General features: G+C 49.3%; 6 protein-coding genes across 20 annotated transcripts; 1 reads left to right on the plus strand and 5 right to left on the minus strand.

The window, feature by feature from the left end:
• Positions 1 to 12,703: 12,703 nt before the first annotated feature.
• On the minus strand, positions 12,704 to 18,811 carry Gpr35 (G protein-coupled receptor 35). Of its 2 annotated transcripts, none has more exons than XM_045147927.1 (2): positions 18,727 to 18,811; positions 12,704 to 14,759 (listed from the first exon to the last, which is right to left on the minus strand). In XM_045147927.1, the coding sequence occupies exon 2, from the start codon at positions 14,747 to 14,749 to the stop codon at positions 13,844 to 13,846; it is 906 nt and encodes a 301-aa protein (XP_045003862.1). In that variant the 5' UTR covers positions 14,750 to 14,759; positions 18,727 to 18,811; the 3' UTR covers positions 12,704 to 13,843. The 2 variants fall into 2 exon arrangements, with proteins under 2 accessions (XP_045003862.1, XP_045003863.1); XM_045147928.1 differs by lacking the exon at positions 18,727 to 18,811 and adding an exon at positions 15,282 to 15,293.
• Positions 18,812 to 35,513: 16,702 nt separating this feature from the next.
• On the minus strand, positions 35,514 to 77,145 carry Capn10 (calpain 10). 4 transcript variants are annotated; one of them, XM_045147608.1, is made up of 12 exons: positions 76,975 to 77,145; positions 73,835 to 73,966; positions 71,714 to 71,910; positions 70,744 to 70,961; positions 68,869 to 69,010; positions 68,089 to 68,255; positions 67,597 to 67,859; positions 66,526 to 66,728; positions 66,147 to 66,408; positions 65,062 to 65,224; positions 64,765 to 64,810; positions 35,514 to 35,700 (listed from the first exon to the last, which is right to left on the minus strand). In XM_045147608.1, the coding sequence occupies exons 1-12, from the start codon at positions 77,113 to 77,115 to the stop codon at positions 35,616 to 35,618; spliced, it is 2,019 nt and encodes a 672-aa protein (XP_045003543.1). In that variant the 5' UTR covers positions 77,116 to 77,145; the 3' UTR covers positions 35,514 to 35,615. The 4 variants fall into 4 exon arrangements, with proteins under 4 accessions (XP_045003543.1, XP_045003545.1, XP_045003546.1 ...); XM_045147610.1 differs by having other exon boundaries at positions 35,556 to 35,700; positions 65,025 to 65,224; positions 76,975 to 77,144; XM_045147611.1 differs by lacking the exon at positions 35,514 to 35,700 and adding an exon at positions 64,228 to 64,649.
• A 7,741-nt stretch (positions 77,146 to 84,886) lies between these two features.
• Positions 84,887 to 94,641, minus strand: Rnpepl1 (arginyl aminopeptidase like 1). Its single transcript, XM_004667827.2, has 11 exons — positions 94,129 to 94,641; positions 90,807 to 90,947; positions 90,109 to 90,260; positions 89,165 to 89,281; positions 88,695 to 88,930; positions 88,368 to 88,481; positions 87,922 to 88,034; positions 87,560 to 87,668; positions 86,609 to 86,839; positions 86,389 to 86,531; positions 84,887 to 85,906 (listed from the first exon to the last, which is right to left on the minus strand). Exons 1-11 carry the CDS (start codon positions 94,639 to 94,641, stop codon positions 85,613 to 85,615), a joined length of 2,163 nt encoding a protein of 720 aa, XP_004667884.2. The 3' UTR covers positions 84,887 to 85,612.
• A 4,373-nt stretch (positions 94,642 to 99,014) lies between these two features.
• Dusp28 (dual specificity phosphatase 28) lies at positions 99,015 to 101,267 on the minus strand. Its single transcript, XM_045147348.1, has 3 exons — positions 101,223 to 101,267; positions 100,176 to 100,661; positions 99,015 to 99,970 (listed from the first exon to the last, which is right to left on the minus strand). Exons 1-3 carry the CDS (start codon positions 101,265 to 101,267, stop codon positions 99,848 to 99,850), a joined length of 654 nt encoding a protein of 217 aa, XP_045003283.1. The 3' UTR covers positions 99,015 to 99,847.
• On the plus strand, positions 100,151 to 153,913 carry Ankmy1 (ankyrin repeat and MYND domain containing 1). Of its 11 annotated transcripts, none has more exons than XM_045146876.1 (18): positions 100,151 to 100,217; positions 102,019 to 102,187; positions 104,795 to 104,984; positions 107,523 to 107,666; positions 113,832 to 114,304; positions 114,984 to 115,200; positions 115,560 to 115,718; positions 116,548 to 116,993; positions 117,614 to 117,785; positions 119,543 to 119,683; positions 121,095 to 121,235; positions 123,369 to 123,476; positions 124,581 to 124,712; positions 128,209 to 128,322; positions 128,623 to 128,788; positions 140,818 to 140,890; positions 141,581 to 141,741; positions 153,445 to 153,647. In XM_045146876.1, exons 2-18 carry the CDS (start codon positions 102,048 to 102,050, stop codon positions 153,528 to 153,530), a joined length of 3,063 nt encoding a protein of 1,020 aa, XP_045002811.1. In that variant the 5' UTR covers positions 100,151 to 100,217; positions 102,019 to 102,047; the 3' UTR covers positions 153,531 to 153,647. The 11 variants fall into 11 exon arrangements, with proteins under 11 accessions (XP_045002811.1, XP_045002815.1, XP_045002809.1 ...); XM_045146880.1 differs by having other exon boundaries at positions 102,019 to 102,097; XM_045146874.1 differs by lacking the exon at positions 100,151 to 100,217 and adding an exon at positions 101,754 to 101,928.
• A 493-nt stretch (positions 153,914 to 154,406) lies between these two features.
• Positions 154,407 to 181,071, minus strand: Gpc1 (glypican 1). Its single transcript, XM_004667828.2, has 9 exons — positions 180,792 to 181,071; positions 160,473 to 160,631; positions 159,489 to 159,880; positions 158,640 to 158,805; positions 157,480 to 157,610; positions 157,253 to 157,372; positions 156,995 to 157,128; positions 156,602 to 156,777; positions 154,407 to 156,250 (listed from the first exon to the last, which is right to left on the minus strand). Exons 1-9 carry the CDS (start codon positions 180,955 to 180,957, stop codon positions 156,015 to 156,017), a joined length of 1,680 nt encoding a protein of 559 aa, XP_004667885.1. The 5' UTR covers positions 180,958 to 181,071; the 3' UTR covers positions 154,407 to 156,014.
• Positions 181,072 to 284,748: the final 103,677 nt, after the last annotated feature.

Consider the following 284,748-nt stretch of genomic DNA (forward strand, 5'->3'; position numbering starts at 1 on the left):
CTTTGGGTCAGAACTTTCACAGAGGCAGCTCCTCTCCATCCCCTGGACTAGACTCTTGCTATCTCAGAGGGGTACAGGGGACCATTCTAGAAGGTACTAAGGGATCTGTGAGAATGAATTCAGATGAAGCCTCCTGTTCTGACCCAAACCATTGGGTGTTTGTGTTTCTTCTTCTACATCAGTGTCTCTGTTCAGCTGAGGTAGGAGTCCTGGGCACATGAGTCTCTGGCACCACCACACATATTGGCCAGAATTCGTAGGAAGTGGCCACAGAATGCAATGTCCCACTACTGTGGCTAGCAGCCCAGATAACAAAAGCTCAGTAGTGGTTCACAGCTCCTTTCATCTTTAGATGGCATTGAAAAAATTCTTGTCTCAGATGAGACCTTCCATATCCTCACACAAATGCCTGGGGCCATGTGGCCCAACCAGTCTCAGGAAGGAATATTTTCATGGTCCAGAGTTCCTCAGGCCCCCTCCGGGTAGATGCCTCTCCCACCCTGGTCAAGGGCATCACCTTTTTGGCCTGTATCATGGATTCCTGTTTCATATTATGAAGTTGCACTTACACAAAACCCTACCTTAGTGCTGCTGGGTCGGCTGTGGCTCCTTTTCCTGAGGAGTTGGCATTATGTTCCAGAGCCTTGTTCCTCTTGGTTGATGAATTCAATTTTTTACAAGAGTGATAGTTGGTTTGCCCATTTTCCTGATGATGAACATTTTTGGTTGTTTTCAGGTTTTGGTTTTCTTTTTGATACTAGGGTTTGAACCCAGGGTTTCATGAATGCTAAGTAAGTGCTCTGATCACTGAGCTATATATTCCCAGGCCCTCTTTTTACTTTTTCTTTCTTTCTTTTTTTGTTTTGGTGTTTTGAGGTAGGGTCTCACTCTAGGCCAGGATGAACATTCACTCTGTATTCTCAGGGTGGCCTCAAACTAGTATTGCCACTGCCTCCCAAGTGCTAGGATTAAAGGCATGCACCACCATGCATAGCCTGTTTTTACTTTTATAAAAGTATTTATTTATTTATTTATTTATTTATTTGAAAGAGGGAGAGAGAAAGGAAAGAGAGACAGGGAAAGAGAGAATGGGTGTGCCAGGGCCTCCAGCCACTGCAAACAAACTCCAGACACATGCACCACCTAGTACATCTGGCTTTATGTGGGTACACAGTAATTGAACCTGGGTCCTTTGGCTTTGCAGGCAAGCGCCTTAATTGCTAAGCCATCTCTCCAGCCCTTTTTGAAAAACAAATATTATTTTTAAATTTATTTTTAAGCAGAGAGTAAGAAAGAAGGAAAAAGACTATTGATGCACCAGGGCCTCTTGGCCCTGTAAATGAGCTGCAGGTGCAGGTGCCATTTTGTGCTGCTGGCTTACATGGGTACTGGGCAATTGAACCCAGGCTTTTAAAGGAAGAACCTTTAACTGCTGAGTCTGTCTCTCTAGCCCTGTTTTTACTTTTTTTTAATTTATTTTTTTTTATTTATTAGAGACAGAGAGACAGAGAATGGGCACACCAGGGCCTCTAGCCACAGCAAATGAACTCCAGATGCATGTGCTACCTTGTGCATCTGGCTTCCATGGGACCTGGAGAATTGAACCTTAGGTCTCACAGGCAAGCACCTTGACCACTAAGCCATCTCTCCAGCCCTGTTTTTATTTTTGAGACAGGGTTTTACTAATTTTCCCAGGATGGCATGGAACTTACTTTGTAGCTCAGGAAGGCCTTAAGTTTATAATACTCCTGAATGGTAGTAATTCTTTATATATTCTGCATACATATCTTTTGTCTGATATTTACTCTGTAATATTTGACCCCAGTTTCTGGCCATTTTCTTTCTGATGTCTTTGATAAGTAGAATGCTTTGGTTATGGTAAGCCTATTTGTTTGCTACTGTTTCTTGCCCAGGAAGTGCTGGTCCACCCTCAGGTTATAGCAATATCCCCTACAATGTCTTTTAAAGGGCTAATAGCTTAGCTTTTAAAAATATATTTTTTAAAAAAATATTTAATTTATTTATTTATTACAGAGAGAGGAAGAGGCAGAGAGAGAGAATGGGTTACCAGGGCCTCTAGCCATTGCAAATAAAGTCCAGATGCATGTGCCACCACATGCATCTGGCTTACGTGAGTTCTGGGGAGTCAAACCTGGGTCCTTAAGCTTCACAGGCAAGTGCCTTAACTATTAAGCCATCTCTTCAGCCCCCAAATATTTTTATTTATTAATCCCCACCTTATTTTAATGCCTTTTTAAAACAGTTTATTTACAAGTACAGAGAGACAGAAAGGAAATGTGCATGCCAAGGCCTCCTGCCACTGCAGAAGAGCCTCAGATGTGTGCTCCACTGTGTGTATCTGATTTTACCGGACGGATGCTAGGGAATTAGACCTGGGCCACTAGGCTTTGCAGGCAAGTGCCTTTAAATACTGAGCCATCTCTCCAGTCCTTCATGCCTTATTTTAAAACCCATGAGATAAATTAGGGTTGCTTGCATAATCATGGATGAATATAATTTAACAGCTTTTAAAATTTATTTTTATTTATTAGAGACAGAGAGGGAGGAAGAGAAACTGTGAGAGAGAATGGGCACACCAGGGCCTCTAGCCACTACAAATGAACTCCAGGCACATGTGCATCTGGCTTATGTGGGACTTGGAGAATCGAACCTGGGTCCTTAAGCTTTGTAGGCAAGCACCTTAACTGCTAAGCCATCACTCCAGCCCTAACTTAGCTTTTTATGCTTAAATCTATGATACAGGGCAAGGAAGATGGCTCAGCAAGTAAGAGTGCTTGCTATGCAAAATGAATGGATATTAATCTGTCAGATGTATAGCTGGCAAAGATTTTCTCCTATTCTGTAGGTTGCCTCTTTGCTCTATTCAATGTCCTTTGCTGTACAAAAGCTTTGTAATTTCATGAGGTCCTAGTGGTTGATCAGTAGTTCTATTTCCTGAACAACGGGGGTTATATTCAGAAAGTCATTGCCTATGTCAACATGTTGAAGGGTTCCCCTACTTTTTCCTCTACCAATTTCAGAGTTTTGGGTCTGATATTAAGGTCTGTAATCCATTTGGACTTAATTCTTGTGCATGGAGAGAGATAAGGATCTATTTTTATTCTTCTACATATCAATATCCAGTTTTCTCAGCACCATTTGTTGAAGAGGCTGTTCTTTTCTCCAGTGAGTATTTTTGGCATTTTTGTTGAAGCTATGGTGGCTATAGCTGCCCACACTTACATCTGGGTCCCTATTCTGTTCCATTGATCTATGCCTCTGTTTTTGGGCTGGTACCATGCTATTTTTGGTACTATGGCTCTGTAATACAGCTTAAAATCAGGCATGGTGAGACCACCAGCCTTATTTTGTTGCTCAAAATTGTTTTGACTATTTGAGGTTTTTTGTGCTTCCAAATGAATTTTAGGATTGTTTTTGTTATTTCCATGAAGAATGCTATTGGACTTTTGATGGGGATTGCATTAAATGTGCAGATTGCTTTTTGGTAAGATTGACATTTTCACAATATTGATTCTTCCAATCCAAGAACATGGGATGTCTTTCCATTTCCTAGTTTCTTCTGCAACTTCTGTCTTGAGTGGTTTTTTTTTTTAATTTTAATTTATTTATTTGACAGAGAAAGAGGGAGACAGAGAGAGAGAGAAAGAAAGAGAGAAAGAAAGAGAGAGAATGGGCATGCCAGGGCTTGCAGCCACTGCAAATGAACTCCAGATGCATGTGCCCCCTTGTGCATCTGGCTAACGTGGGTCCTGGGGAATCGAACCTGGGTCCTTTGGCTTTGCAGGCAAATACCTTAACTGCTAATCCATTCCTCCAGCCCAGTCTTGAGTGTTTTAAAGTTCTCATTGTAGAGATCCTTCACTTCCTTGATTAGGTTTATTCCAAGGTAATTTACTTTTTTTGAGGCAATTGTGAATGGGAATGATTCTCTGATTTCATCCTCTGTGTGTTTGTTGTTAGCATATAGGAAAGCTACTGATTTTGGCATGTTTATTTTGTATCCTGCTATGTTGCTAAAAGTGTTTATCAGCTCTAACAGTTTGCTGGTAGAGTCCTTAGGGTCCTTTATGTAAAGTATCATATAATCTGCAAAAAAAAAAAAAGACAATTTAGTCTCTTCCTTTCCAATTTGTATGGCTTTTTGTGTGTCTCTTGCCTTATTGCTATAGCTGAGCCTTCTAGTACTATATTAAATAAAAGTGGGCACAGTAGACTCCCTTGTCTTGTTCCTGATTTTAGTGGAAAAGTTTCAAGTTTTTTCCCCATTTAGCATCATGTTGACTGTAGGTCATAAATAGCCTTTATTATGTTGAGATATGTTCCTTGTATTCCCAGTTTCTATAGGACTTTCATCATGAAGGGATGCTGGATTTTGTTAAATGCCTTTTCTGCATCTATTGAAATGATCATGTGATTTTGTCCTTCAGTCCATTTATATAATGTATTACATTTATCAGTTTGCATATGTTGAACCATCCCTACATCTATGGGATAAAGCCTACTTGGTTGGGGTGAATGATCTTTCTGCTATATTCTTGTATTCTGTTTGCCAAAATCTTGTTGAGAATTTTAGCATCTATGTTCATGAGGGAGACTGGTCTGTAGTTTTCTTTTTTTGTTCTGCTGGTTTTGGTATCAGGGTGATGTTGGCTTCATAGAAGGAGTTCAGTAGAATTCCTTCCCTTTATATTTTATGGAAAAGTTTGAGAAGCAGTGGTGTTAATTCTTCCATGAAGGTCTGGTAAAATTCACCAGTGAATCCATCTGGGCCTGGTGATTTTTAGTTGAGAATTTTTTTTAGTAACTACTTGCATCTCCATACTTGTTATAGGACTATTTAGGTGGTCAAACTCATCTTGATTTAATTTAAGTAAGTCATATAAATCAAGAAAATCATCCATTTATTTCAGATTTTCAAACTTAGTGGAGTATATATTCTTAAAGTATGTTCTTATGATTTTCTGAATTTCTTTGCTATCTATTGTAATGGTGCCTTTGTCAACTCTAATTTTATTAATTTGTGTCTCTTCTCTCTTTCTGTTGTCAGATTTGCTAAGAATTTATCAATCTTGTTTATCCTTTCAATTAACCAGCTCTTTGTTTCATTGATTCTTTGTTTCTATTTTATTAATTTCTGCCCTAATCATTATGATTTTTTCCATCTACTGATTTTTTTGTTTGCCTTGTTCTTTGTCCAAGTCTTTAGGGTGAGGCATTAAGTTGTTTATTTGCAACCTTTCTAATTTCTTCATATAGACACTTAAAACTATAAATTTCTCTCTTAGGACTGCCTTCATCATGTTCCAAAGGCTTTGGTATGTTGTGTTCTCATTATCATTTGACTCTGTGAATTTTTAAATTCCTTCCTGATTTATTCATTGATGCATTCATCATTTAGTAGGGTATTGTTTAGTTTCCATGAGTTTGTGTATGTGCTATAGCTTTTCTTGCTGTTGATTTGTAGTTTAATTCCATTGTGATCAGATAGAGTGCAAGAAATTACTTCAGTTTTCCTGTATTTGTTAAGATTTGCTTTTTCTCCTAATACATGATCTATTTACAGAATGTTCCATGTGCTGCTAAAAAGAATGTGTATTCTTCAGCATTTGGGTGAAATGTTCTGTAGATATCTGTTAGGTCTATTTGTTCTATGACCTCATTTAATTCAGATGCCTCTCTGTTTGTTTTTTGCCAGGATGACCTATCAATTGATGAGAGTGGGATGTTGAAGTTACACACTGAAACTGCATTTGGCGTTATCTGTGACCTTAATTCTAATAGTGTTTGTTTGATGAAATTGGGAGCCCCCATGTTAGGTGCATATATGTTTAGGATTGTAATGTCCTCCTATTGGAGTGTTCCTTTAATCACTATAAAGTGACCTTCTTTATCTTTCCTAACTAATGTTGGTTTGAAGTCTACCCTGTCAGATATTAAGATAGTGACACATGCTTGTTTTCTAGGCCCATTTGCTTGAAACACCATTTCCAACCTTTCACCCTAAGATAGTGTCTGTCTTTTATAGATAGGTGGGTTTCTTGGAGGTAACAAATAGAAGGATCTTGCTTTATAACCCAGTCTGTAAACCTGTGTCTTTTGGTTGTTGATATTAAGAGTTATTATTGAAAGGTGTGTATTTATCCTTGCCATTCTTTTTGTTTGGTAGTTCTGCTGGTTTTTCTTTGCTCTCTTGTGTTAACTATTATTTTGGCATAGTTTATTTTTTCCTCATTCCTTATGTGTATGCTTTTCTTTCTCTTCCACATGGACAATCCTTTCAAGTATTTTCTGTAGAGCTGATTTAGTGTTCATATATTCCTTTATAGCCTGTTTTTATTATGAAATGTCCTTATTTCTCCATATACTTGGATGGATAGCTTTTTAGGATAAACTAATCTTGGTTGACAGCCTGTTCTCTTTCAGAACTTGGAATACATCTTTCTAAGCCCTTCCAGCTTTTAAAGTTTGTGTTGAGTAATCTGCTGTGATCCTGATGGGCTTGCCTTTGTATGTGACTTGATTTTTCTCTCTAACTGCTTTTAATATATTTTCTCTGGTTTGTGTGTTTTGTAGCTTAATTATAATATGATGGTGAGAGGTCCTTTACTATTTTTTGTCTGTTTGGTGCACTACAGGCTTCCTGTATCTGCACTGGTATCACTTTCCCTACTTGGGGAAAGTTTTCTTCTGTGATTTTGTTGGAAATACCTCTATGCCTTTGGAGTGAATTTATTCTTGTACTATGCTTGAATTCTTATATTTGATCTCTTCATAGTGTCCCAAATGTCTTGAAATTCCCATTCTTGCCTTTCTACTAGCATGTCATTCTCTTTGTTGGACTGTATTAGATCTGCCACCTGGTCTTCTAGTTTAGGTGTTCTATCCTCTCCTTGATCCATTCTACTGGTGAGACTTTCTACAGAGTTTTCTATTTGACTTACTCTGTTTTTTATTTCTAGTATTTCTGATTGGTATTTTTTCATTATTTCTATTTGCTTTCTCATGTCTTGTAATGACTTCTTTATTTCATTAAGTTGGTTTCTTGAGTTCTCCTTCAGAGTTTGTTTTCTTCTTTGATTCTTTTGTTTTCTTCTTTGATTTCTTTGAGTATAGATATAATCATATTTTGAAAATTTTGTCAGGTATTTCATCTAAAACAGTCTCACTAGGGGTCATTTCTGATGGACTTATAATTTTTGGTAGGATTGTATTGTCTTGATTTCTTGTGTTTCTTGTATGTAGAGATTTTTGCATCTTAAGTTAATTTGATGCTTGGGTTTCCTAGTTATCTGCAGTGTTCTTAGCGGTGTAAATTCAACTTTATATATTTTCACAGTAGGAGTTTAAAGTGCCAAGTGTAGCTCTTATGGTCCCAGAAAACAGCAGGAGTGACCCTAGGTGTTGAGTTTGCCTGCTATTCTAGTATTCTAGTATACTGGGTTTAGCAATTTATTGGCAAATTCTAAAATTTAACTGAGCAATATACACATTAAATCCAAACCAACACAGAGTATTTATGCAGTAGTGGGGATTAAAAAAAAACACATAACAGATAAATGAGGCGTGGTAGCCCATGCCTTTAACAAGGCAGAGGTAAGGGGATCGCCATGAGTTCAAGGCCACCCTGAGACTACATAGTGAATTCCAGATTGAAACCCTACCTTGAAAAACTAAAAAATTAAAACAAGCAAACAAACAAACAAACAACAACAACAACAAAAAACCAGATAATCTAATAAAGCCAAAGTCCCTAAGGTGATGTGTTGCCCCACACCCTTAATCCTGTCAACTGGGATGTTGAGATTTCTGGGCTGAAATGGGTTTCAGGTCATCCCTGGCCCCAATAATGACAGAAGAAAAAGACAAAGGCCCTTTTGAATCAGGAAACATCAAAGGCAACAGTAGTCAGCCCTACAATATAGCTTATTTGAGAATGGTAAAGCCAACCAAGAATATGTAACGCATAACCTGTCCTGACCTGAAAAGAGATTAGCACTTCCAGTGCAGGTCTATGTACCTGCTTTTGTGTAAGTAGGGCCTGTTACCTTTTTGGGTGGCTTCCAATCTCACCAATGCTGAGTGCCCACCTCGATCCCTCTCTGTTATGCTGTGGATCTGGTGTTCTGATTTGCTGTGCTGGGTGCCATGCAGCCAGGTGTGGATGAGTTCTCCTGAAGTCCAGGGCCCTGAATGGTTGGGGATGGGAGGCTGTGCAGGGTGCCTAGAACCATACTGGAGCTGCTCAGTGATCCCATTCATGTTCTCCTTCAGCAGCTGCTCAGCTGGTCCCTGCTGTCTTCCCCTTCAGGTTTCTTGACTTTGCAAGGAGGCTGATGTAAATGGAAAACCCCTCCAGCTGGCTTCTGCTCCTACGGTTCTGCACCAAATGGGTGAGCAAGTGTGGAGCAGGGTGGCTGGTCAATGCAGCACTCTTGATTAGCCCACACTGGTGTCAGAGCCTCTATCTAACCCTAAGGCTTGATGGATGGGGGTCACCCAGCTGCTTTCCTAATGGGGTGGCCAAGGTTATACGCAGGTGAGAGCCATGCAGAATGACTGGAGGCACCATGTTGATTTGTAGTTTTATTGGTTCCCTACTAATGTACAGGATTGGTTCTGTGGGTGCTGGGGCCAAGTTTGCCTTGGTTCACAAAAATTCCTAAAATGCCAGAGGACATGGTAGATGAGTCTGGAGAGTGATGCAGATGCAAGGCATTAAGCTTGTCCAGAGAATACTGAGAATAACCACCTACCCCAGGACAGTGCGCTGGTTGTGGACGTGCTGTCAGAACACACGCACCCCACATGCCATCCTTGGAGAGTTTTCTCCAAGAGTGTGAGTGATAACAGCAATCTCATGTGACTGGGGGAAATGGGAGCCTGGAAATGTGGAGATCACTCATCTAGCCCAAAGCCCATTCAATGGCCAAGTGTGAGTGATGGAGAAGCCAGATAGCTTGTGGAGAATATGGATTATAGAGTATCAAATAAGGTAGTTCCTATCCATGTTCCTGTACCCAACATTGAACTTTTTTTTTTTTTTTTGAGGTAGGGTTTCACTCTAGCCCAGGCTGGCCTGGAATTTACTCTGTAGTCTCAGGGTGGCCTCAAACTCATGACGATCCCCCTACCTCTGCCTTCCAAGTGCTGGAATTAAAGGTGTGCGCCACCACGCCTGGCACTGAACTTTTTAAAAAAATATTTAGGCATTTATTTGTTTGAGACAGAGAGAGAAAGAGAGAGAGAGAGAGAGAGAGAGAGAGAGAGAGAGAGAGAGAGAGAGAGAGAGAATGGGCATGCCAGGACCTCCAGCCACCATAAACAAACTCCAGACGCATGCAACCACTTTGTGCATCTGGCTTATGTGAGACCTGGAGAGTTGAACCTGGGTCCTTAGGCTTCGCAGGCATGTGCCTTAACCGCTAAGCCATCTCTCCAGCACATAACATTGAACTTTTGACAGAATGATTAATACAAATGATGTGGTCTTTTCATGCTATATTGGACATTGCTCACTTTTTTTAATGTATTCTTAACATCTGAATGCCAAGACCAATTTGCACTTGTTTAAAACAGTTGGCAGTGGATCGTCAGGGATTTCACCCATCCTCTGTAAAAAGATTGCATTGGGCTGAAGAGATGGCTTAGTGGTTAAGGCACATGCCTGCGAAGCCTAAGGACTCAGGTTTGATTCTCCAGGTCCCACATAAGCCAGATGCTCATAGTGACTCATGCATCTGGGGTTCATATGCAGTGGCTAGACGCTCTCTCTCTCTCTCTAAGAAAGAAAGAAAGAAAGAAAGAAAGAAAGAAAGAAAGAAAGAAAGAAAGAAAGAAAGAAAGAAAGAAAGAAAGAAAGAAAGAAAGAAAGAAAGAAAGAAAGAAAGAGAGAGAGAAAAAAAGAAAGAAAGAAAGAAAAAAAGAAAGAAAGAAAAAAAGTAAAAAGAAAGAAAGAAAGATTTCAGCACATGGAAGACAGAATGCTACCCTTTGAGTGTCTTGCAGATTTAGAAAAGTATCTGGAACAGGCAAACAGCAGTCAGAGTTGAAACGAAGCCACCCTACATGGATGGAAAGAGACTAGAAGCCACAAGGCTCTTGGGTAAATATTCCAGTTTCAGGGATGGGTTACCCCTATGAGTTATTAGCCAGGGATGGTCGCAAAGCCCTCCTCTGTAGAAAGCCATAGCGAGCGGCAGACATTGACATCGGCACTGCCATGTCTACCTCCAGCTGAAGTGGCAGAGACCCGGAGCAAGCCACAGCCCCTCCTTAATTTCTCCTCTTGGGCTGTTTGTGTGAGCTGGCCTTCTGTAGAAAATCGCCTGTGCAAAACATCAGTCTACAGCTGCCTCTTTCCTTCATAATCTTACCTTGTCTCCATTCCCATTTGTTGTCTATATTTGATAAAAGAATGTTGTTGCCAAAGCTTTTCCACTTGCATGTAAATTAAACCAATACTGGTTAGGTGGTGCTACAGTATCTCCCACAGAGCCTGTAGAACATCTGATGCCAGCTCCCAGTCTATTACTTGTGACTGTCTTTCTTTTTTTTTTTTAATTTTTTTTTAATTTATTTTTATTTGAGAGTGACAGACACAGAGAGAAGGACAGATAGAGGGAGAGAGAGAATGGGCACGCCAGGGCTTCCAGACTCTGCAAACGAACTCCAGACGCGTGCGCCCCCTTGTGCATCTGGCTAACGTGGGACCTGGGGAACCGAGCCTCGAACCGGGGTCCTTAGGCTTCACAGGCAAGCGTTTAACCGCTAAGCCATCTCTCCAGCCTGTGACTGTCTTTCTTGATTGCTAATCCTTGAGTCGTCCTAAAAGGTCCTAGCTGTGCTGTTGAGGCACCCCTCAAAATAAAATAAATACTGGCACTGCTGTGAATTACAAGCTAGAACTAGATGGTAAGTCCCTATTGGTAAAGACCCTGCAAGCACTGGTTCTAGAACATGGAGAGTCAATCTGGGACTGAGCTGTAAGCTTCCTCCCTGTTACCTAATGTGCATAGCACTGAAAGGTGCAATGCAGGCAGGGTTCATGTCCAAGGAGGGGGAAGGAGAAGCATCAGCAAGTGTGAAGGCAATGGACTTCTTTCTTCCAAAATAGCCAGCCCGGTACCTGGCTCCCCTGGGGCTACTGAACTAGTGCAGGGAAGTCCCTTAACAGACTTCTTGGCACTCAGCAGAAGTATAATGAATTCCTTAGAGCCTCAATAGAGAGATTTGCTAAGTCCGTCTGTCATCAACAGTCCTGCCCAGCTATGGATCCCACATATTAACACTATCAGCATGCCAGGCAAGAGGTGCCCACTGGTGTAATAGTGATCTGACTGGTAAGATTTAGAGAGGAGTAAGGGTCAGCAGATGTGATGCTCCAGGCACTTCCTCACACTCCCAGCTGCATGCGGTCCTGAGGTGTGTTACAGTATATAAGAGGTGGGAAGTTCACTGAGGGAAAATGAATTTCCAGTGATGAAGTGTTCATAAGTTGTCCCTTCTGGGATGGGAATTTTGGTAATGTGGCTGCCCAAGAGTCACCCTTGCTCCAGCAAGTAACTCTAGTAAACTCACTGGTTCACCAAGCTAAACTTGGCTGGAATCCTTTCTTGGGTCTGTTGGTGCCTTATCTGAAGTGAATATATATTTATTTGGGCGAGGGGGTTCAAGGTAGGGTCCTGCTCTAGCCCAGGCTGACCTGAAATTCACTGTGTAGTCTCAGGCTGGCCTCAAACTCACAGTAATTCTCCTACCTCTGTCTCTCAAGTGCTGGGATTACCACATCTGGCCTAATATATATTTTTTAATATTTTTATTAATTTATTTATTGTTTGAGAGCAATAGATAAATAGAGAGAGAGAGAGAAAATGGGTGCACCCAGGCCTCTAGCCACTGCAAACGAACTCCAGATGCATGTACCACTTTGTGCATCTGGCTTACATGAGTCCTGGGGATTCAAACCTGGGTCTTTTGGCTTTTCAGGCAAGTACCTTAACCACTAAGCCATCTCTCCAGCCTCCTAATATGTTTTTATGCTTCTCCCAAAAGTCATAGAACAGTAGGAGTCACTTAGGTGATGAGTGATTGATGAAATAGGGAGTTGGGAGGGCCAGCCCCAGAGATCTGGCACCAGGGAAGGGCTTCCACTCTAGCATTTACTGACTTGTCTATGAGGACCAGCAAAGCCTTGAGTCAGCTGAGGGCCAGGGCCCAGGGGAAAGGGCAGAACAGGGAGGTCTGCCACACTTCCAAATGTGCTCTATGAGCTGACTGTGCTGACCCTGTCTCTGGAGCTTCTGCCTGCCCTTAGAGACAAAGTGTTTCCAGCTGAGGATAGCAGCCTTGGGCCAAGGCCCTAGGGAGTGTGGTCACCAGGCCAAATGTGATCCAGAAGATCACAACCAGGGCCACCACCTTTGATTAGCAAACCCTGTATAAAAAGAGAACTGATCAACACTGAAACATCTCTATCACACCTTCCAATCTCAGGGTCCACTGCAGAAGAGGTGGAGGAGAGAATGTAAAAGCTAGAGGAAGATTAGGACTCTTATAATGCAATCTCCCAGACAGAAATTGGTCTCAATATTCTTGACTTCACAGTGCCTAGAACTTCACAAGATTCTCATAATAGGAAAAGATGATGACATCAAAATAAAAGAAAGACCATGGAGAGAGGGAGGGGATATGATGGAATGTGGATTTGTGAAGGGGAAAGTGGGGGAGGGGAGGGAATTATCATGGTCTATTATAAGTATGGAAGCTGTCAATAAAAAGAGAGAGAGAGAGAGCAAGAACTGAGGGCTTTCTTCAATACCAAGATGCCCAGGACTTTGGGGACAGTGTGGCACAGTAAGCAGGGACTCCTGACTATTGGGCCTCCTGAGCCTGGAACCCTCCTGAGCACACATCTTCCTTTGCATAAAACCTGAAAAATGTTGGCAGCCACATGCCTGAAAGGATGGCCTTCCAGAAAACGGCTGCCATCCTTCTCAAACCTAGCAGAGGGTAGAGAGGTAGGGGTGGTACTGAGGACATCTAGTAGAGATGACAGAGATGGGTCTGAGCCCAGTGTCTCCAAGGCCAGTATCACAGCAGGTCCCTGGAAAGGTCTGGGCATTTATACCTAACTGGTTATCTACACTCATGAGGTAGGTGGGGTGGTTAGAAACCAGCCTAGGCATACTCACCTATGCCTGGACACCCCCTCTCTGTCTGGTTGGTACTTGGCCCCTACCTTAGCTGGCATAGCTTCTTATACTGCTCTGAAGAAGGGAGGAAGGGACAGTGCTCACTGGCAGACTTGGCCTTCCCTGCCACCCCCCCCCAGATGCCCTTGCCCCTCATCATTGAATCTGGGCACAGCTGGGTGTGCTGAACTAGTCACAACCTTGTCTTGCCAGAAAAGACACCTGTGGGCCTCCAGCATCCAGATATGTGGGGAGTTGGGCAGGTAAGAAGAGGTACAAGGATTCAAGGAAGGCCCCAAAGTACACAGCCGCTCGAAGAGTCCTCTGGGACAATGCCTCCTGCCCCTCTGAGCCATATGTTCCCTCCAGCCCTAGTCATTAGCATCAAAGCTCCACTCTGGTGTGGCAGGATTCCAGATCTGGAACATAGGTGTGTGTTCCTGTTCTGTTGTCCTTTGGGTTGGTCTTTTGGGTCTCAGTCCTCTGGCCTTGGCCTCTGTCCCTTCCCATGGGAGTGGGCAGCCACTCTGGGCCTCCTAGACTGCCCATAGGCCACAGTGAGTCCAGGCAAATTCTGGGGCTCCTTGCTACTGTCCCAGATTCCTTTGGTCCCCAGCACATGTGCATACCTCCTAGGAAAGGGTCAGGCTCTGGGAGTCATGACTCTTGTGGAGCCTGCTACTGGGGGATATGGCCAGCGTGGATGCATCTTGGAATTCTTTGGCCATGTAGTAGTAGCAGATGGCATCCAGGCAGCAGTTGGCATCAGAGAGCCTGCTGGTGATGGAGAGGGCTTGGCGGACTGTGCAGGAGTGCAGGCTCAGGGAGATCTGCACCGTTAGGACCACATGCAGGGGCAGGAAGCAGACAACGAACACAACCAGGTTGGCCCAAACCATGCGGGCAGCCTTGCTGGTGACCACTGCCTGCCCCATATCAGTGACAGGCCTCCGGGCCAGCGTGGTCACAACTTGCAGGGAACAAAAGACCACGATGGCCAGTGGCAGATAGAAGCCCAGCAGGGAGAACACAGTGGTGCTGAAGTTGTGCCGGGAGTGGCTCCTGAAGCAGAAGCCACCTTCCTGCAGCCCCAGGTGCCAGCGGACCACCAGGGAGCTCGCCACCACCACCCAGAGGGCCACACACACAGCCGCAGCCTGCCGTGGGGAGCGGAACCTTCGGGCCCACAGTGGGTGCCTCACAGCCACGTAGCGGTCCACGGCGATGGCAGTGACCAGGCTGATGCTCATGTACCTGTTGAGCAGGTAGGCACCCTGCGAGAGCTGGCAGAGTGGCGTGTCTGAGGTGTACTGGAGGGAGTACAGCATGAAGGGCAGCGAGCAGAGCAGACAGAGATCGGCCGCAGCCAGGTTGCTCATGTAGACGCGGGTCTCGGTCCACCGGTGCATGTGGCGGCAGAACACCCAGAGCGCCAGGCCGTTGAGCAGCAGGCCCAGCGCCAGCACCAAGGCTGAGTAGGCGAGGAAGACGTAGCTGACTGTGGAGGACCAGGGGAGGGAGTCGCACGTTTTGTTCATGGTCCCGGGGCTGCAGGAGGGGCAAGAGGTCAGCGAGAGCAGGTGGAGGAAGCAACCCCAAGAAAGGCCCGGGCACTGCCCCAAGCCTGCTTACTGAAGGGTTAATAGCCACCCCTGAAAACTAGAGGGAGCTAAAGAGTTCATAACTCTCCCCAAGACCAGCAGGCCATAAAGAGACGTCAGAAGCATGGCCTCGACAGGCCTGTCCACTTCCGAGTGATAAACTAACTGCCCTCAGCTCAGAAAACTGTGAGGGAACAGAAACTGTCTGGCGGGTTATCCTTCGGAGACAATTTGGCTCAAAAGCTTATTCTGAGCAAGGACATAAATAACTATAGTTCCTTTTCTACTTCCCTTTGACCTGCAAATGGTCCAGTCTGTTTTTCTTTTTTCTTTTTTTTTAATTTTTATTAGCATTTTCCATGATTATAAAAAAATATTCCATGGTAACTCCCTCCCTTCCCCCCACACTTTCCCCTTTGAAATTCCATTCTCCATCATATTACCTCCCCATCTCAATCATTGTACTTACTTATATACAATATCAACCCCAGTCTGTTTTTCTTAGGATCCTCCTTATAAGTTTGCACCTCAGCCTGGTCCAGTGCTTCAGCCTTCATCCCACGGGAAAGCTGAGGCCCCTCGCTGTTTTCTCTAAATAAAGAGTCTGTCTGTAGAGATCAAGACTGGTGTTCTCTTTCACTTTTCTCTTACACTTTCCTTACACTTACCTCTGGCCAAAGACTCAGGGATAGATGAGCTCCACACCCATCCACAAACCCCAAACTCCCATTTCCAAGGAAATCAGAGAAATAGTGTAAAGCTCAGTTGCCCAAAAGGCCTAACCCCTGCCCACTAGGTAGTCAGGAGACCAAGGCACCAGAGAATCTGGACAAGGCTGGAGTTGAGTGGCCAGCCCAGAACTAGAGGCATATGCCTCCCTCTTCCTCCCTCTCTTCCTCCCCCTCCTAGGACAGTTACTACAGGGCAGAAGGAAGTCAGGAGGAACTTCTGCAGGCTATGTTCCCTGGGATCCCAGTTCTTGAGAGCTTCCATCCTGGACAGTGACCAATGCCCACTGGTCTTCCTCAGAATGCAGCTTTCAGAGGTGCCCCCACCTATAGGCCTAAGAATCCCAAGGCTGTGCCCAGCACAGAGACTGGGCATCTTACTGACCTCCTGCCCCTCACTTGGTTCCAAGAAGCACCTATATTTAACTCATACCTGCACCCCAATGGAATGGTAAGCATTTATCTACCCTTTCCTTGAAGCAGAAGCCCAGAACAACAGGAAGTATAACTCAAGATCATGCCCTAGAAAGCTCTAGAACCTTCCTGAGTACCACCTCAGGTGTGTGTGTTCAGGTCTTGCCAACATCCTTCTGAGGCCTTATCCTGGGATCAGGATGTCTATTATGAACTCGGAAATACACAGCTCTGGTAGTCAGAGCCTTATTCCCCCAGGCCTTGGTTGTGCACAAAGGCTTCCATTGCCACTGTCATCAGGAGTGTCTTTGAGACAATGCTTAGCTGTCCATGCTGACCCCTTACCTCCCTTGCCCACTCTTCAAAATGGGGCCTGAGAGAGTCACTCAGCCCACTGTGGGGTCTGATATCCAGGACATGATGGCAGGTGGTGCAGCAATCGGACTCTAGACACCACTCATTTATTCCCGAGCCAGCCTTAGCTACCCCGTCATGGGAACACTAGTGTCTCCTGCACAGCATTAAGTGGGAATCAGCACTGGACCAGCAAGTGCTGAGCCCAGACACCTGGTCATGTGACCCAGCCCCTGGTTCCTCGCTAGACACCAGTAAAGGCTACAGGATTGGGGTGGGAGTCATAGGTTTCCTGAGCCTCCTTGTGGGACCTTCCCGCCACGGAGCTGAAAAGGAATGAAGGAGACTGGGTCCGCCAAGGAGGGCCGTGGCCAGGCTAGTCATCTGCCCTAGGAGCATCAATGGCCCTCCCCACACAGAGGAGGAAGACGCACCTCTCCTGTGACTGCACACTGGGAACGGGATGCTCTCCAGTTGGATCAGAGCTCATTTCCTTGTGGTGACCCCTAGGGAACCTTTGGGCCCACAATCCATTAGGGAAGTCGAGTGCATATTTTAATGGAAATAGATTATTCTGAAAGTTTATTCCACATCTACTGAATTAGAATGCTCCATTTACCATCAATTATGGTTTCTTGAGCTCAATTATGCTTTCTCTCTCACAGCACCCGGTTCCAAGGCCCCTGAACCAGGCCAAGATCCAAGGATCCCCTGGGAGCCCCTGGTATGGACTGTCGGATACTCTCTTCCTGTCTGCCCAGGAACAGGCCACCCAGAAACATCCTGTGAGGCTCTCAGAAGAACAAGTCCTGGGCACCTGCTCAGAACCCCGAGAAGCACCATGAACTGGGCAGGACAGGCCCCAGGTTCCTGAAATGAAGGGTCCCATAGCACCAGCCATGCCCACCTGAGGCCTCTGCATCAGAAAACCCAGCACTGCCCCATACATCTTATTTCCTTACTTGAGAGAGGTGGCCTGACTTCTCAGTCACCTGTACTCTGGGGAGGTGAGGAGGTCGGGCCATGGCTGGGTCCTGGATGTCCACTGGCACACAGTGCTGCATAGAGGCTTCTCATTCCATACCCAGGCTTGAAATTGTCAGGTTAGCTCAGCATGCCCAGTATTTTGTAGAATCAGGTTAAAACCTCTGCCTACAGTCTTTAAAATGTCCTATTTACAACACTGACCTCAAAGAAGAAGGCAAACTCCGCAAGAGGTCAAGGTGCACATGAAGCTGGGAAGAAATGCCCTGCTCAGGGAACCCTGGGCTCAGTCCTTCAGGGCACCTCCCCTGGAAGTTCAGGAAGTCAAGTCCCAGCCATAGCTACCACACATCACTGTCTGGACCCAGCACAGCACAGGGGACTGTGTCCAGGACATACCCAGCTGCCTTGGAATTGCAGGCCTGTTCCCCGCAACAGGTGCTCACTCAATGCTTGGTTTGGAGGAACAGTCAGGGACTGCTGTTTGGGGAAATGGTGACTTCCAGGCCAGGGCAAGGTGGAAGGACTGACGTGGGGAAAGAAGCCAGGGCCAGGCCTTCTCCTCCAGGGTGGACAGGACCAGAATACCCCAGAAGCAGACAGCCCCCTGTGAGAGAAGTCTGAGGAGGCTTGACCCCACTAAAGCTCCACCCCTTTCTGCCCTGCTGTCTGGATGAGGACTCACAGACCCACAACCGTCGGCCTAGAATCTGGACGAGGGACCCCGTTCACTAGGTGAGACCTGGGAGAAGGAGCGAGGCACTGTTGTCTGGGCACCTAGAGGACCTCAGACCAGGTGCCCTGGGGGTGAAGCTCCTCACAAGAATGGCCCAGGACCCACAGCAGGCATGTGACTGAGACAAATGTCACAAAACTTGCTGCTCACCTCAAGAGCCCAACATTCAGTTATTTTCTATTTTAGTTTTGAACCTTATCTCTAACCCTACAAACACCTACAAAACAGATTTCAGAATCACAAATGAGGTGGGCACATGAGTTATGTTGCACTTGCTATCCATGGGTGGGGGGGCACCCTCACAAAGGACAACATACTTGTCCTGAGAGCAAGCATTTCCACCAGCTCTTCCAAGAAGCCTACTTGGAGGACCCAGGTTCCCACCACAGCCTGAGCTATCTGATGGACCCCAACCCAGCCTCACTTAACCCCATCAGACAGACCCCATCACAGCTCCGCCTCATCTGACAGTTCCCATTATAGCCTCACTTCATCTGACAGACTTTATCATATCCACAGCTGTCTGAGAGACCCCATCAAACCAACTGTCTGGCACATCCCATCTCAGTCCCATCTCATCTGACTCCGTTATAACCCCAGCTGTCTGAGGCTCCATCATAGAGCAAGCTATGGGAGAGACCTCATCGCAGCACGCCCGGCCCAGTGTCGCTCAGTGTGAGACCCCTCCACAACCTTACCAACTCCAAGACACTCCTGCAGCCCCGGCCCATGTGGAGGCTCTGCTTACATCAGTCTTCACCTGCTGGCAGTGGGACTGGGAAAGGCCTCTCTCAGAGCTGGCTGTCAGGCTTAGTGACGACAGCAGCAGTGAGGAGGCAGCCCCCTTCCTGCCACCTCCCTGCTGCTTACGCCAGCCCTGGCCTGAAGCTGCGTGGGGGAGGGGAGTTTCTGGAAGGGAAGTGTGGCACCTACCCGCTCTGCTGATGCCTGCAGTGAACCAGTATCATTGCAAAGACAGAGCATTTGTTCTGGAAACAACTTAAAATAGCAAAACTAGGCAGTTTGGCCCCACCCTTGCAGGCTTCCTCCTACCCAGCCCACTCAATTTCTTCCCGTCAAGGTCCCATCTTTGCCTGGTCTGGGCCCCCTGTGGTGTCTGCAGTCAGGGGAGGGCACCGCACACCCTGTTCCCTGGATGGGGCAGTAATATGCGCACACACCCAGGCTCACACAGATGGGTTTGACAGGCACATGTCACAAACTCCTACCTGATGAGAGATGCCATGAACACACGTGTGTGGACAGGACAGACTCAAGTCTGGCCCAGCAAGCCTGGGACAAATCCAGCCAGGCTACTCAACGCCACCTTCTCAGAAGCCTTATCTTTGTTCAGAGTTCGGGGCCTGGCTTTCCCCACAGGCCACATGCCATCTTCCTACAGGTAGCTTCCTCGCCCCATCTACCTGAGGACAGCGGCTTTGTGCCAGAGTGAGCCCCATTACCTCGGACCATAAAATTCAAAGACTGCAAGGGGTTGGGAGAGCTTTGACTCCTCCCCTCTCTGTTTTCCAGAGGGGGAAACCTAAGCACAGAGGATCAACATGTTGGCATAGAGTGTCACAGTTGGATCTTAGACCAGCACCCAATCTTCTGACTCTGAGACCTGGCTCTTGCCCACAGGAAGGTCCTGCCTTGGTCCCAACATTTCTCTTCTGCTGTAACTACAACCTAGCTCATGCCATGGGCAGCCCACCTGACCCAGGTCTCAAGATGGGCACTCAGCGTGATGTCTGATGTGGAGATATCAAATGGGGCCTTAGTGCTCCCTGGGAAGAGGCTAATCCTCCTGCCTGGGTACTGAACTAGCTTTTATTTTTCTGTCTCCCTGACCCCAGGATCTGCTCTATGGGTCATCTGAGGGTACTGTTGACCAGGGGCTTGGTCCCTACCCCACTACCACCATACAGACTGGACCACAGGGTAAGGCATTATGCCAGCAGTTTCCCCTCCTCTATAGTGCTGAACAGCCATACAGGGTGATGGTATGCAGGTTCAGAAGATGTCCTGGGGACCTAGTGGGCTGCACAGCCCTAGGAAAACACTGAACACAAGGAGGCTCAACTTTGTCTATGCTGGGCACCTCACCTGCACAGGGCACAGCTGTACTTGACCTTGCTCCATTCTTCAGCCAGCCCTTCACTTAGGGAATCTAGGCCATGAGTTCCCAGGTTCCAGAGGCCCCCATGCTGTTGGCCAGGTTTCAGGGTTCAATCCAAGCTCATGAGCTACTTTCACTGTCCTCTGCAGAAGACTGCTCAGGCCTCATCTCCTGGGCAGCATTCCCTCCCTGGGACCTGCCTGTCTTGCTGGCCCTCTGCTCAGGCGACCCTCACCTACATCTCACCTGCTGGACCTGCGGGTGCTGAGCAGGTCGGCATAGGACCGTCTTCCTGATGTGCTCTCTGAGCAACTGGGTCGGGGATCATGGGTGCCAGGAGGCCAGATTCCAATGTTGCTGCCATGTCTAGAACAAACTTTTGGGGACTGAGTAACTCCACAGGAGGCTGGACCAGGCAGCCAGGGCCTGGTCCTGGAAATCCCACAGCTTCATATGAGCATTCATTCCATTCTGTGCTGCCTTAGACCCTGGCTAGCTGGGTCAGTCTGGCCACAGGGCTAGAGAACACAGAGCACAGATGTAGAGTGATCAGAACTCACCCTGGAAGGAGAACCAGGGGCCCTGTGCATGCTGGGAGGGACGGTGCAGAGCTCAGGTTATGGTCAGATCGTGACACCTGCTTCCAGGATGTTGGGCGCAGTAGCTACCTCCGGAGCTTGAGGCTGATGTGAGGTGAAGCCACAATTTCCATCAGCCCCCTAGGCTACACTGGATCCTAAGGCAAAATGAACAACTGGCTAAAATGTTTATGCTGATCTGCACAGATGTTTTTGCATTAGTTTTACTAAAACAATGTGTTGAGCATTGATTTTTCTTGTAGACTGTTGGTTTTAAGGCCCTTTGCATGTTGTCCAGTGATTTATTTGTCCACTGCCCATCATGATCCAGGAGAGGGGCTGGAGGTCAGGGTCCTCCTCCGTGCATGGCCCTAGCTGTGTAGGGTGAGGAGGACAGCAGAGAGGGCGGAGCCGTCTCCCAGCTCGCAGCATTAGCACTTTCTGTTCCTCTCTTTACAAAACCAGGTCTGGAAGGGACAGCCTGCTGGGAAACACCCCTCCTCCACTGGCTGGGTCCAAAGCCAAAAGGGACCTGGCCCTGTGTCTGATGTCACTGTGCTAAGAGGTTGGAGACAGGAGCCTACAAGGGCAGAAACATCACACCTGGGTATGAGCCTCATTCTCCATCTACTGGCTGTCAGCGGCCCAGCCTGCCTTGCTCCCTCTCCTATTCTTATGCCAGGTCCTTCCAACATCAGTCCTCAGCCAGTGGAGGCCATGCCATCTCCTTTCATTCTGCAGGCCGTGTTCCCACTCCATAGGCAAACAGGACACCCTTGAACTTGGCCTGAACAGAGATCCCCATGCTTTCTCAGCTTCCCTAACTTCTGTCTCCTCCATGTAGTCCCACCAGGAAGGCCTTTCTACTGGCCAGAAGCACCCAGCACTGCCCGCCTGCACTCCGGTTCCTCCACCCCTAAGGCAGGGCCAGTTAGGCCTGCTGCAGATTTCCTAGGCCATAGCCCCGCCCGTGGCTGGTTGTGTTTCCTGCCAGTTACTTCTTCTTTGGGATTTATGTCTTTGTCCTCTCTGCAACGTGATCCTGCTGAGGAGCAATCAAGTCCCAGCCATGGCTCTGACCTCCAACCTCAGAGCCCAGAAAAGCCACCATTTGGTTCCTTCATGTGTCAGCCAGTTGCATGGCATGAGCCAAACTAGAGGCCTCACCTGGACCTCACTGAAATTATCAGCCTAGGAAAGACTTCTGTAAGGCCCACGTGCACAGAGCAGGCCAAGGAACAGTACTGGGCTTGATGGTGGCCAGCCTGACTCTTACAAAGCCTGCTCTTCTGAAAATACATACTCACCTGGCTGGCTGACGTGACAGTGTCTGGGATTCTCCTGAAAGGCTGATGGGATGAAGCTGGGGGCAGTTAGCTCTTGAAGAAGCACATGTAGCAGATGTGACCCTGCGGGGCTGCTGACTGGGACGCTGGGTCTCTGCTTTACTCCCTGTTTTGTGTGTATTTTCCATAATAAAAAGCTTATAAAGAACTGGGCTGGGGAGATGGATCAATGGCTAAAGGAGCTTGTGCGTACAGTCTTCCTGCCCAAGGTTCAATTCCCCAACACCACACGAGTCTCGATGCAAAGTGGCGCGTGCCTTTGTAATCCATGCACATGACAGTGAGAGGCAGAGCTGGGAGCATCTGGAAGCTTGTGGGCCAGCTGGTCTGGGGCTCATTCACAGTCTGGCTGTGAAGCAGTTTAAAGGGGACAGTCCCCCAAAAGAGAAATGACTTTGAGCCCATAATTGGAGGGGGTGGAATGTAAGTCATTCCACTTTGCTAGGGGTGAGAAATGCCAGAAAGGAGAATTTTGCTTTTTGTTTTTAATCTCCTAAAACTTCCCCAGAAGAGGTGAATATAAGCCTCTATTCTTATCTCTTCCTTTCCTGGGAGGGGAAGGAGTGTGAATGGATTGGCCCTTTTTCAGAAAACCTGACCCCAAAGACCTGACATCACAACTGGACTGACTAGTGGAGCTGGTCAGGGAGCTCATGTGAAAGACCCCAACCTCAACCTCAAGGTGGGCTTGTCCATTTCCAGAAACCCTCTCTTGCCTCTTTGGGCAAGTGCTCTGCCTACCTTTCTTAAGTTCTATTTGTAATCTAATAACGTCTCTCTAAATCTTACCTTCTAGTTTGTGGATTTCAATTATTTGAATTTATAAAACAACAGTCCAGAGGTCACTGACTCAGTGAGAGTTTTGTGTATGACCGTTGAGTTTTCTGGGACCTTAGATCCTAATACTTTGTTGTGGGGTCTTTTCAATCCTGAGACTTGCTCCATGTCAAGCCACCCAGCAAGTCCTGTCCTGCCCTGGAGCTTACCATGTAACCTGGGTTGGTCCCATGTGACTACTAGGCCATGACAACAAAATGGAACTTGACTATACGAAGTGATTTGGGAGTGGCAGGGAAGGCTAAGGCTGGGGGGGGGGGGGCGTGAAAGAAACGGACTGAGTAGGCAGCAGCTAGACTGTGTTGTCAGCTCCTAAGCCGAGACCCTATGCTGCTCATTCACACATTTACTCCTTTATCCATGGATGCTTTCCACAAAGCTGTGGTTGAGGACCAGGGTGGGAATAGGGAGCTGAGAGAGCAGGGCTGGGCTGGGACTGGATTTCCTGACACTCTTTGGTGCTGATCTTGCCCACACAATTCTGTTTTCCACTCATATTGATTCAAAAGGATCCATTCAACAAAACACAGCAAAAGTACAAAAGAAGGATCTCATAAAAATTCCAGGAAGGCCACTGGGGTTATGCCCGAGTGGGCAGGTCTTCGGCCCTGGGGCCCCATAATCTTCTGATGAAACAACTGGCCCCCAACACTCCCAGCTTCCCTGGGTCTGAAGGCAGATCCTTCTACACAGGGAGACTCATTCTTCCTTGGATAGCTCTGAGTCCCCTGCTACTTGGCCAGCTTCCCTAAGTGCTGCTAAAATCTTTCTTAGGATCCTGCCCTTAGAAGGTAGGCTTCTCATACCTCCTGTGCCTGGTTGGTACATTCCCAGGTACAGTGGCTGGGGCTTTGGTTTGGTGAATGGCCCTGCCCATGTTAGCCTTCCCTCTCCCTTGCAGGCACCCACAGCTTATGCACAGAACTCATGGTCCTCTACTGGTAGAGCTTCCACAGAACAAGGTTGAGGGATTTGACCAGAAGAAGCCACCATAAGGGACATGCTGTGGACCCAAAAAGTTCTTAGAGAATCTTGAAAGGGGGTATGAGTAAGTTCTGAAGGGATCCTGACAGAGTCCTGAAGAGAGCTGGTAGAGTTCTAAGAGGGTCTTTGGAGGATCCTGAAAGGGCCCTGAGGAGATCTGCAAGGTTCCTGAGGGGTCCTGAATGAGCTGTGAGGGGGTTTTGAGTGATTGCAGTAGCATTCAGTACCTTTCCTGTCCCACACATCCCTCTTCTTCAGGAGCCCATATGAGTCTGTGCTTCCAGTACCCACGTCCTACAGTGACTCTCTCTCTTACTTGGGACACTAAGTGCATGGTCCTGTCTCCTTCTAGGAACCTAGAGTCCACTTGTCCCTTGGTGCACAGTAGTGCCCACGGTTGGCTTGGGGCATCTAGCCCCTAGAAACATCTGAAACATCCCCATTCTCAGAGCAAAACACTGCCCATAGACCATAGCAGATAGCCCACAGCAAGATTGACATCCAGTCAACCTTGATGGCTCACTCAGCCCAGGCAGCTTCTCTGTGACTCCAGGTGGGCCAAACCAAAGTGCTACCCTGCCCAGCCTCAATGCTGCCAGACATCTGTACAGGCCCCTTTGGGGCAGCGGGTGGGGCCTTGGGTGTTACCCAGGGTGCAGGTTCCTGCTTCCTTCAAGCCTCTTTACCCTTCTATTGCCCTTGAATTGCTCATCCATGTCTCTTCCCCTTTCACTGCCCAGGCTTTCTCTGATTGGAAGGCTGACTGCTAGTCCATATCCACCCTGCTGAAAGGGGGTTGCAGTTAGGGTGACTAGACCCCTGAAGGTAAAAAGGACAAAAAAGTTTAATTTGTTAGACAAAGATGATTTGACATTTTATTTTTTGTTTAGTTTTCTAGATCTGCTCTGTCACAAACAACCAGGACCCCACCACCACTAAAAGATTTATAAATATCTTTACAAGGAACGGGCAGACACTCTGACCACTTGGGAACTTCCAGCTATGGGTGAGTTTTTTCTTGGCTGGGTCTGGGCTGGCTCAGCCCAGGCTCCAGCCCTTATTTTCCACATGGGCTCCTTTACTCCCTCTAGCTCCCCACATGACAGGATCTCCTTAAACTTTCTTTTCTCTTTTCTTTCCATGACTTTTTTCCAGGCCTCCACATGGGACCTCTAACCAGGTGAGTGCCTTTCCTTGACTCTATACTTCCCTCAATAAATATAATAACTTAGTAATTATCCTTCTTAGTCTTCTTTTTGTTCAATTCTTTGATTAAAATTAAAAACAAACTAGGGTGTGGGGTTCAAAAACTTTCCTGGACCCCTAACACCCCATTACACTGCCACTGGGCATGCCACCTTCCTCCACAACCCTCCAACCACCAGCTATTCTTCCGGGTCTCAAAAGAACCTTTCCAACCTCCCCACTTAATCCACTTCCAGTCTAAGAGCTCCTACAGTCGTTCTCCTGTGCCTGACCCCACGGGGCTCAACAGAGCTGGACCAAGACTGCCACATAAAGTTCACAGGTTCTGCAGAGAACACAGGCTAAAAGGAATCTGGTGGGATAAGAGTGCCAACTCACAAGAACTGTGTGTGGTAAGCACTTCCGCCTTCTTACAGGTGGGATGGTCACCACCTAGCACTTAGAATTCAGGTGGAAGAGGGATCAGTCTCTATGAGGGACTTTCCACTGGACTGGACGCGCTCTCAGTCTTGGGTGAGTCAAGGCGTGGTACATTTGACCAGTGACACCTGGAGGCAAGTGGTCTCCAAACCCCTTGAGAAACGAAATACTAAGAGTTCTTACATCACCCCTTCCTCAAGCTTCAACCTGGGCCATCAGATCCAAGACATCTCCTCTAAGGCTAGGCAAGATGCCAGCTGATGATAGATGAGGAACCGGAAAAGGTTACACTTGCTTGTGGAGTATTACGAATGTAAAAAAGATGCTCAGTGTGATTAAGAAAAGAATGACAGGGGACTTCCGGTTAAGATGGCAGCATAGGTACCACGCCAAAGCAGCCTAGGGGGGAGAAAAGATCAAAATAACTCAGCAAAATACACACTTTTACTAAAAAGTGAGGTGTATAGGAAATTGAAGCGGCAGCAGAGAAGCAGAAGAGATCCAGAGCATCCAGAGCCTGCACAGGCCGGCAAAAGTGACTCCGGCAGCTCGGCCAACCATGGCGGCGGGGCGTACCAGAAAGCCGCCAGGCTCGGCTCCAGCCACAGGAAAAGCCAGGTGTGGGAGCTTCCCCTCACACCGGCGCTCTCCGCAACTCGGGAAACGTGAGGGGAGAGCGGCAGTGAGCAGCGGAGGAGCAGACCGCGAGATAAAGAACGCTTGGAGCAGCGAGAGAACTAGAGCAGCTGCGGCTCCCTCCCCTCCCCCACCGCCTGAGCCCAGCTCTGGCGAACAGAGCAGCGGCCTGGGACCCGACCACGCCAACTTGAGCCAACAGCGGGACCCAAGCAGGAGCAGAGTTCAGCAGCAACAACAGTGGCTCCGGTACCGGTAACAGCGGCCCCAGCAGTAGCAGCTCCAGTCACGGCAGCAGTGGCAGACCCAGCAGCAGCAGACCCATGAGTGGCAGCAGCAGCAGACCCAGCAGCAGCATACCCAGGAGCAGCAGCAGCGGCAGATCCCGCAGCAGCAGCTTCAGTGGCAGCAGCTGCAGTGGACACAGCATCAGGAGCTTCAGCAGCAGTGGTGGCTCCAGCAGTGGCAGCTACAGCAGCAGCAGAGGCAGCAGCAGCAGTGGGCCCAGCAGCAGCAGCTTCAGCAGCAGTGGCTACAGACCCAGCAACAGCAGCTTTAGCAGCAGCAGTTCCAGCAGCAGGGGTGCTGATTTGCAGGACCACACTTGCCAGGCTCGGTTTGCCCCGCAGGAAAACCCAGTGCCCAGCTCCAGAAGTCAGAACAACAGCCCAACGACCCAGGCAGCAACTTGACTAAGACCAAAATCATCCAAGGTAACTGGGATTGCACCAGGGAAGGGTCTCACTTGGTTGCAAGCTGATTTGGATCCCTCAACAGACCAGAAATCTTAACCTCTTTGTTGATAGAGGATCTGGTCGTTATAATAACTACTCTTGCATACACACTTAGGGCTGTTTTTGATTGACTATGTACAGTGTTTAGTTAAATTTTAGAATCTACCTGTATTTTTTTCCACTGAGCCTGCTTGAATACTCCCATAGCAGGGAAACTCAACCCCTAGGAATACCTTTGTAGATACGCTGAGAGTCTTAAGAGCCACACCTAACACCTTAAGCTCCTACCCTGAAAATATATAACATCAGATAAATTGATACAGCTAAGAATACCCAGCTAGCTAGAAAATCCAAGCATTAACTTAATCCAAGATACAAAAATATATACATTGTAACAAAGAAACACTAAAAAGCAAGACGATATAAACCCACATAAAAGTATTAATACATCAGAAATGTCCTCCAGTGAGAACGAGTTAGAGGAAATGCCTGAGAAAGAGTTCAAAAGAATGATTATAAATATGTTCAAAGGGGTCAAAGAACAAATCAAAAGACTCAAAGAAGAAATCAAAGAGGAGGGCTGGAGAGATGGCTTAGCGGTTAAGTGCTTGCCTGTGAAGCATAAGGACCCCGGTTCGAGGCTCAGTTCCCCAGGGCCCATGTTAGCCAGATGCACAAGGGGGCACACGCATCTGGAGTTCGTTTGCAGAGGCTGGAAGCCCTGGCGCGCCCATTCTCTCTCTCCCTCTATCTGTCTTTCTCTGTGTGTCTGTCGCTCTCAAATAAATAAATTAATTAAATTTTAAAAAATATTAAAAAAAAAGAAATCAAAGAGGAAATCAAAGGAATCAAAGAAGACACAGGACACCAATTTAATGAAATAAAGAAGGCAATACAAGACATAAATATGGAAATAGAAATAATAAAGAAAAACCAGTCAGAATTACTAGCAATGAAGAACACAGTTAATGAAATTAAAAACTCTGTAGAAAATCTAATGAGTAGGATGGATGAGGGAGAGGACAGAATATCTAAGCTAGAAGACCAGGTGGCAGATCTAATATAGTCCAACAAAGAGAAAGACAAACTTATAGAAAAGTATGAGTGGGAATTTCAAGACATTCGGGACACTATGAAAAGATCCCATATAAGAATTCAGGGCATAGTAGAAGGAGAAAAATTCCACTCCAAAGGCATAGTAGGCATCGTCAACAAAATCATAGAAGAAAATTTCCCCCAAATTGGGAAAGAGGTGCCAATGCAGATACAGGAAGCCTTTAGAACCCCAGCCAGACAAAACCTGAAAAGAACCTCTCCTCGCCATATTATAATTAAACTTCCAAACACACACACCAAGAAAAAATATTGAAAGCAGTTAGAGAGAAAAATCAAGTTACCTACAAAGGCAAGCCCATCAGGATTACAGCAGATTATTCAACACAAACTTTTAAAGCCAGAAGAGCTTAGAGTGATATATTCCAAGTTCTGAAAGATAACAACTGTCAACCAAGGTTACTTTATCCTGCAAAGTTATCCATTCAAATAGATGGAGAAATAAAGGACATTCCATGACAAAAGCAGGTTAAAGGAGTATTTGAAGACAAAACCAGCTCTACAGAAAATACTTGATAGAATCCTCCATGCTGAAGAAAAGGAAAAGCACACATATAAGGAACCTAGAAAAAACAAGCAATACTCAAATACTAGTTAACAGAAGAGAGCACAGGTAGAACCAGAACCACACACAAAAAAAAAAATGCCAAACATAAATACACACCTTTCAATAATATCTCTTAATATCAACGGCCTCAATGCCCCAACCAAAAGACATAGGTTTGCAGACTGGGTTAAAAAGCAGGATCCTACAATTTGTTGTCTCCAAGAAACTCACCTTTCTACAAAGGATAGACATTATCTTAGGGTGAAAGGTTGGAAGACGGTGTTTCAAGCAAATGGGCCTAAAAAACAAGCAGGGGTGGCTATCCTAATATTGGACAAGGTAGACTTTAGTCCAACGTTAGTCAAGAAAGACAAGGAAGGTCACTTTATATTGATTAAGGGCACACTCCAACAGGAGAACATTACAATCCTAAACATATATGCACCTAACATGGGGGCTCCCAAATTCGTCAAACAAACACTATTAGAACTAAGGTCACAGATAACACCAAACACAGTGGTGGTGGGTGACTTTAACACCCCACTCTCATCAATTGACAGGTCATCCCGGGAAAAAATAAACAGAGAGGCATCTAGAATAAGTGAGGTCATAGAAGGAATGGACCTAACAGATATATACAGGACATTTCATCCAAATGCTGCAGAATATACATTCTCTTCAGCAGCACATGGAACATTCTCTAAACTAGACCATATATTAGGACACAAAGCAAATCTTAACAAATTCTGGAAAATTGAAATAATTCCTTGCATTCTATCTAACCACAATGGAATTAAACTACAAATCAGTAGCAAGAAAGGCTATAGAGCATACACAAAATCATGGAAACTAAACAACACACTACTAAATGATGAATGGGTCAATGAAGAAATCAAGAAGGAAATCAAAAAATTTATAGAGTCAAATGATAATGAGAACACAACATACCAAAATCTCTGGGACACAATGAAGGCAGTTCTAAGAGGTAAATTTATAGCCTTAAGTGTCTATATTAAGAAATTAGAAAGGACGCAAGTAAACGACCTAATGCTTCACCTTAAAGCCTTGGAAAAAGAAGAACAAGGCAAACCAAAAATCAGTAGATGGGAAGAAATAATAAAGATTAGGGGAGAAATTAATGAAACAGAAACAAAAAAGAAACATCTAAAGAATTAATGAAACAAAGAGTTGGTTCTTTGAAAGGATAAACAGGATTGATAAACCCTTAGCAAATCTGACCAAAAGAAAGAGAGAAGAGACACAAATTAATAAAATAAGAGATGAACAAGGTAACATCACAACAGATTCCAGAGAAATTCAAAAAATCATAGGGACATACTATAAAAGCATATACTCCACAAAGTATGAAAATCTGAAAGAAATCTGATTTCCTTGATTTATATGACCTACCTAAATTAAATCAAGATGAGATTAATCACTTAAATAGACCTATAACAAACATGGAGATCCGAACAGTTATCAATAATCTCCCAACTAAAAAAAGCCGAGGCCCGGATGGATTCACTGCTGAATTTTACCAGACCTTTAAGGAAGAGCTAATACCATTGCTTCTTAAGCTTTTCCAGGAAATAGAAAAAGAAGGAATTCTACCAAACTCCTTCTACGAGGCCAGCATCACCCTGATACCAAAACCAGGCAACGATAGAACAAAAAAAGAAAATTACAGACTAATCTCCCTCATGAACATAGATGCAAAAATTCTCAACAAAATATTGGCAAACAGAATACAAGAGTATATCAAAAAGATCATTCACCCAGACCAAGTAGGCTTTATCCCAGAGATGCAGGGATGGTTCAACATATGCAAATCTATAAATGTAATACATTACATAAACGGGTTGAAGGACAAAAATCACATGATCATCTCATTAGACGCAGAGAAAGCATTTGACAAAATCCAACATCCCTTCATGATAAAAGTCCTACAGAGACTGGGAATAGAAGGAACATATCTCAATATAATAAAGACTATTTATGACAAGCCTACAGCCAACATATTACTAAATGGGGAAAAACTGGAAGCTTTTCCACTGAAATCAGGAACAAGACAAGGGTGTCCACTGTCCCCACTTTTATTTAATATAGTTTTAGAAGTCTTAGCCATAGCAATAAGGCAAGAGACACACATAAAAGGGATACAAGTTGGAAAGGAAGAGATCAAGTTATCATTATTTGCAGATGGCATGATTCTATACATAAAGGACCCTAAAGACTCTACTAGCAAACTGTTAGAGCTGATCAAAACCTACAGCAATGTAGCAGGATACAAAATAAATACACAGAAATCAGTAGCCTTCATATATGCTAACAACAAACACACAGAGGATAAAATCAGAGAATCACTCCTATTCACAATTGTATCAAAAAAAATAAAGTACCTTGGAATAAACCTAACCAAGGAAGTAAAGAATGTCTACAATGTGAACTTTAAGACACTCATGCGAGATATTGCAGAAGACACTAGAAAGTGGAGAAACATCCCTTGTTCCTGGATTGGAAGAATCAATATTGTGAAAATGGCAGTCTTACCTAAAGCAATTTACACATTTAATGCAATCCCTATCAAAATTCCAAAGGCTTTCTTCATGGAAATAGAAAAAACAATCCAAAAATTCATTTGGAATCACAAAAAACCTTGAATATCTAAAATAATACTGAGCAACAAAAATAAGGCTGGTGGTATCACCATACCTGATTTTAACCTATACTACAGAGCCATAGTAACAAAAACAGCATGGTACTGGCACAAAAACAGACATGTAGATCAGTGGGAGAGAATAGAGGACCCAGATGTAAGCCCAAGTAGCTATAGCCACCTGATATTCGATAAAAATGCCAAAAATACTCATTGGAGAAGAGACAGCCTCTTCAGCAAACAGTGTTTTGAAAACTGGATATATATTTGCAGAAGGATGAAAATAGATTCTTCTCTCTCGCCATGCACAAGAATTAAATCCAAATGGATTAAAGACCTTAACATCAGATCTGAAACTCTGAAACTGCTAGAGGAAAAAGTAGGGGAAACCCTCCAACATATTGGTCTTGGCAAAGACTTTCTGAATACAACCCCAATTGCTCAGGCAATAAAACCACAGATTAATCACTGGGACCTCATGAAATTACAAAGATTTTGCACTGCAAAGGACACAGTGAAAAAAGCAAAGAGGCAGCCTACAGAATGGGAAAAAATCTTCGCCAGCTATATATCTGATAGAGGATTAATATCTAGGATATACAAAGAACTCAAAAGTTAAATAATAAGGATTCAAACATGCCAATCAAAAAATGGGCTATGGAGCTAAATAGAGAATTCTCAAAGGAAGAAATACGAATGGCATACAAACATCTAAAAAAAATGTTCTACATCACTAGTCATCAGGGAAATGCAGATTAAAACTACTTTGAGATTCCATCTCACTCCTGTCAGATTGGCCACCATCATGAAAACAAATGATCATAAATGTTGGCGGGGATGTGGAAAAAGAGGAACCCTTCTACACTGCTTGTGGGAATGCAATCTGGTCCAGTCATTGTGGTAAACAGTGTGGAGGTTCCTAAAATAGCTAAAGATTGATCTACCATATGACCCAGCTATAGCACTTCTAGGCATATATCCAAAGGACTCATCTCATTTCCTTAGAAGTACGTGCTCAACCATGTTTATTGCTGCTCAATTTATAATAGCTGGGAAATGGAACCAGCCTAGATGTCCCTTAACTGATGAGTGGATAATGAAAATGTGGCACATTTATACAATGGAGTTCTACTCAGCGGTAAAGAAAAATGAAGTTATGAAATTTGCAGAAAAATGGATGGACCTGGAAAGGATTATACTAAGTAAGGTAACCCAGCCCCAGAAAGCCAAACCCCACATGTTCTCTCTCATATGTGGATCCTAGCTACTGATGATTGGGCTTCTGCATGAGAAGGAAAATACTTGGTAGCAGAGGCCAGGAAGTTAAAAAGGAGACATGAAGGGAGGAGGATACTTAATAGGTTGATATGGTATATATATGTAAGTACAATGATTGTAATGGGGAAGTAACATGATGGAGAATGGAATTTCAAAGGGGAAAGTGGGGGTGGGGAGGGAGGGAATTACCATGGGATATTTTATTATAATCATGGAAAATGTTAATAAAAATTTAAAAATTAAAAAAAGAAAAATAAAAAAAAAAGAATGACACAAATCACAAGCATTCAGCAGCACCATTTCTGCTCTGTCAGATTCAAGAGCCTGACGGCAACCTCTGAATACTTCCTATAATATGACTCACTGATCTCCAAGATGGAACAAACCCCAGGAAATGGATCTGACAATGTCTAGCAAGAGAGATGCTTTTATTCTTCTCCTTGGTGACCCCACAGCTAGGAATCTGCTTCTGGCAGGTGGGAAGGGTGATGAGCATGGCTTCAGAGGCAGGCCTCCAGGCCACCAATGGCCTGCAAACCTCCAAATTCTGTCCACAGAGCCCAGACTGGCCTGGAATGTACTCTGTAGCCCAGACAGGCCTGGGACTCCTGATCCTTCTACCTGTGCCTCCTAAGTGCTGGGATTATGGGCAAGTGGCATCATACCCAGGTACCCTATGTTTTTATACTTGAAAGTGAGAGGGAGTCAGGCAGCTCTGTTAGGCAGTGAGGGTGACCGGGCCCCAGAAAGTATCCTTACAGTCTCCAATTTGCTAGGGACTAAAGTATGATCTGACTTCTTATCTTTTCCTTAGATCTGTTTTTCCACAACCTGGGCACCTCCTGGAAGGGAGGTATCACCTAGGTTTTAAATCTAGCCCTAACATTGTGGATGGTCAAGTTCAGCCCCAGAACGTGGCATCATGACTAGCCTCTTCCTGAGACAGCCCCTAGCCCAGACCAATCAGCTGTCCCTCAGCTCACCTGAACCATCATAAGGTTATAAGTAAGTTTTACCAGAGAAGGGCAATCTCTCTCAGCTGCCTGACCACTCCTGAACCTCCAGCTTCTGGTGAGTTTTGAGGAGAGAACCCCCTAGCCCCTGTTCTCCACATGGACTCTTTGCCCCTCCGGTCCCCCCACATGGCAGGATCTTTTTGTACTTTCTTTTCTGACCTCTCTATGGTTTTTCCAGGCCCTCCACATGGGCTCTCAGGCCATATGGGTGTACTTATTCGGTTCTGTACTTCCCTAAATAGATATAATTTAATAATCATCCTTCTCAGCCTTATTTTATTCAATTCTTTGGTTAAAAGTAGACATGAGGGCTGGACAGATGGTTTAGCAGTTAAGGTGCTTGCCTGTAAAACCAAAGGACCCAGGTTTGACTCCCCAGGACCCATGTAAACCAGATGTACAAGGGTGTGCACGCATCGGGAGTTCATTTGCAGTGGTTGGAGGCCCTGACACGCCCATTCTCTAGCTCTCTTTCTCTACCTGGCTATTTCTGTATATGTCTCTCTCTCAAATAAATAAATAAAAATAAAATATTTTTTAAAGTGGGCTGGAGAGATGGCTTAGCAGTTAAGCGCTTGCCTGTGAAGCCTAAGGATCCTGGTTCGAGGCTCGGTTCCCCAGATCCCATGTTAGCCAGATGCACAAGGGGGCGCACGCGTCTGGAGTTCGTTTGCAGTGGCTGGAGGCCCTGGCGCGCCCATTCTCTCTCTCTCCCTCTATCTGTCTTTCTCTCTGTGTCTGTTGCTCTCAAATAAATAAATAAAAAATGAACAAAAAATATTTAAAAAAAATTTAAAAAAATATTTTTTAAAGTAGACATGAACCTAGGGTTTGGGGTTCAAGGACTTTCCTGAATCCCTAGCACCCCATTTCAGAAAGATAAGCCACAAAATTTGTTTCAGATTAAATTATTAGCCCTAGGAGACAGATGTGAATGAGGTGAAGCAACAGGAATAGAAGCTAGAATTCAGGACATGTACCTTGGTTTGTAGGTTTGACTTTATAACTATGTAAATGTTAGTACAGTTGCCAACGAAGCTGAGTGTTAAGAGTAATTCTTAATACTGATAGTAAGACAGAGCTATCTGCATTAACAGTTGATAACACGATCCTCCAGACTCTTACAAGTGATCATGAAACCCAGTCATTTGGCTGTATGTTTATATTAGCTTGTTTACAAAAAGTGATTATTTTCCATAATCATTTCCAAATGACTTTAAAATGCTATTTGTCTACATGTCAATGTAGCCTAAGGACCTTAAAAATATATTTAACAAATCTCAAGCCATTTTCAGTAAAATATATATATATATATATATATATATATATATATATATATATATTTTTTTTTTTTTTTTTTTTTTTTTTTTTTTCCCGAGGTAGGGTTTCAGTCTAGCCCAGGCTGACCTGGAACTCACTATGTAGTCTCAGGGTGGCCTCAAACTCATGGCGATCCTCCTACATCTGCCTCCCAAGTACCGTGTTAAAGGAGTGTGCAAACACACCCAGCAATAATCATATTTTTATGGTATTTTTGGCACTGTTATTTTAACACTGTATTTTTTCAAATGAAACAACTGATTGCTTATGTTGAGTGTTGCTGATTTTTTTTGTTTGTTTTTTTCAAGTAGGGTCTCGCTCTAGCCCAGGTTGACCTGGAATTCACTATGTAGTCTCAGGGTGACCTCAAACTCACAGTGATCCTCCTACCTATGCCTCCTGAGTGCTGGGATTAAAGGCATGTGCCACCATGCCTGGTTTGAGTATTACTGATTTTTGAGTGGAATAATTATGTACAAGGTTAAGTAAACATGTAGATCTAAATTTGAAACAAAAATGTCAGTTATACTCATCTTAAAAAAATAAAGGTACTTCTTAGTTCTGTTCACTGACAAAACCTATTATACAAAGGCTTTATTTAATAACAACAAGAACACCTATAGCCCAGACCGTGGCCTCTGAATACCATATCACTTGGGGAGAAAAAGGGGCTCCTCAGAGAAGTGGCTGCTGGCAGGTCTGGACTGGAAAGCTTGTAAAATTAAAGGCTGAGGAGGGTTCAGTTCAAAAGGACATGCTAAAGAGCAAAGGAGCCCCAAAGATGAGGAGGGTTCAGTTCAAAAGGACATGCTAAAGAACAAAGGAGCCACCAAAGATGAGGAGGGTTCAGTTCCAAAGGACTCAGGCGTCACCCCAAATAGGCTGCAGAAAAAAGAAAAGAAGGGATGAGTAAATATCAATAGGTACACTTAACAACTTGGGAATATAAAGTATTCAAATCTATATGTAGAAGGATGAAAATCGATCCTTGTTTTTCTCCATGCACAAGAATCAAGTCCAAATGGCTCAGGGACCTTAATATCAGACCTGAAACTCTGAAACTGCTTGAGGAAAATGTAGGGGAAAACTTTCAACATATTGGCATAGGTGATGACTTTCTGAATATAACCCCAATTGCTCAAAATGCAACCACTAATTAACCACTGGGATCTCATAAAATTACAAAGCTTTTGTACAGCAAAGGACACTGTGAATAGAGCAAAGAGACACCCTACAGAATGGGAGAAAATCTTTGCTAGCTATACATCTGACAGAGGATTAATTTCTAGAATATACAAAGAACTCAAAAAACAAAACAATAAATCAAACAACCCAATTTGTTTGAAGAATTGGGCTGGAGAGATTGCTTAGTGGTTAAGCACTTGCCTGTGAAGCCTAAGGACCCCGGTTCAAGGCTCAATTCCCAGGACTCACATTAGCGAGATGCACAGGGCGGTGCACGAGTCTGGAGTTTGTTTGCAGTGGCTGGAGGCCTTGGCGCGCCCATTCATTCTCTCCCTCTCTCTCTCTCTCTCTGTCTCTGTCTCTGTCTCTATCACTCTCAAATAAATAACTAAAAATAAACAAAAAAATGACTATGGAACTAAATAGTTCTCAAAGGAGGAAATACAGGTGGCACATAAACATCTAAAAAGATGTTCTACAACCTTAACCATCAGGGAAATGCAAATTAAAACTGCTTTGAGATTTCATCACACTGCTGTCAGAATATCTATCATCAAGAAAACAAATGACCCAGGCCCAGAAAGCCAAGCGCCACATGTTCTCTCTCATATGTGGATCCTAGCTACAGATGATTGGGCTTCTGCGTGAGAAGGAAAATACTTGGTAGCAGAGGCCAGTAAGTTAAAAAGGAGACATAAAGGGAAGAGAAAGAAAACAAATGACAATAAATGTTGGCGAGGATGTGATTAAAAGGGGAACCGTTCTATATTGTTGGTGGGAATGTAGTCTGGTACAGCCATTGTGGAAGTCAGTGTGGAGGTTCTTGAGACAGCTAAAAATAGACTTACCATATGATCTAGCTATACCACTCCTAGGCATATATCCTAAGGACTCTTCTCACTACCTTAGAGATACTTAAACAGCCATGTATATTGCTGCTCTACTCACAATAGCTAGGAAATGGAACCAGCCTAGATGTCCATCCACAGATGAATGGATAATAAAGGTGTGGTATATTTACAGAATGGAGTCTTATTCAGCAGTAAAGAAAAGTGAAATTATGAAATTTGCAGGGAAATGGATGGATCTGGAAAGGATTACACCAAGTGAGGTAACCCATGCCCAGAAAGCCAAATGTCACATGTACTCTCTCATATGTGAATCCTAGCTAGAAATGCTTAGACTTGTGCATGAGCTGAAACCAAAAATCAGTAGCAGAGGCCAGTAAGCTAGAAAAGGGCTATAAGGGAGGGAGGAGATGGAAGGACTTTAGGAGATAATTATATCTATATCTATATCTATATCTATATCTATCTATCTATCTATCTATATACACATATATATGTATATGCACATACATATATAAATAGAATTGCAGATTACAGGGAGTAGAATGGCCTAAATGAGGCCAGGAGAAGAGATTGAGTAAGAGAAGGGCGGTGGAGGGTTAATCAAAATTCAAGATATTCTGAATAAGACTACTTTTATGGATAATGGCATCCAGAAGCCATAGATTACTACTAGAAAATTTTCAGTGTCAGGGATGGGATACCTTCCAGTGAGTTGTTGACCAAGGAGGTCCCTGTTGCCTCTAAAACATTACAGGCTATTGCCAAGGCCCTTGGCTTCCCACAAGTAACAGATGGTAAGACCCTATTACTGAAGACTTCACATGCCTGGGCTGCAAGGTCACTGAGAAATCAAGCTGGTGCTGAACTGAAAACCTCCTCCCTGTAGACCAGCCAACTGAAAGCTGGAAAAAGGCTGTACTGCATGCAGCCCTATGGGAGACAGAAGTCATCAGTGGTAAAAACAATGGACACTGGAAGACAAGTTTGACCAGACAGGCCAAATGACTAAATGGGTGCAATAGTGGCATGTCTGCTTTGGGGGAAACCAACTGCTCTCTAATTGGACTGGAATCCCACTCTGTGGGAGGGAATACATGCCTGATACTGAAAATCTAATCAAAAGCCTATGGCAGGGGAGGTTATGAGCCTTAGGGGTATAAGGCCTGCTCTTGTCTGACTAAATGCATATATTATTCTCACCAAATTGCCCTGAAAGCACTACACTTAATGTTCATATTCATGTATTAATGCTACTCTCACTTTTGGTTAGAGAAGCTTCTCTTTTCAGATAGTGGTGACCACTGGGATGACTCAAAAGGCAACACAGTGCTGAGAAGAAGTGACAGAGGAGTTCTCAGCATTGAAACATCTCTATCACACCCTCCAAAGCTCAGGGTCCATTGCAGAAGAGGTGGTGGAAAGAATATAAGAGCCAAAGGAAGGGTACCACTTACCACTCCATACAATGCAAGTGTCCATACAGAAATTGGCCTTGATATTCATGACCTCACAGTACCTAGCAATACCTTCACAAGACCCTCATAATAGAAGAAAAAGACAATGACATCAAAATAAAAGAGAGACTAATGGAGAGAGGGAAGAGATATGATGGAGAATGGAGTTGTGAAGGGGAAAGGGGAGGAAGGGAGGGAATTATCATGGCTTATTTTCTGTAGATATAGAAGTTGTCAATAAAAAATTTAAATAATTCAAATCCGTGAATTTGTAATTATACTTTAAAAATTAATTATTCACTTTTGGAAGATGCTTAAAAAAAAACCACAGCTCATTATAAAGGTGACACACACCTCTAATCCAAACACTCAGGGGGCTGAGGTAGGGGATTGACAGGAGTTTGAGGCCAGCCTGGGACTACAAAATGAATTTCAGGTCAGTTTGGGCTAGAGTGAAACCCTACCTTGAAAAGAAAAAACAAGCTAAGAAATATTTACACGATGGAATTCTACTCAGTAGTAAGAAAAAATGGTACAATGAAGTTTGTAGAAAAATGGACAGACTTGGAACAAATCATACTCCACAAACTCACACAATAACAGAAAGACAAATGCCGCATGGTGTCGCTTCTCTGCGCTTCTTAACGTGCAGCTGCTCGAGTTGCTGGCACAGCTGACAGGGAACTTGAGACCCAGACAATAGGGATGGAAGGGTTTGGGGGTATGGGAAGGAAAGGGTAGATCACCACCATCAATGGCAGAATTGCCTGTTCCTGGAGAAGGGGAACTGAAAAGGTTACTAAAAGGGTTTACAGAATTCCTTAGGGTTACAGAATCCAGAACAGCCAGTGGCCTTCAGATAACAGCAGCCATGTGACAGAAAAGTAGACCAAGGTGGCCGGTCGTGATGACTAGCCAACTCAGCCTGCGGCACATGGTATAGCAGCTCTGGCAAGAGGCAGATGAGAAGGAAGAAAGTTCTGGCTCCTCAGCATTGATGCTGGCATGACTGACAGCTGGCAAGGAAGACAGCAGGCAAGAACTGGTTGACACACAGATGAGAATGTCTCCCCACTGAGGAGCCCTAACAGGAGGCCACTGCCTTTGGATGGACCTAAAGAGGAAGGAGTAAGGCCCAGTACTGCAGCAGATTCAGAGAGGGTTCTCAGCCCTGGAGAGCCTCCTGCCAGTGTAGTGCCTGAGCCAGGGCTAGGAAGACATGCTGTGTTAAACATATAGCTTGCTCCCCAGACATGGAAGATAGTCTTGCAGTCTGCACTGGTGTGCATGTGTGAGGCAGATTCTCTCAGGAAACCGTTGGGGGCATGCTGGCCCTTTGAGTCTGCCTCTGGTCAGATATGAAAGATCACACCCAGAAGTCTGGCCTGCAGCCAATGCTTCTGGTCCCAGTTCAATCAAAGACATTGTTCTTTTTAAGTTAAGGTGGGAAATGAGCCCAGTCTCACTCCCTTGCTGCACAGCCAAATCATGGCAGTCCCATGGGACAAAGTCTACTTCACTGTCCTTTAGAAAATGTATAAGGGGCTGGAGAGATGGCTGAACAGTTAAGGCACGAGCCTACAAAGCCTAACAACCGGGGTTCAATTTCCCAGTACCCACATTAAGCCAGATGCACAGAGTGGTGCATGCATCTGGAGTTGTTTGCAGTGGCTGGAGGCCCTGGCACACCCATTCTCTCTGCCTCTCTTCTCTCTCTCTGCAAATAAATAATTTTTTTTTAAAGTATAAGGGGTGCTGAAGAGATGGCTCAGCAGCTAAAGGCATTTGATTGCAAATCCTGAGAGCCCAGTTCTATTCCCTAGTACCTAAAAAAACCAAATGCACAAAGTAGAACATGCATCTGGAGTTCATTTTCAGTGGCAAGAGGCCCTGGTGTGCCCATTCCCTCTCTGTTACTCTATCTTTCTACTTGCAAATAAATAAAATTATTTTTAAAACTGTGTAAGCAGCTGGGGAAATGGATCAGTCAAATACTTGCTACCCAAGCCTAAGTATCTAAGTTTGATCCCACCCCCCACATAAAAACCGAAGCTCTGATCTGCTTCTGTAATTCCAGCTCTGCACAAGGACTGTGAGATGGGAGGCGGGGCTAGGAGGGTTTCCCAGAAGCTCGAGCACAGTAAAGAACAGCAGCGCAGAGGGAGACAGAAAGCGAAACTGCCCCAAACGAGGTGGAAAGGCACAGACTGACCCAAAAAGCTGTTCTCTGGTCTCCACATGGGCACCATAGCATGCATGCACTCATGCTTGTGCACACACATACATGCACACAAAAGAATAAGTGCAACTTCTAAGAAATGTATAAGGTGGCAGACAGTGTCAAGATGGCTATGTGTGTGGAGCTGAGAAGGGGCTCCTGAGAAGTGCTCCTCTTCCCACCAGGTATGGAGATGGCTGGTGGTCATGTACATTAAAAAGTTCTTTTCACACTCTGGGCTTTTCGTAGATGAAAAGCTGTGTTTAGAAATAGCTGCACTTGTTTAGAACTATCTGGGCTGGGGTTGTAGCTCAGAGGTAGAGTGCTTGCCTAGAATGAGTGAGGTCCTGGCTTCAAGGCCCAGAACCACAAGAAAAAAAAAAAATAGAAAGAAAAGAAAAGCATTTCACTTATCAGTGCACCAGACAGAAAAAGGTATTTGGGTTGGAGAGATGGCTTAACAGTTAAGGCACTTGCCTGTAAAGCCTAAAGATTCAGGTTCAGTTCCCCAGCACCCACGTAAGCCAGATGCACAAGGTGGCTCATGGATCTGGAGTTTGTTTACAGTGGCTGGAAGCCCTGAATGCACATTCTTTCTCCCTCTCCCCCCCCCCTCTCCCCCTTCCTCTTTCTCTCTCATGCATGTGCTCAAATAAATAAAATATTTTTAAAAAGAAATATTCTGGACCAGTGGATGGAGGGTAGAGAAGTAATATTGTTCATGACTTGATCATTAACAAAGATGGGAGCAATGACCACAGAGGGTTCAGTATGCTTCTATCCATGCATGTTTGAAATTACCCAAGTAAAACATTAACTGCAAATCCTTGGGAAGCATGGAAGTTCTTTGTGATAGCTGCATGATTTTGGCAGTGCAGGGTTGGGGACTTCTTGGTGTCCTGAAGCCATGAGTGAGCAGAGCATGAGAGGAAAAGGGAGCAGCTAGAGAAAGGAGCCTGGGATACTCTTGCAAAGGGCTGGGGGGAGACACCTAGAGAAAGGCAGGAGACGAGCCACAGGTGGCTTACACATGAGGATGCACACACATGTATGTCTCTCACACACATATGCATGTACATATACACATGCACTTAAGTACATGTACACAATCATACATGCACATATGAATACACATACCTATTCACATATAAACAGATATATACACTATTCACATATACAAATATACATAAACACATAAGGACATGCTTATAAGCACATACATGCATATGGATGAATACATTTGTATAGACATGGATACAACTACACACATATCTCCAAACCCATGTAAACACGGGCATACCCATGTGTGCACATACACATATATACGCACATATATATTGGACATCTATGTATGCACATTATACACATAAGCATATACAAACATATACACATACATAAGGAGGTGTGTACTCACACACTTGTTCTCTTGCCAAGAGTCAAGAGAGTGGAGCTGCCATTACAACTGCAGGGGACTCACATGCAAAGATAGATGCTTACCAGGGTCTGCCTAATGCCAGTGGATGGAGCATCTGATGGTTAATCTCAATTGTCAACTTGATAGGATCTAGAATCTTCTAGGACACAAATCTCTGGGTATGTCAGGGAGAGAGTTTCTAGATGAGGTGAGCTGAGGGGGAAAGATCACTCTAGCTGTGGATAGCAGTATTCCTTGGGCCAGGTCCCAGACCAAGTAAAGAGAAAGTGAGCTGAGCACCAGCATTCATGGCTCGCTGCTTCCTGGCTGCACTGTGCTCCTACAGCACATGCCTTTCCTGTCAAGATGAACCCTCAAATTGTGAGCCAAAAGAAAAAAAAAAAACCTTTCTTTCTTCAGCTGATTTTGTCAAATATCATGAGGGACCTGGGAGCAGAGGCCCCATTAGGGCTGGGGAGTTGGGTGGCCTCCACAGGCTCACTGGTGTACCAGCCTCTGCACTCCTGGCCCCAAGTTGCACAGGTGGGGAAATCATGGCCTAGCAGGGGAGTCTAAGTCCCCGGAGGAGTCCATAGAGGACAGGATTTGGGCGACTAGTCTAGGCTCCTTAGCTGGGGAACAGTAGCAGAGGCTGTGGATGGCATGGCCATGTGCAGGCAGATGTGGACTGATGGGAACTGAGGAAGGGTTAGGGAAGGAAACTAAGACAGATCCAAAGCATCCAGCTCTTTCTAAAGGTGTGTGGCTAGGGGGTAGACACGTAAAACACTTGAGAATAGCTTTATTTTGCTTTTGTTTGTGGGTTTTTTAATTCTTTTTTTGAGGTAGGGTCTCAGTCTAGCTCAGGTTGACCTGGAATTCACTATGTAGTCTTAGGGTGGTCTCAAACTCATGTCGATCCTCCTATCTCTGCTTCCCTAGTGCTGGGATTAAAGGCGTGCGCCACCATGCCTGGCGTGCTTTTGGTTCTTTGAGACAAAGTCTCACACCCATAATTTACAATGTTGCATAGACCAACCTTGAACTCCCAGCAATCATCCTGCCTTAGATTCCCAAATGCTGGGATTACAGGTATGAGCCACCATGTTGGGTTCTGCTGAGAATGTTAATTCTATGACAGGTATTTTTGTAAGCACCCTTTGATGTTTTTTGTTTTTGCTTTTGAGGTAGGGTCACACTCTAGCCCAGGCTGACCTGGAATTCACTCTGTAGTCTCAGGATGGCCTCAAACTCATACCTATCCTCCTACCTTTGCCTCCCAAGTGCTGGGATTAAAGGTGTGTGCCACCATGCCCAGCTCTGTTTTTCCTTTTAAATGAAGCTGTCTGGGGATAAAACTCAGTGGAAAAGTACTTGTCCAGCATGTAAGAGGCTCCAGGCTCAATCTCTAGTACCTAAAAATAAGTAACAAATCAATAACAAACAAATAAAATATAACCAGTCAAAGCTATCATGGTCAAGCCATTCTGTCATTTGATGGACAACTGTTGACCCTTTGCCTGTGCCCAGCTTCTCTGAATAGGTGTCAGTCAAGTGTTATTTCTTTGACAACCAGTTAAGCAGTCATCATGGCAGCCCAGCTGCTCTGAGTATTTCATGAGAGCTCTGAAAAACTCTAGCTGCAAAAAACATGGAGTCCTGTTTAAAGTCATGACTTCTGGTTTGTTTGTTTGCTTGGTTTTCAAAGTAGGGTCTCACTCTAGCCCAGGCTGACCTGGAATTCACTATGTAGTCTTAGGGTGGCCTCGAACTCACAGTGATCCTCCTACCTCTGCCTCCTGAGTGCTGGCATTAAAGGCGTGCCCCACCATGCCCGACTCATACAGTCATAACTTCTGGCAGCTTGCATATGCTCTGGTTATTTCACATTGGTCTTGGTAAGCCCTGGTGGCTTCTCACTGACCATGCCCACTTTTCTGCTATTCAGTGACTCAGCAAAAGCTCCTGGTCAGTGCACATTCAAGGCTCCTGACTGGTGCACATGTAAGGCTGTGACTGGTGGAACTGAAAGCTGTGCACAGCTTGCCATGCCCCTTTTGTAGCTTTATGAGCAGCACTGTTTCTGTTTTCTGGGGTCAATACAGAAGGCCCTGCTCCTGTGTGCTGCTCCTGATCAAGCTTCCTCCTGAATGGCTTTTGCCTACTTGTGTTCAAGCAGCTGAGCTTGTTGCACAAAAAGCAGATAAAAGCCCAGGGCTTCTGGTGCTGGCAGCAGTGGTGGTGGCAGCAGCAGCAGTACCAAGAAGGCGACTGAATATCTCCAAATAGCAGCTTAGAGCAGCAGCTATGGGAGCTGAGATGACTGGGAACTTCAAACGAACTAAGAGGGTGGGAGAGAGAGAGAGAGAGAGAGAGGAAAGAGTGCGGAGCACTCCAAGCTCAGGTTGCTGGAAGAGCTATAGACAGCCACCAAAGGGTCTCAGACATGAACCTCAGAATTCCAGACTAATGGGATGGAGGGATGGCTCAGCAGTTAAGGAGCTTGCCTGTGAAGCCTAAGGACCAAGGTTGATTCCCCAGTGTCCATGTAAGCCAGATTCACAAGGTGGTGCATGTGCCTGGAATTCATCTGCAGTGGCTAGAGACCCTGGTGTGCCAATTCTCTCTCAAATAAATAAATAAATAAATAAAAATAAATATTTCCCCCCCAAAAGTCCAGAGTAATGTCTCTGGCCTGAGCAGCTAGATATGTAAAAATCTTTGGCTTTGAAAACTCAGAGCCATAATCTTCTAGTTCTCAGGGTCCTAGAGCCATAATCCTCTAGCTTTGGGGGCCCAGGGCTTGCTTTAACCTGAGCACTTAGAGCTTTAGTCTCTAGCTCTTAGCACCTGGCACCATAAACCTCTCTCCGAGCCTCGAGCTACAAGTGTCAGGGTCTGGAAGCCCAGCCCGCAACCCTGCCCGCAAGAGCTCCGAGATGCCCGTGCTAAGGCATCTTAGTTGCCATGCCTATCCAAGTAGAACAAACTGCACAGCCTTTTGAGGCTGAAGTCAGGGTCAGGGAGGGTCAGAATTAGGGTTACAGGCAGGTCAGCTTCAACAAGAGGCTTCAGAAAAGTGGGCTGTTTTTCACTGGTGCTTGCTCAGTGTAACAATCTGAAGGTAGTCCAGGAGCCCTTTCCCTGGACCCAGGTGTGCATCACACACACACGCACACACACACACGCACACTCAGGCAGATGCTCACAGACCCCAGCATCACACTGTTCACCTCGTGAGGAACTCCTAGCCTCTGCTTCATCTTCCCCAAACCTCTGCTCATCCTGCAGACTGGTTTGTGTGTAAACCACATTGCCTACAGCATCATCCAGCCCTCCACCCTCTTGGTCTTCTCCCCTTGCTTCTATCTGCGCAGCAGCCCCCAGCCTGAGCCCAAGCCTGAGCTGTGGGTGCTTTCCTCCTCCTTCCCTGAGGTCAGTGTGGCTCATGCTGGTGCTGCGGTTGCAGTTGCAGGAAGTTGATTGAGATCAGTCATATTGCATGGTTGTGTAGATCCACAGATGTCTAGAAGCTGGGGAATGATTTTATAAGTGCTCTTGGGACCAACAGAGATTGGAAACCTTTCCCTGCAACACAAGCTGCCTAAGTGTGTCTCCCAGAGATGCACCTATGAAATTCCTCCCTAGCTAGCCCTGCAAGATGCAGCATGGTTCCCACTTAACAGCTAATGCTCTGAGCAGCCCAGGCGCCGCTCTTCCAGCTTAACCTCTGGAAAACTTATATTTGGCCAAAGGTTTGCCTCCTCCAAAGTCCCAGTTGGCAGCATGTCCTGCTGGAAGAACCTGTGACGGTTCCTGCAAGAGATGTCCTCACTTAACAACAAGGTCCATTCCCTCAAAGTCCCTCAGTGCCCAAACCACTGATATAGGGATCTTATCAGGGTTAACAAAGCTTCTCTTCCTGAAATCCCTAGGGACTCCCATGTCACCAGGCTCCAGTCACACCTGGCTGACATCATCTCATTCCACATACCAGCAGCATTTGGCAAAGATGCTATGTTCCCAGTTTAGGGATGAATTATTTTGGTAAATTGTTGAATGAAGTGCTGGGCAGATTTAACCACCACAAAAGTTAGAGCTAGACCTTACAAAGACCTCCAGAGGCTCCCCTGAATACTGCCCTGAAACCCTCTAGGGTCCACAACTAGCACAGGGCCACTTCATTTGACACACATGCCACCTTGCTTTGCTTCTTCTGTTCTGGCATTTTCCAACATGCTCGTGCTATTGTCAATAAGCAGAGACCCCCATTCCCACTGATTTTACAGTTACTTCTGTGCTTATGACCCCACACTGGCAGCTCCAGCCCAGTCCTAGCCTGAGCTCTGGACCATGCATGGGGCATCTGCTCAATAGGTCTCTTCTCTCAGATGTCCCAGAAGCGCTTCAAATGTAGCTTGTGCCAAACTAACTTTATCATCTAGCCCCCTCTTCACCCAAATTCTAATCTTCCCTCAAAATTCTCCAACTCAGAGTGATTTTTCTGTTGTCTAAGCCAGGTATTTGAATGTCATTGTCAAATTTTCCTCCTTACCTCTCTGCTACTTCAGTAAATCAATCAATAAGTTAAATTCACACCATCAACCTGTAATAATATTCCTCACCCATGCCCATGCAGGCATACCTGATCAAACTCTGGAACTCACACAGAAGAGAGAAAAAGGATGTCAAAGTGGCAGCAGTCGCCAGGCCTGGTGGCACCTGCCTTTAATCCTAGCACCTGGGAGGCAGATGCAGGAGGATCACTGTGTCTTTAAGACCAGCCTGGGGCTACAGAGTGAGTGCCAGGTCAGCCTGGGCTACAGTAAGATTCTATCTTGAAAAAAAAAGGATAAAGAAAAAAGTTGTGGGCTGGAGAGATAGCTTAGCGGTTAAGCACTTGCCTGTGAAGCCTAAAGACCCCGGTTCGAGGCTTGGTTCCCCAGGTCCCACGTTAGCCAGATGCACAAGGGGGCACACGCGTCTGGAGTTCGTTTGCAGAGGCTGGAAGCCCTGGCGCGCCCATTCTCTCTCTCTCCCTCTATCTGTCTTTCTCTCTGTGTCTGTCGCTCTCAAATAAATAAATAAATAAATGAATTTAAAAAAAAAAAAAAAGAAAAAAGTTGTAGCAGTTACCTTCTCACTGCTGGGACAGAAGCAGTTTGTGGAAGTTTATTTCTAGCTTGTAGTTTCAAGGCAGTCCATCATGCACAGAAGCATTGCAAGAGCAGACAGCTATGCAATGCATCTCTACAACAGCAGGGAGGAGGAGGAGTGAGCTCACTAGCACTGGCAACCAGCACTATGCTCTAACACCCCAATATCCACCTCCAACTACACACCTCCTCCAGCAAGGATCTGCCTCCCAAAGGTTCTACAAACTGGAGACAAAGCCTGAGGCTGAAATGCAGACACATGAAGCTATGGGGACATTGTATATTCAAACCACCGCAAAAGGCAGAGAGGGACTACTTGAGAAGGAGAATGGATTTGGTTTGAGGAGAATGGGGTCGGGGGACAAAAGAAGGTAATGGGAGTGGAATATGATAAAAATGCATTGTAGTAGAATGGAATTTCAAAGGGGAAAGTGTCAGGGGAGAGGGAGGGAATTACCATGGGATTTTTTTTTATAATCATGGAAAATGTTAATAAAAATTTTAAAAAGTGCATTGTATACGTGTATAAAATTGTCAGTAAGCCAGGCATGGTGGTGCACACATTTAATCCCAGCACTTAGAAGGCACAGGTAGAAGGATGCTGTGAGTTTGAGGCCAGCTTGGACTACAGAGTGAGTTTCAGGTCAGCCTGAGCGAGAATGACACTCTATCTCAAAAAAAAAAAAAAAAAAAAGTCAACAAATAAAGGGGCTGGGGAGATGACTCAGCCTGCTAATGTGATTCTTCACAGTACCCATGTAAAGCTGGGCACAAAGTGGCACAGGCACCTGTGATCCCAGCAGGCCTATGACAAGGAGGTGAGTCAAGTGAACCCAAGGGCGGAGCCAGCTAGGTGAGTATTTGTTGGCAGCAGGAACAGACCCTGTCTCAAGAAGTTGGAAGAAGAGCACAGACACCTGGAAGTTTCCCTCTGACCTGCACGTGTGTGCCATGGCCCGCTCACACCCATACCTTCCCACAAATAAAAAAAAAAAAAAAAAAGGAAATAAGATAACATTTTAAAAAAGAAAAGAGCCGGGCATGGTGGTGCATGCCTTTAATCCCAGCACTCAGGAGACAGAGGTAGGAGGATTGCTGTGAGTTTGAGGCCACCCTGGGACTCCATAGTGAATTCCAGGTCAGCCTGGGCTAGAGTGAGACCCTACCTCGAAAAACCAATAAAAGAAAAAAAAAAAAAAAGAAAAACATCCAAAAAGGTAATAGAGTATAAAACAAAATATTCAGCTAATTCAAAGGAAGACAGAAAGAAAGAGGGAAAAGTTTATTGAGAATAAATCAAATTAAAAAATGAATAGTTTGTTTAAGCCCAATAATATCAATAATCACATTAAATGTAGCTGGTATAAATAATCTGGTTAAAAGGCAAAGGTTACCAAAGTGGATTTAATGAGTGAGGAGTGACAATATACGATCCACCTTATATACACTTTAAATATAAAGAAAAGTTAAAAATAAAAAGTGGGGGTTGGAGAAATACCTCAAAGTTCAATCCTTCCCAGAATGCACATAAAACAAATGTCTACAGCAATGGGATGCAGAGCCAGGAGAATCTGAGCCTGCACTTCATTTGCAGCAGCAAGAGATCCTGTCTCAGGGAAGGGGGCATGAACAAAGGGCACAGACATCTGGAGGCTGACTTCTGACCTCCACCCATGCACCATGGAATGCCTGTGTACATGCACATGCACACGCACACACATATATAAATACATTTAAAAACATAAGTAGGGGGCTGGGGAGATTTCTCAGTGGTTAAAACTACTTGCTTGCAAAGCTGGCTGGCCTAGGTTCAGTTCCTCAATACCCACATAAAGTCAGATGTTCAAAGTGGCACATGCATCTGGAGTCTGTTTGCAGCAGTTAAGAGGCTGTGGCATGCCCATACACTCTTTCTCCCTCTGTCACATAAACAAAAATATTAAAAAATGCCATTCAAATAAAATAAAATTAGAGTACCATATGGTACAAATATGTTTTTTTTTTTTCCCTCAAGGTAGGCTCTCACTTTAGGCCAGGCTGACTTGGAATTCACTGTGTAATCTCAGGGTAGCCTTGAACTCATGGCAATCCTCCTACCTCTGTCTCTCAAATGCTGAGATTAAAGGCATTCGCCATCACTCCCAGCACAAATATCTTTTTTTAAAAATGAAAATAAGGCTAGAGAGATGGCTTAGCAGTTAAGGCACTTGACTTATAAGGCTTAGGACCCATATTTGACTCTCTAGGTCCCACATAAACTAGACACACAAAGTGATGCAAGCATGAAAGGTCGCACATGCGCACAAGGTAGTGTACACATCTGGAGTTCAACTGTAGTGACTGGAGGTCCTAGTGCACCTATCCTCCCTCCCTCCCCCTCTCCCTCCCTCTCCCTTTCTCTCTTTCTCTCTTGCATAAAAGAAAAAGGTCAGTCTGTTGGGCTTACCTCAAAAAAATTAGTTAATTAACAGAAAATGTAAAAAACAAACAACAGAGAAGCTATAAAATGTAAACACTAGTCATAAGAGAACGTAGATGGGTATAGTAATATCAAAGTAGAGCAGGGCATTCCCAGAGACCCAAAGGGACATCTTAGAGTGATTAATTCATTAAGAATACCTGACAGAGCCTGTAGAGATTGCTTGGTGGTTAAAGGTGTTTGCTTACAAAAGCCTGCTGGGCTGGGTTTAACTTCCCAGCCAGTCATATGAAGTTGGACAGGTATCCAGTTGCAGCAGCAAGAGACCCTGGCACATCCATCTATCCATACACACACACACACACACAATTTTTTTTTTTAATTCTACTTCCTAAAAGGCAGACCAAATGGTTGAACCTTCACCAGGCCCTTAAAGGGAACACCTGAACTGCAAGACACTGGAGAGGGTATGATGAAGACTAACCTTAATCTTCTACAGCTTCCCTCCCTTCCTCTCCCTCTCTCTCTCCCTCTCTTCTCTCTAACTCTTGTATATTAGTTATCTTTTTCCTCATTTTCTTAGTGGGTACTGACCTGTAACTCCCAGTACTAGTATGTGGCTACCATCCACAATGAGCTTTTGACCAGAGAGACCTACAAGGTTTCCTAAAAGAAAGACAGATTTCTGTCAGAGTACTTGATGACTCACCAAAGGTTAGTGGTAAGACCCTACTGCTGAAGACACCTTATGTAGTTGACACGCATAATGGAATGGCATGGCTGGAAGCTGGAAGAAAGCCAGTCCCCAGACAGTCAGCGTGTCTAGTGCCAGAAGGTGCTACATGGGCGGCTGGGGGAAAATGACCAATATCTTCCAAGCAATTCATGGTCTAACCTAATTGGCAACAAATAACTTGATGTGATGCCCACACAAGTGCAATAGTGGCACACAGTCATGGTGTGGAACCAACTGCTCTTGATTTGGCTAACTGATCCCCTCAGTGGTACCAGACCCATAGCTGGAGCTAGGAAATAAGTCAGAACCATATCCAAACATAAGCCCAGTCTCCATTATCAAGCTACCATCAGTCATGGGCTACAAGAGGGCCTACACCTATTAAATTCTCTATTAAAAAAAAGTAAGGGTTATCTCATTTGTCCTGGTGCTAACTTACTCTCTGTTGGAGAATCTGCTTCTCTTTTTCAGATAGATGTAGATGCTAAGGAGAGAGCCAACCCATCATACCTCAAAAGGGCCCCGGCTGAAACCAAGAAAAATTTGCAAAACAAGCAAGGGTGCTGTTTTCCTGGTGAACTGGATACCAGCACAAGGGGGAAGGAGATCAACACAGAGAAAAATAAATTCCTACTAAGTCAGAGAGCCAGAGACCCAGAGGCCCCCAACACCTCATCACTTAAGCAGACCAAAAATGAACCCAACATGGCTCAGGGAAATTTTGCGGAAGAGGGGGTGGAAAGAATGTCAGAGCCACATGTTGGGTCATGATATAGAGAGACATTTATCTTACCCATAACTGTGGGCTAACTCCACAATGCATGACCCATATACCTCAACAAGGAGGGGCCAAGGGGAGGGGGCGGTCACAGATGAGCCTAATAATGGTACCAAACTGACTGTATTTGCTGAATACAAAACTAATTAATAAAAAATTTTTTTAAAAAGAACACCTAAAAATTCTAAAAATAAAAATCCATTATTATAAGACTTATTTATTTCTTTGAGACAGAAAGAGAAAAAGGTAGACAGAGACAGTATAGGGCACCAGAATCTCCTGCCACTTAAAATGAACTCAACATGCATGCACCACTTTATGCATCTGGCTATATATGGGTACTTGGGAATTTAATCTGGACTGTTAGGCTTTATAAGCAAATACCTTTAACTACTGAGCCATCTTCTTAGCCCTATAGAGACTTTTTTTTTTTGAAAACAACCAAAACTTTATTTACAAATTTATTTGAGAGCAATAGACACAGAGAGAAAGACAGAGAGAGGGAGAGAGAGAGAATGGGCGCGCCAGGGCTTCCAGCCTCTGCAAACGAACTCCAGACACGTGTGCCCCCTTGTGCATCTGGCTAACGTGGGACCTGGGGAACCGAGCCTAGAACTGGGGTCCTTAGGCTTCACAGGCAAGCGCTTAACCGCTAGGCCATCTCTCCAGCCCCTATAGAGACTTTTAAAATTAGGGTGGGGAGGGTCTGGAGATATGGCTTAATGGTTAAGGCACTTGTCTGCAAAGCCAAAGGACCTCAGTTCGATCACCCAGGACCCACATAAGCCAGATGCACAAGGTGGCACATGTGTCGGGAGTTCATTTGCAGTGGCTGGAGGCCCTGGCACGCCCATTCTCTCTTTCTCTTTCTCTTTCTCACAAACAAACAAACAAACAAACAAATAAATAAATAAAATAGAGCTGGAACATGCCTAGGCTGCAAGGGCACTGAGAAATCAAACTGGGACTGAGCTGTAAACCTCCCTGTAGACCAGCTGACAGAAAGCTGGAAAAAGCTGCATTGCATGCAGACCTGTGGGAGACAGAAGCCATCAGTGGTGAAAACAGTGGACACTGGAAACGTCAAGTTTGGCCAGATAGACCAAATGAGCCAATGGGTGCAATAGTGGCATGTTGTTATGGGGGAAACCAACTGCTCTCTCACTGGACTAGAGGCCTGCTCTATGGGAGGGAATACATGCTTGATACTGAAAACCTAATCAAAACCCTATGGTGGAGGAGGTCATGAGCCCTAGGAGTGTAACACCTGCTCTTGTCTGGTTAAATGCATGTATTATACTCACCAAACTTCCCTATAAGCACTTTACTTAACATTTGTATGTATATATTAATGCTACTCTCACTTTTGGTTAGAGAAGCTTCTATTTTTCAGATGGTGGTGACCACTGGGATGACCCAAAGTGCACCATTATCCTGAGATGTGATGGAGTGTTCAGCACTGAAAAATCTCTATTGCACCTTCCAAGGCTGAGTCCACTGTGGAAGAAGTGGTAGAAAGAACTTAAGAGCCGAAGGAAGGGTAGGACTATTTACAATGCAATCGTACAGACAGAAATTGGCCTTGATATCCATGACCTCACAGTGCCTAGCACTATCTTCACAAGACCCTCATAATAGGAGGAAAAGATGATGACATCAAAATAAAAGAGAGACTAATGGAGAGAGGGAGGGGATATAATGGAGTGTGGATTTGTGAAAGGGAAAGTGGGGAGTGGAGAGAAATATGGTTTGTTTTCTGTTAGCATGGAAGCTGTCAATAAAAAAAAAATAGGGTCTGGGGAGATGGCTTAGCAGTTATGGCGTTTGCCTGCAAAACCAAAGGATCCCAGTTCGACTCTCCAAGACGCACGTAAGCCAGATGCACAAGGGGGTGCATGCATCTGGAGTTTGTTTGCAGTGGCTGGAGGCCCTGGTGTGCCCATTCTCTCTCCTTACTGCCTCTTTCTCTCTCTCTCTCTCAAAGAAATTTAAAAAAAAAAAAAAAAGGCTTACTAAACTGGTGGTGCATGCCTTTAATGCCAGCACTTAAGAGGCAGAAATAGGAGGACTGATGTGAGTTCAAGGCTATCCTGAGACTACATAGTGAATTCCAGGTCAGCCTGAGCTAGAGCAAGAGCAAGATCCTACCTCAAAAAACAAAACAAAACAAAAAACAAAACATAGCTGGAGAGATGGCTTAGCAGTTAAGGTGCTTACCTGCAAAGCCTAAGGACTCATTTTCCACTCTACAGATCCCATGTAATCCAGACACAGAAGGTTACACAAGCGTGCAAGGTCGCATATGCGCATAAGGGGGCATATGCATTTGAAGTTCGACTTTAGTGGCTGGAGGCCCTGGTGTGCTAATTCTCTCTCTCTTATGTGAAAAATAAACAATTAAAAAGTGAACTAAAGCCGGGCGTGGTGGCGCACGCCTTTAATCCCAGCACTTGGGAGGCAAAGGTAGGAGGATCGCCGTCAGTTCGAGGCCACCCTGAGACTACATAGTGAGTTCCAGGTCAGCCTGGGCCAGAGTGAGACCCTACCTCGAAAAACAAAAAACAAAAAACAAAAAAAACAAAAAAAAAAGTGAACTAATTGAAAAGAAAGGTAAATGGACAAACTATAATTAGGATGAGTTTTTATAACACCTTTTCCCAATGACTAAAAAGTACCCAAGAGTTAAGAACCTAAGATTCATCAACCCCAGGCAACTTGTCCAAGCTGGTATTTACAGGACACCACACCTAGCAATAGCAGGACACACATAGAACATTCTCCAAATAGGCCATGAGTCAGACTATAAGACTAGTGTCAAAATGGCAAGGCTTTATGCTGGGCATGGTAGCACATGCCTACAATCCTAGCACTCAAGAGGCTAAGACAGGAAGACCACAAGTTCAGGGCCAGCCTGGGCAACACAGTGAGAGTTGGTTCAAAAAACAAACAAGATTTTTTAAAAAAGGCTTTAAGTTATACAGAGTATGTTTCTTAAATACAACAGAACTTGTATGTGGATTTCTTCTTCTTTTTTATTTTTCAAGGTAGGGTCTCATTCTAGCCCAGGGTGAACTGGAATTCACTATGTAGTCTCCAGGAGGCCATGGACTCACAGCGATCCTCCTACCTCTGCCTCCTGAGTACTGGGATTAAAGGCGTGCACCACCATGCCCAGCTATTTTTTCTTTTTTGGTGGATTTCCTTTTAAATTTATTAGAGACAGAGGCAGAGAAAGAGAGAAAGTGGGTATGCCAGGCTCTCGAGTCACTGGAAGCAAACTCCAGATGCATGTGCCACAATGTGAATATGGCTAACGTGGGACCTGGAGAATCAAACCTGGGTCTTTAGGTTTCACAGGCAAGTGCCTTAACCACTAAGCAATCTCTTCAGCCATTGTGTGTGTATTTCTTAAAAGTCACACAAAACCTGAATAGCATATATCCACTAAAGGTGTTGATCCATAATTTAAAATCTTTCTATAGTGGTGCTAGGGAGATGGCTAAAGGCACTCTCTTGCGAAGCCTGCCGTCCTGGGTTCAATTCCTCAGCCACTCATGTAAACAGGCATTTGTTTGTAGCAAGAAGTTTCTGGCACACTTATATGTGCAAATAAATAAATCTTTCTACAAGTGGATTAGAGAGAGATGGCTCAGCAGCTAAAATTTTGCTACAGAGAAAATACTCCAAGTTGCCCATTCTCTCTATCTGCCTCTTTATAAATAATATATATATTATTTGAGAGAGAGAGAGAGAGAAAGAGGCAGAGAGAGAAAGAAAGATAATGGGCATGCCTTTCAGCTGCTGTGAATGAACGCCAGACGTGTGTGTCCCCTTGTGCACATGTATGACATTGCATGCTTGCATCACTGTGTCAGGCTACATGGGACCTAGAGATTTGAACATGCATTCTTAGGCTTAGCAGTTAAGGCATTTGCCTGTGAAGTCTAAGGACCAAGATGTGATTTCTCATGACCCATGTAAGCCAGATATACAAGGTGGTGCATGCATCTGGAATTTGTTTGCAGTGGCTGGAGGCCCTGACACCCATTCTCTCTTTCTCCCCCCTCTCTCTCTCTCTTTCTCCCCCACAAATAAATAAATAAATAAATAAATAAATAAATAAATAAATAAATAAATAATATATTTAAAAATACCCAAGTTGATGGTGTCACTGGTGAGGTCCATCCAGCATTTAAGGATAAAGTAAATTTAATCCAGAAAATAACAGGGAAACCCTTCCTAGCCCATTTTCTAAGGCAGATTTCACTTTCATACCAAAACTTGGTTTTACAAGAAAAGAAAACCAGTATCACACATGAACACAGACATGAAATCCTTCATAGAAATTAGCAAATTAAATTCAGCAATAGATAAAACTAATAATGTCACGAACAAGTATTCTAGAAGTGTTAAGGTTTAACTTTAGAGCATGGAATTTACATCAATAGAAAATTGTAAAATTTATATAATCCCCGCATTAAATACTAGAAATATTTGCCAAAAAATCTCTCACCTGTGAACAACAGAAACTCTTTGCAATCCTGGACTACAGACACACCTTACTCCTGATAAGGCATCACAGATAACCTACAGGAAACCTTGTAGGCTATGGGAAAGGCTGAGGACTCTCCACTGTGACTGCAGCAGAGTGGTTTCTGCCACTGCTGTCCAAAGGGTACTGGAGGTCCTAGATTGTGGATGAAACAAGGAGAAAGAGCCCAGACAAGAAAAGAAGTAACAGCATTGGCACCTATGATAGGATACTGCATGCATAATCCTTAAGAATTTACCAGAATGAAAAAGGAAAGAAGAAACTAAAAACTGGTAGGTGGATTAGAAAAATTACCAAATACTATATTAATGCACAAAAGCAATCCATTCTATTTATGTGATGATTTAAATGAGATGTCCCCCATAGGCTCATGGATACTTCATCTCTAGCTGGTGGCAATTCTGGAAAATAGTGAGGCCTTTAGAAAGTGGAGCCTTAGCCAGATGTGGTGGCACATGCCTTTAATCCCAGCACTTGGGAGGCAGGAGTAGGAGGATCACCATGAGTTCAAGGCCAGCCTGAGACTACACAGTGAATTTCACATCAGCCTGGGCTACAGCGAAACCCTACCTCGAAAAAAGAAAAAAAGAAAGTGGAGCCTTGACGGAGGAGGTGTGTCACTGGGGGTTGAGCCTTGCCACTTATTAGTCCAGCCCCACTGGGTCTAGCTAGATTATTCTTGCTCCTGCCCTGCTGCTGATATATACAGACATAAGACAGTTGCCTGCTCTGCCATGCTTTCTCCACCATGATGGAACTTCCTCTCAAAACTATAAGCCTGAAATAAACCCTTTCCTCCAATAAGTGCTTCTGCTTGGGCGTTTTGTACCAGAAATGAGAAGGTAACTGCTACAACGTAACAATAAATTATCGGAAAATGAAGCTAAAGATATACCAACATAACCAGGCTTGGTGGCACACATCTTTAATCCCAGCACTCAGGAGGCAGAGGTAGAAGGATGGCTGTGAGTCTGAGGCCAGTCTGGGAATATTGAGTTGAGTTTCAGGTCAGCCTGGACTAGAGTGAGACCCTTCTTTGAAAAACAAAACAAAAGAGATATAATAAAGCTTATGAACGCTGAAAAATATTTAAGGCTGGTCATGGTGGTATACACCTTTAATACCAGCATTTGGGAGGCAGAGGTAGGAGGATCACTGTGAGTTTGTGGCCAGCCTGGGACTACAGACTTGATTTCCAGATCAGCCTAGACTAGAGTAAGACCCTCCTTTGAAAAAAATAAAAGAAAAAATATTTAGGGAATAAGTACAAAGTGTGAATACTCAAAACTATAGACAGTGCTGGAGAAATTAAGAAAACCCTAAATAAATGGCAAATGGAAGGTGCTAATTCCCCTTGTGTGGATCTAGGTGATGGATCCAGTCAGGCATTAGGCATCTATCCTCCTTGTTACACTGGGTATTGGTCTCTTCTCTGCCTCCATTCCTTCCTACCCAACCCAGGTACCACCAAGATGGCTGCACAGCCTTCTGGGTGTTCTCATGACTTCAGTCAGATTTTGATCACAGACATGTGTTTGGTTCCCGTCATCCATGAGGTAAGACCCAATTCTTTAAGTCCCATGAGGTCCCACCTACCTCTCCAGCCTCAGCTGGGCACTGTTTTCCAAGCCCAGTTCCCATGGCCAGGCTCATCTATGAGCCCCTGCCTTCCCCCACTCACCCTCTGCCAAACAAGGGATGCCCCTACTGCCACCTCTCATGTTCACTGTCACGCCTTCTAGGTCATCTGTGTGCAGACGGTCCTCTAAGGTATTACATGCATCACAGTGGGGGCACTGGGCATCTCAGCCATATCCAAGTTACTGCTATTGGCATTGCCCCTGGCACTCAATATGTTCTGGGGGTCTTCAAAATGAAGGGAGGGTTGTCAGTGAGATGGTGCGACATGAGTGTCCTTCCTGCCTGACATCCTTGCTGGGCTTAGAGGATGAAGAACAAGTCAGGTCAACTAGAACACAGAGTCACCAGTACATTGTCATGGTGCCTTGACATGGCACCTGTCCAGTCCCTAGGAACCTACTGGGCACAAACACTGGTACCTGGCACAGCAGTTTCCACTCAATCCAAGCCAAGTATATCCTCCCTGGTAGGTGGCTTCCTGTCCAGCTGCAAAGTAATGAATGTCCCTGAGGCAGCTTACAGGTGACAGGTCACCAAAAGTAAAAGAAAGGACTTTCAGCCTGTAAGGGGAGACTGTAGAGCACTCTATTTTGCTGGGGTCAGAAATGTCAGAAGGGAGAATCTGGTTTCTTATCTCATAAAGCCTCACCAAAGGAGATGACTAAAAGCCTCTATTCTTATCTCTTCCTTTCCTGGGAGAGGAAGGTATGTAAACGGACTAGCCCTTTTCCAGAAAACCTGATTCCAGACATCTGGTATCAGAGAGCTCACATAAAGGACCCTAATCTGGGCCTCAAGGTGGTCTTCCTCATTTTTTGGAACCTCCCTCTTGCCTCTGCCTTCCTCCCTTAAATTCTATCTATAATCTAACAAAAATTTCTCTAAATCTTGTCCCCTGGTCTGTGGATTTCAATTCTTTGAATTCATGACAAGAATCGAGAGGCCCAAAACATTGTAGGCCATTGCTGAGGCCCTTAGTTTCCCACCAGGAAGAGATGGAAAGACCCTATTGCTAAAGACTCCACATGCTTGGGCTGTAAGATCACTGAGAAATCCTGCTGGAGCTGAGCTGAAAAACCCCTGCATGCAGACCAGCTGACAGAAAGCTGGAAGAAGCTAGGCTGCATGCAGCTGCATGGAACAGAAAGAAGTCATCATTGGAGATAAACAACAGTGGACACTGCAAGCCTGAAGTTCAGCCAGCCAGGCCAAATGAACCAATGAGTACAATAGTGGCATGTCTGTTACAGTGTTATAGGGGAAACCAGCCACTCTCTAATTAGACTGGAGGCCCACTCCATGGGAGAGAATATATGCCTGATACTGAAAACCTGTGACGGGGGAAGTCATGAGCCCTAGGGAAGTAATGTCTGCTGCTGTCTGGCTAAATGCACATATCAAACTCACCAAACTCCCCGGTAAGCACTTCTCTTAATGTTCACACCCATATATTACTACTACTCTCACTTTTGGTTAGAGAAGCTTCTCTTTTCAGATGGTGGTGACCTTGGGATGACTCAGAAGGCATCATGGGGGTAGGAAGAAGTGACAGAGGAGTGCTCAGCACTGAAACAACTCTATCACACCTTCCCAGGCTCAGGATCTAATGCAGAAGAGGTGGCAGAAAGAATGTAAGAGTCAAAGGAAGGGTAGGACTCCTTACAGTGTGCTCCTCCAGACACAAAATGGCCTGGATATCCATGACCCCTCAGTGCCTGACACTACCTACACAAGACCCTCACAATAGAAGGGAAAGATGATAATATCAAAATAAAAGAAACTGATTGAGAGGGAGAGGGGATATGATGGAGAGTGGAGTTTCAAAGGGGAAAGTGAGGGGGAGGGAATTATCATGGTTCATTGTCTATAATTATGGAAGCTGTCAATAAAAAGTAAAGAATCTGGAGGTCAGTGACTCAGTTAGGGCTTTGTGTAACCACTGCGCTTTCAGGCCCTTAGCTCCTGAGTTACTGCCCACCCAAGAGCTTAGGCTCAACACTCTCAAAGACACCCCAAAAATCCCATATCACCCTAGCAGCTGAGAGTGGACCTAGCCTGGGTGAAGGGACTGTACATATTTCTAAATCAACCTCATATCTATATCCTAGGATCCTGAGCCAGCTGGTCATGTAAACCCAGCCCAGACCTGAGCCCACACTGTCTATGTGGATGTTGCCTTTTTTCTGAGGCCCAGAGAGGAAGGGTGTAAGTGGCAAAGCCAACTATATAGCCACCAGAGAGCCTGTCCTCCAAACCACAACAGGCCTCTCCTCTGACAGTGCAGCTGTATCTGGGGCTTTGTGGTGGGATCCAAAAAATCTGGTAAATACTAGACGAGGTGTATGAGAGAGGGGAGAGAGAGAGCAGTGACAGAGCATCGGATGCCCTAGCCAACCTGTGCTGCTTACCAGGGCTCTGCCCAGTACTTCCCATCCCACGGTACCTCTTGCCCTGTCCAGAACCCACCACAACCTCCATACTCACCCCAGAAACTCAAGCCCCTCAATGAAGACCAGGGTCTAGGGGAGGAGGATGAGCAAGAACAGAGGGTGAAGGTGACAGAGCCACGGCTGAGTGCTTTCCCGCCACCCTGAAGCAGGAAGTAGCACCAGGAAGGGGCTGGGCTAGTGGATCGGCCAAAGTCTGCCAGGAAGGAGGCATTCTCAGGCATACACCCAACCTGCCTGTCTGAATTTGCCAGGGCTACCCTCATCCCTTCCTACCACAGCACAGGGGCATGGCCTGCACCCACGCTCTGCTCAGAAGGCTCCATGCAGCCCTCCCTGGTCGCTGTGTGAAGGCCAGACCCGGCCTTCCATGTTCTAGCACCTCCCAGGTCAGGTTCGGGCACGAACTCAGGGAAAAGCCGCCAGGCCTCGTCAGAACGGTCCTGGCCCAGGCCACTGTGACTCGGAGGCTGTTAGGACAAGCAGGAGGTAGACACCCATGGCTGCAGAGGTGCTGCCAGGTCTCGGTGTTCCCAAGGCGGGGCCACAAGGTGACGAGGACACAGGTGGAGTGTTTATGGGTAGAATTAGTGTCTGTGATGGTTGATCTTGCCAACTTGACAATCACTGAGGAAACACATCTGGGTTTGTCTGTGATGGTGTTTCCAGACAAGTTTAACTGAGGAGGGAAGAACCACTCAGTATGGAAGGCACCATCCCATGGAGCAAGCAAGCTGAGCTCAGTATTTCCTGAATGCAGATGGAATGTGCCAGTTACCTCCCACTTCCTACACACCTTCCCACCATGACGGACTAGCCCTTCTCAAACCATGAGTTGTCTCTGTTAGGTATTTTGTCACAAAGCTAGAAAACTCACTAATACAATGTCCTTATAAAAGGGACCCAGAGAGCTGGAGAGATGACTTAGTGGTTAAGGCACTTGACGGCAAAGCCAAAGGACCCAGGTTCGATTCTCCGGTACACACGTAAGCCAAAAATGCACACAAGGTGGCACATGCGTCTGGAGTTCGTATGCAGTGGCTGGAGGCCCTGGTGAAACCATTAGGATAAAAATAAATAATAAAAGGGACCCAGAGGGCCCACCATGTAAGGATTCAGCAAGAAGATGGTCAAGTGTGAACTAGAAAGCAGCCCTCACAGTCTTGAGAATCCCCGATCCCAGAAGTGCGGGAAGTCAATTTCTGGTGTTTGTAAGCCAGCCCAAGGGAAGAGCCTGTATCCTTGACAACAGGGCTGCCCAGGGAAGGGCTACTGAGACAGTGTTCAGCAGGTGCTTAAAGTCTAACTCAGCTTGGGGAGCAGCCTGCCCAGACAACATCCTGAAGGATCAGGCATCTCAGCCCCAAGAATACTCCACCAGGCCTTGGCCCCTCTACAGTCCCTACCAGGGTAAGAAAAGGGCTTTGGCTTGCTCATCCTCAGGTGAAACAGCCTTGCAGCAAAGTGAGGAGTTGGTGCAACCCAGGTAGCTAGGCAGATGACTGGCTGCAGAGCTGAGTGGTCCCGTGATCAGGGAGATAAAGCCACAGCTTGAATGTGCACCCTGGAGGCCCCTGCTCACACTCCCACACAGAAGCTGTAGTCCTGGTTCTCATTCTCCAGGGCTCTCCTTCAGGAGCAGTAGCCAACTGTCTGGTGACAACACTTACAAGATGTACTGTGGCCATGTAGCTCTGGACAGGATGTTGGGCTCTAAGAGCTGGCCCCAAGCAGATCTGTGCCTCCAAAACCAGCTTGGAAAAGCTCACTGGGTGGAGGCTCAGAAGGCAATATTCCTTGGACTACTTCTTGCCTGCTGAGAGGCAAGGCAGCACAATCCAGGGCCCTCCTGTAGGCTGTCAAGTGGAAGGCAAGTCCCTCCCTAAGGTCCCGTGATGCTCCTAGAGTTATCCAGACAGACACTGGGGAGCCAAGCGTGGTGGCGCACGCCTTTAATTCCAGCACTTGGGAGGCAGAGGTAGGAGGATGGCCATGAATTCGAGGCCACCCTGAGACTACGTAGTGAATTCCAGGTCAGTCTGGGCTAGAGTGAGACCCTACCTCAAAAAACCATAAAAAAGAAATAAATTAAGAAAGACACAGAGAGAAAGGAGGACAGAGAGAGAGAGAAGGAAAGAGGGAGGGAGATATGGAAATACTAGAAAGGAAAGAGGCAGAAAATAGTAAGCATGTTGCTAGAGGAGTGAGCAGGAGAGGACACGTTCAAGGAAGGGCCACCATGACAGTGTTCAGCAGGTGCTTAAGGTCTACCTCAGCTTGGAGAGCCCAGACATCATGATCAGGCATTTCAGCCACATGGAGAACACTCCATCTGGCATTGGCCCCTCTAGAGTGCCTACTAGGGTCACTGAAAGCTGGTCCAGTGTCTTAGGGTGACTTCTGCTTCACCAATTCCATTTCTTCCTCTTTCCATTCAGACACCTTGGCCCAAACTCAACTGTAGTGTGTGCTTCTGGAGAAACTGAACAGTCTGAGAAGTGACACTGAGCTGTGCAGCTGGTCACTCAATGCCCACTGGCAAAAAGGACCCATCACTAGTGATGGGACAGCAGGACTGGTCCAGAGTGACAGTCCTAATTCAGTCTACTTGCCACAGTAGTTGTGACATTAAGTCAATAGGTGGCTGTGGGAAGGGGGTGTGCGCATGGGCTCAGTACACTGTGTGTCTACTCCTGTGTATCGTGCGTTCGGCACACCATATGTCCACTCCTGTAAATCGTGCACCCGGCACACTGTATGTCTACTCCTGTAAATCATGTGCTCGGCACACCGAACATCCACTCCTGTGAATCGTGGGCTTGGCACACACACCGTATGTCCGCTCCTGTAAGTTGTATGTCTATTCCTGTATAGATGCCAGAGACTGAGAAGAGCGGGGGTAGGGGAGGTGAGCAGCTAGGAGCCAGCAGCTGCAGATGGGAGGAGAGGCCTCTGGATGAGGCTTGGGGAGATGAGAGGCTGTGGAGCTTAGTAGAAACCCTTAGGGTAAGCCCAGGTCATGCTTTGCCAAGTCCTCAGACCTGCTTCCATGCTAGTTAAGCTAGTCCTGCTGGCCAGCTGGTCGTGGGAATCACCATTGCAGGGCTTAGCTTGCCAAGGGTGGTGGATTTGAGAGACTCCTACATGGCAGGGACACGGTGGTAGCCCTTGTCTACCAGAATCCAGGAGGCAATCACAGGAACAGTGGCGAGTTTGAGGGCCCCAAGGGCTACCAGAGTTATGGCATGCCAACAGGAGCAATGCAGGGGGCCAGTAACCAGGCATCACTTGGCAAAGTCACTCAAGGAAGTAGAGCCCCAGTCTTGGCTGGCATGACATACCTGAAGGCCACAGTAAGGTGTACGTGACCAACACTTCCCCAGGGGTTGTGGCCATTTTCCTGATGGCTGTGTACTGACAAGGGGGATGAAGAGGCATTTGACAGTCAATAGGCATACAGGTTGGCCTATGTGGGCACTGCCTATCACAGTGGGATGGAGGGGGAGGGCCAGTTAATACAGTCCAGCCAGGACCAACTTAGGTGAGTCCACTGGACCCTACAGACCCACCAGAGCCATTCCTGGACTCTTAACATCTAATTGGAATTGGCTATGGAACGACCATTCTTCATCATAACAATGAGATCACAGGAGTACAGCTGGATAGAGGTGGCAGTCAGGAAGGTCCAAGGGGAGTGCAAGTGGGGTCCGTAGTAACTCTAAATATGGGGGGCATGTCCCCGAGGGGCACAGCCCAACTAGGAGCCAAGTGGATGGTACACACCCTATTGACCTGGAAGGTGGCTCTGCCTCAAGGCAGGGTGGGAGCTATGCCCTCCTACTGGGTGCTGTCTCCTCAGAGGGTGAGGGCAGCAGAGCCCAAGTTCACAATGAGGACTTGCTCCACCCACATCCCAGGCCTTCCTGAGGACTCCTAGGAAGGGCAAGTAACCATGACCTCCTGCCCAGCCCTACCACTGCCACCTCCTCCCTGGGGCTTCGGCCACCAGGCTGTCTGTTACTGACCATATAAACTGCGTCTATATTCCTGGGTGTGGAAAACAGTACTTCATGTCAAAGTGGAAGAGCAGTCGAGGTCTGTGTGTCCTGACATGACCACATGCTCCAGAACAGGAGGCCAGTTAGTTCTGGCCTCTGCTTGATCATCCAGCTGCATCAGCCTGGCACTGTCAGTGTGATCAGTCAGCACTTTCAGTGGCCGGTTCTTACTGTTGACAGACTCTCTGTACTGGGTGGGCCTGGCTTCTCCTGAAACCAGCATGGAAGCAAGCAGTTTTTGGAGGTGCTGTGAGAACAGGCCTACACAGGTTCTGACAGGAGAGCTGGGATGGTTGGTTCGCTCTGACCCCTCATAAGGGCCTTCCCTTCCTCCAGTCCAGTCCCTCCTGCTTCCGACCTTGTGCCCACCCCTCTAAATTCTCCTTTCCACCTTCTCCAGAGCCCAGGTTGTCCTCACCCACTTTGGCTCCCACCCAGCCATGCCCACAGCCTGCTCCTTGAAAGCTGATTCAGCCTTGGGCTTTGTGGAACAAGACCAATTCATAACTTCTCCTATTTATTTATAAAATCACATCCTAAAAATATTTCAAGTAATAAACAGTTTCTAACATTTGTCTCAATATGCCCCACCTGGTGTAATGCCTCTGCTATCACGAGAAAATGTGGCCCTGAGACCCTGGAATCGTTTGGTCTCAGATGGGGAACACAGACGGCACTTGGAGCTCCTGCCCCTCCTGCAGCACTTGCTGGACCTCATGATGGTATCCATCCCGGGCACAGCACCTTACTTAGGCCCCAGACTCAGCTGTAACTCCAGAGTAGAGAAGCAGCCTAGGTTCAGAACTGGCTGGCGATGCATGTGGATGCCAGCTGCTGGAAGTGGCAGCTCCCCTGGCCCTAGCCCTGAGCTGGTGCACAGGACAGAATGTGGTTAGGCTTTCATCACTGCCATGAAGGAGACCTGCAGGAGAATGAGCAAGTCTGGTACTACCCTCCCCTCCTCTCCCCACAAGGCTGCTGGGAGGGGCTGAGGGAACTAGGGTGAGCCAAGCCAGGTAGCAGCGCTGCATACAAACCTCCTGGAGGAGCTGGCCCAGCATCTCCCGGCTGTGAATGGACTGCCTGTAGAGAGAGCCGCAGTTTAACCACCAGACACAATCTGCACACCTCCCATCAGGCCTGGGCCCTCTTTAGGGCCTTGGACCTGCAGGGAGTCCCAAGGGCCGTATGCCCACCTCCAGTATCTGCAGCAAGGGAGGGACTTGGGTTTGTGGGGCAGGAAGGGGAGACCCACATGGGAAGATGCCAAGGATCCCACCAAAGCCTGCAGCCCCACCTGTCTATTCTGGTAGCTATGGTCATGGTGAAGGTACCCTCTGTGTCTGGTAGGTAGGTAGAAGGCACAACTCTATAGGACCCCGCAGACAGGAGGCAGAGCCGGCTCACTTCCTGGGCATAGCGATGGGGCACACAGCTTAGGAGAGGCTCCTGGAGCAGCTGGGAGGGTGTGTCCTTGTCCTCACCACCTGCTGGCATCTGAGGAGATGGCGGGTTCAGTTGGGGAGGCCTGCACAGGGTGCCACTGTGTTTGCCCTCAGCCGAGAGCACACTGCCTAGGGTCATAGCTGGCTGACAGCATCGGCTTGGATTGGAGGCACCAGACAGCCCCAAGGTTCCTAAGTCACACACCCTTTTCCTGAGGAAGTACTACTACCTCTTCATGGGAACCAGGTCATCCTTGCCAAAGGCCCTGCTAGTGGTAACCGAGCCTGGAGGAACACCGGGCCACTAGGGCCTATTTCACACACTAACCACTGCCCAGACCCAAGAGTACCTGGATGGGGCCCTGAGCAGGGGTATTCTTCTGAGCTCTGGTGGCTTCAGTAGGTGGCCTGGCCCAAGATCTCAGGAATCTCCCTCCAGACTTCTGGGATACATTGGTTCACCCTTCCCAAAAGGCACAGAACCTTCTTACTCAGAAAATGCTGTTCTCTCCTCACCAGATGACCTGCATTCTAGGTCCATGTGCTTTCATGCCCCACAGGGAGTTCCAGTGGTCTGACAGCACATGGGTCCCTCTCTTCTTTCCTTCCGGTTCTTTTGTCCTCCAGGGCCCTCTCCATCAAAAGCTTAGATCATTGCTTCAGTCTCCCTGGCTCTATGGAGCTGCCTCTTGACAGACCTACCTGGAGCCCTCAGTGACACAGGAAGGGGGTGTGGTAGGACTTGGTGTGGCTCCTTGGGTATATGACCACTGCTTGTAGCACAAATTGGCAGGGCCTCCCTAAGTCACTGCCTGAGGCCACATCCACCCCACAAAGCAGGTGGGGCTGGGCCTTGATCCGGAACCCTGAGTTCCAAAGCCCAGAGTTCTGGGATGCCAAATGGCAGAGCCTAGCCTCTGCATCACAGCAGCAGATGGCAGAAGAGCAGATTCGCTGGGCTGGGGCCTGCTCACCTGGAAGACGTGGAAGCCAATTGGGTGGAGCTGGCTGTCACTGAGCCCGCAGTGCTGGTGCAGGGTGATGCGGACACAGCGGGCACCAGCACCCTCAGGGATGGAGAAGGGGAAGCAGGGGTTGCGGAAGTAGGAAGCAAAGTTCCTGCTGCCCCCTGCTGTCTGGCCAGCTCTCCAGCAGCCCCGCAGCTGCATGGTCTCCCACTCGCCTGCAGGCAAGGCTGCTCTGGGGGAGGCACCCTTGGAGGCTGTCCTGACGGCACTGTGGAGGACAAGCACAAAGGGACTGGGCAGTCTGGTCTGCTGACTAGAAACCACCTGAGTCCTGCCATCAAAGCATCCTCCTCAGGCCTTGACTCAGCTAGCACTGTTTCCTCACCTGAGGGAGACTTTCCCAGTGGAAAAGACTCGGAGGAGGAACTGCCCTGGCATGTCCTTTAGGAAAGTGCTGGGGACAGCCAGGTAGTAGCCTGGGGAGAGCTCACAGCGCAGGTGGACCTCGCGGTCGTATGCATGGCATGTGGTACCAGCAACAGGGGGTGCAGACAGGACCCTGGGCAAGCTGACTCGCCGCTTCTCCACCTGGGAAGTGAAGGCAGAAGGTTCAGTAGAGAGCCACCCCTAGAAGCCTTGGCTGCTGCCTGTCTGCACCTCCCTGCTCTGGCAGACAGGCCTCAAGGGGAGAGCATGTCACCCCCATCCTCTCTAGGAAGTCGGAAATGCTACAGATCCTAGGCTTTCCTCAGCCTCAGCCAGGTGCAGAACAGACAAACCTAGACAGGGCTATGCTCAAAAGACCCATGCAGGCCAATGCAGCATGGGGATGAGTGACCAAGGGACTTTTCAGCAACTTCTACTGTAAGAAAGGAGCCTAAGGTGGACCATACCCATAAAGAACAAGGACAAAGAACAAGGAGGTGTTGAGTTGTTACACTTTGTCAGATGCAAAGATTAACAACCAGCTATGACTGAGCAAGCAAGCAGTAGGTTCTTGACCCACCTAGGGAAAATAGCTACTGGTTCATAAAATTAGCTGTGTCTAGGACTGAATTCAAAACTACTCTATGAAAAAACAAACAAACAAACACTACTCTATGAACTCAGTGCCAAGATTAGATATAGAGGGGACAGAGGGAGGCAGGCAGGTAGGTAGTGACCTCTGGAGGACACAGGGCCCATGGCAGGGTTAGGGCAAGTCCAACCACACCCACATAGCAGCTCCACCACCCACTTCCCATACCCTGCTGCCCACTCCCCACACCTCTGCCTCTAGGGTAGGAGAGGTAAACCTCAGATCAGAGCTGACTGTTGGACCATCAGATGTCTTGAGGCCAGAGGACATGGGAGAAGGGACCCTTGGAGTTCACCTATGTGCAAATGTAAGGTTCCTGTGATCGAGGCTTCCAATGAGCCTGCAAGTCCATCCCCTATGGGACAAGCAGATAGTTACCTTCCAAATATGCAGACCTACGGCCTGGTAGTCCTTGCCTGGGAGGCTTCCTGGGGTGGGGCTGGCACCCATCGGTGCCCGGAGATGGCCCACTGAGCACCTCTGGGGTCTTTGCAGAACTGCCACACACACCTCACTGGGTTCCAAGAGCCGCAGCCAGAACTTGGGGTTGCAGGGAAAGCAACTGTTGTTTCGGCAGCCTCCAGCCGACTGCCCTGCAACCCAGGCACCAGGCAGTGACCGTGCATGGCACAGCACCTTCTCTGGTGGGAGAGCACACGTGTCAGAGATGCCCCCACTGGTGTACTGTTCCACAGGCTGAGGCAGAGCACACCAGCAGTCAACCTGTCCTCCCAGAAGCCCGTCTATTCTACTCCTCCAGTTCCCAGGTCAGCAAATGATGCCCAGGAAAGGCTATGCCAGGATTACCAGTGTGCCTGCTTGCTCAGTCCCCTGACCTCAGAAGGCAGAGTCCACTCCTGCTGGTCTTACCTGTATAGAGGCTCTGCAGGTGTCCAGCCTCTGTGACAGGGTAGCCAATGGTGACCTCATCAAATTCCCTTAGGAACTCCTTTTCCTCCACCCAGAACTCTCCCTCCTTGAGTTGGGACAGCAGCTCAGACTCCTCTGCTGGCTCCACCTGGTTCCACCCTTTGCCCCTGCAGGGAACCTCAAATCAGCACAAGCCTCTTGTGAGAGCTGGGCTACCAACTGCCAAGCAAAGTACAGGGACTCTGGTACAGAGAGCCCTGAATTTCCTTTCAGCCACCAGATGGCATAGCTGCACAGCCCAGTCCCTTGCTAAGATGTGCCCTATGTGAGATGACTTCTCCTTCCCTGGGAATATGAATCCTTCCCAAAGCCCAAAATGACAATGGCCCTCTGGCCTGAGGAGGAGCTGCCACATGGCCTCCACATGGAAGAGAGTAAAGCCCCATTGTGCTTAGCCGCATCAGGCCCAAATGGACTCAGAGGGTAGTCAGGGTCAGAAGCCTGGTCTCAAAAGGGATCCTGGTCCAATCAGATCTTAAAACAGACCTGAGGACTGAACTGTAGGCCGTACACCAACCTGTGGGTACCCAAGATAGGACCTCAGACCCTTGGGTCACCATGACCCCAGCCAGGCCTGCCAAGGCCCAGGCAGAAGTATGGGGTGCTTAAGTATGTGCTAAATGGGTCTTGCTAGAGAAAGCTAAACACCATCCTGACAGCTGGAAGTGACCACTTCCCAGGCCAGAGACACACTGGGGCTGAGGCCGTCCCAACACTTACCCCTCTCTCCAAAGCCCCTGCCAACAGCGCCGGCCCCAGGGGTTCTGTATCCGCAGCAGCAGGATACCCTGGCCACCCCGACTCCAGAGCTCCCTCAGGTCTGAGACGATGAAGGCATGGAACTCCCCCAGCTCCCTGGCACCTGCGTGAGGAATAGCTTGGGCATATGCAGGATACACAGGTGCTCCTCGCCTAAGAGATGCCCTGGGTCTCTACAGACCACAGGAGCTCTGTTCCTAACCACAGATCCTTGGTGACATTCTGTGCCACAAAGGGCTGAGGGCTGGGCCCTGGGCCCACCTCCAGGGCCTGGTGCTTCTCCTTAGTTCCAGTTATCACTGCGTGTGTCAGTAAGGAGCTGCTATGCCACCACTACTACTGTCACTGACATGGCTGATAGCATAAATAACCAAGAGAGTCTTCTCATAGGCAAAGCTAGCCAGACATGGGATACTAGAACCAGAAGTCAACGGGGAGGGCTGGAAGCCAAGAAGTACTCCACTTGGCCAGAGACCTCAGGGCAGAGGGACACTGCTGTGGTAGAAATAGACAGCAGGGCCACTCTGGGGAGCGTGAAGGCCAGAAACGTGGCAGGAGCTCCCAGGCCTCCTGGGATGTCACTGCTTGACGCATGAAGGCCCTGCAGTCCCAGCCCTTGACACTTCAGGGGGCTCTAGCAGCTCTTTGTCAGGGAGAAGACTGCTCCCAAACCAGAAGTACCAGGAATTAACCAGCTCCCGTACTCTTCAGTGGGATTCAGATACATGTGCCCATGGTCTCCATACCGGCCAGGAGGCACCTCATGTGCTATGGCTCTCCACTCCCATCTCAGGATCTGCCTGAGGAGATTCTGGACCAAAGCCTTGCCAACTCTCACACATATATTGGCTTGAGCAGTGTGACCATCAACACATTTTACTTTATTTTGATGTTCACATGTTTGAATCAAAGTTATATTATGAAAACTATCCTGGGGGCTGGAGAAAGAAGTCTCAGTGGTTAAAGACGCTTGCAAAGCCTGATGGCCTGGAATCGATTCTCCAGCACTCATGTAACACCAGATACAAAAAGTGTTGGCACATGTATCTAGAATTTGTTTGCAGTAGCAGGAGGCCCTGGTATGCCCATATTCACACTCTCTGTTTGCCTTTATCTCTATCACAAATAAATTTTAAAAAATGATCCTAAGAGTGATCTAGCTGGGTGTGGTGACATATACCTATAGTCACAACATTCAGGAGGCAAAGGCAGGAGGACTGCTACAAGTTCTTGACAGCTCTGGCTACAGAGCAAGACCCAGTCTCAAAAAGCAATTGTACAAAACAGATCACAAATAGCCAACATTACAGAAAAGATTATGAAAAAAATCATGGCAGGACTATTAATGGAATAAGACATGGACAAAGTTTATGCAATAGCAAAGAAAATGGTACATAATAAAAACAATAAAAAATGTTATATATGTTCATGAAAAGGTGAAAAGTCACAAGTGGTTGCCTTTGGGTGATCCTTTTTCTTTGTAAACAAACCATCCTTAATGAACCTTAATGAATGTCACTAAAACAAAACCTGGGTTTGGACTTTGCTGGGTCACCCCCAGGACAGGTATGCTGATCACCATCAGCTTAGCTGTGGTTCCTACCCTCTGCTCCCTAAGCTTTTCTTAGTAGGAATCATGGCTACTTGCCTTGATCTAGTAAGACTGGTTGAGAAAGGGAGGCTCATTTCCCTCTGGAGAAGGGACAGGGTGTAAAAGACCACTACTCGGCACAGCCTTCTCAAGAACAGATTCCTTCTTCCTCTTCCTGACAAGGCTGTAGAGGCAGTTCTGTGCTAAGCAGTAACCAAGGGAAGAGGGCAGGCCATAAGCCTTACCTGCTCTGGGGCTGAGCACAGAACAGCTGATCAGACACCGGTCCTTCAGGCGAAGCAGCTGCCGACAAGTCCTATGCTCCCGGCCACTGGCTCTGTCTTGCTGGTCACTGGCTCCTGCTACATCCTTCAGGCTCCACCTTTCTGCCAGGCTGCCAGTGAGGTCTACCAGGGCATCTGCCACCTGCCCTGCCCATAAGTGCTCATAGGACCCATGGACCCTAAGGAACCACAAGCATACCCGATGTAAGCTGTCCACTGAGGCTTCCTGCCTTTCCCTGTTGCTAGTCAATCACAAATCATTTTCCAACCCACTTCCACTGGGCCTGGATTCCCCCTCTACCTCCTGCAATATCTTTATCATGTCTAGACCTGATCTCACCTGCAAACAGTATAAGCTATGGTATCCCTATTATCCCTGGCCTTTCTTCAAACCTATCCTACTTACAGGATGGGCAAAGGGTAAGGAAGAAGGGTGCAAAGTTCTATCACTCAAGCTCAAACTCCACTATCCCAGAAGACCTGACTTCCTACCAGTCTTGAGTCCCTCTGTTCAAATGCCTGCCATTCAAAAGGCCTGCTCAATCAGGACTTGAGAGCAGGTCTCAAGACAGACAAGCGCTGCTCCATCAGAGACTCATCCTTCCCCAGGAACTGGGTAAAAGGCTACTTGTCCTGAATGCTTAGACACAGACATGGTGCATTCTTCTGTTGGGGCTGAGGAATGAGGAGGACATGTATGCCATTTCTGTAGAGGCCATGAATCCTGCTGGCCTCACACACATGGAGAAAAAAGCAAGGATGGCAAACCACAAGTCTGACGGCAATGTCCACATCTGGACCTGCACAACTAGCTGCCAGACCCCGAGAACACAGGGTTTACAGCCCAGGGCACATAAGAAGGGCTTCCGGGACAACCCTGGGTGCTGAAGCCACCCATCCTGGCCTTGTCACTTTTACACAGAACACATACTTGGCATAGGCCTTTTCTAGTAAGGGAAGCCAGAACACATCCTCTCTCTGGCACCGGGAAAAGCAGAGTCTCCCTGCAAGGCAAGGCAGACGGTCATCTATGGTCACCTCCTCCCAGTGTCCAAACTGCCAAATACGACAGGTGAAGACGCCACGGTATGACTGTTCAGACCAGCTTGGTTGTCCTGGAGGGAAGACCTATCATGCACAGGGAAGGAAAAGGACAGTATGAGACCCAAGCATTTCCTGCTGCTCCTCAGAATCCCACTCAGAGTGACCTCCACGAAGACATGAATGCCATAGACACCTGGGAGACCAGCATCACCCATGATCCTTAGCCTCCTACAGTGTGGCCATGGGGAAAGCATGCTTAGGGCCAAGTACTCTGTTGGATGCCACACCTAGATACACATGTCACAGCAAACTCAACAAACGGACACAAAATACAGACTCTTCACGTAAATAAATCAGGACTGCCCCTGAGAACACCAAGTGTCCCCAAACCTTAAAGTCAACCTTTTTTTTTTTTTTTGAGGCAAGCCCAACAGACTTTTTTTTTTATTCGAGAGAGGAGGGGGAGGGAGACTTGGCACACCTGGGCCTCAGCCACTGCAACTGAACTCCAGATATGTGTGACCCCTTATGCACTTGTGCAACCTTGCACACTTGTGTCACTGTACATCTGGCTTACATGAGACCCAGAGAGTCGAACGTGAGTCCTTAAGTGTTGTAGGCAAGTGCCTTAACTGCTAAGCCATCTCTCCAGACCTGTTTGTTTGTTTTTGAGTTAAGTGTCTTGCTCTAGTCCAGGCTGACCTGGAATCACTACAGTGTCTCAGGGTGGCCTCAAACTCACAGCGATCCTCCTACCTCTGCATCCCAAGTGCTGGAATTAAAGGTGTGCACCATCATGTCTGGCTAACCATTATGTTTTACTGTCGTAAATAATCATTTAATCTGAATCTAAAACAATCATGACGTTAGTAGGTAAGCGTGACAGAGCCAGCTGCAAATAGCAGGTTGCCACAGGCCTACCAGTGCTTCCTGTTGCTCAGAGCCTAGTGCTGAAACTGCTTGGCCACTGTCCCTCTATATCCATTGCTGGTTTCCTTCAGTGTTTCTTATTTTGAGCCAGCAGTTGGCAAAAGCAGACTCTATACCTAGCTAGATTTGGTGTAGTGCTGAGTGTACCACTCAGGAATTGGGATCAACATTTGGCACCAACACTCTCATTTGCAAGAAGAGGTGGAAGCCCGAAAGGCTGTGAGGGGAGGTAGCAACAGTGGCATGCTTAGCTCAGGGCCTAAACATGAGAGAAACCCCTCACTGCTGCTGTGTCAAATAAAAACTATGAGCAACCACCCAACCTAAACAGCAAGCACCCTGTAGGAAAATCTACAGGACCCTGTTGTAGAGTCTGCTGCTCTAGAGACAGTTCCGACTATTTTCCCTACTGATATTTACAACCTATAGCCAGATGTGGTAGTGCACATGTTTAATCCCAGCACCTGGGAGGCAAAGGTAGGAGGATTGCTGAGAGTTTGAGGCCACCAGGTCAGCCTGGGCTAGAGCGAGACACTACCTTGAAAAACACACACATACACACAACACGCACACACACACCTACAAAGGGAGATGAATCATGACTCAGCGGCTAAAGATGCTTGCTTGCAAAGCCTGCCAGCTGAGGTTCAACTCTTCTACTCTTAGCCACTCACATAAGGCCAGACAAATGTCACTGTGCATGTGCGTACACACAAACACACACACATACCCACCCAAACCTATAAAGAAAAAAAAAAATCAACTAAGGAAACGAATTTCAAACCAGCAATACAGGGCACCTCTACTAACCCTATGCGCCAGGCTGGGCTTTTTATCCCAAATGTATGGCTATGACCTTGCTGAGAGGACACATTTGAGTCATTCGTGTAAATGTTACATATGAATATATATGTATATATAGTCTGTAGGGTCTTAAAACACTAACACTTTGTGCTCCACAGTAGAGGTTTCAACACAGCTACAGACTCATTGCAAACAGTCCCTGCTACCAGAAGAGCTTTCCTGTACTGGGCAAGAAGGAGGAAGAGAGTAGAGAGAGGCATGAAGTGCTCCATACTTGGTCTAGGAGGTGCTGACTCTTCTGCAGGGCAGCACAGGCACACAGGAACCAGCAATCTCCCAGCAGTCCTTGCTTCACCTGTCCTTCCCATGGGTTATCTGGAAACAACTGGGGTGTGGCACAAATTTCCTGAAATAAAGAAAATTATCCTTGCTTAGATCATGCCTGCTGACAATTCTTCAAGCTATGAACACAACGATCCAGGTCAGGCTGGGAAGGCACTTTGTGATAACCTGAACCTCCAGCTAAAGAGGGGAGGCTACTCTTCCCCATAGCCACTATCCTTTAGCATCACCTTGGCTACAAGAACTCTGCACAGCTCTACTCACATTTCTGTCGTCAAGGCCCCAATTCTGGATACCCCTTTTCGAAACAGTTAAGTGTTGGCTTAGAAACCAGTTCCATTTTATACATTTATGATGGAAAATATCAAATGGATCCTCCAAAGTGCTAGAAAGCCTACGGCATCTTTACAAGGTATAATTTCCTATATCCCCAGAATATTTCATACCTTCACCTCCTCTCTCCTCTCAAGCTACATGCCCATGCTCTCCTTGCCCCCATCCCTGAGCTGCTGGCCTATCCTCCTGCTTCACCTGAAGACACACTGTACCTCCCCTCCCCTCCCGCCTTGAAGCTGGACTTGTTCTGTTGAGCCCTCCTCTTCTCACATGTTCAGATATCCCATTACAGGAGCAGATCCTACCAGCATACAGGCAGAAGAAAATCCTCCATCTTTAAGATATTATCTTTGGCACTGTATCCCCTCCTAGGCTCCCTTTGCTAACAGCTCTGAGGAGCTGCTGACCCTACTAACTCCTCCCTTCACTCTCAAAACAGCCTCCTCTGACTGAGAAGTCAATCATGCCTCAAACTGCCTTTATCTTCATAACCTGTTATGTGCATTATATTAATTGCAAAAGATATCTCTTGTCACTGTGCAGCTTTCAGAACAGCTGGCTGCCCCTGCCCTGAGCTGTCATTCTTCTCCAGGACCACTGCAAAAGCGGCCTGCATTCTTGTCTGCCGCTCACTTCCCTCCTGGTGAGCCTCTTTCTTTCCCATTGTTCTTTTTCTGTCTTCTTTACTACTACTATTATAATCAATAGGCAATACTTTCAAATGGCTATAATAATAAAGTACTGAATACTTTTTAGTGCCACCCATCATTTGCCTTGATCCCCAATGAGTGAGCTTCTTAAAACATTAATTTCAATATAAAACTGACAGTCTCTCATTGCCCCCCCCCCTTTTTCATGGTAGAGTCTTGTTCTAGCCCAGGCTGACCTGGAATTCACTATGTAGTCGCAGGGTGGCCTCAGACTCATGGCAATCCTCCTATCTCTCCTGCTGAGTGTTGGGATTAAGGGCGTGCATCACCCCACCTGGCTTTTGGGTTTTATTTTTAAAAACAAAAAATGGAGCCTGGGGGACTGGAGAGATGGCTTAGGTTAAGGCACATGCCTGCGAAGCCTAACAACCCAGGTTCAATTCTCCAAGTCCCACATAAACCAGATGTATATAGTGGCACATGAGTCTGGAGTTCATTTGCAGTGGCCAGAGGCCCTGGCACGTACATTCATTCTCTATGTCTCAAGTAAATTAAAATAATAATAATAATAATAAAGGAGCCTGGCATGGTAGTGTATACCTTTAATCCCAGCACTGGGGAGGCAGAGGCAGGAGGACTGCCATGAGTTCGAGGCTACCCGGAGACTACATACTGAATTCCAGGTCATCATGGGATAGAGTGAGACCCTACCATGAAAAACAAACAAACAAAAAAACACTCAAATTCCAAAATTCCAAAAGCATGGCCAACAGAGTTCATCATGCTCTGGTCTTTGCCTTCTCTCCTTTGCCTCTCAATATTGCCCAAGAAAACCAGACTGCTCCTCAATGTCATCAACAGCCAGAGCCAAGCAGTTAAGACTATGTAACAGCTGCTAGCCATCTACCCATCTCTACTAGAACTGCACTCGGCTCTCTGGGTAGTCTTGTTGAGCAAATAAATAACTTCTAAAAACAACAACAAAGCACTAGGCCCCAAGCATCCCTTGGCGTTGTTTTCTTTAGATATAGATTTTATTTATTTGAGATAAAGAGAGAGTGAGGCAGATAGAGAATGGGTGCCAGGGCCTCTAGCTACAGCAAATAAACTCCAGATGCATGTGCCACCTTGTGCATCTGACTTACATAGGTATTGGGGAAGCAAACCTGACAGTGCACCACAGCTGAAAGAATCAGGAATTAGGCTTTGCAGACAAGCACCGTAACTGCTAAGCCATCTCTCTAGCCCTGAGTTGTGCTTTTTAATGTTTGCAATGAAAGGCATATCCACAAAGTCCAGAACAGAACTTCTATCCCAGCTCTGCCTGTGAACTTGGCCTGGCTCTTCCAGAAGGGCATGAAGGCATGTCACTGCTGTGAGGTGTAGACACAATCAACTCAACAACGGAAGAGGACAGCTAGTGGAAGGTCTGCAGCCTGGAAGCCAGGCAGACGGTTCAGAGACAAGCAAGAAAATAGTAGGGCTTGGTCTGAGTCTCTTATAATACCTTTTCTCACAGTTCACACATGTGTCTTCTGGATCAAGTAAATGACTTATTGCTGCAAGTCAAATTGTTCAACTGAAAACACCTAAGGCAAACTAATGAGTTGATCTGGAAAGTGGCGGTGATCTAAATTTTCTTTCTATTTTACAATGCGTATTTCAGCCCAGGATTCCTGCGCTGCCAAGAGCAACGGCCCCCTCTGGGTCCACCTCTGCTCTTTATCATTTCCTGGCATGTATAACTAAATGCTTAATCCTGTAAGAACATAAAGCCAGGTGCAAAATCACCAGAGGAGTTTGTCATGGCATGCTGAACTTACATTTTGACCAACTCAGGTGACAGAATCCATCTGGAAGTACTCCTTCCGATTCCCTTCTACTCCATATTATAATTTATTGTTAACCTAACTTTGGATTTTGGTATGTTTTCAGTACCCCAAGACAAATGACACTACTGAACATCTCGTTCGGATCCTCTTTCGAACGGACTTGAGGACCTACCGGAGGGGTCAGCCCAGGCCTGCCAACCCGGGAGCCCACCTATTCGGGACACGAAGAAGGCCAAGCCGCCAGAGACCCGCACCTGGGGCCGTTTCCACGTGATGTCCTCCCGAAACTGGGCCAGCGGCGTGGACGAGTTGAAGCAGAGCGAGGAGTCCGAGGCGGGGAATGCGGCGTCCCGGAAGAGCTCCCGCGCCGGCGCCCCGTCCTGGCCCGCCCGCATCGTCGCCGCTCTGGCCTCCCATCTGCGGCCCGGGAGGGAGCGCGACGCCGACCCCGCCGCCCGTCAGCCTAGACCGCGACACCCGCCGACGTCCGGCGGCCGGAGCGCGGCACGCCCGGTCGTCAGGTAACCTTCGGACAGCAGCCGGCCGTGCCGCCCGGACCACGTGGCACCGCCACCCAATCGCGCGCGCGCGCTGGCCAGCGAGAGCAGGACTTCCGGCCGTGAGGGCGGGGCCTCGGGAGGGCTTCCGGGTTCGCCTCCAGCTGCTGGCCCTGCTTCCGCCCGGCCGGCGCGGGAGCACCGCCGCCTCAGAAAGAGGCAGTCGCGGGCACTTTGTTCTCGGACTCTACCGGATCCTGAAAGGCGTCTCGGCTCAAGAAGCCTCGCGGACTACGTATCCCAGCATGCGTCGCCGCTCCCAGCTCGGTTTCTCCCGCGCCTTGCAAATCTGTGGCTACCTCGGTGGGAAGAGTTGGGGCCCACGTGGTGCCCGAGCCGGGGTAGCCGTGTTGTCCTGGGGTGGGAAGCAGCAGACTTTCTGGGGTTGGGCCTTGCCGTGTCCGGCCGTGGGTCTCCAGCAGCTTAATTAAGGTCATAAGCTCAGTATCCTAAGCGGATGTGGCTTGGAGTTCCTGGTCTGAGTGGCTGTCTAGTGGCCTCCCGAACTTGGGGCTACAGATCTCCTCAGTGCCGTGAAGAGATGACCACAGTGACCTTGAGGACCTGCTCAAGGATACTCCCTGGCTGCCCCCTTCCCTTTCTGTTCCCAAATCGGATGCTGACCAACCAAAGCCCCGTTCTTTGTTGCTCCTCCAAGTCAGCTTCTTGGAGGCAGAGATCACACAGGATCAGGCAGTGGAGGAGAAAGACTTCACCCTTTCTAGTGATAGCTGTTTGCCACCTGTTCGTGCTGTTCAGGTGTTGCCTATTCAGGCTGCTTTGGTAGCCTTGGTGGGCAGAGTGAAGTTGGTTTTGTGCAGCTGGGTAGAACAAGTACATACTGCTGGACGAGGAACTGAACCGGCAGCACTTGACCTTCTGCTTGGGATCCTCGGGGTCCAGAGACAGTTGCAGCTCCTCCCAGTGACACACTGTTGTGTCAGCACCAGCTGCACAGCGCTGCAACTTTGTCCCCACCATGCTCCAGCCCCATGATTTGGGTCCCAGGATACTCCTTGCTAAGGTTCTAGAAAAGGCATGGCCACATACTCCAGCACCTCTCTGGGACATTTCATCTGCACTCAGCACTGTTGGTGATGATTTGGGTGATTCTAAGTCTGCCAGGCTGACAGTGCACCACAGCTGAAAGAATCAGGAAGGCTTTAGGCTCTGGTCCACCTGGAGGAGCAAGACATTCTCCACTACCCTGGGTACTGGGCAACTGGAGTATCCCATGACCAGGGACAAACTCCAGAATCTGCAAGGCATAGGACACAGTTGCTACCAGCTAGGTAATATCCAAAGCCTGCAGGATGATTGTGCTTTAGCCAGAGGTGTCATTAGGACAGCACTTGTGCCAATCTGTTCTGACCCTTCCCCTAAATGCTCTGGGGTTCATCCCCTGTCCCTGGGTGCGTTGACACTCCCTCGGCCAGTTTGGAGGGGATTCTCTTCTCTGCTGGCTCATCTCCAGCTTTGCACAAAGAAAAGCCTCCACTCTTGGGGTATCAAGATGGTTTGGAAGTAGTCTCAATGGAGGGATAAAAAGGAGTGTGGAGGTAGCTGTTTCTTTTTTTAAATTTATTTATTTATTTATTTGAGAGCAATAGACACAGAGAGAAAGACAGATAGAGGGAGAGAGAGAGAATGGGCGCGCCAGGGCTTCCAGCCTCTGCAAACAAACTCCAGACGCGTGCGCCCCCTTGTGCATCTGGCTAACGTGGGACCTGGGGAACCAAGCCTCGAACCGGGGTCCTTAGGCTTCACAGGCAAGCGCTTAACCGCTAAGCCATCTCTCCAGCCCTGAGGTAGCTGTTTCTTGACACCAGTCCTTACAACTGGGCTAGAAGACTGAGGCACTTAGAGTCTCAGCCCAAGCCAAGTGTGGTGGGACACACCTATTATCCCAGTACTCAGGTGGCTGAGATGGGAGGATTGTGAGACAGCCTTGGCCACGTAGTAACCACCTGTCTCAGAGCAAACCCCGTCATCTCAGCCAGAAGATCTTCACACGATGGAGCAACAGCACTCATCATGTTGTGTGAGGGCCCTTCAGCTTTATCAGTCTCCATGGTCACTCCACTCCAGTCAGGAAGGACTGTCAGAAACACCAGACTTCTTTCTTTGCAAGCCCATGGGTGTTGAGGGTCCACAGAAATGTGAACCCTTCTTAGCACTTCTGCTTATGCAGCTCTGTGTGTTCTGCCTTGACATCTGCCCTGGTTTTTCAGTGGAATATTTCCTGGTTTCCTCAGCCAGGAGATGCTCTCAGAACTCACACATCTCCACTTTTTCAGTGGATGATAACTGAGCGCATCTCTGCTGATCATTTCATTCCTGTGAAGATACAGAAATCAACCAGTGTCCAGCTTGAAAATTGCCCAAAGTTAGGTTGGGAAACCTATGGGAGGGCACTCAGCCTTAGGAAAGGGAGAGTTGAAGTATATCCTAATGGAGGGACAGGTGCAGCAGCAGAAGAGGGCATGAGTACTGAGCTTGCTTGGCAGACTGCCATGTTCTACTGGGGATTCAGCACACAGCTGCTAAACCCCTTATTGGTATCACTAGTTTCGGTTTTTTGGTTTCTGGCAGCTAAAATCGCCCAGGGTGGCTGACCTCTCTCAAGGTGGAGAGCTCAGAGAGGAGGGTGTGCCCCAGGTCTGGATGGTGAGACTGAGAAGCAGCCTGGGCTGCCGAGGTTCTCTGCAGTCCAAAAGGCATGAGGGCAGGTATCCTCTGCCAGCCCCCAGATGCCAGTGTGGGCGGGCCAGGGGAACACTACAAACTGCTGCAGTCAGCTTGAGAACCACATGGGAACAAGCCACAGGACAAAGACCAGTCTGCTAAGAACCTGGAGCAGAACAGCAGTGATTGTGCCAACACCCTGGATTGATCAGCCCTAGAGACACCTTGCTTTGGAGCTCCTAGGCATGTGGTTGTTTCAGATGATGTTTACTTCAAAGTTAAAAAAGAAACTTGAAGCAGGGTCCCACTTTTGCTCAGATTGACCTGGAATTTACTGTGTAGCCCAGGGTGGCCTTGAACTCACAGTGATCCTCCTACCTCAGCCATCTCAGTGCAGGGATTACCTTTTGAATAATCACAGACAGAGAACAAAGGAGTTCCATAGTAGGGGAATGAATATGAGCAAAATACAGTGATGCACATGACGAAAATAGTATTGTGTAACCCATTATTTTTGTATGCTAACTAAAAAATTAATGAAAAACTAAAAACAAAGATGTCTGGTCTCTGGATTCTATTTCATGACCACTGGTTCCTGATTGACGTGGAGTGTGTGTGTGACATTTCAAATTGATTTTATACATATATATGATGTATTTTGATCATATTCATCCCCATTACTTTCTCTTGCTCCCATCCTCTCTGTTCAACCTCTTCCTAATTCCTGAATTAGGTTGTTTGCATGAACATTGGTAGAAGGTTATTTACCAGAGCATGAGCAACTTATCCGTGGCTACACTACTTAATAAAATGTCTCTTGCCCAGGTTGGAGAGATGGCTCAGTGGTTCAGGTGCCTGCCTGCAAAGCCTAACGACCCAGCACCCACATAAGCCAGATGCACAGAGCAGCACATGTGTCTGGAGTTTGTTTGCAGTGGCTAGAGGCCCTGGCATGCCCATCACTCAATCTCTCTCTATATATATAACTCTCTGCTTGCAAATAAAATATTTTTTTCAAAAAAATAGAACATGTCTCCAGTTCCCTAGCAAACATTAACTGCCAATAACTCCCCAAGGAGGGGTGGGGGGGTCTTAAGAGCCCCACCATGAGTTTGTGAATGCAATGGCTATGCCATGTCCAGAATACAAAATTCCACAATACTTCTTACCCCATCCTCTGGCTCTTAAATTCTTTCTACTAATTCTTCAGATGTGTTCCCTGAACCTCAGGGGGTGATACTGATTCCCCATTTAGATCCTAGCCCTCAACAGTTACTCAGCACTGACAAGTTTTGAGTCCCCCAGTAATCACCAACGGGGCCCATTTCTCAGTTTCACAGTGCATCCTGTTTGTGCCTGAGATTTTAGCTGTTCTAAAGCCCTCATCCAATATCCTTTAGCTGTGTCTCTTGTAAGTTTGGTTTTCACTCTCTAACCTGAGCAGGTGATTCTCAGCTGTGTCTTGTCTCCATGCTAGAAGTTCCTCACTGTTCTGTCCAAACTCTCTGGCCTTAGGAGGGTCACTCACAGACATTTGAAACAACACAGGACATGCCTGAGGGACTTGGGAAACTATCAGATCCTAAAATCCTCAGAGGCCACACGGGGCTACATGAGAACCCACCATCCCTCTCACTGCTGCCTCATGCAGGCTTCAGCTCTCCAAGCTGCCCCTGTGGGAGCCAGTCTCTTTTGTCAGAATCTTGCCCCCCACCCTTTCTGAACATCATTCTGACTGTAATGACAGCTATCTATGTGCCTGGCTAGTCCCTAGTCTGTAGATATTCCCCAGCCCTTTGCAGCTCTTCTAGTGGTTGTTGGTAATGTCTGCCAAATACTCCCATGCACATGCTGGGGTGGGCTGAGAACAAAAGTGGGGCATTTGGGTGTGATCCCTTCTGGCTTATCCTTTGCACAATTCCCGGTAATGCGGTTATCTCCTCTGTCAGTAGCCACAGGGAAGAGAAGTGCACTTCACCCGTGGTATTTGAATGTATGTCTCCCAATAGACTCAGATTTTTTTTTTATTTGAGGGGGCCATATAGAGAATTGACATGCCAGGGCCTTCAGCTACTGCAATCAAACTCCAGATGTGTGCATCCGTTGCGTGCATGTGCAACATTACGCCCTTGCATCACTGTGTGTCTGGCTTATGTGGGACCTGGAGATTTGAACATGAATTCTTAGGCATTGCAGGCAAGTTCCTTAACTGCTAAGCCATCTCTCCAGCCCTCAGATGTTTTAGTAGAACTTGTAACTTGGACTTCCAGCCATCTGTCTCCAAAAGGGGTCCGTGGGCACTGATCTGATTTCTAGTGCAAAGGTAGCAGAACAGTCTGAGCTCTGAGTCCCTGCCGTTTTGCTGCCAGTTTTTGTGCATGCTTGTGGTGTTGGTTGGTTGTGGTCTCTCTCTGCTTGGATTTAAGAATGCAAGCCAGCTTCTTCCACCATAGATGGAACTTCCCCTTGGATCTGTTCCTCCCATAAAGTGTCTGTCTGGAAGTTTATCCCAGCAACATGGAGCTGATTACACCACTACCCTTGTCATTCCTGCAGCTGAGTGAGAAACTTGGTAGCTCCATATGCCAGGGTCTGACTATGTTTGCAGTTGGAGTATAATTTAGACACTAATGTAGAAGTAACCTTAGATGACGGATGCTGCCCAAGGATACTGGGCAGGTGTAATTGGCCAGAGTGTGACTGTGGCTGGCAGCAAATACCAGAGTTTGAAGTGTTGGCTTGCCCTGGCAAAACATCTGGTAAATCACACCTATGATGACTCACAAGGCAGTGTATGGAAGAACAGGTATACCTAGTGAAGGAGGTGCTTACAAGACATTACAGGAAGATAGTGTGTGAAGTATCAGCTAGGTCCAGAGGAGGAAGCTGGGAAACACTGGCTGAGTGATGGCTACAGGCTGCCCTTTGACAGATGCTACAGGAAGAGGAGCTAAAAACAGTCCAGCTTCACCATCTTGGGGACAAGCACAGATGGAAGGCCAGGAATGAAGACATGACCAAAAGCATGCTCCTCTGCACCCCTAATGACACACAGAGCCACGACAGGTTGACCTCTCAGATATGCCCCTGTGGTAGTTTGGATAGCCCCCCCAATATATTCAGTTTTTTATTGTTTGTAGTTTGCATTTGCAGCCACCTGGCTGGAGGCAGTGTCACTGGGTGGATCTTAAGGTGTGGTGGTGGATTTCAGATTTCAATCTAAAGATATGCAAAGTGTGCCTAGCTGGAGTTCCTGAAGTGTGCTGTGGCTTTTGACCTTTAGGCTTGTACTTCTCTCTGTGCTTGGTCCTGTGAAGGCAGGCCAGCTTCTTCTGCCATTTATGGAACTTCCCCTGGATCTGTAGGCTTCAATAAATATCCCTTCCTCCATAACTGTGCCTGGTCTGGAAGTTCATCTCAGTGAACCTGAAGCTGTCTGCTACAGCCCCCGTGGTTGTAACTTCTGGGTATCATTGTAGGCTTGTGCAGGTCTGAGCAGTGTCTAGAGGAAGCACTGTGTGTGCATCCCTAACACCTGGAGCTGGAATCAGGTGCTGGGAGAACATGAAGGAATCACCATGCACTGCCAAAGCAAGGAGTCCACATGAGCCTGTGATGGCTGAGACCTAAAGGAGCTATGGTGGGAAGAAGTTGAGAGAAACATTCTGCTGCTGTGGGCTTTATGGCAGCAGGGAGAGAAGCCCTCCAGATGGTGCCACCAAGAGCACACAGGGTCCCTGGTCATGCTGCCTGGCAGGGCTTAAAATTGGATGGCACACTAAGCCTTCCATTATGGTTTGATTCTAAACTGTCCCTCAGGGTCATGCTTTGGACTTTTGGTATCCAGGGTGTGGCACTATCTTGAAGGACATGGAAACTTTAGGAAATGGAACCTAGCTGGTGCCAGTTGGTCATGAGAGGTTGGCCTTTGGCAGTTATACCTGGCCCTAGTTCTAGACTTTCTGTTTTGGGTGTGCCACCATGTGAGGAGTCTCGACAAGCTCCTGCTGCCACTAACCCACTTCTGCCACCATGCCTCTCTGCCAAGATGGACTAAAGTTGTGAGCCAAAACACAGTTGCTTGTCAGGTATTTTGTCATAGCAATAATAGATCCCTCTTCTACAAGGTGTCACTGCAGCGTCCCCTGCATCTCCTGCTGAGTGTGAGGGTGAATTTTTGGTCTCCGTTCCTGAGTGGGTGGACCTTCTACCCAGTGCTGTAGAGACCATGCATATCAACTGTCAGGTGACCCTAAGCTCTGGCTCATTCTGGGGCATGCCTGGATTGTCTCCTCTCCAGAGCTTCCTGAAGAGGGAGAGTGACTTGGACATTTGGAGACTGGGGCCTGGATGGTGGGCAGAGGCTTAGGGTTGTTTGTCCCCCACTTTCAGCTCTCCATTTCCTGGTCACCATGTGGCACAGTGGTTGGGACAAGGAATGTAGCCAGCACATGACACGGGAAGTTGCAGAGTGCTGAGTGAGAACCAGCCTGAGTCTTTGGGAAACCACAGGAGTGAGATCATCTGCCACTCTGAACATGGAGCTTCCCTTTGTCACAGAGAGCAACTATTCCTCAGCCTGCCACTGTGGTGGGACCTTGTCGTATGGAGTTCCCATTCAATACTCTAAGATGCACTCCTGCCAACAACCCCTACTGGCACTCTGGCCTGAGCTCCAGGGGCTAAGAGGTTGGACCAGAGTCACAGATGTGCAAGTCCAGAATGAAAGGTTTCAAGGACCCTCTCTGGGGGCCTGAGGAGGCATGCCTGCTGCCCTCTGCACCCTAGGGGCTCCTGGGTAGGTTCTCACCCTCCATCTCTCAAGGTCTGTGACTGTGACCAGTTCTCAGCCCCTGTGGGTCAACTCCAACCCTGGAAGCTGGGTAGGTACAAAGGACAGGATGGGGACAAACGGGAAGGGATGTCAAGTCTGCAGAGTAGAGGTTTAATGGGACAGTCACCATGGTACCCGCTGCAGTGGCCCCAGGCTGGAGCCCCTGGCCTGGTGCCTCTCCCAGCAGGTGGGCCCAAACAGCACCAGTGATACCAAGGCAGCTGTAAGGACAGACCATCCTGCTAAGGCGCCTCTTGGGCCTGGACTCCAAGTGCAGAGGGGCTGAGGCCTGCCCAAGAAGGCCCACCTTCTCCTGTCTCCTGCCCCCACACTGCAGTAAGATCTGTGTCCTTGTCCTCTGTCAGGGGCCAAACAAGGCTGCCAACCCTAGGGTCCAGGTACAGGGCTTTGCAGGGAGGCACACTTCAGGGACAGGGCAACCTGGGCCTCCGGCAGACGTAAGGCACAGTGTGGTGGTTGCTGTGGAACTGCTGGGGTCACTGTCCCCAGAGCAGTGTTCAGCAGGTGCTGGCGTCCCAGGTGAGACATGGCTGTCAGTGTTGAGACAGGAGGCATGGTGGGTGTGGGAAAGCCCCAGGGCCTGCAGTGCAAGAGAGCTAGGACAAGGTGGGCCCTGGTCCATGGCCTCCATGGACACAAGGTCCTCCCCATGGCCCTGGCCTGGGACAGCCCACAGAAGGGGCTCATGGGCCTGGGCAGAGCTCGTGGCCGGAGCCAAGGCACAGTCATGGCAGCCCGGACCACAGAAGGCACAATCGTGATGTCTGGGAGGTCGAAGGTCAGCCGCCATCAGGGCTAGGCGGACACATTGACGTCCCTGAGAGAGATGGCACTGCTGGGGGCCTCATCCCCAAGCAGCAGGGCTGGCGAGTCTGGGTCTGTGTCTGTGTCAGCACTGCCCAGCTCTGTGCTGGGCTCTGCACTGGGCTCAGCGCTGGGGCCCAGGCCCTGGGACAGGATCTGCTGGATGGTTCTGCGCAGATTGGGGTGTAGCCGGCCCTGCGTCTGGTAGAAGACCTCTAGTGCGAAGGACTTGAGGGCTCCGGTGCAGAGGTCCTCATACAGTGGGATGGTGTACATGCGTGACATCTGTGGGAGACACTTGGTCACACAGGCAGGCTCCCGAGCGCCTCCCCGTACCAGTGCTGGAACTGCTTGTGAGGCAATGGGTCTGGACTTGGAGCCACAGGCTTCCCTTAGCCTCTCACTATAACCTCCCTGCTCTGGGCCAACTCCAGAGCTCAAGCTAGAGGCACTGTGCAAAGAAATGGGAAAACAGGGTCCCAGCTTGGGATGCTAGGTCACTGCCTGGAGTTTGATGGCCCATGTGCCCAGAGCTGCAAGCTGATGCCTATAGGCCTGAGGTGCAGACAACTCAAGACCTCTTGCTCCCAGCTCTGCACTCTGCAGTGGAGTCCAGATCTCCCTACTGAGCTCTAGATCTTGCACCCTTCTTCTCTGCATGTGGCTCCCACCTGGCCTGCCTGAGTAGAATGCGACAGGATAGGGAGGCAGGACAGGTCCCCAAGGAGAGGCTACCCCCCGCCATGACCCCAGGTAGGTGGCTGCACCTGGCTCTCCAGGAAGCGCCGGACCCTGTGGAGGTCGGGATAGTAGTCATTTCGGACCACGATCTGTAGCCAGCGGATGCGGATCTCTGCGTTCATGGAGTCCAGCAGGGATGAGTAGCACTGGGACAGACTCGTCACCACCTCTGTGGACAGCCAGCAGGTCAGGGTTGAGCAGGAGCTACGTCTCCTTCCAGGCTGCCCTGCTGGCTATGGGACTCACCCTGGGGGAGTGGGGACCCATCCAGTAACCGGTCGAGGAAGAGGGCCGTCTGGAAGGTCCTCCATTTGGAGATGTCAATGGCACTAGCTGAGGCTGCTGCTTGGTCCAGGGGCTCTGCAGTCCACAGCTGGAAGAGGGCCTCCACGGGCCGGGTTAGGCTAGACCCCTGAGAGAGGTCTGGCTCGGCCAGCGGTGGGCCCGTGGCATTGAGCCAGCGCTCAAACTCCAGCCCTGCAAGAAGAGCAGGCCTGAGGTTCCTGCCTGGGCTGGGGAAGGGCCACCTGAGCAGCCTTTCAGGGAGACCCCAGTTCATGAGAGTGTCCCAGGTAGGTGACCTGACCCTGAGAGGTGGCATCATGGGGGCAGGTTCTGCCTATCCCCCTCCAAATCCCTTGGTGCACTTATATACCTTCCAAAACCTAGGGCTGCCACACGCAGACCTCCCAGCCATACCTCACCACCATCTAGCAAATTCTAGCTTCTCTCAAGATAAGGCGCATGCCTTTAATCCCAGCACTTGAGAGGCAGAGGTAGGAGGATCGCCATGGGTTGAGGCTACCCTGAGACTCCACAGTGAATTCCAGGCCAGCCTGGGATAGAGTGAGACCCTACCTCAACCCCCCCAATAAATAAATAAATAAATATAATAAAAAAGAAGACTTGCAGCTCTTCCTTGGTCCCCAAGCTCTCAGACCTGCAGGAGCCTCTTGTGCGGCACAAGTAGGGCCAACCAGGCCTGGGACAGATCCCTGCCTCCTTGCGGATGGTGCTCAGGCCCTCTGCAGGCTATTTCTATAGCTCTCTTCACTGACTCCTAACAGCCTGCTCATCCTCGGTGACACCTCTTCCAGGAAGCCCCAGGGATCTGGGCCTGGGAGGCAATGACTCCTCTCTGTTCTTATGGTGGCCCTGGTCCCGGGCTCACACAGTACAGCAGGGAGGTGGTCTCACCTGCCCGACAGTCCACACTCTGCTCCTTCAGCTCTGGGAAGAAGCTCAGGAAGGAGTCCAGTAGGTCTTGCGCAACCACACTGGTGAACTTGTATTTCTCCACATAGGCCTGTGAGACGAGGGGCAGGGCTTCAGCAGGCCTGGAGGGCTGGGCACACAAGCCAGGCCAGCCGACTGGGCCAAGGTTTCAAGGTATGTGACACGGACCAGCTTGGTCCAGGTAGCCTACAGGAACTGCGGGGCGGGTGGGGGAAGCAAGAAGATAGCACTCTAGCAGGCCAGGGCCCAACCTGGCTTCTAGTCCCCTCCCCCCAGGGAAGGGTGACCCTGACAGCTTGGGGAAGGAGGGTCCATCTGCTCACTCGGAGAAAGCCGTCGAAGCGCCGGGGGTCCCCACACAGCCGGGACAGGTAGTCCACGAAACAGTAGCCCTTCTCATAGGTGAACAGGTTCATCAGGTGGCTGGGGTTCACACCTGCAGGGGAGGCCTTGTAAGGACTGCCACCCGACCACCTATGTACAGTGGCCAGGCACCAAGAAGCGGGCAGGGCAGAGGGCCACTGTCCCTTACCCATCTAGACACATACTAACATCCTGGGTGAGCAACGGTAGGGCCTGCTCTGCCCCGTGGTGACCAGTGCTTGGATTCAGCAGCAGGCTGAGGCCACCTGGGGGTACTGCAGACACTCTGTCTAGCTTTAGCGAAGGACTCAGCCATGGTGGGGAAGAAGCCTTAGTAGAGGAAGTGGACAGCAGCCAAGGAGGCCCATATGTGGGGTCCTGGGCGTGGGCCAGGTGGAGATGGTACCTGGCTCCAGCTTAACTTGCAGCTTGCTGACTGGGCTGTCCTCCCCAAGTAGCCGCATCTGCCTGTGCAGGGCATCTAGGCGGAAGGCTGTCTCCAGGCAGGTGAAGGCGGCCCCTAGGTGGGGTGGGGAGAGGAGAGGCATGGGGGGAGGGGTGAGGGAGGGTGAAGCGCCCGCGGCAGGATGGCTCCTGGCTGCCCACTTCTGAGCCCAGGAACAGCTGAACACAGGCGGGCTGCAGGCCGGGGAGGGCTATGTGCTCTTCACAGCTGGCATTTGAGATGACCCAAGGCCATTCCAACCCATACCCTGCCTGCCCTGGGCAGTACCGTAGGTCTCCGTGGTGATGCGGCGCTGGGCATAGGTGGCCAGGCCCTCACTCAGCCACATCTCCTCCCACGTGGCATTGGTAACAGCATTGCCGAACCAGCTGTGGGCCACCTCATGGATGACATCAATGACCAGAAATTCGTCACTCTCAAGGATGGAGGAGATGATGAAGGTGAGGCAGGGATTCTCCATGGCCACAATGGGGAAGGAGGGTGGCAGGAAGACGATGTCATATCTGTGTCCATGGGTGCAGGGCCGGGTGAGGAGCAGATCGGCTCTGGCTATGACCCACCAGGCCCACTGCTGCACCCTCCACTCAGGGCACCGGCTCAGCTCTGCAGTATCTCTCGTCTCCTTTCCAGGGGACAGGGAACCCAGGGATCAGACAAGGAGCTCCTGGTCTGGCCCCACTTCCTGCTCTGAAGGGAGGGAGCACAGCCAGCCAGGGAAGCCAGGGCACAGGACATACCTGCCCCACATGTATGGTCCATACAGACGCTCGGCTGCACTCAGCCACTGTTCCACAGCACCTGACAGTTTGCTGGTAGCCGTGGGCAGGAGGCATGGCTCAGCCCACACGCGGCTCCTGTCACAGGGCAGACAGAAGGTGGGCTGAGGCTGGCCAGCCTGGATCTACTTTACCCTATCCAGGCTCTCAGTCTGTCTTGTCTGCCCCCACTCCATTCTGCCTCCCTGAATGGGGACCACACTGGCCCTTCCACAGAAATATATCTCAAGCAGGGCATGGTGGCATATGCCTTTAATCCCAGCACTTGAGACTGAGGTAGGAAAATGACCTTGAGTTAGAGGCCATCCTGGGCTACAGAGTAAGTTGCAGGTTAGTCTTAGTTAGAATGAGACCCTACTTCAAAACAAAACAAACAAGAAATGCAGCCTAAGGGTTCCCTGATTCCTTAATTTATTTATTTATTTATTTATTTATTTTTTTTGTGGTAGGGTCTCACTCTAGCCCAGGCTGACCTGGAATTTACTATGTAGTCTCAGAGTGATCTTGAACTCATGGTGATCCTACTTCAGCCTCCCAAGTGCTGAGATAAAAGGTGTGTGCCACCACATCTCAAAATTCCTTTTGTCTGTAGACTAGAGGAACCTGCAAGGGCTGCCCATGGCCTTGGAAGTAAAAACAGACTGCTAGGTAGGGCAGTGAGCAGGCAGGACTGTCAGGGTTGAGAAGAGATGTTAAAGAAGGCCTGACAGTGATGATCTCTGTAGAAGCCACAGGCGGTGACAAGACAGGTCTTTGTAACATGAGGATGGCCCACATGCCCTGGTGGCCTAGTGGAGGTTTGGGGCAGGGAAGCCATGTGTGTAGGCTACAGACTTAATCTGCAGGGCTTCTCCTGAGGCCTGGCCACGTAGAACAGCATAATGGCAAGACACAGAAGAGCCTACCTGGGCCCAATGTCTGCTGGCTTGAGGTCTCCGGCCACAAGGGCCACGAGGTAGGCGGGCACGGGGTGCTCCATATGGAAGTGGTAGACACCTTCCTCCTCCATGTATGTGCTCCGAGTTGCACTCATCAGCACCTGCACCCCCAGTGGGGCCTTTTGCAGGAAAAGGGGAAACATATTTTTGAGGGATGATCCCATGCTCTCATCAGAAAGCACCTCCATCCCTAGCAGAGAACTACACAACTCAGGTCAGAGGATCCTTCATCCATGATAGGGAACCCTATGGTCCCATCAAGGAAGCCTTCTATCCCCTAGAAGGGAAACCTATATCCACGAAAGGAAGCCCCACAAGCTTGGTTAGGGACTTCTCCATCAAAGAGCCACCCTAAATCTCCTGCCCCAATTTGGGGCTGCCAGGTGTGGACTATGACCCAGGGTCTCCACCAGATTCTCACAGTTCTGGAGGGCATGGAGCCTGATCATCAGGTCCCGTGTGCCACTGCCACTGCATTCTGGTCTGCCCTTGCTCCCACACCCGTCAGGCCTGTCATGGTGGGAGGAGCAGCTCTCTCTAGGACAAGGGCCGTGAGCAGCTAGGGTCCAGGCTCAGGAAGGTAAGAGTACAGAGGAGGAGGTGGATGAGTCTCTGCCCAGGTTCCTGCAGTGCTAGAAGGATGCAGAGGCAACCCCAACCCTGACCTTGACGACAGCTGAGTAGGTGCACTTGACTGCAGGCGTATCAAAGCACGGGAAGAAGGAGCGATTGCACACAGAGTGGCCCTGGGTAAAGACGAAAGGCTTGGCATTGCCGTAGGTCAGCTCCGGGTCCAGCCACCAGATCTGTGGGTAGGGTGGAGCATCGGCAGATGGTCAGCTGGCTCAGGGCTCTGGGCTCAAGGTCTGGGGGTACCTGACTGTCCTCAAGGTGCTTGTCAAGGGCCAATGCTGCTCCTGCAGCCTTGGCCTGTCCACCTGGCATCCTCATTCTCTTCCCCTAGCCTAGGGTGACAGCAAAGGTTGCTGACCCAGCATGGCTTATGCTAGATACCTGGGCTAGTGTGGCTCCAGACAGGATGCCACATGTCTGGGGCCAGCCCGGGAATCTCCAAGGCAGTGCTAGAAAAAGCACTTTGAGGCACTGAGTCCAAAGGGAAACCAAGGCACAGTCAGAACATCTTGGCCCAAATACCCACAGGCTGACAGCCAATCTGGTCTCTCAGAAACATGGAAACATGGGAGACCAGAGTGGAATCAGCCCAGTGCAGCCTAGCTTGTGGGTAGTACAGGCCAGGACCAGTGGGTAGAGAGTGGAGCTGAGAGGACAGAAGTGGCAAGGGAAGGGTGTGGAGCTTTCGGGCTGCCAGTGCCTGAAGGCAGAGGCAGCAGCGGAGCATGGTACTATGAGTATGCCTCCTAGCAGCTGCTGTCCACCTGCCAGCCCACCAAGGCCGCTGGCCTAGTAAACTTCCCTCTTGACCAGAGAGATTCTGAGTCCTCAGTTGTCCAGGACAGCCCTGCCTTCACTGAGGAGCTGCAGCTATGTTGCTGTGTCTACCCTGCACTGCCTTCTGCCAGGACAATGCTTCCAGGGCCACTGACAGGAGACATCCCCAACACATTTCTATGAGTGGATACATGGACGGAATACAGGCTGACTGTCCTGGCGGGCAGAGTCCAGAGCTGGCAGGACTGTCCCCTCTCAAACCCCAGACCTAAGGGGCACTGCCTGCTCCACTAACCGGAGATCTGGAAGGGAGGCTGCCTGCCCCACAGACCCAGGTCCAGGGAGAGGGAGGTCTGCACTACAGTCTCTTGACTGGGGAGGAGCTGCCTGGCCCCAGACCCAGACTGGGGTAACTTGCCGGCCTTGCAGACCTGACCAGTCTCTTGCCAGCATTCATGGACCACTTCTAAGGTACTTTTGGCTGCTCTGTCTCTGCTTCCTTCCCACAACAAGCTGCAAGCATATCTTTCTCTTGTGCTGGGCCTTCAGAGACCTACTTAGGAAGCTGGTTCTCAAATGCAGTCTCCTAGGTCTGTCCCAAGACTCTGGGCTCCATAGACCTGGGACCTTACATGGAGCAGGGTCCCTGCTGCTGGTGGTCCTTAGCCCATTCTGGGAGGACAGATCCCCAAATGCCCTTCAATCCCTACCTTCCCCCCTTGCACTAGCTCTATTCCTACAGTCACTCGTCCCCCTAGCATGACTTTCATCTCACTGCCCCATGTCCAGGCCATGGACACAGGGGCTGGCTGCCTTTCCAGGTACCATTCTCTTACAGTGAGGGGACTGGGCCCTGGCCCAGGGGTTGGAGCTGATGGCTTAGTGGATGAGGAATAGGCCCACAGGCTCCAGACACTGCCCGGCAGGAAGAATGCCGTTACTGCTGGGGTGGGAGTGCCCCACCTCCAAACGGCCTCTGGTATTGTAGCCTGCAGTCAGGGCCTCCTGAAAGACCCCAGAGAGCTCCAACCATGTATCAGGCACAGAAACAGACTGAGGGATGTGAGCCCTGTGGTCTGACATGCTCACATGTAACAGTGGGTACCTGAGGTTAGAGGCCATTCGGATTCTACAGGTATGGGCCAGCTCACAGGCCAGGCAAGACCCTCATCCCCAGGCCAATGACTCTGGGGCCACTCAGACTGGAGTGGCTGCCCTTCCCTGTCTGGAACAACCAAAGGCTAATCAGTTTGTCACCTTTGTGGCCATGTCCACAAAAGCCTGGTGCACGCTCAGGTTCCACTACTATGTTGTTACTGAGCAGGCCAGAGAAGTTGGGAGGGGGGTCCACATTCACAGGTGGAGGCCAGGAAGGAGTTCTTTCCTCAGCCCTCACCTGGCATGTTAGGAGGCACATGGTCACTCACAGAGACTATCACAGCAGCACAGGGGCTCCCAGCAGGCCAGCTGCTAGCACACAGCAGGGGTTCTGAGGAGTGAGGTAGCCGGCCCCAATCAAGGCTCCCAGGAAAGCCCACACAAGTGCATTCGATTTGCACTCTGCCTGCCAGATGTCACCTTGCTTCTTTGTGGCTCCTGGCTTGTTCAAGTGGCTGCCCCAGTCAGTGAGAGACCGCAACCTTACCAGGGGCCGTGAAGTTGCATGTCGTGCTATGTAGCCATGGTGGATATCGCATGACAGCTCTGTTAACCATGGAGCTGGTAAGAAGCACCACACGTCAGAACTCAAAGGTCCTACTTCATCCCGAAAGCTCACTGGCTGTGCAGCCACGGCGTGCACTATCTGTTCAGCCAGGGCTTCTGGGTGGTTAGTGCCCTGTGTCCAGAGTCTAGTGTGTTTAGGTTGGGAGTTAGAGCATGCCACAGCCCAGGTTAGGGAGCCCAAAGCCAAGCTTCACAGCCCATGTCTTCTTTTCTGCCTCCCACTAGAACTCTCTGTCCCTCACTCCACCTCCAGTAATTATACCTGGGTGTCTTCGAACCCTCTGAAGACCTGGATCACAGGAGGCCTTTCTGCAGTGGGCACACCAGGCCCACCTCTCAATGCCAAACTCCTGCAAATAGTCTGGCTTTGTATCCACAGAGGGGCATAATGACTGAATGGGAGGTCTCCCTGAGTGGCATGGTGTCCCTGTCCATACTGCCCACATGGGGTCTGGACCAAAACTATTAAGAACTTAAACGTGGTGGTGTACGCCTTTAATCCCAGCACTCCGGAGGCAGAGGTAGGAGGATCACTACGAGTTCAAGACCATCCTGTGACTACATAGTGAATTCCCGGTCAGCCTGGGCTAGAGTGAGACCCTACCTCAAAAGAGAGAGAGAGAAAGAGAGAGAGAGAGAGAGAGAGAGAGAGAGAGAGAAGAGAGAGAGAACTTGAACGCAGCAGCTGGAATGGCCAATGGCACTCCGGGGCCAGGCGACTTCACTCTCTCTGCAGGTGCCCCAGCAGTGGGGTGCAGATTAACAGCCCCTGGCCCGGCTATGCGGCCTGAAGACCCCTGGAGAACGCCACCGCTCGCCCGCAACCCCGGCTGCCCCCTGGGCGGGACTCACAGCGGGAGCGTCAGTGGAGGTGTAGCGCAGGATGACCTGGAAGGGCTGGTGTGCCTGCAGCTCCGCCGGCAGCGTGACGGTGAGCGAGGAGCCGTAGTCGGTGAACGGGTCCAACCTGAAGGCCAGCGGACAGTCCACGGGTTCGGTGCCAGGCGCGTCGGCAAAGGCGGGCAGCGGGGGCCCCGACCCCGGCGCGGGAAAGGCGAAGGCGCAGGGCGCCGCGGCGGCGGCGGGGGCGCGGCGGAAGGAGGCCGAGTGCAGGCGCAGGGCCGGGTGCGCGTCGAGCACGAGCGCGCGGGGCGCGGGCCGCAGCGCGCACAGCTCCAGCACCAGGCAGCCGGCCAGCTCGCGCGCCTCGGGCCGCAGCTCCAGGCCCAGCTGCAGGTGGCGGAGGCGGAAGAGCTGCGCGCTAGAGGCCGAGGCCACGTCCAGGGCGGGCGGCGGCTCGGGCGGCGGGCGGGCGGGCGCGGCCTCGGCGCCGGGCGCCTTGCGGCAGCAGCACTGCGCCGCCATGGCCGCCGGCACTAAGTGAAATCCATGGGCGGCGGCCGCTGCGGGCCGCGGGCAGCGGGCGAGGGGCGCCGGCGGCGGCGGCGGGGCGCGGGCACAACAGGAAGTCGCGCCGGGAGCCGCCCGGCCCGGCGCCGTGCGCCGCCCCGCTCGGGCTCCGCTCGGCCGCCGCCGGGGGCGCTGTGCGCGGGGCCTGTGCGCCGGCGGGCAGAGCCGGGGCCCCGGGCGTCATGAGCCGCGGCGCGGCGCTGCGTGGGGAGTCAGGACGTTGTGAGCCGCGGCGCTGTGCGCGGGGTCCGGGCGCGCGACTCAGCCCCGCGCCCCGCAGCTTGCTCCTAGCCAGCGCCGGAGAGAACCCTGCTGGCTGGATCGCCGCACGCTCGGGAGGCGGCTGCTGGGCTGTCGAGGTGAGACCTGTGCTCCGGGCACCAGCAGCCACTCCGGGGTTTTGAATGATGCTCGTGGTTTCCTCGCCCAGCCCCTCCCCACCCCCCGCAACTCCTCCTGTTGGCCTGTGTCATGGCCATGTGATGTGATGAGCTTGGGAACTTCAAGATTACATTATGCTGTCGGGTGCGCGTTAGATTCACATTAAGTATGAGAGGTTATAAGCTTTCACTTGGCCGTATTTCAGGGTCCGTTTGTACATTGTAGGTGTAGCTGCTGATGGATCGAGTTCTGTCCCACCTCAGTGCTGTAAGCATTGGAGGTCTGAAACTGGATTCTGGGATGGCCCATCAAGGCTGCACTATCTAGGCCTGGGCAGGCAGCAGACCAGGGACTTTCTCACCTAACATCAACAGACAGTATGGATGGAGGAGGTATTACTGTGGGCAGGACATGGGAATTCCGATTCCTAGTGAGAGGGGCTTTTGGAGCTGGAGGAGCCTCCAGAAGCCCAGCATTTCCCTCCTTTGCCGGTGGTGTGACTGTAGCATCACTCTGGGAGGTGCTCAACTGTCAGGACTCAGTCTCCCCAGTTGTAACCCAGAAGACCCTGCCTTTCACAGGAGGGCAGGAAGCACAACTGAGCCAAGAGCTAGTCACAGACACCAGCCTGAGCACTGAAGCAGTTCTCCTTGGCCCTGTGGTAGTCTTAATCCCTACATGGTGGCTTTCTGGGAGGTGGAGCCTTGCTGGAGGAGGTGTGTCACTTGGGGTGGTCCTTGGGATGTTATAAACCAGCCCCCTTGCCAGAGCCAGCTCACACTGGCTACTTCCCAGTAGCCATGGCAAGATGTGCAGCCCAGCCACTGCTCTACCATGATGGAACTTCCCCTCAAAACTGTAAGCTGAAACCCTTCCCATAAACTGCTTCTGGACCAGTGTTTTGTTCCAGTAACTAGAAAGTAACCCCCCCCCCCCAGGACTCCATGTGTTCTCTTAGTTGTGGGAGAAGGACAAATAGGTTTCCTCATAGGGTCCCCACTACAACTCCAGGAACCTCAAGGCCCAGAAGCAGGGGTTAGTCCTGCATCCAGACTAGAGGAAGGCTGGCATGGTAACACATGGTAATCCAAACACTGGGTAAGTAGAGGTAAAAGGATCAGGACTTCAAGATAATACTTGGCTACATACTGAGCTTGAGGCCAGCTTGAAACACATGAGACCCTGTCTCAAAAAATAAATAAATAAATAAATAAAAGGCGCATCAGACTTAAGAGTTAGGGGTTAGTGCTGCCCTCAACTGAGTGGTCAGTAGCCTAACAGACAGCTGAGACTGACGGTCCCACAAGATTGTTCATACCCCAGCAGCCTTTTAGTGACCAGAGGCAGTCAAACAGTTCTGGCGTGCTACACACCCCCCCAGCCTTCTAATGCATAGACAAGGGCACCCACATTCAGGCATGCTGATGTCCCCCTCCCCAGGCAGGAGTGGGACCCTGGCCATACCTACTAGAGGTGTGCACTGAGATAGGGCTGCAGTGGGTTGGGAGGAAAACAAAGGACCCCCGAAGGACCTGAGACAGAGGTCCTAGGCAGGGAGCCAAAACTGAAGGGCTCCCAGAACAGAGCTGTGAGGTGGAAAAAAAAATTATATATATATATATATATATAGGCAGGAGGATGGGAACCAATGTCAAGATCAACATAAGGCGTGGTGGTGCATTAGAAGGCTGGTGGTGCACGTCTTTAATACCAGCACTTCAGGAAGGCAGAGGTAGGAGGATTGCTATGAGTTTGAGGCCACCCTGAGACTACATAGTGAATTCCAGGTCAGCCTGAGCAAGAGTAAAACCCTACCTTCAAAAACAAAAACAAAAAAAGTGCTGGCTACTTGTAATAATAGAACAATAAAACTTGGAAGAGGCAGTGCTATGTAAGTGACCTATGAGATCTGTGGTCCTAAGCTTTTGAGTGTATGCCTTTCTCAGCTCTCTTCTGGGGTCATTTGTTGCCATTCTCAGGACTGCTTTTCTCAATAAACTATATTTCTAATGTTTTACTATGTGTCTCTGCTACAATTCTTGTCTTGTAACCCAAGAACCTGGAACCTTCAGTGGGTCCCTCCCACCAGACCTGCACCTATAATACAACCCTCGGATGTCCTTCAACCTGGCCCACGGCTTGTGATCCTTGTACCCATCATCTAGAGCCAGGTCAGAAAGTGCCCTGACCTTGTGTATGTGGGGTGTGTGTGTGTGTGTGTGTGTGTGTGTGCGCGCGCGCCAGAATAGGCAGTTAGATTAATTAGGCAGGATCAGGACGGCCCTTAAAGGGAGAGGCCTTAGGATGCCACACCTATCTCAGATTGTCCCACCTGCACCAGTCCTGGGGTTTAGTGTTTATCCATCCCACCAATTAGATCCCTCTCAAGTGTGCACCCTGCCCAGGTAATGGGGATTTCTCTTCTAAATCCATGCAGAGTGGCTGGGATGCCCTGTGTAGGTGTGCCCCGGTGGGATGAGACACAATCCTATATCCCCCTGCATCCACGGGCCTCTGTTTTCCTCTGTCTTGAGCTGGCAGCCCCGTCTTTCCGATCTTTGGACGGGTAAGAGCTCTTTCCTTTTACTATCTTCACTTTTGGCCCTTGTGGAAAGCACACTTTATTTTTAAAATTCCATATGATGGAGAATGGAATTTCAAAGGGGAAAGAGTGGAGGTGGGGAGGGAGGGAATTACCATGGGATTTTTTTTTATAATCATGGAAAATGTTAATAAAAATTTAAAAAAAGATTAATTAATAAAACACGGTCTCTTAGTAGAAAAATAAAATTCCCTCTCACATTTTTTCTAAGATCTGTGTCTAAACACATGGGCCTCTGAGCTCCACCTGGTGTACTTCTCCCCATTCCATCTCCCCTTACCTCCCAGCCTTCTCCTTTCTGCACTCCTTTGTGAAATCCAAATAAAATGTATTTTAAAAATCATTCTCTTGAATCTGGAATTGCCAAGTCTTTGGTTAGTTTGCAGATCTGAAATCAGGGCTTGGGGTTCCAGGAAGCACCCCAGAGCCCCAGTTTCCATGTTACAACCTGAGGAGAGGGCACCAGGCCCATGGAAGGTGCTGTGAGCAGGGACTGGTTGTGTACACTGGGTGAAAACCTGGGCCAGAAGCCTTATTTGCTGTAAGTTACTGCATCCTCGCTGGCTGGGTGGGAATGGTGGCAGTAGCTCCCTTACGAGACAAGTTTGAGGGACTTGGGGAGTGTAGTGGTTTGAATGGATGACCCCTAATATATTCAGGAGCTTATGCACAATGCCTGCCTTCTGCCTGGGTTCCTGAGTGTGCTTGCTTATGGTGTTGGTGATGGTTTTTCTCTGCCTGGACCTGTGAAAGTGGGCCAACTTCTGCCATTATGGAACTTCCCCTGGATCTGTAAGCTTCAACTAAATCCTTTCTTTCTCCCATAAACTGTGTCTGGTCTGGAGATTCTTCCCGGTGACCTGAAGCTGCCTGCTATAGGGAAGAAGCACCAGCAGTCAGACTAGCCAGTCACCCTAGGATGGGCAGTGCTGATTGGTGACATGATCCTGTCTGAGTGCTGCACTGCAAGGTATGAATACTCTGAACCAGTGACTACTGGGTGGCTTCTCATCACAAAGTTCAGGGGTGGTAAGGGAAGGCCTTCTTACTGTACCCTAGTGCCTTATATGAGTTTCACTGGGCTCTGCTAAGTAAAAGCCCTCCACCTGGGACTGTGTGTCCCTCTGCATATGAGGCTGACACTGTCCAGCTCCCTTGGGTTCCTCAGGGATGAAACGGGCTGCTGAGCTGGGTGGTGACTAGCCCTGACCTTCAGCAGCAGTTGATGCATCCAGACCACTCAAGCCACAGGCAAAGGCTAGAGACCAAGAGCAGCTGAGGTGCTGACTGATGAAGAAATAGGGATGACAGGATGAAGAGAGAAACCACAATACCAACCATGGGATTTTATCCAATGTATATGTATTTGTACACACTAACCAGTGACCATCTGTAACTCCCACACTGCCCAGGGTTTTCTTTTTCCTCACTACCTATTTAAGGACCATAGGTAGTGATTACTTTTCTAGGACTCCAAGGCCATAGGATGTCTAGGAGAGGCTGGCTGAACTGTAAGAGCAATTGACACTCCCATGCACTGTATGATGGTATGATGGTGGCTGTGTGATGGTAGGTCAGGCACAGAGTTGATACAAATCAAGTCAAGAGGGAGGTGAGCCTCCCTGTCCCCCTCCTTCTCTTGCATGGGGTAGCAGCTGCAAGCTTGGAAACGGTAGGTCCTCTCTTGCCCGCAGATCTCATTTTCGGTTCTAAGAAGGGGCCAGGGAGAGGCCTAGGGAACAGGGGAAGTGCTGCCATCGGCTCTGGGTGTTCTCTTAGGATAGGCAACTAGGATCCGGAGGTATGACTCACCATCTCGTGTTCTAGGCTCTCCAGCTTCTTATCTTCCTACATGTATTTCTCTGTCTAAAACTCCGGTTTATATCTGGCCATAGCCTGATGCATAAATTAAACTGATTAGGGGGAAGAGGAGGACGGTCTGCCTCACACAGCGATCTCAGTCCCCGTCTCCGTGGATTCTCCTGCAGTACCATTAAGAGTTAGAACAAGACCATGCCAGCTGCATTCGGGAAGCCGAGGCCTGACGGAGAAAAGCGATTGCTCAACATGGGTGAAGGAGGGAAGGACCACCTCCTGGCAGTGCACGACCCTCGCAAAGGCTACAGGCCTACGATGCGCCGCTTGCAGGACTGAGAACTGAGGCTGAACCGAGCCGGCTTACTCCGGGTCAGCTGGATCCCGGGGCGAGTGGGTCTGGGCCTGGAGGGTCTGCTCATACTTCTGCAACTGAGACCAAAAGCCCGGGTTGGGCTCGGCGACCGGACGGGCAGTCTTCACCATCTGTAAACGAGGAAACCGTGAAGGAGCACAGCGGACCGGGAACCAACAGGCAGCTCAGAGCCCCGCCCCCAAGGCTAGAGCCCGCCTCCAGAAGTGCGTCTCCCAGACGACCGCCCGCGAAGGGGGGCGCCCGGCCGAGGCCCCGTCCCGCGACCCCGCCTCCGGAAGGCCCGCCCCCGGGCTGGGCTGGCCCGGAAGCCCCCACCTGGAACGCGCGCTCCAGGCTGCAGCCGGCGTGCCGCATGAGGTAGGCGGTGCAGACGGCCGCCGAGCGGCTGCGGCCGTTCTTGCAGTACACCAGGCAGGCACCGCCGGCGCGCACCGCGGCCTCCATGGCCGCGCAGGTGGGCTCCAGGTGCGCCAGCAGGTCCTCGGCCGGGTCGTCGAGCACGGGCACGCGCAGCTCGGCCACGCCGGGTGCGCACGGCCCGGGCTGCTGGCGGGAGACGTTAACGCACAGCGTGACGCCCGCCCGGGCGAGCAGCTCCGTAGCGCGTGCGGCGCGCGCGGTCCCGATAAAGAGCGCGGGAGCGACGTGCGCGAAGGGCGGCGGCGCGGACCCGGGGCCCTCCCTGCCCTGTGGCTGTTCCGGGGCGCATGGTCGCCCCCGCCTAGGAGTGTCCTCAGGGTCCCGTGAGCCGTCCGGTCTTTGCTTCTCCAGCTTGCTGGGGTGACCGCGCTGGCCTGCGGTCTGTGGGCGTGGCCTGTTGCTAGCGTGTGATTGGCACTGGCTGGATTGGCTGCAGCCGGTGGGACGGTGCCAACCCTAGCGCCTTTGGACTGCCTGGGGGTACCAGGGGTCAAGGGCTGTCCCTGTAGCTGAGCTAGCACGCCCCTGATGTCCACTGTTAACTTTTTTTTTGGTTTTTCGAGATAGGATCTCAGTCTAGCCCAGGGTGACCTGGAATTCACTCTGTAGTCTCAGGCTGGCCTCGAACTCACGGCAATCCTACTACCTCTGCTTCCCAAGTGCTGGGGTTAAAGGCATGCGCCACCACGCCTGGTTTCCCCAGTCTTAAATAACCTGACAAAAGGTGCCTGCTTTTCATTTCTCCCTTCCTACTACCAAGCCTTGACCGCAGCCTGGCCTTCCTCTTGTGCTTAAACGCTTCAATCGCCACAGCCAGGTTTGCCTGGGCTGACTGCCCAGTTCAGAGAGGCATTACCAGCATCCATTTTCTCACTCCACCCGAAGAAAGGAGCTGGCGCTCAGGAGCAAGGAAGAAATATGTCTAGGTCAGGAACCTCTCACCTTAAAGGGAGTAAATTTACCCTTGAACAAAATATTAGTAATCATGGTGTAGGAACACCCATATCCGATTGCTCTGTAAGTTCCAGCTCTCCGATCTGGAAGTTCTGATCAGTCTGTGGACTCACAGGCGTGGCTTCAGTTCACAAATGTATGACCCTTTTCTCCAGTTTGTGGTAGCCATTCAGTTAGGTGGAGGAAGAAACGTCAACCCTATCTTGTTGGGGGGTGGTGTTTCTGATTGTTCCCACGGCCTGAGGATGTAGTGCACCGGTTCTAGGGGCGGGGCGCTTGAGAGATTTGCAGAGGTGGGCACTGTACAGCCAGCTCTGGAAATGGCGGAGGCTGGGGGGGAGGGGACGGCGGGCCTATGTTGGGGGAGGGGGCCAGTGTGGCCAAGTTCAGGGATTGGTGGAAAGTAGGAGATGGGCGGGGCCAATGCAGTTTGGCTCAGGGATTGGGGAAAGCTAGAAGGGGGCGTGGGCGTCTGTCTCCAGGGAAACCGGACACACTAGTTGGATCCTAGCTGCTGGGTGCGCACTTTGGAAATCGCCTTGTGGTCTTCTGGTCAGGAGGCACGGGCTTCCTGGGGCCGTGGTCGCCCTCGCGTTGGGACTGCTCTTGGAAGGACAGGGTCCCCTTGGGCCTTAGAGGGCTCCGAAGGGGGTCCTTGAGGTCGACTGCACTGATGGGAATGTGGGGTGCTGTGGTGGGTCTGGTTCACCTGAGGGGTGTGGGGCTGTGGCGGGTTTCCCAGGTTCTGATTGTCTTGAGTCCTGAGGGAGAATTATGGCCCCAGGTTTGATTTTAGGTTCGAAGAGGAGAGACATGGAAGGTGGTCATTTCCCTGTCACCGTGGACTATGAAGCCGCGGAGAGGTACAGCTCAAGAGGCCTGCTGGAGGAGCAGAGTGGCCATTCCCTTGCTACCGAGAGCTGGGAGTCTAGCTATGCCTTCTTCACCAGAAGGTGCTGCAGGGGGATCCTCCAGCAGGGGCGTGCAACACCCGCTGGGCCAGCATCAGCTGGGATTCACTATTGGGGCAGGCCTTAAAAGTTGCTGAAAGTATTTTTACCCTCCCAAACTATCAACACTATCAGCAACCCCTGAGGAAAACGAGGATAGGTAATGGGGTGCAGTAATCCCATGCTTGATTTTTTTTGCAAGAGAGAGAATGGGCACAGCAGGGCCTGTCAGACTCCAGGCGCATGAGCTCCCTGTGCACATGCGCAACATTGCATGCTTGTGTCACTTGGTGTCTTTGTGGGACTTGGAGATTTGAACTCATGTTCTTAGGCACACCAGGGCTTTTAGCCACTATAAACAAACTCCGGATGCATGCACTACCTTGTACATCTGGCTTATGTGGGTACTGGGGGATTGAACCTGAGTCCTTAGGCTTCCCAGGCCTTAACTGTTTAGCCATCAGTACAGCTCCCATGCTGGATCTTGTGGATGCCTTCCAGCCTTTGCCATCCCTTTTCCCTCCTAGAGATGGAACAGGCTTCTTATATCCCATTATCAGCACACCTCTTCCTGCTCCTGCAGGGACTGTTTGGGGCAGAGCCTTACATGTAGTTAAATGCTCACCATTTCAGCCATTGTGCACATCCTACCAAGGGAATGTTTGTGTACCTCAAAATTTATGTTGAAACGCTAACCCTGATGTGATTGGGAGCTGATTTAGATGAAGTCATGAAGGTAGGAATCCCATGATGGGATTCTTCTTTTAAAACAATACATTTATTTGAGAGAATGAGCATGTGAGGGCCTCCAGTGCTGTAAATGAACTCCAGATGCATGTGCCACCTTGTGCATCTAGTGTCATGTGGATACTGGGGACTTGAACCTGGGTTCTTTGTCTTTGTAGGCAAGTGCCTTAGCCATTAAGCAATCTGTCCAGCCCAGGATTAGAGTTCTTATAACAAGAGGAAGAGGGACCATAGCCTTGCCTCTTTTTCACCACCCTCTCTCAGTCACCTATGCTCACAGCTAGGAACCAACAAAGGAGCCCCTGCCTGGATACCTGAGCCTGGGACATTCAGTTCCTAAAACGTAGGGCCCCAGCTGACTCACCCAGTCCATTTTACAGATGAGGAAACAGTTATAAGGAGTCTCAGGATTGTTTAGCCAAGCAGCTGGCTGTGGCAGAGCCAGGTGGCTGGGCTCTCTATGTGCCAGCAGGCCATTTCTGATGACCCTTATAGCTGACTGGTTGCACTGATTTTCTTGGTCTCAAACTTATTTCCATACTTTTCAGGAAAAAAAAAATCCATCTCTCTTATCCCCCAATATTTGATACTATTTCTAACTGTTAGGCAAGTGACTCCTGTCCTTGTAGGAAATGCAGAAATCTATGTGTGTTACTTTGCTAGGACTACCGTAACAAAGCACCACAGACTAGGTGTATTTATTACCTCACACTTCTAGAAGCTGGAACCCCAATATCAAGTGACAGGCTGAATTGTAACCTATCTCCTTGGCTTGTGTGTGGCCTCTTCCTCTTTCTGTCTGTTCATGTTCTGTCTGTTCATCTGTGCATTTCTCTGTATCGGAGTCAGTATTTCCTTATGAAGACATCAGTCATATTAGTTTAGGACCCATTCTAATGACCTCACTTTGATTATTTTTGTAAGGATCCTTTTCCAAATGAGCTACTTACTGGGTTTTAGGATTTCAACATAAAATGTACAATCCAATCCAAAATAGGTAGGCAACAGAACAACAACAATAAAGCAAACCACATCTGTACCCACAGTCTCACTGTGGTTGTATTTGGGGACTGTTCTTTCTATGTCCATCCACCTAGAACAATGTGCCAAATACAGATTTTGTGTTCTCAGCAGTGGAATCTCTTCATTGGGCACAGGCTGTACTTAATCCTCTGTGGCCCATGGCAGGAATTTCACAGCTGGCTGGTGGAGAGAAGGTCTGAGCAGTGCAAATCTTTATACTGCCAGCCTAGCTGCTAGTGGGACATTGGGACCGATCTTCAGAGAAGAACCATTACACATGGATCCCCAGAATGTTGGAAGTGAGGCAAAGGGATGTGTGATGAGCGCAGGGCTGGGACCCATGTTTAACGGATGACTCATTTCAAATCACAGGGCAGGAATGACGCTGTATGACCACACATTCTGCATCTGTCCATCTGTCAGTTTTCTGCCCTCAAGCTGCTCTCAGCCTTGTCTTGGGTCTACATGCATGAGTATCTGTTTTCTGCTCAGTCGGTTTAGGGCTGACACTGCTAGCTCAAGAAAGAGAGAGAACCCTTTTGTGGGCACATCTGTCTGGAAACAGCTGGAGGGGGCCACAGACCATGGGCTGGAGGGGCAGACTGGTCCTGCCTCAGGGCCAGGCACATTTATCCTTGTCAGTTTGCATCCTTCTTGTCCATTTCCTGTGTGCCTCTGGGCAATCACTGCACCCATGTGCCTCATTTTCCCTTTTGTGACAACAATATACACCTTGGGGTTCTCCAGAGGGTGAAATGAGGTGCTGAGTTATACTTAGTACATAGTCACTCTTCTTTGATCATTCCTTGATTCCCCTCCTTAAGCTCTGAGTCTTCCTAGGGACCCACCAGTGGACTCCACGGAGGAAGATGAAGAATCTGAGGGCACCCTAAAGGAGCAGGACCTGAAGGGATCCTACTTCCAGCTCACCCAAGGGGTACAGGAGTGGCAAGATGGCTGTGTCTACCGAGGGGAATTTGGGCTCAATATGAAGCTTGGCTATGGGGAGTTCTCTTGGCCCACAGGTGAGGTAGGTGGCTTTACCTGCTGCCCCACTTCCTCTGGGTGCTGGGAGTGGAGGCTTCCTCCTGAGAGCAGTGATGAGAGCCTTCCCACCCATCTGCAAGACCAAGTGCTCTAATGCCTTTTCTACAGGAGAGTGCCATACGAGGGTCTCTGAAGACTCCCTCTGCATGCTCAGGTTTCCTGTGATTCTCAGGATAAAGTTTGGGAAGCTATGACTCATGATCATTTCTTATTCCAGGAAAATGTCCTAAAACGGGGAATTGCTGGAACAACTTGTGTATTTGCACTATTGAAATTATACTGTTTTAAGATTAAACTGACCACAGAGGATATACTTAAAGACAAAATGAAATGAAAACATACCTAGCCCTTGTATCTGTTACTTCTTATTGCTGTGACCAAACACCTGGCCACACACACCTGAAAGAAGGAAGGATTTATTTTAGTTCACAGTTCAAAGGGATTGAGGCCATTATGGCAGGGAAGGGATGGCTGCAGGGTCATGAAAAAGCCCGTCACATTCAATTTGCAGTCAGGAAACAAAGAGATGAATCTTAGTGCTCCGCCAGCTTTTACCTTTTTATCCATTCCAGGGCCCAAATAGAAGGTAAAGTAGTCTTCCCACCTCAGTTAACCTAGTCAAGATAGTCTTCCACAGGCATGCTCATAGTCTCCTTTTCTGGGTGAATCTAGGTTCTCAAGTTGTGAACATAAACCATCACACCCTTTGACATTAAGCAAAGCTCAGGACCTCAGTGGAGACTTGATGGGGCTGCAACCGAATCAGTTTGTGTTCTCATGTCATTGGCATGAGACATGGCATAGTGCAGCAACTCAGTGTGGTAAAGTTGGGGCACATGCTATGTCTAGAGGCTTATCTCCCCAGTGGGGGAGGTAGGGAGTTCCTGTGATATGTCCCCATTACCTGTACCCAGGTAGGGGGCTTTATTCTAGAATATCTGAACATGATGTGGCTCATCTGAGACCCCAGGAGGCAGTACATGGGTGTGAATTGGTGTGTGTGTGTATGTATGTGTACGCCTGTGATAACCTGGTGCTGGCCCTTTCCTGTCAGGTGCTACAGCTGTGGTACATGGGGGTTTCATGGGCTTCTGGCCCTGTACCTCTGTTTCATTGTACTTCTGCCTGATCAAAGCCTTCCCCTGCACTTAGCCTCGCCCATTCAAGAAACAGTAGAAGGAACAGGAGTCTCTCAGCCCCAATTCCAAAGTCCTGTGAGCTCACGTCCACTTAGGAGTTGTGCCTCGTTGGGCAACAGAGTGTGGACCAGGGCAGGATGATGGTAGGCATGCTATAGCTGTCTGCCCCTTGTTGTTGGGGCATTTCAGAGCAGGAGTGTTATATGGTAGAGCCATGAGCATGGGAGGTATGCCTGCCCTGAGGAGAGCAGAGGTGGGGAAAAGAGCTGGTGTTCAGGATTGAGCCTGAGGAGAGAGAAGGTGTAGGGTGAGGAAGAGGGATAGGAGTCCTTGAAGACCCCAGAGTGGGAGCAGCTACAGGCAGGGCACCCAGCCAGTCTGGAAGCCCAGGAGCCATCAAGCAGGAGCTGGATGCCATGACAGTGATGATGCCCGTCTATCCATGGCTCCTGGTTCACAGGTCATGGCCCAAGTCCTCACCAGGGAAGGGAGAACAGCAGGTGAGTCAGGGAAGAGACTTCTGGGTCCACAGGGCACATCTTCATGTGGTGGGGGCAAGACTGACTTGCCATCTGGCAGCTCCAATGTGGGTACACAAGCTCCTGAAAGAAGAAATCTCCAGCTGGATACAGCTCCAGCTTATGGACCCATGTTGTGGCCTTACCCAAATCCTGATTGGAGCTGGACAAACTCATCTCTGTAGGAAGGAGGAGTTATGTCCCCAGGCCTTCCTGCTGGTGTTTCATCTTGGCTCTGCGAGAGCTCCTAGCCCAGCTTGTGAGGGTTAACTCCCATCCTTGGTAACCCTGAGGGATGAATGTCACTTTCTTTACCCCTCCTGTGGTCTTACAGGCTTTGACACACCCACCTGAAAGGCTTATTAAGGAGTCTGAAGTCAGCACTACCTTGTTCCCAACTGAGCTGAAAGTCTCCTCCCAGCAAACTACCTCTGGCCATCTTGACCTTTGTGACCTGATGTACAGCCCTCCTCATCCTCTGGGAAGGGAAGGACCAGATCTCTTGAGTGGGGAGAGTCCTGCCAACTCCAGGGTGGGCCCTGGCTCTGTCAGGGAGAAACAGACCCACATTTTCCTGAAGCATCAGATCCAGGCAGTTCTGAATACCCCACACTCCCCACTTAGGCAGAAGGCAGAGAGGTAAGCTCATGTTGCTCTGGGTTCTTTGACTGACTAATGCCAATCAGCTTGTTGGATAGAAGGAAGACCCTGTGGCCAGGCACCCCTGAAGCTTGTCACAGTCTTGTGATTCCCATTGAATGTCAGCCGTGTGTGGTAGCCAAATGGCAAGTACCTTTCATGTTTAGTGCTTGATGGCAACAACTTCTTTCAGATATGAGGGTCACTGACCTCTCCATTTCACAGGTCTACCGTGGGCAGTTTTACCGGGACCACTGCCATGGTATGGGCACCTACACATGGCCAGATGGCTCCAGCTTCACAGGGATGTTTTATCTCAGTCATCGAGAAGGTTATGGCACCATGTACATGAAGACAAGGCTGTTCCAAGTGAGTGCACTCAGGGCTCAGGTGCTGTGTGCTCATGTGAGGGGTAGGGCGCTATGTGTTCACATGAGGAGGCAGGACCTCCTTGTGTTCAGTGGATAATGGGGCTGCTGTGTTCCTATTAATTAATTTTTTTTGTTGTTGTTGTACTTGGATTGAACCCAGGGCCTTACACATGCCAGGCTAGCACTCTACTACTGAGCTATGTTCCCAGCCCCTTCTTACTTTTCATTTTGAGATAGGCTCGCACTAAGTTTTCTAATTTGCTCAGGAACACACTTATAGCCAGTGTTGGCTTAAACATGCTCTGCTCCTGCCTGAGTTTGCTGAGTAGCTGGTGTAGGCCTCCATCACCACACACGTTTTATTTATTTTTTTATTTTGGTTTTTTGAAGTAGGGTCTCACTCTAGCTCAGGCTGACCTGGAATGCACTCTGTAGTTTCAGGGTAGCCTTGAACTCACGGCAATCCTCCTACCTCTGCCTCCCGAGTGCTGGGATTAAAGGCGTGCACCACCATGCCTGGGTAACCACACACTTTTTAAAGTAACTTTATTTGACATTTGTGACTTTTTTTTTTTTTTTTTTTTTTGAGCTAGGGTCTCGCTCTAGCCCAGGCTGACCTGGAATTCACTATTCAGTCTCAGGTTGGCCTTGAACTCACATTGATCCTCCTATCTCTGTCTCCTGAGTGCTGGGATTAAAAGTGTGCACCACCACACCTGGCCAGGTGTGACTTTTTAAAATTTTTTGTTTATTTTTATTTGAGACACAAAGAAAGGGGAAGAGAGAGAGAATGAGAATGAGTGCACCAGGGCCTCTAGCCACTGCAAATGAACTCCAGACACCTGCAGCACCCTGTGCATTGGGCCTACATGGGACCTGGACAATTGAATCTGGATCCTTAGGGTCCGTAGGCAAGCACCTTAATCATTAAGCCATCTCTCCACCCCCTTTAAGAATTATTTATTTATTTATTTGAGACAGAGAGAAAGGGGAGAGAGTTTTAATAAATTTGAGGTGCTGCTGTATAGCTAATTATCAGGCTTTCTGTTTATTTATTTATTTGTGAGAGGGGCCACAGAGAGAGAACTTGAAGCACTGCAAACAAACTCAAGATGCATGTGCCACCATATGCATCCAATTGAACTTGGCTCCTTAGGCTTTGCATGCAAGCGTCTTAACCACTAAGCCATCTCTCCAGCTCAGTTTTCATTCTTTCTGAAGCCCACAGTATTCATCTTTGGCCAGAGCCCCTTCACTGTAGAGACCTCAGTTGCAGGAATCTTTTCCCCTGGGAAGAAGCGAACACAACTCTTTACCCTAAGTAGGGCTCAGATGGCAGACCAATGTACAATTACACCAGTATCAGTTCGATGAACCAGTGAGTTTACTAGGGGTCACTTAAAGAGCATGGAGAGGGATTATTTATAGAAACTCCCAAGGTAGCCACTTCGATGGGCTGTGTCAAGACTACGCTGAATTCTCCTCCCTCAGCCTCAGGATGATCATGAGAACCCCAGAGCACCTGCACCACCAAGAAGTCTCATTCCACCCTGCTGACAACTTCCCTGTGGCCACTACCAGAACCTCCTTGTTCCTGTCCAGGAGTGGGCTCCCTGCATGGGTTTTATTCCCGTGGATGCTCTTCCCTCCACCATGGGTGAAGGCTTGTGTACAGAGCATGGAGACTCCTGAGAGTGCCTAGCTGGAGCTGATTGTTCCTTGGCCTTCTACATACTGTCTCCCCTTTGAGGTCATGAGACCTCACGTGTTATTGTATGCAGCTGGCACAGGGCGCCTGACCTCTCAAGCAGAGGTGCAGTTATCCTCAACTTTTTGCTTGTGAATTGTCCCAGCTGCTTTTGATAAAGCTGGCAATAGTTACTCACTGCTTTGAATGTGGAGGTGTCTGGCCATACAACACCTCTAGAAGAGTTCTGTCCTTTTCTTATTCTCTGCCAGGACCGTAAGTTCCAGGCTCATCTGACTTCCTGTTCCAAATACTTATCAACTGTTCACGCATTAAACCTGGCCCCTTAAGTGGGGCATTGCACTTGAAGATCACAGTTGGACAACTCATTGCGATTGCATTCATTGATTATTACTTCTAGATTTTTTTTTTTCAGTAGAAAGATGAAGAAAATCCTTCTTGTGAGAAAAATACATCCTTGTTTTATAATGATATTCCTAGTTCCAATTTAAGAGTATAGGACTTTCAGTCAGTAATTATGGTCTTCATTTATATTTCCTTTCTCTTAGGCTTAAACATTTTGATTTATAGCCATTAGTGGAATTTCTTACTTGCTTTATGTTATAAATTTGCTGTTACCACTATGATTGCTGCACACCATCCAAGGTTTCTTTGCCCTTCTTTATGACGCAAGGGCTAACCAAAGGTTTATGTGCTTAAATCCCCGTACATTGATTCCTGTCTAGTTAACCCCAAGCCTGTACACAGAGCTGTTTACTTGCTTCATTTTGTTTTCTTAGAATTTTACTTGTTCACTTTTCCTTTAATTTCATTTTGTAATTATCTAAAAACAATTGCAAACTTCTACATTCAAAGCTGGAGAAAAGTCCTCTGCAGAGGAGCCCAGTGTGATCTTCCACCATTTGATTCCTCACTTGTTACAGGTCATTGTAGTTTGGGACTTATTTTGGCATTTGGGAAACATAGGCTACATATTGCTATTCTTCCTTGGGTGGTGGGCAAAGTACTGTACCCTCCCTACCCTGCCACACCCATGGTTTTCTTGTCCTCCTTGAGACAGGTCCTGCTTCTTACCTCTGGCTGGCCTTCTCCCCAGTGAATGGGCTTGCATGCCTCTCATTCTATATTAAAACTTTTTTAAACTTTATTTTATTATATTTGAGAGAGAGAGAGAATATGGGTGTGCCAGGGTCTTCAGCCACTGCAAATGAATTCCAGATGCATGCACCACCATGTGCATCTGGCTTACATGAGCCCTGGGGACTTGAACTTGGGTCCCTTGGCTTTGAAGGCAAGTGCCTTAACTGCTAAGCCATCTCTCTAGCCCTCTTTCTGCATTTTTGCTGGCAGTCTTGAGATGTACAATTGGTCTAAAAGTAACTGCATTTCAAAAATGAGTTGTGAAGTCAGTACAGCTATTACCATTATTTGCTACTCTAAATACAGTTGTGGGTCTGGAGAGATGGCTTAGTGGTTAAGGCATTTGCCTGAAAAGCTAAAGGACCCAGGTTCGATTCCCCAGACCCACATTAGTCAAATGCACAAGGGGGCGCATGTGTCTGGAGTTCATTTGCAGTGGCTGGAGGCCCTGGCATGCCCATTTTCTCACTCTTCCTCCCTCTTTCTTTGTCAAATAAATAAATAAAAATAAAACATTTAAAAATAAAGAAATAAACAAATACAGCTGTGGGGAATGTGGCTTTGATGTCATCTGGATTACCATCCTTGCGTTGATTCCTATGTGTAGAGCTGCTGAGTACCTTTGGACTCCGTGCACGCATGTGGCAGCTGATTTCCTCTTGCTGCCTCCTGCCTGATCATCCTTGTCTTGCTTGGCTCCCATTTTTCTCCATGGCTCACTTGCTCTTGCAGCTTCTACCTCAGTGACTTTCAAGTTTTTCAGATAAAGGTGCTGCTTACTTGTTGGGGCCCCCAGACTGGCGTACCTGGGGTACCTCACTGTGTGCTCTTCCCTTTCTCAACCATGATTAACTGTTTCTTGATCAAGACCCTTTTTTTGTTTGATTGTTTTTAATATTTTATTTTTTTATTTATTTGACAGAGAAAGAAAAAGAGAGAGAGAATGAGGATGGGCACACCAGGGCCTCCAGCCACTGCAGATGTACTCCAGATGTGTGTACCCCCTTGTGCATCTGGCTAACGTGGGTCCTGGGGAATCAAACCTGGGTCCTTTGGCTTTGCAGGCAAATGCCTTAACTGCTAAGCCATCCTTCCAGCCCCCCACCCTTTTTAAAATATTTTATTTTATATTTATTTGAAACAGAGAGAGAGAATAGGCACACCAGAGTCTGTACCCACTGCAAATGAACTCCAGATACATGTGCCCCTTGTGCATCTGGCTTATGTGAGACCTGGAGAATCGGACCTGGGTTCTTAGGCTTCATAGGCATGCACCTTAACTGCTAGGCCATCTCTCCAGCCCCTTGTTTTTTTAAAGTTTTATTTTTATTTATTTGTTTGAGAGTGACAAACAGAGGGAGAAAGAGGCAGAGAGATAGACAGAATGGGCACACAAGGGCCTCCAGGCACTGTAAACAAACTCCAGACGTGTGTGCCCCCTTGTGCATCTGACAAACATAGCTCCTTGGGAATCAAGCCTCAAACTGGGATCCTTAGGCTTCACAGGCAAGTGCTTAACCACTAAGCCATCTCTCCAGCCCCCCTTGTTTTTCTTTTTTAAGGTAGGGATTACTCTAGTCTAGGATGACTTGGAATTCACTATGTAGTCTTGGGCTGGTCTTGAACTCACAGCAACCCTATGCCTCTCTAATACTGGGATTAAAGGCATGCACCACCATGCCTTGCCTATCCATCCATCTGTCCTTACTTCCTTCCTTTCTTTTTTAAAAGGATTTTTTTTAAATTTTTATTTATTTATTTATTTGAGAGCGACAGACACAGAGAGAAAGACAGGTAGAGGGAGAGAGAGAGAATGGGCGCGCCAGGGCTTCCAGCCTCTGCAAACGAACTCCAGACGCGTGCGCCCCCTTGTGCATCTGGCTAACGTGGGACCTGGGGAACCGAGCCTCGAACCGGGGTCCTTAGGCTTCACAGGCAAGCGCTTAACCGCTACGCCATCTCTCCAGCCCTTTAAAAGGATTTTAAAAAATATTTAATTCATTAATTTATTTGAGAGAGAAAGGAAGAGGCAAATAAGAGAGAGAGAGATTGGGTATGCCAAGGCCTTCAGCCACTGCAAATGAATTCCAGATGCATGTGCCACCTTATGCATCTGGCTTATGTGGGTCCTGGAGAATTGAACCTGGGTCCTTAGACTTTGCAGGCAAACACCTTAACTGCTAAGCCATCCCTTCAGCCCACCTAAAAAACTTTCTGAGAGAGGGAGATGGAGGGAAAGAGTGAAGGAGGGAGGGAACCCATGGAGGCATATGGAAAGGCCTAGAAATTGTGCTTACTGCTGGAACCACAGGCAACAAAGACTTGTTCCTCTCCTCCTCCTTCCTGTCTTTTGCCTTATTATGCTGCCTGCTTTCTTTTCCTGTTCCTTCTCTCCTTGGTTCATACCCACCAAGGTCTGTCTGACAGGCTATCTGCACCTCCACTTACCCCTGCTGTTTTGGCCTGTTGGGGCACTTGGCTGGCCCCACAGTGTTAGTGCAACCAAACCAGTGGGCCTTTCTCTTGGTGTGTACAAAGCCAATGAGCACAGCCAGGAGGTAAGAGTGGAGAGAGGTTTGTCTGCAGCAAGTTAGAAGATGTTGGAGCTGTGGCGATCATTCTCAAGGCCACAACTCCCTGAGCAAAGTAAGCAAGGGGCTTTATTAGAGAGACTGGCTCCATAGCAAGACTCTTCCCTTGTGGAGGTGGTCATATTCTCAAATATACTCAGTTCCAGATCATTAAGAAAAAAACAAAACAAAACACAGATACAGGCACTTCTGGGAGAAAAGTTTAGTCACAGTGAACAAAGCTCATTCTATGTCACCTACAAAGAGTGAGTCAGAGGGACACAGTGAATTGGGCTGATTCCTAGCAAGTTCTCTGAAGGACATTATATGAAATAAACAAATGAAATAACTTTGAGGATGCACTGAGAGTCATTTTGTAGGGATAGCAGCCCCCCATAAATGTGGATGCTTGCTCAAAAAGATGCCTGCTTTGCAGCTAACAGTAGGGCTATGGGAGGCTCCTGGAAATGGAGCCACAGTGTATTTCTACCTTACCTTCGCCTTGAACTCCCTGGACCTGAGAGAAAGAGAGGCTGCCTCAGCTCCTGCATGTTCTCTGTCTCCACGCCTCTGTTCTCTATACATGTGTCTGCAGTCCTGTTAGAGAGACCTGCCTGGCTCAGTTCTAGTGCCTGTACAACTGCACTTCAGTGTGTTTGGGTAAACGAGTGCATTTCTTAGGAACACACTGTCTTGCGTTGGCAGCCCAGTGAGCATCTCCCCTGGCCTGTGGTCTCCCTTGCAGGGGCTGTATAAAGCAGGCGAGCGGTTTGGACCGGGCATTGAGACCTACCCTGATGGCAGCCAGGATGTCGGCCTGTGGTTCCGCCAACACCTCATTAAACTGGGAACAGAGACTCCCAACAGCTTCTCCCTCGTCAACTACCCAGAATTCTCAGCCTTCCTCACACACTCCCGGGAAAGAATCAGTCTTTCAGATGAGGAAAATGTGCAGTGGGGTCCACCCGAGGGGCAGGACCCCTTCTTCTATGAGTACAAGCGGTTTCTCCTGCATGACGACCTAACGCTACCTCCAGACATGTACATCTACTCAACCGACAACACCCACCTTCCCATGACGGGCTCCCTCCGCAGAGAGCTGGATGCCCGCATCTTTGTTAATGACATCCCTCCATTCGTCGATGATGGAGATCCCTGGTTTATAACAAACGAGACTCCTTTACTGGTCAAAATTCAGAAACACACATACAAGTTCAGGTGATCAGTTAGTCTTTCTCTTCCCTCCTGTGCTCATGGGACAGGGATCCCCTCTGGGGGGGGGGATCCTGAGGTCCTCTGTGCTGGGATGCTACTCAGGGCCCAAGTACCTCTCAGTGCTGCTTAGCAGGTGAGCAAAAGCATGCAGCTCTTGCTTCAGTGACTCAAACAAAGCCATGTGTTCTTGACTGAAAGGGTGTTGTGTACACAGGAGGCTTCCGAGTTGTGTGGCGAATGGGCCATGGGAAGCAAATGAATAGAGGGTGGGATGTGGGGGCTTGGTGCTGAGTAGTGACATGTGTATGACAGCCTTTTCCTCACCCTGGGGCCCTGCTATGAGAACATGCTGCCCAGCAGACAGGAAGTAACCCAGAGGAATCAGAGACACACAGGGCTCACTGACAGCCAGCACATTCTTGCTGGGGCAGACAGCCTCAGCACCTTTACCTCTAGGTGATGTGTTTCCATCACTGGGTGCTACCTCCTGGTTGCGACTGGTTGGTAGTGCAGCCACCAAGGCTCAGGGTGCTCAAGGAGTCAACTGCTGAGGGTGTTAAGAGAGCTCTAGAAAGTGGGGGGTGGGTGCTGAGGGAGGAGAGCAAGGGCTAGAGGGAGGTGACTCCCCCTGGGACCTTTCTCATGGAAAGCTCTAACACCCCTGAAGCCTGTGTGTCACCAGGAATAAGAAGGCTCACAGCAGCTGGAACATGGACGCCATCTTGGAGGGGAATCGTGCTGCCTTTGGATGCAGTGGGCCCAGGGAGCAGGTTTCCAGGGAGATGATCTTGAAGGCTGAGGCAGGGGACCATGACTGGATTTATGCAGTCCTGAAGGACAACCTTGCCTGTGCTGATGTGGCGGATTCAAAGGGCTACACTGTGCTTGCTGCAGCCGCTGTAAGCTCTCTTCCCCACCTGATGGATACCACAGGAATACTGCCTGCGGGACTTCCTCTTAGGGTCTGCTCTCATAGTGGGGTTCTGAAAGACACTGGCAGGTCCCCACTTGCTCCTTGCTGCTCAGCACAATCCCCCCCTCACCTAATTGTGACGTGCAAGGTCAAATGAAAGAGAGCTTGGGGCAGGGTCACCCACTCCTTTGTCACACACTTGACCATGTCCCTTCATTAAGGTCAAATATGAGTATTGTGTCTTGCTGTGGTGTAGCCTGATGGGCAGTGTGGGCTTCAGAAAGCCTTTATCACCCCTGGCTGAGTGCCAGTTGCTGTCCCGAGTCTGGCCTTGTCTCCCTCTAGGTGCATTGTCACACTGACGTTGTCAACCTTCTCCTGAACTATGGGGCTGATGTGAACAAGTGCTCAGACGAGGGACTCACACCACTCAGCATGAGCTTCCTTCTCTACTACCCCAGCAAGTCCTTCAAGCCCAACATTGCTGAGAGGACTGTGCCCCAGGTCAGCTCCTGGCAGCCACCACACCCTCACCATCTACTGTCCATCCCATGCCTCTCTAGCTGAATGTCTGCAGCCACCTTCCTCCTTCTATGAGGATCAGGCTCATGCAAGAGGAATAGAAAAATGAGGCAGTGTGGAAGGGGTCAGAAGGATGGTGCCTGGCACTCAGGCCTTCTGAGCTTAGTGCGTAGGTACTGAGGGGTATGTGCTCCCTACGAACCACACACCCAGAAGCTTGAGGTCCTCAGAGCTACCCCACACCCTAGGATGCTGGAAAGGTTGGCACCCACAGCAGTGCACCCAAGGCAGGGCCTAGGAACCCTCGCTTCTAAGGTGATACCAAAGCCATTAGTCCAATACTGTACTTTAAGAGGTGTGGCTCCAAGAAGATGGAGAGCAGTGTCACCTGGCAGAGCAGGAGTCTGAGTTACAATGTGAGCTATATGTTATCAGTCAAAGCTTTTGAAGAACCACATTAAAAAGTAAAACAAGTGAAGTTTAATTTTAATGCTATATATTTTTTAGCTTATTCAGTGTATGACACTTGCTGTGTGGGATCAATATGAGGAACAATGAGAGGCATCTTGCCAGTGGATCTCCTTGGCATGTGCAGCACTGCATAGTTCTGGGTGGGATAGGTTTTGTGGGCTTGGGGTCTATAAGCTGTGGGCAGTGGCTGCTCACTCTCCAATTTTGGGTGGTAGGTTCAAGGTATTCCTGCCTTTACAAGGGTCGGGGACTGAAGGAGGCCCCAAGCCATTGTTCAGTGTCCAGAGTGAGCTGCTTCAGTTCCTTTTAACAGTGCTTTTTTTCTTTGTACTTGCCCCAGGAACTTCAAAAACTAGGCACCCCAAAAATTTCCATCTTGGCCCAGGAGGCGAATGAGGAGAATCTCTGTGAGGTGGCTGTGCCCACTTCAAGCAGTGAGGGGCAGAGGGCACTGCGGAGCCTCTCAGGAAGCCAGGATGGACTGGAGCCAGGCAGGCGGTCCCAGGGGTCCATCCAGCGGAAGAGCAGCAGTCAGAGATGGGACACCCATTCAGTAAAGAGCAACAGCTGTGACCTGGGGAAAAAGCTAGAGGATAAAGCAGAAAACGACATAAGCTCGCTGTACAGCATGGAAACAAACTTTGAGTCCATGCTGTGTGTGCGCAACTACTCCATCCAGGTTTCAAAGGACATCTTGGAAAAGAGTACCCAGGCCTACAGCAGGCTGCGGATCCTCTCCTCCACAGACAAAGGAACTATAAGGAAGATGGCACAGACCATGGCTGAGTAAGTCACTGGTGCTCAGGGCAGAATTACAGTTGCTTTTAGGGTAGTTTATGTGTTCAGTGGTTGCCCACAGCCACCTTGCCCCACACAAGGGGCATTTCTGGAAGCATGCATCCATGGGTCAGTGTATCCACTTCTATGAAACCTGACAGTACTCTGGTAGCAGGCTCTTCTCATCACATGACAGTGTAGTATATGTGGCAGGGGCATGAGGTGCATGGTACATGTTGCCAGCCCCTCAGGACTAGGTGCTTTCCATCACTATCTAGTGCCCACTCCTGGTTACCCATCTCACAGGTGACCTCAGTGAGGCTCATGACTCATCCTGTTTCTGAAGCCCTGTTGGGTCTCTCTGGGTCTGCTTTGGCTGGGCTGCCACACAGGGAAGTCTGGTGGTAGCTGTGTTGTGGTGGCCTTAGGGGTGAGGACCAGGGCCTCAAAGGAGTGACATTAGGTGTTTTGAATAAAGACTGTGGATTCTGTGGTCAGCAACCCTCCCAGAGCATTCACACTCAGGGAGTATCTGGCTCATCCTCTCCCAGGGAACTCTGTCCTGGGCACTGATGTGGCAGCCACCCACCCTGAACCTTCCCTCCACCCCGTGTCATTGTCCTGTGCAGACGCAGAAGCCGTTGGCTGACCATCAAGCTGCTGCTGCAACGAGGCGCTGACCCTAATCTGTGCTGTGTGCCCATGCAAGTCCTCTTCCTTGCTGTGAAGGCCGGGGATGTGGATGGGGTGAGGCTGCTTTTGGAGAATGGGGCCCGGACTGACATCCAGTACCCCCCACAGGTAGGTTCCAGGCAGCCAGAGGAGCTGTGCCAGGGAGATGGGCTTGGGACAAATGCAGGACACCCAAGGTCCCCCTTCCCTCAGCTGCTGGGCCAGCAGTGGGGCGGGTGCGCCTGTCAGCAGCATTCCCACTTGCTGCAGTGTCGTGGCCTCGCCAGATCTGGATGTGAAGAGGTGTTCTTGTTCACACTGCTACATGACTTGCATCATTTTCCTACATGCAGACGCAGGACCAGTGCTTTCTGAAGGACTGTCATAAGGAAAGAGAGGAGCGGCCACTCTCCTTCATGAGGTGTCAGCTTCATGGAGAGACAGGAAAAGTCGCAGCAAAATGTTTTGACTTGAGCCCTTTTAGTCTAGCAGATCCAGCCAGCAAGAAACAAACTTGGGTTCCCTGTGTATGTCTGTTTCTATATCTCGTTTCAGCAGATGCCCCTGTCTCTTCCACCTGCCTGGAGTCTGCTTATTCTGGGCCCTCCTTCAGGCTGGGCCCAATGCCTACCCTGGAGCCTCTTGTTTTTGCAGAGGGCTGAGCAGCTCTGGCAGGAATTGGCCTTCCCATTTAAAGGAAGGCCCACCTCAGTGAATGAGTTTGAAAAAAGCACCTGATCTGAGTAATGAGCTGAATTTAGTGCTGTTTTTCTCAGAAAAGAAAACATTTAGGGCTGCTACTAAATTTGATGATAGACTCTAGGGGCTTCAGTTGTTTAAATATTCTCTTATTTAAATCTAGCTCATGTCCTGTGCCCCTGGGTCCCAGGAACCCTCCAAGCCTGCCGGTTCTTACACCCCAAAACTCTGAAGCACCTTCCTCAGACCCGGAACTCAGGCCGTCTCCACTCCCCACTACCCTATGAGTCACTCAGCTCCTGTGCTGTAGGGAGAAGGTCACTGTGAAGCTGGGCTTCTCTCACAGCTCCTGTCTGACCCCGAGGTCCCTTGTTGGGTTATTCTGAGGACAGGGTGAGGAGCACCTCACTGCGATGCTCCCACTCTTGTTAGCCTGGCACTAGGAGAACTCTGACTGTGGGTCAGACCTGCTGAGTGAGGTCATACTGGGTTAGGACTGGGCTGGGGGGAGGTGAGTCCACTTGCCCCATGGTCCACTGTCTGCTCTGCCCAGGCTTTATCTGTTGATGGTGCTCACTCTGAGAGCTGGGTCCCTTGCATCCACTTCTGAGCTACTGGCCCTGAGGGACAGTCTGTCAGGGAGCTCAGCCAATGGGCAGAAGGACTCTATCAGTGAGAATAAACAGGTTGGGGCTAGAGTAGGGAGGGTGTCAGGAGTACTTCGTGGCCAGGGTGGTGATGTTTGAATCATGACTTGGCAAGGACAGGAAGGAGCTTCTCCTACAGGCCTGTGGACCCCATGCATCCCAGAATATGCAGCCTAACACGTTTGTAGATGACAGTGTCATGTTACAATGTTAAAAGGTTGAAGATCCCTGTCAGACAGTTGGCTTCAAATATGCTGCTTCCAGCCTGGCGTTCGTTTGTGGCTCTGGATGCGTGTGGGTTACATGACATGACGAGGGTGCTCAGTTGTTAATGGGCACTCACCTACTTCTGCTCTCATGGGCACCCTTGTCTGGCACCCATGGAGCTGGTGAGAAGGAGAATGGTATCCTGGGAGTCTGAGATGGCTGTGGTGAGGCAAGCAGCCTCTCACCCTGGCCCAACAGCAAGGTCTCTCCACCTGGGCCCTCGCCTACTTGACTGTGGGATCATGTCCTCACCCCAGCTCACTTGCTCTGCAGCTGCAGTCCCTGACTCCACTCCACATCGCGGCCTCCCTTCCCGGGGAAGAGGGTGTCAGTATCACAGAGCTGCTGCTGCACGCAGTCACCGATGTGGATGCCAGGGCGGCTGACCAGGACGACATGTACAAACACAGCAAGGTGCAGTTCTCCGGGCCTGCAGCTGCGTCTGGAGCAGAGGGAAGGGGGGACAAGGTGCTCTTGTGCTCAGCTGAGCTGCTTGGGGCTGCTCTTGGCATGGGCCATGGGCTGGGTGGATTAGGCACCCAATACCAGCCATGTGAGGGAGCCCACACAGCACACACATGAGACTAGAGGACAAAATAATTAATTAAGCTGGGTATTAATTAATTAATTAAGCGCCTGCCTTTAATCCCAGCACTTGGGAGGCAGAGGTGGGAGGATTACCATGAGTTGAAGGCCACCCTGTGACTACATACATAGTGAATTCCAGGTCAGCCTGGGCTATAGTGAGACCCTACCTTGAAAAAAAAATAATAGCAATTAATTAATTAAAATCAGTGAGTGAAGACCTGTTCAGTCAGACAGTTCAGCAGAGTTTGGGGGTTCTTTCTGAGAGCCAAGGGACCCCAAGAACACATGCAGGTGACCTTGTCTCACTTTAGAAGAACCGTCTTTGTGGACAGGAGCATCTCCATCACTTCCTCACAGGCGCTCTCTTCAAGCACAAGCCTCACGCCCTGGGTCAGCTTATTCTGACCTGGCTCTGCGCTGACTACCCCTCCCCACATCCTCACTGCCCTCTGTGGTTCTCTTCCTTTCACTCATCACTCTCAGAAGGCTCTGGGCTTGAGACATCCAGGAACAGGACAAGGGGAGGTGCTGGTTAAGACTCTTACTCCACCTCTGTCCTGGGCCTCTCCTCAGGGACAGGTTGCTGCTTGCCTGGTGCCTGTCAGCAAGTGCTGTACTTACTGGTACAGCAGGACAGTTACCACCCGGGGCTCTTGGGCCTCAGAGTTCCCAGGCTATAGGCTGAGCTAATGCCACAAGGAGACAGGACAGCTCCCTGCTGGGGCAGGGCTTCAGTGTGGTGCAAGAGGTGAGCTTGGCACAGTTGGGCACAAGACAAGTGATGGGGTCCAAGGAGAGCAGCTTCTGTCCCTAATTCGCACTGTCATAAACTCTACTGTAGAGCCTTCCTAGCCCCTTTGATCTAGAAAACTCTAGGCATCTTCATGAAGGAAAGGCCTAGCAACCTGAATTAAGCAGAACTCTGCCACCTTGTGACCTGCACAGCCAGGTGCAAACCCTGCATGTGGCAGAAGCTATCATGGAGTGCTCACGTGTGTGTGCATGCAGCTCTCAGTACAAGAGAGCCCTGTGGGGAAGCATAGGGGGTTCTGAATGCTGTGGGAGCCAGTGGCTCTGGGAGGATGCAGGGGCCAGATATCCAGGGGACTGTGTGGGAACATAGTATAGATCCATGGTCTGGGGGCAGGGAGTGGCCATTTCCAGGCACCGTGGCATGGGGCCACTGGCTCACTCTGTGGGCACTTATGGCCCATTGTAGCCTTACATTCCCACACAGCTGGACTTGCTACCCTCAAGCCTGAAGCTCAGCAATGAACCAGGCCCTCCTAGCAACTACTATACCTTGCACACATGTGTGCCTGAAGAGGGAGGCCGGACGGCTTTGCATGTGGCCTGTGAGAGGGAGGACAACAAGAAGGTGAGGTGAGCAGCCACAGGCTGTGACTTGTGCTGGCTGGGTTGTGAAACCAGTGAGGATGGGGAAGACAGGGGCTGAGTCCCTCAACCTTGAGGGCTCCTGTGTGAGGGGCCTTTGGCCACCAGGCAGGAGCCATGTGCAGCTGTGATGCCATGTATCTGAAAGCTTGTACGTGTAAGGCCTAGTGTGTATGTCTATGTGCTATATGTGCTATGTGTGTGGATATTGGCATGTGCATGCTTGGGTGCTGCAAGAAGCACATGTGTGAGTCTCTTATGGCATGTATGTGCTGCCTTGAGCAGGAGATGAAAGCTTGGGTGGAGGTGAGTACCCTTGGAATTCTCTCTCCTCCCCATGGCAGGAGGGTGTCCTGGCCTCTCTGCCTAGGCCAGTGTTTTTGAACATGAAACACCATAGGAACAGTGAATAGGAAATGTCAGAGGACTCTGGGAAAACTCATGCGCTGAAGAGATCTGACCAGTGTGGACCAGCACCTGGGCCAGGGCCTGGGCAACCATATGAAATCATTTTTGTTCTTGGGCTAACAATCACCTCAGTTAATCTGGAAACTCTGCAGTGTCCCTGGCCCTGCAGCCACTGGCTTCTCTGTGCCTTGGGACTCATTCCCAGCAATGTGGTTGCTGAAACCACTCAGAAGCAGCCAAGAGGCCAGGCCTTGCCTTGCCATGCAGTGGTCTGTGCAACCTGGGCTACCTGACCTGGAGCACTGCCTGTGAGGTGAGGTGATGACCAGCCTCCAGGCTCCAACAGGGCAGTGTACCTCTGGTCAGGTGAAGCCTTTCACATACGAGGCTGGGGTGGTGGTGCCTCAGGTGTGAGCATGGGCATGTGGGTGATGGTTGAGCAGGGGGGCAGGGGAGAGGAAGAGCTGGTCCCAGGGTCCCACCACCCTGACCAGAGCCACACAGAGTGTCATGGACCCACACTAGGAACAGGGCAGCAAGCCTACCGAAAGGCAGGTTAACCAAGGCCCCCTCCAGTGAGTGTGACGTCTGGGCTTGAATGTAGCACTTTTCTACCCACATACGAATTTCAGATTTGGAAAACCTATGGGAGGATAGTCAGGGCACCCTAACTGTGAGACTATCATTAGGTCAAGAGAGGTCAGTGGTGTGGGCACAGAGGCTGAAATTGTCCATCATACCTAACACTGTCACGCAGAGGAATGGCAAAACTTTCTCAGGCACCTCTCAGCAGGCTGCTTCTGGCACCTCATTGGCTTGGTCACTGAAGATACAGGGAGTGGATATGGAGGTGGGTCCTCAGCCCCCAGGGTCTGTCACATCTTGAGAAGGCAGTCTTAACAGAGTGACGCTGTGGCTGCTGGAGAGAAAAGTGCCTACAGAGAGGGAAGCAGAGGGTCACCATCTTCCAGTGGTCTCGGGAGACCAGGTGAAGGAATTGTCTTTTGTTGCCCTTGCAACATGGTTATGTGATCCTCACTGGCTGTACCTCACAGTCTGAGGACCCCTCTGTTAGAAAATACAGTCACTTTAGAAGTCCCAGGGCTGGCCACTCCAAAGGTAGCCACACCCACCCATATGACTGCTGAAGACACCAAGGCAATAGTATTTTGTTCTCTTATCTAGTACCTTCCTGCCTCCCCTTAACCCTTATCTTTGGCAGAAGCAGGAAATGTGGGGGTGGGGTGCAAAGTGAGACAGCCCTCCCCTTTGGAGACCTTGAAGGACCAGAGGGCCTCCTTTACCTTCACTTTCTCCTCCCATGGCTTCTCTCAAGTACTTTATGCCCAGTGTGTTCTTATCCCCCAGAAAATCATGAAAAGGGACTCTTGTTCCTTGGAACTAAAGCCTTGGCTTCAGGACCCCATCATTGCTGTCTAAGGCATGATGCTAATGATAAAGTTCCAATTTTAACAAGGCAGTTTGTCTCAGTGACTCTCATCAAACCAGCTTGCTTTCCCTCTCATTTATCTAGTGCCCTCCACTAAGCCTGCCTCTACCCCCTCCCTGTCATGTGGAGGAGCCTCTGTTCCAAGTGGTGCTGGTGTGAGAAGGTAGAATGAGTGGCATCCATGCTTTTGGTAGTATCTGGGGCTCCTTGGGTGCTGGTGCCTCTGTGACTTGACATGTTTCTGCCTTTCTTCCCCAGTGTGCCAGGGACATAGTTCGGCTCCTTCTCTCCCACAAAGCAAATCCCAACATGCTGTGGAGTGGCCACTCTCCACTCTCTCTGTCTATTGCCAGTGGCAATGATCTGGTAGGTCGGTCTGTCCCCATGGAGCTGCGTCCCATGCTGCTTTTGTGTCCACTGTCCCACTCCCATTAGCGATTGTGCTTGCTGGTGATGACCATATTTCCATCTGTTCATCCACCCAACCTCCCATCCCTCCACCATTCAGCCTGCTTCCGCCAATCCATTTCTCCATTCATCCGTTCACCCACCCACTAAGGCTGCTTCCACTCATTTACTCATCCACCCATCCACTCATCCCTTTGCTCACACACCCCATCCAGCCACACTCCACATGTCTATACTTTCATTTAACCTTTATTTACTGAGTGCCTACCATGGGCAAGCAGGTTTTGAATAAAAGAAAGTTCTTGTTCTCAAGGACCCTACATGGTAGCTGGGGGAGCCCGGCCATACACTAGCACGCAACACAATTTCAGGTACTGAACTTGTTTTCAGGAAAAGGTTAGTAGGAAAGAAGGAGCAGTCAGGCCACATGGGATATGCTTCTGGCCAGTGGTAGAGCATTTGCTGCATGGCTATTGTTGCAGCCAGGTTCTCATTGCTGCTAGAAATCACCCAACCAAGAGCAGTCTGTGGTTTAAAAAAAAGTTTATTTTGACTTAAAGGCTCGAGGGGGAAGCTCCATGATAGCAGGGAAAACGATGACACTAGTAGAGGGTGGACGTCACCCCCTGGCCAACATCAGGTGGATAATAGCAACAGAGGAGAGTGTGCCAAACACTGGCAAGGGGAAACCTGCTATAACACCCATAAGTCCGCCCCCAACAATACACTGCCTCCAGGAGGCGTTAATTCCCAAATCTTCATCAGTTGGGAATCAAGCATTCAGAACACATAAGTTTATGGGAGACACCTGGATCAAACCATCACTGCTGTGCTCTGCCCCAGGCTGGAAGAAAGATGGGAGCCAGAACTCATCAGACCAGCTGCATTTGAACTGTATGCCAAAAGTACCAGAACCACACTTAGGGTGAAATCCCAGCTCCTCCCTAAGGATCCTACTTCCCACCTAGTGGGTACTGTGTGGGAGGTGACAGCAAAGTTACCTGTAAGACAGACCCATGGACAGTGCCCTGGATGGCCACTGAAGAGCCTGTCTATGTCCAGGTTGTGAAGGAGCTTCTGTCCCATGGAGCTGACCCCAACCTGCCTCTGACTAGAGGCTTGGGCACCGCCTTATGTGTTATCTGTGATGTGGCCTATGAGCAGCAGAGGAGCACTGACCACAAGATAGCGCTGGTGAGCAGGGGCTTGGGGGAAGGCAGGGTCTGGGGGATAGGCCAGATTAGCCCCGCACAAGGCTTTGAAGCAAGGAGTGCGATGATGCTTGGCACCCACAGTGCGTGGGGCGAGGTGATGTGCTTGGACAGGTCTGCTAGGTGCAGGGAGGGAAGATCTAGGGATAGGGAACTCACTTGTGGGGGGTAACATGGGCACTGATGGGGTTAGGTAGATCCTGAGATACCAGGAACTTCCCTACAACTGAAGCTCCCCTAGGCACATGGAGAGACAGGTGAGTGGAATATGTGAGGAATTAGGGAATTAGAATCTCACCCCTTGACTCCTAGTGGCAGGCAGCAGTGAGGCCACTAGACACATGGGTGGATTTGTAGACCTAGGCAACTGGGAACTCACTGGTCTAGGGACATAGGAAGACACATGAGCAGAGGAGTGGACCTGGGAAATTGAGATCTCACTCTCCCACTTCCAGTGGCCCAGAGTCTGTGTGATTGTGTTAGGGACCCTGAGAAATACAGGAGTGGAGGAGGGAATCTGGGGAATCCAGACCCAGGTCCCTGGTCTATGGACCTGGACAAACACACGAGCAGAACCTTTTACTTTGGCACACATATATGCACAGGTTTGTGTGCCCCGTGTGTTTTTGTTTGTGCTGTATGCACACATGTGTGTCCCATGCACACCTGTGTGTGCTCTGTGGTTTTCTGTGTGTGGCATATGTACATGTATATGCCTCATGCACACCTGTGTGTACTCTGTGTGGCTTTGTGTTTGTGGTATATGCACATGTGTATACCCCTTGTACATCTGTGTACTCTGTGGTTTTGCGTGTGTGGTGTATGCACATTTGTGTGCCTCATGCACACCTATGTGTACTCTGTGTGGTTTTGTGTGTGTGTTGTATGCACATGTGTGTGTCCCAGGCACACCTGTGCAGAGGCTGGAGGAGTGCATTAGGGACCCTCTGTCACTCATCTGTCTGTTTCTTAAGATGCAGTCTGTCACTGAACCCAGAGCTGCTGTTTTTGGTCTCTGCTCCTCGTAGTACTGGGGTTGCAGCTGTGCATAGCCATGCCCCATGTTTTATATGTTTGTGGAAATTGCACTCAGGCCCTTTCAGGCCCTTATGCTTGCACAGTAAGCACTCACCATCTCCCCAGCCCTAAATGGAACTTAAAAAAATATTTTTATTTATCTGGAGAGGGAGAAAGAGAGAGGGTGAATGGGTTTGCCAGGGCCTCTTACCACTGCAAATGAACTCCAGATACCCTCATCACTTTGTGCATCTGGTTTTACATGGGTACTAGGGAATTGAACCCTGGCCCAGGTTTTGCAAGCAAGTGCCTTTAACCACTGAGCCATCTCTCCAGCCTTGAATGGAACTTTTAAAGGTTGAATAATACTCTATTGCATGTGTATACTCTATTTTATCTGTTCTTCCATCAACAGGCAAATGAGCGCTTTCCATGTTTTGGCTGTTGTGGGCTTGAAGCTGCTATGACAGTGCATGCAACAAATATATCTGAGCCCCCCAATTTCAAGGGTTTTGGTTATATACCCAGAAGTGAACTTGCTGTATCCATATGTGTGCGCCCCCTTGTGCATCTGGCTTACGTGGGTCCTGGGGAGTGGAACCTGGGTCCTTTGGCTTTGCAGGCAAGTGCCTTAATTGCTAAGCCATCTCTCCAGCCCCAATTTTTAATTTCTTGAAGCCACTGTGCTCTCTTTCTCTCTCTCTTTCCTTCTTTCTTCCCCCTTCCATCCCTCCCTTTTTATTTCATCTTTATTTCTTCTCTCTCTTCCCTTGCTTCCTTCCTCCTTTCCTTTCCTCCCCTCCCCTCCCTTCCCCTCTCCTTCCCTTCCTTTCCCTTTCCTTCTCTCCCCTTCCTTTCTTTCTTCTTTCCCTCCCCTCTCTTCTTTTCTTTTCTATCTATCTTTCTTTCTTTTGAGATAAGGGATTACAGTGTAGTGAAGCTGGCCTAGAACTCACAGTTACCCTGCCTTTTGAGTACTGGGATTGTAGGTGTTGGCCACCACACTGTTTTCCACAGGAGTGACACCTTTTATATCTCAACCAACACCAGGCAAGGCTCTGGCATCTCCACCCCTCTTCCACTTGTGATTTTCTTGCTCTTGGTAGTAGCTACATTTCCAGGGCCTCGGAGGTGCTTTTGGTTTGGTGACAGCAAGCAGGATTCTAGCACCCTCCTGCAGGAGACCTTCCAAATCATTTTCTTATCTGCCTTTTGTTTGGTTGCTCTCAAAGTAACCCTCTAATAAGTGAGAGATGGGAATGCAAAACCTTTGCCTAGAGGCTGGGCTGCCTGGATCCTGGCACTGCCTCTTCCTTCCAGCCTGGCATGCCTTCCAGGCTCTGCAGAACCTGTGGTTTCAGTGGCTGTCCTCTCAGTGCATCACTTCCTGGTGCTGCTGTGAGAAGCCATCGATAGGGAAGCTTAAACAAATAGAGGGTGACATCCTGTGTTCTGGAGGCTGGGTCTTTGAGTGTAGGGCGGTTGGCATCACTGGCTGGGCCCAGCTGTTCAAGAGAACCTGGTGCAGCCATTGAGCAAGAACCAGCTGTCCTAGACTTGTTAAATCAGGACTTTGCATGGGAAGAGCTTTGTTCAGGGAAGGATTCATCCTCCATCCACCCACCTGTCCATCAGCTGCATACCTAGATGACTGCCTGCCCCACCAAAGATCACCCATTTTCTGTCTCCTGCCTTTAAAAATTTATAGTATTGGTGATGGAACGCAGGGCCTCCTGCCTCCAGCACTCTACCCCAAGCCCTACCTAGCCCCCAGCTTTCTTCTGAAAAGGGTTTGTGGTGCCCTGGAGGGACACTCAGCACTGGCACCCTCTGGAAAGGAGTCATGACTCTAGAATGGAGGGAGTTGAGGAGATATGGGGTCTTGTGGGTGAAAAAGCAACTCCTCTGCATGCCTCACACTTATACAGCCTCCCTGGGCCTGAGCAATCTGCAGATATGCCTACCCATAGCCCCCATTGTACCAGAGGATCCCCCACTCAGGTCAGACTGGTATATAATACTGCCCGCAGTTGTCATTTCCCCGCTCCAGGCTGCATGCCCACACTCTGTACTCATAGCACTGCGAAGAACCCAGGGATTGTGTGTGTGCAACGAGTGTGAGGACATGAGGCTCTAACTGCAGCGGCTGGTTTGCACATCTGATCTGTAGCCCTGCTTGCACTCATCAAGTGAGCATCCTGCAGACCACAGCTTGATTCTTCTCTATCCACATGGGGCCCCAGAGACCTTGCTTCCTCCTTTGGAAGGCCAAGAATGGCTCTGAAACCACTGCTGTGGTGTTTGCTGGAAGTCATGCACATGCAAGCACACACATGCATGTGACATACATATACATATCCATGCTTGCACACAGTCCCTGAGGCACACACATGTGTGTACATGGACAGTCTTATTTACAAGTGTATATGTGCGTACAACTTACGGGGTTCTGTGCTCTATAGATTGACCAGCTCATTAACCATGGAGCAGACATCCTGAAGCCTGTGGTGCTCATTCAGGGTGACAAGACGGCAGTGGGCACAGCTGTGGACTATGGCTACTTCAAGTTCTACCAGGTATGGCTTTGTTCTAAGCAGGGCCTGTCTGAGCCTTAGCTGCTTTTGGGCAAAACCAGGAGCCACACAGCCACACCTACAGTAAGAACCCCACAGATGACATGTGCTTTGGTTACCTGTGGGTGAGTGTCTTTCTCTGTCTTCACAGTCATGTGTCACCCTCTCAAGATGGAGAGGTGGCTTGCTTACCCAGTCATTCTTCAGTGTGGGCTGGGAGTGATCTAAGGTCTTTGGTGACTCTTTGGCTATGCCTGGAAGGGGAAGCTCTGTGGACCCATGGTGACTTGTGCTCTGCCACAGGACCGGAAGATTGCTCACTGCCCCTTCCATGCGCTGATGCCTGCAGAGCGGGAGATATTCCTGGGTCGGAAGAGGTTGCTGGAGTACATGGGTGTGAAGCTGAGGCGCGCTGTCCTTGACAAGGAGAGTCAGTTGGACACGAAGACACTGTACCTGAGCAAGAGAGGTCAGTGTGGCTGGTTGCACAGCCCTTGCTCTACTGTAATCCCCACACCCTCTCATTTGTCACTCCTCTGTCTTCCCAAACCCTTAGCATTCCTCCTCATTCTGTCCATGCCCTCCCAACACATGACCTTCTTCCCCACAAAAGCCTCTAACAGGCTTGTTCCTACAAACACATGCCACCCGGCTCTCCTTTCTCCAGCCTTCCTACATATGTTCACCTAGCCTCCATCCCACTCTTAAGTCCCAACTGACCACCCTTCCTTTGTATACTTATGCCCATTTGCACCCCAAAGATACTTTCATGCACTTCATCCACATTATTCCAAGTACATACCATCCACTCACCTGCAACTCCCACATACATATCACTGCCTTCACTACCCACTCCAACTCACCCACCTCAATGACCATCACAAAATACCCATACCTGTTTCTGCATATGTAACCAACCCTAGAACACCTCCCACATATCAATAAATCTACCCATCATACACACATAGCCAGCTGGTCCCTCTGAATGTCCCTCACACACAGAAGAATCCACTCATCCCACCCACACAGTCACACTCACCTGTGAACTCCCGTCCACATCTGCCTCCCACACACATGCAAGTCCACCTACCATCACACCTTAATGCATGCTTTAGTGTTCACCTGTCTCCTGCACACACTAATCTTTCCACACAGCCACACTTACACCCACCAACCCCCATTCCTAACCAGTAGCTCCCAACCCCACATGATCGTGGCTCATATAGTGGCACCCATATGCCACATATACCTACTGTCCACTCTTTGATATATAGCTTCCCCTTCCCTATATGCTATTCATTCCCACTCATAAACATGCTGAGATCCCACATCCTCCTCCAAAAAGCACTTACTGTACTGGCACACATACACTATATGCCCACCTACCCATAAAAATTCCACCCCGCCTTGCAAGCCCACCCCACCAATCCACACAAACCCTTCATCTATTCCGTAGCTCATCTACTAGGACATACTTAGAAATCCACTCAACACTCCCATACCTTTGTCCCTGCCCACCCACGCCAGCTCCATAAGCATGGCCCTCACATCTATGTCTTCCTTAGCATGTGCATACCTAAGTGGATGAAGAGCTGGAGCGAGTTCTGGTCAGTGTGGCTGAGGAGTGTTGCTTGTATTCACACACAGTCCCCACTTGTGGGACACAGGCTCTATCTCAGGCATTGTCCTACCAAGAATACTGGGCCCCTAGTCTCCCTTGTACCGGCCCATATGCAGGGGACCCAGATAGGGGAAGGCAGGCTGAAGAGAACTGACTCTATTCCCTCCTCCCTTCCATCAGAGAGTAGATCTTGAAATGGGGGGTATCTCTCACAGAACCACCTGCCATCTCCCCACCCAACTTCTGATGGGAGGGCCATGCTATAAAGTAGTGAGGGCTGAACCGCAGGATGGCTCTTTGCCAGAGAGAACTAAGACAAGGAGCAATCCTGACGTCAGAACAAGCCTTTAATGCTGACGAGGAGCTTTCCTGTTAAATATCTCTGACTTGACTGGATCATTCTCAGGAGCAAGTTACATTTTATGTTGTTGGTTTTCGCTACAGCTGGGCATAACCTGGGCTTTAGAGCTCTGGATATTCAATTGTCACTAAAACTCCTTAAGTCAGTGGCTCTGTTCTTTGTCTCCTGGTTGCATGAAACAGCAAATGACAGAAGGAGGGCATGCAGGCAAGGGTATGCAGGCAAAGGTTATTGGAGAGAACAAAGCTTCTGTAGTTGGGGAGGGGACTCAGCAACTCTTTGAGTTGCTGGCTGGCACTTGGGACTTCAGTGGTTCTTACAGGTTTGGAATGAGTCCAAATGATGAATTATATGGAAATCGTTCATCAGACAGGCACAGACACCATAGGTCTACTTAAACACAGCAGTGTAGTGGTGTCTTTGATGGAGGAAGAGGTGAGATGAGATTGCATAGGCTGAAGGGGAGCCCTCCAAAAATGTAAGGAAGTTCAGGGATCATAAAGTAGAGAGAGTGATGAGTAAGAGCAAGAGTCAGCTGACATGATGATGAGTCAGCAGCCACCATCTTGATAAACAGGAGTTTTCTTAGAATTGCATCCCCTGGACTAGAACTGCCTTATCATCATGTTAGTTTGGACATCAGGACAAGTTGATGTTTATCTCTCCTTGAGGGCCTATGACTCTAGCTAAACTCCCTATAACTCAAGCTTCTTTGGCTCTTCATGTCTGTCAACAGGACACTTTCCTTTTGCATATTATGTTTTAAAATATTTATTTATTAAAAGAGAGAGACAAACAGAAAGAAAGATATAGACACCAAGGCCTCTTGCCACCTCAAACAAACTCCAGACACATGCACTCCTTTATGAATCTGGCTTTATATGGGTACTGGAGACTTGAAATCAGGTTGTCAGCTTTGCAAGCAAGTGCCTTTAACTGCTGAGCCATCTCCCTAGCCCGTTTGTTTCTAACAATGTCATAACACGTGTATCATGTAGGTTGGTCGGAGCCCCATCCCATACCCTCTCTTATCCCCCTTCTACTCCTGCTTGGCCACTTCTTCCCAGCTGCGGTGGTTTGAATAACATGCTCCTCATAAGCTCATGTGTTCTGAATGCTTGGTCCTTGGCTGGTGGCAGTTTGGGAGGTGAAACCTTCTTGGAGGAGGTGTGTTGTTAGGGTGGGCTTTGAGGTATTATAGCCAGCTGCCCCTTGCCAGAGCTTGATTCACTCTCCTGCTGCTGTTTTCTACCTGCTGTGGCAGAGGTGATGTCCAGCCTCTGCTGTATAATCATTTTCCTGCCATCAGGATGTTTCCTGTAGTAGTTTGAATAAATGGCCCCCAATATATTCAGCATTTTATTAGTGTATAGTTTGCATATGCAGCCCCCTGGCTAGAGGCAGTGTTATGGGGCAGATCTTAAGGTGTGGTGGTGGGTTTGAGATTCTAATCTAAAGATATGCAGAGTGTGCCTAGCTGGAGTTCCTGAAATGTGCTATGTGGCTTTTGGTTTTTGGGATTGGGGCTTTTATCTCTCTGCTTGGACCTGTGAAAGCAGATCAGCTTCTTCTGTGATGATGGAACTTCCTGTGGATCTGTAAGCATCAATAAATATCCCTTTCTCTATAACTGTGCCTAGTCTGGAAGTTCATCTCAGCAAACTTGAAACTGTCTACTACAGAAATTTGTACCAGGAGTGGGTTTAGATGAACCTGACCATGAAGATTTTGGTCTTTTGGAACTTTTGTTTTGGAGCAACAGGCAGGGACTTGGTGGTTACCAATGAAAGCTTCGGTAGTGGTAAGCCAAATTTTATGGACTATTCTTAGGAGAGTTTGAGAATGCTAAGTGCAGACAGTATTGAACTTTGAGGCTTGGCTTATGAGCTTTCTAAGGGGAAGGAAAGACTGCAGAGGACTTTGTTGGAACTGGGATACTGGCATAAGGGCTGGCTGCCCAGGCCCAGAGAGTTTGATCAAGGTTAAATATTGATCAAGGACTGATGTGCTTGGCTAAAGATATTGGACTGAAAGAATTAAGATTTTAAGTTGGAAAACCTCAAGCAAGTTAAAATTACAGGTACTGAGACTGATTTTAGGTTGCTGAAGCTGCTATTGTCAACATATTAGCAATCTTAAGGAACATGGCCCAACTGCTTTACATTAAAATAGTGCAGAGGATGCCTGAGGAAAGACTGTAAGAAATCCAAACTCTTTTGGAAAGAATTGACTGGAGAAGGAACCTGCCTTTCAAGGTTAAGATTTATTTTGTCCCTGAGTTAAGAATATGGCTGTGTCCTGCACACCTGGTATTAGTTTTAGAAGCATGAAAAATGCATGGAGTGGTCATGAAATGCATACAGTTCCAGGAGCTGCTGCTGAGATGCATGAGGCAGGGCATGATGTCCTGATAGGCTGGAAAAATCATTGGAAGATGAACTGTGGTTTGTGTGGATACCCAAAAATGTTTTGGATATACCAGGACTATGCAAGGGCTACCATGGAGTGCACTGTTGGCCTGGGATGGAAGTGTTCCCTGGCTATTCCACCCAGCTGGAGGGACAGAATTGGAAAATCTGGAGACTGTCAGTGTCTGGTTGTACTGGACTTGAACTGCAGAAGTTTGGTGTTTGCTTGTTGGTTGTTGAGTTTGCATTGTCCTAGTCTTTCCTTGATAAGCCTTATACTAGTTGAAAATGTGTACCCTGTGCCTTTATAAGTTGAAAGTATGTAACTTGTTTGATTTTACAGGACTTATAGCTAAGAGACTATCTTAAATCCAAAGAGACTTGAGACTTTGGAACCATCTTAAATTGGTCAGGACTTTGAGGACCTTTGAAATTGGACTGAATACAGTTTATAATGTGTGATAGTTATGAACCTATTGGGGGCCAGGGACAGAATGTGGTAGCTTGAATAGATGACCTCTAATATATTCAGTGTTTTATTAGTTTGTAGTTTGCATTTGCAGCCCCTGGCTAGAGGCAGTGTCACTGGGGTCTTAAGGTATGGTGGTAGGTTTGAGATTCCAGTCTAAAGATATCCCAAGCCTAGCTGGAGTTCTTGAAGTGTGCTGTGTGGCTTTTGGGCTTGGGTCTTCTCTCTCTACTTGAATCTGTAAAAGCAGGTCAGCTTCTTCTGACATCATCTCAGCAAACCTGAAGCTGTCTCTTATGCTTCCCTTCCAGACTATAAGCCAAAATAAATCCTTTACTCCCATCAGCTGCTTTGGGTCAGTTGTTTTGTCCCAGCAATGTAAAGCAACCAACTCATTTCCTACTTTTAGGTATTTCCCCATTTTTGTAAAAGGCCCACTGAATTAAATATGGGGTGCTTACATGCATATGAATGTGGGTGGGAGGTTATTTATTAGAGTATGGACTACTTGCTAGTGGCTACACCACGGAAGAAAATGACTCACTCTCCCTAAAGAAACTGTTCATTGCCTAGAGCTTCTACAGGATGTTGATGGGCTCAAACTTATGCAGAAAACCACAGCTGCTGTGAGTTCATGAGTATAATAGCCATGCTATTCTCAGAAGAGTGTTCTATAGCATTCTTCTCCATGCTCTGGCTCTTATATTCTTTATGCTCCCTATTCCTCAGGGAGCCTTAGAGGAGATGATATGGATGTCTCAGTCAGGGCTAAGCACACAACAGTCATTTATTTTCATTACTTTGGCCATATATGCCCCTTTACATTAACCCGTGCCTACTGTAAAACACACACACACACACACACACACACACACACACACACACACACCCCTTCTATGATGGAAGCTGAGAGTAGCAGTAATCTATGAGTATAAACATAAATATTTAGAAGCAGTTTGATAACTCATCTGTGGTAGTTTGAATGATAACCCCCAGTATATTCAGGATTTTATAAAAGTTTGTAGTTTAGAGATAGCCACCTGGCTAGAGGTGGTGTCACTATGGGTGGATCTTAGGGTCCTGGGGGAGGATTTGAAATACCAGTGTAAAGATATGTAAGATGCTTGAGCTTTGTGTGGAGTTTTCTGAAGTATGCATGCTTTCTTTTTGATGGTGGCTTGTGGCTTTGGAACTGTGAAAGCTGTCCAGCTTTTTCTGCCATTATTGAACTTCCTCTGGATCTGTAAGCTTCAAATAAATTTCCTTCTCCCTAACTGTGCCTGGTTTGGAAGTTCATCCCAGTAACGTGAGGCTTTTAGGTTCCGCTGTATGGCCTGTGACCTCCAAAGCTACAGTTTTTTTTTTCCTTTTTTGATTTTTCAAGGTAAGGTCTCACTCCAGCTCAGGCTGACCTGGAATTCACTATGTAGTCTCAGGGTGGCCTTGAACTCTTGGCAATCCTCCTACCTCTGCCTCCTGAGTGCTGGGATTAAAGGCGTGCGCCATCACTCCCGGCTCAGAGCTGCAGGTTTTTAGTACTAGACATAAATTCCCTCCCATGGAGTAGGCCTCCGATCCAATCAGAAATCAGTTGGATACCCCCATAACAGTCATGCTGCTGTTGTAACAGGGGACATAGCTTGATGGTGGTTGATTGTGGAACACACAGGATCCACACCTTTGTAAGACTGCTGACTTCTCCCAGAAGCTTGCACAGATCTTTCTTGGCACTATTAAAGCCAGCCATCAGGAAGCCAGGACATTTTTGAAACCAATGGCATAATCAGCATACTGCTCATGAAACTAATGCTTGCATACAGCATGAACAGAGATAGAGAGACTGTGCCCCAGCTACTGTCAGCCTACTGCTGGTGGAACTAATGCCTGGATACAGTATGAACAGAGATAGAGAGACCTCTGTCCCAGCACTGTTACCCATCGTGACTGTGGCCATACCCCAGGTTGAATGCCATGAGGAGTGGCGTCAGGGACTCCATGCTGTGGGACAGGGAGACATCATGGAACCAGAGCAGCTGGCCACTAAATAACAAACAGCAACAGCACATCTGGGCATGTGCTAGAGGGCCAGAACCTAAAGCTGCTAGAATATGTCATCTAAACATAGTTTTCAATACTGATGAGGTAGACAGAGGAACAATGTATGGCATATGTGCTGCGTGTGGAGGGGCAAGACGAGTGACAGAGACTTGTCGCGAGCAAGGCCACCTGCCATTACGTGCATGTTCAAGGAACCAAAGGAAACCTACTGAAGAAAGGGAAGGTATAATGGTAATGTCTTTTCTAGTAGAGAATGTCAGTCAGTACAAAATACAAATTATTGAGAAAGAGCCAAGTGGAAATTCTGGAGTTCATATTCAGTGCAATCCCTAAATAGAAAGCTCACTGGAGGGCCTCAGCTGTGACAGGAAGGAAGATTCAGCAAGTCTGAAGACAAAATGGTAGAAGAGAACAGAAGTAGCTGACACAAGGGCTTTGAACTTTACACAGACATTGAAAATGTTGGTCAATAAATTTTGGAAGATAAGCCCAAGAAAGCTAAGTGCAGGGAAATCCACAGGTGCATTATAATAAAATGTCAAAAATCAAAGTTCTTGGGCTGGAGAGATGGCTTAGTGGTTAAGCGCTTGCCTGTGAAGCCTAAGGACCCCGGTTCGAGGCTCGGTTCCCCAGGTCCCACGTTAGCCAGATGCACAAGGGGGCGCACGCATCTGGAGTTCGTTTGCAGAGGCTGGAAGCCCTGGCACGCCCATTCTCTCTCTCTCCCTCTATCTGTCTTTCTCTCTGTGTCTGTCGCTCTCAAATAAATAAATTAAAAAAACAATCAAAGTTCTTAATAAAATACTAAAAACCCCCAAACCTACAAAAATTTCAGAAATCCAAGGACCAGGAGAAAGTCTCAAGAACATCAAGAAAACATGACTTGGTACCTACATGGAAGTCCCAACAAGACTAACAGTTGACTTTGCATTGGAAATCACTCCCAACCAAGATTTTATAGGTATCAGAATCACCTTTAAGAAATGAAGACAAGGGCTGAAGATGTGGCTCAATGGTACAGTGCTTGCCTAGCATATACAAGGCCCTGAGTCTGATCCCTAGCACTGGGGGGAAAAAAGGTGCAGATTCCCATATAACTAACAAAAACAGAGAGAATTCATTGTGAACAGACCTACTTAGTAAGAAAATTCTACAGGGAATTCTGACTAAAAGCAGGCGCATCTAGATGGAAATTGAAATTTATACAAAAGACAGCAGCAAAGATAGCTCTGATAATAAGAGCAAGGTTCTTATTTGTGTGTTGTTAGATTGAAATAGCAATCATATAGAATAATATGTAGTTTCTGCCTTTGGCATGGCAGCTTGAGGTGGTCTATGGACCCACTTTTTTGAGCAAGACAGCTCAAAAACTAACACCCAACTTTCTCTGTCATAGGTTTTCAGTATCAGGCATATATTCTCTCCCGTGGAGTGGACCTCCAGTCTAATTAGAGAGCAGCTGGTTTTCCCCATAACAGACATGCCACTATTGTGCTCATTGGCTCATTTGTCCTGGCTGGCCAAATTTAAGGTTTGCATTGCCACTGTTGAGTATCTCCACTGGTGATTTCTCTGTCCCATTGAACTGCATGCAGCATGGCTTTTTCCAACTTTCTGTAAGCTGGTGTACATGGAGGAGGTTTTCAGCTCAGTTTCAGCAGGATTTTTCAGTGACCTTGCAGCCCAAGTATGTGGAGTCTTTAGCAATAGGGTCTTAACATCTATTCCTGGTAGGAAACCAAGAGCCTCGGCAATGGCCTGTAATATTTTGGAGGCATTAGGGACCTCCCTGGCCAACAACTCACTGGAAGGTATCCTATCCCTGTACAGGCCATCTCAAGAAGACTGGCCAGCACTATTCTATGGCTAGCTGCTCGAGAAAATTGGAGAGAGGCCTAGAGAGATGGCTCAGTGGTTAAGGCACTTACCTTCAAAGCCTAATGACCCAAGTTCAACTCCCCAGTACCCACGTAAAGCCAGATGCACAAAGTGGCACATGCATCTGGAGTATGTCTGCAGTGGCTGGAGACCCTGGCATGCCCATTCACTCTGTCTGTCTCTCTTCTATTTCTCTCTACTTGAAAATAAATAAGTAAATAATACATTGTGAAGGGATGGAATGTTGTAGTTACAGGAACAAATTATCTAGGGTTATCTTTAGCTCACTGAACAGTCATTTACTGCCCACTTCTGTGTATGCCTAACATTTTGTAACTATTAGGTAAATCCTTCTGAAGGATAGAAGTAGATCCATATCTTTCACCAACCCAAAGGCTACTAATGTCATCTGCAGCCTATAATAGAGACCTTCACTTTGCTGAAACTTTCATACCTGATGCTCCTACCACTATATTTAAAGGTGTCTTGACTTATGGCTTTCTTTGCATCAGTCCTTGAAATGCTCATGTCTTGATTCCTTTTCCATTGTAGGTACACTGAAGCTTGCCACACAGCTTCCTGCTTTTACATGGGACCTGAGCTGAACTCAGGCACTCAGAGTTGTGTTACAAGTATATGGCTTTCTTTTGTTCTGTTACTATAAACACTTCATGAAACTCTTAACCATGTTGGGACATGGTATTTGGAGTAACCTGAGTCCATGTTCCTGGGTCATGGCCACACATATTTGGTTCAGAACAAATTGTCTCAGTCCATCTCTAAAAGTCCCCAAAGTCTTAACAGTTCCAACATTGTTCAAAGCTATAAATGCAGAGTCCCTTCTGAGACTCATCCAAACTCTTACCTATTAGCCCTGAAAAATCAAAACTACACATATGTACTTCCAATATGCAATTGCAAGGGGTGAATATTCCCAACCTACAATGGAAGAGTGAAAGTCTAGTAGGGAAAGATCAGGCCAAAGAAAGACTTGAAATCTAGCAGGGCAAACACCAAATCCTGCAGCTCCATGTCTGACAGCTGAGGCTCTTAATGGCAGTGTCTGGGCTCCAACAGCCCTGAGTAACCTTGCCCTTCCAGTGTATTGCCTGTAGTACATGTAGCTTTTTTTCTTGTGCCAGCTCTACTTAGTGCCTGCAGATTTCCTTGGCAGATGGCCTGCACCTCCAGAGTCCTGGGGTCTGGTCTCCATTGCAATTTAGTGTTGACCCTCACAGCTTGACACAGTGAACTCTCAGGATCTCTTTGCAGGGATTTAGAACACTGAAACTCATACATTACATGGCCTCTGAGGCTTTCTGGAACTTTGGTGCATACCTCCATGACCGCCTCACTCCTGCATTTTTTTTTAATTTAATTTATTAGTTTTCATTTCAGTGAATACAGGCAGTTTGGTACCATTATTTAGGCTCATCTGTGATCTACCCCCTCCCATTAGACCCTCCTTGTTAATGAAAATGGGTCATGCATTGTGGAGATAGCCCCTAGTTATTAGTATGATAAATGTCTCTGCAAATCATGACCCAACATGTAACTCTGACATTCTTTCCGCCCCCTCTTCCGCAAGATTTCCCTGAGCCATGTTGGGTTCATTTTTGGTCTGCTTCAGTGCTGAGGTGTTGGGGACCTCTGAGGCTTTGGCTCTCTGATTTGGTAGGAGTTGATTTTTCTCTGCGTTGATCTCCTTCCCCTTTGTGCTGGTATCCAGTTCACAGGAAAACATCACCCTTGCTTATTTCACCAGTTGTCCTTAGTTTCAGTTGGGCCCCTTTTGAGGTATGTTGGGGCAGCTCTCTTCTTAGGATCTGCATCTATCTGGAAAAGAGAAGCAGATTCTCCAACGGAGAGTAAGTTAGCACCCGGAAAATAGAGATAACACTTACTTTTTTGATAGACAGTTTGATAGGTGTAGGCCCTCTTATACCCTGTGATTGATGGTATCACTCCTGCATTTTGCATGCTTATAAAATTAGTCTCATATGTTGCCAGGTTTTGCTGTCATCCCAAGATGTAACCTGGCTTCCTTGGGCCACAGATGCAATGTTTCCATGTGCTTTCTAGACCAACCCTGAGGAAACATTTAATTAGGTGGCCATTTTGGTGCAGGTAACCCCTGTGGTGGCATCTCAGTTTAGGCTCTCTCCTTTCAAATGAGTTTGCATTTTCCCAAGTTGGAACCTTTAATGCATGGGGTCTTGCCTTCTGGGCATCCTTCTGTAGACCCAGTGTCTGTTCTCTCTCTCTCTCTCACTCACTCGCTCTTGCTCTCCCCACTTTTAAAACATTATTTATTTATTTGTGCATGTGTGTATGCATGTGCCATGGTGTGCATGTGGAGGTCAGAGAAGTTGTCTGTATTTACCTTCTTTGAGACAAGGTCTGTAACCACTGTAAACAAGTCTGGCCCATAAGCAGCTTTATGTGGGTGCTAGAGAATTGAAGCTGGACTGGTAAGCTTTGCAACCGAGTGCCTGTAACTTCTGAGCCACCTCCCCAGCCCTGCCTGAGCTTTCTCTTTAGTGGTGCTGGTCTCTTCAACAATGAGAAGTATGCAACCCTAAACTTGCTCACACACCTTTCCTCACTAAACTGCACATTTTCATACATTTCTTTTTTTTCTAACTATAGATCTGAGTAAAAACAGTGAGCAGTAACCATGGCATAGCCCAAATGCTATTTTGTCTTGAAATTTCCTCTGCCAGAGCAACTAGTCTATTACTTCAGATTCACTGGGATATGGATAGTATGCAGTCAGATTCTTTGCGAGAATGTAACACAAATAGCTTCTACTCCAGGTTCCAAGAGAGTCCTTGGTCCCCTCTGAATCCTCATGAGCCCTGCAATGTCCACAGTTCTTTTGGCATACTAGTCTTTCAAACTGCCACCAAAATAGCCCATTAAGCTCTGCATCCTAGGGCTTCACTAGCCTGCGGTTTCAAACTCTTCCACCTTCCTCCTGAAAACCAATTCCAAAGGTCTATGAACCACATGGTTAGGGTTATCAAAACAGTTGCCTTACTTCTCAGTACCAGTTTTCTGTATCACTTTTCTCATCCTGTGATAACATACTTGACACAAGCAACTTAAGGCAGGAAGGTTTATTTTGACTTATGTTTAAGAGGAAGGCAGTCAGTCATGGGATGGCATGGGGTAGGCATGCAACACTGACGGCAGTCAGAAAGCAGAGGTGAGTGCTGGTCATCCACATGATTTCTCCTCTTCATTTAGTTTGGCCCCCAGCTTAGGGGATGTTGTTGCCCGTATTTAATGTTAGGAGGGGTTTCATATTGGTTAAATCTCTCTGGAAATATACTTACAAACATGCTCAGAGATGTGTCTCCTAGTGATTCTAAATCCCATCAAGTTGTAAAGTAAGATTAACCATCATAGTAAACTTAAAATAATTAGCTAAGATGGTCTCTAAGCAAAAAACAGTAACTAACCCTAGTGTGTGTATGGGGGGCAATGAGGGAAAATGAACAGGTCCTCAGAGAAAAGTAGGGTACTATCAAGGGAACTCCTCTCAGAGAAGGGCAAGACCTGTAGTGGTGTGGCATGGGGGGCTGTGATGGGAGGAGTGAGGCAGGTGGAGTCTAGGGAGGGCCTCCAGGTGGGTGAGCTCCATGCAGGTGCAGAGTAGGTACCCTCCTTGCTGGGCACTCACCTAGGTCTTTGTCTGTAGCGGAGCTGTCCCCCAGCCAGAGGCTGAAGAAGAGGAGCTCAAGTACGTCCAGGACATCTGAGAAGATGGTCCAGTGAGTGCTTGGGGCTGGCCCCACTGCCCTTCCAGAGCAGCACGCTTCCTCTGACCTGAGGGGCATAGTGCTGTCTAGGCAGCCCAGCTTCTAGACATGGGCTGCATCCAGGGTGAGGGTTGCAGATGGGGTCTCAGAACACACTCAAGGGGCTATCCTGGGTGGGTCGGTGTGTCATACGTGGGCTCCATGTCCTTAGGTGGGTGGGCAGCTCCCAGGGCAGAACAGAGGTTAGGCCTAGGTTCTGCTTTTACTCAGAGTTTCTGTGATGCAGGCTGCCTCATTCCTGGGGGCACTCTCATCATGAATTTGGAGGGGCAGGGTCAGAACTAGAAAGGGCACTGGGGTGAGAGTCACTAAGGGGAGGTTGGCTTTGAGGCAGGCCCTGAGTTCTGCCTTCGGGTAGCCAGCTCACCCTGGTAGCATGACTCATAGCCATTCCCTGAGCTTATTCAAGTCCCCATGTTGATGTCCCACCTTGGGCATCTTCAAATGAGCAGTGTTTGCTTAATCACCCATTATAGCAACATGTCCACGCGAGCTTGTTCCCTGTTCTAAGTAACCCTGTGCAGGAGAACATCGGGTCTTTTGTCCTCGTGTGGTGCTCACCTCCTTAGTGGGGTGGTCAGTGGCACGAGTGTCCTAGGAGCTCTGTGGCAGGCCCAGACCTGACTCGGGAATTGGTTGCAGCATCCCCTTCTTCAAGTTCTGCTACCACTGCGGCCGCTCTGTTGGGGTCCGCCTCACCCCTTGTCCTCGCTGCTATGGGATCCTCACCTGCAGCAAGTACTGCAAGACCAAGGCCTGGACTGACTTCCACAAGAAGGACTGCAGTGACATGGTGACCATGTGTAGGTTGAGCACCACTGTTGGGCTGGCTGGGTGAGAGGCTTGTTGCTTTCAGAGACACAGGCCTTGGCGGGTGCAGGCCTCTGAAAGCCCTTCAGTTCCCAGAACTTGGCAGACTCTAGCTGGGCCCAGGGGGTGGGGTGGGGTGGCAGCAAGGAGGCCAGGGAGGCAGCCTTGCCCTCTTCAGCTGCAGTGACACGTGCCACCATGTGTGGCCACTGCCCTTGCAGACCCGGGGCATGGATGCCTATGTGTGCTTCTAGACAGACCCTGCCTGCATTCTTCCTTTCCTTGATGCCACCAAGGACTAGCCAAAGGCATGAGTTCCATACAGGTGTCTGATGTGACCTGACCTCACTCCAGGCTCAGTGCTCTGAGGGCAGCAGCCAATGCCCTGGATTTGGCACCTGCTGAGATCGCAGGAAGGGGAGGCTAGGGCTGCTGCTCCTCAGTGCCCTTCCCTGGGCTGCCCTTGCATGTGGGGCCTGCCCTGAATTCTATGCATCTCTGGTTTACCCTCTGTAACACTGGGCTTTTCATGATGGGTACCCTCAGTGGAGTACCTCAGAAACTGGTTGTGAACTTTTGGCTTGCAGAGCCCAGGACCAATTGGGGACTGGGAGATGAGTCTTTGAAGGGTAATCACAGCCAACAGTGTCCCCTACTGCAGGGAACATGTGTAAGCATTGGACAAAGTGCAAGAGAGGGTTAAATACAGTCCTTAGCCAAGTGAGGTATGGCTCTCCTCACCATGTGGGACAGAGGAGGCACAAAAAGTAGCATTTTGGTTCAGGTGACAAAGCTGAGCAGCTGCTGGGATCCGCTGAGTCCCTGCTCCAGGCCTTTCTTAGCTTCCCCTCAAGTTTTTTGCATAAATGAGACAGCCAAGGCTCTCATCTTCTTCCTTCCTGTGCCTCCTCTCATCTGTCCAGTGCCCCGCTTCGAGGACCCATCCTGGAAGGCGGCAGACTCTTGATGATGGAGCAGTGCTTGACCCTGGGTCTGGGGAGGGGCCCAGGGCTGTGCCCCTGGCTCGCCTGTCCACAGGGCCACCTCTTAGCTGCTAGCCCCTGTGCTGGCCTAATGCAGAAAGTGTCTGCAGTACTGTAGCTGTGTGATAGAGGTCTCTCCCTGTCCTGACCTCACAATAAAGTGGCCAGTTGTGTGTTTTAAGTCTATGCCCTGCTCTGTCCCCTCCTGGGTCAAGTTCCAGGACTCCTGTCCACACTGGCTGTGTTTGCCTTGCTGCCTTCCCACAGGGTCTGGCCCAGGCTGTGCTCTGGCCTCTAGGGAAAAGGGGAAAGGCTGAGTGTACAGAGAAGTAAAGGGCCAGTCAGGACTGGGAGAAAGAGGTGATTGCAGGTCAGCTCCCAGCTCAGCCTGGTGCTGGCCTTTGATTAGCTGCTGCCTACAGGAGCCTCCCCTGCTGGCTAGGGCCCTTCTTTCAGCTCTGCGCTCCCTCCAGGCTCCAGGTGTTCTGTTCCACATGCATGAGCTGAATGGCTGCCATATGCTGGGAATGCCATGGGAGCTGACAGAGGTGGGGGAGGACTGAAGCAGTGTTGGTGTTCCCAACAGGCGGTTAGTCTTATTCCCTAGCACTGGGCAGTTGTCACTGTGGGTGAGCTGACTTCCTGCTCCAGAGAGCCACTGTTGGTGGGGGCTTTGGGTGAGGTATACTACCCATGTTGACGGTGGGTAGGTCTGCCCTGGAGAGTCAGACTTTTTTTCATGGAGAAGGGGAGCAAGGTGGGCAGTAGGGAGCAGCAGCATCCACCCCTTGCCCTGGGCAGAAGGAGCTGGGGTCATCTGTTTCTTCATAGGATAAAGCATCGGATGTCCAGAGAGGACAAGGAGTCTAGAATCATTCCTGAGAGCAAAATGACCAGGTGCAAGGCTGGGGGGAAGGGAGATGGGAAAGGGGTTGTAGAGCTGTTTAGGGTGGTGAGGATCCCACCCTGGCTGGCCTTGGGCCTGCCGACAGCCACAGCAGCAGTTACTCTGCCTGGCTTCCTTGGTCTCTTGTTCAAGGTGAGAGATTCCTGGGGTGGGGAAGGGAGGGTGAGGTTCCTGTGTCCCACAAAGGTCAGCCCTAATCAGAGGCAGAAGCCCTTCTCTGTGCAGCTCAGCTACCAGCTCTCTGGTAGGGGTGGCGTTCCCAATAGGCAGGATGGTTAGCTCTGCTCCCAACACTGGGCAGTTGTCAGTGTGGGTGAGCTGGCTTCCGGTTACAGAGGGCTGTGGCTGGTGGGGGATTTGAGTGGGGGTGTGCTACCCATGTTGACAGCTGGGTACACATGGACACCATAGAATGCTTCTTATTGAAGCTTAATTGTATATTACAGAATATATGCAAATCAAAAGAAAGCAAACGAGTTATCCCAACAGCAGGAATGTCCATCATTACCCTTTGTGTATCCTTCCAACATGCCCCCAGCTCTCCAGACATGTAGAAATGCCAAGATACTGTCACACAGGAAGTAGTCACACAGGGATTCAGTACATAGGGACACAGGCACACAGGTGTGTAGGGACTCAGAGACTCAGTTCCATAGGACACGTCACACAGAGACACAGGTGTGCAGGCACACAGGACTGAGGCAAACGGGGAACTTTTCTCGTGCAAACAAGGCCACAGAACGAACCTATGCTCATAAGTATTTTTTCTGCAATGTTTCCTATAGCTTTCCTGTGCTTAATTCTGATTCAGTATTTGAACAGGTTTTTTTTTTGTTTGTTTGTTTTGTTTTTTAACAAAGAGGCAAAGGCAAGAATGGTAAAAATCATCTTAATGCTTGTTCTCAACATACTGGGAAACATACTTGGCTATTAGTTTGTATACATGTGCACAAAGACACGTAAGTAGCCCAGCACCACCCTCCCCTGTGCCCACATGCATGCTCTTAAACACCCCTCTATTGATTAACTAAAAGTGGACCATGTTGTGATCTGAACCTGACTTTCTAACATTGTGTTGGCCCCATCATATCAGAATCAGTGTGTGACGGGTGTTGCTGTGCTTGGAGTGGCAGCTGAGCATGTCCACCTGGTACCTGTGGATGGTGACTCCAGTCACTCCATTCTTGAGCTTTTCAAGGGCAACCGTGCACACACCTTTGGCCTGTTCACCCCTCAGTTGGTGGGAAGCATTCCTTGAGTTCTGGGAGTGCTCTTGCCAGTCTCTTGGAGCCAGTGCTGCTGTTAGAATGACCTTCCTTACACAGTAGGGCATCACCTGCCCACATGGGTGTGCCTCTTCTATTGTTTTTGCATTCTCTTCTTGCTGTGTAAGAGCTTTGTAGCACTGTGACCCCCTCTCTGCCTCTTGTGGAAAGAAGCTTCTCACAGCTTCTCACCCTCTTTAGAAGCTTTTGTTATGCTATCAGACTCATCAGTCCCACCTTCAAGGCCAGAACTGCTGACAAGCAGTCACCAGGCAGGGCTGTGTCAGGAGGGCGCTCTTTGCCCAGATGCCCACAGTCACTTTAGTCAGCCTAGAGCTAACTCCCATGTCAGGCACCAGGTAGGTCTCTCCGCAGGTCAGTGGTGGCCAGTCCCCACTGCTGCTCTCTCCTTTGAGGCGCATGCTCTTTGTCCCCTGGCACTGCAGCTGGCTCACCCTGAGCCCTTCAGTCTCAAGCTGCAGCACGTAGCGTATTTTCATGGCCGCCCGACAAGCCAACCCACGACTCCTGAGACCTGCGGCTGTTGCTCCGTGTCTTTCTAGTGTCGTGTCTGGATCAATGCGGAGATGGTGGGGATCTTGGGATTGCTAAGAGTTGCAGAAGCTGATATGGTGAACCAGGTTCTTTCACACAGGAACTGTTGCTAGCTCTGCTGAGGCTTTCACTCATCACACCCCACTTACCTGGAAACTCTGCCTTCCAAGCACAGCCCAGGAGCCCTGCTGGCCCTTCCCGTCCATCCTCACTGTCCTGTGTAGTGCTACTGACCACCCCCACCACACACATGTACACACACGCACATACACGTGTACACACGTACATATATACACAGAGCTCTTCCTGTCTTTCCTGCTTTGGCCTCCCTGTTACTGCCACACATGATCACAGTCAGTATATGCCTGCCATGCTGGCCTCGTGTGTCTCCCTGTGTTGGTCAGACTGGCTCTTGCTGGGCCCCTGCTTGTGTCTTTCTTAGTGCCCACAGGCTCAGAACTGCCACATGGGCTCTTCTGCTATGGCAGCACCATAGTGAGGCCTTGCCCTCTGGGAGAGGACAAGATGGCCTGGTCCCTGTGTCTCAGGTGGGGGTGTGGTCTGGGTTTTAGCAGAAAGGGAATGATGTGTGAGAAATGCCACTTTTGGTGGGTGTTGGTGAAGAGAGATCTGATGGGATGGTATGTGGGATGTCACTGGGGTCCTGCCTTTTGTGGGGGTTCACATGAGAGTAAGGAGGCCCATGTGGCCCAGGGTATACATTCTAGAAAGCCCTTGGAACTGGGAAGGTTGTTCCTGTGGCATGGAGGCTGATGCTGGAGCAGGGCTAGAGGCTCAGGAGGGAACTGAGCCCATGCTTTCGCAAGGATCACCCATCTGGCTTTCCTAAGGGCCTTGCTCATCCCATGATCACCTTCAACCCCCACCCTCCGTTCTTCCCAGGAGTCCCCCTTCCAGCTCTCCTAGTACCTTTGCTGTCTCTGCAATTAGCTTGTCCTCACCCCCACCCCACAGTTGACTTGCCCTCAAGAGCAGTTGTGAGGCTGGCATGTCCATGGGGAGCAAGAGCTAGACAGAAGACACCCCAAAGCAGCTGCTTTTGCTTTCTTCACGGCCGTGGGTAGGGGAGGCTGTGCCCGCAGCCAGCACTCTGGCCTTCCTCCTCCCTGTGCACAGCAGGGCTGCTGAGCTTCCTGAGGACACGGCTGGTGTTCTGTGAGAGCTGTAGGGGTCACTTAGGAGCACAGGACAGGAGTGCACAGGGCTTGCACATAGTCAGACTGGGGTGAGGGGCTTCTGGGTCAGACACCTGTGGATGCTTGACTCTCACCTCATCCGTTCAAGCACTTGCTGCAGGACTCAAAACTCACCCATGGTGTTCTCTGTCACCCAACACCTTTTCTACCACTGCCTCCTGAGGGACATCCAGGACTTCCTTCAGTCAGAAGGCAGAAATGCAGAGGTGCTAGATGAGCCTTCAGTGCTGCCCAAGGCAGAGGGAGGCCAGCAGGGTGGGAGCTTCCCCAGGCCCTAGCAGCTGCCCTTGCTTCTGTCCCCACTGCTCTCCAGGGGAGTAGGTAGATGGAATATTTGTGCTTTTCCAAGTGCACCGTACCCTTAGCTCTCGGCTGTTGAGCCTCTACCTTAATCCTATCCCTGCTGGGAGATGTGTCACTGCTCTCATTCTAGGGTCCGGACACCCTGAGGTGGGTATCCCTCGGGGCAGTCATACTGCCCTGGACCTGCATTTTGCCGGGTGGGCTGGGGTTGCAGGTGTTAAGGACACAGCTCAGGGTCCAGCTTGCTCACAGTGTACACATGTCTCTACCAGGTAACCCAAGACCGGGGCAGACCCCATAGTGGTGAATGTTCACAGCAGCAGTCTGGCATCTTCAGAGTGGCTTGAGACATAGGCCTAGCTGCTCCCAAGCTGCTGCTGCTTCTTTTCTTTGGGGGGATGTAGGGTAGAGTCCCATTCTTGCTCAGGCTGACCTGGAATTCACTCTGTAGTCTCAGGGTGGTCTTGAACTCATGGTGATCTTCTTACTGCTGCCTCCCGAGTGCTTGGAGTCAGGGTGTGGAGGGACACACAGGAAGTCCAGGTGGCCAGTGCTCTTCTCTGGCCCATGTGATCCTCTTCTTGATTCCCAAGCTCAGGTGGACTTAGAATTTGGGAGGGAAGTGTAGTCGCTCATGACAGGAGGACAAGGGAGGCAGAAGCTGGCCTTGGGTGAGTCTGGGAGAGGAGAGATGCTTGCCCTGGGAATCCACCTTCCTCGGGTGCTTTCTTAGACTCTACACAGGTACTAGTGCCTGTGGGGTCCAGGACCCCTACCTGCTGTCCTTCTGGGATCCCCTTTTTAGTGCTTTCATGACCTTTTGGATTCTCTTTTGGGCTGGACTCCCCACTAGCTCAGCCCTCTGGTCCCCTCCATCTGGGTAAGAGCTTGCCAAGCACACATGAGGTCCACAGGAGATGAGGCTGGAGCAAGGTGGCAGGAAGTCAAGGTGTGAGATGTTACAGGGTGCTGCAGGTCAGTCAGTGTCTTAGCTGGTAGAGTCCAGATCTACACAGGGAGAGAAGTGAGGCCAGAGGGCTGTGGGGAAGGGGCGGGAAGATATACAGTGGTTCAGGACAGCAAGCGGGATGGGGATTAATGGTGTCTGATGTGAATTTGCCCTGACGGAGGCAAGGTCTTGGTAGGCTATTGATACAGAGGGACTGACTAGTCCCATGTGGACCAGGGGATGCTACCTGGTGAAGGTGGGGCCTGGGTCTGACTGTGGAGCATTAAGGATAGGCACCTCTTTTCAACCCCCTTACCTTTTGGGAAAATGAGCCACAGCCTGGGGAACTTGGTAGGAAAGGAGCTGTAGTGAATGGGCCTGAGGGGCACAGGCAGCAGCAGCAGGCTGTGTTTTGGTTGTTATGGAGATAGAAGCATGGCATGTGGATATCAGGGTTCTTCATGGAAGCCAGGGGGCTCCTGTGTTCTGTGCTATAGGCAGTGTAGCTAAACGCCAGTGGCTGTGGTGTCCTCTGGCCAGCCTGCTCCCTCAGAGCCTGGGAGGGGGGGGCATCAGCTTCCTGTTAGCCTTCCCAGGCCCAGATTCCCTTGACTGTGGAGCTGGGACTCCTTGGCAAGCCATGGCCCCTGCAGTCCTGCCTGGGACTCCGTACTTTGCTTTAGGGATGCTGCAGCCATCAGCTCAGCTTTGAGGTCCTATAAGTCCTACGCCTGCCCTGTTGTATCTAAAACATTCCCTCTGAGGCCAACATCAAGGGTGTACTCCTTGTTTTCTTCTAGGAGTCTGACAGTTCTGAGCCTTCCATTTAAATCTTTATTAATCCACTTGGTCTTAAGTCAGGTAAGGGTCCGCTTGTCCATGTGAACAGCATTGTCCCTGTGCCATTTGCTGAAGAGGTTCCTTTCCCTACTGCACATCCTTACTGTCCCATCCGAGAAGTTGGCTGCACATGTGTGGGTCTACTTTTGTGTGTAAATGGTCCCTCTCCAGTTTTTTGAGGGATTTAACCTTTCTTAGATGCTTTGCTCAGTTAATTTATACAGCCCTCTGTCTTGGACTTTTGTCAGGATGATTTTAGCTCAATGTCTTCTGTTGCTATTGGCCTGTTCAAACTGTATTTCCTCATGATTTGGTCTGTTAAGTCATCTCTAGGAAGTTATTTTTTTTCAGGGTTGTGTTAGCAGTTACCTTCTCATTGCTAGGACAAAGCCCCAGACCAGATGTAGTTTATGGGAGGAAAGTTTACTTCAGCTTACCTAGCTTCATAGTGGGGAAAAGAAAAGCAGAGAAGGCGGCAGGCTCACATCTTCATAGAGACCGCAAGAGTGAGCTGCCTCTGCACATCCAGTATGCAGGACTAGTCAACCTCAAGGTCCGTCCCCATTACACGCCTCCTCTAGCAAGGCTCCACCCTCAAAGGTGCTTCCAGCTGGGGACTGAATATGAGATTTAATCACAAACACATGAGGCTCTGTGGGTTGCTTTATATTCAGACTACCACAGTTGTCTAGTTTGTTGGTATAAAGTTGTCCAGTTGTCTGACCTGGAATTCACTGCGTTATCTCAGCATGGCCTCAAACTCACAGCGATCCATCTACCTCTGCCTCCTAAGTGCTGGGATAAAGTAGTGTGCCACCATGCCCGGCCCCAGTTGTCTCTTATAACCCATTGTATTCTTGTGGCATCTGTTGTAATGTCTCCTTTTTCCCCTAGTCCTGCTAAAGGTTTGTCCTGTTTCATTTGTCATTTCAGAAAACCAACTCAGGTTAATGGGTCTTTTCTATTATTTTTCTAGTTTCTATTTCATTTTTTTGTTCCAAGTCTTATTTCTGTCTTTCTGCATTGCGTTTGCTCTGTTCTTTTTCTGGTTCCTTGAGTGGAGTAGGTTGTTTATGTGAGATCTTCCATACTGCAGACATTTGTCAGTATGCTTTCTTTAGAGCTGTCTCCCGAGCACTGTTGCCTTCACATTTTCATTTATTTCACTATATTTTTTTGAAATTATTTTTATTTTCTTTTAAGTATGAGTATTTTTATTTTTTTCCTGACATACTGAGGCAAAATAAAATCAACACCATACAAAATAACTTTATAAAACATCATTCATATTACCTTTAGAAATTTTTTTTGTTTTTGAGGTAGGGTCTCACTCTGGCCCAGGCTGACCTGGAATTCACTATGAAGTCTCAGGGTGGCCTTGAACTCACAGCAATCCTCCTACCTCTGCCTCCCGAGTGCTGGGATTAAAAGGTGTGTGCCACCACGCCCGGCTTTTAGAAATTTTTCTTTTATGTGAGTGTAGTATATATGGTATGTGTGTACAAATTCAGGCCCTGTGCACAGCCAGAGGACAATGCATGTGTCTTCCTCTATTGCTCATTCCTTGAGAAAGTCTCTCATTGATCTTAGAGCTGCCATTTTAGTCAGTCTGGCTGACCAGCAAAACCCAGTGATTCTTCAGTCCTCTGCTCCCACCAAGTCTGGGACTACAGGTGTTTGTGTGGGTGCTGGCCACTCAAACTCAGGGCAAACCAGGGCCTTAGACCCCTCATGCTTGTGTGTGGAGGCCAGAAATTGACACTGGTGTCTTCCTCAATTGCTCCTCACTGTATTTACTGAGGAGGGGTCTCACTTGAATCCAGAGCTAAAGCTAGTCAGCTTGCACTGGATGTCCCTTATGTCTGCCTCCCCAGTGCTGGCATTATTGGCAGCCACCCTGTCCATGTGGGTTTGATACATACAACTGCTAGAGTAAGCCTTTTACCCACTGAGCCATCTCCCCAGCCCCTATTTTTGTCTTTAAAAAACAGACTCTAGACACATGATGCTGACTTTATGTGGGTACTGGGAAATTGAACCTAGGCCATCATGTTTTGCAAGCAAGTGCTTTTAACTGTAGAGCCATTTCCCAGCCCCTCTTTTTTTCTTCCTTTTAAATATATTTTAATTATTTGAGAGAGAGAAAGAGCTGGAGAGGGTGTGTGAGAGAGAATAGGCATTCCAGGGCCTCTAGCCACTGCAAATGACCTCCAGACACATGCACTACCTTGTGCATCTGGCTTATGTGGTTACTGGGGAATTGAACTTGGGTCCTTAGGCTTTGCAGGCAAATGCCTTAATAGCTAAGCCATCTCTCTAGCCCCCATTTTAGTCTTTTTGACTAGGTTTAAAAGTGACTTCTATATCATCATTACAGTATCAGAGCATTCTGAATTTGACTCTACCTTTATCAGTAAGCTGTCTTGCTCATGCTGTTTCTCAGTGTCCCTTCAATGTGAAGAACTCCCTGTGACATTTCTTGTAAGACATATATATCAGTGAACTTCCTTAGTCCTTAGTTCCTTTAAGTGTGAGATTATCTTCATCTCTCATTCCTTTCCAAATTACAGCATTGACAGATGTGGGGTTCTTGGTTGGAAGCTGGGCCTCCCCACCCAGATCATTGAATACATCATTTCACTCTGTCCTGGTCTACAAGGTTTCTGCCATAAATCCTGGGAGCCATATGAAGGTTCTCTTGTGTTTGATGTCTCCTTTTCTGCCTTGGAGATTCTTTGGCTTTGGAGTCAACCCTGTGTTTCAGGATATTTCTTTTGAGGGTTCATCTTGGAATCCTTTGAGCTTCAAGGGTCTGGGTGTGCATATCCATACCAAGATTTGGTTAAGTTCCAGGCAATATTTCTTTCTTTCCTTCCTTTTTTTTGAGGTAGGGTCTCGCTGTAGCTCAGGCTGACCTGGAATTCACTATGTAGTCTCAGGCTGGCCTAGAACTCAAGTGATCCTCCTGTCTCTGCCTCCTGAGGCATTAAAGTTGTGTGCCACCACACCCAGCAAAGGCAGTATTTCTTTGAATAAACTTTGAGTCACTCTTTCTCCTTTTAGTACTTACATAATCCATATATTGTAGGCTCCCTTAACTAACTCTCTAAATTAACCTTAGTTTTTATTTCTGTCCTCTTTCTCTCAAAATACTCAACCCTCTTTCTCACAAAGCACTTATAGAGAATTTCAGCTTGCCCCATGCTCTGAAGTTCTCAGAGCCCTGGATTGGGTAGCAAATTGTCTGCATATGTTGTAATTTTAGAAATCTCAGCTCATCTCATGTTGCCTCACTGTGGGTGGCTCTTCTTGGTTCTCATATTTGCTTATGCCAAGCCCTGGGCAGCAGCATAAACTTTCTTGGCTTCTCTTGGGCAGCACAGAGAGCTCTTCTGTTACTGCAGTCTAGTCACTGGAGGTCTCAGTTCCAGATCCGCCCCCCCCCCCGCCCATACCTGAGCTCCCATCCTGAGGGGAATTTCTGTATCTGAAATGCTATCCCCCCAATGTTAGGGTTTGACTTCCTCATCCCACCTTCTCTCTCCACATAGGGGTTTACTCTTCTGTAATCTCAGGCAGGTATTTACTGTACTTCTTGATGTTTGTGAAGAGAGGGGTTTGTTGTAGTGGACTATGGTTGTCCTGTGACCGGATCAAACAAGACACCCTCCAATTTCCTCCTGTCACCTCAGGACAGTTGGGCTGACCCCCAAGTCTCATTTTGAAATCTTGAGGCTTGTTTCTGTGCTTTCCCAGCTTGGGTTCAGAAACAGGTCTGTTCTGGAAACGAAGGGGTCTTGCTCACACCGGGGCTCAGAACAGAAGGGAAGCATTGATTGGCTATTCTTGCTTTTGGTTTTTTTATCCTGGATTGTCCTCACTTGGAAGGATCTCTGACAGGACAGCTTTCTGGGCAGTTATCATGCAGTCCTGATATCTCAGTGAGCCTGTGAGGGCAACTACTACCCTGTTCCACCCTCACAGGCTCTAGCAACCTGGTTGCTGGGGCTACTGTCACCTCCCAGAGCCTCTAACCCTCTTGTTTCATAGCTCTGACATGTGTCTTGTCACTGGTCATTTCCACTGGGGACAGATGCTCTGGTTGTGATCCTCCATGACTGTAGTGATGTGTGTGTGGGGGGGGGGCACCAGCCTTATCCTGAATAGAAGGAGCACTTGGATCACAAAAGGCATTTCTCCAGAATGGGCTTGCCCCAAGGTGAAGACTTAGGGCCACCCAGAGGCAGTGGTGAGTTCATGCATGTATCTGTGTCCCTACTGGTGTGTTTGAGCGTATTGTGTGCACACAAGTATGTATACAGTTTATGTGCCTATGCTGTGTGCGTGCATGTGTGCACATGTACACACGTATGAGCACATGCTGCAGGCACCACCATGGCCTACAGGATTGCCTATAGGTGCTGTGGAATGCTTGAGGCAGTTGAGTCATTGGCTGTTCCGCTCATCATGGGCTATTCAGGAGGCCTGTGGCTTCTTGAATTTCTATGGTGAGTGAAGAGCTCTGACAGCTCATGATGATCGGGAAGGGCTGGCTCTCAGGCCAGGCTGTCCTGAGGTTTTCCTGACGCTCCAGCTGCGTGGCTGCGGGAGCCAGTGAGCTAGTGCTGCCTCTCCTGTGACGGCGGCTGTCTCACCGTGCCCTCCTTTTCTTGACAGGGAAAGCGCACTTCAAACACAGAAAGCCTTTGAAAAAGAAACCGAGAGAGATACCCAGAAATCTGAAACCCTGCTGGACTGCTTGATGCGTGTCCGCCTGCGGCCACCAGGGAGCATCAAGTCTCCCCTCCCTCTCCTTGCCACCAGGGGAGAGGACTGAACCCTCATGTCCCAGAGCAGCTGAGTCACCTGGTACCGGGACTGCCTGGATGTGTAGAAGGGCAGGAAGCAGAGGATGTGCTGCCACCACGGGGGCCACTGCAGGTGCCCTTGGAGGACTCTTCCTTCCCAGAGCTACTTGGTGTGCTTCCCTGGAGTGTGCAGTCTGGCCCTGAACAGGGACAGGCTCTGCTCCTTGTGCCCGCCCCCCAGTCCCAGCTCCAGCACTGCATGGTCTTCTGCGATGGAAACACGATGTGAAATGTATGTCAGGCAGAGTGGCTCCCAGATAAAAAGACCCACAGATGTACCTGTCTGAGAGCAGGGCTTCTTGAGCGGCGTTATGCAGGCTTCCCAGCCTGTCTCCATAGGCACAGGGCAGCCCCGTGAGGCAAGAGTGAACTGGCCTGTGTCTATTTAGACTGTTTGTAGATGTGTAGGGTAGCTGTGGACAGACTAGACATTCCTCCAGACAATGTTGGTCCCTGCATTGATCTTTTGGACATCTCTGAGGTCTCCTGGCAAGGGTGAGAACCTTCCTGGGGGTTGGAAGATTGTGTGGGAACCAAGAAGGTGGAGGGTAGTGGATGGGGCCCTGTTGTCTGGCCTTTTCCTGTGTACTCCACACATTCAGGGCAGGACTTGGAGATGCTCAACAGCTAGGGACCCACAGCAATGCTAGAGCCACACCACAGATGTGGCATGCTGAAGTCCCTTTCTGCAGGCCCTGGCTGTACACTGCTGAACACAGCCATGGTTCATGCCCAGCTCACAGGGTAGCTACACAAGGCAATATCCTGGGCTATAGGTCTCCAGCCTTTTATTTATACCAGGACTCAAACATACATCACCCGCTGGCACTAAGTGGCAGGGGGCCTTCATGGAGGAAGGACACAGTAGCTTGGCCACCACTCTAACCAGTAATGGCCCTGGCCCCCTGGGCAGCATGGGGGCTGCTGGCCTGGTGCCTAGGCATTCACATTCCAGAGCCCAGGTCTAGCTTCCACCACCCTGGCCTGAGTGGCACTTGCCAGGGTTGTGTGTGTGTATGCAGGACCTGGACCCAACATGTCCACACGCAAGTTTAGAAAACACTTGCCCTGGGCAATAAGACCTGACTACCAGCTAGACCTCAGACCAGCATATTGGTAGACACAGTACTGGCAGAGGCCTCCCTAACCCAGTGACAAAAAGCAAAGCACTAAGCGGCTTTCTCTAGGTACCCCTAATGTCAAGATCACGGTTCTCCTGGCCAAGGCAGCTCAGCACTCCCCACACTCTGGACACTCCTTTTACCACAGGGCTCTGTAAGCGGAAACCAGCAACTCTTCAGGGCCTGCCTGCAGCTGACAGCGTCTGTCAGCCAGGCGCCCCTGGTCCTAAGACCATAAAGGGCACCAGGACCCACATAGGGTCCTGGGCCTGTCCAGTGCTGCCTGGGAGGACTGAGATGCAGCTCTTGGTGGACAGCGACACTAAGAGTCTGAATGTGCACGTCTGGAAAAGCCCTTGACTATCGATGTTCCCCAGGCCCCTGTAGAAGTGCCCAAGCCAGAAAAGGGCTCAGGAATCTCCCTACTGCAGTGCCAGGTCCCGCTGACCCTGAGCTAAGTTCACCAGCTACCCAGCATCCCTGCAGCCAGGTGACCTGTCTAGGTGGGACAGGGACTAAGAATGGCCAGCTCATCCTTAGAAGTGGTGTTCCTCATGCAGTCCTGGCCCTAACAAGGTCTGACTGTGTGTGGGCTCAGTGCCCACCGTCAAGCAGAAGTGTGGCAGAGTTGAGCGTGGCATGGCTGTGCCAGCTGTTGCCTTGCCTGTCACACCAAAGGACCCTCACAGCGAATCTTTTTTAGGACCCATCCACTGGGCGCTGTGGTGGCACAGGGAGGGGTCCTGGCTGAGTAGATAGTATCATGCGTAAGTCAAAGGCCCTGGGCAGGGGCGCTCTCTGGTGGCCCTTGCAGGCTTCTCGAGGAGCTGTGGGGGGGCTTTACTTTCTGTGGCCCATGGGGTCTGGTGGGGAGTCCCCAGTGCGAAGAGGCAGAAGAGGAAGGCACAGGCTTGCTTGAGGTCTCTGATGGGTTGTAGCTAACAGCCGCCTTTCAGGGTGGCCTTGGGAGCATCTGGGGATGTGGGAGTGCAGGAGTAAGGGGAGGTATGGGCAGCTCGAGGTGCCCCTGAGGTCCCTGAAATACATGGCTTTTGGGGACACTGGCTCGCAGCTGACCTGAGGCCCTCATACAAAATTAAAAGCTAGGGTGACAGGTGAGGCCAGGACCCCACACGCCCTGTCCCAGCACACAGAGCCATTGTCTCCTCATCCTTCCCTGGGCCCCTATAGACCAAGGGGAATTAAATATTGTCCATTTCATGTTTTGGCAAAGTCTGTCCTTGGGGCCATGAGGCAGTTACCGCCACCTGGGCCTGGCCTCTGCAAGGACCAAGGTGAGGAGGAGGAGGAGGAGGAAGGCATGGGGCTTGGGGCAGCTGGCAACTGAGGTCTTCCGTCCCTCTTGCTCTGACAGGCCAGGGAGAGCTGCGTGGGTCAAGGGTGTCCGGGAGCTGGAGCTCTTCTTGCTGACTCTCCGGCCACAGGTGTCATCTGGGCAGCCACCACCACTGCCTGAGCCGCTACCATCGTCACCTGGGAGGACAGGAGGCTTCAGCGGGCCCCTCCTCCCCAGGGGCCAGAGAGCTGGGTGACTGACGTGTAGGAGCCTGGCCCTGCTGCTCCAGGCTTCAGAGCTTGCCTGACCCTGCAGAGTCGCGTGCCCTAGATCTGCCTCTGCTGTCCATCTGTTCCTGGCCAAGCCTCAACTGTGTTGTGGGACATGGTGTCTAGTCTCCAACAGAAGCAATAGTGCCCTGATGGCATATGACGGGGGAGTTTGGAGGGACCCCAAACCCTTCCTCTCTACAGCAGACCCCTCATTCTCAGCCCCACCAATGCTCCCTCTCCACCTAACTCTAGCCAGCTCTGGACTCTAAAACTCACTGGCGTCCTGGAAATCCACATCGTTGCCACCATAGGCACCGCGCAGGCGGTTGGTCATGATCTTAAGCTGCATGATCTGTTGTCGAATGGTCATGTCAGGCTTGGTGATGTCCACCTCCACTTCGGGGTTGTTGATCTGGTTGGCCAGGCCATCACCCATCACCTCGGGTAAGTACCTGGGGTCAGGGCAGTCAGAGTCTCAGATCAGTTCAAAGGATCTGTCCTCAGCAGGGCCCACCTCACAACCCATGGCAGCTCCCAGTCCCAGAGCCCCAGTGAAACTTCAAGGCAATGGTGGCCCACACAGGTCCCACCGTCAAGTGTAGGTATGCTGTTGGCTTCCCATACTGTATTGCATTCATGTGGAGGATGCTGCCCATGGTGAGCACCTACCTGCCTTTGGCCATCCCATTCCAGCAGCGGTCATCACTGGCAGTACTCATGGCCATCTTCTCACTGCACAGTGTCCCTGGGAGGCTGATCCAGAAGTCTTGGATGTCTCGGAGCTGGGTCTTGGCCTCAGAGACCTGTGTGTGGCCGAGCAGTCAGGTCTGTGTGTGGCAGGGCAGTCTGGGGAGGGAACTCTGTCCCTTGTCCCTTCCCCTATGTAGGTGTGGCCATGGCCAGCAAGGTGGTTGATGGGACACTCACCAACTTCTCCAGTGTGTCTGTGGGGGGCTTCTCCTGTAGCACTAATTTGCCACGGCGCCGGTTCTCCTCAGAGCCTGGGCCTTGGGGATTGACCTTGGGGTTCCCACAGCCCTGGATGACCTGAGGAGACACCACAGGAGTTCTGGAGGGATAGCAGGGTCTCAGGCCCAGTTGGAGCAGTGTCTGGGTTGGCCTCTCCCATGCTCATGGTGCCCTTCTGTGCGCACCTTGGTGGTGAGTGTGTCCCTGTTGTCCTGGAGGGCGTTGATGGCCTCTGCCAGCCACATGTGCACGCTGCCAATGACGGTCTCCGCACCCGACGGGCCCCAGAACTTGTCAGTGATGAGCACCATGGAGTCTGGCACAGGCATTAACATGTGTGCACACACACACACCACATGAGCGTGTTAACAATGCATAAGCTTCAAAGTACCAGTCAGGTACGGGTCAGCAGGGCCACCCCAGAGCACACACCCAAGCTGAACACTTTTATTTTCATAAGTGCCATTCACAGCACTCGTCAGCGCAGCATACACATGTACACATGGGCACAGGCTCACGTCAACACACACAGTACATTGTTTTCTTGCTGGCTTAGTTTAGGTCCATATGTGCCCATGTCAGCTCATGTAAGTATTGATTTGCATGTATGTAAGAGACCCCACCACATACCAGCCCCTGTACACATCAGCTTACATGAGCTGACATATAACCACCCTTGCTTGCCTTGTAATGTTAGTTCTTGTATCTGCATGCACATACTTTACTGTTACACATCCATGTAAGGCTTTCATGCTTTCTCACTGGCTCATCTCATGCCGTCACAAATACATGAGCACAGATGTACTGGAATGCACATGTTGGTCCATGGTCCCAACACATAACTTTCAGATGCTGGCATATCTGCATGCGGACCAGCTTATGCCAGCCATGTACCTGTGTTGATATGTGTTGGCATGTATGCATGCTGTCTCACCTCATGTTGGCACAATAATTCACATATGTTGATATATATATATATCATGTCGTTTTACCTTATGTCAGTACATGCACGTGCAGGAATACCCATGCTCAGCAGGGAGGCCTTGAGCACATGAACATGGTAACTTGCACATATGCCAGCCTATGCGTTGGTATGTGTGCATGTTGGGGCACTCAGCAGAATAAGTTAAAGACCTCTGATCACACAGGGCTCCCCTGGGGCACTTAGTTGTTCCACGTCACACACCTCTTGGGACATTAAAAAAATCTGTCCTTTGACTCTACAGCTACACAGAGATTTGGTCATCAGGTCCTTGGGTCTGGCCCCTGAGTCAGGGACCACTGCCTCCCAAAACCCTGTGGGTGCTCCCAAGGGCAGGCCAGGTACTCTGGGGGTGGGGCTCACCCAAGAGGTTCCTCCACTCAGCATCTAGGTCAGCCTGGTTGGCAAGGCAGCCCTTCAGCACATTTCGGCAATAGTCAGGGCAGGGCCGGGCTCCTGGGACCCCCAGGCAGTGAGCACAGTAGACCAGCTTCATGACGGCCCGTGAGCACTCTGGGGCTAGGGGAACCTGGGGAGAACACGCAGACTGAGTCCACGGCAGCACCAATGCATGTGGTTCCCAGACCAGGCCCTGGAGAAGCCCCAGTGTGCGTGAGGGGAACTGCAGGGACTTGGGATGCAAGCCAGAGCTGCACTCAGTTCAGCAGTGGGATCTGGTTCTAGCCCAGCCCTCCTCAGTCCTGCCAGTGCTGGTGAACTCACTCGAATGGTCACAGCCCCGGGACCCTCTGGAATGCTGGTGTCACTAAGTTTCTCCATGAAGATATGGAAACAAAGGTCCAGAGGTTGGAGATGGCTCGCTCAGGATCCTTGCTAGAGGTGGCATAGTGTGGTCTGTGGCTAGTGTCCTCCCTACATCTTTTCCCAGTGGGGTCTGCCATATGTTACCCTGGGCAGTGAGGTGTCCGGCTGGTCTGTGAGGCTGACCCAAGCCATTTTCTTCTGTTGTCTGGGTTCTAAGCCCCGCAGCCCAGGGACCACCCCCCACATCCTGCCCATAGCATCACCTGGCTGAGGACATGGGACTGGGCAGCCAGCCAGTGGGCAAGCTCAGAGCAGACTCATACCTGCGGACCTGCTGTGAGGAGCTGAAGGGCTACAGCTATGGGGCTGAAGGCCAGCAGGCTTAGGGGAGCAGGCAGGAGATGGGGCCCCGGAGGGAGTCCTGTGAGCACTGGGCAGTATACGCACCTGAGCCACCTTCCGGACCACGTCACTGGCCACACCTAACCCCTGCACAAAGGAGCGTGCTGCCACGAAGGCACGGGTGGCCCGCAGGCGCAGCTCCCGCGGAGCGTCCCCGAAGGGCCGCAGAGCCTCGGCCTGCTTGCCTAGGCAGTCCAGGTAGTCATCAGGTAGGAGCAGCTGGGGGTGCAGCTGCCTGAAGAGGCGCTCTAGCAGCCGGGCCCAGAATTCTGCCAGAGTCTCCTCCAGATGCAGGTTGGCGCCACGGTAGTAAAGGCGCAGCTCTGTGTACAGGTCCCTGAAGGCTCTGACGTTCTGTGTGTACAGCTCCCCGAAGGCACCAGGGAAGGCGTCCTGCAGTGAGCGCTCCGAGTGGTTCAGCAGCTGCTGGAAGTGCTCTGTGCACGGGGAGAGGCATGAGGCCTTCAGGGGCCCGGCTTCTCAGCCCGTCCGCCTGACCACACGCTTAACAGGCTGCAGAGGCTGGGGTCCTTTCTAGGGTTAGTCAGTCTGCAGTGCCCCAGTGGCCATTTCTGAGCTGCACCTTGGGCAGCAGCAGATGCTCTATGACTCAGTGACTTCTGGGAGGGACTGTGGCAGGCGAGGATCAGAGTGGCCCTTGGCCCGTCTCTGCCCCTGCCTCTGGTGCCCTTCTCCCCACTGCCCTGGTGCCCCAGTCGTCTCAGGAAGCTCTCCTGGCTTCAGCTGCCCTTCCTTCCCTGCTACCTGCAGGCTTCCTGGCCCCCACCCCTCTTCTCTCCTCTGGCTGCTTTTCCAGGAGCCTTAGCTCTTAGGCATGTGCCCAGCAGGAGTGGCCTGTGAGGGCTCCAGGCACCTCCTGCAGCCTAGCACTCCACAGATGGGCACCTTTTGGCAGTGGCCCTACATACGTGCCCTGATCAGGCCCTACATGAGTTGGGCACCACTTCTGCTGATATCAGATACCCAAATCCCAGCCCCGCACGTCCCAACTCTCCAACCTTGACTCACCATCAATGCCATGCAGCTGGTTGGCCAGCGCAGCCTGCAGGGCACGGCTACTGTCACGGAGCGCATTCTCCAGCTCGGCACGGCTACGGTTGGCCAGGTTCTCCTCCATCTCACTAGTGCAGCAGGTGTAGCCCTGGGGGCAGATCCGCAGGTGCTCACCTGTGGGAAGAGGTGGTGTGAGGGAAAGGAGTGGCCTAGGATGCACTGACCTTGATGGGTCTCATTCAAGGGACCCTGTGTCAAGGTAGGGATGAGGGGTGGAGTGAGGCCGAGCTTGTTTCCTGTGACCCTGACTTCTCAGGTCCCCTGGGAAGCCCCAAGGGTGGAAGTACCACCCTTGAATTAGCTGGATTGAGCCTAAGTATAGGGATGTCATGGGACACATTTCAGTCCAGGTGTAGGAAAGCAGTGCCAAGGGTCCCGAGCAAAGAGCCACTGGGGTCCTGTTGCAAGGGTAAGGGGCTGCCAGATTCGGACTTCCAGGCTTGGCAGGTGCCATGGCTCAGGCTGTTGAGGGTGGGAAGGAGGAAGGAATCCAACTTCTTGTCTACACTCAAGTCCCAGAGGGCACCTGGCTCCACAAAGAAAGAGTCGCAGGGCTGACGGTGAAGAGTACGGTGAGGACAGTGCTGCGCCGGCCAGGGACAGGCCCCGCAGGACCCTGGGAACAGGTCTGCTGTGAAGATGTGGTCCAGACACCAGGCCCTGGGCAGAAGCTGTCTGACCATGGCCGAGGCCCCCACCCAGCTGGGCACATCCCAAGTCCCTGTAGTGTACTGGCCTCTCCTCAAGTGTCAGCTCCAGGTGGCATTGTGGTGGTGCCATCCAAGAAATCACACTTCCCACTTAGGAACTGAGGGCAGCAGCTTTGGCTTCATATGCACACCCTGTAGTGCCCACTGTGGAGCACATGCTAGGTGGCTTAGTACCTGGAACAGGCCGTGGGCATCAAAAGAAACCCACAACATGAGAGGTGCCAACCCCGCTTTGCTAAGGCAGCAGTCTTATTACAGCGGAAGACAGACTGGGTCATTTTGTCCCAGTGCTGCCCCCACCTCAAAGGCCACACCGTTGGGCAGGAGGGGAATCTGCCTGAGGTTGGCTGGGATCAGGCATGCAGGAGAGGAGGAGACAGAGAGGCCCAGGTTGGAGAGGCAGGTGGGGCTGAGGGAGGGGTCAGTAAGGGTTCCAACTTTCCTCCGCCTGACACACTGATCGTGATGTCACTGGTGTAAGGTTGAAGCCAGAACCAGCAAGATGCTGAGCTTCTCACAGCTGGACAGCAGCCAAGAGTGTGGCCAGGCCTTCTCCACACTTTTACCCTTGCTAACTGGGGTAACTGGGAAAGCAGTGGAGGGATGAGCCCCATGTCAGGACTGGGATGGAAAAGGAGAGGTACTGAGGACTGCACATCCGTCAGGGGTAGGAGAAATCTGCCATCCCAGGATAGGGGTGGACAGGGAAGACCTGGAGGTCTGGGGCAGTCTCTAGCCACAAGAGAGGGTTGCGCCCTCCCCCAAGCCTGGGGTCCACAAATCTTCTCTTTCCTGAAGCCAGCTGAAGAGGAGACCCCTGCCTAAGAGATTATTTTGAGACTGAATTCACCCTAGAGGGCCCAGCACATGACCACATGGACAGGACCACCTAAGTAGCTGTCTTTAACTCCTCTTGAGCACAAATGGGAGTATGTGGGCGAGGGTGGACCTGTGTGTGTGGCCTGTGTCCTTGACCTGCTGAGGAAGAGGTATGCTCCCAGGTGCTAGGGATGCCTGGGACTGGGGGCAGCAGCCACTGCAGGGGGTAAAGGCAGGACAGGTGTGTATGTATATGTGTGAATGTCTGGCTGTCTACCTGTCTGTGTCCTCTTGTCCTGGAAGGCCCTCCTCTGCTGTTCTGAGGCATGTCTATGGCCTCCCTGCAGCCCCATGAGGACCTGCACCTCACAGCCTGAGTACCACGCGGACTCATGGTCCCCAAGGGCTCACTGAGCAGGGCAGGGCTTAGGGATGCCAGAAAACAGCAGAAAGTGGTGCCCTGCTTCAGGCAGTCAGTAGAAGGTAGGGTGAAGAGAAAGGGTGCATTGGGGAGGCTGGAGGTGTGTTAAGCACATGATGCCGCTTTGTACTCTCTGTTCAAAACACCCTCCACCTTGGGCCCATGGTGCTTGTCCCTCACAGAGCGCCAGCATGCTGCTGAGTGCTCGACCTGGGGTAGGACTGGTCTGGGGCAGAGAGTTGGGAGTGGCAGTCCTAGTAGAGCAGGACACTTCCCTCAGTCCACTTGCTCTGTCTCCTTCCTCCCCCAGTGTGGGGCTCCAGGACAGCTATCCAGGCAGGGCCCTCACTCTGCAAATGTGATCTGACTGGCAGGGAGCAAGACTCAGGAGTAGTCAACTACTTGCCCCATCCCCAATCCCCGGAGGGCTTGGCAAGGCAGGCTGAGCAGATACAGCAAGTGTCTCTGACAAGGGGGCTGTATGCTGAAGTCATGTCTATCTGAGAAGTCACCCACTACTCAGGCTGGGCAGTGAGCTGGGGAGAAGGATCCTGGGGGTGCCAGCATGGAGCTGCAGGAGACATCTTGGGCTCAGCCTGTGACAGTGGCATTTAGGACAAACTTGCTGGGAACAGACAGGTGGGCTCAAGACTAAGGCAAGAGGCCAAAGAACAGGGTGTCATGAGAACAGACGTGCTGGAGAGGTGGGTACCCTCTTGCTGGCTTCTCCCACTGTGCCCTCCCTCATGACCTTCCTCCACTCCCAGATCCTGGTGGCCTAGTCTCCACCCTCTACCATGCCAACTGGAGAAAAAGGCCAAACACACCTCCAAGAAACAAGCTATGGGTAGGTGGGCTCATGAACCTCTTGGTCAGTTCACTGTGAACAGGCCCCACCTCCTGACCTCCCTAAGTAGCCCCTCACTCTGCCTGGCCACCTGACCCAGCCAGCCCTGTGACCTGTGCTGTTCCAGCTGCCCCAGCACAGCCCCCGGCCCTCCCTCCCTCCTCGGGCAAACACGGGAGTGAAGACACGGAGCCAGAGCCTGGGCGCTGGCCTGAGGGTCCCATGCAGGCTGGGTCAGGCTGCCCCTGAGGCCCATGCAGGGCAGAGCTGAGTGCTGGAGGTAAAACACTTCCCTGCTGAGCACCCCCACCCTAGCTCATGCTGGCCCTGCAGGTGAGCCTGCAGGCACTGGATATCAGAAGGGGGCAATGGGGATGGAGGCTGGAGAGGGCAGTGTTTGAGCAAACCTGTCCACACAAAGTAATTACCTGCTCCTCTCTTAGCTCAATTTCTAGAGAAAGGCAGGTTTTCTAGAGAAGGGACAGCCTGAAGGAGGCCTTTTCCACCCTAAAGGAGTAAGCTCGACAGCAGACCCCTCCTTCCCAGATCCTGTAGTGGCATGAGTACTGTTCCCCAATGGCCCTATCCATCTGCACTAATCAAGGTCACCAGGACCTGTGCTGGGTGGGCCAGATGCTGTCCCTTCTTCCTTGATCCCTTGGCTGAATCTAAAGTTGACTAAATTTAGATGCTAAAGTTGACTTCATTCTTCCAGAACATTCCCTCCCCTGATGTTCTCAGGTTTGACTGGGGGTGTGTTCATTCATGGTCGGTTCATCCCTTCCCCAGTCCTGTAGTTTTTGTAAAACACCCCCAGATCCAAAGCCTCCCAAATCCCTGAGACCCTGCTTCTAGTTAAGACAACCACAATGGCTGCCTAACCCACCCTGTCAGCTGAACTCATCACAGCAACCTCCTTGCAGACCCAGGCACCTGAGGCTCTTCTCAGGAGCCTTCACAACCTTCTGTTCACAGACAGCCAGAGCTCTGGTGCACTCCTCCAGGGGAGCAGCCTCTCCCAAGGTTATAAAAAGTCACCCCAAGCTTTAGCCAAGCTCCTGATTCTGAGAGCATTTCTGATGCTACACACAGATTTCATTGACTCGGGTTTGTCTGACTGATGCCCAGCCCACCACCCTGAAGCCCTCCCCTGGAGACTGCAGAAGGATGTGGCAACATGCCAAGCCCATTCCTCCAGATGATTCCCTGCTCAAGGGAGGGTGCAGCATGGAAAGCCTGTCCCCCCCCCCCCAGGCACTTCTCTGCACAAACATCTGCATCCATAGATCTGTCCCTCCTAAAATTCTGTAGTTCCATGAGCACAGCAAGCCTGTGGCAGTGCAGAAACACCCAGAACAGGGCTGGGCAGCGCAGCTGTCAATGCGGAGGGAGGAGCTCCCTCCCTCTGCTCGGCTTTGGCCCTGTGAGCATGCCTTTCTGCAGTGTGATGGGGCCAGGAGGAGTAGACAGCCCCCTCTGAACCCTTGCCAGCCTCAGTGGCCGAGGCTGTTCACAGTGAGGCACAGACGGCAAATGTCCCACGGTTCCTGGGGACCGCCCATGGCTCAGGTTCCAGGGGACCTTCATTTCTGTCTGCTCCCGACAGCCAGGGAGCCTGCACCTGGCCAGTTCCTGCAGGGTCACACCTGAGGAAGGACATTACAACTGCATCGTTGATGCTGACCATTAACCCTTCCCCCTCCCAATGCATACCGCCCTCCTGGACACCCTCCACGCCCCCCCCCCCCGCGCCCCAGCCTCCATTTCCCCCAAATGACATCACCACCAAGGTGCCCCTCGTTGGGGCAAAGTCCGTCATGCACCCGGTCCCCAAGCGGGGGCGACAGCTGTGGATACTTCTCCTACGGTGGGAAGGTCCGCCCCCTAGGTGGCGAGAGCTCCAGATGCTCTGCTGCTGTCCCTAAGCTCAAGGGCCAGGGCTAGGCAAACAAAGCCTAGGCCACAGCAGCAGCTCCCACCGGCGCTTCTGCAGTGGGTGACCCAGCAACCCAGGAGCGGTCACTGTGGACCTCGGGACCTAGAACCGCATGCGACGGAGCTGGAGCAGGCACCAGGGCTCTGCAGGCGTGGACACGTTAGCGGCGCGGAGAGGAGGGCGCTGGTGCAGTGGGCGCCGCCGCCGGTGGGAGCGGGGAGCGCGGGAGGGCGCAGAGGGCTGCGGCAGGCCGAGGGTAGTGGGGAGGGGCACGAGGGCATCGCGATTGGCGGGGAAGGGGCTTGCCGCAGTGGGCGCGGCCGACCAGGAAGGAGGAGGGAGCATGCAGACTGCGACAGGCGAAGGGCAGGGGGAAGGGCTCAGCGGAGAAGGGGGGCTTGGGGCTGGAAGGGGGCTGCGGCGGCGGCTAGAGGGGTGCAAAGGAGGGACGCGAGTGGGGAGGGGTGGCTCGGATGGCGCAGGATAACAGAAGGGAGATGAGGACAGGATGGAGGTGGGTGGGTGATAAGGTTCGGCAAGACTGGGGAGACCGCAGGGGACTGACGACCAGACACCTGCAGGGAAGGGAGTGAGAAATGGAACGGGGGTGCCAATGCAGGAGGATGCAGCTGAAGATGAAACGGTGGTGGTGGTGAGGGGGTGACCAGATGCAGACAAGGATGTTGATGGGGATGGTGGCGGGTGGACGGCGGCCTGGGTCACTCAGCCTGGCGACCAGCTGGTGGGCGGCACCCGGGCTGTGGCTCGGAACCCTTTCCCCTTGCTCCAGCGACGGCGGCGCTCCGGGTGCTGATGCGCAGGACTAGGCCAGGAAAACGCGGGGCCGCAGGACCGGCGGGACAAGCCCAGGAGGCACGAGCCGGTGTCGCCGACCCGCCGCTTAGAGCAGCTCCGCAGCCGCACTGGCGCGCGCTGCCGAAGGCGGCTCCCGGCGCGGCGACGCGCCTCCTCCCGCAGCCCGCCGCCCGCGCGGGCGCCGCCCCCATCTCCCTGGAAACCGTAGGCGGCGCGATCCCTCCCTCCAGGGCCGGCGGTGCAGCCCCCCATCTCCGCCCGGCGAGCTGGCTGGGAGCAGGAAGGTACCCCAGGGACCGTCTGGGGAGGACTAGGTTCCTACCCTTGAGAGTAGCAGCTGATCACATACCATGAAGTCCCTTTCCAGCTGGACATCAGATCCCTGCTGCTATCTGAGCCTCAAATGACACCACAGTCTCCCACCAGCCTCTCGGGTCCCTGCGTTCCAAAGGCACCAGTATCTTCACCCCCATGAACCCCTGCTCCCCAACCTCTGGTCTTCTTCTCTCATTGCCTGGTCCACACCTGCCGACCTAGCCCCCACCTTTCCCCCATGAACCCTCCAACTGTGCCCTTGGCCCCTTCTGGGGCATCAAGGTGAGCTCTTTCTTGCACTCTCCACCAGGTAGCCCAGGCCCAGTAGGGTCCTCCTGGACAGGACTACCTCCTCTCTCCAGGCTGTAAGCCCGGGGCGGGGGGGGGGGGGGGGGGGGGAACCTGCCCACTCCACCTTCCTGCACTGTTTAGGTCCCCTCAATCTTCCTGAGAGCTCCGCATCTGCAGATACAGAGTCCTGCCAGGCAGCTACTGAACCATGGGCTTTTGTCAAGTTGGAACCCTCATTCAAGACTCCCTACTTTCACCAAGAAACCTGAAAAGCTATCCTTTAAGCTCCCTGCTTGGGGACCCTTGGCAGGTCACCCTACCAGTGAACACCAGATAGGAGCAGCCTCGGTACAGTAGAACCCATTCATGACCAGGTTCCACTCCTCCAGACCTCCTGCAGCTGCCAGCCCATCTCTGTGTCCATGGCCTTGGAACACAGTGGGGACAAAGGAGAGCCTGAGGTTGTGTCTGCCAAACCCATGGGCCTGTGTCTTGGCTGTGGGGCACAGCCCACTCTTACAGACTGAAGCTAAGGTGCTCCCTCAAGCACCCAGCCAAGCTCAGGCATGCCTCCTCATTCAGTTCATGCCCTGTGAGGTCTAGGGATTCAGGTGGGGTATATATATGTGTGTGTGTGAAATTGGGGGAGGGGTGTTGGCAGTCATGGGGCTCACCCACCATACCACTGCTAGCTCATGAGGCAGCTGAGGCGGCTGCTAAGATGAACTGGTCCTGACTCAGGATACAGAGACAAGACTGGTCACAGCCCAGAGTGGACAGTGGGGGTGGGACACACCAAAGGTAGAGCCAAGCAGCTGCGCCACTTTCTGCCACTTCAGCCATTCCAACCAGGCCCAGCAGCCATCTCTCTGGGTGTGGCCCTCCAGTCAGTGATAATGCTTTGCTAATCTAAGCCTGCAATGGTTTCCACCATTCTCCACCTCGCCTCCCCTCCCCCTCCCCAGAAAAACTTTCCAGGAGTCTGTGGGCCAAGGCACTGGCCCAGCCTCTGACTACCCCAGGGCTCCCTGAGTCCCACAGGGTGTCCTCTGCAAGCAGGAAGCAGCTCTGTCGGGGAAACTCCTCTTCCTTCTCACCTTTACCCAGCACCCAGGTCAGGCCTGCTGCTAAAATATATGCATAAATCTAAGTACCAGGGGGCACTTTTGTCTAGGGTGGACATCCCTGGGCAAAAGGTCACTGTCACCAGAGACCAGCCCTCTCTCTTTCCCCAAGCAAGCTATTTGTGGTGCAAGAGGGACCTGGGAGGGGAGGGAGGTCACACCCACAGTCCTTATTCCTAGCACCTGCTCTGTGCCTTGCACCCAAGGAAGAGGATCCCTGCTTGCTAGAATCACTTCATCTGTAACCCAGCTCTACCATGGACAGAGTGGCACACAGGGAACCAGTGACATGCCCAACAGCATTGATCGCCCCTGCCTCTCCCATCACAGCCCCCTCCCCATTCACATCCCAGGGGAATAATTCCTGGGCAGAGGTGGAAGCTGGAGCAGGAGTCAACGCAATCTGCTGAAGGGTGGAGGTCTCGGCAACCTCCTTAGGTTAGAAAGGTTGGCAGAAAACTATGATGCTGGTTAAATTTGTTTTTAGTATTTTAAAAAGATGTCCCAAAAGAACTGAGAAGGAACTTGAACAGATGTGTGAAACATTTACCTAGCCAGAAGGTAGAAACAGATGTTTGTCCACAGTTGAATGGCTACTGTGTAACAATAAAACGGGAGTATTATTCAGCCTTGAAAAGAAAGCAAATTCTGATATAAGACATCATGGTGAACCTTAAGGATGTCATGCTTTGTGTAAGAAGCCAGTTATAGGAAGACAAATTCTGCATGATTTCACTTTTGTGAGGTCCACAGGGGTGTCAATCACAGAGAATGGGACGGTGCACGCCATGGCTGAGGAAGGAGATGGGATTTTAGAGTCTAGTGGGACAGAGAATCATCGGGTAAAACACAAGTGCTCCAGGGTGGACAGTGGTCATGGCCGCGTGTGGGAACATGCCTAGCACCACTGCACTGTGCATGTGGCAATGGTTAAGATTTCTTTTTTTTTTCCTTAGGTAGAGTCTCACCTGGAATTAACTATGTAGTTTCAGGGTAGCCTTGAACTCACAGCAATCCTCCTACCTCTGCCTCCTGAGTGCTGGGATTAAAGGTGTGCATCACCATGCCCGGTTTATGGTTGAGATTTTGTTATGAATATTGTACCATGAGGAAGCAAACCACTCTTCCTGCGAAAATATTTGTCACTATGTGGGCATACTTACCTTAAAATTGGTTACACGTTTGAAATTACAATATTTGGGGGCTGGAGAGACAGCTCAGTGATTAAATGTGCTTCCTGAGCAAACATGAGGGGCCCTGACACCACATAAGTTCAACAGCTGGGCGTGGTCACAGGCTCACAGAAGGGACCAGGAACCAGGGAATTGCCGGGGCCCACAAAAAGCAGGGAGGTATCAGTCAGAAACTACAGGTTGCCATGGGACACTTCATGTTCTACTCTAGACACTGCGGGTGAGCTCCCCTTACCCCGCTGCAGGTGGCTGCATGGTGCACTGCAAGGGCACATACCACATTACTTACACACAATATTTGGGACACACATGACACAGAGCCAGTTGCTGTCTATCTCAGTGTTCTATTGACCGGGTGGCTGGCCTTTTCAGCAGTATGATGTACATTAAGCCGCAGTCCTTCTCACCATGGGCACTGTCACCTGTGGACACTCTCACCTGTTACACACAGGCACATAGCAGTGAAGGGGTTCGCCCACTGTCACAATCCCCTGGGCTCCTAAACCACTCAACAGTTACTCCAGGTGTAGCAATGAGGTCTCTCTTACAAAACCAGGGCCCAGTGGAGTCAGGCATGGCCACCTTCACAGACACCGGAAGAACTTCAGCTGGCTGACAGAAGCCTGTGGCCTTGTGTAGGGAGATGCCCACAAACTCTCTTCAGAGAGGACCTCTCCCAGCCCTACTGAGCAGAGCTAGAGTAGGCACTGTTCTCCACAGAGGTGAGACTGGCCCTCTTGGCTCTGGGGTCCTGGGAGCAGGTAGCATCATGGTGCCACCCACTGCCTGCCTTAGCTCATTTCTCTCTGGAGGTGGACGGTGCGCACCTTAGATGCCTGGCGTCTTGGCCCCATTCTGCCTACACTCAAACTCAGGCCAGACAGGCAGACCAGATACTGCTCTGTAGAGGCGGGGTTCAGTACAGGCAACTCAGATCTCTGGAGGCAGACAGCTGAGGGAAGGGCCTAGCCCCACGTGCACTGTCAAGACCCACATGATCCTGTAGTTAAGCCCCTATTGGCTGGTGACTGCTGTCCCGCACAGGTCTGGTACAAGCTGGTCCTATGACAGTCTTCCAACCCCTCTTGCCTCACGTGGGGCCCATGGTGCTCCCAGGAGCCTCTCTTACAAGCCCCTTCCTAAAAACCAGTTCCCCCTTCCAAGGCTGGCCCTGAAAAGTGACTTCTGGCTTGCTACATGGCCCTGTCCCACCACTGCTGTGGCTCAGGATATTACCCTCCCTCCGAGCTGAAACTGGGCTTCTCATGACCAAAGCCAGTGAGCAGCAGCACTGCATGCTCAGGTGGCTAAGGTGACTCTGGGAAGCAGCCGAGTGGAGATGGCTGGGGATCTCCCTGCTCCTGGGCGCCTCAGTCTGGCAGGGTGCTGGCCTTCTTTCTCCCCTCCCTGCTGAGGTTCCTTCAACCACAACTGGCCCAGGACCCAGGCCGCTGCACTTGCACGAGCTTCTCTAATGAGAAAACTAATAGACACAGCGGTGCGCCAATCTACCCAAGGTCACACAGCAAGGGAGTACAGAGTAGGCTTAGCCAGGCCCATCAGACCAGGCTGGCTGTGTCTCAGTGCTAAGATGATGGCCACTGGGAATGGTCACTAGACGTAAGAGTCAGCCTTCAGAATCATCTCATTTCCTTAGAAGTACGTGCTCAACCATGTTTATTGCTGCTCAATTTATAATAGCTGGGAAATGGAACCAGCCTAAATGTCCCTCAACTGATGAGTGGATAATGAAGATGTGGCACATTTATACAATGGAGTTCTACTCAGCGGTAAAGAAAAATGAAGTTATGAAATCTGCAAAAAAAATGGATGGACCTGGAAAGGATTATACTAAGTGAGGTAACTCAGGCCCAGACAGCCAAGCGCCACATGTTCTCTCTCATATGTGGATCCTAGCTACAGATGACTGGGCTTCTGCGTGAGGATGAAAATACTTACTAGCAGAGGCCAGTAAATTAAAAAGGAGACATAAAGGGAAGAGTAAGGAAGGGAGGAGGGTACTTAATAGGTTGATATTGTATATGTGTAAGTACAATGATTGAGAAGGGGAGGTAATAAGATGGAGAATGGAATTTCAAAGGGGAAAGTGTGGGGGTGGGGAGGGACGGAATTACCATGGGATATTTTTTTATAATCATGGAAAATGCTAATAAAAATTTAAAAAAAAAGAGTCAGCCTGCAGCCAAGGCTCTATGGCGGGCTATTCCTCCGGAACACAGCATCAGTGTGCCGACATGCACAGCACCAACCACCATGAACCTCCCTTCACACACTGTCCAGCCTCCACTCTGCACCTGCTCAAATGACACTGCCCTTCATGGTACTGTCTTCTGGATGTCCACATTGACAATGGTCTGGCTACCCCGTTAAACAAGCTCTGCAGTAGGACAGGCTGGCCTGTCTTGAAAATCACTGCTGGATCTTGGCCTTGAGGAGGATGGGCTAGGGCACGCCACACCAGGCCTGCACAGCAGATTTCTAGTCACTGCGGTGTGCCCTGCCCTGCTTTGGAGACTGGTCACTAAACCCTCAACTCTTGCCCTCTTCTCTCTGCCATTCCCTATGACAACTAATATTGTCAAACTGACGTGATCTAGAATCACCTAGGAGACAAGCCTCTGGGTCTGTCTGAGGTAGTTGTCTATATTGGGTTGTGTGAGTGTGTGTGTGTGTGTGTGTGTGTGAGAGAGGGGGTGGGGAGAGAGATGTATACACATGTATATGTATGCTTGATTCTGTGGGTAAACATGTATGTAGAGGTCACAGGATAATGTGAGCTGTCTTCTTCAATTGGACTCCACCTTATTTGCTGAGGCTGAATCTCTTGCTTGAATTCCGAGCTCATCAATTCAGGTGGTCTAGCCAGCTAGCTTGCCCTGGGGGGATCCCTGTCTCCGCCTCCTGTCTGCTGGCATTACAGGTGGGCCTCCTCACCCTCTTGGCATTTACATGAATGCTAGGGATCCAAACGCAGGTCCTTATGATTATGCTTTCCTGACTGAACCCTCCCCCCAGCCCCTGGATTAGGTGAACTGAGGGAGGAGGAACCACACTAAAAGTTGACAGTTGGGGCGTGCGTAGTGTTCCAAGCTACAGGCTATGAATGTAAAGCAACATAAAAACATGGTCGTTTCCACGGGGGCCGAGCACAGTCCTGGGACACCACTGTTCCAATGAGAGGATGTGCCACAGCTCAGTCAGGGTCAATGTCCTCAGCCACATTCATGAGTGCTGAATCCCACTACAGTCCACCTGTGTCCCTGTTAAGGACCCCCTAACATGCATGGCCTTGCTTCCTCCCTACCTACTAATCACCCCAACTCCATCTCCTGTTCTGTCCTCGGGGATCCTGTGTGTCTACAGCTCCCACCCAGGTGCTCCAGGCACCACTGATGTTATAAGAAGACACTGTAAACTTCCTGGGAAGCCCCGAATCCCACCATACTGCCCTGCTGAAGCCCCAGGCAGTGGCTTCTGGTTGGAGCTTTGCCTCATTCAGAGAGGGGTGTTTTCAGGGTCATATGACCTGTAGCCACCTTGCCCAGAACCCTGCATGCATCCATGCTGTATGGGGCGCACACGTCTGGGGTCTTGGGTTACTGGGAGTGTGGACACCAGGATGTATGGGGCTCCAATGATGTGGGAGGGTAGGCAGGATGAGGAATGGTGAATTCCAGGAATGATAGTGAATTAGTACGAATTACAGTCAATTACTAAGAGCCCCATCACTTTAAATAACCGCGTGGTCCAGTGTGTCCTAAGCTCCATGACAACTGCAGATGTGTGAAAGTCTGAGCTAACCCTGGCGGCAGGTGGCATCAGCTCTCTCTCCCTGGGGACTGGCAGATGGTCACAGGTGGGTGGGACGTGTTCCCTGTGGTTCTCAGAGTCTCTGGTGGGCACACATGGCCCAGGTGCTCAAGGACACACACAAACATCACCATAGCTTACTGCAGTGACGGATCTTAAGGATTACAGTTGGACCCAAGCTAGGGATCCAAACGCAGGTCCTTATGATTATGCCCCAGACACAGGAAAGATAAACCACCTACTGACAGGCTGAAGCCTGGAATGTTCTCTGACAGCTGGCTCTGGCATCTGGGAATGCTGTTCTGTCTGAAAGTGCTTCTAATGCTACAGTGATGTGGGATACAGCCTGTGGGGAGGTGGTCCATCTTCTCAAGGCCTCAGTGGCTCCCTGGGAGGAAGATATGCCCTCTTACTGCACACAGGAGCAGTGAAGCAATCGTAACCCACCATCCCAGTGTAGGCCGGTGAGTGTGAGTGAGGCTCAGGACATGCTCGGTGCTATGGGCTAGAGACTGCTGGAGGGTCTGTAGAAACCCTAACTGAATTTCTCACTGGACCTTAAACTTCTGGAGGCAGGAACCAAAGGAAGAGGGTCTTGTGCTTCCTGGCCTGGCTAGCTTGCCACTGTCCCTCAGGAGGAGACAAGCCAGCAGGGCTCAGTCATTCTGTGATCAGTGAGGGCTCGCTCTGACCTCAGGAGATCACCTGGGTGTGGCTGGCTGAGGACAGAAAGAGCCTACACTTCTGTCTTCCCAGCCAGCTGGCCAGGCCACCCTTCCCGCATGTCCTCAAATGCCCCCAGTGGAGGCCATGTCTTCAGCCCCATACCCTCCTGGCCTCATCCTTCTGTGCTGGCCTAGGGCCTCTTAATCATCCTTTTTGCACTTGGAAGACCCAGGTCTCCACCCTCTGACCAGACCTCACCCTTGCTGCCTGGACATCACATCCAAGAGCCTGTGGGACAGGTCCTCTTGAAGGTCTCCAATGCTCTGAAAGAGGTAGCATGAGGGCCTTCCTCCCTGTCCCAGGTCAGCACCATACACTGGTGCTGTCACAGGCATTGAACAAGCCTGGGCTGGGGCAAGTGACTCACTGAGCATACAGGAGGGGCTGGTTAGGGCAGCAGGTCTCTAGGAAGCTTTTCTCTGAGGCCTGGAGACCATCTCTGGGACTCAGTTTCCCACCTGCACACCAAGCAGTTCTCAGCCCTTCAGGGTCTCTGAAGTCTCCTCCCTCAAGCCCCCAAGGCTGCCTTCAAGGCTTCTATTCAGAGCCAGCCTAGGGCAGCCTCGACACAGGGCAGGCAGCTCACCCCATGCACCTGCTGTGCCTACACACTGACCCCCATGGGCTTACTCTCTCCTGGCACTGGCTTCTAGGGTCAGTCTAGAAGGCTTGGTCTCTGTGCCTGCTCTCCTTTCTGCCAGGGCCCGGGGCCTCTGGGGAGCTGGGGTGGGCAGAAGGCCAGGGAACAAGACTGACAGAACCCCCAGGGGCTGCCCTGTCACCTGGCCAAATCCTCAGAATCCAGGCAGTGTTTTGTACAAATGAGCAGCGGCCTGCTCGGCTGGCCATGGGCCCCAGGAGAGGCGGCCTGCTCGGCACACTGTGGGTCTCCTCCTGTTCACCAAACCCAGCCTGCTTTTCACTTTCCCCACTGTCTCCCCCACAGTCTACCCAAGGGTGCAGCCCCTGCCTGGCTTAGTCCTCCCACTCACAAGTGGCCTGTTGAGGGCAATGGTGCCACTTACTGTCTGCCAAAGGTCTTCAAGGCTACCACATCACTGCCCATCCACTCCAGTTCTGTGACATGCCACAGAGATGTGTCACCAGGTCAGTGGTCAGCAGCTCTACCCAATGCGGGGGATCGTCAGACAGAGATGGTTAGCATGAGGCCCCCACAATGCCAGCTCATGTGCAGGACGGAGAAACATCCGAAGTTCAGACCTGCTGCCAGGCAGAAAGTGTCAACCCAGTGCCTAGAATGTGAGGCAGGCACAGGTGCTCGCTCCTTGCCTCGAGCTCAGTGATGACCCCCAAAGCTCATATTTTGGAAGTTCAACACCCCAAAGCCCAGAATGGGATTATATTTGGGTAGAGGGTCTCTGCAGACATAACTGATAAGGTAAAAGCATGTGGGCAGGCCCTAACCCAGGATGGCCAATGTTCTCTAAAGAGGCGATCTGGAGACCCACACATTCAGGAGAAGCCATGTGGAGATGACGGTGTGGATTCACAAGGCCAGCAAGTTACAGCAGCTGGGAGAAGCCTAGTGAACCTTCTCCCACAGCCTCAGCACGCACTGACCGAGCCCGCCAGGCGCCTGGGTTTCAGGTGCCTAGCCTCCTGAACAGTGAGGCAACAATTGGTTGCAGTTAGGGGCTCTGCTTGTTGAGCTTTGGTGTGGCAGCCCTCGGAAACAGATATGCTGCCAATCTTCAGGGCCAGCCCCTGCCTGGCACCCAGGGGAGCTTGTAACATTTACCACATGAATGGACCTAAAACCTGCCCAAGTGAGAAACTGAGCCTGAGTGTGCATGCCTGTTGGGGGGTGCCAGCTGCAAAGGCAGGGCTCTGAGGCAGGTGACATGGCTGGGCACAGGCAGATGTGGAGGTGGGGCTGGCTAACCTCCAAGGGAGCCACCCAGAATTCCTGTCGCTGATCAGACTGCAGTATGCTCCCCTCACACTACAGCTTCCCTGGCAACGTCAGCTGGGGATAGGCTGAAGGAAAATGGAAAGCCTGGAGGCCTGGGCTCTGCTCCCTAGAGGCCTGGGTGCCTCACTTCACTGCAGGCTTCTCTGTGCTCCCATCAGGGGTAACATCCTTTGTGTGGGATGGAGCTGAATCCGGGGTCGAGCAACCCACCAACCCAGAAACTGAGCCTGAACACCCTCATGCCAGGAGACGTCGAGAAGCTTAGAGCAGCTGCCCAGGCCTGCTTCTAGACAAACGCACCAAGACAGGCCAGCAGCAGGCACAGTGCTGATGCACTAGGGCTCCGGGCAGGAGGTCCCAGCTTGAAACCCTCAGGTATGTGACCAAGGGTGTTGGGGAGATGGCTCAGTAGGTAAAACATTTGCTATGCCTGGGTGAAGACCTGAACTTAGATGCCCAGCACCTACATGAAACGATGGTGTGTGTGCCTTTAATCCCGGTGCTGGGGAGGCAGAGACAGATGGATCTCTAGAGTTCACTGGCTAGCTGGCAAGACTGAGTGAATTGGTAAGCTCTAGATTTACAGACAAATAAGGTAGAGGACACTTGACATCAACCTCTTTCCTTCACACGCACACATATACAGTAGCAGCGCCTCCACTTGTGCCCATATGCATATAAACACACATACACAAACATGCATACACACATGTGCATGTACACACACACACACACACACACACATACAACAAAAAGAACATGAGCAACAACTCACCCAATGATTGTGCCCGTGCCCATACCCAGGCTAGATCAGGCGGCTCAGGGCTCCAGCAAGCAGATGCCCAAGAAGTCTGGGCAGAGGCTTCCCTCTCAGGAGTGCCCTCATCCCAGGCCCCGAGTTCTGACCTGAAATCCCTATGGGCCAGGCCTGGGAAAGACAGCCTGGCTTAAGGAAAAGGTTCCAGCTCTCAGAGCCTGTCTTCCTGCTCAGAGTGCCTACAGAAGACACCTGTGCCAAGAGCGCTGTGGTGTAAACACAGACGTGCACGCACATAGAGTAGCTGACCCCTCCTGAGGCTCTGAAGCTCAGCCCTGCTGCCCAGCCCCCATGCCAGCATGTCCTCAGTCCCTGTCCAAGGAGGCCTCTGAGGCCAGGGGCAAGCCTCTTACTACAGTCCCAATGAGCATGGGCACCAACAGTAGTGTGGAACCATAAGGCACAACAATACCTGTTTTGCTGCTTGCTGCTGGGCCACCTGTGTACAGGGTATGTGTCCATTATTTCTTTGGGACTTATCCCCATGCAGAGTGGCTAGTCCCTCCCTATTGGGAACATGCTGGGGGTTCTCACTGAATGACAAGCATAACGAGGTGGTTCTCTGTGCACATCCTGGAGTCTCCCACATCATGCCTCTTGAGCTTATGAAGAGCCCTCCTGGGTAGGACTGAAGTGGCTGGTCTGTGGAGCACTGGCTAGAAGGATTTTTTCTTTTAGTCTTAAAAAGAAGCCCAGGACAGAGGAGCAGAATGGGGACGGCAGTTGCAGGACCCATCAATCCAGGGCTGCAAAAGCCTCCATGCTGAGAATGCAGAGGATTCCAGAAAACACAGAACCCAGAAGAGAGTGGTCTGAGCTGGCCTCAATGGGCTGCAGTTGATGGCACAGCTGATTCCAAAGTGACATGGGCTCTCTGGTCTTGATGGATGTCCTCTGCACAGTGGTCTACCCAAGCCCTCTCATGCAGTACTCAATAGACAGAGACAGAAGTGCCTCACAAAAGCCTGGTCCACAATAAGGACTCTCAGCTGCTATCCCCAGAGCAGTGTGCATGGGTCTTGCAGAAGGTATCCAGAGTCCAGGAGATGGCATCCCCATGGAGGGACAAGATAGTATGTCCAGCACAGAAGGCTCAATGCTACAGCAAAGATCCAGGCCATTGCATCATGAGGATGGCCCTGCTGGGTCAAAGCTCCCTTGGGCCTTTAAAGCCCAGTCCTCACACTGGGGTGATGAAAGCCCAGCTCCTGACAGACTGCACAGTGGGGGTTGAAGACCACTTTGGGCTCTATGCTGGGCCACACACAGGCTTGCTCCTCTTGATAGAATGGGATACACAGAGCCTTCTGGTCCAGGGTGAGGACTGTGCCAGGTGGCTTCTGAGAGCCCCACTGACCTCAATTGAGGGACAGACCCTGGTGGGTTCTGGGGTTGGTCAGTACAACCCTTTGTGTGATGTGGGAAGGGGGTTCAGGCCTCTCCTCTGATTCTGGGAAGCAAGGACCACACAGAGAGCTAGAGTGCCCTCAGGGCTGCAGAGGGCTTTCAGTAGGGACTTCTGGCATGAGGTGCCTACCTAGGCTGACAGGCAGGCAGGCTGTGATTCTGGCACACAACAGAGGCTGGGCAGTTATTTACACCCCTACTGACCTCTGGGACCCTCCTGCTCTGTGCCCTGGGATGGGGGATGCCAAGAAGGCTGTGTGTACTCTGACGAGGTCCCCTCTGTTCATCTCCCACCCTGCACCTCAGAAGGCTGTGATAAAGTGAAGTGAGCACGGGTCCACCTGCACATTACTGAGAACCTACTTGGGGCCAGTAGTAGGGCTAAAATCTCTGGTGAGAACAGACCAGGTAGTGGTAGTCCCTACCCTAGAGGCCTCATTGAATGCCCAGGTACAGGGATCTTCTCAGGAACCCCAATGCAGCTTTGCCAGCAGAGGGAGACCTGCCTGCCCAAGGCCATGATTCAGCAGGCGGGCTCCCAGCCCTCATTCTCCTGCGGCAACGTGGCATAGAGTGAGGGCAATGACACAATGGATGCTTCTCATCCATGGAATGGGACTATTGTTGTCACCACGGCTTGGCCAAGCTGTCCAGATCCAATGCCTCAAATGGGGACCCATTTCCTCCAACACAGAACTCTTTGATGAGCGAAATCTCCTGCCTTTCACTGCCATTTCTGGTCCCTCAGACCGAGGCTGGAAAGGCCACTATTTTCCCAGAGCCTGCCTCCCTCCCTTCCCACCATGTGGTAGCATCAGGTGTCCACCCCACTGAGGAACTTCAAGCCCCAAGGGGGCTTCACTCCCTTGAAGAAGACACTTATTTGGACGCGTAGATTGGGTTTGCAGGACAGGGAAAAGAGGCAGAGCACACTGGGCACATAGGAACCACGACTCCTGGGAGGACTGTGCCACCAGAGGGCGCCCGGCCCTTGGAGGCCCGACCAGGCCAACACTGGGCTTGGCTGTACCTAGGACTGTTGCTCTCCTGGGAGGTCACCCTGCTTCCTTCAACACACGTGCTGCCGCACTCTCTCCAGCGTCAGGAGCCTGTAGGTGCTCTCCCACGCTGAAAGTTATGAGGGTGCTGCCAAAAAAACTTCGGGGAAGAGTGGCACCCCTCCCAGAAGCACCAGCAGGGACAGACCACCCGACATGTCTCAAGGATGGTGGCCCCTAAGCCTTAAGTATACTTGACCTGGCTGTCACAACTGTTGTTAATGCTAGAGGCCACTGACATATTCCAGCTGGGTGGATGATACCCCTGTCACATAGATAACAAGATATTCTGCTTGTCCTGGGTCCACATTCCTCACCCCAATGACCACAAGACCCAGGCTTTCTGCTGGGCCCCACCTCAACTCAGCCTTTGCACCCTATCTTCTCTGTGCCCTTGGTCCTGACCTCTTCTGCCTAACTGGGAATAGCGGCTGTGGGTGCAAGTTCCAGAAGGTTCCTGAGCAGGTACCAACTGTGTGGGTCTGGATGTGACAAGGAGCGGTAATGGCCTGATGGCTTCTCAGAGCCTTCAAGGCCTGGGGCTGGTGTGTGATGGCAGTGAAGCCTGGCAGAGATTCAACAGAAAGACAGGATGACCAGGTACAAGTTCTCTTTTGTGTGTGGCAAGGGTGGGGGGACAGAAGGATGAGCAGAACGGTAACCAAACTGTGCCAGGGTCTCCTGCTGCCAGGCAACCAGGTAGACAGTGCCCAGGGAGGTGTGGGAGGCAGCTCAATGATAGGGCTTTGGCTGTCCTTCGCAGAAAGGCCTAACCTGGGGATCAAGAGACTCAGGTCAAGAGGTCTTGTGGGTTCTGTCTCTCCTGAGGGACAGGGGTCCTGGGCCTGGCTCCCCCCTCTTTCCCCTCCCTGCCAAGCAATGGAAGGTCACGGGCCACCCCTCTGGGTGGCACTTATCGCTCACTCAAAATCCCCATGGTGTGGCCATTCTACAGTCCCATGTCATCCCTAGAGTTTGGTCCCTTGCCTACAGTTTCTCGGTTTGAGACGAAGCCCCAGAGAAGGGAGACAGCTCTGTCTCTATCCACGAAGCCCTGGGCACTGCACAGACCCAAGGAGGTTCCACGCACATTCAAGGGTGAAGCCTGGGGCCTGGGACACTGCAATCCCACCCCAAGCTCACATATTTGGTTCCCAAAGCTCCTGGGGCAGCGGGGAAGGGCAGCTCCCAGCAGCTGCAGGGCCGAGGCAGTCGCCAGGAGGGCCGCTGTTCTTACAAAGAGATGACAAGGCCCCTGGGCGGGATCCAAGGCGCCGACCACCTGCAGCTGGGCTCGCTGCTCCAGGCAGCCCCAAGTGCTGGGACCCACGGAGCCCGCGCAGGCAAGAGGGCCTGGGCGCCGGTGTGCACAAGTTCCTTGGCAGAAATCCTCTCGAGCCTTGGGTACCCTGAAGCACACAGCTAGCTCACTACATTCCTGGGAATACCAAGATTGAGAGTGTCTACCCACAAAACCCACCTAAGCTGCATCGGCTGGGAACCCCGCGGGAATTCCTGGGCAGACCCCTAGACGCCTCTGGGAGAGATTTATCTGCACAGTGGAGTCCTTAGCCCGCAGCCACCGTCAAATGCGCTCGGCTGAGCAGAGATGAGGCAGTGTCCCTACAGGCGGGCCCGCAGCGCCCGCTTACCCCGCGGCTAGGGCGGCAGGCCGGCTGCCCCGGAGCTGGGACAGCTGCCCCTCCGGTGCACCGAGCCAAACCTGCAGTGGAAGACTCCCAGCTCCATCCCTGGCCAAAAAGGAGCGCGACGCGCCGGCCGTTCGCCCCAGACCCGGCCGGGAGAGCTAAGTGAGGAGGGGACCCGGGCGCGTGTTGGGGGCTGGGGGGCGACGGAGCGGAGCTCAACTCGGAGGCATGGGCCACGGGAGGCCGATAAGCCGGGACGCAGGAGGCTGCCGAGCTCAGACGGCAGTTTCGGCCCAGGGGTCGGGGGCCGCGCAGGGCTAGGGCACGGAGACCTCCCGCGGGCTGGGGTCCGGGGCCCCAGGGCGCCGCGCCCTTACTCACCGGAGATCTCCGCCTGGGGCACGTCGCTCAGGCTGAAGCCTTTGGCCCCGTAGATCTGGCGGACTTCGCTGCAGCTCCGGCTCTTGCTGGCAGGGTCCCCGAGGGTGCAGGAGACGAGCGCGGCGGCCGCGCACAGCAGCCAGCAGCCTCGGGCCCGCAGCTCCATGGCGGGGCTGGCGGCTTCCCCGGGCGCCCGCACGCGCCCCTTGCTCGGATCCCAGCCGGCCCGCTCGGCCCCGGCCGGGGAAGGGCAGAGTCAAGGTCCCGGCGCCGGCGGCCCAGGAGGCGGAGACAACAAAGCCGGCGGCGCGGGGCGCGGGGCGCGAGGTCCGGCCGCTCGCTCGCTCGCTCGGGCAGGCGGGCGGGCGGGAGGGCGCGCAGCCCCGGCTCGGCGCCTCCCCCGCCTCCCGCCCGGCCTCTGGCGGCCGCGGAGAGGGGCGGGGAGCGCGGGCGGGAAGAGGGGAGCGCCCGGGCGGGGCCGGGCGGGGTGGGGACGGCGTGGAGCGCGATCGGGGCGCACCGGGCACTTCTTCACTTTCGGGGGGCGTGCAGGACGGCTCCGCCCGCGCGAAGCTACGGCCGCTGGGAGGAGACGGGAGGAGCCGGGGAGCGCCCGGGCCGCGTCTGGCTCCCCGAGGGCGGGCCCCCCACGCCCCGAGCCCAGGGCGGCGGCACCACCTGTGGGGGCGGGGGCGGGGCGGAGGGGGGCAGCCGAGGCAGGGCTTCCCCCGCCGGACGTGACATCACGCCCTCAGGCGCCAATCACGAGTTTCCCCGCCCCCAACCAAAATCTGCACCCCTCTTCTCTGCCCCTTCTCTCCCTGGTCCCGGCTTTCTTGCACCCCGGCTGCGCTTTTTCGCGCCGGCTCCCCGCCGCGCCAGCTCGCCTCTGCGTGCGGCACATACCTCTGGTCCCTTGGCTCCCTCCTCACCTGCACCCCAATAGCAGCGCCTCCTTCTCCACGCCTTTTCGAGCCTCCTCTCCTGGGCTCCGGTTCTCGCCCGAGGCTTTTGTGGAGGAGAGCGGGGGCTGCAGGCGCGCGGGAAACTGGCCACGAAAGTGTCGCCCTCGCTCTCTCGATCCCGTGCCGAGGCGGCCCCTGGCAGTCCTGGGGCCAGCAGGCGGCTTGCCCCTCTCCGCACCACCCTTTGGGTGCTGAAAGACAAAAAGCGGTGGGCCAAAGGCAGGTCTGTGGAGGGTGGCCGGTGACTTCTGGAGAAGGGGTAGGGTGAGGACTTCACGGTCAGGTTGGGGAGGAATGAGGAGAGTAGGCAGACACCAGGCAGGGTGCAGCGAGCCCTGGGTTGCAGAAGGGAGTTGCAAGGACTGGGAAGCAAGATATCGCGCATCATTCTTGGGTGCTGGCGGGGAAGTGTTTGGAGTGTTTTTTGTGAGGCTGTTGCCGATTCCACTCTCCGCCATCTGTTCGCCCCTTGGCCCTGAGAGCAAAAGCACCAGGGGGATAGGCTGTGAATGCCTGATCTGAGATCTGGTATCAGATACCTGATCCCTGGAAACTGGAAGATGGTAAATAAGTTGGCTCTCTTGGCAGAATACGGTAACATAACCCCCATATGACAATAAGAATGCAGCACATGTGGGTTTGGGATTGGGGGCCATGGGGTGGTGGCGACACCTCTAGCCCCCCCCCCCCAAGGCTTGTCAGTCGGGTGGGGCTGGAGCACAAAGGTACAGCCACCAAGCGCTCCTGAGCTGCTGGCCCAGCAACCTTAGGGGCTGGCTGGGGTTTTCTGCCCTACCTGGTAGAAAAGTTTCTTCCTTTATCCAGACACCTAGTCACCGATCAAGGGAACAGATCTGCCCTCTCCCCTGCACTGCCACAAGTTCTGTGACTCACTAACCCTGTGTACTGCATGCTTGGGCCAGCTCCTTCTTGCCTGGGCCTGGTGTGGCTGCCTGCACACCTGCCTCAGGCCAGCTTGGCCCTGGCTCCTCTAGGAGCACTGTGGCACCTGGCTCAGGCCTTGCTTGCTCTCTGTGCTCCAGGTTAGGTCTGGCCTCCCACCGTGTGTCTGGGGTCAGGCATGGCCGTGCATACAGATCTAGAGATCTAGGTGAAGAGTTCAACCCAGGCGAGGCTCAGTGGAGGCCCTTTCGTCACTCTTGCACGCTTTGTCTTAACCTGACCAGATTGGGTGATCCTTCAAAGCAGGTCAGCGTCCAAGCCACTTCTGGGCCCTGGATGGCAGATCTTAACGGGATGAACCCAGCTGGCTCAGGAGACATCATGGGTAGAGTGGCTCTCTCTCCCTAAAGAAATGCTTAGCACCACCTGTCAGGGCGCAGTAGCATCACCATCCCACAGGTCCCAGGCCATTCTCCTGAAAACTGACCCTACCAGCTTCTCCGTGGCATCCAGGGGACCGTCTGTGAGACTGAAGAGGCCCGTGGGCAGCATGTGCGTGTGTGCAGGCAGGAGCAGAACGCTCTGGGCTGCCACGGAGGAGCTCTGGTCTGCAGCTGCCCCGACAGAATGAAGTTTCTCTTGCCCCTGCGCAGTCAGGACTCCTGATTGACAGTGGCAGACAGCTAGTGCAAGGTTCTCCTTAGCTGGGTGGCAACTGAGCCAGCACACTGGCCTTGGTCCTAGATAAAAGGACCCATTTATCAGCTGTACAAGTGGGCCCAGCTAACAGCTTAACATCCATGTCTCCTCCAAGGGTGGAAAAAGAAGCACTCTCCATGACAACAGAATCATAGCACCTCCAGGAGGTGAGTTGCCCCACTGTTGGAGGCTGCCTTCAGGATCAGAGTGATCCTGTACCCCAGGGAGCCTCTGTGAGGGCCTGCTACCAAGTCAGCTCGTGGTGCTGAAGATGGAGCATAAGCCAAAAGTCAGGGAGGGACAGGCAGGCAAGTCTTTTCAGCTCTAGGTGGGCAGGACCTGCCAAACCTCTGGTAACAAACAGCAAGAAGGCTGGCCAAGCAGCAGCGGCCAGGGGACCTTGTGGCACAGGGGGCTGTATTGACACTGCCCAGGTACAGATGAGGTGACAGGGCCTTACTCAGAAAGGGCAGAGATGAAGCCAGGCGTGGTGGCACACACCTTTAATCCCAGCACTCCGGAGGCTGAGGTAAGAGGATCACTCACTGTGAGTTTGAGGCCAGCCTGAGATTACATAGTGAATTCCAGGTCAGCCTGCGCTAGGCTGAAACCCTACCTTCAAAAACCAAAAAGTAATAATAAAAAGGGCAGAGATGAGATCCCACCCTACAGGGGACCAGTGCCTCTCCGCTTCTCTTCAGCAGTCCTCACTCATGTGGCCTCCTTCTCAGCTGTCTGTACTGCACCAAGAAGAGGGAGTGATTACATTTCAGAGAAACTGTTGCTAGGAGGGCCTCACAACCTGCAGGTGCTGGCTGCCAGGACCTTAGAGTTCCTGAGACAAGAGCTGCCTTGCCAGGCCCTGCTCTGCTTGCCACTGGGCCCATGGCTATAGAGATTTAGCCACACCTGAGGCAGCCCAGGTGAAGGGCTGACCCCCACTCAGGCCAGGGCACAGCTTGGCACAAGCCCCCTGCTGGAGGAGTTGCTGCCTGTGGTACTTGGGATCAGGGTTGTAAAGGGGACCTGGGGGACTGGTGCAGCTGATGAGAGCCCTGGTGGGACCACTGCATGCAGGGTAGGTTTGCAGACAGTCACAACCACTGCCATGGCCCTGTGGCTGTGATCTCCACCTCCCTTTACTAGGATTCTTGCCTGACCAGACTGTGGCACCGGTGTATGACAGAAAAGAATGGGTGGACAATCAGATCAGAAGAGGACACTGAATTCCTCCAAGCCTAGATCAAGCCAGGACCTGCAATTCTGTTACCATGGAGCACCGTTTGAGCTCAGGAGAAAGTGCCAATAGAGTGGTCTCAGAGGCCCAAGGGCCACATTGCTCAGCCCCAGGTTCCCAACTCCCATGAGGAGTAACTCAAGTCCTGGAGCACACTGTGGATTTGGGGGATGCTGAGTCCTCAAAGGGCGTGGGCATGTTGGGACAGGTCCACTGGCTCCTACTGGCCTCCTCCCTTTCCTACAACTTGCTGTTCTCTCTTCTAGCTAATGGGTCTGATAGGTTTCCTGCTGTCTTTGGCTTCATGATCATCTTTCACTGACTCCCCAAAGCAAGTTCCAAAGATAGCAGTTGAAGTCACAGAGGCAGAGAAGTGCCTGCAGGCAGATGAGGTCGGAGGGCGCGGGTTGGGGTCATACTGTGACTTGGTCTGCTGAGGCACCCAGCAGATCTTATGGTGCTCACAGGACTATGGAAAACATAGGGTCCCCACACCTTTACAGGCATCAACCTTAGAGAGGAAGCAGATGTTTTAGAGGGTCTGCAGCTCTGGGAAGCTCGATGCTCTGCCTCCTTCACCAGAGATCTTTCCGCACATGGCAACAGAGCCATGCTGGAAGGAAGTGGGCCGGGAAGGAGGAGCTGCCTCAGGCCTTCGCTGTCTCCTGGGACCCTGCTGTTCCCTGTCTTTCCTCTCCAAGCTCGTGTTGGGTCAGGGAGATGTCTGAGTTCAGTTTGGAAACTTAGTGCGTCTCTGGAAAGTTCTCCCAGTTCTTGGCCAGTCTGGAAAAACTGGGGACTGCCCCCTGGAAGTGGGTGGGGGCTGCACAGAGGTGCAGGACACAGACAACACGGGTGCATTCTTCTCAAGGGTGGTCTCATTGGTACCCACCCCCTGCCTGCCCAAAGCCCCTGCCTGCGGGCACTCTACTTCAAGGCAGTGCTTTGGCAGCTGTTCGGTTTTGCAAAATCTGAGTCCCTTTGATCAGCCGGAAGTCTGGGCATGTCTCCGTACCCAGGCCAGCTGAGGGAGGGCCTGCTCAGGGGAGGCTGGGCCACCCATTCGGGCTGTAGTTCTGCCTCTCCAAACTAGCTCTTGTCTCTCCTTCCAAGCATCCCCACAGGACAGGCTCTGGGCACTCTTGGGTTTGGCCTCCCTGGAGCTATTTCCTGCTACACTGCCCAGACTCTGGGTCTGGACCCCATGAGGAAGAGGAAACGTGGACATGAGTACCCTGCCAGGTCTGCCACGTTTGGACAAAGTCCTCCACATGCCCGCTGCTTCACAGGGACCAGCATTCAGGAAGTTGCCGGGCCCTGGACACGGACACTGGCTGCCTGAGGTTGTCCAGCTCTCTTGCCGTGGTGTAGCTTCTTCTTGCCCTCTCTCCACATGCCTTGGTTTTTGCTGGCTTCTGGTCTTTTGTTTTTGCAAAAGTCTGGCTGATCTTTCTAAAAGCAGCTTCCATTGCAAGCCTGCACAGACCCCTGCATAGAAAAACTCAGAGCCCTGAGTGCATGTGGCAGTACTCATGTGAGCCTTGTCCATGTCTCCGAAAAGACTATTCTATCCTCTTTCCCTGAGGTAGGTGAGGCCTCATGGATACTTTCTGCTCTGAAGGCTTGGAGCCAAAGGGTTTTGCTTGCAGACGCGACTCCCGAGACCTCATGAAGCACAGAGGACTTCTTGCACCCTATCACCTCTGTGTGATGGACAAGGCTGCCAGTCAACCTGGACTCAGGACTTGTTCTGTCCTCAAAAGAACAATATCCAGGTGAAGCCAATTGAACAATCTTCTGTGTGGCAGGCTGTGAAGGCTGGGTATTGCCCAGTGGACTGGGCCCCATGCCACAACACCCAACCTGGTAGACTTCTAGGAAAATATCAGTAACAGCACCCTCTGCTAGCTCTCAGGGAATTCTGCTGTTGTTTAAATATTGCCTTCTAAGTCCAGCGAGGTTCCACCCCCAGGGCTAGGCTAGGTGGTAAGTTCCTGTGGCTGTCATATGGTCTACCTCTGTCCAGCAATACTTGAGTCTAATAACAGTTCCCCACCTTGGCACATGAATAGTGTCACCACATAACTTCACTCACTAGGTTGTCTTCTGAGTCTTTATAGGTTCAAACCCCATTTTATGTCATGGGCCAAGATGCCATGGAATGCCAGATGGACGCTCGTCAGAGACCAGTGCTGGAGAAAGGGACTTGCCCTCCCTATAGCCACCCAAAATTACTGCTCCTGGTGGGGGTGCTGTGAGAGGTTGGACCCAAGGGAGGGCCACCTCAGAGAAGAAGCAGAGCTGGATGCAAGGCACAGGTGCCCTCATTAACCAGCCATGGAGGGACAGATAACAAGAGAGTGGGCATCCTTCCCTCTGTCCAGGGCCAGAAGAACCAGCCTGGCTCAAGGTGGCTTTTACCTCATTGGCCTTAGCTGGAAGCCCACTGGCTGGAGAGACAGCTGCACACCTGGCTGAAGAGGACCCATGCCTGTATTAAGTCAGGGCCTGGCTCCTGGGCACAGAGTACCCAGAGGGGTTGGCACTGTGGGTCCTGGTCTGGAGCAGGGCACAGGGAGCTCTTAGAGAAGAGCTTTATCCTAAGGGGAGGCTTTGGAGAGGCCCAGGGGGCAGGCTTGGCAGGTGAGGCTATATGCCAAGGAGGTAACTGGGCCTCCAGAGGTCCAGCAGGTGGGGTGAACTTTCTGAACCCTGGCGGGGAGTTAGTAGGGTCTGTGCTTCTTCCTGAGCACCAACATCCTGCTGTATGGGAGGGAACCTGTGGCTGCGGGGCAAGGTGGGGCCCAAGGTCTGTGGGAGGGAGGGGTGCCAGTTTCTTCCAGGGAAAGCAGGGTTAGGGACAGGCTGCCTTGTTCCTGGGTGGCTCAGGGAGTTCTATCTCATCCTTTCCAGAAACTCAGGAGCACCTGGAGGAGGGAGGATTCCAGCCCCGGTGCCAGGCATGGGGTGCTTATATATAGGGTGCTGCTCACAGGGCACAACTCAAGGATGCTGTCCCACAGGTGCCCTCTCACAGGTGTTGCCCACAGCCAGCCACCAGCTCACCCATGAGGGGACAAGTGACCTAGGTGGAGCAAGACCCAGTTGAGAGCTACAGTTTAAGAGCATGGTGGCCATGATATGTCCAGGGGTCAGACCTAGAGCCAAGCCCATATGCACATAGCCTTGTGTCAGTTCCATGCTGGACAGGACACAGCCATGGCCATCCTCCATAGAGGTGGCTGGTGGCACTAATGAGCTGGCTTGGTCCTTGACTCCTGCCACACAAAGGTGGTGTTAAAGAGGGGGACTAGAAGTGCAGCCTCACCCTTCCTGATGTCCTCAGGCCTCAGCCTCTGGGCGTTGTTTCAAGGAGCCTCTCAGTACAGGTAGACGATGCTTGGTGTGGATGGAGGAATCTTGAACAGGCCTAGGATGAGGAGCCACAAAATCTTCAAAAAACTATTGGAGGATTCACACTTCATTCAAACCTACAGTAATCAACTAGACATACAGACCAGTGGAAAAGAGAATTTGGCCATAAAAGCTGTACCTCTGTAGTCCTTTGACAAGAGCACCAAGACAATTCAATGGGGAGAATGAAGAGTCTGCAGCTCATGGGTCTGGGACACTGAAGTTAGATTCCTAACTCTTACTGTACACAAAGTGACAGAAAGCATCAAAACACTGACAGAGCTAAAACTGTAAAGATCTTAGAAGAAAATCTTGGAGAAATCCTCACACATTCAGCAAAGGATTCTTGGCTGTGATTCATTTTTTTAGAAAAAAACTTTTTACTGACAACTTCTGTTGTCATATAGACAATATACTATTTTCATAATCCCCTCCCATACTGCCCCTTTTCTGCCTCCAGAACCCCTCTTCTATGGAGTCCCCTTTTCTTTCCAACTAGTCTCTCTTCTGTTTTGATGTGATAATTTCCCTTCCTATTATGCAGGTCTTCTATATCACAACCACTCTGTGTCTGGAAGACAGTACTGCAAAACAGTCTCCCCTTTCCTTTGACTCTCACATTCTTTCTGCCACCTCTTCTACAGTGGTCCCTGAGTCTTGGATGATAAAGATGACTCAGTGCTGAACACTTTGCTGTCACTTCTAAGTACTTTGGTGAGTTTTGAGTCTCCCCAGTGGTTGCTACCACTTGAAAAGAGAAGCTTCTCTAGCCAAAAGTGAGAATAGCATTAATCTATGGGCACAAACATAAGTATTTAGAGGTCATAAGTATTTGGTAGGTATAATGTATCCATTTAGCCAGATAGCAGTAGTAGTTTCCACTCTAGGGCTTGTGACCTCCCAGCCATAGGCTGATGATTGAATTATCAGTACCAGGAAGGAATTCTCTGTCGTGGAGGGATTCAGATCCAATCAGGGAACAGTTGGTATCTGGCCATGATTCTTTTTTTTTTTTAATTTTTATTAGCATTTTCCATGATTATAAAAAAAATCCCATGTTAATTCCCTTCCCCCCACACTTTCCCCTTTGAAATTCCATTCTCCATCTTATTACCTCCCCATCGCAATCATTGTACTTACATATATACAATATCAACCTATTAAGTACCCTCCTCCCTTTCTTTCTCTTCCCTTTATGTCTCCTTTTTAACTTACTGGCCTCTGCTACTAAGTATTTTCATTCTCACGCAGAAGCCCTGTCATCTGTAGCTAGGATTCGCATATGAGAGAGAACATGTGGTGGCCATGATTCTTGACAAGCGACAAAAGTAAAACCATTCATTAATATTAAAAACTGTCCCAAGGAGTACTACCAAGGAAGTAAAAAGACAACCCACAGAATGGCAGAGAATTTGGCAAATTCTCTTTAAAAAGGATCTAGTTTTCAAAAATATATAGAAGAGTTTTATAATTAACAAGAAATAGTCAAGTTTAAGAAAGGACTTGAAGAGATATTTTTGTCAAGGATGACAACAGCGCTATGGTGAATAATTTTGTTTTGTGAATTTTCCTTCAGTGAAAAACAACTGAATAGAGTGCTTCTGAGGGGCAAGTGATAATTCATGTGAAGGCTTGGGAACCTGGCCTGGCCCCAGAGTGGCTCCAGCACAAAGGAACTACAGAGCAAGGGTGAAACCAAGCGAGCCATGCAATGGCAACTTCCCTGTTTCTAAAAACTGTGAGGTGAGCTTTTGCTAGGATGAAGGTTCAGAACCTGGGGTCCTGACCTAAAATGCTCCCACAGCCCTGTGGCACCAAAAGTCTCCCATGAACAGAGCCTAAGGAATAGAACAGACTTCTCTGACCTAAATTAGAAATGAAGAGTGTTGGTCACAGCTGCAGAACAAACCAGAACCAACCACCAGCCTCCTGGGTATAGACTGGTCTACAAAGGCTCCTTTACAACCAACCTTTTCTTCACTACAGGAGGTAGAGGGAGGCAGAGTCAGACCCCCCACGACTGCTTGTCACTCAACCTACAAGGAGGCCCCTTCTTTCTTCTTTGCACCAGGGGGTTGAACCGAGGGACTTGAGCATGCCCTGCAGGTGCTCCACCACTGAGCTGTATCCCCAGCCTGTGAACTTGCAACCTCCTTAGCCTCCTGAGTTCTGGGATCATAGGCCCGTAACACCAACAACTCCTCCTTTCTTCTTGCAGACACTGGTATGATGTGTCCTCTGCATGTTGTGCAGGGAACTTGCTGGTAACAGAGAAGGCGCCGCCCTGAAAGTGACCCTCAGTGTCACTTCAGCCCCTGTGCAGGGCCTGTAGAGGCCACCACAGTGCTGACGTTTGCCAGAGCTGCCCCGTTCTTCATCCCTCAGAAGCCTTGTGCTGGGGCTGTGTGTAAGTTACTGAAGGTCTCTGAGGGCTGCTTACAAGGAAGGCAAGCACCAGGGAGCAGCAAAGGCGAGGTGCACCTTCCTGGGCTCTTGAAGAGGACCAGGCTGCAGATTCAGTTCCTCACACAAGCTCACTGAGGTATTGACTCATTGTACATCATCACAAGGCCAGGTCAGCAGGAACACCTTGCTGTGGTTTGAATGCTTGCATCTTTTCAAACTTGTGTGGAATCTCAATCCCCAGTGTGCCACTAGGACTGGGGGCTGCTGTCCAAAGGGCGTGTGGAAGTGTGTTTGCTGTTTCCTGTAGGCCATGTTAAGGAACCATGGCTATCCCTTCAGGAGGACAGTGTCCAAGGTGCCATCTTGGAAGCACAAAACAGGCCTCATCATATACCAAGTATGTAGGTGTCATATGAGGTCCTGGACTTTCTGACCCGCTGAATTGTGAGAAATACACTACTTTTGTAAACTACCCAGAGCATGTCACTCTGTTATGGCCATACCAGTGGGTTAAGATCACAGGTCATAGCTTCACTAGGCCACAGAGCACATTAGATAGGAGCCAGTTGTAGAAGCAAAGTGGATCAGGCCTGAGAATCACTATGTGACCAGGCCACCCAGGCCTCCCAAGGCCCAATCTTGCTTTATTTGTAAACACAAGCTAAATGTAAACCCAGTTAGTTCTTGTAAATACTTGAAGAATAACAGAGCTTTGGCTCCTCCAGGGGAAGCTACCCTTGTCTTGTGGACCCTTGTCTTGCTTCAGAACTTAGTGGGACTGCTTCAAGTTTTTTCTCACTTAGTATGACTTTGACTTTAGGTCTGTTGTCTCTTACCTTTATTAAGTTAAAATATGCCTGTGAAGCCTAAGGACCCTGGTTTGGGGCTCGATTTCCCAGGACCCATGTAAGCCAGATGCACAAGGTGGCACATGCATCTGGAGTTTGTTTGCAGTGGCTGGAGGCCCTAGTGCTCCCATTCTCTCTTTCTCTCTGTGTCTGTTGCTCTCCAGTAAATAAATAAAAATAAAAACTATGATTCTTCTGTCCCCATTCTCTACATTGTTTTTATCATGAAAGGATGGTGCACCTATTGAGATGATTGTGTAATTTCTTTAATTAAGTCTATTTTTTCATTTTATTATACTTTTAATTTTATCATTTTAAACATTTTTTCTCAATTTTTATTAACATCTTCCATGATTATAAAAAATATCCCATGGTAATACCCTCCCTCCCCCCACTTTCTCCTTTGAAATTCCATTCTCCATCATATCCCCTCCTCAACTCAATCAGTCTCTTTTATTTTGATGTCATGATCTTTTCATCCTCTTATGATGGTCTTGTGTAGGTAGTGTCAGGCACTGTGAGGTCATGGATATCCAGGCCATTTTGTGTCTGGAGGGAGCATGTTGTAAGGAGTTCTACCCTTCCTTTGGCTCTTACATTCTTTCCGTCACCTCTTCCACATTAGACCCTGATCCTTAGAAGGTGTGATTGAGATATTACTCAGTATCCCAGTCACTTCTTTTCAGCACCATGATACCTTCTAAGTCGTCCCAAGGTCACTGCCATCTGAAAAGAGAAGATTCTCTACAAAAAATGAGAGTAGCATTAATATAAGGGTATGAATATTAAGAGAAGTGGTTACTGGGCAGTTTGATAAGCATAGTATATACGTTTATCCAGACTTCAGCAGATGTTACACCCCTAGGGCTCATGACTACCCCTGTTTTAAGTTTTCAGTATCAGGGATATATTCCCTCCCATGGAGTGGGCCTCTAGTCCAATTAGAGGGCAGTTGGTTTCCACCATGATAGATGTGCCACTATTGTACCTGTTGGCTCATTTGGCCTGGCTGGCCAATTATAAGGCTTGCAGTGTCCACTGTTGAGTATCTTCACTGGTAGTGTGTCTTTCTCCCATTGACCTGCATGTAGAATGGCTTCTTCTAGCTTTCTGTCAGCTTTTTTTTTTTTTGAGGTAGAGTCTTGCTTTAGCCCAGGCTGGCCTGGGATTCACTGTGTAGTCTCAGGGTGGCCTTGAACTCATGGTGATCCTCCTACCTCTGCCTCCTGAATTCTGGGATTAAAGGTGTGCATCACCACGACTGGCCCTTAAGTCTATTTATACAATACATTGCTTTTATCTATTTCTGTATGTTTAAGCATCCTCGCATCCCTGGATGAAACCTATTTAATTGAGGTGGATAATATTTTTGAGGTGTTCTTAGATTTGCAAGAATTTTACTGAGAATTTTTTGTTGTTGTTGTTTTGAGGTAGGGTCTTACTGTAGCCCAGGCTAACCTGGGGTTCACTATATAGTCTCAGGGTGGCCTCAAACTCATGACAATCTGCCTTCCTCTGCCTCCCAGATGCTGTGATTAAAGGCATGTGCCACTATGGCTGGCATTGCTGAAAGTTTTTATGTCTAAGTTCATCAGGGATATTGATCTACAATTTTCTTTCCTTGTGTTTCTATGGTTTGAGTATTAGTGCAGGGCTGGCTTCATAGAAGGAGTTTGGTAGAATTCAGCAGTGGTTCTGCCTGGGTCTGGATGATTTTTGGTTGAGAGATTTTTACTGCTTCAGTTTTGTTACATATTTTAATTCTATATTTATCTCTTCTGGGTTTAACTTTGGTAGGTCATGTGTCAAGAAGTTCATGCATTTCTTCCAAATTTTGCAACTAGGTGGAATATAGGTTCTGAAATATGTTCTAATATTCTCCCAATTCCATTCATTCCTATTGTAACATTTTCTTTTTTGTCACTAATCTTGCTGATTAGGGTCTGTGGTGGCTTGATTCAGGAGTCCTGCATAAACTTAGGTGTCCTGAATGCTAGGTTCCCAGCTGATGGAGCTTTGGGAATTAACGGCTCCTGGAGGCAGTGTAGTGTTGAGCCTATGGGTGTTATAACCAGCTTCCCCTTGCTAGTATTTGGCACACTCTCCTCTTGCTATTGTCCACCTTATGTTGGCCAGAGGGTGATGTCCACCCTCTGCCCGTGCCATCGTTTTCCCTGCCATCATGGAGCATCCCCTCGAGCCTGTAAGCCAAAATATACCCTTTTCCCCACAAGTTGCTCTTGGTCGGGTGATTTCTGCTAACAATGCAAACCTGACTGCAACAGTAAAGTGGTACCCAGAGTGGGATTGCTGCTAGACACCTGACTGTGTGCCTTTGGCCTTTCGAAGCTGATTTTCAAGAGGAATGTAGGAGGATTTGAAACCTTGGCCTAAGAAAGGCCTTTCAGTGTTATAAGTACAGCTTGATGGACTATTCTGGTCAGAGTTTAAAGACATGAATGCAGTAAGAACTGTGGACTATGAGATTTGACTTATGAAGATGAGAAAGAGCTTTGCTTGGACTGGGCTAGAGACAATTTGTGTGAAAACTTGCTGTTATGCCTGGGTCCTGAGAAGTTGTGCAGGGTTGCTCTGCATAGAAATGAACTGGTGTGAGCAGAGATATGACATGGAAAGAAAAATCTCTGTGTGAATTGCTTTCCATTCAGCTGCAATTGAGGGATTACAACCTTTGAGATTGGGCCAGCTGACCTGAACTGGGGCAACAGGAAGAATATAGATGCTTTTGAAAGGACCTGAGTACTCAAGGAGTGTCCTGTTCTTCCAAGTCTGATTTATAACCCCCTGGATTAACCAATTGGCACCCTACTAGGTATTGTGGAGTATAAGAAATGCAGGAAATAGACTGTCATTGAGTTTGCAACACAGTCTTGTACTTTGGAAATGGCCATGGGTAGTGTGAAGCAGGTTTGCTGTTTGCCTGCATGGAGACCCCATGGGTCATGAGGATGGGGTGCAATGGAGACCCAGTGGGGCTGCTGGGACCACAAGATGGCTGCTAAGGAAAGCTGCTGACCCTGGATGAGGTTTTCCAGGACTATGAGTAGCCTAGCTGGAGGGGCAGAATTGGAAGGCCAGAGACTTGTTGCTGGTTAGAATTATTGGAATTGGAGATTTGTCACTGACTGGTGTTATTGGACTTGAAGCTCTAGAGTTTGATGTTTGCCCAGATTGTATTAAATCTTGTATTGGTTGAATATTTTTTTGCTATGACCAATGCCATCTTTTTTATTATTATTTATTTATTTATTTATTTGAGAGTGACAGACACAGAGAGAAAGACAGAGGGAGAGAGAGAGAATGGGCGCGCCAGGGTTTCCAGCCTCTGCAAACGAACTCCAGACGCGTGCGCCCTCTTGTGCATCTGGCTAACGTGGGACCTGGGGAACCGAGCCTCGAACCAGGGTCCTTAGGCTTCACAGGCAAGCGCTTAACCGCTAAGCCATCTCTCCAGCCCCCAATGCCAACTTTTGCAGTTGTGAATGTTTATTCTGTGTCATTATGGTTTTGGGGGGATTTTTTTTTTTTTTTTTTGGTATATGGTTAGCTAAAAGACCTTGTAATATGGGAATGTTTGCACATCATTGGGATTGATAAAAACTATGGGGACTTTTAAAGATGGACTAAATGTATTGCATTTTATATCATGGATGGTTATGAGTTTATGGAGGCAAGGGGTGAAATGTGGTGATTTGATTTAGGGGTTCCCCATAAACTTAGGTGTTCTGAATGCTAGGTTCCCAGCTGATGGAGATTTGGGAATTAATGTCTCCTGGAGGCAGTGTATCATTGGGGGAGAGCTTATGCGTGTTATAACCAGTTTCTCCTTGCTAGTATTTGGCACACTCTCCTGTTGCTATTGTCCACTTCATGTTGGCCAGAGGGTGATGTCCACCCTCTGCCCATGCTATCATTTACCCTGCCATTATTGGAACATCCCCTAGAGCATATAAGCCAAAAATACTCTTTTTTCCCCCAAAGCTGCTCTTGGTTGGGTGATTTCTGCCAGTAATGCGAACCTGACTGCACCAGGGTCCTTTCTCTCTTTCTTTTGGCTAATTTGGCTAGACATTTATCAATATTGTTTTTTTTTAAGAATCAGCTCTCTGTTTCATCAATTTTTACATTGCTTCTTTATGTTTTAATTCATTGCCTTCTGCCCTGGTCTTTATTATTTCTTTCCATCAGTGGTTTTTGGGTTTGGAGTATTCCTGCTTTTCCATAGTCTTGAAATGGATCTTGAAGTTATTTATTTGAGATATCTTTATTTTTGTAATGTAGACATTTAGAGATATAAACTTCCCTCTTGGGACTGTCTTGTGTTCAATAGGTTTTGGTATGTTGTGTTTTCATTTTCATTCATTTCTGGGATTTTTTTTCATTTCTCTCTTGATTTCATCAATGATCCAATTATTACTTAATAGTGTATTATTCGGTCTCCAGGAGTTTGCATATTTTCTGTTGTTTTTCTTATTAATTTCTAACTTTATTGTATTGTGGTCAGGTCTAATACAAGAGTTATGCAAATTTCCCTAAATCTGTGGAGATTTACTTTGTGTCCTAGCGTATGACCTATTTTCAAGAAGGTTCCATGGGTTGCTGAGATGAATGTGTATTCATGGAATTTGCATGGAATGTTCTATTGATATCTGTTAAGTCCATTTAACCTATGGTGTCATTTAAGTTAATTGTTTCTTTATTTTCTGTTTAGATTATCTGTCTATTGATGATGGTAGGTAATGTCACTCGCCATTATTGTGTTGGGATTTATTTGTGACTTTAATGCCTACTAGATTTTACTTTATAAAATTTGGTACATCTGTGGTGTTTATATGTTTAAGAATTGTAATAACTGCTTGTTGAAATGTTGCCTTGATGAATATAAAGTGGCCTTCTTTGTCTCTTTTGATTACTTTTGGTTTAAAGTCTATTATGTCAGATAGTTGTAGAGCCATACCTTCTTGTTTCTTGTTTCCATTTGTTTGAAATATATTTTTCCATCCATTCACTCTGCAATGGTGTCTACTTTTAATGGTAAGGATAGTTTCTTGTAGACAACAAATGAATGGAATTGTTTTCTGATGTAGCTTGTTATCCTGTGTTTTTTGATTGGGGAGTTGAATCCATTGATATTCAGAGGTATTATTGAAAGATATGAGTTACATGCTGTGGTGATTTGATTCAGGTGTTCTGAATGCTAGGTCCCCAGCCAATGGCAATTTGGAAATTAAAGCCTCATGGAGGCAGTGTATTGTTGGGGGTAGGCTATGGGTGTTATAGCCAGATTCCTCTTGTCAGTGTTTAGCACATTCTCCTGTTGCTATTATTCACCTGATATTGGCCAGGAGGTGATGTCCACTCTCTGCTTATGCCATTGTTTTCCCCTGCCATCATGGAGCTTCCCCTTGAACCTGTAAACCAAAATAACTGCTGTTTTTTCACAAGCTGCTCTTTGTTGACCAGCAATACAAACCCAACTACAAAAGTAAGGTTGGTACCAGGAGTGGGATCATAGCTGCCTGAAACACGACTGTGTGTCTTTGGCCATTTGGAGCTGATTTTAAATAGTAATGTGAAAGGATTTGAAACTTTGGCCTAAGAAAGGCCTTGTAGTACTGTAAGTACAGCTTAATAGACTATTCTGGACAGAGTTGAAAGACCTGAATGCAGTAAGATCTAAGGGCTGTGATGTTTGGCTTATAAGGGTGAGAAAGAGCTTTGCCTGGACTGGGCTAGAAGTATTTTGTGTGAGAAGCTTACTGTTATGCCCGTGTCCTGAGAATTTGTGCAGGGTTGCATTGCATAGAAATGGACTGGTGTGAGCAGAGAGATCTGGCACAGAAAAATGAAATCTTTGGGTGAAATTTCCACCTGTTCAGCTGCAAATGAGAGAGCACAACCATTGAGATTGGGCCAGCTGACCAGCATTGGAACAACAGAAAGAATGCAGAGTCTTTTGAAGGGGTCTAAATGCTGACGGAGTGTCCTGTTCTTCCAAGTCTGCTTTATTCCCCTCTGGATTATCAAATTGGCACCCCACTTAGTATTATGGAGTATAAGAAATGAAGGAAAGAGAAGATCATTGAATTTGCAACACAATCTTGTGTTTTGGAAATGGTCATGGGCAGTATAAGTAGGTTTGATGAATTGCCTGCATGGAGACCCAATGAAGCCATAAGGATGAACAGTGGGTTGCAGTGGAAACCCAGTGGAGATGCCAGGAGAGCTGTTGGCCCTGAATGTGAGTAGCCTACTGGAGGAGTGGAATTGGAACTACAGAGACTTATTGCTGGTTAGAATGATCAGACTTGGAGACTTATCACTGGCTAGAGTTGTTGGACTTGGAGCTACAAAGTTTGCTGTTTGCCTTGTTTAAACTGTGTATTGGTTGAACATTTCTTTGCTATGCCCAGTGCCATCTTTCATAGTGTGATTGTTTATTCTGTGCCATTGTGGGGTTTTGGGAGGATTTTTTGGTACTATGGCTCAGTTAAAAGATCTTGGATATGGGAATGTTTGAACATCCTTAATATTGATAAAAACTATGGGGACTTTTAAAATTGGACTGAATGCATTGCATTTTATATCACGTATGATTGTCAGTTTATGGTGGCCAGAGGCAGAATGTGGTGGTTTGATTCAGGTGCCCCCATAAACTTAAGTGTTCTGAATGATAGGTCTCCAGCTGATGGCAATTTGGAAATTAAAGCCTCCTGGAGGCAGTGTATTGTTGGGGGTGGGCTTATGGGTGTTATAACAAGCTTCTTCTTACCAGTGTTTGGCACACTCTCCTGTTGCTGTTGTCCACCCTCTGATTATGCCGTTGTTCTCCCCTGCCATCATGGAGCTGCCCCTCAAGTCTGTAAGCCACAATAAACCCCCCTTTTTTCCAGAAGCTGCTCTTGATCAGGTGTTTTCTGCCAGCAATGCCAACCTGACTGCAACACATGATGATTTTATGGAGTTTGGTGTTTTGTTAATCTTGATTTGCTTTAACAAATATTCTAGTTTTGATTATTCTTTTTTCCTGTACTTTCTTGAGTTGTTTTTTTATTCTTCTCTTCAGAGCAAAGTATTTCATTCAGTATTCTCTGTAGGGATGGCTTAGTGCTTATATATTCATATAGCTAGCTTTGGTTGTGGAATTTTTTTCTCCTGTTATGAAGGATACTTTTGCTGGGCATAGTAGTTTGGGTTGGCAGCCATAATCTTTCATTATTTTAAATGCTCCATTCTAAGCCATTCTGGCTTATGGAGGCTCCATTGAAAAATAGAAACTTATTCTGATGGACATAGCTTTGTAAGTGATGAGTTCTTTCTCTGTTTAAACTTTTAGTTCTCTTTCTCTGTTTTCTGTGTTTAGTGTTTTAATTATAATGGGACATGGAGAATTTCTTTTCTGGCCTTGTCTATTTGGTGTTCTTTATGGCTCTTGTACCTGGATGGTTTCTCTTTTGTATGGTTTGGAAATTTTTCTTCTATAATTGTAAAAATATTATTTATTTATTTATTTATGAGAGAGGGAGAGGATAGGGCCTCTAGCCACTGCAAATTAACTCCAGATACATGTGACACCTTGTGCATCTGGCTTACATGGGTACTAAAGAATTGAACCTAGGTTATTAGGCTTTGTAGGCAAGTGCCTTAGCCACTAAGAAATCTTTCCATCCTCTCTTCTATAAATTTTTAAATAATATATATTTTTATTTTTTTGTTTATTTATTATTTGACAGCAACAGACAGAGAGAGAGAAAGAGGGAGAGAGAGAAAATGAGTGCGCCGGGGCCTCCAGCCACTGCAAACGAACTCCAGGTGCATGCGCACCCTTGTGCATCTGGCTAACGTGGGTCCTGGGGAATTGAGCCTCGAACCAGGGTCCTTAGGCTTCACAGGCATGTGCTTAACCACTAAGCCATCTCTCCAGCCCTTAAATAATATTTTTATTATTTATTTGCATGCAGAGAATGACAGACATACAGTCACACACACACACACACACACACACACACACACACACACACACACACGGTGAGAGAGAGAGAGAGAAAGAGAGAGAGAGAGAGAGAGAGAAAATGGGAGTACCAGGGCCTCTAGTCACTGAAACATGAACTTCAGATGCATGCTCCACTTTGTGCACCTGGTTTTATATGGTTACTGGGGAATAGAATCTGGATTGTTAGGCTTTGCAGGCAAATACCTTGACAACTGAGCAATCTCTCCAGCCTCTTTTATAATTTTAGTGAAGGTGTTCTCTATGCTCTTGACCTGAAGTTCTTCCCCTCTTGTATGCCCATACTTTGAATGTTTGGTCTTTTTAAGGTGTCCCACGTTTACCTCATGTTCTGTTCATACATTTTTTGAATTTATTGTCTAGTTTGGTCATCCAATCTATTTCCTCTGCCTTGTCCCTAAGTCCTGATAGTTTGTCTTTCACATGATCTATTCTGTTGCTGTGGCTTTATTGGGGGATTGATACTTGAGTTATTTCATCTTTGATTTCCATTAGGTTTTTCTTTAACATCTCTGTCTCTTTATTGTGTTTCACTTCCGTTTCCTGGTTTGACTTTCCCATTGCATTCCTTTGATTGTCAGCATTTGCTTGTTTGTTCATGTCCTCTTTGAATTCAGTTAGGCGTCTTCTGAGTCCTTTGAGTTCTTTTAGTTGGCAATCTTGCATTTCTTTCAGCTCTTTGTTCATGTGCTCTTTAAGTGTGCTGTATCTGGTTATTGTAATTGCATTCTGTAATTCTTTGTCTGGAGTTTTCTCCAGGTAGTCCTCACTGGAGGCTTCACTATGTACTAGGCATTCTTTTTTATTTATTTATTTATTTATTTATTTATTTATTTATTTATTTATTTGAGAGCGACAGACACAGAGAGAAAGACAGATAGAGGGAGAGAGAGAGAATGGGCGCACCAGGGCTTCCAGCCTCTGCAAACGAACTCCAGACGCGTGCGCCCCCTTGTGCATCTGGCTAACATGGGACCTGGGGAACTGAGCCTTGAACCAGGGTCCTTAGGCTTCACAGGCAAGCGCTTAACCACTAAGCCATCTCTCCAGCCCTGTACTAGGCATTCTTTGTTGGGATTCCTTGCCTTGGTTTCTTGTGTTATTTGTTTTGCATTGGGTTTTGCTCATTTGTCTTGCCAAAAATGCTCCAACAGTGGCTCCATTGGGACCTCTGTTGAGTAGCCTGGTTTGCAGCCATGGGTGGCAATCTTCATAAGAAACTGGGTTGGGTGCAAGGGGAGCCCTCACCTGGGACCTGAGCTGGCATAGTGGTCAGGTACATGGAGGAGCAGGCCCAGTGTCTAGTGGCTTAGTCCTCCCTACTCTGGGTTGGTGCAGGCGGGCGGTCTACATGTGTGTCTGGTCTGGCACGGGGTGAGTCTAGGGCCATGCTGGCAGTAGGTCTGTGCTAGGTGGCCTAGTCCTTCTTTTAACATCATAAATTAATGAAAACTTAGAGTTGGGGGTTTTCTCTTTAAAGAAAAGCTATTTTTTGGAGTATTGGTCTGATTTTTGAATGAGTTTTTTTTTTTTCTCTTTACCTTTTAGGCAATTGGCCTAGATATCAAGGTTTTATGTTTTTAGTTTCTAATGCCTTATATTGTCTTTTATTGGCTTTTGCTTACTTAAGAAGAGTGTTTTCGAGCCAGGTGTGGTGGCGCACGCCTTTAATCCCAGCACTCAGGAGGCAGAGGTAGGAGGATTGCCATGAGTTCAAGGTCACCCTGAGATGACCGAGTTAATTCCAGGTCAGCCAGAGTGAGACCCTATCTCGAAAAACCAAAAAAAAAAAAAAAAAAAAAAAGAGTGTTTTCGGGGCTGGAGAGGTGGCTTAACAGTTAAGGCATTTGCCTGCAAAGCTAAAAGGATCCTGGTTCAATTTCCAGCACCCACATAAGCCAGATGCACAAGGGGTGCATGCATCTGGAGTTCATTTGCAGTAACTGGAGGCCCTGGTGTGCCCATTCTGTCTTACTCTCTCTCTTTGCCTTTTTCTGTCTCAAATAATTAAATATATTTTTTTAAAAAAAGAACAGTGTTTTCAATGTTATAATATCGAAGATCATTCTAATTTTTTACATAAATTCTATAACTTTGTGTATCTGTCATTAAAATCTTTTCCCACTTTGGTTTGTCTTAAAAAGTGACCTGTGGTATTGCGTAAGCAGTGTTTTAAACTGTTTGTGACTTGATCAGTTCCTCAAACCCAATTCTAAGTTGTGTCTCTTTAGCTTTGTGTTAACTCTAGGAGTTTCCAGTGAGTCTTGGACCATCTCACATAAATTAATTTTTTCCTAGAAAGAAAAATATTAAATGAATAGGCTCCTTGAACATGATGATGTGCCTGAGAGCCATTGTCAAGTAATTGTAAGCCTCTTGATGCCGTGTTGTTACTGACGTGAATGTCCTGTGCACTGCATGGAGTTCTGAGAGACCTGGTACTCCTTGCATGTTATCAGTCATGAGTGTGTTGGCATGCTGCATGCTATAAATGCCCCAGGTTTCACTCCTGAAAGATTTTAAAAGCAGCTCTAACACAAAATTAAAAGACATTTATAGAAAGACTCCAACAAATACAGATTTCTGCCTTTAACATCACATTATGGAGGGCCTGGGATGGCTCTGTCAGTGAGGCAAGCATGAGGAGCTGCATGTTCAAGCCAATGCCAGGCACTGTGGCATGTGCCTGTAATCCCAGGACCATGGAGATGGAGACAGGTGGGCCACCAGGGCTTACTGACCAGCTAGATCAGCCAAATTAATTAGCTCTGTTCAATAAGAGATTCAGTTTCAACAAGATAGAGAGTGATTGAGGAAGATGCCTAACATCAATCTCTGGCCTCTACAGGCACATATATGCTCATGCACACTACACACACATATATATCCTCCCACATAACACACTCACAGACACATGTCATATGGTGAGACTGAGCAAGATGTCTTAGAATACCAATGGAAAATGAGGGAGACTAGATCTGATGATGGTCAGTATTGCTTGTCACCTTTGTTGGAATGAGAAGCACTTAGATTAGGAAAGCTCACTCTGGGCTGTCTGTGAGGTTGCCTCCAGAGGTGATTAGACTGTCAGAGTTTTGTACTGTTAGTCCCCACCGTTACCTGTTTGGGAGAAGCATCAGCAAACGATGTATCCTGCTGTGCACGCTCATTTCTAGACTTTCCCTTTGATTGTTGTGATATCTCTGGGCTAGGCAGCAGTTTTTGAATAATGCAATTTTATAGGATGTGTGTTTCTTACTTTTCAACATGCTTTTGCTCCTCTTTCAAATGTTCTCTTCCACATGAATGTTGGATTCAACCTGTCAAGTCCCATAAATACTGGGCAAAAATTCTCTCTGAATTTATGGATTATTGCTGGGAGAACTCATCTTAGAATGGGATCCACATTCCAGAACTCAATCTATATTTCAAATCTCTCCCTTTATTCAGTTTATCTCATAGTTTTTCAGCAAAATTTTACATGTAACCCCATTTACATTTTCAGCTTATCTTACTTTAAAATTTTTATCTATTGTAAGCAGTTATGAGTTTGAGAGACAGAGCTTGCTGTCCTGTACCTCAGTCTTTTAAGTGCTGGGTGACAGGCATGTGCCACCAACCATGCTCTGAGCAGTTGTTTAGACAACACTGGTTTACTGTGTGTGTTATTGACTGCTGGGGATGGAGATCAGGTTCTTAGGCTTTTGAAGTAAGCGCTTCATGGACTAAGTTATCTCCCCAGACCTTGTTTTGTCATTATTATTATTGTTGCTGTTGTTGTTGACACAGGGCCTCACTGTAATACCTTGGCTGGCCTGGTTCTTGCTATGTAGACTAGGGTGACCTTGAACTTGTGGTGGTCCTCTCGTCTCTGCCTTGCAAGTGCTGGGATTGCAAGCATGTACCGCCATGTCTGGCTTCCCACAGTACCCTTTAAACTTTGGCAAACTGCTCTCAGGTGCAGGAGGGCGGCCTGAGGGCTAGAGACCGAGGCAAGCTAGGTGCTGCCTTGGGCCTCTCCAGCCTGGGCACCTCTGGGCACCGCAGCTGTGCTTCTGGTTAGCTCTGCAATGTTGGACACTCACTGGAAGGGGAGACATACACCCCCCAGTTCTCTTGCACAAAGAGCAGAAACCGCTGCTCAAAACTGTGGATGCTTGGCTCTGAGCCCAGGGGACAGCCTTGTCATTACGTGTGGGCGTGTGGTTCAGCAGCTGCCATGGGGTGTGGTGCCCATGTGTGGATGGCCTGAGGCCCTTATCACCCCCACTGCAGTCACTCCAGGGCACATTTGGGTCCAGGACTGCAAAGCAGGAAGTAAACCCAGGGTGCTGCCTGTCTCCAGGGCCTAGTTGGGGGCTCTGTCCATCTAGGGTCCCACTGTCTAGGTTGGCTTACACGTCTGTCTTGTGGCCATCCACTGGCTCAAAAACACCCTTCCTTCGTTCTTCCTTTTGCCCTTGGGTTCTTGGCTCCCTTGTCCTACATGGTCAGCCCCAGGCCAGTTACCAGCTGTGCCCAAGGCCTGCTGTATGACTCTAGCCCCTCTCTGTGTGCCTCAAGGATGTTGAACCTTTATGGACCCAGGGTGGCATCTCCCTGGGGAGATCCTAAGGGTTCAGGGAGAGCTTTGTTGAGTGTCTCTGAACAGAGTGGAGGCCAGGCCTTAGGTCTTGAGCCTCCTGTCAGGAACTGTCAAGGCTGCTTCATTGTTTGCAGCCCAGGGTCTCTGCAGGCCTCACCTGGCCTGAGCCAGGTTGGCTCTCATTTCCTTGAGAGCTAACATCATTGCCAGGTTTAAACTACGCTAAAAACTAAACTGAAAAATCACACATGCAGCTCAGAAGGAGGCTGGGCTGAACGGACCATTCTGATGACCATGGCCTTCGGAAGTAGACCGCAGTTCCCTCGGAATGCACCGTGGTTTTGTCTCTTGTGCTTTTTCCTCCTTTAAATTATAGGAGGAAGGAGAACTTGGCTAAGTACAGTATGGGACTTGCCAAGCCCAAACTATTTGAAAAAGAAATCACAAGATTTTGCTTAAGCTGGTCTAAAAAGGCTTTGATTCTGACTGGAAGCTGAAGCTGGAGCTGACGGCTCTGAGGACAAGCTCTGCCATGGGGGGGGCGAGCCTTGGGGGGCATCCTGGGGTTTGACCACTGATGGTACCCTGGGCAGGACCCAGAGTGCGCCACTGGTGATCTTGCCACTGTGCTGTTTCCCAGTTGAAACAGAGTTCTAGAGGACCAGTGGCCTAAGGGTGTTTAGATAGTCACAGGTCTCATGTTCCTTGCTGCTCTGTGAACACATTTGTGTTTAGGAGAGCAGGGAAGGGAGTAGGTGCGATACCCAGATCTCTGGGGCTCTCGGCTCCTTGTGGTGGATCTGGAAGCCATGACAGGGACTCTGTTGGCCCTGCCAAGAGCCCACAGACATGAGCGGAGGGAGGCCTGTCTGGTTGAGCTTTGTCTCACCACTCAGGCAGCAATACAGGCAGCCTTCAGAGGGAAGAACTGCTGGGCCTGCCTGCTTCTCACGCGGTGCCTTCCCTTCAGATCCAGAGACTCAGGCAGCAGAGCCAGCATCTCCCCAGCGTGGGCCTCCAGGGTGTGGGGCAAGTTCTTCTGAAGTTGCTTGTAAAACTGCCCAGCCCTGCACTGGCCTGGATTCCCAAGCTCTGGGAACTGCTGTGCTACTCAGGGCTTGGGAGCAGCTATGGGTCTTCTACCTTGGCCCTGTGCCCTCCTGTCTCTCGCCACCTTCTCCTTACCCTCACCCCAGCCTGAGACCTAGAGTAAGTGCACGGCCGTGTCAGTGCTGTGGCGGGCGCCGATCTGCTTCTGCCTGGTGTTGAGAACCACAGCCAATACGTGAAGAAGTGAAAGGCAGGGGCTGGAGAGATGGTTTAATGGTTAAGCGCTTGCCTGTGAAGCCTAAGGACCCCGGTTCGAGGCTCGATTCCCCAGGATGCACATTAGCCAGATGCACAAGGGGGCGCATGCATCTGGAGTTCGTTTGCAGTGGCTGGAGGCCCTGGCGCACTCATTTTCTCTCTCTCTCTGCCTCTTTCTCTGTCTGTCTGTCGTTCTCAAATTAATAAATAAAAATAAACAAAAAAATTAAAAAAAAAGAAGTGAAAGGCAGGGTCCTTTAATGGAGACATGGAGACTCTTGGAATGCCATGGACCAGGCAGGTTCTGGGTAGTCCTCAGAAGGATCTCATACTCTTTTTCTCCTGGTTACCTGGGACCTGGGCAGGACCTAGCTGGCTCTGAGTAGGCACTTTGCCACTCAGAGCCATCATCTTTGTCCTTTTGGAGGATAAGGATCCATGTGGCAGCAGGCACGGGGCAGGGGCCAGACAGGCCCACCGCACTGAGGGAACTGCTTCCGGGTGGATGCGATAGGTGGACCCTGGGGAGGCCCAGACCTCAAAGTGAGACTGCTGGCTTGGAGGCTGCATCAGGTGCCTGGCAATGGCACGGGCCGTGGAGTGGAGGGTTAGCCTCTGGGCTGGAGCCAGGGCAGAGGTGTCATGGCGTTTGTGCGCTGATTTCTCCTGTTGGTGAGCAGCATTGTCTGGGGCTGGATCCCGCTTTTTTGCCAAATGGGAGACTGTGTGTCTCCCATCTCCTCAAGGGCTATCTCCTTTGGGTGTTAGCTGGCGAGGCTGTCTTGGTGGGCTAGGAAATTTAGATCTGATGGTTGCCACCCATCTGCTGGCTTGGGTCCTTTTGCTTCTCTAGTGGTGGCAGTCCTGGGCTCTGTGGCCAGGGCCTTGGGACTGGACTGGCAGACTCTGAGGCTTACAGGTCCAGGCCCTAAGACCTAAGAGCCTATTGTTCCAAGTTTTAGAAAGCACAGCCTTCTGGATCTAGGTACTCAGGTTGGAGGCTTACTGTTCTGGGATTTAAGCAGTAGTCCATCCACTTGGCTTCCATCATCAGTGAGCACCAGGCAAGGCCCATCAGTGTAGCAGTTGTTTAGCAGGCCTTGGGCACAGGGACCTCAACCCTACAGTGACGCCTAGTTTGTCTGGGACTCTTGAACCTTAAAGCATGGAGGACACGGAGAATGGTGACCAGGGTCCAAGGTCGTTCACCTTCACTGACCCCTTGCCTCTGCTTCCTGTGTTCCTGCTCTAGTCACTCTGTAGGAGTCTAGCTGCCCTCCTGCAGCCACTGCTACCACCCTTGAAGCTTCTGCTCTCTTTCCTCTGGTTAACAGCCTCGCCCACTCTACTAATGATAACGACCACAAGTGACAAGAAAAGAGCTGTTGAGGTCTTTTATTAGTCGTAATGTTGCAACACCAGGGGGCAGCACAGGAGGGTGTCACTTGGCTGTTCTCAAAGGACGCTACTAGCCTGCTTATATAGGCAGGAAGGGGTGTGGCAAAGGCATTGGTATGAATCAGAATCATGGGGACCTTCATGCCAATGAAGGACAATATTTGCACCAGTCACAGACCTTCTGCTGGGCCTCTAGTGGAAGGACCCTCTTTCCCTGAGTGGAAATGGCTACAGGGTCATCTAAAGTTCACCAAGGCTTATAATGACAAAATGTCCAGTGCTATAGCAAACATTCATGGCTGGGTCAGTGCCGCTGGCTGGAGCTGGGCTCTGGCAGCAAGCAGCTTCCTCCAGGCGACTGTGGAGTGTTCCATGCAGCAGGGCTCGGTATAGGGCAGTCTGGCTGGGGATCTAACAGCTGCCAATTGGGGAGTCATCTCACCTTGGCCTCAAACATTTAACTTACTTAAATGGAAAGAAACATTAAAAGGGGTGTTTGTGTGAAAGGCCCACCACAAACTGTAACAGTGATTTAAGTGTCCCTCAGTGCTCTTCCAAGGTTCAAATCCTGACTGTATCCTGGGGAGAGATGGGGGCCCCTGGTTAATACCAGTTTCCATGATTCCATCTGTGAATTATTAGTATTGAATCCTTTCCCAGCAGCTGTCATTGTCCAGCCCTGCATTCACTGAAGGGTCCCCACACCTTTCTGAGGCCCATTGCCATTGTATGGGACTGCCCCAGTTTCCAGCATGAAAATATGTGTTTGGCTTTGTATCCAGTTTTTCTAGCTTGGCACTTGATCCATTTCCTCCTCTGACAGCACCACAGGGTAAAAGTCATGCTGCTTCATGATCAGGTTTAGGTTAAACTTTTGCTTTTCTGTTGAAATGTTTTGTTGGAATTGTTATTGTGGACATAGTGTTATAGATTCAGCTGAGATTCTTGATGTTGAACTTGGGTACTCAAGGGCACACTTTGCCTCCTCTCCTCCCCTTTCCTCCTCTTCCCCTTCTTCCCTCATCTTTCCCTTTCCTCTTTTCATTTTCCTTTGATAGGTTCTCACCTGTAACCTAGGCTGATCTCATACTGGCTATGTGCCTGAGGATGACTTTGATTTCCTGATCTTCCTGCCTCCACCTCCTAAAGGCTAGGATTACAGGCATGTGCTACTGTGCCTGCCTTACCTTTTCATTCATTGAAAATCTTTGTTTGGAAGAAGCATTTTACAATTTTCTTCATGTTGAATTTTTATCAGTTTTGTTCCTATTTTGAATAACATCTCTTCCATCTTATCTTCTGTAATTCTGCAGTTTGTTTTCACTAGGATTTAAGGAAGCTATGAAGTTTTGAAAACACTTACTTTTTTTGTCAAGTTTATATGTGTATATATTGTATTTTGATCATATGCTTCCTCATTACTCTCTCTTATCCCCCTCCCATTTCAGCTGAAACCCTCTTCCCACCACTTACCAGTGGTTATACCACTGAAGAAAAGGACTCCCTTCTCCCCAGCACTCCTTAAATGCAATTAGCTCCCCAGGGAGGGGTAGGACATCAAAAGCCTCTCCTCCATGCCCAGAGTACAAAGTTTACAGCATTCAGCCCCATCCGCTGGCTCTTATATTCTTTCTGCTTCCTCTTCCACAATGTTCTTGAGCCTTGGAGGGGTGATTTCAATGTCTTATTTAGCACCAAGAACTCTACAGTAACTTATTCTCTACATTTTTATGAGTTTTTTTTTTCAATTTTTATTAACATTTTCCATGATTATAAAAACTATCCCATGGTAATACCGCCCCTCCCCCCCATTTTCCCCTTTGAAATTCCATTCTCCATCATATCCCCTCCCCATCTCAATCAGTCTCTCTTTTATTTTGAGTCTCCCCAGTAGTCACTGCCAACAGCAAAAAAATAACTTTGTCTGACCAAAGGTGAGAGCAGCACCAATCTATGGGCATAAACACACACACACACACACACACACACACACACACACACACACACACATTTTTAAAGGGCAATTTGATGGGCAGAATATGTCTATTTTGCCAAATGACAGTAGCAACTTCCCTCTTAGGGCCTATAAACTCCCTAGTCATAGGCTTTTGGCTAGGGTTTCAACACCTAGGGATAACTACCTTGGGTATGAATTCGCTCCTCCCACTGGGGCCTCATATCCAGAGAGCAGTTGGTTACCCCCATAACAGTTACACCACTATTGTACCAGTGGGAACACCTTGGCTGGCTGGTTGGTTGGTTAGCTCACAGGATCCACTACTGGGCAATACTGTTGATGACTCCTCCTGCCCAGTAGCCTACATGGCATCTCCCAGCACTTCGATAGCTGTGCTACAGATGTTTGTTGTATTATTTTTTATTCAGTCATCACACAAAACTCTGTTTTGATTTACAGTGTTTCTTGATTGTCCTATTTTTGCATCAGATATACAACCATGTGGTTGAAAATGGTATTGATACTATGTCTCCCCTTTATGTGTCATGTGTATGTATGTGTGGTGTGCGTGCATTGTATTTGTGCATCGTATGTGTAGATCCCAAAGGTTCTTTTTCAGTCACGCTACTTCTTACCTTTTGTGAGACGGGGCCTAGACTCATCCCTCGGGACCCCCCAGGTGTCTGCTCAGCACTGGAATTAAGGTGCATGCCACCGCACCCAGCCTTTACGTGGATGCTGGGATTCCACCTCAGGGCCTCGTGCTTGCATGGCGAGTCCTTACCCACTGAGCCATCTCCCCAGCCCTGCTTCCCAGCTTTAATGCTTCTGGTTCCTCCTCCTCTTTCTCACACCACCAGCTCCTCAGTAAATAATGGCACTGAGACGCATCCTGTGCCTTGCTTTGGCCTTTCTTTCTTCCTTAAGAGATGAGGCCTCACTGTGTTGTTAGGCTGCCTTCAACCTTCTGGGCACAAGCGATGCCCCAGCCTCAGCCTTCCAAGTGGGCCTACAGGCTCTCATTTTTGCATGTTGCTTTTTGTACATTTCTAATACACCTGCAGTTACTCTATTATTTTCATTGTAACTTTTCTTGTTTGGTCTATTTTCCCATATTGCTTTCATAAGTTTCTAACTTTTTATCTGTCTTACTATTAATCTTACCATTTTTACTTTATTCAACCTACTCAGGGCATTCAAATGTTCACTTCCTCAGCTTTCCTTTAGCATATTTTAAAAATTATTGAGTTACAGGCTGGAGAGATGGCTCAGCATTAGTTAAGGCACTTGCCTGTAAAGCCTAAGGACCCAGGTTTGATTCCCTAGTACCCATATAAAGCCAGATACACATGGTGGCACATGTATCTGGAGTTCCTTTGCAGTGGCTAGAGGCCCTGGCACACCCATATTCTCCCCCGTCTCTGCTTTTTTCTCTCTCTCAAATAAATTAACAAAATACTTTAAAATAAAAGTTATTAGATAATATCTGACTCACTACTAATAAAAACACACATTTGCCATTTCTTTTTCCCACTACTTTTCTTCTCTCATATGTGATTATAATTACTATTGCAGTTCTTTTTAAAAAATTTTTTTTCAGGCAGGGTCTTATGGATCCCACGCTGGCCTTGAACTTACTATGTAGCCACAGAAGACCCTGAACTTCTGGTCCTCCTACTTCCATCTTCTGAGTGCTGGGAGCGACGAGTATGTGTCACCGCGGTCCGGTTTCACTGTATGTGTAGACATGCAGGTCAGAAGTTAAATCTCCAGGGCAAAGGCTCAAGGTGCCAGCTGTGGCTTCCATATTATTCCCAGAGCAACAATAGGAGTGACCCGAGCTGTTGGATATGCCTGCTATACATATATTAATAACATTTTTTGACTTCAATAATTGCTGGTATGAAGTATGCTAGGAATTTGGTGACTTAGAACTGGGAGCAGTGCAGGGTGAGTTAGCATGAGGACGAGTATTAACTCTGAAGCAGATGGAGGTGAGGAACGTGTAGTCTCCAGAGATTTTAGGAGTTGTTGGAAGGTTGTGGTCATGGAGAATAGAGAGGATGGGATAAGGAAGAGAGGCTGTGGAAAAGGGGCTAGAAAGAGAGAGAAAGTAAACAAGTTGTGCATGGGGTCTGGAGAGATGGCTTAGCAGTTCAGACAGTTGCCTGTGAAGTCTAAGAACTCAGGTTTGATCTCCCATTACCCATGTAAACCGGATGCACATGGTAGCACATGCATCTGGAGTTTGTTTGCAGTGGATAGAGGCCCTGGAAGACCCATATTCTCTCCTCCCTCTCAAATAAATAAGTAAAAAACAACAAGTTGTGCATGGAAAAAAAATTCAAATAGTAGGCTGGCTGGAGAAAGATACAGAACAAACCTAAAAATCCAACTAAGCAATATACAAGCACAAACAAAAGCAACATGGCATATTTATACATGACTGGGGATTAAAACAGACAAATTAACAAAACAATAGGCTTTAAACTGGGCAGGTGTGGTAGCTCACACCCTTAATCCCATCAATTGGGAGGCTAATATTCCTGGGTTGCAGGGGGTTCAAGGTCAGCCTGGGCCAGAGTGAGACTTTGCCCCTAAGAAAGACAGAAGAAAAAAAAACAGGGACTATAAATTAAGAAATAACTTAAGCTTAATATACAGTGTAATTAAGAATGTCAAAGTGGACTATACACACATCAGATTTAATGCATCAGTACTACGACAGTGGGCTAGGTTTTGAATCCTTTCCCTCCCTGTGCTGCTTCTTCTACTTCTTCTTTTTCTTCTTCTTTTCCTCCCTCTTCTTCTCCTCCTCCTCTTTCTTCTTCTTCTTCCTCTTCTTCTACTTCTTTTTCCTTCTCTTCCTCCTTCTTCTTCTTTGCAAGCTATTCTGATATGGAAGGTGCAATTAGCACTTCTGGTGCAGGCTTATATACTTGGCTTTGAGGTATGCATTGCCCCAGTGTAAAATCCCGGTTATCTTCTGGGATGACTGTGTCACCTATGTGGAGTGTGAAGGCAGCTCCCTCTTTGGTGTGCTGTGGGCTGGGCTCAGCTTGTTAGGTCTGCTCTTCAGATTAGCTGTGCTGGGTGCTGTGTGGGGGCAGGGGTTCCGATCCCTGGTGTCCTGAGATCTTCAGTGGTGTTCCTGGTACTGGTGTATGGGGACCAGAAAGTGCCCTGGAGTTGCTCAGGAGATGCTCAGCTGGTCTTTGTGTCTTCTTTGGATATTTTGATTTTGAAAGGCTGGTGTGAGTGGGAGAATCCCTACCCGGCAGTCTGCTCTTGCTGGTTCAGGCTGGGTCTGGCGGGTAAATGCTCTCCCCACACTGCTTGTGTGATTGCTGGAAGTGCCAGCCCCCTCCTGCTTCTTCACAAGGTCCCACCTCAGCCAGTGATTCCTCACACATTTTAACATTTTGGTAGAAGAGTGTGTTGTGTGTTATTTTGCATCTCTATTCCCTAGATTTCTTTGGTGTGGCTCCTATTCTGATCTCTCTCTGTGTCTTTTTTTTCTGAGGTAGAGTTTCACTGTAGTCTAGGCTGACCTGGAATTCACTATGTAGTCTCAGGGTGGTCTTGAACGCATGGTGATCCTCCTATCTCTGCCTCCCAAGTGCTGAGATTAAAGTAAAGGCATGCATCACCACGCCTGGCTCTATTCTGATATCTTAACAAGAAATTCATGTTCTGTTTTTACCCAAAGTTTCATGTTTTCTAGGCAAGCCTACTGCCAATTGAGCTACATCCCAAGCCCAATATTACAGTTCTAAATGTTTGTTTTGGGGGTGTTAGATATTCTTATCTCTTTTAAAATAATAATGCCACTGTGAAAATGATGAAATGAACATATTTATCCATCCTTAACTTCATCCTTGACTTTTATGACTTAATGTCATTTCTAAACTCTTTGGACACATGTCATCCTTGTCTGCTGCCACATGACCACGTCTGTTTCATTTCACTCTTGCAGTTGAGTAGGTTAAATGCTCACTGTCATTCTTTGGTTGTGGTTTTCCATGTACGTCTTGGATTGGCTGAAATTTATCTTGTAGTAGTTTTCTCAATATGAGCTCCTGGGAAATTGCATTTCTTAAGTTCTGTCATGATTAGGAAATGTTCATTGCCCTTATTCTCGAAATTCGACTGTCTCCTGTAACATGGACTGTACTGACGAGAAGGCTGAGGTTGGGCTGGGGCTGTATCTCAGGGACAGGACACTTCCCTACTATGCGTGAGGACCTTGGTTCCATCCCCAGCAATAGCAGAAAAAGAGAAGAGGTTTGAGGCTGGTCATACTTCCCTGTGTCAGAGGAGGACGTGGGATGAGAAGCCAGGTCTGCACACGGTCTGTCTGCACTGTTGAGCCCTCGGTCACGAGGCTGTGCGAGGTAACAGCCATCTATATGAACAATGTGACATTCTCCCGGACCCAGAACACACTTTTCTGATTCAAGCCTCTTTTATTTAGTTACTCCCTTTTCTCTCCCTTGACTTCCTTCCTTGGATGCTGTTGCTGTGTTCCCCACAGGAGCACTGGCCTTCGTGGGATCAGCAGTGCTCTCCGCTGCCTTGGTCCTCCGGCAAGTGCTGAGAGGCTTGCCTTGCGCTGGCTTGCTCTGCTCAGCCTCCCCCAGTGGAGCACGGGGGGGCGGGGAGGGGGTTTGGGACACCGGTGCCTTGGGCAGGGCGGTGACAGTCTGTGGTCCTGGGTTATGTAGGGTGCTGTGCAAATGCACAAGCTCTGTGGCTGCAACTGGGGATTATCCCATGGCTGTTCCTGACTTTCCAGTAGCGCCTGTGGATACTTCCTCTTGCAGAGGCTGCTGGGGCCATGGAGACATCAAGATTCACACCTCTCATGTACAGAAACACTGCTGGTGGGCTGGGCAGTGTGCTGGCAGGTCATGCCAGGACCAAGTGTAGTATAATATACCCAGCACATACATGGGTGTATGCCTCACATCCATGAAAACATACAGATGCACAAAAATGTGTCCACAGATCCAGCATTATTCATAAGAACCTAAAGTGAAAATGACACAAATGTCTAAACTGGTATATGCACTGGAATATTAACTAGCAATAAAAAAGAAAGAAGTACTAATTTGTGTTATCCTATGGTATTGAAAACATCATGCTTACTGAAACTAGCCACTCAGTACAGACCACATGTCACACATATCCATCCGTATGAAATGTTGGAGCAGGCAGGTGTACACACAATAGTTCAGCGAATGCCTAGGCCCAGAGTGGTAGAAGGTGGCAGCTAAGGGCACAGGACTTTCTTTTGGAATGAAGAAATTGAAAGTCAGATTAGGGCTGTGGCTACAGAACTCTGCAAGCTTATTAAAGCTTATTAAAGTCATTAAGGGCATGCTGTAAACAGGTAGACTTTGTGGTATGTGAATGGTATTTTTACACAGCCATTAAAAACAGGACAAGAGCTACAATGGTTAAGGCCCTTGCCTGCAAAGCCAAAGGACCCAGGTTCGATTCCCCAGTATCCACATAAAGCCAGATGTACTAAGTGGCACATGCATCTGGAGTTCGTTGGAGAATTAAAAAAAAAAAAAGGCAAAAGGGCTGGGGAGAAGGCTTTGTGATAAAGCAGTTACTGCTCAAGTCTGAGTACCTGAGTTCAGTCTGGTAACCCGTGTAAAACTCTGGAAGTCGCGGCAGACTTCTGTAAGCCTAGCATGCTGATAGTGAGGTAGGAGGTGCAGACGACGGAATTTCCTTGAAGCTCTTGGCAAATGCAGCAAAAAGAATAACAGCAACAGAGTGAGCTCGAGAGAAACCTGCCTCACATGAGGCGGAACAACAAGGATGGAGCCCCAGACTGTCCTGTGACCTCCACACAATGCCGTGACACATGCATACCCGCACTCACACACACGAATAGGTATACACACATGTGCACACATAAGTAAATAAATTTTAAAAAATAGGGCAAAAGCAGACACAGCCTAGCATGTTGCTGACTTTCCTAACGTGCGGGTCACAAGCCCGCTCATAGAAGGACCCACGTCATCACGCAGAGTGCCTCTGAGATAGACCAGAAGGCTTCTCTTTGAGGGAATTTTTCCAGGGTCAGCACTATTAGGCTTTCTAAGAATGTTAGTTTTGGGTTAAGGAACTGTTGGATCTTTATTGTAAGTACTCTCTAATGTTCTTTGAATAGGTGGAACTCCCAGGAGAGGGCAGTTGATCCAGTGCCACTTGTTGGATAATGTCCTGGCAGGTCTTCTCAAGGCCAAGGACAGTGTAACATGCCCAAGAGTTCCAGGATGTATCTCTTAGAGCTCTTGCATGGCATTTGACAGACCCATCCCTTATGCCAGCAGCCAAGTAGCTCCTTCTCTGGCAGCTGGTGGACTGCCCTCCATGCATCCTGGCTGCCTTAAGTACTCATGATCTTCTGAGAACCCTGCACGGCTGCAAGGGGCAACTGCGCTACAGACCACTGCCTGTCTCAGGAGGCCTTGCTGCAGTTGTAGCCGCTCCAGACAGCCTGAGCCAATCTTGGAAGATGTCACTCAGCACAAGCCTTGCTGAGCTCAAGACGGATCTGCTCGTGCTGTGACTACTCTCACTCCAGCCTGCTAAAGGGAGCAGTAGAAGGCTTGTCACTGGCGCCCTGCGATGTCTGAGATCGACCTTATGGAAGGGTCTGTGACTGCTGGAGCTGGAGGCTCTGCTGCGACTGGTGCAAACTTCTCGGCTCCATCAGCATGCTGTGCCTTCTCTTAGCTCTGGAACCAGGATAGTTAGTGTCCCTTTCAAGTTAGCTCAGAGGCACTTGCCTGTGCTGTGCCTAATGTTGCATTAAGCCCAGTGAAAGGCTTCTTTTGTGTAGAGGCTATTGTATCAAGGGGCGGAGACAATGGCTGCAGCAGTGGCTGTGGTGGAGGAGGTGTCATAGCAGCTGCATTGGAAAAGCTGGTGGCGAAGCACCAGCAGAGTGCAGAGAGACAGGACCTGGGATGGACTCAGGGTGGGGGGGTGAGGTGAAAGAGGACAGACCGTGAATATGGGAGGAGGAGGACAGTGTCTGGAGGTGAGAGGAGGAGGAGAGTATATGGAGGTGAGAGGAGGAGGAGGAGAGTATATGGAGGCGAGAGGAGGAGGAGAGTATATGGAGGTGGGAGGAGGAGGAGAGTATATGCAGGTGAGAGGAGGAGGAAGAGAGTATATGGAGGTGAGAGGAGGAGGAGAGTGCATGGAGGTGGGAGGAGGAGAGTATATGGAGGTGGGAGGAGGAGGAGAGTATATGGAGGTGAGAGGAGTAGGAGAGTATATGGAGGTGAGAGGAGGAGGAGAGTATATGGAGGTGGGAGGAGGAGGAGAGTATATGGAGGTGAGAGGAGGAGGAGGAGGAGAGTATATGGAGGTGAGAAGAGGAGGAGAGTATATGGAGGTGAGAGGAGGAGGAGAGTGCATGGAGGTGGGAAGAGGAGGAGAGTATATGGAGGTGAGAGGAGGAGGAGAGTGCATGGAGGTGGGAGGAGGAGGAGAGTATATGGAGGTGGGAGGAGGAGGAGAGTGCATGGAGGTGGGAGGAGGAGGAGAGTATATGGAGGTGGGAGGAGGAGGAGAGTGCATGGAGGTGGGAAGAGGAGGAGAGTATATGGAGGTGAGAGGAGGAGGAGAGTGCATGGAGGTGGGAGGAGGAGGAGAGTATATGGAGGTGGGAGGAGGAGGAGAGTATATGGAGGTGAGAAGAGGAGGAGAGTATATAGAGGTGGGAGGAGGAGGGAGTATATGGAAGTGGGAGGAGGAGGAGAGTATATGGAGGTGAGAAGAGGAGGAGAGTATATGGAGGTGAGAGGAGGAGGAGAGTGCATGGAGGTGGGAAGAGGAGGAGAGTATATGGAGGTGAGAGGAGGAGGAGAGTGCATGGAGGTGGGAGGAGGAGTAGAGTATATGGAGGTGAGAGGAGGAGGAGAGTGCATGGAGGTGGGAGGAGGAGGAGAGTATGTGGAGGTGAGAGGTGGAGGAGAGTATATGGAGGTGGGAGGAGGAGGTGGAGAGTATATGGAGGTGGGAGGAGGAGGAGGAGAGTATATGGAGGTGGGAGGAGGAGGAGAGTATATGGAGGTGGGAGGAGGAGGAGGAGAGTATTTGGAGGTGGGAGGAGGAGGAGGAGAGTATATGGAGGTGGGAGGAGGAGGAGAGTATATGGAGGTGAGAAGAGGAGGAGAGTATATGGAGGTGAGAGGAGGAGGAGAGTGCATGGAGGTGGGAGGAGGAGGATAGTATATGGAGGTGAGAGGAGGAGGAGAGTATATGGAGGTGAGAGGAGGAGGAGGAGGAGAGTATATGGAGGTGAGAGGAGGAGGAGGAGGAGAGTGCCTGGAGGTGGGAGGGGGAGACAGTGCAGTTTGGGAGGTGGAGCTTTGCTGAAGGGATGTGTTGTTGGGGGATGGGCTTAGGGGTGTTATAATCAGCTTCCTCTTGGTATAATTTGGCTCACTCTCCTAATGTTGTTTCCCAGCTGACATGATAGAGTTGATTTCTAGCCTCTGCTCATGCCATGCTTTCCCAACACCATGAAGCTTCCTCTTGAGACTGTTAGTCAAAATAAAAACTTTTCTATCAGCTGCTTTTCGCCAGGTGCTTTTCCCAGCAAGGAGAAAGTAAAGTAGCCTAGAACTCTCTCACAGACATGTCCCGAGATTTATTTGCCTCCTAGATGGTTCTTGGACCTAGTCAGGTTGACAATCAAGACAAACCTTCATACTGTAGAAGGCAGAGAAAGTGAAGACTCAAAGATGAGAGGTTCAGTCGCTGCTGACCCTCAGCGTCATGGGCGTGTGACAGCCAGGCCTCCAGAGCTGTAATGAGAACTGCTGTCAGGAGCCACATATCTCAAGAATCTCTTGGATCAAGAGAAAAACACTGGGGCACTTGGATCTCTTGGGGCTTAAGAATGAACCCCTGGATGTCACATGCTTCTGCCAAAATTGCTCTTGCTATGATTACTGGTTGCTGAGGGAGGGCACACTGGGAGCCAAGGCCCAGAGCAGCAGACCTCTGTCCTGAGTAACTAATGCTATAAGTCTCTGGTCTCCAAAGCCTGGAACCTTCCATGCTTCCCATAGTTCTTAGGACCCTGAGTCATATATCTGAGCTCCATTTATCTTTTCTTTTTAACAGACAAGTCTTGTACTGGGGCTGAGAAAATGGCTCAGTGGGTAAAAGCCACTTGCTGTGGAGTACCCGAGTTTGGATACGTAGCATCCATGTAAAAGTTGGGCATGGTGGTGTGAGCCTATAATCCCAGTACTGGGGAAGCTAAGCAGAAGGATCCGTAAGGCTTGCCAGCTAGCTAGTAGCTTCATCAGTGAACGTAAGTTTAGTGGAAGGCCTTGCCTCAAAAAATAAAGTGGAATTCCACTGAGGGAAGACATGATATTGACTTCTGGCTTTCACATATATGTACACACATGTCAATACTCACAACCAACCATGTGTGCACCCACACACATATACACATATATACACATGACACACATATAAATGCAAAAAAAATTATACTGCTTTTTTCCTAATAATTTATTGGAAATTAAATCAACATAGGGAAAGCCAGCCTGTAATTCTCAGAAGTTTAAACTCTGATGACACGGAGCAAGCATCCAGAGAGTTGATGTTCCCAGCACTACGACACACAGTGGGTTATGGTAGGTGCCACCTACTCCTTGTGCCAGGTTTCTCTGTGAGAACTGGTCATGCTCTCCCTCAACTTTGTGGGCTCTTGGGTCATTCTCATTGGTGGCTGTTTGAATTTGTGGGGCCAGAGTAACACTCACTTGCAAATCAGTGGCTCAAGTCAAGACAAGTTTGTTTTGCAGTTCTGGAAGGTGGAGACCTGACATTGAGCTATCAGTGGGATGATCCCTCTTGGCAGCTCTGGAGAGAATCCATTTCCAGGCCTTTCCTGCTTCTAAATTTTTAGAACTATCCCTGGTTCAAGGTTCCTCTCTTCTGGTCTGTCTTGGTCTTTGTGTCTCTTCTGACTCTCAGCCTCATGTCTCATAAGGACATCAAAGGGCATGTTTTTTCTTCTCAGCAGTGCAGGCAGTGTCCTTGGCACAGCACACTCACTGGGACACCTTAAGTTGGAATCACTGTCAGAGGTTGTGTCCAGCTACTGGGTGGATTGTTTTTTTTTGAGGCAAGCCCAACAGACTGCCTTTTTAAATGTGTATGTGTATGTGTGTGTGTGTGTGTGTGAGAGAGAGAGAGAGAGAGAGAGAGAGAGAGAGAGAGAGAGAGAGAGAAAGAGAATTGGCATGCCAGGGCCTTCAGCTACTGCAGTTGAACTCCAGACATGTGCACTCCCTTGTGTGCATGTGCCACCTTGTATGCTAATGTCACTTTGCATCTGGTTTATGTGGGACCTGGAGAATTGAACATGAGTCCTTAGGCTTTGCAGGCAAGTGCCTTAACCACTAAGCCATCTCTCCAGCCCTGGACTTGTTTTTATTTGACATGCTTGCTGCCTTCTGTGGTTCAGGCAGGGTCTCTGAGGCTCAGATGAGGTGCTGGTTCATCTGTGGTTCCTCCAGCTGGGTATTCACCTCCTAGCCTCTCTATGACTTTCCTGAGAATAAAGACCAGAAGGCAGAGGATGCTATATGAAACCTGTTTATTAGGGACGAGTCATGATGCATGGCCTTGCACTTGGGGACAGATAGCTTTAGGACGCATCCAACCTGAGGTTCTCACCTATAGTCTAGAGCAGGGTTTCGGAGCTCCTGGGAGCTCTGTTGACCAAGCACAGGTTGCTAGACCTATAGCTGTCTTCATAAATGTATATGTGTGTATGTGGGTAGGCATAGTTAAGGCTGGGGCATGTGTGATGATGCCTGCTCACATGGGACACCATAACATTGTGTGTACAGCACAAGTGTGGAGCCTAACTGGCCACTGTGTAGACAAGTGCTTTGGACCTGTGTTGTGCACACTCATGCAGATAGCTTATAACACACTCCACAGCAGCCATGTCTTCACCCCCAGGAGAGAGCCCAAGGGTCCCCCTGGAGGCCTGGGACAGTCTTTTCATCTCCCATGGGACAACATGACCCTTGGGTAAGAGACTGCTTGGCAGATTGGCTCCTGGTTGCAGAATGCCCCTTCCCTCTGGGCCCTGTTTCTCACTACTTCAGAGACAAACAGAGAGAAGCCAGCCATGTACCAGCCTGTCCCCTTTGATGTCTCTGTCCTCCATTCTTCCTGTCTGGGCCCTGTCTGGGCAGGCAACATGGCCCCATATTCCAGCTTGTGGGTCTCTGAGGCAGTGGTGGGTATAGCAAATGGGGGGGGGGTACTGGGCCGTGTGCCATCTGCATGTCCCAAAGCCTGGCTCCTTCTCTTCCTGTTCAGGCATGTTTCCTTTTCTGTCAGGGCTTGTACTCTATGGCTTACAGTCTCCAGATGGGAAAATTGAGGCTGGAGAAATGAAAGCCATGCATGAAGAGCAGGGATAAGGGTCTCTGACTCCTGGTCTGGGGCCTTCTTGGCCCTGCTGGGGGCAGACGTAGCCCTTCCCTGGGCCTCTCCTCTCAGGTCCCTGGGGAAGAACAGCCGTGGAGGCAGCATGGCCATGGGGACAGCACAGTTGGCTGTTTTGCACAGAGGATGGTCACACCTCATAAACTGTCTTATGTGGTCCTGCTCAGAAAAGCCTGTGGACATAGGTGTGTGGTTATGGTTTCCAAACTCGGAGAAGTGTGCAAGAAAAGCCATAGTTGCCTTGACCCCTGCTCCATGCTGGCTGGTACCCATGCCCTGGGTCTAGGTGGGCCTGGTTACCTTGGAAATAGCAGGAATCTGATGACCAAGGCCGCTTTCCAAAGTACATTCCTGTGATGCTATTTTTAAAATGCTTTTTCTTTCTTTGGATTCAACCAAGGCCTGACACATGTTAAACATGCGTCCTTCTACTGAGCTGCCCCTCAAGCTCCCAGCTACACTCCTGTGAGGGGCGTGCATTTTCTTTATAATTAGAAAAAGTAACCAAGGTGCATCTGTGACAAGGCATGCCTACTTGGCTCCTGGACACTGTGAGTCCCTGGAATCATGATATGGTAGGTTGCATGTGGACAGTCCCTCCTAGGCTCCAGGTAGCTTCACCTTGACCAGAACCTTGGTCATGTCACCATACTATATTTAAAGTCTGGGGCTTCTGCTGTGGGGACATTTTCTAAAGTCACTTGGCTCAGGCCCTGGCCTCCATATCCCTAGTTCCTCTCTACTACCTTTATCTGTTGATTTTCATACCTTCCGCATGTTCCTCAGACTGTGGATTGTCCTCAAATATTTCTACCATGTCTTATTGGACACCTGTGTGTCTAAGGCATGGTGTGGTCCTGGCCTGCCCTGACTCTGGCTGCATCTGGCTGCCCCACTGTTGACTGTTCCACAGTTCTCAGCATGGGTGTCCCTCTTCCCAGATGCTGTGTAGTTGCTGGGGCTCCCTCCTGCATGCTTGCATTCCAGGTTGGAGGAAGGGGACAGGCCAGGGCAATGGACAGTGCCCTGAGCTAAGTGGCCCAGCACAGGAACTCAAGACAGATAAACACTTTGCATGTCTGTCTCAATAAGCTCAGGCTCTGTTACTGAGCGTGAGGGCAGAGTGGAGTGGTGGTACACCCTATTTACTGCTGCTTCTCCTGGGGGAGCCAGTGCAGTGCAGAACTACAGGACAAGAGGCTGCCCAAGACAGCGGGTACCAAGTGATGGGTAGGCTTCTTGAGACTTCCACACCCTGGAGTTCTTGCTGAGCACCCGGGAAAGCTGGGCCCCAAAGCGGGCAGCAGTTCCCCATAGCAGTCCAGTCCCCTGGGTACAGGCTACTCTGGTTCGAACCACTGGAGCCCACTTAGATTTCCATCTCCAGTGCATATTCTGACAAGCGTTCTCAATGTGAAAGGGACTCAAAAAAGAGAGCGTGCAGGAGGCAAGCAGCTTAGTAAAGCAGGTAAGCATACAAAAGGGATCTGCCACCTGGTGAGAAGCTTGTGCTCAGCATGGAGGAGTGTGTGGAGTCGGGATCCCTGCTCCCTGATTGGCGCCATCTTGAGTGGACAGGCTCTAACTGGATGAGAGTGCTAGACTTGCCCAGCACACAGCACACAGCACACACACCAGCACAGCTCACCTCTGCACTGCACACACACCTGCAGACACGCCTGCAAACGTGCACACCTGCAGAGCACATGCGCCGCCAACACGCACCCCTGCATAGCACACAGACGTGATCAACGTTGGCGTGAACTCTAAGCAGATGCGTTGCACACACGTGTGAGCAGCAGAGACACTCGACTTTCTATAGCAATGCATGGCACACACCTGCCCTGTTTCTTGCACCTCCTGCAGGAAGCCTGGAGGCCTTCCCTAGGCGTGAGCTCTTCACTTGTTCTTCATGCTTGGTTGAATTTTCTCTCATTTACCCTCTTTCCTCAGGTGAAAAAACACAAGCCATGCCTTGCTCTCAGATGCCTGTATCTATCTGAGGTCCCTGGATAGTAACTGTGAGGCATCCCAGGATGCCATCCTGGGCAAGGCCGTGAGCAGGGGCAAGCAGGCCTGAGGGGCTGAGGGGCTGAGTTGATCAGGGCCCTCAGGCCCGGCCTGAAGTGAGTGGAGGTGAGGGACAGTCCAAGATGAAGAGAGTGGGCTCAGGTGGGTCCTTTCTCTACATATCTGGTGGAATGCTGAGGCTCACACGTGACCCGAGGGGCTTGGCATTCTGTTTGCAGGAAGCACAGGTCCTCAGGGGCGGGCAGCAGCATGTGGCCTCACTCCCCAGGGACTGTTGAGAAGTGCTGGAGCTTGGGCAGGTCTTTGAACAGCCCTGCGCAGCTTCTCACCATGGCTGTCTGTCTAAGGTCCCTGCTCCTCTGAGCATGACTGGGAGCTTTCCCTTTCAATAACGCATTTGGAAACAGCTGGCACACACGCACATGCACACATACACACACGTTCTCACCACAGTGGCAGGTCCACACTCCTTTGTCTCTTCTGTTTGGAAGCCTCCAGGGCCTGGGCTGTGCCCTGCACAGGCAGTGACTATGTTGGGAAGGCACCAACGTTAGATGCCTCCCTGGTCTGTGTGAGCTCTTGTTCTTTAGATGGTAGAGAGCAGATGGTTTCAAAGTCTCCTTCCCAGGCACAAGAGGGACCGAGGCCAAGCCCCTTCCATATCTTCCAGTCATGTCCTGCTCAAGATGCCTGGGCTTGAACTGGCGAAGAGCTGGACTTCCCCACGTAGTTCAGAAAGACAGGAGAGCCATGGGATCAGAGACTGCCCATGCTTGGTGGGAGGTCCACGGTGACAGCGGCAGCTGAGCCTGTGTGGAACTGCTCGATCCAGCACAGGGCGAGGCGGCCAGTCAGGGCCGCACTCTCCGTCTGGGCTATGGGCATACCTCAGCCTCCCTGTGAGCCTGCTGCTTGCTGGGGTCTCCTCTGATCTGGGAAGCATAACTGAGCTGCCTGGGATGGTTCATGACTCTTTTGTGTTTGCTGGGGTGTCCTCAACCCACCCTGGAGATGGTGACTCCCCACTTTGTGACTCTCAAGCACTCAAGTTTGTTGCTTCCAGGCTAACCACAGGTGAAATGTGCTCAGCGTGTAGGACACTGGCTTCTCACCCGTATTTAAGGATGCATGTCCACGTGACCAAATGTTTTTTCTCACTGTGTAGACACTGTCCTGGAGTACCTGTGACCAACTCAGCCATATGGCTTTGATCAGATGTGTGCCATAAGGAAAGACCTGTGCATTCTATGGGTGTGGTCTCAGATACTCATGGTCAGATGGGAGCTTCTGGGAGGTCCCTCAGTATGCAGGCATGTCTTAGACACTGGAGTGGAGGTGGTGTCTCCAGGCAGGGCCTCACTTGGCCTCTGCCTCCACCTGGCTTGAGATTACAGCTCAGAAGAATGGAGACCCAGATGGAGCTGAGCCTGAATCTGGGCCTAGGGGCTCCTAGCCAGCCCTGGCAACCACCTGCTTTCCAGCATCACATGCAAAGGGTCACCGCCTATTTTGGGCTCTCTTCTGTTTGTAGCCAGGACCCTGAATTGCTCTGCCCCTCACTTTAAAGGAAGCAGCAAGCTGTGCCCGGGGCTCTGATGCATGTGGCCAGGGAGATGAGGGCTTCCAGTGGCTCAAATGACCCATTCTTGAGGACCTGATACAAGCACACTGAGGCCTTGCTGCTCTGTTGCCCATGGCTTGCATGTGGCCCAGTCTGGCTCTGGTCTTTGAAGGTCCCTCTCCTGTGTGACTCACATTCCCTGGTGCCTTAGGCTCAGCCTGACACAGAGGCTCCTGCTGCTGGTCGTCTGGTCAGCTCTACACTCCAGTAGCTTCAGGGAGCTCGCCATGGATGTGTCTCAGGGCTCCCAAACCCCAGGCTTGCTGGCCCTGGACAGACACTGTAGCCACTAGTTGCTGGGACCAGAACCAGAGCAGAGTCCGAGTGTTCTGCCAGGCTCATCTCTGCCTGCCACGCTCTCTCCTGTTTATTCTCAGCCCACCCTCTAGTGGTTCTGTGGGAGCTCAGCCTTCAGTCTGGCCCCTAGTGTAGTCTCCCCACTGCCATTGTGTGTCTTGCATTGGTTATAGCCTCTATCCTTGGTGACCAGGTCCAGAGAGACCTGACTTTTGATTGCTCTCGCCAAACCTGAGGTTTAGTGTCCACTCAAGAACCTCAGGTCCTGCCTTACATGCCTTGATCTGTACTCTTTCTGCTGCTGACACCATCACAACCACCCAGTGTTCCCTCCCAAGGTTAGAGGTGGCACTCTGGGTGCCTTGCTCTGATCTGGGCTGGCCAGTGGTACTCAACTCCACTTCAGAATTCTGATGCTCCTGTGAATGGATACCCCGGGAGCCTCGGCTTCCCACATGAATGCTAAGGAGGCTGGAAGCCTCAATTTGTTAGATATCCTGGGAAGGTCTTACTGGTATTCAGAGAAGGGCTGCAGGTTTGGCTGCCTTTGGACATGGCTGCTCATAGCCTTCGAAGGACCCTGGGAAGGCAGTGCCTGTGGGATGGGTGAGGGGTCTACAAGGGAAGGTCAAACAGGACATGTACCAGTAGACTGCCACTGGGCCCCTTCATCCAACACTGCATCTTCTCTTGGAAGAAATTCTTCCTATGTATGCATAATGGGCACAGTGCCCAGGGCTCTGACAGCTGGAGAGGAGCCTGGATGACGCCAAGTTCTCACAAGATCCTTCATCCACCACCTCTGGGAAAGCCCATTGCAGCAAGGGTGGGGCAGCTCCAGGCTGAAGGCCTTTGGTTTTGCTCTCTCCAGTAGATAGGACTTCTGGAACCATTCCAGCTCTGGGAATCTGGAGCTAGGGACATCTTGACTCAGCAATAGAAGCTGACTCACTCAGATCCTGATGAGCCAGCGAGATCCTATGACTCAGCTCCTGTAAAGGCAATGAGTCACCATGCAGGAGGTGGTACTACTGAGGCTGTCGTCACAGTTCAGATGGGACTGGAATCTGAATATTTTGACGGCAATGCTGAGTGATGTTTGTGAGTGATTTCACAAGGTTTGAACAGCTCTGAGTGTGACAGAGCTGCATAAGAGACTGACAGGTTAAGTCTCAGCAGCTGCCGTCACTGAGTGTTCCTCTCATGCATGTGCACAGGCTTGCGATTGTGTGAGGAACCGTGCACTCAGGTAGTTGCCATCACTGAGTGTGCCTCTCATGCACATGCACAGGCTTGCGTTTGTGTGAGGAACTGTGCACTCAGGTAGTCGCCGTCACTGAGTGTGCCTCTCATGCATGTGCACAGGCTTGCGTTTGTGTGAGGAACCGTGCACTCAGGTAGCCACCATCACTGAGTGTGCCTCTCATGCACATGCACAGGCTTGTGTTTGTGTGAGGAACCGTGCACTCAGGTAGCCACCATCACTGAGTGTGCCTCTCATGCACGTGCACAGACTTGCGTTTGTGTGAGGAACCGTGCACTCAAGTGCCTCTCTGGTTATAGATCTAGAATACAAATGTAGAAGAAACCAGATGCAAGAAGAAAAGTAGTTGAGCATCCTGTGTCCTAACGCTTGCGATGAAATGTCAGGATGAACTCACTTGCTCTTCTTTTTAGATTTTTGTGTTTTCTTAGCTCTTCCACAGGAAAGGCTGGGAAGCAGGACAGTTAACAAGGGGGAACCCAAAAACAGATGCTGCTAGAAGATACCAATGCTGCTCCCTCAGACGGTTCTGTGCACACATGTGTGTGCTACATGAGGGCTTCACTGCATGTGAGGTGGAGATCCAAGGACATGCAGGGCCCTACAGCTGATGGGACCCAATAGTGTGCAGTGGGGAATCAGCAGCCACATGCAAGGCAGATGGTACCAGAAGCACTTTTGCCAGGTGCAGGGTCAAGGCCAGCAGTGGGAGGTTCAACCAGGTACCACATTATGACTTTGCTCCGTCAACACCAGAAGTGACCCTCTCCTGCTCTATTCTCAGTGACCCGGCAGTGGCTTGGAACCTGCTGCTGTTCACCAAGGATCTTGGAAGGTGCTACATGTCAGCTCTGGCCGCACTAACGGTCAGGCCCTCACCAGCACATCACTGACCTAACTCTTCTGCTGACAAGCCAGGGAAGTGCTACTGTTCCCCAGGCACTGCCATACCCTTCATGCTGGAGTGCAGAAGGGTGGCCTCTCAGTTGCAGGGGCAGGGAAGGAAGCTGTGAATCCCAGGGTGGGGAATTAGCATGTGAGGGCATCACCCATCAAGGCAATGGGGACTTCAGTTAGTAGCAGCTCTCATGTAGGACTAACCTGTGAGCCTGGTGCAAGATGTGCAGTAAGCCCTGAGGAGAGTGGCCTCCGTGTTGGGGCATGAGGGAGGTTGGGTACCAGATAGAGAGGCCTCTGGCCTAGGGCATGACCTTCTGATGCTCCCAGAGTGGGCTGGAGGACTCTAGTGTGGTCCAATGGTGACTTGGGAAGTGGCCAGAACAGTGTACTCATTCGCTTTCTCTTCATTAATCCAGAAACGCCCCATAAGCACTGAAGGAAGTGCAAGCGCTGAGGCCGGGGCAGCCTGCTGTGGGCGGACATTTGCCAAGTGAAAGGGTGCCAGTGGGAGGGTCAGAGGCTGGCTGACCCCAGGGTAGAAGATGCAGCTTTGCCCAGGTACCTGGCCTGGTAAGGGAGGGGCTGGAGTCCCATGAGAGCCTGAGCCTTACTGCCGTCTCCCAACCTCCGACCCAGGGCTGTCTCCGTAGCCTGCCCTGGGTGTCCCCTGTGGGAGAGCTGCCCAGGATGCGTGGTTGGCGTGCCTTGTGACTGCTGCGTAGGAATCGGACTGAGCTTGAGGAGTGACTCACGGTGTGTACTAGAGCTCAGAGCCAAACGATGGAGTCATCCTCGGAGGACAGTTTACCTTCAGTATCTGACTTTATGGGGATATAAACTGTGTCTTTCCAAAGCCGAAAATGGCAGGCTAAGAACCTTCTGACCCTTTAATTCTCTTATCGCTGAGGAACTAGTAAGGGTGAGTCGATAAGTATTGGACGTGGATGCACACCAGCTCCCAGGCAGCGAGGATCGCTGAGGTGGTGGTGGCGTCCTTGGTGGGCTCCCCTGTGTCCACCTGCTGCAAGCACATCACAGCAGCACGTTCATTTTCACGGGTGTGCTTTTCATTGGGGAAAACTGAATATGCAGACTGAGTTCACAAGCACATGTTTAAAGCTTGATGTATATGTTTTCATCCAGGCATGGTATAGGGTTTTAGTATCCCTACCTCTGCCTTTCTTCCCGTTTCTGTAAATGAGTTTGACCAGCTTTTGTCTTCCCATCAATCAAATCATGTAGCACAGACTCCGAGTCTGGTTCCTTCACCCAAGTTGTGAGATTGGTCATACTGTTGTAGGTGAAGCCCACCATTCTTTTGAGAATTTTTATTTATTTTATTTGAGAGAGAGAGAAAGAGGCATAGGGTGCAGGGAGGGAGAGAATGGGTACAGCAGGGCCTCCAGCCACTGCAAATGAACTCCAGACTCATGTGCCACCTTGTGCATCTGGCTTACGTGGGTCCTGGGGAACTGAACCTGGGTCCTTTGGCTTTGCAGGCAATTGCCTTAATGGCTAAGCCATCTCTCAGCCAAATTCACCATTTTTACTACTGTGTTCAGTTGTGCAAAAGCACAATTCCTTGAAAGCTTTTCTCCAGGTGTCACTGATGGACACTTGCTTCCTAGTTTCTAGCTCTGGGCTCGTGCACGTGTCTCTTCAAAACTCTTCCTATTGATGACATATGCCACAATAATGATCCCTACTTACTACCCTCTCTTCCTCCCATTTCCTTCCACTGCATGCCTTCTGTTTTCTAATCAGTCTCTTCTACTTCAAAAAATTTTTATTTATTTATTTGAGAGAGAGACAGAGACAGAGACAGAGAGAGTATGAGTATGTCAGGGGAAGTACGGTTAGCAGGGTTAACTTACTTATTTATTTTCACAAGCAGACAGACACCAGACAGAACAGAGAGAATGGGCGTGGCAGGGCCTTCTGCCAGTGCAAACAAACTTCAGACACTTTGTATATCTGGCTTTATGTGGATACTGGGAACACAAACTGGGCGTCAAGCACCTGTAGCCACTGAGCAAGCTCTCCAGCCCTCTCCTATTGTGATGTCATGTTTCCCCCTCATATTAATGCATATATTTTTAGTGAACCTGTATAAGCATTTCACAGGAGATATGAATTTCTAGATACCAGAGACATGGCTGAACAGCTCTGTAAAGTGACTGTACTCACATTTGCTCAGAGCTTGGTAGTCTCTTCAGATCCACCTCAGTCAGCCAGCCCTTAAAATCACTCGGTTGGTAGTTGTGGAAATACAAAATTGCATTTCTGGAGTGAATAAAGTTTCATGATTATTTGCCATTTTCTTAATATTTTTCAAGTCTTTTGCTCATTTAAAAATAAATTACCTGCTGTCCTTTCACTGCTTGTAAAAGTTCTTTTTTATAGCTTTTTAAAAATTTATTCATTTGCAAGGATAGAGAGATGAGAGAGTGAAAGAGAAAGAGACAGAAAGAATGACAGGCATGCCCGGGCCTCTAGCCATTGCAAATGAACTCCAGATGCGTATGCCACTTTGTGCATCTGGCTTTATGTGGATACTAGGGAATTGAACCTGGGTCCTTAGAGTTTTTAGGCAAGTGCCTTAACTATTAAGCCATCTCTCCAGCCTTAAAACTTCTTTTTTTTAAAAATATCTTTTTATCTGCAAGCAGAGAGGGATAGAAGAGAGAAACATACTGAGAGAATGGGCATGCCAGGGCTTCCAGCTATTGTAAATGAACTCCAGATGCATGTACCACTGTGCATCTAGTCTTATATGGGTGCTGGGGAATCAAACCTGGGTTGTTAGGCTTTGCAGGCAAGCACCTCAACCACTGAGCCATTTCTGCAGCCCAAAAGTTCTTTCTAAAATTGTTGATTTTTGGAGCTGGTGAAACAGCTTAGTGGTTAAGGTGTTTGCCAGCAAAGCTAGAAGACCCAGGTTCAGTTCCTCAGTACCTATGTAAAGCCAGATGCACAAGGTGGCACATGCATCTGGAGTTTGTTTGCAGTGGTTAGAGGCCCTGATGAGCCCATTCTCTGTCTCTCTCTGCCTCTTTCTTTCTCTTAAATAAATAAATAAATAAATAAATAAATAAATCTTAAAAATTGATTTGTTTTGAGAAAGGTATTATGTTGCCCAAGTGATCCTCTTGCACCAGGCTACTGTGAGTGGGGACTACAAGCATGTGTCACCATACCTGGCTGTAGCAGGTCTTTATATATTCAGGACACTGGTATTCTTGGTTTTAAAAACCTTAAACATATTTTATTTCTTTATTTATTTGATAGAGAGAGAGAGAGAGAGAGGGAGAATGGGCATATGGGCATGCCAGGGCCTCCAGCCACTGCAAATGAACTCCAGATGCATGTGCCCCCTTGTGCATCTGTCTTTCGTGGGTCCTGGAGAATTGAACTGGAATCCTTGGCTTTGCAGGCAAGTGCCTTAACCACTAAGCCTTTTCTCTAGTCTTCTTAATTTTTTTTTTTTTAATTTTTCGAGGTAGGGTCTCACTCTGGCCCAGGCTGACCTGAAATTAACTATGTAGTCTCAGGGTGGCCTCAAACTCACGGCAATCCTCCTACCACTGCCTCCCACATGCAAAAAAAATTTTTTTTATTGACAGTTTTCATACACATAATAATGAATTTTGGTCAAAATCCTGTTGTTGCCTTCTTTGGTCCCTCCATTGTCATCTCCCCTCACTGAGTCCCTTCTCTCTGACGAGTCACTCTTCTGCTTTGATGACTTTCCCCCCCGACCCCTCATCATCCATGACAAAATGTTGATGAGTCCAATATTGTGGAGGTCTTTTGTGTGTAACCACAGCCTCTGTGAGGTCATGAATGCAATGGCCACTTCGTGTCTGAAGACAGTGCTCCAAAGCACTCTTCTCCACCCTGCGCTTCTCAGATCCTTTTCACCCCCTCTTGGGCTATATTTCCAGGGCCTTGGAGGTTGTGACAGAGATGTCTCATTTAGGGCTGAGCACTCAACAGTCACTTCTCGGCACTTTGGTGAGTTTTGAGTCTCCCTAGTACTCACCCCGTGTGCACAAAGAAGCTCTCTGACCATCGTCGAGAGTAGCATGAGTAGATGGGCACACGCATAAAGATCTGGAGGACAGGGTTTTTCTGTTTTGTCTTTTGAGGTAGACTCTCACTCTGGTCCAGGCTGATCTGGAATTCATTATGTAGTCTCAGGGTGGCCTTGAGCTCATGGCAATCCTTCTACCTCTGCCTCCCGAGCACTGGGATTAAAGGCATGTGCCACCACACCTGGTTTAGAGGGCAATTTGATGAGCATAACATATTCATCTAGCCAAACAGCAGTAGTGGCTTCCCCCATCCACCAGGTCTATGAGTGCCCAAGCTATAGGCTTTTGATGACTAATGTTCTTCAATGGATACATGCTATATTACTCAACATTGTCAAAAGAAACAGAACTGCGTGGGTATGTAGAAATCCTGTGTCCACAGGGGATTGGTGTTGACTGCTCTCCCTATGAAGGTCAAAATTTTCTAGTGCTTAAGTCTTTCTTTCTTTCTTTTTTTTTTTTCCCAGGTAGGGTCTCTTGCTCTAGCCCAGGCTGACCTGAAATTCACTATGAAGTCTCAGGGTGGCCTCAAACTCATGGCGATCCTCCTACCTCTGCTTCCCGAGTGCTGGGATTAAAGGCGTGTGCTACCACACCCGGCTTACTTAAATCTTTAAATAAAATCTGCAATATTTGATAGAACATGGATCATCCTCCCATTGATTCCCACCATTTCTAGGTGACTCATAATATCTGACAGAGTGTAACTGCCACGGAATTAGCTGGTCTATTATATTATTTATGAAACAATTTAAAAAGTCTATAAACATAGCTGGGCGTGGTAGGAGGATCAGCAAGAGTTTGAGGCCACCCTGTGACTACATAGTGAATTCCACATCAGTCTGGGCTAGAGCGAGACCCTACCTCGAAAAAAAAAGTCTGCAGATATTCAGTATGAATAAAATTTCAAAAGCATTTCTCTACACAGTTGATGGAATCCATGGGAATGAATGCCACAGATTTCGAGACCAACGTGTGTGACTATATGAATATGTATCTCCTACTGATCTTACTTCTATGGAGATCTCTGATCAATGCAGATTGGATCCAGTAAAGAATATATTTGAAATGAGAAACTGACTTATGGTGTTATAGAGGTCAGAGGTACCATGGTCTGCTGTCTGGCTGCTGGAGCCTCAGTATGGCCTATGGCAGCTCAGTCCACACAAAGGGTTCAGAAGAAGGAAAACCATGGTGTGGACCCAAGGGCAGGGCCCAGCTCCAGCAGACAAGGAGCAAAAGACTGTGTTCATCTTTGCTCTTCTGTTCTCTGCAAGCTCTCAGAACTGCGACTGGGGTTGGGTTTGGAGCAGCAGCTCCTGTGGGCTCCTGGGCTGAGCAGTGGAGAGGGCAGCCCCTTCAAGTCTGCATGTGGCTCTGAGGGAGAGCGTTTGCTAAGTAGCTGCAGTGATGAGGAAACGGAGTCGTATGGTGCTTCAGGCCCTGTGGCTGAGCAAGGGAAAGAACAGATGGCACTGGTTGTGTGGGAGGAACCGGGGGGCTGTCAGGTGGGCTTTGGGCTCATGGATACTGGGATGCCTTCCAGATCAGGCTGAGCAGCCACTTGGAAGCATGTTTTTGTGCTGTAGGGTGCAGACTGGGTTGGCCATGATAGCATCAGGTCAGGTCTACGGGGTGGCATGCAGTGATGCCCTGGAGGACAAAGATGGAGCTCTGGACACAGAAAGGGCCCACTGACCACAAGGGAGCCTTGCATGGGATGCCATGGGAAAACTGGATGGACATGAGGGGTGTGGCCACTTGAAAGCCACTCCAAGCATTCTCAGCCCATGGAAGCTGTTGGCTGGGTGGAGTGCCACCTGGACTTGGAAGCTGTGGGTGAGCTGTGGTGCTCGTTGCTCACCAACCCTGGTGCTCATCTCCTCTCTCTTCTGCTGTATTTGTGACCTGGCCTCTTCTCCTTTCTCATTTGTCCTTCCGTCCTCCACAGTGCTCCCATGGGTCACCCCCCAGCATGATCCTCTTGCTTCCTGTGCCCTCTTGCCCTGTGGCTCTCAGCCCTTTACAAACAGGGCTTCTCTAACTCTATTACCTTTCCCACGTGGGCAGTGCCTACCTGCTCATCCATTTCTGGCCACTTACCTCCCAGGAGCCTCCTGGACAAGGCAACCTTTCTCTGGTCCTAGCTTAGAGCCCATGGGGCTCTGGTTCTCACTTGTCTCACACCTGCTTGTGATCCTGAGAACAAGGTTTTGCCTGGTCTCCCACCATATCTCAGCCCCGTGAGGCCTGACCCTACTGTCAGCCTTGTGTGGCTGCAGGCGAGGGTGGAAGGAGGAGCAGTGAAGCCAGATGAGAAGTACAGAAGGTAGAGAGTGTGTATATCCCTAGAGTGTTTAGGGGTGAATGCTTCAGTGGACCCCAGAAAACAGTCACTAGTCATAGAGGGATATTCTCCTAGGACAGTTTTGATCAGAATTCCTATTTTATTACCTGGTATTCTCATTGTTATTCTCTAAGGGGCCATGATTATCATTTAAATCTATTATTTGATCTACAAATTACTGAGTAAGAATTCTTTTGAGTAAACATCTAAACAAGTGCTTATTCTTTTAAAAATTTTTACAATTATCAAAAGTATAATTTCTACAGTTTCTACTTTTTGGGGGGGGGTGTTTAGAAACACTTCAAAAACTGGAGTGTGTAACATAACAGAGTAAGCTGCATTATGCATGCTCTTGCAGCCTGGCTGGACCGTGTCATCAGTGGCACCTTGGAACAGCCTGCCTTTCCCAAGCCCAGTCTGACCTCTCCAGAGGGCCCCGTATAGTCACGTCCATAAAACAAGAAGGAAGAAACAAATAATACTCACATCATTACTTCATTCACATGAAGTGGTCTTTAGAAGTTTTGAAATGCAGACTGGCGATATGGCTCAGTGGCTAAGGGCACTTCCTGTGCAAGTATGAGGTACCGAGGTGGGCTGAGAGTGCCCGAGTTCAAATCTGTGAAACACCTGGGTGTAGCCGTGTTTGCCTGTAACCCTAAAGGGGAGCAGAGACCAGGGAATTGCTTGAGTTTCCAAAGAACAGCAAGTTCTGGTATCCTTAAGGCTTCAACTCAAAATAAGAATGGGCAGAAGAGCAATGGAGAAGGACCCAGCATTCTACTCCGGCCACACAGAGGAGCACCCTGCTGCAGTCAAGAGTGTGGCACAAGGGCATGTGCACACACCCTATGTACCACTTATGTACCATTCAAACCACACCATGTGCACATGTCATATAACACACACACACACACACACACACACACACACACACACACACACACAGATTTGTTGAGATGTTCGCGTGGCTGAGTGGCTAATTTGTGAGAGGCGTATATGGGTGCTGGGGAAGACGGCGCAGTTGCTAGGAGTGCTTGCTGCTGGAGCACAAGTCTATGATAGAACTGAAACAAAGACATGGTGGTAGAAAGTGTCACATGACTACAGCCATATACTCAGCCTTATAGTTCACTAGAATTATTTGAGATCTTTCTGTGAGCAAAGGGGCTTTTCTGAACACACAGGTGCAAGGAGATGGCTGTGGTTTATCCAGAGTGTAGCTGCATGGCATGGAAAGATGCCCTTCTCTGAGGGTCTCAGCTCACCCAGAACCTCAGCTGGGCCTCTAGTGCATGCAGAAAGTGTGGGCATGTGATGGCATAGGTCCATTGGACCTGGGGAACTTTATATGCCCCAGGATAGGCCCTGGAACCCTGCTCATGGGTGTTGGGATAAATTATTCCCTCGGTGGCTTTGCCGCCTCCCTGGGGTACCCTGAAGAGATGAAGCTGGAAATGGGGAAGGGACTAGAAGCCAACGGTGGCAATCTCATGATTCCCAGGCTGGCCTCACACTTGCTATGTAGCCAAGGAGAACTTTGAGCTCATGATTTCTTGCCTCTACCTCCCAAGTGCTGGGATTACAGGTATGTGCTATCATGGTCTGTTGATGTGGAGCTGGGCATATGGTTTGGTTGGCAGAGAGCTTGCTTAGTATGTGTGAGGCCCTGCATTTGATCCCCACGGTCAATGGGGAGGGGACACGGAGTAGGAGGGACTGGTGATTTCTGGAGTTGTAGGCGTCCTGTTCACAGCTCCCTCAGATTCTCATTTGCTTTTCCTCCTGATTAAAACCTGTTCTTCCTGACACTGGCTCCCATACATCTAGATAGGGAGTTTTTGGCTCTTGTCCATGTGGACATCTGGGTCCAAGGCTGAAGGGGGCCTGGGGAGCTAGGGGGAGTGTTGACCAGTGGCATTCTGTGTGCAAGCCATTCAAGGCATGAAGGTTGAGGTAAGAGAGGTTCCCTCTTCCCCTTCCCTGATTTCCCCTTCCCTCCCCTTTCACCTCCCCAGATAATAGGTAGGACTGAGCACTCCAATTCTCACTGTCAGCTGCTCACCCCAACCTTACCTCTTCACACCTTTCCTGCCATCACCATTCCCCACGGGCTTTAGAGAAAACAAGGGTCCTGTGGAGATTGCTACTCTGACTGTGTGCTGTGAAGCCCTAGCCCTCTGCCCAGGAAGCCCCCTGAGGACAGATTCAGACAGAAAAACATAGAAGTGACTTTGCTTCTGGCCCCACGGGGCCAGTGTTAAGTGGGAGCTGCTAATCCAGCAACTTCCAAGGAACTGGGAGGCTCCATTGTTTTACAATGGCCAAAGGCATCTGGGAGTGTCCAGGGCTACCGAGCCTGAACCTCCACACACACACACACACACACACACACACACACACACACACACACACACCACAAACACATGCACACACACCATACCACATACCACACACACAAACCACACACATACACATACCACATACACAACTGTATCACACACAATGCATACATACGCACATCACACACATACACCACCCACACAGTACATACGCGTGCACGTGCACACACACACACACATACACACACACACCACAAACACATGCACACACACCATACCACATACCACACACACGAACCACACACATACACATACCACATACACAACTGTATGACACACAATGCATACATACGCACATCACACACATACACCACCCACACAGTACATACGCGTGCACGTGCACACACACACACACACATACACACACACACCACAAACACATGCACACACACCATACCACATACCACACACACGAACCACACACATACACATACCACATACACAACTGTATGACACACAATGCATACACACACACACACACACACACACACACACACACGTGCGAGCCAGTTGGCCTGTGGCAAAATCTCCTCACTCTTATCTGCCTTACAGTCTCCTGCCTTCAGCCTCCCTCCCCGAGGCAGCCTTGGGCTTCTGCTCTCTGTGACACTGGGCTGTATTTTTTCTTCAAGAAGCTTCAGAGGACAAGGCCCATTTCCAATGTCCATTCTGTCTGTCAGCACTGAGCAACACAGACAAGAGGATTTGTTGAGTGAGTTAGGGTGGAAGTCCACAGATTGGGAAGAAGACAGAGAACCGAAGGAGGTGACCACAGCATCCGACATGACAAAGCTTGGGTCCAGATCAATTACAAAACAACAGATGATTGAATAGGACAGCAAGAAGGGCATCAGGACTCATGCTTTCAGAGGATGAGAGGCCAGAGGCACGAGGAAAGATCCTAGGTGTCAGGTTCATGATATCAGTAGGTACAAGTTGGGATCACAGCCTTTGGTGTGTACCATCCAGCCACATGGCTTACAATACCACGTGGTTGGGGCAGGGAGGCTGGAGATAAACAGAAACTTCCACACACTGGGTGCAGGCCAGTGAAGTCACTATGGGAAGTGCATCCACAATGCCTAGTGCTTCTGAAGGTGCTCGGCCACTTTACTGCTATGTACCCTCCTCAAGATACCAAGGAGATGAAACCTCATTAACATGGGCACACAAATGGCCCTTACCTCTGTCTCCATGGCCAGAACTCAGAAACACCCCAAAAGGGATGGAGTGCAAATGGAGACATGAAGTATACGGGCATCGAGGCACGCTGAGAGCACCGGATTCATGCAGCCAACCTCGCTGGAGTGGCCACTCTCTAATCTACGGACCCGCGTGGCTGAGCCAAGTGGGCCACCTGGCTAAGGAGGTGGCAGCAGCTCGGAGCAAAAGGAGAACTGGGGAAACTGAGGCATCAGAAGCCTGGCCCCACAGGCTGCGTGCTGCTTCACTAGCCTGGATGGCATTGGTGTTTAGTTTGGTGTCTAGCTCTGGCAGAAACTGGCTGAACAGTAGCTTGAGCCTCACTTAAGTCAAGCCTGGAGCACGTGGAATTGATTTCCATGAAACAACCCATGGGTGCTGGTGTGTGGGGATCTTCTTCTCCAGGGCAGAACTAGTGGCCCAGGGGCAAACCTGGGGCCTCCTTGGAGAGCTGAGACCTCATAGGACTGGCCACCTCCTGCTGTCTTGCTGGAGATGGCCATCCCAGACCCTCCTAGGTTGAGGAGCCTGGCGTTACTTCTGGAGACCCTGGCTCCCCTGTGCCCACAGTGTCTGGGGCCTTGTGAGTGTCGGGGTGGGGGAGAAGTCCTTTCGACTTGGCTGGAAGCCACCTGTGTAGTCTCCTCTGCCTGCTTCCACAAATAGCGGCTTGTGATCATGAGACAGGCTGCATCACTCCTCAGGAATTTGGTTCCCTGTAGCTCTCCAGACCTTGGAACAGGAAGGAGCCATTTTGGGGGGACATGTTGGGGCAACATGAAAATTCTTGCCAGACAGCCAGTGTGTGTATGTGTGTGTTAGTGAGTGAGTCGTATCTGCGTATGTGCAATGTAAGGTGCCTACAGTGTTAGACACCTACCTGGAAGGGCCCTGGAGCCTACATGAACAACGATGTTATCATCCTTGGTTCAATTGCATGGCCTCCTTCTGCCCCATCCTTTGAATGCCCAGTCTTGTCATATTTCTTAAACTATTGGGCAGGCATTTAACATGCTCATTATGTTACATGAACTCTTTGGTTCGTATGATGCACTTAGCCATAAGAGTGAAAGTGCAATTGTGGGCTTTCTGGGTTGCTTGGCCTCCTTTGGCCCTCTGCTCTCTTTGTGGGGAGGACATTTACAGAGGAAGCAACAGCTGTCCAGCCCCTGGTCCTGGTGCAGGAAGCTCTGCACTGGCATGATGGACACATTGGTAGCAGCTCTTGTAATGGTTATGGCTGCTCGGCTGGCTTCCTTCCCAGCTCTTCCTCCCAAGGCTGCCCTAGCCCTCCTTCAGTCTGATTCCCAATTCTGCTTCTGTATCTGGGCCTGTGTTTGACGGTGCGTGTATCAGGGGTAGGGCCCAGTCTTCTCTTAACAAGAAGAGGTTCCATTGGTAGGAGTGCAGGCTCCATGTGCCAGTCCCATGCCCTTGCAGCATCCACACAGGGCTATCTTGCAGCCTGTGGGCCTCAGGCAGGTGGGCAAGGGAGAGCCCAGTTTAAGAGGCAGAAGGGGAGGTTGGCTAGGAAGGGATCGGGAGGCCACTGTAGACCCCTGGCAGCCCTGTGACAAGACCCAAGGGTCAAGGACCTTTTATTTGGGCTGGAAGACCCAGGAGGAGGGAGGAGGTAGGACCAGCCTTCTACTAGCCCCTACTCAGACCTGGGTATAGAGCCTCATGTGTCCTCTGCATATAGCCTGTTAGCATGGTGGTCCACAGGAAATCCTTAGGGTCATCCACCCATGGGAGCCCCACCCTGGCAGAGCAATCAGGACAGTTCTGGGCTCTCACAGGACCCTGTAGGTATAGCCTACCCAGGACAACTTTGGGTGGCCTGTGGGCCAGTATTTAAGGATGGGTAAAGGACAGAGAAGAGGCTCTTTCCCTCCCTTCCTTCTTTGATAGCCACTTTGCTGCGGGACCTAGCAGCTTCTGCAGAGGTACTTTCCAATGTGGCCCAGAAACTCAGCCCTAAGTCTAGGGATGCAGGCCCGCAGGCTCCTGGACTGTCTGCACCCCTACCCATGAAGACCTGGGTAAGCTCCAGTTGGGTTGTAATCAGGCCCAGGAGCCACCTTATAGGCTTCCCTGTCCCAGTACAGAAACAAGCACCCACCACTTGGTGCTCAGCTGAACCAGGAGTCCACCTAGCTCTGTCTGCTCAGACCACCTACTGTTCTCTCAGAGGTCTGTTACTGCACAAGGTCAACACCACTGTTCTGTCCTTGCTGGTCTCTGCCATCCCCTGAGCCCACCCACACCTTAGACCCTGCAGCATGGCATCATTTTCAGCTGAAGTGGGAACGCCTCTCTCTGCTTATCCCTGCAGCAGGTTGAGCCTCAGAATAACCTCACAACCACTGATCTGTCCTCACCCACTGTCACCACTGGGTCCTCTCTCTGCTTCCCTGATCCACATCCCAAGCTGGTTGCTGTCCTTGGGCTTTTGGAAACATCTTTCCTAGTGTGTAGGCTCCTTGGACTTCTGGTCTGTTGCAAATGTCACCTGATGAAAGACCTTCCCTGGTCATACCCCAGTTGCGATTCATCAAGACTGCAGGAAGTTGGCTGTTTTCCCCGAGGTGGTCATGGTGTGGCTCCTATGAGCTGCTGTTTACAGCCCCATTCCCCATTCTGCCTCAGCCAGAACCATCCCAGGGAATACCCTCCAATCCCTATAAACCATGTCTGGCGGGGGTCTGCAGGGACACCCACAGGACCCCCAGGCAAGGGTGTTGTTCCAGGACACCTCAGGAAGTCCACAGACCTGGGAAACAGGACCAGGCTCAGCCATTGGCTTTCCTTCCTCTCTCCAAAGCACTGTCTTGGCCATTTCTTGGCCCTGCTTTGGTCTGGGATGGAGGAGGGGTCTGTCCAGGGCAGAAGACCCAGTGGTGTGTGTGTGTATGTAGTGAGTAGCCCTGGGTTTTTTTTTTTGGGGGGGTTCAGGACTGGTGATTTTATTTTATTTATTTATTTATTTTTTAAATTAGTTTTGTATTCAGCAAATACAGGCAGTTTGGTACCATTATTAGGCTCATCCATGTCCTGCCAGTCCTGGGGTTTTGTGGAGGACACATGGACTACAGTCAGGAATAAAGTAAAAATGTGCACTCAATGATGTTTAAATGGGATTTGTAAATATCTCCTGAGCCATTGTCAAGGCCACAGAGACCCTCAATCCCGGGAAGCAGGTGGCACCCTGCCTTGGGGTTGGTTGAGTCACATTTCCCTCCTCCATGATGCCACAAGGAGGCAACAACCTCTCCTCTTCCACACACCCAGCTCACCCACCTCTTGGAGTGACCCAGGCTTGTCGAGGGGTCAGGGCTGCCCTGAGGTTCAGGATGGACAGAAGAGCCTCACCACCCATGGGTCCTGAGGGGCCTTTCTGGGAGCTGGCCAGAAGCTGGGCTCCCTGTATGTGGGTGGTCAGGCCCCAGGCTTTCCTAGCCCAGCCTGCTGAGGGCAGTGTTCTGCTCAGGCCAAGCAGGTGCTGCTGCAGACAGCTGGGCTGCCCAGCATGCTTGTGGTGTGAAGTCAGCTGCCCACCCCAGCCACCAGCCACACCCTGGCTATTTCGGGAACTTCCAGCTCAGAATCTTGCCTTGCTGCTCCCACCCCCGCAGCTCCTGGAAATCTGGTTAGACTGTGGACAATGCCCCTCTTGTTGCACATCTGTCCCTTCCTAGAGCCCCTCCAGGGCCCGCTCCCTCACAGACACAGCTGGTCCTGCTCAGGGATGAGGGTGTGCCTGGTAGGAGGAGGCTGGCTTTGTGTTAGCCAGGGTCAGAGCAAAGTTGAGGCTTTGAAGAGTCAGGAGGGGAGAGGCGGGCAGGGCAGCCTTGGTGGTGTCCACTTAGGGACTGCCTTGGAGTGCCCCCTCCCAGCGCTCAAAAAGCCTGAACACCTGAGATAAGTGATCTCAGGCAAGGCCCACACTTCTCTGGCAAAGAGGGTTCTGGAAGGTTATCCCAGAGCTTTCTTACAATGCTCCCTTCCAAACCTTGAGCCCTGCCCCGAAGGAGGCACTCAGTCAGGAAGCAAACAAGCTGACTGCTCAGAGGGCTGACCCTGTCTCCCTATTGCACAGCAGACTTCCTCCTCAGCGAGAGCGGTGAACAACTATTATCAGCTTGTCAAAAACAGTTGGAACAGCTCACAAACGAAGGCATGGGAGGGTCATGAGACCCCCAGCTGGGATTTCAGGTGCCCCCTTGCCAGCTGTATGAAATGATGCAACAGGTCTTACGGCCTCAGGGGGAAGAAGAGGGCAAAAGATCAAGGGACAAAGAGTTCCATGGAGATGGCTGCTTTGAAGTCTCCATGGTGAGTTCCATCCAGGCTGTGCATTCAGGATGGGATGAGGCAGCTGCTTGGGGTCTTTATGCTCTGTAAGTAGGCCCTCACCCTTAGATGATGGAGAAGCAACCGAGGAGTAATCTTGACATAGAGAGCCCCAGCAAAGTGTCTCCTCTGGGGGCTCCATGTTCCTGTAAATAACCCAGTTCCATGCTCTGCAAGTAACCCCAATAAACTCATTGGTTTGCTGAACTGGTATTGGTGCAATTGTACTTTGGTCTGCCACCTGAGCCTTATTTGGGGTAAAGACAAGTGTTTGGGTCTCCCCAAGGGGAAAGCTTTCCCATGACACTAGTCCACGTGAGGCTGCCATGCGAACAGAACGATGATGCTTATTCCTCTTTTATTGTTCAGAAAGATACCAAGCCCTGCTCTGTCCAGGCCCTGGTCAGGCATTGTTGGAGGATGAATCAGACCTGATCCTGGCTTGTAGCATGTGGCCCCCATCAATAGGTGGCACCCTTGATATATGTGGTCTTGATCTTGAAGTGGGGGGACTCTCTGGGAACTCAGACACTGTACTATCAGCTTGTGCAGGTCCTGTGCCTTCAAGGAATTTTGTGCTGGCCATAGAAAGGCATTGGGGAAGCAAGATTCAGGAAGCCTTGGACAGGAAGAGGCAGGCACCATGCGACTGATGTGGGAAGACAGTGACTATGGAGGCCTCCTCATGAGTCTTTGCTGAGAGGAATGGCCCCTCTCCCCTAGTACCTTAAGGAAGAGGGGTCCTATAGCAGCTACTTTCTTGTTGTTGGGGAAAAACCCAGCCCAGAAGCAGCTTAAGGCAGGGAAGGGTTTGTTTTGGCTTACATTTCCAGAAGGTGGAGTCCATTATGGTGGGGAAAGCGTGGCAGGAGCAGGACACTGGCGCCACACTGGCACAACAGCAGGGAGGAAGTGGCGAGTGAGCGATGGGCCCCCAGGGACACCTTAAGCCTCACCGCCCGGGGACATACTTCCTCCAGCAAGGCTTCACTGCCTAAAGGTCCCCAAACCCTCTTCCTGGGGCCCTCACGATGGTCTAACTGGTGATGCTTATTTTTAGTTCGACGTAATTCTCATTGCTGTCTCTTCCTCTCACTTCTTCAGGCTTCCAGAGGTCTCACCCGTTCCTCTGTTCACAGTGCTCTGAGCTGGGAAGAGACGTTCATTCCCACTGCACTGGGCTTTGTATACCCTGTGCTGAATGGAACTTCTCTCAGGAGCACCTTGCCCTTACTAATGCTCAGGGTGCCTATGCCCACCCTAGCCAGGGGAGGCCAGAAGAGGAAGTGGCCTCTGCTCCACAGAAAGGGCAGGAAAACTTCCCATAGGTGACACATCCTCCCCAGGCTGAGGCTATCAGCTGATGTCTTCTCCTTGGGGAGGAACATGTGTGGGTTCCACTCCTCTCCAGAGCCAAGTGGGGCTGTCTGGCTCTGATGGGCTCCGGCTGTTCTTGAACTGTGTGGTTTCTGGGACCTCTGAGTTCAGAGTGGAAGAAAGACTATTGGATGTGGTCTCAGCACAGTGGCAGCTTGCCTTGCTGGGCATGCATTTGCCATCTGAGCAGAATAGGATGGGGCAGCCTTGCTGTCCTCTGGCCACTTGGAGTCTGGCAGAGAGTCCAGGGTGGGGGAGGGTCCCCACCCCTGAGGTAGCAAGTGGCAGGGGGATCTGGGTAGGCTGCTGTCTGCCCTGCTGAGCCCAGGATCTCAGGACAGCTATGGTCAGAGGTGACAGACATATTCTTACACCTGTGACCAGAGCTACTGAGCCTTGGGGAAGGGTTATCCTGGGATCCCAATCTCCTATGGAGGTGTTTGTTTTGATATCAGGCATGCCATTGAGACCAACAATGGATTCAAGCATTGCTGAAGAGACTTGGAGCTTAGAGGTAGATTTCCAGATTTGGGAGATGAGAGGTACTCTGGGATCCCTTTAGCCACAGCACCCCAGTCCTGCTACTGAGGAGAGGCAGACTGCAGGGCTGTTATGAACCATGCTCATCGTGATGCGTCCAAGCCGCAGGGTGGAGAGAAGATCATCCAGCAACCAGAGTTGCCAAGAAATCTTCTTTGAGCTCAGGCCAGTGTGAACCCACAGGCTTGAACTAAGGAAGCTAGGCTGTGACTGCATCCCAGGTTCTGTGGGTACTGCCTAAGATGCTGCCCAAGCTGTTGCCACCATGCCATGCTGTGTGTATGCTGCCAGTGAGGGGAAGGTTGCCTACGAGGCTGTGTCCTGGCTCCTGGAAGCATGAGGAAGAGTCAGGGCAGGACACTAAGGTCCCCTCAGGGTTGGGCTGTTGATCTTCCTGGGAGAGAAAATAGTTGCTGCTCAGGCCTGCATGGTGACAAAGGTCATGGGGAGGAGTTTCAGCAAGTAACCTGGTCCTCAGGCCACTTTGGGTTCAGGGTTGGGGAAAGTTCTTATCCCTGGGGATAGAGAATGGTAGAGGTAGCCAAGTGGACTGCTGTCTACAAGAGGGTGGGTTCAAGTTTCTTTGGATCCTTTGCCAAGAGGGTACATTGGTGGTTCATAGAGCTTGTGGCATGGTCAGCCTCCTACTGGGGTTTCCACGTGTGCAGAAAGGAGGAGCAGAGTCCTTTACAGGTACCCGCAGCCAGGCTGATGAACCAGGGGCCTCTGGAAGGCTACAAAGTGGTGGTGCTGTTGCCACCACAGGCTGGGTTCTGCTTGGTGGAGCTAAGAGAGAGAGTTGGTGCAGGGTGGGGGTTGGCTCAGTGTTCTTGGGGTGCCCTGGGTGCCTTGGAGTTTCTGAGCCAGTGCTGGGCATGATTAGAGCTGCCCAGCGGACCCAAGACAAGCCAAGGTTAGCAGCAGGAAGGTCTCTGGGAGCAGGCTGGCCAGAGCCGGATGCTCCCTCCCTCAGGCTATGAAAGCTGAGGGAGTTGCTCAGCCTTCCTGATCATGCTTCCTTTTTGTAAATGGAATGATTCTTACCTCTGGGGTGCTCCAGAACTGAGGGGGCTCTACCCAGCCTGCACTATGTACATGATATAGACCACAGTGGAGCCTATGTAGAAAGCTTTCTGGGTGGAAAGATCTGCTTATATAGAGTAGAATGAACCAGTGAATTTGGGGACCTGCTGAAGTCTCCTTTGCTTTGGGACAAAGCACCCTACCCAAAGCAGCTGGTGAGAAGAAAGGGTTTATCTTGTCTCGTAGTATCCAAGGGAAGCTTCCTCATGGTAGGGAGAGGATAGCAGAGCAGAGGCTGGGCACCCCACCTTGCCATAGTGGTTGGCAGGAAGCAGCAAGAGTGAGCTGGGCTACTACAGACAAGGGAGGCTGGCTATGATACTCCTAAGCCCACCCCAACAACACACCCCCTCCAGCAAGACTCCACTTCCCACATTACCACCAAATGGGGACCAAGTATGCAAAACCTATGAGGCCGTGGGGAGCATTTCACATTCAGATAGGCACAGGTCTAGAGAACGCTCTGCGGATGGCAAGCGGAAGGCCAAGCAGAGATCCCGCCCAATGGTTCCCAAAGCCCCTGTTTGCTGAACAAACGCTCTGCTTGGCAGAAGCTTGCTGGATGTCCGCTTAATTTAAGCTGCTGCACCAGTGAGGGTGAGGCATCTCTGCACACAGTCCTGCTGGCATTGTGGTCCCTTCTGAAAGTTATGGGGCCAGCCTGGAAGGTCCTCCATGGTGAGCATCCATGAGGGTCATGGGGCTTGGATGTAAGCCATAGCTGGAAAGGACATAGTGTGCCCCAGCCCTGCAGGGGACCGGCAGGATGGGGGTCTGGGACGCAGCCATTATCCTTGGGGGGGATGGCTGAAGTGGAGGCAGCTTGTCCTAGAACAATACCTTTTTAAATCCAAGGACCACAGAGTAAAAGAAAAATCAATTTCCAATTACTTTGCAGCCCAAGGCTACCCAGGAAGATAGAGTTAGAGAACAGCAGCAGAAAGATGCTGTCACAGAGGTCAGCACCTCATCCTTGTCTGTGACCTCTGACTGGGGTGACCGTGGTCAAGGTCCCCTCCCCTTACCAGGATCCTCTCATCTGCCAAAGACATGCTGACGTGCTAGGGCCCCTATAGCTTTGTGAGCTGGCTGTCCACTGGCACATCCTTTAACTTGTGGTAAATGCCCAGGCTGGGTGGGGCAGGGTTGGGTGGGGTCAGAAGAGAGGTTGGTCTCCTCAGCTGTCTCCACACTCCTACAGGACAGAGGGCAGGCTGTTCTTTCGTTAGGACCTGATTGCTGGCACTCAGAGTCCTGTTGGTTACTGTTGGGCTTTAGGAAACAGCCTTTGTTTTGAAAGGTGCCTTGGGTCCAGGGCAGGACTGGTGCCTGTTCATGTGGGGCGGTGGGGAAGCAACGCCCACAGCTGTGGCCCCGCAGCTGGCCATCCAGCTTCCCAAGATGTCGAGATCAGAGCCACTGAAGCTCAGACTTGCCTGCATCTCCCTCCTGCAGCCCCTGTGCCTGGGAAGAGGTGCCTGTAGCATTCAGAACACATGACTTCATAGGAGACACCCAATCCAAATCCCCACAGTGCCACTCTGTAAAAAGCCTGGCTAAGTCTGCATATACTGTGTGGCATTCTTTGACTCCATGCCACCAAGACAGAAGCTCATTCTTGGACTTAAATCGTCCCCTTTTGGAGTGTTTTTTTTTTTTTTTTTCCAAGGAAGGGTCTCACTCTGCCTCAGGCTGACCTGGAATTCACTATGTAGTCTCAGGGTGACCTCAAACTTTTTTAAAAAAATTATTTTATTTTTATTTATTTGAGAGTGATAGAGAGAAAGGGAGAGAGAGAGAGGGAGGGAGGGAGGGAGGGAGAGAGAGAGAGAGAGAGAGAGAGAGAGAGAGAGAGAGAATGGGTGTGCCAGGGCCACCAGCCACTGCAAAAGAACTCCAGATGTGTGCGCCCCCTTGTGTATCTGGCTAACGTGGGTCCTGGGGAATTGAGCCTCGAACCGGGGTCCTTAGGCTTCACAGGCAAGTGCTTAACTGATAAGCCATCTCTCCAACCCTGACCTCAAACTTTTGGCGATCCTTCTACCTCTGCCTCCCAAGTGCTAGAATTAAAGGTGTGCGTCACCATGCTCGGCTTATTTGTTTTCAATCCATTTCTAGAAGTGGCCTCTATGAAGGCCTATGCCCTGAACAGGTCTTTGGCATTCATTTCTGAATGACTTCTGGCCAAGGCCGACATGGTCAAGGACGCATAGGTCACAGCAGCCTCTCTACCACTGATTGTCACCTACGTTTGCGCTCCCAGTGCTGGGAAACATCTATATCCATGTGAGTCTGCTCTAATTCTTCCCTTGACAGAGAGGCTCAGCAGAAAAGTGTGTTTGCCTGGTGCTGCCTGAGTTTTCAGGAGCCTCCCCTTCGCTTTGGGAGCTTCCTCGCCCCTGGAACAAGGCAGCCTCCGCAGCCGAACCCTGCTTCTTTGCAGAGTCCAGCAGCCATGGTGGAGTCAGCAGGGGCACTGAAGGTCTGAGAAGCCACTCTTGTGCCGTGGCCTAAAACCAGCTGAACTTGGGGTCTGAAGTTCAGTTTCTTCCTGCCTTTGGAGAACCCCTTTGGGCTTCTCCTGGCTCTTAGCTCTGCATCAGGCAAGCTGGCACTGTGATACCGACACCCCAGGGCTCATGCCTGAGGGCTTGTAGAAGTCATGTTGCTCTTCAAAGCTCCTCAGTATCCCATTGGCCTCCTGTGTGTCTTTGGTGGTCAGTGGTCTCATCTTCCTTTGTGTGCTGAACTTCTTGGCCACTTTTGCTGGTCTACTGGGTCCCTTTGGCCTCTCTCTCCCTCAGTGACTACTGATCATCGACATTACACCTCAAGTCTCCCATTTCTGTCTTTCTTTTGTGTCCTGCCTCACATCTCTGCCCCTTCCATGCCCCTATGGGGATGTCTAGACCTGCCTTCCCACCTCATGGAGTGTTTGCTGCCCTAGTACACAAAGCTATAATTTAATTTTAATGACTGTGTTTACTTCCCAGAATTCCCAGTTGCTGCCTGCACATGGGTGGGTAGATGAGCCTCTGGGGCTGCTGGAAGGGTGGCTGTCACGCACGGCAGGTGCAGGGTCTCAGCTCCCACAGCTGTGGAGAAGATTGTATCTAATCTGGGTGGATTAAACAGCAGGCCTCACCCCGCAGGAGTTAGGGATGAGGAGGGTAAGGGAAGAGCTGGGAGACGTGTGTTCCTCTCTGTGGTCTTGTGTCTATGGTCACTCAGGAACCTCCTTTAGGTAGGCCCTTCCCCGGGCAGTGTGTATCTCAGGTGGTATATCAGTGGGCATGCGTGGAAGGCTAGGCTGGAGGATGGCTCAGCTCTGTAGCTGCCCTTTTCTGTCCTAGGTCCCAGCTTCTTGCACATGGGATCACTGGTAGAAGTCCCCATTTTCTGGGCATGAGCATAGACTGCTAGGACTTCCACGCTGACAGATCACGGTTGCCAGTGAGCACATGTCCCATCCGGTCCTCATGCTCAGTCCTTCCTATGCCACCTGTGGATACACTTTCCAAGAGGGTATGTGTGGGTCTACAGCTCTTATCTACACTTGCAGAAACTGGGGCTAGAAACCACAGCAGTAGATAGGGTACAATACTCCACAAGAGTGTCTGGCTAGAAGTGAAGTACTGTGAAGCATTTTAAGGAAGTTCACGTCAATAATAAGTCTTTATTGTAAGAATTCTTTGATGCTTACTGTTCTTCAGGTAAGTGAAGCTGTTGGGCTCTGGACTGGCTTGAACCTTTGACCCAAAGACAAGAGCTGTAATGTGGTGTTGGTGCTGTGGGCCCTGGGGTAGTAAGCTTCAACCTTGAACACCTACAGCAATGAGCCCTGGCTTTGAAAGTTTACAGCTACAACCTTCTGGTTTTCATGCCTTAGAGCTAAGAGCCCCTAGATTTGGAGACTCAGCTTGTGAATCTCCAGAATTCAGAGCTGTCAACACCAAGGAAATTACTACTTGCCTATCTATAATTTCTATTCAGATAGAGCAAAAGGACCTCCAGCCAGCTGGCTGACATCATCAGATGGCTCCCTAAGGTTGTCAGACTGGGAAGTTGCTGAGGACTCAATGTGAGTCTGCTAGAGGCAGAGGCTGTGCTCAGAGGCATTCAACGCTGGGTAGAAGTGTGAGCTAGCCACCCTTCACTGTCAGAGGGCCACCCAGGAGTGGGTGTGGGCTTCCATCAGCTAAGGACACTGCCTGGATTCTGGGCTCCCATCCTGTCTGCAGCTGTCTGGAGGAACACTGCCGCTTTCGTGGGGCCTCAGACCCTTCATGAGACATGTGCCCTGCCCCTGCCCCTGCCCCACACAGGACAGGTTAAACCCAAGCACCCTCCCGGTCCCATCATTTTACCTTCTAGGCACTGTGTGCATGTGTGTGTGTGTGTGTGTGTGTGTGTGTACATGTGCCTAGAGATCCAGATTCCATGGGGACCTGGGGCATGTGGTATGTGTGCCACACAGAAACTCAGGTGATTACAAGTGCCTGCTTGAAATCCTGCCCTCATCCTCTGATTGAAGAAAACCAAACAAAAATCACTCCATGGAAACCCCAAATCCTCCCCAAACAAGCAGGCAGCCTGGTATGGAGAGAACAAAGGAGCATGGTCACAGATGGTCTGAGCGGTTACAAAGTGAGGACAGGCATTGTCCCTTACGAGAGACGTACAGCCAAGGAGACTCTAACTTGAAGTTGCGCGGCGTTGGAGCACAGAACGCTGCAGTACCAGTTGGATGTCGTCATCATCCACTGGCTGTCCTGAGCAGACAAAGGCCGAGACACACAGGGCTCTCAGCGCCTGGGCCATTTGCTTTGAATGATGTCCTTTTGGCCCCGAGAGTCAAGAAGGTTGCACTCCAGTTAGCATGGGCAGATGTGACAGGCGGCCATCTTGACAGTCCAGCCCATCTGTAGCCTGGTCTACAGGCTACACTGGTGTCAGTCTTGCTTACAAGCCTCGCTTGCCAGCAGACTCGGTACTCCACAAGCCACGATTCCATTGTTCTTCCGGGCAGTGCTCCTGACACGGCCTCAAGGGCCCCCACAGTCACCTCCCAGTGGTGTTGTCTGTTCTACTGGGGTCATCTGGAAACCAGCTGTGCTGGGAAGTTTGAGCACCCTCCTTACAGACTTATAAAAACAGGGGGAACTCTCAGGAAATAAAAGGACTCTCCCAAAGCGTGCCTGATTGCTAATCCCCCAAGCCGAGCCTTTCATCAGTGATAAGGGTTGTCTGAATTTAACAGCCACAAAGCCACACAGACGGGAGACCTGAGGACTGACATCGCTTTAGATCACATTTGACGCAAATCCTTTTCGCTTTGTCTCATCTTGGAACTTCAAAGGATCAGAGGCTGCTCGAGGCAGTGTCCAGAGCTGCTGCCACCTCCTCCCACCACAGGGGCAGCCATGGTGGTAGCATCCTGCTCAGAATGGCACCTGACCTCTGACTTCTCCACCTGGACTGCTGGCCAGCACACTCAGCTAGCTGCATGTGACCAGCCCACGAAGGAGCAGCCACGAGAGACATTTGGAAATTCAGCCAGACGCAGAAGGAGCGGATTTCAGTAGAGACAGCCGCTGACATGAAACAGACGTAGCCTGTCTTCATCAAGGGCTTTGCAGAAAGAAATCCAAACCAGGACTGGAGTTTTAACAAGATGCAAACCATTTGCGCATGATGGGCAATGAGAGGCGCTTGACATCAAGCCGTGCAAATGGCGGCCAGTGATGACAGGGCCTGTCTACAGACAGGCTAGTGGGAACCACGCCTATATGGACAGTTTTTGGGAGCCACCCTTGCTACTGCAGGTCACTTTTTCCAAAGTGATGGCATTAACTAAAATGTTCTCAGTCACAGGCTACTATTAACATGCCGCAGCCCCAACATTTTTCTTTAACCAGGGTAATTTGAAACAAATGTATCCGACCAGGAACACATGAGAATGTTTGTCTATTTCAATATGGAAGCATGTAGTAGTTTCTGGCATCATCACTCCACCCATGCCAGCCATGGACAGTCACCTGTGTGCTATTAGATTGAGTGTCACATCACCTCCCTAGAGGATCATAAGGGTACACCACCCATCCGAACCAGTGTCTTTGGCTGCTGAAACACACAAATAGTATCATTTTAACATAAAATCAACCAAAAATTATAACTCAGATATTAGACATCTTTTACTATGTCTTCAAAGTCAGGCTCATTTTACTTTTAGCACACCTCACACAGACAGGCCATATTCCAAGGGTCCAGTGGCCACCTGAAGTTAATGTCAGTGCCACTGTTGATGGCCTAGGCCAAGCTCAGAGGGATGACCTCACATCTTCAGGAAGCCATCACACAGTAGGACACAACAGAGAGAATGTCTTAACTGGGAGTCACGTGTAGCCCTCACCCAAAGCTCATGGGACTTCTGACCAGTTCAGCCATGGGAGTCATTTGTTAGCTGGCTCAGCCAGGTGGTGGTGAATTTTTCCTCAGCTGTCAGTGATGCATTGTTTCCAATGGATGAGGGTCTCAGGGAAGCAATTCCTTGAAAGGTGTGATGGATGAAAGTCAAGTTAAATAAGGAGGGCCTTATAACCTCCATGTAGACCAGCTGACAGAAAGCTGAAAGAAGCCATTCTGCATGCAGTTAATGGGAGAGAGAGAAATCACCAGTGAAGATACTCAACAGTGGACACTGCAAGCCTTATATTTGGTCAGCCAGGCCAAATGAGCCAATGGGTGCAATAGTGGCATGTCTGTCATGGTGAAAACCAACTGCCCTATTATTGGACTGGAGGCCCACTCCATGGGAGGGAATACATCCCTGATACTGAAAACGTAAAACAAGTAGTCATGAGCCCTAGGGGTGTAACGTTTGCTGTGATCTGGCTAAATGTATATACTCTGCTTATCAAACTGTTCAGTAAGCACTTCTCTTAATGTTCATGGCCACATATTAATGCTACTCTCACTTTTGGTAGAGAACCATCTTTTCAGATGGTAGAGACCTTGGGATAAATCAGAAGGCATCATGGTACTGGAAAGAAGTGACAGGAATGCTCAGCACTGCATTATCTCTATCACACCTTCCAAGGCTCAGGGTCTATTGCAGAAGAGGTGGCAGGAAGAATGTAAGAGCCAAAGGAAGGGTAGGACTCCTTACAACGTGCTCCCCCAGACACAAAAAGGCCTGGATATCCATGACCTCAGAGTGCCTGACACTACCTACACAAGACCCTCTTAGTAGGAGGAAAAGATCATGACATTAAAATAAAAGAGAGACTGATTGAGAGGAGGAGGGGATATGATGGAGAGTGGAGTTTTGAAGGGGAAAGTGGGGGGAGGGAGGGCATTACCATGGGACATTGTTTACAATCATGGAAGTTGTTAATAAAAAAATTGAAACAAAAATAAAAATAAAAAAATAAAACAAAACTGCAGATGCAGATGCAGTGCAGGTCTTGATAAGGGCTGCATGCAAATGGGGCCACAGAGTTTGAATTTCTGCTACACACACGTCCCCTTGGGTCTGAGTGTGAAGAACACAGGACGTGAAAGCCACTCACAGCCCACTTCTATAGAGGCTCCTGAGAGGACTCTTGGGTGGATTTCATCTTCTTATGATTGGATTTATGCTTTCTATAAAATTATATAACCTGCTTTTATAATTTTATTTCTTCTGTTAGTACAATTGCTCTAGAAATGGCTTGTTATGATAAAAGACAGCAACACATGCAATTCAGAAACCCACCCTCCATATCAGCTGCCATTCACAACAGGAGAGCATGCTGGATCTGAGCCTCACCAAAGGCAGGTGGTCTGTTGGCTAAGCTGTGCAGCAAGGGACTTTGCAGTGCTGGTCAGCATGTGTAATGTCCTCCCTGGGAGACTTGCCATGGGCTGGCTGTGAGCTCCTACACGTGAGTTGCTGGGATGCTTTAGGTGATACGAGGAATGTTGTGCCACTGATTTATGTAGATGAAGGAATCAGATCCATTGGTTTCAGAGCTGGCAGATCAGACAGACCCAGAACCAAGGTGATGTGGTCAGGGATGCAGGGAATAGAACTGGGGTAGAATTTAATCCAAGGAGAAAGGAGACCCAGAGGCTACGCCACATCTGAGACTCTGGAAGCACACTGGGCCAGGACGCCCCACAGCTCCTCAGGACTAAACCCGAGGCCATGCTCAGCTTTATGGAGCTCTCAGTGGTTCTACCATCCCCGGTCCTCTGTGGATCTGGGGAGACCAGAACTCCTGCCTGCCTCCCAGGCCCTCCAGTGGAGACTTGTTCCCATGGCAGGGTGGAGAGAAGGGCTTCCCATCCCCAAGCTGAGTAATGGTCTTGTCCTAGTCTGGGCCTCCATAAGAGAGCACCTGAGCCTCAGTGGTCCTTCATAAACAATAGAAATTCATTTCCCATGGTCTGGGTTGGGAGGTTCAAGAGCAGGCACTAGCTAGGCTAATGTCTAGTAAGGACAGCTTCTGTCCCAGGAGACACCTTGTTGTGGTATTCTCTTGAATTTGGACAGTGAGCCATTACGACATAGAAAAGGCAGAAATAAGACCAAGTTTCACCTTATAATTAAAGACCTGCAAGGCCTCTTTATTGAGATTAAGTCCCAGCTGGTCAGCTTCAGCTCAAGTTGAAGGCAGGGCAGTTTGGAAAGGTAGGGCTTTGGCTTGCAGAGCAAAGAGGGGACAAGGCTTTGATTTCCTGGGGTGGCTAAAGTTGGTAACTATTGACCATGAGTACAGTTTCAAAAGATGTTTTCTGTTCATTCTTTGGCATCTGGGATTGAGGTTTGCAGGCTGATGCACAGTGGCTTAACTCAGAGTCTGCTGACCTACTCATCATCTTGAATAAATGCCCTGACCTCATGGTTTGGTCTAAGCTTTACCATGAGGCTGAGGGACTTTCAGCTGGAGTTGTAGAGAGAGCACAGGATGGGGTGTAAGAGATACCCACCAGCACTAAAGCGGGATAGGCCAAATTCATCTTGTATCAGAGTCTTGGACAAACATTTCTCAAATGATCAACCTGTTGATATACAAAACTGAGTAGAGTCTGACTCAAAGGTTGAGACAGCAAAAGTGACAGACACAGCATGCAGACAGATTTCAGGCCTTTTATCCTGTCTGAGTCACCCATCAGATGTTTGCAAGCTCCAGTAAAGAGTTGGTGATTTACCAAAAGCACCTTCAAGTTTCTGCAGTCACCTGGGCAACTATTACCAAAACCACAGGCCTGGGTGTCACCTGCAGCAATGCTGGTGGGAAAGGAATACTGCATTAGCCGGCTGTGCGGCCTCCAAAATGGGAGATGCCCTGCTATCTGCCTTGATTCTGGGGCTCACAGAGGGCAGCTTTGGAGTGAGTTTTTGTCATTTGTGTGGCCAACTCAAGCACTAGCTTTAGCTTGGTGGAATTACAAGGCTCTTAATCTGTGAACATTCTGGCCATGTGGCATGACAAAGCTGTTGAAAACATGCTTTAATGGGCAGGGTGTGAAGGTTCCTGGGCTTACGTGCCTGCTTGTGTTCTCAGGCAGCAGGTAGAGGGAAGGGGCCTGCAGCCCCTCTCTTTGCAGCCCCTTGGAGAGGGCGCTCTAACCCACTTATCAGGCCCCAGCTTCAGGACTCAGGCATCTCCTAAATGTACCCCCCACACCACCACATTAGCCTTACATTCCACACAAGAATTTTGTAAGTGTGAGAACCAGTGTTGCTGACGATACTCCTCTGCCCCTACCAGACTGATCAGGACACCTGTGTGAGGGTGGAGAAGGGGGCTCCCACTTGGAAGGACTCTCCATATGTCCTTCAGGGGCCACTGAAGCAGATCAAATGCCACCTTGGCATCCTTGGGGGTTGACTGCCCACAGTAAGATAGCATCTACCTGCCAGTTTCCTGGGGCCCACCCCCATGCACCCTCCCCCCACAGGGAAAACCCTTATTCTCTTCACAGGGTTCTGGGAACCTGGCACACAGTCCCAAGGAGATGGGTGCATTTATCCCATGGAGGGAATGCTCTGGGTCTCTACTACCTCCAAGTGAAGCTGACCCTTGATGGCCTACAGCACAGTTAAAAGAGCAGTCGGGGGCCTGCAAGGGTCTGTGGAGCTCCAGGAGGGGTCTTGGGTCAGAGGCTACAGGGGGATTTCAAGATGGCCAGCAAGTCCCAATCTCTGAGGAGGTCACCTGAGCATCGGGGTTTGCAGACTTGTTGGGAATGGGGTTGCAGGAAGAAAGATGCCTAGTTTCACCTCTCGTGTGCCTCCCAGGAATGGCTTCTGGCCAGCCCTTTCCATGACAAAGAGAGGGCAAGATGCCTGGAACTGTGGTTTGGGGCTGGGGGCAGACTGTGCCTTAAAAGAGCTTGGGAAATCTGTGAGAATGACAGAGAATGTCAAAACCATGCTCAGAGACATTTTAGTAATCAGAAATGACAAGTAGGCCTGAGGAGATGGCTCAGTGGGTAAAGTGTTTGCTATGCAAACTTGATGACCAGAGTTCGATCCCCAGCTCCCACATAAAAGCCTGACACAGTATCAAACGTCTGTAATCTCAGCCTTTATGGTGAGATGAGAAAGAGACAGGAGTGTCCCAGAAACTCATGGGCCAACCCTACTCACAGCAGTGAACAAGAGAGTCTGCTTTAAACATGGTAGAAGGAGAGGGCCAGCTCTCAGGGTTGTCCTCTGACCTCACATGCTCACTGCAGTATGCGCCCATACTTACACACACATGAAAATACACACACACACACACACACACACACACACACACACACACACGGAGAGAGAGAGAGAGAAAGAGAGAGAGAGAGAGAGAAAGAGAGAGAGATAATAAAATGACTGCCAATAGCAAGAAGGGAAGGGGAGGACAACCCATTGAGTAAGGCCTGGCCCTAGATGGGTTCCTTCTTAGTTCTCCACTGTGGCACCAAGGAAGACAGGGACAGGGTTGGGGACTGTTGGCCTGTCTCACTACCTGGGAGGGAGCAAAGCCAGTCAGATTCAGAGAGTGAGATCCAGGCACCAGAATTTGTCTCACCTGGGGGGTGCTTGCCTCGGTTTTGGAGGATGCAAACCCCCCTCCTTGCTTCTAACAGTTGTGTGACTCCAAGAGCCATTTCTTTGTTTTTTTAAAAAATTATTTATTTGACAGTGAAAGAGGGAAAGAGAGAATGGGTGCACCAGGGCCTCCAACCACTGCAAACAAACTCCAGATGCGTGTGCCCCCTTGTGCATCCAGCTAATGTGGGTCCTGGGGAATCGAACCTGGGTTCCTTGGCTTTGCAAGCAAATGCCTTAACCACTAAGCCATTCCTCCAGCCCCAAGAGCCATTTCTGTTCTGCTCTAGGGCTTGTGGGGGATCAAAAGAGGTCTGGTGGAGAACCAGCCCTGCAGTTCAGTCCCTATCTGCAGAAAGCCCTCCTAATTGAGGCAGAGCTGTCCTTGACAACCAGCTGTGACAGTGGGCCCCAGGGGCAACCTTGTGGACCTCTAGTGTGTGGAGATTGGGGCGTGCTTTCCCAGGCCCCATCTCCATAGTTGCTGGGAGGCCTTGGGGTGGGGCTGTGGTGAACACTGTCTCTCTGTTGCCTTGGCTGGGGTCTCCATCCTGGGGTCAGACCACTCTGAAAGGCCACATTTGCCTTGGAGGCAAGGAAGGGGGAAGGAAGCAGGGATAGACCCGTGCATGGTTATTCCTGGGTCCCCACCCTGCACACTGCATCTCATTCATCCCCAGCCCAGTTCATGGCAGCATTCCCCCAGACACAGCAGAGCCCGGACCAGGAAGGCCATCACATGACAGCACCCAGCTTGCTGTGGCAGTGCTGGTGGAAAGACCCTTCAGACATGGGGACCAGAGCTGGTGGGTGCTGGGTTCTGGGTAGTTCCTAACTGTTTTGTGTGGACAGGGCCTGGCTGTAGCCCTGCCCCTAGAACCAGAAGCTATGTGGTCCAGAGGAGAGATCCAAGGGATCAGGCTCTGTGTTCATTCTGCAGCATTGTTGGGAGGTGGCCCCTGCTGAGAAGTCCCCCTGACCCTTGGACCACAGCAAGGGAGCCTTGGCTCTGCCCTGGCCCGAGATTCAGCCCAGTGCCTCTGTTGGCTCCTGGAGCTCCATCTGATTTAGGTCCTAATACCTGCCCTGTGTTCTAGTAGAAGGGTCAGCACAGCCTGAGAAACCCACCACCATAAGTGTCTGCACCCACAGGAAGGGCTCTGCCTCAGGCCCAGGGGTACCCTGGAGGGGATTGCTGCTGTCCCATGTCCCCATCTTCCCCAGTGTGACCTTGGCAATGCTGGGGCGGCACTTGTCCAATGAAGAGGCCCTGGTGATGGAAAGTAGAGATTCTTTTTTGAAAAAAATATTTTATTTATTTTATTTTTATTTATTTATTTGAGAGCAACAGACAGAGAGAGAAAGAGACAGATAGAGAGAGACAGAGAATGGGTGCGCCAGTGCTGCCAGCCACTGCAAACAAACTCCATATGCGTGTGCTCCCTCGAGCATCTGGCTAATGTGGGTCCTGGGGAACTGAGCCTTGAACCAGGGTCCTTAGGCTTCACAGGCAAGCACTTAACAGCTAAGCCATCTCTCCAGCCTGAAAGTAGATTCTTGTTCCTGCTGTACCCTAGGTGACCAAGTGGGAGCCGAGATTACCACAGTTAAGTCCTTTGAGTCTTTCCAGGGAGGATGTAATGGTGATAGGACAGTGTGGCCACGGTCATCAGCTGTCTGCCAGGTCAGCTGAGACTTCACTATATACACACTCCTGTCAAGCTAGGGTTACTCCTTACAGATGGGGAATTGAGGCCTAGGAGCCGCCACCAAGGTTATGTTTGTGACTCCAGTTCCTTCTGAGATGTGATCCTACCTTGAACATGTCTTCAAAGGTCTTTATTACACATAAGGTTCCACTCCCAGGCTGGGCAGAGGCCATGCACACATATTCTGGGGGACACCTTTCAACTCTCTGTAGCCTGAAGTCCATGTTCGTGGATGGCAAGGCCACTAGATCACACAGGTCTGTTTTTCATGGGTCTCCAGCCTTCTGCTCCAAGCCCCTGTTCTGATAGCCTCTGTCTACCATGTTCTCAGCATGGTGGCTGGTTTCACCCTTAAGAGAGCAGACACTGGTCAGCAGTAGGCTGGGCATCTCAACTCCAAATTGTCACTTTTAATGTTCCCAGTCAGTTAAAATATTGACCCAGGAATATCTGACCCCAGAGTGCGGCTGGTGAGCTCTAACAAGAGGACAGCACCCTGCTTCCTTGACAGACGTGGAGAGCTGCCATCCAAGCACTGGGCAGGTGCCTGCCAGTATTTGTTAAACCCATTTAGGCCACAATAAACTGTGAATTGGTTCCTGTCAGCATCTCATATCTCAGGTGAATAAAAGAGGGTGCAAATTGTAGAAAGGATCAGCTGCCACCTCATTAATATTTTACTTTTTTGTTTATTTTTAGTATTTATTTGAGAGCAAAAGACAGACAGAGACAGAGGCAAATAGAAAATGGGCACATCAGGGCCTCTGGCCACTGAAAATGAATTCCAGATGCAGGTACCCCCTTGTGCATCTGGCTGACTTGGGTCCTGGGGAATTGAGCCTCAAACCGGGGCACTTAGGCTTCATACGCAAGCACTTAATGGCTAAGCCATCTCTCCAGCCATTTTGTTTGTTTGTGTATTTTTTAAGCGGCTAGCCCAGGCTGGCTCGAGGGAAATCTCCGTGGTGGCAAGGGAAAAAAATGGCATAAGCAGAGGGTGGACATCACCCCCTGGCCAACAAAAGGTGGACAACAGGAACAGGAGGGTGTGCCAAACACTAGCAAGGGGGAGCTGGCTATAATATCCATAAGCCCGCCCCCAACAACACACTGCCTCCAGAAAGCGTTAGTTCCCAAATCTCCATCAGCTGGGGACCTAGCATTCAGAACACCTAAGTTTATGGGGATACCTGAATCAAACCCCCACAGAGGACATGAAGAGAATGGGCAAGAGCAGGGTCTTTGCTTTGTCTCCACAGAAGCTGGCCCTACCCCATCTAGAGGCCCCTTCTTAGATCCTTCCAATGCCCCGTGCAAGGCACAAAGTAGCCTGGTTCATGCCGGCTGGCCCCACCTCTTACTGCATACTCGGTCCAGGTTTCTCATGTCCTGAAGAAGACCACGCTTTTGTTTCCGCCCTGTCTGCTGTGGGGCTTTTGCTCCATCCCTCTATCCTTTTGTGTGCCATCCCTGGAGTGTCACACTAGTGGGGTTTCTGGGAGTGATCAGAGACAGGCACATATTTCCCTCCGTTTATACTCAGAAAATCCTCAGTGTACTTTCAGAGTCACTCTGCATCACATCTATCCTTCGGTGATTATCTGGAACACAGGAGATGCATGTAATTGCACAGGGACATTTGACCAATAGAAATGGTTAGTGCCACTTCACAGCAAGACCTTAAAGGGGAATCCCAGCCCTGTGTACACTTGCTGACTCACTTGTTAGAAATCCTGTATCATTTGCCATACCGTGGCAACGTATTGTCCACATCTCACTCTATCACCTGTAGGAGTTCCATTTGTACAGATATTGACAATTTTGACAAGCAGAATGAACGATTTCACTTCTCTGTTTTCCATTAAAGGACCTTGAAGTTAAATGGGTTAAAAATGATTAATTACCATTTGTTTTTCTTTCTCTGTGAGGTTTTTGGTTTGTTTTCTTTGCGCATTTCTTTCTGTTAAAGCCCTGCTATTGTAGAAAATTAACTACATACTTTCATATTGTCAGCATGTCGGCACTGCTAAGACACACTTAGGGACAGACAGAACCCCTGCCAGCAAGGCCCCTCGCCCCTGCCTCGCTTCCTGGATGGCTGCTGTTTGCTCGCTGAGTGTCTTTTCTGTCTGGTTTGCCAGGCGGTGGCTTCTGAGTTTCCATGTGAATTTGAAATGATGGCCACACTGTGAGTCTAACGACCCTGTTGTCCTGAGGTAGCGGTCCTTGTGCTCTGTGACCCCAGTGTCCCTGGCCCTGAGTGTTCCCTGAGCACCTCTTCTCAGAAGCCTTTCCTCAGTCATGCTTGCCATATGCAGGACACAGGCCTTCACCCTGACCTGCCCCTCACTCCCCACACCTTGCCCTGGCTTCTGCAGCTAACACTGGGCTCACCATGCCAGGTGATGACAAATGCATTCTGCTCTGAAGTCATAATTAAGTCTTCACTGTGCCAAAGTTTAAAGCTTAATGTGTTAAAACTGTTAGTCACTGGGACAAAATACCTGTTATATTTTAACATGAGGCAAGAGCTACTTTTGCCCACATGGTAGGCTGGCTCCATTCCTTTGGGTCTGAGGACAGACAGAACGTCACTGAGGTGGGGTCAGGAGAAGAGAAGGCTGCTCATCTCATGGTGGCCAAGAAGCAACATGAGAGCAGAAGAGACCAGGGACAAGGTCTACTTTTAAAGGCATGTTCCCAGAGACCTACTTCTAAGTTGTCTCCATCTTCCAGTTTTCCCCACTTACCAACAGCTTCCTGGAGAATGACTCAATCTGTGGGTTGCACATTTGACTGATCCAGGGACTGGGACTGCTCCAGGTACCTCTCAGTGATGAACCTACCAGCTGGGGGCCACACCTCCAACACATCAGTCTTTGTGGGAAACCTTTCAGATTCAAACCATAATAAAACCCAGAGTGCTTCCCTATTGTAACCACGTAAGTATTACTTATTTTAAGATCAAAAGGGGTATTTATATTTTTTAGTTGAAACTTTATTATACTATTTATTTTGGCACCATGATGTCATTTTTTTAACAGTCTGGTTATTTGTTTTCCTCTGACGCTAATTGCCTGTTCTTTTGCACTGTCTGTCTCTATTTCTCATTGAGTTGGTTGAGAATCTCTGGGGTGGAGCCATGCCCTGTTTGGTGCTTCTTCTGGTGGTCTGAGACCACTCACTGAGGTCAGGGTGTAGTAGACTGCACAGCTGCACTGCAAGGTCTTAGTGATTGTTATATGGCAAAGTTCCTCCTTATGGAAAGCAGTGAACAACTATTGCCAGCTTTATCAAAAGAAGCTGGGTCAACTCATGAGAGGATGTGTGGGAAGGGTCATCAGACCCCCACCTGAGATACAGATGCCCCTGTGCCATCTGGATGCACTCTTGCGATCTCAAGAGGAGATAGCATATACGGTGGGCAAAAGACCGAGGAGCAATGAGCTCCACGTCATCGGTCTGGAGCCTCCATGCTCTGTAAGTCCTCACCCTGGGCCTGCGAGAGCAGCACCCACGGGGTGACACTGATGCAGAGAACTCCACTGCTGTGCTGCCCTTGGTCTCATACTCCTGGACCTGGACAAGGAGATTTTGGAAGTGACCACAGGGAAGTTTTCACACCTTCAATCCCAGCACTTGGGAGGCAGAGGTAGGATGATCGCCATGAGTCTGAGCCGCCCTGTGACTACATAGAGAATTCCAGGTCAGCCTGGGCTAGAACTGGCTGTTCCTAACAATACATAAACACAGAATGACCCCATAACTCAGCAAATCCATTCAGGAGCATTTCTGAGAAAATTAAAACTGTGTCTACACACAAACAGGTACATAAATGTTCAAAGCAGCATTATTCATAGCAGCTGAAGCAGGGGGACTCATTGATATTTTCATTTATGAACGAATGTGTGGAATGTGATAACCACACTATGGAATGTTCTAGAGCCATAGAGGAGAAGGCACAGATAAATGCCACCATGTGTTGAATTCAAGCAGGTTAGTAGTTATTGGGGTGAGGAGAGGACAAATGAGGGATTTTGTTTGAAGGCAATGAAAGTGTCATGGTTTGAGGTCTTGTGAAAGTATATAAATAACCACCAAACTGAACAGGTTTTAAATTTTTCTTATTATTTTGTGTTTGAATGACAGAGAGAGACAGAGAGAGAGGGGGGGGGGAATGGGCACACCAGGGTCTTTAGCCACTGTGAATGCACTCCAGACACGTGTGCCCCTTGTGGCACATGTGTGACATTATACACTTGCATCACTGTGTATCTGGCTACGTGGGAACTGGAGATTCGAATATGCATTCTTAGACTTCTCAGGCAAGCACCTTAACCATTGAGTCATCTCTCCAGCCCTATACAGGTTTTTTGAAGTAGGGTCTCATGTGATCTCAGGTGGCCTCACACTTGCTATATAGCTGAACATGATCTTGAACTTCTAATTCTCCTCTCTCTACCTTCTAAGTTCTAGGATTACAGGTATGCAACACTGAACAGTTTATGTGGTACTGAGATTTGAACTCAAGGCTATGCACATGCTAGGCAAGCACATTACCAACTGAGCTACATCACCAGCCCCAAACGGTATGGTTTAAGATGAATGGTTTTATGATATGTACATTATATCAGTAAAAATATTGCACCTTACATGATCCCCCACTCAAACAACACCTGGGAAGATCACTCAGCCCTTGTGTATCTGAAATTATACTTATCTTCCACCCATGTTTGTTTACTCACTGACTGTTCAGTTTCTGAAGGGATACCCACAGACCAGCTCCTTGGTGAGTGTTTTTCTGGTAAATACCTCTTGGATTTTGACCAAGAATTGGTATAACATGGCTGGAGAGATGACTTTGCAGTTAATGCACTTGTCTGCAAAGCCAAAGGATCCAGGTTTGATTACCCAGGACAAGGTGGCTGGAGTTTGTTTGCAGTGACTGGAGGCCCCTGGTATGCCAATTTTCTTTCTCTAGCTGCCTCTTTCTCTCTGTCAAACAAATAAATAAAAATATTTTTTTAAAAAAAGAGTTGGGCCGGGCGTGGTGGTGCACGTCTCTAATCCCAGCCCTCGGGAGGCAGAGGTAGGAGGATCGCCATGAGTTCAAGGCCACCCTGAGACTACATAGTGAATTCCAGGTCAGCCTGAGCTAGAGTAAGACCCTACCTCGAAAAACCAAAAAAAAAAAAAAAAAAAAAAAAAGAGTTGGTAGAGCACACATTATTGGGGAAGAGGTGGTGGAAAGTATGTAAGAACCAAAGGAATGGGAAGAGTGTGTTGCAATACTGTCTTCCAGGTACAAAGTGTAAAAACCCATGGTATTGATGACCTCACAGTGGCTAATAGTACCTACACAAGGCCTGCATAATTGGAGGGAAAAGACAATGACATCAAAATAGAAGTGAGATTAGCTGGAAACAAAATGAGATCCAGTGGAGGGGAGATAGAGGAAGAGAAAAGGGAGGAGATTACGGTTATGGTATATGTCTACATGTTTGGAGGTTGTCAATAAATTTTTTAAAAAAAATTCAAAAGCATTGATAGAACACATTTCTCTCTCAATATAATAGTTTTCAGTGGATACCTGTTTCCATAGGAAAAGCAGCATTACTATGCTGAAAATACAATTCAATATTATGACATCACATGTAGCAAAAGTCTGGAATTACATTCCAAGTTCAATAGCTAATGTCAGAACAGCAGCCCAGAGCAGGAGAGGGGAGGTCTCGGGGTGACATGTATATAGCATCCATGTCTCCGTGGGCAGTGTTGAGGTCTCGGGGTGACATGTATATAGCATCCATGTCTCCGTGGGCAGTGTTGAGGTCTCGGGGTGACATGTATATAGCATCCATGTCTCCGTGGGCAGTGTTGAGGTCTCGGGGTGACATGTATATAGCATCCATGTCTCCGTGGGCAGTGTTGAGGTCTCAGGGTGACATGTATATAGCATCCATGTCTCCATGGGCAGTGTTGCAGTCAGGTTTGCACTGCTGGCAGGAAACACCCCATCAAGAGCAGCTTGTGGGGAGAAAAAGGTTTACTTTGGCTTATGGACTCAAGGAGGAAGCTCTATGATGGCAGGGAAAACAATGGCATGAGCAGAGGGTGGGCATCACCTCCTGGCCAACATCAGATGGACAATAGCAACAGGAGAATGTGCCAAACACTGGCAAGAAGAAGCTGGCTATAACACCCATAAGCCTGTCCATAACAATACACTGCCTTCAGGAGGTGTTAATTCCCAAATCTCCATCAGCTGGGAACCTAGCATTCAGAACACCTAAGTTTATAGGGGACATCTGAGTCAAACCACCATAGACAGGCTACCAGTTTACCATTAGGCATGGTGATGGGCACCTCAGACTCAAATCTCACTGATCTCTTGGCCTTTTCCCATTTTCTATTCAATTTTAGGAAATTGGTGGGGGTTGATGTTGATATATAAAAACAATTATCTTTAAAATGATGAAAACTTGGTTCTTGATGGAGTGGCTGATTTTTAGGACTGGGATTGGTCTTCCCTGTGTAAAGTCTGCGGTCTGGCTGGGTATACTTTGGTGCTCAGCAGATGTCACTCAGCATCTTCTCCACTCTGGGTTTGAAGAGACATGGGGATAAGAGCTAATTGGTCCTTAGGCCCTAATCCATACAGACCATCACTCAGTAGTTTCTCTCTTCCCTGTTTAGCAGTGTGTGGACCGTGTCTGTCTCTTTCCATAAGATTTAAAAAAAAAAAAACAACACAGAAACAAAACCAGGATGTTCCCAGGGACACACTGGACACTGATCTTAATCTAACATGGGAAAATCACTTAAGCCACAAGGAAGATATTTTAAAACTCTCACCCTCACAGTGAAACAGTGAACAGTGGGCTGGAGTGGGTGTGGGGGGAGCACAGACTTTCGCACAGAACTGATGAGGTTGCAGAATCTTGGAATTCAATGCAAGTATCTTTTGCTTTGTAATCTTTTTTTTGTTTTTTAAATGTGGGAAAAAAGAGCCCAAGGACCAGGGCAAAATTTCAAAGGCAGACAGAATCGGCAATTGCACTCTGTGGAACCTAAGGTAGAAAAATGCTCAGGAACCCCAGAACTGTCTTAAATCTGGGCCAACACCATTGAGAAGCAGTTTGGTGGCCATACAGTGCTCCCCAGATGCTGGTACAGGAAGGCAGGCTTTGGGCTCGTGAGCTGTGGGGTCACCCTTCAGTGGGACCGGTGTGCCCAGGGTACTGTCTCTTTTAGTTTACGCTCCACACAAGGCATTCAAGCAGGAGACATCAGAGTTACTGGAGACTGAGGCTCAGGATGAAGCAGGTATTCCTTTCTGTATACCTCTTTGTTTTCTGTCCCATGTGTATGGGGACAACAGCAATAACCCAATGAAATTCAGAGGCACCACACAACCTCTCCCTTGTTGCATCAGAGGTTCTGTGGATGCCCTGAGTGTTTGGCCTGGACCTTTCCTGGTCCTCTGACCTTCCTGGGGGAGGTGGGCCTTCTTCATTACAAGGCAGGCAAATGCTCACAATACCAGTTCTGCCACACGACTACTTCAGGCAAGCTGAAATCCCAAAGGAAAAGATGGAAGGTCCTTTGATTCTGTTCTTGTGCCTCTTGTATTCCATCCTGTTGACTTTACTTAGTCTGTTTATCATTGTTCCCAAACCAGAAACCCAAATAGCAAATGCGCCCTGTTACAGAATACCACCAAGAGATGCAGGATGAAACCATGGCACCTCTGTGTTAGTTAGTTTTCTGTCAGAGCACCATATCTGTCAGAAACAACTTCATGGAGCTCATGATCTCAAGGGGTTTCAGTCCCCTATGACGAGGAAGGCGTAGTGGGACAGTTCGGCTGATGGTATCAGGAGTGTGCTGTGGAGGCTATTCACATTGTGGTGGAAGGCAAGCAGAGAGCTAGGCAGGAACCAGGGAACAGGTATTGCCTTCAAGGGCCTGTTCCTAGTGAACTACTTCTTCCAGTGAGGGTCTACCTTTGAAGGGCCCCACAGCCTGTTAAAATAGCATGACCAGCTGGGGAATAAGCACTTAAAATGTGAATCTCTGTTGGGGGAGAGATTTCACATGATAACAACTTTGATGATCAGATTCCTTGTGCGATGACACTGTTAAAAGTAGTGTTGGAGAGATACCAAGAGCCTAGGTGTCCTGCTGGTGAAAGATGGCAAGTCCAGCTCTACATAGAAAGACTTTTTGCTGGCTGTAGCCTCAGGCCTCCAGCTTCTCAGAAAAGCTCATCTTGGTACCATATCTCTTTGACTACTTGGAGTCAGCTCATAACATTGGAGGCAGATTTTACTATCTGAATTTTGGAGATACAAAGCAGATGCATAGGCTGGAGAGACAGCTTAGTGGTTAAGGTGTTTGCCAGCAAAGCCAAAGAACCCAGGTTTGACTCGCCAGTACTTACATCTCCAATATCCATGTAAAGCTAGATGCACAAGTTAGCACATGTGTCTGGAATTTGTTTCCGGTGGCTAGAAGACCTAGTGTGCCTATTCTCTCTCTGTATATCTGCCTCTTTTGCTCTCTCTGTCAAGTAAATGAATAAATAAATAAATAAAAATATTAAACAACACATATAGATCAGAGCACATATCCAAGCCATAGAGGCTCAGGAGATTCTGGAGCCACCAGAAATAGAAAGAAGGAAAAACGGTTCCTCCTTGGAGTCCCTGGAGGGAACTGGGCCACGGAACACCCCAAGCGTGGAGCTCGCAGCCTTTTGGATGTGGCAGTTTGTGGTCATCTGCTGGGGCAGCCCTGGGAGATGTATACTCCAGAATAAAATGTCAACACTTCTCTAGAGGCATAGAAGCTGTGATAAGAATAGCAGGAAATTATCAAAATGTGAAGTTAATCATCTCACTATGGAATGCCACTGTAACATCTCTGTGCTGAAGACGTGAAGGCCAAGGCAAGGCTGGCTCACCTCATCGACTTCTCACCCCTTCCAAAGCCCTCCATGCAGGGCTTCAGGCCAAGGTGTGGACAAGTATTACATGTGGCAGGTGGACTCGCTGGAGGGCAAACACTATTTTTTTTTTTTTGATTCTCTGTGTTTTCAAATTTTCCTCAGCCCAGAATATGAGATATTTCCAAATGAAGAAAAGGCACTAACTATTACTTTAAAATGAAAAGGTGAAATTTAAGAATGCTTAGCCCTGTTGCGTGATGGAGCTCCTGCTGCACAAGGCTCTGGGAAAGCCAGTGGTCACATCGCCTCCAGTCAGCCAGCCGGCACCCTGCTGCCATTCAGCCAGTGTCCTAGCTTGGCATGTTGTCTCTGTCTGCTTTCATCCTGCTTTCACTGTTGCCTTCAAAAATGCTTAATTCATACCCAAACCTTTGCTCTCACTTAAAACAGAAATGTCATAGTGCTCAGAGAGACATCAAAAAGAGAAAATGTATGTGACAGGTCCCCACTGTCCCCTGAGACGCTGCCTCAGCATGCCTTCACCACCACTGCCTGAAACATATGGGGTGTGCTCCTAGCTGGCAGCCCATGCGCCTCCAACCAGGCCCTGCAAGGCAGCATGGTCATCCCACTGCAGACTCCTTGGAGCTTCCTCTACCTGAGGCTTTCCCAAATGCTCTAAAATGGGCTGAGAGGCTTATAGAGGTGCCAGGAACAAGCACTCATGATAATGGGGCTGCATCTGGGATGGGCTGGAGGGAAGCTAGCAATGACAAACTGATGGACTGAGTGTCAAACAGAAGGCATCTTGAAAGCTCCTTAGTCTATGAGTGAAGACAGCACCTACGTGGGACTTCAACTTGTGACAGGGACACACGTGCTGAATGGAAGAGGCAACCAGTAGTGAGTGAGCCATTTTGCAGTCAAGGACGAGACACACTGGAGGTTCTGCAAAAGCCTGGGCAGAGGGCAGAGTCCTCATCATGCCAGGAGGAGCCTTCCTCCCACCAAACAACATTAGGATGGCCACATGCTGTGTGCATACTTTCAAACTTCTCCCCAGCAGTGTCTCCAGATCATTGGTAAGGGGAAGCGCAGGGTTCGATGGCCCGTTTCACTGGTGAAGAGGCCCAGTGAGAAGAGCAGCTTGCACAGAGCACTCCTGTCAGCAGCCTCTGTTCAGTGGTAGAATGGTGGGACCAAGGGGTGGACGTTCTAACCCTATCACTCTTTCAGGATCAGGCCATCTTGTCCCCCAAGTCTGTGTCTCTTGGATCTGAAATTACTGGCTCTGGGAGTGGAGCTGGGGTGTCTTGGTGAGTTATTTTCAGTGGGCTTTGGAGGGTGGCTGCCACTTGGTCACTTCAGGCTTCTTTATCTAAGAGAATAGCAGGGCAGGGAGGGAGTCCACACCCTGGCTGGGAAGACCAGGCCTCAGGGAGCAGGGGAAGCAGGAGGAGCTCACTGGTGCCTCATGGAGAACTGAGGCTCTGAGCCCCTGGCTAGCCATGTTGACATGAAAACATAGCTCTTACCTCAAAGGGAATAACAGTTTATTCCGGAGCCAAATATGAGTGATAATGACCAGGGAATAAAGATTCAGGTTACCCAAGATACTATGTTCCAAAATGGTAATGGTTTTATGAAATTTTAATAGTAGCAAAGAAAAGCATAAATCAAGGTAATTTAAAATACACTGGTGGAAATGACAGGTGGCCAGGTCACAACAGAGTGAGGACATTCTTGCTGCAGGCCTCTGATGCCTCCAATGATACTTAGAGGTCTATGACATGCAGGGAGTCTGTTTGTACGTTCCAGAAGGATTTGCCTTATTGTCAGAAGAATATTAGGGTACCACAAACGTGCTCAAGGACTATCTGTGTAGGAGGCTGTAGATAGCTGAGATAATTTGGATCTGAACCTGCAGCATCCCTGCTCTCCCTAGTCACTGAAGTTTCACTCCATCAAACAGCCTTGCAGAATGGTCAGTGTAGGTGTGGCATTGTGCTGGGACCTTCAGCTCACAGTGACCTTTCCAGCCGGTGCTGCTTGAGTGGAAAGTGCATTCATGTGTGTGTGTGTGTGGGGGGGATGAGCACAGTGGTTCTCCCACCACCCTTCCCACTGCAGCTTGCTCTAGGAACAGAGCCCAGGAGCCCTTGAGGAACTGTTCTGAAAGCCCCAGTGTGCCATACCATGCTGACCTGGTCTGGTGGCATGGGTGGGTTGGAATGCCTAACCCTCGGCAGAGATGTTGGCTGTTGATACCTCAAGGCTGGTCCCTCCAGGGAATTTCCTTCTCTCCAAAGGAACTACCTAACCCAGGTGCCTGCCTCTTCCAGCTCACATCCAGTGGCTCCTCTGGGCTGTACCAGACCCAGCCCTGGCACCCCACATGGCGCTCCTGTGGGGTCGGCTGAGACAGTTGCCACAGCCACATCCTGTTTCAGCTTCACCTTGTCTCAGCTGCTTTCCACATCCTACACACATGGGTCTCAGAAGCATCCCAGTCCTCTGCATAGGAATATCCACTAGGGAGGCTGTTTCCCATGACAACCAATTCATATGTCTGTCATCTTGTGCCACTCAGCTCATCACAGGGGAGAGTTTGGCCCGCCTTGCCACTCTCCGTTCAGTGTGTTTGGATCAGTCTTTTCCTGTCTAAACCTTCATGGCAATGGTCACTTCACGCATACCTCATGTCAAACAGTGAGCATGTTACACACTGAAGACTCCACCCCGTGCCTTCACTTCTCTTGACATCCACTGTGGCAGTGACTGGATTGCTGAGGGTGCTCACAGGGGCTGTGGCTTTCCTGCTGCCACAGACCTCTCCCTGCCCTCCCCTCCTCTACCTCCTGATGTATTCTGTCCCGGTTTACATGTCCATCATCTGTGTGACAGGTACATCTGCTTCTGTGATTTCGCCCTTCTGTTTTCAGATAAATGTTCTGATTTGGGGGATAAACTATGTTCACTTGTCTTTTGGGGATCTACTTGAGATTAACCACAGCAAAATCAGGGAGCAACGTTCTTTTTCTTGAAATATCAAATACATTCCTTTTCCCCCTCTTCTTTGGCTCTGTTGGTTTTTAACTCTGTTCCATAGCATCTCAAAACTCCTCCTTCAGCCCAGTATTTTGTCAGCTAATTCCAGAGAAAGTCTCTTTCTGCCGTGTTAGTGCAGGGCGCAGTCAGGCCTGCTGGTGGAGGCCCTACTTCCTTGGGGTTTCTGCAGCCCTGGCTGGGGTAGGGAGAAGGTCAGGGCCTCTGACAGCCCAGCATCCTCTTTCCCACGCCCTGCTTGGCAGCAGCTGGTTCTCTTGCAGCTTTTCGAGCTGACAAGCCATCCCACAGCAGGCTCTGCTTCCCTGCCCCTCAGCAGTACGGTCCCTCAGTGTGGGACCTTAGGTTGGGATGTGTTTACTCAGCTCAGAGGAAATGGGTCCTGGGCTAGGAGATGGCTCAGCAGTTACAGGAACTTACTTGCAACTCCTGCCAATCTGAGTTTGATTCCCTAGCACTCACGTAAAGCCAGAAAATGGCATGAGCTTCTGCAGTGGCAGGGGACTCTGGCATATTTTGCCCCCACATGTGCAAATGAAGAAATGAGTAAGTAAAAATGTATAAAATGCTTGAAGATATGGGGTTTGGGGAGTTGTTGGAAGATGTCACAACACCATATCTGGGCTGTTGGCCACCACCCATTGTAGAAGCCATCTCACCTAGTAACTATCTCATCTTCTTCCTTGTGGCTGGTGGAACGTCTGGGTAACAGTTCTCTTGTCTGTGGATGTGCAGTGGCCAGGCTGGGGCCTCCTCTGTACCATGTGGCTCACTGTTGTCTCTCTGTTGGCAAGCTGACGTCCTCAAATCTGCTCAAACTGTGTAATCTGTGAAGAACCCTCCCCTCTGCTTGGTGGACACAGGACTGTCTTATGTAAAAGTCTCTTGTAACATGTTTCTGCAGGGTCCAGATGGGGCTCAGTAGTCGCTGGGACATAATTAGCTGGGAGTGGGGCTTTCTGCTGTCCAAGGAACCTTGCCAAGGGCACAGCCACCCACCTTGCAGATGTGGAAACCGGTATCCAAGATCAAAACAACTCACTTGCATTTTCATATCTGAAAGTAATCTAATTTGTAGTTCAGCTGAAAGTAATCTAACTCATGAACATTTAACTATCAAAACAGGGGTGCTGAGACTGGTCCTAGCATTTGTCACACCCCTGACTGAGGGACTTGTCATATTCCATGGTCTTTTGATGCAAATATTAACAAATTCTTGGGCTCCTGAGGGTGGTGGCTGAGGTCAGCTCCTCAGGAACACTAAGCAGATGACCACAGAGACTTTCCTGGACACTTTAGACACACATAGCATCCTCCACTCGTCTTCTCCCCATTCCAAGAGCCTGGAGAACTTTTGCCTATGTTTTCTCACTGGTGGTGCCCAGGCCAGAGAGCAAGAGTTTATTAACCTTCACTTGTCCCTCACTTCCTGAAAAAACATTCACAATGCAGTTTGTCCAGGAGCGGTATCAGGGTAGACAGCCGGCTACACGGCCGAGCGCCGCTGCCCTTCTCACTTGTGGGGCGCCCTGGCGGCAAGCGCCACCAGAGTCGTGCTGTTCTGTGCTCCGTGCATCGACCTGAGGTGGACAGACTGCCTGAAGAAAGGCCGCATTGTGTGAGCGTCTGTGACCCCCACTCTGGGCCTGGGCCCTCCTGGAATGGGTGTGCCAGGTGTGCTGGTTTGACTCAGGTGTGCCCCATAAACTCAGGTGTTTGGAATGCTAGGTTCCCAGCTGATGGAGATTTGGGAATTAACACCTCCTGGAGGGAGTGTGTTGTTAGGGGCAGGCTTATGGGTGTTATAGCCAGTTTCCCCATGCCAGTGTTTGGCATACTCTCCTGTTGCTATTGCCTATTGTATGTTGGTCAGGGGTGATGTCCACCCTTTTCTCATGCCATCATTTTTCTTGCCATCATGGAGCTCCCCCTTGAACCTGTATGTCAAAATAAACCTCTTTTTTTTCCCACAAACTGCTCCTGGTTGGGTGATTTCTACCAGCAGTGCGAACTGGACTGCAACCCCCTTGTGAGGATGTGCGTAAGTTTGTCCTTGCGTCAGGCCTTGGATTTCAGACCCTGCTCTCTGCCAGACCTACTCACACTGAGCGCTGGAACCAGGGGTACTTGGCAAAGCTGAGGTTGGCAAGGCCTATACTGGCTGCTGAGGTCAGGCTGCAAGCTCTCATGGGGCACCTGGCTGTGTGGCAGCAGCAAGGGGAGGGATGTCGCAAGAATCCAGGCAGCCCAGAGAAAATGAAAAACCCATGGGGTAACACTCGAATCTCGGGCAGTGCAGGCTTCTGGACAAGAGAAAGGGTGTCTGGCATGCCTTTACTCATGGCTGTACTCATGGCACGACCCAGAGGCATCTTCCCATCCCATGAGGACTGCAGGCCCTTGGTGGTTGCTGTCATTGCTTGTGGCCTCCATTCTTGCCCTCTCAACCACTCAGGCTCAGTCCCCTGGAGCACTACCCTGTGGCCGCTGCACACAGCCATCTCTGCTCTTCTGCTGCTGACTCAGGGTGAAGAGTGGACAAGGCAATCTGGAGGCACACTGGCCCCAGAGCCAGGCCTCTCCTCCTTCCCACCATAAGGACGAGAGATGCAGGGAGAAAGCAGATGGCAGGGAAGGTGTCCCAGGATGGTACGGGCATGGCTCAGCCTGGCCACAAATGTCCTCTGAGCGGGGCTCAACGTTATGCCAATGGGGTGGAGCACGTAAGGAGCTTGCTGTCCATAGTTAGGACATGCTCAGAGCTGCCTAGGACAGACTCAGATTGGCTTACAGCCTGTGCAAGGCTTAATTAGGGCTGCTGAGCTGCCCAGAATCTGACCCACAGCTTCTGGCTGCTTCTCCCTCATCACCACCACGTCTACTGGCTGTGAAAATATGAGCACAAACTTTAAGACAGCTGGGCTCTTGTAAACTAGGAGGGAACAACCCAGGGCTTGATTGTATTAGAAAGGAAATGAGACTTAGATGAGACAGGAGGCTAGAAGGGGCCCATCTTCAGAATACAGCAAGGGGCAAGACATAAGAGTCACTTAACAGGTGCTTCTTATATGCTGGCTATGTGGAATGATCTTCGACAATGGAGAGTCCCTTGTCTAATTCAATGAACATTGTGCTTACTCTGTGTGATTCTGTGCTGGGCAGGGGACATGAAGATGAGCAGGGTGTGATCCTCATCCCTGAGCTCAGAGTTAGGGCTAGGCCAGGTGTAGGGATGGCTGGGCATAGCATTAGAAAGGCACCATGAACTTGGCTCCTTGAGTTCTGAGCCCTGATCCCATCTTTTGTGTTGAGTAGAGCTGTGATGGAAGGCCTCCTGGGGAGACAGGGATGGATGGAATGAGGATGGCTAGGTTGACAGGTGGATGGACAGATGGCTAGCATTACAATGACTTTTCTTTGCTCGGACAAACACCTTACCAGAAGCAGCTTATGGGAGGAAAGGGTTTATTTTAGGTTTATAGAACCCATGAGAAATTTCATCACTGGCAGAAGAAGGTAGCTCACTTCCAAAGATCCACAGCAGGAGACACCACCAAACAGCCAGCACACACGAACAGCTGAGTTCAAACTGGCTCTCTAGACATCCAGCAGGGCTGGCACTAAGCTCTACCCCCAGTGACACACCTTTTTCCCAGTAGGGCTCTGCCTGCTGAAGGCTCAATTTACAAGCTCAATCTTAACCAAACATCCCTGAGGCAGGTGGAAAAATTGGAAGAGACAAGGGGTGGTAAGAAGTACGAGAGGCGTTGCCTACTCCCACAATGACTGACTGCTGCTCTCACAACTTGTAACCCAGATCCCCATGGTGAATACGGAACCCTACTGAGGAGGGTGAGGAGGAGGGGAATGGGACCAACACATTATTTATCCAAATAACAAAGTTTCTAATTAATAAAAATAAAAACCCTGAGGTTATGGGGGCATCCATTTGCATTCAAACCACCACAGACAGATGGGTAAATGGACAGATGGATGGAGGGATGTAGACAGATGGAGATTTGAATTATGTGGATGAAGTCTTGGAGCATCACTCTGGCAACTGGTTGGGCTAGGCCCCCATGTGTTCCTAACATCCCCATGACAGTGCCTGTTACATAGTGCTGTAATTTGGGCACTGCCCTTGGTCCAGTTGTTACGATGTCTCTTGACCAGATGGCAGGCTTTTGAGCTAAGTGCCTGGAGCTCAGTGAGCTCTGGTAAGCGTTCTCCTGGTGGTCTATTTCTCTGGATTATGAAATGTGACCCACAAGGCTCAGATCCACTCTGGGCTGCAGCACTGTGGGTGCCCTTTCTATAAAGGTCTCAGGTACATTTTCAGGCATGCCTGGGCTCTTCGCCTCTCCAAATACCACTCTACTTTGTTTCAACTCCCCAAGAAACCCCTGAATGGCAGCCTTCCCAGTGTCTGAGGAAGTTGTCTTTTTATTGAAAATTTTTTTCAAAAATTTTCTTTATTAACAACTTCCACGATTACAAAAAAAAAAAAAGAAAAAAAAAGCCCATGGTAATATTCTCCCTCCTCCCACTTTCCCCTTTGAAACTCCATTCTCCCCATCTCAATCAGTCTCTCTTTTATTCTGATGTCATGATATTTTCCTCCTATTATGATGGTCTTGTGTAGGTAGTGTCAGGCACTGTGAGGTCATGGATATCCAGGCCGTTTTGTGTCTGAGGGGAAGCACGCTGTAAGGAGTCCTACCCTTCCTTTGGCTCTTACATTCTTTCTGCCACCTCTTCTGCAATAGACCCTGAGCCTTGGAAGGTGTGATAGAGATATTGCAGCACTGAGCACTCCAGTCACTTCTTTCCAGCACCATGATGCCATGTATATTATGTCTTTTGGTCATTATGCCCTCCGTTTCCTTTTCCTGTCCTCCCTCTCCATTCCCCTTCCTCTGAAGCCCTTCTTCTCACCGACTAGTCCCTCTTCTACTTAGATTTCTGCTTTTTTCTTGTGTATTTGTGTGACCCACTGAGTTTAATTAGCGTTGCCTGCGTGAATGAGATTATTTACCAGAGTATGTGCAATTTACCAGTGACTACACAACTGTAGAAAATGTCTCCTGCCTCCCAAACAACCACTGTCACATTCTTCAGGAGGAATAGGAGCCCCATGCCTTTCTCCAGCATCCATGACAGAATGTTGAAGGACCCAACATAGTGCAGGTGATAGCAGTCACTATTAGGTCATGAATGCAGTGGCCAGTATTAGCAGTTTTAAAAATAGCTTTAATACATACTGAATAGAAGACTACATTTGCTTTGGACAGCAGCCTATAATACTCACAATGCTGGTACTATATCAGTTTATGGATAAAGAAGCTGGTCAATTTCAAACACATCCAAAATGTCCCTAACATGTGGGGAGACATTTCTCAGTAAGAGGGCTCGTGACACAAGCATGAGGGCCTCAGTTTGAATCTCTGGCACCCACCTGCAAAGCTGGGCATGGTTGTTCATGCCTGCAGCCCAGTGCTAGCGAAGGTGGTGACAGGAGGATCGATGGGCCTCTGGTCACCCAGTCTTGAGAAAAAATGAGACTCTTGTCTCAGGGAAAGAGGTTAAAGAGAGAGAGAAGGGATGCCTGCTATCTTTCTTTGGCCTCTGCACACATGAACATAGGGTGCATGTATCTTCACACATTTGTGCATATACTGTACACATACCACATACATGCACACATGCATCACATATCCAACACACCAGAAATGTCTTTAACAATGAAATACACTTGTATTTAATAAGAGCTGTGTTGACATATCTTCAGATTGGAAATTCACTATTTTGAAGAGCACAGTTTGTTGGCGTGTGACATAATGGATCTGTTCTCTCTCATAAATAGAATTATACAGATTGTGACCTTCTACAACTGCCATTTTACACTTAGCATACAGATTTCAAGATTGACCTGTGTTGTAGCATGTATAGAAAACTCAATCATTTTCATAGTTTGAGTAGTATTACATTGCAAAGATGTGTACCACTTTTAGTATCTGAGAGACTGGGTTCAGGACCATGCTCGAGGGTCAAAATACACGACAGTCAATTCCCTTATATAAAATGCATAATATTTGCATTTAACCTATGCAACCTTCTGTGCACTTGAAATCCTCTCTAGATTACTTATAATAGCCAGTGCAGTGTAGACTCTAGGCAAATAGTTGTATATTGCCTTACTTAGGAAATAGAGAAAAAAAATACTTGTGCAGTACAGACATGTCTTTTGTTCTAGTATTTTTTACCTGATGCTGGCTGAATCCAAGGATATGGAACTGGAAGATGTGGAGGGTCCACTGTGCCACATTTTATTTGCCCATTCATTAAGTTGGACAATTTGGTTGCTTATGAATAATGCTGCTTTGAAAATTTGTGTGCAAGTTTTACTGTAGAAATATGTTTTCCTGAATGGGAACTTCAAGGGAATATGCAAGCTCTTTTATGAGAAATGTTAAAACTAGTGGAATTTATTAGATATCCATATTCAAAAGCTGCAGTGTTGGTAATTCACCTCATGATCACATGGCAGACCAGGTGCTGTGGCTCACTGCTGCCCCCAGCTCTGAGAGTGGTGTACTGCAGATGTCACTAGTCAGGTAAAGATCCAAAATTGAAATCCAAAGTGTGATTCCTCCTCCTCCTCCTCCTACTTTAGCATGTATGTGGACAATGCATGTAGACTATGTGTGTTATGTGGTGTGTAGAGTATTGTGGGGTGCTGGTGTATACAGAATATGTGTGTGCCCCATGTACATGTGTGTGGATGCCAGAGCAGAGCATTAGGTGTCCATCTCTGATCTGTTTATTTCCACTGAATATTACTGCTGTCTATCAGGAAGCCCCACCCACGATTCTCCAGCCTTCTTTCCCTGGGGACTAGGGTTTCAAATGTGCATGGCCATGCTGAGGGTTTATTATGCAGGTTCTGGCGTTTTCCTGCCCGATACCCTCATGGTTAAGTGGCAAGTTCTCTTAGCCACTGAACCATCTTTCCAGCCATCAGAGTGTGATTTCTATTGGATTACTTTTGCTTCATTGTAAAGCTGGATCATTATCCCTAAGTCAGAAGTGCCAGTATCAGTGTGTGAGGCTGTGGCAACAAGGAGCAGCAGGCTGGGAGCTGAAGCAGTGAAATGTTCTCCTCGCCAAACACAACGTTCTGAGCAGTTTCTGGTAGTACTCCACATATCTTGAATGTTGTATTGGCTTTGTCATTCAATCCTAACTATTTTATACTTTTCTCTCTGAGTTATTGTTTGGCCAGTGGATTTTCTCAAAATCATGGGCTGTTTAATTTCTAATTATCTGGCATTTTCCAGTTATTGTATTATTACTGAACTTGAATGTAATTCCATTATTGATAGCAAACATGGTCTGTGAGGCTTCAAGTTTTTGAGTATTTTTCCCCACTGAGTGTGTCTCTTAGCCAATCAGAAAGCCACTGGACAAGATGTGCACACCCATGCAATAGTGGCACCCATCATAGGTGGCTAACCAATGGCTGTATGATTAGCAAACTCTTTTACTTTTAAATTCTTATTTATTTATGAGAGAGAGAGAGAGAGAGAGAGAGAGAGAGAGAGAGAGAGGGAGAGAGGGAGGGAGGGAGGGAGGGAGGGAGGGAGGGAGGGAGAGAGACAGGTAGATAAAGAAAGAGTGAGTATGAATGTACCAGGGCTTCCCTGCCACTGCAAATGAACTCCAGATGCATGTGCCACTTAGTGCATCTGGCTTTACATGGGTACTGGGGAATCAAATTCAGGTCCTTAGGCTTTGCAGGCAAGCGTCTTTAACTGCTGAGCCATCTCTCCAGCCCCTGATTGGCAAACTCTATTTGAAAAATTTTGAGGAATTACTAACTTTTCCCTAAGAATTTAATTTTCTAATTTCACCAGCAAGGTATGAGGCTTGAAACTTCTCAACATCTGTATTAACACTTGTTATTGTCTGGATTTTATTTTATTTATTTATTTGAGGGAGAGAGAGAGAGAGAGAGAGAGAGAGAGAATGGATATGGATGCACCAGGGCCTCCAGCCACTGCAAACAAACTCCAAATGCATGTGCCCCCTTGTGCATCTGACTTACGAGGGTCTTGGAGAATTGAACTGGGATCCTTTGGCTTTGCAAATGCCTTAACTACTAAGCCACTTCTCCAGTCCTATTGTCTGGATTTTAAACTTACTAGCTTAAAGCTTTGCTCTCTGTTGTAAGGGAATAGACTCACTGTGGTCTTGGTTTACATTTCTCTAATGACTACTGGTAGTAAGTGTCTGTATAATTGGAGAAATGTCTAGACAATATTTAGACTATTTCAAAACTGGGTTATATATCTTTCAGTTGTTAGGTTATGAGAGTTCTTTATACATTCTGGATACAAGGACCTTATTATATTTAATATACTTTAACTCAGTATTTTGCTCTTTTCCATTTCCTAAGGTATAAAAGTTTAAATCCAGTTTATCTTTTTTTTTTTTTGGTGCTGTGGCATCATATCTAAGAATCCTTTTCATAAACTCATACAGGGTTCTCTAGAGGATCAGCACCAGTAGGATGTATACATGTTATCAAATTGGTTTATTAGATTAGCTTGCCTGATACTGTGGGTAGTCCAACCTAAGCCTTCCATAGGCTGGACATGCTGAGAACCTGGTAGCTGCTCAGTCTATGAATTTGGATGCTTCAGCAGTCAGCATCTGGCAATAAAGACTTAGAGATCTCTGAAGAGTCCTTGGTAGTGAGTCCACCTGGATCTTGGAGATTCCTGAAGAGTCCTTGGTAGTGAGTCCACCTTGGAGCTTGGAGATCCCTGGCAAGTCCTTGGTAGTGAGTCCACCCTGGAGCTTGGAGATCCCTGCAGAGTCCCTAGCAGTGATTTCACCCTGGAGCTTAGAGATCTCTGGAGAGTGCCTGATAGTGAGTCCACCTTGGAGCTTGGATATTCCTGAGAAATCTTTGTCAATGAGTCTACCCTGGAGCTTGGAGATCTCTGGAGAGTCCTTGGTAGTGTGTTCACCCTGGAGCTTTGAGATCCCTAAAGAATCTTTGGTAATGAGCCCACCCTGGAGCTTGGAGATCTCTGGAGTGTCTTTGGTAGTGAGTCCACCCTTGGGCTTGGATATCTCTGGGGATCCCTGATAGTGAGTCTACCCTGAGAGGCCAAAGAAGCTAGGGCTGATGCTAATGGGGGTGGGGTCAGCAGAACTAAGAACACACTGCTTTTTCCTTAGATCTTTATACATCTGGGCTGCCTGCTGGGAGGTGCCCACTTTGAGGGAGAGGCTTCCTTTCTTAATTAATCCTCTTTGGAAGTACCCTCACAGACACACCCAGAATTGTGTCTCCTAAGTGATGCTAAATTTCATCAAGTTGACAGTCAAGACCAACCATCACACTCAAAGGTCATGAAGAGCTATGCCTTTTTTTTTTTTTTTTTTTTTTTTTAGCTGTTCCATCAGATATGTAATTCATTCTGAGTTTGCTTTTCTATATGTCTTAAGGAAATGGTCCAACTTCATTCTTCTGCATGTAGGTTAGGGTTAGGTTACCACAAAGTTGTTGAAAAGGCAATTGTTTCTCAATTAAATTATCTTGGATCCCTTGCTAAAAATCAATTGGCCATAATTTTAAGGGTTCATTTAAATTATATTCCTTTGGTTTATGTATCTATCATTATGCCAGGAGCATGGTGCCTTGATGAATGTTAAAGTATAATAGCTTTGCAACTTTTAACATAAAAAAGTGAATCTTCTGACTTTGTTTTTTTAAAAAATGTGTATTTATTTTTATTTATGAGTGAGAGTGGGGGCAGAGAGAGGGTGAGGTGGGGAGAGAGAGAGTGGGCATGCCAGGGCATCCAGCCACTGCAAATGAACTCCAGATGCATGTGCCACCTTGTGTATCTGGTTTATGTGGGTACTAGGGAATCAAACCTGGGTCCTTTGGCTTTGCAGGCAAATACTTTAACCACTAAGCAATTTCTTCAGTTCCTGACTTTGTTCTTTCTCAAAATTATTTTAACTCCTATTTACATTTCTATACACTAATTTTGCAAGAAAACAGAAGCTAGAATTTTGCCATCAAATACTGTCATTTACAATTCTTTTAATCCAGGGATGTGAGCTGATTTCCCATTTATTTAAGTTATCTTTAATATCTTGCAATGTTTGCTATATTTTAAAAGATATTTTATTTATTTATTAGAGTGAGAGAAAGGAGCAGATAGAAAGAGAAAGAGAATGGGCACACCAAGGCCTCTAGCCACTGCAAATGAACTCTGGATATGTGCGCCACCTTGTACATTTGGCTTTACATGGGTACTGGGGAATTAAATCTGGGTCCTTTGGCTTTTCTGGCAAGTGCTTTAACTGCTAAGACATCTCTCCAGGCCTGTTTGCTGTATTTAATTGTTTTAGAAATTAAAAATACTTCTTTGTATTTACATGTATGAGAATTACTTCTTTCTTTACATATATGTATGTAAATGCAGCAGGGCCTCTCGCTGCTATGAATAAATTTTGTATCTGGATCATGTAAGTATAGTGGAAACTGAACCTGGCCTGGCACACTTTGCAAGCAAGTGTCTTTTAACCACTTAAACGTCGTCTGAACCCTCTTATTAACTTATTTTTAAGAATTAATTTTGCGGTTATTGCAAGTGGATTTTTTTCTTAGTTCATTTTGGATTCTTATTGGTAGTTTGCAATTCACTTAAATATTCTCTATTCAGTATCCTTTCTGAAATTGTGATTCTATGTTGCTGAGATTTGTAGATGCTACATTTAAAAATATTGTTTATTTATTTGAGAGGTAGAGAAAGAGGAGAGGGAGAGAGAAAGAATGAAAGAAAATGGGCATGCCAGGACCTCTAGCCACTGCAGATGAACTCCAGATGCATGTGCCATCTTGTGTATCTGGCTTACGTGGGTAGTAGGGTATTGAACTTGGGTCCTTAGTCTTCATAGGCAAGTGCCTTAACCATTAAGCCATGTCTCCAGCCATAAATGCTAGATTTTGACAAATGCTTTTCAGCATTTATGTAGAAAGAAAATTCATTTTTATTTTTACTGTGTTAATTTGTACATTTACACATTAATTAATTCATGCTCTGTATGTATAATATATGTATAATATATAACTGTGATATGCACATATATGAGATATATTGGATACCTATATATGTTATATATATATTATATATATATCATATATATATATATAAACATGCATACTTTCTGCAGATAACTTTATGGAGTAGACAGTTTTATTGGATATGTACAAATTTGAATTTTTCTGCGTTTTTGTGATCTTGTAGATTATATGTTCCATGTTTTCTACTTTGAACTTGCTAGCCTTCTTTTTTAAATTTTTTTGTTTATTTTTACTTATTTATTTGAGAGCAACACACAGAGAGAGAAAGAAGCAGAGAGAGAGAGAGGGAGGAGAGTGGGCGCACCAGGGCCTCCAGCCACTGCAAATGAACTCCAGATGTGTGCGCCCCCTTGTGCATCTGGATAACGTGGGTCCTGGGGAATCGAGCCTTGACCCAGGGCCCTTAGGGTTCACAGGCAAGTGCTTAGCCGCTAAGCCATCCCTCCAGCCCCTTGCTAGCCTTCTTTATTGTATTTTTACTTTAAGAATTTTAATTGTTATTATTATTTGCAGATGATGGCCTACAACCCCTCGTGTAGCTGCAGGTGATCTTGAACTCATACACCTCCACCCCCCAGGTACGGGGGTTACAGGGCTGTACCCCCACACCCAATCTCCTTTTGAGCTAGGGTCTCATTCTAGCCTAGGCTGACATAGAACTCACTCTGTAGTCCCAGGCTGGCCTCGAATTCATATCGATCCTCCTACCTCTGCTTTCTGAGTTCTGGGATTAAAGGCTTACACCAAAAAGGCCTTTGACAAAATATCCCTTCATGATAAAACACTGGAGAGACTTGGTATGGAGGGACCATATCTCAACATAATAAAGGCTATTTATTTATTGATTGATGAGAGAGAGGGAGAGAATGGACACATCAGGGTCTCTAGCCACTGAACTCCAGACGCATATGCCTCCATGTGAATCTGGCTTTCGTGAGTTCTAGGGAGTCAGACCTAGGTCTTTAGGCTTTGCAGGGAAGTGCCTTAACCATTAGGTAAACTCTCCAGCCCCAGGCTGGAGCACCTAAGGCTCAGAACACAGTAAATGAGGAAAAACCTGAAGTATTCCCATTAAGGTCAGGAACAAGACAGGGGTGCCCACTCATGAAGAATGAAATTAAACCACTTCTGTCAACAACAATCCCTCAAATAATTTTGCATACCCCTTTAACCCAAGCTGCTCTCACTCTTGGTTGGAAAATCTGCATTTATTTGCAGCTGGTAGAGAAAATGGAGGAGAACCAAGATCCATCGATAAGATAAGAAGATAACCAACTTCCCACTGTGAGACTCACCGCCTCTTCCATATTTGCCAGGGCTCAGGAGAACTTGCAGCATTTTTAGATTGTTTTTGGCTTTGTTGAATGCAAGGGTCAGATTTTATTTTGCATTACTTAATTTTCTCACTACAATGAAGACATCATGTGGCTTTTCTGGCTTTGCCTGGTGATGCACAGAACCACCTGTGTGGCCCCTTGTGCCTGTTTACTCTCAGGCTGAACTTCAGAACTCATCTTTGTCTTTCCTGTGGCAGCTTTGACTTGGTATTGGCCCAGGTGTGGTTTCCTCATTTTGGTTATGCTTGGGTTTTGGGATGCTTTGTGTTTCTGTCATTTGAATTTCTCTTTTGTGAGTTTGGAATATTCTTGGCCATTCTTCTCAAACATGGCTTCACATTTCTCTTCCCACTCTGTTCTACCTTCACGTGCATCATACTCTTCTGCACAGCTGTATTGGTTTCTTGTGGCTGTGATAAAATGCCTGACAAAAGCAAGTTAAGAAAGGAAGGGTTTGTTTTGGCTCACGGTTAAAAAGAGGGGATGCAGCTATCATGGTAGTAAAGCATGGGTGGCCAGAGTATGAGGTGGAAGCGGAGAGAGATGAATGCTGGTGTGTAGCTCACGTTCTCTTCTTTCTTACTCACATGCAAGGGAGATCTCTCCTCAGCTAAAGCTCTTGGCAAACTCCCTCAAAGCCACACCTAAATGTGTATGATCACTCCTAGGTGATTTCAAATCTAGTCAAGGGGACAGTGAACGTTAATTTGCACTAGTCAATCCCTTGTCAACTTGACATCCAAACAGATCATTTTAAAAATATTTCATTGGGCTGGAGAGATGGCTTACCAGTTAAGCACTTGCCTGGGAAGTCTAAGGACCCTGGTTCGAGGCTCAATTCCTCAGGACCCGCCTTAACCAGATGTGTAAGGGGGTGCACGCGTCTGGAGTTCATTTGCAGTGGCTGGAGGCCCCGGTATGCCCATTCTCTCTCTCTCTCTGCCTCTTTCTTTCTCTGTCTGTCACTCTCAAATAAATAAATAAATAAACAAAAAATATTTTATTATTTATTTATTTATTTGAGAGAGAGAATGAAGCAGAGGAAGAAAGAGAGAGAGAGAGAGAGACAGAGAGAGAAAATGGACGCTCCAGGGTCTCCAGCCACTGAAAATAAATTCTAGATTAATGTGTCACCTTGTGTATATGGCTTACATGGGTCCTGGGGAATTGAATTGATGTCCTTTGTCTTTGTAGGCAAGTGCCTTAACCACTAAGCAATCTCTCTAGCACCTAAGTGATCAATTTTAAGCCATAACTTTCTTTTTTAAAAAAAATTTAAAATATTTTTATTTTCTAAATACATATATTTTTATTGACAACGTCTATACTTACAGACAACAAACCATGATTTTTCCCTCGCCTCCCCCACTTCCTCTTCATAACTCTGCTCTCTGTCATATCCCCTCCCTCTTTCCATTAGTCTCTCTTTTATTTTGATGTCATCATCTTTTTCTCCTATTATGAGGGTCTTATGTAGGTATTGCTAGGCAGTGCAAGGTCATGAATATTGAGGCCGATTTCTGTCCAAACAGTGTAGGTAAGGAGTGGTACCCTTTCTTTGGCTCTTACATTCTTTCTGCTACCTCTTCTGCAATGGACCCTGCGCCTTGGAGGGTGTGAGATGTTTCAGTGCTGGACACTCCTCCATCCCTTCTTCTCAGCACTATGCTGCCTTTGGGGACATCCCACTGGTCATCGCCATCTGAAAAGAGAAGCTTCTCTAACCAGAAGTGAGAGTAGCATTAATATATGAGTATGAACATTAAGTGTAGTGCTTTCAGGGCAATTTGGTGAGAGTAATATATGCATTTATCCAGACAAGAACAGACTTTAAACCCTAAGGCTCATGACCTCCCCTGCCATAGGCTTTTGATTAGGTTTTCAGTACCAGACATATATTCTCTTCCATAGAGTAGGCATTCAGTCCAATTAGAAAGCAGTTGGTTCCCCCAGAGCAGACATGCCACTATTGTACTCATTGAGTCATTTGGCCTGTCTGGCCAAACCTGAGGTTTCCAGTGTCCACTGTTTGCATCACTGATGACTTCTGTTTCCCATAAGTCTGCATACAGTACAGCTTTTTCCAGCTTTCAATTGGCTGGTATACAGAGAGAAGGTTTTCCTCTCAGCACCAGTTTGATTTCTCAGCGACTTTGCAGCTTAGGCATGTGAAGTCTTTAGCAATAGGGTCTTGCATCTCTTTCTTAAGAGAAACCAAGGGCCTTGGCAATAGCCTGTAATGTTTTGGAGGCAACAGGGTCCTCCCTGGGCAACAACTCACTAGAAGGTACCCATCCCTGTTAAGCCATAACTTTCTATGTCTGGTCCTCAAAGGGACATGGCATGCTTGTAATATAAAATGTACTTAGTCCATCTTCAAAAGTCCCAATAGTCTTTAGCAGTCTTATTATTGTGCAACAGTCCTAAGTCTTGGACTTAAAACAAACTCTTAACTGTGAGTCACTATAAAATGAAATATTGGGGCTGGAAAGATAGCTTTGCAGTTAGGACATTTGCCTGCAAAGCCTAAAGACCCAGTTTCAATTTTCATAGTACTCACAAAAATCTGATGCACAAGGTGGGGCATGTGTCTGGAGTTCATTTTCAGTGGTTGGAGGCCCTGATGTGCCAATCCTTTCTCTCTATTTCTCTCTCAAATAAACAAATAAATAATTTAAAAAATTTTAAGAAAACGAAATATCAAGTTGCATACTGCCAGTATACAATGGCATATTGTAAATATTCTCCTTATAAAATAGAGGAATTGGAGGATAGCAAGGAAAGATTGGGTCAAAAAGATTGAAACCCAGCAGGGCAAACTCCAAACCTTCCAGCTCTAGGTTTGGTATCTGGGGCTCTTGGTGACTTTCTCTGTGTGCTCCAACAGACTGGCGTAGTCTCACCTCATCAGATCTGTGTGCCCCTACAGACTGAGGTAGCCTCACCTCATCTAATCTTCAAGCTGGAGACCCTCTTTTGGGCCTACAATTTTCCTCCACAGACTCCCAAGGTCCTGGCATCTCCATCATCCTGGGATTTACCTCCACAGCCTCACGCAATGTCCAGAGGTTCTCTTTGTAGAGAATCCACACAGGGCTTTGTATCAGTGATTTTTTAGAACCTTGGTGCAAGCCTCTATGACTCTTTAACTCTTGTATTTTGCTGCCAAGTTGTGATTTCAGCTTGAGATGCAGTCTGCCGCCTTCTACTGCAGCTGTCGTAACCTTGGCAGATGATCCTGGGAAAATATTTCCCTAGGTGGTTGTTTTCCAGCAGGGAGTCCTTGCAGCAGCATTCCTAACTCAAGCTCTCTGCTTTCACACAAGTTTGTATTTTCACAAGTGAGAGCCTTTGATGAAGGGGCTCTTGTTCTCGGGGCACCTTTCCTGGTTTTCCGGGGAAGGCTGGAGTTTCTCTTTAAGAGTCCTGATCCCTGCAACAGCCGCAGATGCGTTCTCTGCATGCCGCTGGTCCACTACTCTGAACTCACCCATGCTCCTTTCCTTGGTAACGTGGAACTGCAATCTTCACATCTCCTCTCTCTCCCTGTGGAGCTGAATAAAAGTGTAAGCAGTAACCATGGCACAGCCTGAATACTATGTCCTCTTGTCATATGCCCTCCCTGCCAAAACTTTATTGCATTTGAGTGCAGCCTCACTCAGGTCACTAGGACACGAGCAGAATGCAGAGATTCGTTGCCAGATTGTAACACAAATGGCCTCTAGTCTGGGTACTGGTAGAGTTCTTGTTTTGCTCTGAAACCTCATGAGCCAGAACTCTATTGTCTGTGTTTGTCTCAGCATTCTGTTCTTCCAATCCCACCAGAATGACTCATTAAGCTCTGCTTTTCTAACCCGCAGCTCC

This window comes from Jaculus jaculus, chromosome 4 (assembly GCF_020740685.1).
Source record: "Jaculus jaculus isolate mJacJac1 chromosome 4, mJacJac1.mat.Y.cur, whole genome shotgun sequence".
In the NCBI taxonomy this organism is placed as follows: domain Eukaryota; kingdom Metazoa; phylum Chordata; class Mammalia; order Rodentia; family Dipodidae; genus Jaculus; species Jaculus jaculus.

What these genes read in the sequence shown, in the direction of transcription:
- Gpr35 (XM_045147927.1), bottom strand. Translation starts at nt 14,749, where the DNA reads ATGAACAAAACGTGCGACTCCCTCCCCTGGTCCTCCACAGTCAGCTAC.
- Capn10 (XM_045147608.1), bottom strand. Translation starts at nt 77,115, where the DNA reads ATGCGGGCGGGCCAGGACGGGGCGCCGGCGCGGGAGCTCTTCCGGGAC. An exon ending in CTAGAAAAGGCCTATGCCAA is followed by an intron (nt 70,962 to 71,713) that starts GTATGTGTTCTG and finishes GTGGTTCCTTAG; the next exon opens with GGTCCATGGGTCCTATGAGC. An exon ending in TGTGCTCAGCCCCAGAGCAG is followed by an intron (nt 69,011 to 70,743) that starts GTAAGGCTTATG and finishes TTCCTCACGCAG; the next exon opens with GTGCCAGGGAGCTGGGGGAG.
- Rnpepl1 (XM_004667827.2), bottom strand. Translation starts at nt 94,641, where the DNA reads ATGGCGGCGCAGTGCTGCTGCCGCAAGGCGCCCGGCGCCGAGGCCGCG. An exon ending in CCTACTCAGCTGTCGTCAAG is followed by an intron (nt 90,261 to 90,806) that starts GTCAGGGTTGGG and finishes TTCCTGCAAAAG; the next exon opens with GCCCCACTGGGGGTGCAGGT. An exon ending in GGCGCTTCCTGGAGAGCCAG is followed by an intron (nt 85,907 to 86,388) that starts GTGCAGCCACCT and finishes TGTCTCCCACAG; the next exon opens with ATGTCACGCATGTACACCAT.
- Dusp28 (XM_045147348.1), bottom strand. Translation starts at nt 101,267, where the DNA reads ATGATTACTAATATTTTGTTCAAGGGTAAATTTACTCCCTTTAAG. An exon ending in GTAAATTTACTCCCTTTAAG is followed by an intron (nt 100,662 to 101,222) that starts GTGAGAGGTTCC and finishes CCACGCCCACAG; the next exon opens with ACCGCAGGCCAGCGCGGTCA. An exon ending in GCCTGGAGCGCGCGTTCCAG is followed by an intron (nt 99,971 to 100,175) that starts GTGGGGGCTTCC and finishes CCTCGTTTACAG; the next exon opens with ATGGTGAAGACTGCCCGTCC.
- Ankmy1 (XM_045146876.1), top strand. Translation starts at nt 102,048, where the DNA reads ATGGAAGGTGGTCATTTCCCTGTCACCGTGGACTATGAAGCCGCGGAG. An exon ending in ACATGTACAAACACAGCAAG is followed by an intron (nt 119,684 to 121,094) that starts GTGCAGTTCTCC and finishes ATTCCCACACAG; the next exon opens with CTGGACTTGCTACCCTCAAG. An exon ending in ACTGTACCTGAGCAAGAGAG is followed by an intron (nt 128,789 to 140,817) that starts GTCAGTGTGGCT and finishes CTTTGTCTGTAG; the next exon opens with CGGAGCTGTCCCCCAGCCAG.
- Gpc1 (XM_004667828.2), bottom strand. Translation starts at nt 180,957, where the DNA reads ATGGAGCTGCGGGCCCGAGGCTGCTGGCTGCTGTGCGCGGCCGCCGCG. An exon ending in GCCCCAGGCGGAGATCTCCG is followed by an intron (nt 160,632 to 180,791) that starts GTGAGTAAGGGC and finishes CTCTTCCCACAG; the next exon opens with GTGAGCACCTGCGGATCTGC. An exon ending in CAGACACACTGGAGAAGTTG is followed by an intron (nt 157,129 to 157,252) that starts GTGAGTGTCCCA and finishes GGCCACACACAG; the next exon opens with GTCTCTGAGGCCAAGACCCA.